At 46.5% G+C, this 287,244-nt stretch overlaps 5 protein-coding genes, 1 long non-coding RNA gene and 1 other non-coding gene across 17 annotated transcripts; 5 read left to right on the top strand and 2 right to left on the bottom strand.

The window, feature by feature from the left end:
* Positions 1-4,846: 4,846 nt before the first annotated feature.
* Positions 4,847-17,062, bottom strand: CHIT1 (chitinase 1). The gene is given in 13 exon segments (XM_032650430.1): positions 4,847-5,046; positions 5,048-5,205; positions 5,731-5,857; positions 7,167-7,280; positions 7,591-7,776; positions 9,751-9,798; positions 9,801-9,879; positions 10,563-10,687; positions 10,894-11,059; positions 12,644-12,700; positions 13,282-13,483; positions 15,713-15,742; positions 17,038-17,062. Coding segments are annotated over 13 exon segments (1,404 nt in total). The 3' UTR covers positions 4,847-4,959.
* Positions 17,063-93,909: 76,847 nt separating this feature from the next.
* On the top strand, positions 93,910-98,067 carry BTG2 (BTG anti-proliferation factor 2). The gene is made up of 2 exons (XM_032652259.1): positions 93,910-94,197; positions 95,551-98,067. The coding sequence occupies exons 1-2, from the start codon at positions 94,044-94,046 to the stop codon at positions 95,883-95,885; spliced, it is 489 nt and encodes a 162-aa protein (XP_032508150.1). The 5' UTR covers positions 93,910-94,043; the 3' UTR covers positions 95,886-98,067.
* A 13,663-nt stretch (positions 98,068-111,730) lies between these two features.
* Positions 111,731-202,708, top strand: LOC116752893. 4 transcript variants are annotated; one of them, XR_004349639.1, is made up of 6 exons: positions 111,731-111,769; positions 116,380-116,461; positions 152,692-152,860; positions 158,654-158,715; positions 169,444-169,507; positions 170,575-171,237. It is a non-coding gene; the product is annotated as an uncharacterized LOC116752893 (long non-coding RNA). The 4 variants fall into 4 exon arrangements; XR_004349638.1 differs by lacking the exons at positions 111,731-111,769; positions 170,575-171,237 and adding exons at positions 201,035-201,187; positions 202,044-202,708 and having other exon boundaries at positions 112,082-116,461; XR_004349640.1 differs by lacking the exon at positions 111,731-111,769 and having other exon boundaries at positions 112,082-116,461; positions 171,221-171,243.
* On the bottom strand, positions 118,195-128,781 carry FMOD (fibromodulin). 4 transcript variants are annotated; one of them, XR_004349628.1, is made up of 5 exons: positions 128,290-128,479; positions 124,572-125,559; positions 121,521-121,669; positions 121,113-121,324; positions 118,195-120,091 (listed from the first exon to the last, which is right to left on the bottom strand). XR_004349628.1 is itself a non-coding variant. In XM_032630031.1 (4 exons), the coding sequence occupies exons 2-4, from the start codon at positions 125,548-125,550 to the stop codon at positions 120,050-120,052; spliced, it is 1,170 nt and encodes a 389-aa protein (XP_032485922.1). In that variant the 5' UTR covers positions 125,551-125,559; positions 128,290-128,487; the 3' UTR covers positions 118,195-120,049. The 4 variants fall into 4 exon arrangements, 2 of the variants coding, with proteins under 2 accessions (XP_032485922.1, XP_032485931.1); XR_004349631.1 differs by lacking the exon at positions 121,521-121,669 and having other exon boundaries at positions 128,290-128,468; XM_032630031.1 differs by lacking the exon at positions 121,113-121,324 and having other exon boundaries at positions 128,290-128,487.
* A 15,818-nt stretch (positions 202,709-218,526) lies between the features above and the next one.
* PRELP (proline and arginine rich end leucine rich repeat protein) lies at positions 218,527-232,872 on the top strand. 5 transcript variants are annotated; one of them, XR_004352222.1, is made up of 4 exons: positions 218,527-218,696; positions 226,677-227,662; positions 230,191-230,625; positions 232,220-232,872. XR_004352222.1 is itself a non-coding variant. In XM_032648894.1 (4 exons), exons 3-4 carry the CDS (start codon positions 226,693-226,695, stop codon positions 230,364-230,366), a joined length of 1,146 nt encoding a protein of 381 aa, XP_032504785.1. In that variant the 5' UTR covers positions 218,527-218,696; positions 224,960-225,139; positions 226,677-226,692; the 3' UTR covers positions 230,367-232,872. The 5 variants fall into 5 exon arrangements, 3 of the variants coding, with proteins under 3 accessions (XP_032504785.1, XP_032504778.1, XP_032504770.1); XR_004352221.1 differs by adding an exon at positions 229,075-229,327 and having other exon boundaries at positions 230,191-232,872; XM_032648894.1 differs by adding an exon at positions 224,960-225,139 and having other exon boundaries at positions 230,191-232,872.
* A 3,688-nt stretch (positions 232,873-236,560) lies between these two features.
* LOC116745142 lies at positions 236,561-236,667 on the top strand. Its single transcript, XR_004347288.1, has one exon. It is a non-coding gene; the product is annotated as a U6 spliceosomal RNA (small nuclear RNA).
* A 1,150-nt stretch (positions 236,668-237,817) lies between these two features.
* Positions 237,818-244,177, top strand: OPTC (opticin). Its single transcript, XM_032648902.1, has 6 exons — positions 237,818-238,395; positions 239,139-239,274; positions 240,805-240,963; positions 241,665-241,867; positions 242,930-243,025; positions 243,516-244,177. Exons 1-6 carry the CDS (start codon positions 238,162-238,164, stop codon positions 243,684-243,686), a joined length of 999 nt encoding a protein of 332 aa, XP_032504793.1. The 5' UTR covers positions 237,818-238,161; the 3' UTR covers positions 243,687-244,177.
* The last annotated feature ends 43,067 nt before the right edge of the window (positions 244,178-287,244 follow it).

The raw sequence follows: 287,244 nt of genomic DNA, 5'->3' as shown, positions 1-287,244 counted from the left end.
TACAGCACAATGATTTGACTTACATCATGAAATGATTATCATAGTAAGTTTAGTGAATATCCATCATCTCATATAGATATAAAATTAAAGAAATAGAAAAAAAATTTTCCTTGTGATAAGAACTCAGGATTTAGTCTCCTAACTTTCATATATAACATTCAGCAGTGTTAATTATATGTGTTATGTTGTTCATTACATCCCCAGTACTTATTTATCTTATAAGTGGAAGATTATACCTTTCAACTGTCTTCATCCAATTCCCTCTTCCCCCATCCCTGCCTCTGATAACCACAAATCGGATCCCTTTTTCTATGAGTTTGTTTGTGTTTTTGAAGTGTAATTGACTTACAACACTAAGTTAGTTCCTGTTATATGACATAGTGATTCGATATTTCCATACATTTCAAAATGATCACCATGGTAAGTCTAGTTATGATATTTCGCTGTACAAAGATACTACATAGTTATTGACGCTGTACATTTCATGCTGGTGACTCATTTATTTTGCATCACAGACCTTCTCTTGAAAACTCTCAGCAAACTAGGAATAGAAGGAAACTCCCTTTGTCTTATAAAAGGCATCTACCAGAACCCTACAATAAATAGCATACTTAAGGATGAATGTTGCAAACATCTCCTTTCTGGCCAGAAACAAGATAAAGATGCCCACTGCCACTGTTTTTATTCACCGCTGTACCGGACAGTTGACAAGAAAAAAAAGTCATAAGGTTTGGAATGTAAGAAACAAAACATCAATGGAGATGATACGATTGTCTACATAGAACTTTCTGCAGAATAATCACTGAAATTAATAAAAGGGTTGGGAAAGTTTCCAGGTACAACACTGACATCCAAACATCAATGATATTATTATACACTAGCAATAATTAGTGAAAAAATTTAATTTTTAAAAAGGATAAAATTTATCAAAAATTTAAAATCTAGGAATAAGTATCATAAGAGATGTATAACATCTTTAAGAAGAAAATGACAACATTTTATTAAGATATGTTTTAGAAGAAATAACTACATAAAGAGATACACCATGTTTTTAGAATGGGAGACTCAATATCGTAAAAATGTCAGTTCTCCCCAAATTGACCTATATATTCAATGCAGTTCTTGTCAAAACCTAAACAGAATTTTTAACGGAACTTGGTGAAAGGATTCTAACATGTACATGGAAAAGTAAGAGCTAAGAATAGCCAAGACATTCCTGAAACAGAAAGCATAATGGAAGGATTTACCCTCCCATATACCAAGATGTGTTGTAAAGCTTTAGTAATTAAGTCTGTGAGTTACTGTGGCAGGGGTAAATAAAATAGATCAAGGCAGAGAAAGATACCCACGCATAGATATAAACCTGATTTATTATTATATTATGCAATAAATGGTTCTGGGACAACCGGTTATCCAAATGGAAAAAAAATTATTTTGGATCCTACCTCACAGCATACTCAAATGTCAGTTTCAGAAGGATTGAAGACGTAAAGAAAAAAAAAACTATAAAAATTTTAAATGACAATCTAGGAAAATCTCTTTCTGACCTCAGACTAAAGAAAGATTTCTTAAACAAACAATAAAGGGTATAAGATTACATTAAACAACACCTAAAAAGAATGAAAAGCCAAACCTCAAACTAGGAGAAAATATAGCCAAACTTGTAACTCTCAAAGGATTTGTGTTCAGAATATGTAAAGAACTCCTACATTTCAATAAGAAAGAGACAAACAACCCAACAGAAAAATGGGCAAGGCCCCCTCATTGTATTCACAAAAGAACACAAATAGCTTATGACACAGGAAAAGATGCTAAAATAATGAGTAACTACGGAGATGCAAGTTTAAACCATAATGAGATACCATTTTGCACCTCTTGGATTGGTATATAGTGTAGTAAAGGTGGGGATGGAATGCAGTGTGAACATTGCAATGGGAGGGAAAACCTGTACGACCACTTTGGAAAAATATTTGCCTGCGCCTAGGAAAACTGAATTTGCCTATGCCCCACATCCTATCAAGTCCACTCTTGGACAGATTCTACACATACTTACCAACAGTCATGCTCAAGAGTGTTCATAGCAATACTGTCCACATTAGCCAAAAGCTGGAAGCAACCCAAATGCCTATTAATAGCAGAATGTATAAATTGTGGTATAGTCATGTGATGGAATACTGCACAGCAGTGAAGGTGAGTGGGTTACAGCTCTGTGGAACATAAGAAGTGGGCCACAGAAGGTACCACACAGTACGTTTCTATTTATTTAAGTTTCAAAACAGACTAGACTAAATAATATCTTGTTTAGGAACATACGCACGGTTGGTAAGACTATAAGAAAAAAGAGGGAATGACTAACCAAAGTCTAGCTAGAAGGGTGTGGGACTAGGGAGGGGCACATGAGTAACTTCAAAGTTGTTGGTAGTGTTGTTTCCTTACTCCCGTGATGGATTCCTGGGAGATACTGAACATATGTATTTTTTTAAACACGCTTTTGCGCGTGTGGTAGATTTCATAATTGAAACAAAATAAAGACAATAGTGCTTCAGTTCCCATGGCTCCAGGTAAGGCGTGGTACATTAAGAAGTGGATGATGTCAGAGCAGGGGACTGTGGGCCCACCAGGAGAGCTGGGTCTTGGGGTGGGGTGGGGGTTGAGGATTTGCCTGGTGTTCCAGAAGGTATATTTGACATGGTGGTGAATGCTCTGAGTCTGCTCAGAGAGAAGACCAGAGGAACTTCTCCTCTATGGGGCTGAAAGTGGTCATTGCTGTTAGAGAGAGTGGCCAGACATTCATGGACTAAGCCACTAGAGCATAAGTGACCCAAAATTCCTTTACAGACTATATTGCTCAACGCGAAGCAAACCTAACAATCCGGGCAATATTTGCACTTGACTTCAAAGGCCTACTCCATACAAGGGTACGTCACCTAGGTTATAAAGTTGGGGGTGGGTGGGTAGGGCAGACAGGTGGGTAAAGGGAGACAGTCTTGTTTAAAGTACACAATAGGGGGCTTCCCTGGTGGCGCAGTGGTTGAGAGTCTGCCTGCTGATGGAGGGGACACGGGTTTGTGCCCCGGTCCGTGAAGATCCCACGTGCCGCGGAGCGGCTGGGCCCGTGAGCCATGGCCGCTGAATCTGCGCGTCCGGAGCCTGTGCTCCGCAACAGGAGAGGCCACAACAGTGAGAGGCCCGCGTACAGCCAAAAAATAAAAAAATTAAAAAAAGTAAAGTACACAATAGTATTTGCTTTGGGACAGGGGCTCAAAACTCATAAGAGTGACGGTGGACATCTGGGGGTCCCACATGAGAAGCTGGCGTGGCTGAGTTTAGTAACAACAGCTGGGGTACCTGGCAACTGAACTGGGGTTGGGCGATAGGAATGAGAGCAGAAGAGACTGGGCCTTGATAAAGTGTCTTGACACTGTGCTGATGACAGAGACTTTATTCTTTAGGCGGGAGGAAGCTGTTGGTTGTTCTTAGGCATGGGAAATGACAGGGTTAGATTCCTCATCTAGAGAGATCAAGCTGGTCACAGTGTGGAGGTTGCACTGGATGAGAGAGGTACAGGAAGCAGAGAGCCCAGTGAGAAGGCTAGTGAGAGGTGGTGCTGATCACGTTGGACCCAGCTAACACGCACTTACTTCCCCTAATCCTCACCCACCCTGACAGGAGGAAGCTGTCCCCAGCTGCCGGATGAGGGCACTGAGGCTCCATTTCTTTGCCTAAAGTCACACAGCTGGTAGGTGGTGAAGCCGGAAGTCAGTTCTGCAGCTGTCTGGTGCTAAGCCTCCCGCAGCCCCCGCCATAAGGAGACTTCCATCCTAGACTCCATTCTGAGCAGAGACAGGTCTCAGCTGAGACCTCAGAGGAAGGAACATGGGCAAAAGCAGACCTGTGCTCTGGACTGAAGAAGAGCAGATTTCAAAAGGCTTGAGGACAGGCAGGGTGTAGAGGGGAAGTCGCTGCTAGAGGGATCTGGTGCTGCTTGTACTCATGCGAAGGGCCAGCTCGTCTCTCTCCCTACTTGTCCCCATCCCCAGCTGCCCGAGTCCCACCCAAAACACCAGCTTTGGGTGAGTTCGTGGCAAGCTGGACCATTAGATTATGTGCAGATTTTCTTCAAATTGACCAAGATTCAACTCAAAGCTTCAAGGACAATTTGGATTACTCTATTTGTCCAGGGTACTGTATGTGCATGCCCTTCTGGCCCATATTGGCCCATTTAGGCCTTGGTTTTGGTCTCAGAACCGGGTTAGAATAGGTCTTCAGTTTAAATACCTGTTAAAGGAGGGTAATGAGTATCCCTGCCTCATCTGTCAAATGAGCGCTTAGTAGCAGGGGGTCTGGATTCTCGTTTTAATGCAGAGTGGCCGTGTGCTGAGCCCTTAAGGCAGGGAACAACTCTTCTCTGCTGCCATCTAGTGAGCATCTTGGGAATAACACCTGAATGGAGGTCACCAGGAAGAGTTCTCTCCCCAAGGGGTTCTGAGCCAATGAAGAATGCGTCAGATCCAGGGCCATGCCCCAGATGTGATCATCTGTGCCCTGGAAGCTGCCCACTGGAAAGTGGAGTCTTCAAGGCGAGACCTGGTGCAGAGCATGACACCCTGAATGGACCGCCTTCTCACCTGGCTCTGACTTAGTCATGCCTTACGTCACCCTCCCCTCTTGTCTCCCTACCTTCCTCAGGGTAGAGTTTGAACTAACAGAGTGCTCAGAGAGCCTCTGTAAGTCACCACGTCTGGGGGCAGTGGGGTGCAAACCAAAGATTTATTTTTCAAGTAAAATAGGCAGCCCAGGAAGAGCAGAACAAGAGGAAACCAAGGCTGAGAACAGAAAGCTTGGATATGGAAAGACACAAGAAGCTAGATTGCAACTGCCAGGGAGAGCTGGGGAGGTGGGCTATGGAGTGGTCCTGGGCCCTTGCCCAGGTGCTGGGGCCGAAGGGGCCTTGGAGACTCAACTCCAGGTGCAGCATTTGCAAGAGGAGCTGAACACCAGGCTCCTCGGGCAGCTTTGCTGGAACAACCACCCCCCTGTACAACTTGTAGTAGCTGGACCAGTCCAGAGGGTTGGGGTAGAGCCCGTCAGCTTTGCCCTGGCAGAAGGTGTCTTGTCCGAGGCTGGAGCCATACTCAGGTTCAGACAGCTGGCCTGGTGCAGGAACTTCAGGCTCTGGGGGGCCTGAAGACATATATGGATGACCTGGGAAAACAGTGATGATTCAACCAAGGCTCCTCCAAAAGATCCCAAACCCATAGGCCAAGCACACAGGCAGCAACCATAGGCAGCAGCAGCTCAACACCCCATACCTTACAGGCAGGGCACAGTCAGACACCCAAGGCAGAGAACAGCCAGACAGCAACCACACCTACAGCTGGAGCACAGCTCAAGAGAAAACACCGGAGCTACCAGTGTCATAGGCAGTCAATGGCTATCTACCATCTGCAAAGCCCAACCAAGTAATGGTGAGGGCCAGCGGGGTGTCACAATGAAGGCTGAGTGCAGGCCTTGAGAAGAGAGGCTGAGGGCCCTCTGGAGGGAAGCCCTGGTTACCGACACCCTGGGCAGGCATTGGTACAATCAGAAAGAGGAAGAAGAGTGTGAAAAGAGAATCATTTCTACAGCTTCCTCAGCTCCTGGGGGTGAAATTTGGGAAATCACGGTACTGGGGCAAAGTCATTTCCTCAGAAGAAGCCAGTTCCTGAGGTGCCCTGACCCCATACTCACTCAGCTCCAGCAGAAGCATCTTGATGAGGGGGTATCGGCCCTGGTTGCAGAAGAAACCAGCAAAGTCGTCCATGTTCAGTGTCCAAACCATGACCCCACCCAGTCCTGTCTGCTTCAGATAGCTGACCTGTGTGAGGAGCGAGATGGGGGTGGAGGAGAGCAGGGAAGCCCGGCCAGCAGCCCCAGAACCGGTTTCCTCATCCAGGCAGGGACCTCCGTTCTCCAGCACCCCCAGGTCCATGAGTCCTTATCCTTGCTGGGCATGATTCATTCTCAAATCTCCCTGCCCTGACATAAACATGGCCAGGGGTGGACGTGAGGGTGGAGGTGTGAGGAGTACAGGGATATGTGACCTTCCTTAGGTTGGCAGCCTTAACTTCCCAGCATTTTCTGGGCTGAGCTGTTGTGTTTGTGGTACTGTCTGCTGATTGTGACGAGTTCGGCTGACATAGGGAACGACTAAACTTCCCCAAAGATCTGAATCCATTCCCTGTCTTCACGTCTTTTTGTCCACGCTGAGGGCCTTCTCACCTCCACCAGTTCCCTGAGGCTTCTTTAGGGTATGGCTGTGTGTCCCCTCCAAGTGGGCTTCCCTGGCCCTAGCCCTGCCAGGGGGCCATGGCTCACCTCTGGCGTGAGGCTGGGGTTACAGGGTAGGGGTGGTCGGAACCCTTGATGGCCCCAATGTCCCTCCCAGCTACCTCCCTTTCTACACCAGTCCCCACTCAGGGTTCCAGCTATGGTACACCTTGCTCTCAGAGGCCAGCTTCCCCTTTCCTCTCCATCAAGTCTTTCTCCTGCACTTTCCTCCCCAGAAGGCCCACCTTCTCCGCTTTAAGACTTTCTCAAAATCCCTTCCACCATGATGCCTTCTCTCATCTCCCCCAGCCAGGATCATGCTGCCTCCTCAATTCTCCAGAGCACTTTGTCTACACCACCAGAAGGACCTGCCACTGCATAACTGACAAGAGATAAGCAGATGAGCAAATGCAGGTCCCTCTGCAGGTGCCAATGACCTCACTGGAGAGAGAGACATGGAAACAGATAATCGCACTCAAGTTTTGAGGCAGGAATGGAGGGGGTGTCATAAAAGTAAATCAAAGGATCTATAATTTGAACATGCACCAAATATTGTCAATGGACTGAATAAAATGATATGCCTTACTGTATGTATTTCTCCTCTTATATATCTGTAGAATTTGTGTTTAATAAAATACAAATACTTTCAAGAGAGATACTCAATGTAGAGCAATTTTTTTTGCCATTGTGTCTTTTCTTAATCAATAGGTGATAATGGTACCAAATGGTATCACATGGAGATCTGTGAAATGCTGGGATATTTCTCCTTGAAGAGGTTCTGAATGCTGTCATTGAATGTTATTGACAGGCCTTGGGCCCACACAGGACCACACCTTCCCAGCAGGGCCAAGCTTCACCTTGATTTTGAAGCTCTCCACATGGTCAAAACCGACCCACTGGTTGCTCTGAAAGGCATAGGGCACCTTCTGGTCCTTGATTCTGTGCTCACTAGCCCCCTTCCAAGAGCAGACCTGTAGGAGCAGAGGAAAGAGCTGGGAAGGAGGTGGGAGGCGCCACAAGCACCTTCTCCCTGTCGTGAAGAGACTAGAGACTGAAATATTCCCGTCTGAGAAGCTTGGAGAATCTAGGAAGCTCTCGACTGAGTGACCTAGAACTGGCGATTCAATGAGGCACCTGGGGTTAGGGATAAATCCAAGATGACAGGCATGGGATGGAATTTACCCAACCAGAATTCACTGTGCCTAGCATCCTCATTCAGAAATTATGGGAGAAGAAGCCCCTGCTCTGCACAATACTCGGGGTGGCTGTGGGTTTTCCTACTTCATAGTAAGCCAGGAGTCCTCCGTCTTTGGTGAAGGGGCCAGGAGTTCCAGGCCCCGTGGCTTGGGCCCCCACTCCAGTGTCCAACAAAGAGGCCAGGGTAAAGGATCATCCATAGGTGGGCATGCCAAGGATCAGTTTGCTGGCAGGGGTCCCTTTCTGCAGCCACCATTGCATGGCAGAGTCCTGGTGGTGAAGGAGGAATGTCAGGGCTAATTTTCTTTGCCTTTAGACTGGTTCAGATCATCCAAGCCTGGGGGCTCCAGAGGAGTTTCATGAGCATTTACTAGTGTTCCAGCCCTTCCCCATCTTCTTTAGATCCTGTCTTAGACCCTGAACCACAGTGATTGAAGTTGCATGGCCCTATAGCCAAGAGCATGGGCTCTGGAGTCAAACAGTCATTGACTCAGTAAATATTTACTGAAGGCCAGCTGTGTGCCAGGCACTGTCCTAGGTGCTTGGGATACCTCAGTAAACAACGATCTCTGCCTTACTCAGCAGCTTATTTGATCTTGCTGAGCCTCGAGCTTCCTGTCTATAAAATGGAAATGATAAAAATATTTGTCACTAAGGGCATGGTGAGAATTAAAAGATATAATGCATGTATAAGTCTAACATAGTGCGATAAAGGGGAGCTATGATTGTGATCATTACCATCACTGTTGTTTCACCCTCAGTACAAGAGCAGGGAATTTTGTTTATCTCTGTATCCTCAGTGCCTAGAACAATGCTTGGCACTAAGATGTGCAAATAGAAAGAACGAATGAGCACAGGGCTTCTTCACCGCCTCTGCACAAGACCTTCCCCCATCATGTATTACTTGACATGACACCCCCAGGCCTGTGACATGAGGAGGTACCCAATATAACTCTGTGGAATAAACAAATAATGAAGACTCTTCCCTCAAACCAGGATGGTAGGCTCACTTTCCCCAAGAAGGCACCCTGTTTGAGTCCAGGTTTTCTAGTTACCCCGCAACCTCTTAGCACTTAGGTATTTTCACTGTATTGATTTACGTGTATTTGGTTTTGCTGGTCCATATAATTTATCTTTGATCAGACTGGAGCTTTCTGAGGGCAGAGGTCAGAGCACCCTGCTAAGTTCTGTGGCATTTTTGTGCAAATTTGGAAAAGTCACCCCTCTGGCCAGAAGCAACATGCAGGGCACATAGTATGGAGAGTAGAAGGCCTCTTTGTAGGAGGATAAAGGCCTTCCTTCCCCCACATGGATCCAGGGCACACAGCTTGGAGAGCACTGTGCCAGTGGGAGTTCAACCCCCTCACCTCTCAGCTGAATGTCTTTGTATGTCTCCCCACTTGACTGGGCTGGCTTCTCCTGGGACCCACACAGTTTCCCAGATGAGGGTGGAGGAGCCAGGTGCAATGTGAGGTCTAGATGCTCAGCTCAAGTGCCTGAAGAAGTGCACTTTATTTGTGAAAGAGCCATGGAAGTCCTAGATGTTCCACCCAGCTGACACACAAAGATGTGGGCTCCGCAAAATTAACAAACATTTTAATTTAGGGCTTTTTGTTATTGTTGTTTGTTAAGAAGGAGAAATGATACAGTCAATCTTGACTTTTAAAATTAGAATGGGCTTGTAAAACAATGTCTAGCCTACTGAATGAGGAAGAGCTGGGCAGGAAACCTCCACCCACTCCAGCCTACAACCAAGCCTTCCCTTTCCTGGGACAGGGGTGGCGTAGGGGTGGTTCTGCCCTGAGATGTTATCAACTTGGGAAAGCTCTCACCTCTTTCCAGAAAACACCTTCCAGAAGGACATTCAGTGCCAAGGAGCAAAAGCTACCCATTATCTTGAAGGAAATGGGGCTGAGGGTGTATGAAGGGAGCAGAAGCCATTTTGGCTGGAAACTTGAGCTCAAAGACAGCCTCCCAGTTAGTCACTGGTTTGTTTGATGTGTCCCCAAACTAGACTGGTTTGCTGTGTCTGATATCAGCCGACATGCTACACAGAAGTGAGGTTTCTCCTCAGCAGTGACATGGAACAGGAAAATAAAACAAACAAACAAACACAAAAGAAACAAAAATATCCTGGCTTCTCCATGCCCTGCTTGGTATCCTGCTTTTCCCTTCCATTTGGTTCTTCGAGGCTCAAAATGGGCCACCGGCAAGGGCCTGTGCCAGGGGCGTCCTCCCACTTACCACATTGAATTCGGCCACGGCCCCGCTCTCTCCCTGTCTCTCGTCAGGGGGCAGGGGCGGTTATGCCCTGTGTTCTTCTCCCGAGAGCCATGGAAGTCATAGGCCATGAAGCTGAGGAACTCCAGGCTCCTGCCTGAGGCGTGGGAAGAAAGAGTGAGGGGCTAGTGCGCAGGGTGGAGCCCTACCCCTTCCTTGCTCCTCCCTCCCCTCTCACGCAGTGTGTGGCCTGGGGAGAGACCTGCATGGTGGGGGCGGGCTCCCTCCTGGCTCTGGGAGATGCAGCAGCATAGGCAGCACCTCCGGTCGCCCCCCCCCGCCCGCCCCCCCGCACACCGTCATCCAGGCCATTCTCATTCTTGGCAGCTCACGTCTTCAGCATCCTCCTCCCAGCTGTCCCCTCAGCACCCTCAGGACAGAGTCCACTCAAGGACACCTCTTGCTAGTTTGCTATTTTGAAGGGAAATTTAGCTTAGCATTTCTCAAACTTTAGTTGTGCACATAAATCACCTGGGAATCTCATTCAGGTGCAGGCTCTTATTCAGTAGGCTTGGCGTGGGAACTCATTCTCTTGGAGATGCTAAGTGCTTCCCTCTTTCCCCCTCCCCCAGGGATATTTCACTTTAAGACTGAGGGCCAGGCTCCAAAGAGAGGGACTCCGGAGTGATGGAGTAGCAGATGTGGTAAGGAAACCCTCCCTGGGTCTACTGGTGGTGCAGGCGAGCCCCTGCTCCATTCTGGGGGAAGCTCAGCCTACCTTTGGTCTCTCTCCCCCGCAGAGAACACAGGGTCCATGCCATCTGCCTGAGACTCACAGAGCAATGTTGTCCCCCTCGTATCCAACTTTTGTGCAGTGTGGTCCTGCTGGGACAGCTGTACTCGGCAGGAGGTGTGCCTTCCCTGAGGCCTGGGCTTCCTGCTGAAAGGCACTGGCCAGGTCCTGCAGGGGGACCTCAGAGTGAACACACAGGCAGGGAACAGGCAGCCCTGTGAGCCCCAAGCAGATGTTCCCACACAGGAGCCTGAAAACTGACCACAGGCCTGGTCTGTGCTATGCAGACACATGAAGCAGCTGAGCCTGGGGGCAGAGCAGCACCTATGTGGCCCCCTGGCCAACTAGGTCTTCCCTATCTCACCCAGCTGTACCTGCCCCAGAGCTATGGAACACTGCTTATCTGATGGAGGGCTCCCCCGGCTTCCTGTGCACTCCCAGTCAAGGTCGAGACCATCAACGCCGTATTTGCACAGAAACCTGATGGCTGAGTTGACAATGGTCTGTCGGTTATTGGCTATAGCCACCATATCCACGAACCTGTGGGTAGATAAAGGGCAGTGTGGGCCTGTCTTACACAGGACAGTGGGTCATGCTCTCTCAGAGGCAAGTGAGAAACTACTCAAGATATCGGTGCTCGGCTGTCTAGGCCAGAAGGGCACCGGAAGGGCTGCTTCAGAGGCTGCTGGGATATTTGCAGGTGGGTTACGGGCCTGGCTAAGGGAAAGGGACAATGTAGAAGTGCCCCCAAACATTGACATCACCAGGGGCACACTGACTCACTAGGAGCTCTGCTTCCCAAAATTCCCTCCAGAAGCTTACTGCCACATCCCTGCCCAGGGATTTGCTCTAACCTGAATCAGAGCTGGCTGTCAACCCAGCATGGAGACTGAAAAAAGAAGAGGAATCAGTTTCTAAGATGAGGAGGAAGAGAAGCCCAGCAGGCCAGTGAGGATCTGGGTAACCTTGGGGCCCTGCTCTTCTACTTCCCTGGCAGGTTAACATGGTTACTATTCTTCTAACTCACGTTTGTAGAGTGCTTCGTGCTCTTGTTATTACTATTACTAGCCCAGAGTTCTTTACAATTCCTGAGGTGCCCCAAGAACAACCTCCCCACATCTTACTTTCTCAAGAAGTCCCTGGACTTCTTGGGGGTCTTGAGTTTTGTAGACCGTCTCTATTTTAATTTTTTTTTTTAATTAGCTAATAGCATCAGTTCTTAAGTAGAGTTTGTGTGCCTGGGAACCCCAGGCTGAGAATCCTGAATTTCAGTGAAAAATCTGTGTATAAGCAGTGTTTGGGGAAGGGGAGTCATAAATTTCATCAGGTTCTCAAAAGGACTCATGATCCAAAAAAGTATTAGAAAGACTGGTTTAGAATTTTGGGGACCTTACAGTTAGCACTTTCTAGGAAAAGTATGGTTCCAAATATACCATTCCATTATCTCCATAAATCATCAAAAATGTCCTGGAAATGTCAATATTCTGGCATCCAAGCTCAATCTCACAGACTGCTTTTGACACCCAGAAAGGGAACAAAAATTCTCAGACATACTGTTCCAGAGCTCAGAAAATATAGACATTATATGTTGTCTGGGATTAGTTGAGACCCTCCCTTTACACATTTCATGGAGGAAGAGACTGAGGCCTGGAAAGAGGTCAGACTCTGTGCTGCATATAAAGCAAGGCTGGATGGGCTTCCCTGGTGGTGCAGTGGTTGGGAGTCCGCCTGCCGATGCAGGGGACGCGGGTTCGTGCCCTGGTCCGGGAGGATCCCACATGCCGCGGAGCGGCTGGGCCCGTGGGCCATGGCCGCTGAGCCTGCGCGTCCGGAGCCTGTGTTCCGCAACGGGAGAGGCCACAACAGTGAGAGGCCCGCGTACAGCAAAACAAAAAAAAAAGACTGGATGTGTAACGGCCTGAAGCTAAGCCCACTCCACTGCCTCCTGAGGAGGTACCAAGAAGTCAGAAGGAAGGTCAGCCCCCAGAGTCCACTCTTCTCTCCCACTCTCCCTCACCCTGGCTACACCTCTACCTGGCTGATTCCCCGACTGGGGAACTCTCTGGCCAGTGAGCCAGTTCCACACTAGGGGCCCTGCCACATTGGTGCCCACAGACAACTCACTTCTGGGTGCCGAAGTTCCAGCCCCCAGTGGCCAGCAGCGTCTTCAGCTTGGGATTCCTGGAAAAGACAAGAGAAGCACCAGAATTTATCCAGCCAGGTCCTGGGGCTCACCTCACTAACAAGGAAGCAAGGAGCCTGGCAGGGCTGGTGGGGTGAGGTAGGGGATATATAAATCCCTATGGTCATATTCTGTACCAGGGAAGCTCTAGATTGGGAAAGAAAAGACACATTCCTGCCTTTGAGGACCTCTTATCTGGCTGGGGAGCCGTACACTCAAGGAATTTAGAAAGCAAGAGATCAGGACAGATCTTCAGAGAGGCTGTATTAAGGTAGTGATAACACTTGAGCTGAAGGATAGATAGATTTTAGGAGATAGAAGGGCACTCATTCCCAGTGGAGGGAAACAGTTTCACAGTCCAGATTCCACTGAGACCGAAACTGGAAGGGCACTTAAGGAGTCACTATCTACCCCCACCTCTTCCACATAAGCACGGGAAAGCCCAGAGAAGTGATGAGACTCGCCCAAAGCCACACAGCGGGTCTGCAGCCAGACTGCAGTAATGGAGAAGGTTTCTGGCTTTGAGAGGAGGTGCCTGTCTTCTCCACCTCCCATCCCCACCTCCTCCACTGCAGCTCACATCTTCTTCAAGCTGTTAAATTCCTTGTAGAGTGTCTCAGCATTCCACGCTATGGAGCTGAGCTGGTGCCTGTTCATGCCAGCAAAGGCATATATGAGGTGGGTGCACAGCTTGGGGTCCACATCCTTGGGCAAGAAGCGAGCAGCCCCCTGTCTGTACTGGGCCCAGTTAGTGACGTAGCAGACCAGTTTTGCCGCAGAGCCTGGCCAGTTGGGGCAAAGCAAAGAAATGGCAATCAGAAGGGCCTGCTATGGACTGGCACCCTCTGCCCAGAGGCAGAACTTATGTCATGCCAGAAGACGTTAAACATGGCCCTTCATCTGCTGGAGGCAGGGAGGCAGAACTTTCAGATCACGGCTTGGAATACTTCAGAATGTTAATTAAAATACAAATATATAAAGTGGCAGAGAGGAGGCCCCAGTTACAGGCCTGGGTTTATGTTTCTTTAGTCTTGCTTTAAAGAGGTTTGCATTTACGTACTATTATCCCTTGTAGAGAATTGGTTTAATATCACCGACAAGGTTCTAACAAAGAGAATATTTTCTCTAGGAAAAGGCAGCTTGTTTCTGTCATCCCCATACCCTGTAGAATGGCTTTGTGTACAGGGCCTCTCCTCCCAGATGGGAGCTTGTCTAGCAGTGATGGCTCCCACCAAGGGCAGCACTGTGCAAAGTTGACCAGAACACCGGAACGCAAAGATGCTCGTCTTCATCCCTGCAGCTGCCAGAAGTGTACTTTGGGCCGATCTCTTTAGCCTTGGCTTAGGGATCCCCATCTGAAAATGACAGTGTGGTCTCTGAGGGCTCTTCCAGCCTTGCAGACTATGATCGTGTGGTGTGTACACGCCAGCATTTTATGCCAGGGACTTGGCAGAATGATGAGTTTGGCCTGGAACATGTCTGTGGTCATGGTCTAGACCCTAGGATTTCCTTTTGCACAGACAGGGTCTCTCTGCACCCTCCTGCAGCCCCCATGTGGCCAGTGAGAGGACGAGGAGGGAGAGCAGTGCAAAGTGGCTATAGGAGGGTGTGTAGGAACCCAGAGCATGAAGGGCTGGCGGAGACACCCCTGCGCCCATGGATGGCTCTCAGAAGGAGGAGTCAAAGCTCCTGGGTAGTCACTGGCCCTAACTAGAGCTCACCTGGGAGTGAAGTTTGCCGATGGGACTGGGGTGTTGCCTGAGTGACATAGAAGGAGGATTGGTGAACTCCCCAAAGCAAAAGAAGGAAGCAGGGGATTAACCCAGCGAACACGTCCCTGGGACCATCTAGAAAGGAGCCAGGAGGCTCTTTTTATTTTGTATCATATCCTGCCATAGCATATTGAATATTGAGCATGAATATTTGTACTATAGAGGCAACAAAGTCTGGTGGTTAACAGCAGGGACTTTGGAATTTCATGCCTGGGTTGAAATCCCAACTCTGCAACTTTTTAGCCAGATAATTCAGCTTTCTCCTTCATAAAATGGGAATGATGATTGCTCCTATCTTAAGGACTACTGTGTGAATGAAGAGTTAATGTATGTGAAACATTCAGAACAGTGCTGGCAGAAAGTAAGCTCTGTTCTAAGTGCTTTGCATACATTAACCCTTAGCCCACACAAAATTCTATTATTATAAATATATACCATCCCATACCATAGCACACCATATGCCCAGAAGTAGCTTGGGTTAAAGCTTTTGAGGAAATCTTCAACTTTTCTCTCTTCCCCATGTTTGCTATTTCTCTGGACCTGGCTGTCCCCTCCTGTGAGATGAAGAGGGGAAATGTGTGTCCAGTGCCACAGCCCAGGCTCAGGATGAGGGTCTGAGTACAGGGAGTGGTGTGGGATAGGAAGGGAACCCAGGAGTCCAAGTTGCTAAACATCACCCAGAGAGTTCTCTCCTGCACAAGAAGGAGCCCTCCTGGCTCTCCCAAGCTCCACATGCAATCAGTTCAACAGACACGGAAAGAGTGTGCTGTCCTTGCTTGAGCCAAGGGGCTAGGACATGGAGCTGGAGAAGACTTAGGTTTCTTACTTCCAGTAGCTCAGAGCTCCCCTACTGGTGGTAGGGGAGACGCCTAAGCCAGTAATTAGAAACACTGTGATATATACTGTAAAATGGGTTCCAGTGCGATGAGAGCACAGAGGTTGGAGCAAGTGACCTCAGGAAACACCAGAGAGAGGCTGACATTTAAGCTGTCCCCACGGACACACAGGAGTTCAGCTAGTGGGTTAGGAGGCTAGAACCTTCCCAGAAGAAGGAATGGCAAGGCCATTATGGGGACAAGGACACTTGCAGGGGCCGGAGATTTGGAGGCGAGAACCCACTGAAATCTGGCAAGAGCTCTTGGGGTGGACATAAGTGTTGGGGGAGTGAATGGGAGAGGGTAGCAGGGCCCAGGGAATGGGGCTGAGGGAACCCAGGGCTAGCTTCAAGGCACCACTCACCCCACTGGATCGTCAGCAGAACCATCAAACCTGAACAGCGCAAAAGAGAAGGCAGAGATTAAGATGTCATTCTTACTTTCCCAGGCCCTATGGCTATCGAAGCGCAGGAGCGAGAAGTGGTCAGGGATGGGGGTGGGCTCAGGACAGTTTCCTACAAATCCAGCTTCCTCTGCCCACAAGGGACCCAGGAGGGCACTGTGTCCATCCCTTCATCCAAGCCAGACAGCAGGGGGCCCTACCTGGCCTGGGCTAGTCCCAGAGCTGATGGAAGTCTCCATGAGCTGAGACTGCTCCCTCTCTAGAACATTAGTAGAGGGCAGTGTGGATTTAGGAAGATTCGAGGAAAACCACTGACTTTTAAGCTTTTTTTTTTTTTTTTTTTTTTTTTTTTTTCCGGTACGCGGGCCTCTCACTGTTGTGGCCTCTCCCGTTGTGGAGCACAGGCTCCGGACACGCAGGCTCAGCGACCATGGCTCATGGGCACAGCCGCTCCGTGTCATGTGGGATCTTCCCAGACCGGGGCACGAACCCGTGTCCCCTGCATTGGCAGGTGGACTCTCAACCACTGTGCCACCAGGGAAGCCCGACTTTTAAGCTTTTTAGAGAGAAGGTTTCTCTTTTGAAATAAGTAGAAAACCTGTCCTCAGGATGAAAAAAGCCAATTTGGAAGGGCTAGGCCAGAGAGCTCATCTCTAGGTGAGGTCTCTGTACCTCTGCTCACAGCCACAATTGACTACTTTTTGCTGCTTTCCTGCCACGCTGCACAAGAGGTTGGCTGAGTTACCAATATCCTTGGAGACGTAGGCCTCAGTGGGACTCCTTTAAAAGTATTTATTTCACCTCTCTGGAGACCTTGGGTCTTCCCATTAACCTAATAAAACCTGCATGAAAATTTGTAAGGGCACCCAGGGTCATGGCTCCCAGGCTGCCTTTTGCAGGGCAACCAGCATCAGGGTGGGGAAGAATTCCTTGGCAGTGGGCACCCCTGGAGAGTAGGGGGCCTCAGAACACAGGAAACACAAAACCACCCAATGCCGAGGGGTTCACTGACTCTGGGCTTCCAAAACAGGAGGAAAAGTCATTTTCAGCCTGTTGAGAAAAGCTTTTCCTTGCAACACAAAGCCTCTTGGGCTGAAAGACCTCAGGGGGGAGCCCACAGGGACTGCAAGCCTGGCAGCAGAAAGAGAAATGGAATGACCCTCCAAAGTTCTCCTGAAAGCTTCTGCTTCCTTACACACAGCACCAAGGAGCCATTTCACATACACATCCCCACTTCCCCACAGCTCCCGGGGCGCAGCCCATGCTCCCCGACAGCACCCACTCACCTGCCCAGGCTACAGACCACACCATGGTGCTGGCTCAGTGACAGACTCCAGCCCACGCAACCAGCTAACCAGGTCCTGCCCTCCTTTCATCAGGCCTCCCTGTCCCACCACAGCCAGGGGTGTTGAAGTCAGACAGGGGCAGGGGATGTGGTATGGAAGTCTAGGGTGCCAAGTAGCACGGACTGGGGACACCTGACATAATGCCCTTTAGCAATGCTTGGTTTTCTGGAACAATCACAAGGTGTAACCTGGGCTCTTATCATTGCCAAGCCAGGAGGCAAAGGGAGGGAAGACGGAAGTGTTTCTAAACCTTCTGCTGGGCAAGTTTGATTCTGATTTTCTCTGTGTGGGCTGGTGAGGACCACCAGCAGCCCCAGGCTTTGGAGGAAGAGAAACACCTCATGAATGAGGGGAGCAGTCTTCCAGACCAGCCTGCCTGCTTGCTTTACCAGGGCCCTCTCTGGAATTTAGGTCATCTCTCTGTAAGACGATAGTGTTGCACGTATAATCTATATTTCACAATAGTAATATTTGTATTACTATCCATGTGATAGGAATATTTTATATCCATTGAGAAAAATACATGATGATAAATAGCAACTACGAGCTCAGTAATGTTTTTAAATGCCTGTGTTTCTTATGAAGAATCAGAGGGACATCTATCAGTGCCCTGTGGCTGCTGTAACAAATAACCTCAAACTAGGCGGCTTAAAGCAACAGGATTTATTACCTCACAGTTCAGGAGGCCGGAAGTCTGAAATCGAGGTATTGGCAGGGCCATGCTTCCTCCAGAATTTCTAGGGAAGAATGTTTCCTTGTCTCTTCCATCTTCTGATGGCTTCTGGTGTTCCTTGGTCTGTGGCAGCATCACTCCGATGTCTGTCTCCATTCTCACAAGGCTTTTTCCTCTGTGTCTTTGCATGTCCTCTTTTCTGCCTCATATAAAGACCCTTGTCATTGGATTTAGGGACCACCCAGGGTGATCTCATCTTGAGATTCCCACCTTAATTACATCTGCATAGACCCTTATTCAAGTAGGGTCACATTCTGAGGTGCTGGGTGGAGATATTGGGGGAGGGGGCAGCATCCAGCCACTGCAGGACCTACTGGGACATGTTACTTATTCTGTCTGAAGACAATGGCCAGTGCGTATATGAACTCCAAGGTCCTGGCAAAACTCTGAGCTTCTAGGGGATCTTCTCTTTGGTCCTAGACCTTAATGTGAGTGGCCTGAATGGCTGAGTGGGAACGTCCAGTGGCAGCAGACTCTGGAGTCAAGTTGCCTGGGTTTGAATCCCAGCTCTGTCATTTACTATCTGTGTAACCTCGAGCACATTCCGTGATTTCTTTGAACTCCAGTTTCTTCATCTGTAAGGAGAAGTCCTCAGAGGATGGTTATTAATGCACTGCCTGCTCTTATTCCTGGGGCTGCCCAGCCCTGACACTCCTGCCCAGTCTCTGTTGGTGTCAGAGATCAGGGCCCTGGTAACCTCTGTGAGGTCTCTGAGGCGGTCAGAGCTCTGTGCCCAGATGGACGGTCCCTGTGTCCTTGCCTTCTCTTTCACTTAGGGATCCTGCCAAGGAGCCTGTTCAGAATCACCTGAGGTCTATAGAGCTGCCTCAGGTCTTGGAACGTGGGCAGAAGGGGAAGGGAGAAGGTGGAAAGTGAAAACCAGGAGACTTTGAGAGGCTTCTCCAGAGAGACAGGTGGCCTCCTTATCTTGCCCCATTCTCCCGTACATATAGCTGACCTGTCAGCTTTGAGCTTTCCTGACTCGGCTTCATGTCACCGAAAGGACCCTGCATTGTGGTGCCCAGGATTCTGAGTCACTCTAAGTGCTGACCTGCCCCCAATTATCTGGGGTCTCCACTGTGCCCAGTAGCCCCGCCATTAGCATTACTACCTTGGTTTATGTAGCTGTTTCTTTTCTTTCCCCCTGACTACCTCATTCCTGCTACTCTCTCCTGAAGCAGAATGCTCTTTTCCTTCCTAGCCCTTATCCTAATTTGAAATTATGTACTTATTTTGTGAGTTTATGAATTGAATGTGTGTCCTTCTCACTAGACTGGAAGCCCCAAGGGTGGGAACCACGTCTGTTTGTCCACTACTGTGCACTGACAACCCCAGTGGCCAGCACGGAGAATAATCCTCAACAAATACCTGAAAATATTGAGTTTATTATCGAATGCTGTTTCCTCAGTCCTCTCACCATTCAATGTCAAGTGCTCAGAAAGTATCTGGTTGATGTGAGAAGTGCCAACCTCCCCATAAAACCTCTCAGCTATTAGCAGAAGCTATTCTCCCATATTGCAGTTGAAGAAACAGAAGCCAAAGCTTCTGTTTCTTGCAAACTTGCCCAAAGCTGGATAAAAGAGGAGCCAGAGCCGGAGTGAAGGCTCCCAGGCTCTTCCCTTTTCTATCTGGGCATCTTCTGATGGGCCTGAGCCCCGGGCAGGGGTGGACCTCGTGGATGCTGGATACTGTGGACTTCAGTCATGCTGAGACGCACATCTGGGAGCCCACCCACCCACCCTCTGGCAAGAAAGGGCACACGGAGCCCTCTCTGGCCATGCAGGTTGTGGCCTTGCCTGTCCAAACGTCAGCTTGTTTCCTGATCCTGGTAGACCACATCCCAGTGGAAGCTGCTTTTCTCACAAATAACAACACGTTTGAGTATGAGGCAGTTGGCATTCAGTGGGTACCAGAAATGAGAGGCGAGGATTGGATCTAGGTAGTATATGGGCCAAGGCTAGAACTACAGCCCATTCATTTCCCTGAGCTTCTCCCCCACTCCCTCCTTCAGAGCCTGACATTCCATGTAGACCCCTTTCCTCTTCCTCCTTCCTTCTCTCTTTCTCACTCTCTTTCTCTCTCTCCTTCTATTCTTCTCTCCTTTATTTCTACACATAATTGTTAGTGTAAAATAATGTTCATTGTATACTTTGCAGCATTAAGCAACATAAACTTAAAATAGATTTATGTGTTGCCTATTGGAGCCTGGAATTCTATACCCAATTACAAAGAAATAAACACTTTCTCAATATACTGTTAAAAGGAAAAAGCACAGTGTACCCATTGCACATGGCAGATTGAACACAGGTGTTTATCTCCACTCTCTTCTGAAACCCCCTCAAAATAGCAGTTAAAGGATTAAAATGGTATAAATCAACTAGGATGAAGTAAATGGAAGAGGGGACCAAAATAGATGAGAGATATCAACAGCTGTTTGGAAGATGAAACAGAATGAACAAGTGGAACTCCCTCAGCAGATCTGAAAAAGCTGAAACCTCAGCCAACAGGTGGGGAATGCACAGGAAGCAGGGGATTCATGCCAAGGTACCCTGGAAAGGCACAGGAGTTAGAAGAAAATTGTGAAGTGGAGTGAAGCTGACAACAGTAGGTATGAGTGAACTGTTTAGACCCCCAGATCTTCTTCTCCATCCCCATAAAATACAAGATGAACCAGAGTGACTGTACATTTGGGAACACGTTGCCCAGCAGAGAGTGGAGGGGAATGGGGTAAGGGGGATACCAGACTGAAGACTGAGACTGCTGACAGGGGAATTAAATGAAGATCCCTGGGATGCTCAGACCAACCAGCCCTTCCCTCCACTAGAGCCCCAAGCAGAGCATTAACTCCTCTCAGGAAAACAAACCAGCCTAAGAGAAAAGTTACCAAAACTCAGACTACCAAAACTCAAATGACATCTTGAATAGAATAGCCATGCCCCTATCCCATCACCCCAAAGTGGGGGCCCTTAGATAAAAAGCCACCAAGCCCCTGGAGCTTCCAGTAGCGATGACTCACTATTGCATATGGAAGAAATGCAGGATCACCAGACATTTGAGGAAAGAGTCCCTACATGAAAGATAGATCAAACAAACAGAAAAAAAAAGGAACTTGGAGAAATCAGAGTGAGTGGCAGTGAGGGCTTCTGATTTTCTAACCTCAGACAATTATGTTCTGACTGTTAATGATGAGCACACGTTACTTTTACTGTTTTACTTTTATTATTTTAAAAAAGTTAGTCTACCTGTTTGCTGTACACCTTTTAGATAACAAGCACCGTGCCAGGCACTGGGGACCCTGAGATGAATTCACAGCCCCTGTGCCTGTGGAGCTTGCAGCCTACAAGGTTAAGTACTGCTTCTCACTGGGGTCATTTCTCAAAATGCAAATCCCCTTGAGAATCACTCACACTTCAGCCTTTTCTCACTGGTAGGGAGAATTTTCTTTTTTTCTTTTACATCTTTATTGGAGTATAATTGCTTTACAATGGTGTGTTAGTTTCTACTTTATAACAAAGTGAATCAATAACACATATACATATGTTCCCATATCTCTTCCCTCTTGCGTCTCCCTCCCTCCCACCTTCCCTATCCCACCCCTCTAGGTGGTCACAAAGCACCCGAGCTGATCTCCCTGTGCTATGTGGCTGCTTCCCACTAGCTATCTATTTTACGTTTGGTAGTGTATATATGTCCATGTCACTCTCTCACTTTGTCACAGCTTACCCTTCCCCCTCCCCATATCCTCAAGTCCATTCTCTAGTAGGTCTGTGTCTTTATCCCCGTCTTACACCTATGTTCTTCATGACATTTTTTCCCTTAAAGTCCATATATACGTGTTAAGATACAGTATTTGTCTTTCTCTTTCTGACTTACTTCTCTCTGTATGACAGACTCTAGGTCCATCCACCTCATTACAAATAGATCAATTTCATTTCTTTTTATGGCTGAGTAATATTCCATTGTATATATGTGGCACATCTTCTTTATCCATTCATCCGATGATGGACACTTAGGTTGTTTCCATCTCCTGGCTATTGTAAATAGAGTTGCAATGAACATTTTGGTACATGACTCTTTTTGAATTATGGTTTTCTCAGGGTATACGCCCAGTAGTGGGATTGCTGAGTCATATGGTAGTTCTATTTGTAGTTTTTAAAGGAACCTCCATAATCTGGAAATAATAAATGCTGGAGAGGGTGGGGAGAATTTTCCATCCCCACAATGGGCCCTGAGCCTTTTCTATCTTCCACCAAACTTGTTGAAGCTGAGATTCCTCGTTATTCAAGGCTTTAAATGTGCAAGGGCAGTGGACTTTAGCTTGGGGCCTTGGGCCAAGGTCTGCTGGTCCCCCTGTGATGGGTTCCCTCTGGCAAGGAAGGCTGGTCCAAAAAGGCTCTGTGTGGCAGCATCATGGTTCTGGCCCATTGCCCCATTATTATGAAATCTCATCTCCCAATCAGGGGGGTGCACAGCCTTCTGTTTCGGGTGCTTCCACCCACTCACTGCCTGCTGACTGAGGAACTCTATAAGTATCAGCTTCCTCTCCCGTGAGCTCCCCGTATCATCATGGGATGCGCTATCACAGGCTCCGAACTGAGCTGGGCTTGGCCTTGCAGGACTCATTGTACATTGTGCCCATGTATAATCGTCTATAATTCTCCCTCCCATTTCTAGGCATTTGAGTTTTCCTTTTTTTAAAATTAGCATTACCAAAGCTTTGTGTATATAGCTCATTTTTTTGAATTTTATTTTATTTATTTTTTTATACAGCAGGTTCTTATTAGTCATCAATTTTATACACATCAGTGTATACATGTCAATCCCAAATGCCCAATTCATCACACCACCAGCCCCACACCCCGCCGCTGGCCCCTCTTTGTGAGCATACGTTTGTTCTCTACATCTGTATCTCAATTTCTGACTTGCAAACTGGTTCATCTGTACCATTTTCCTAGGTTCCACATATATGCATTAATATATGATATTTGTTTTTCTCTTTCTGACTTACTTCACTCTGTATGACAGTCTCTAGATCCATCCACGTCTCAACAAATGACCCAATTTCGTTCCTTTTTATGGCTGAATAATATTCCATTGTATATATGTACCACATCTTCTTTATCCCTTCGTCTGTCGATGGGCATTTAGGTTGCTTCCATGACCTGGCTATTGCAAATAGTGCTGCAATGAACATTCGGGGGTGTGTGTGTCTTTTTGAATTATGGTTTTCTCTGGGTATATGCCCAGTAATGGGATTGTTGAATCATATGGTGATTCTATTTTTAGTTTTTTAAGGAGCCTCCATACCGTTCTCCATAGTGGTGGTATCAATTTACATTCTTACCAACAGTGCAAGAGGGTTCCCTTTTCTCCACATGCTTTCCAGCATTTGTCAGATTTTCTGATGATGGCCATTCTAACTGGTGTGAGGTGATACCTCATTGTAGTTTTGATTTGCATTTCTCTAATAATTAGTGATGTTGAGCAGCTATTCATGTGCTTCTTGGCCATCTGTATGTCTTCTTTGGAGAAATGTCCATTAGGTCTTCTGACCATTTTTGGATTGGGTTGTTCGTTTTTTAATATTGAGCTGCATGAGCTATTTATATATTTTGGAGATTAATCCTTCGTCCATTGATTGATTTGCAAATATTTTCTCCCATTCAGAGGGTTGTCTTTTCGTCTTGTTTATGGTTTCCTTTGCTGCGCAAAGGAAGTTTTTGTTTCATTAGGTCCCATTTGTTTATTTTTGTTTTTATTTCCTTTACTCTAGGAGGTGGATCAAAAAAGATCTTGCTGGGCTTCCCTGGAAGCACAATGGTTGAGAGTCCGCCTGCCGATGCAGGGGACACGGGTTCATGCCCCGGTCAGGGAAGATCCCACATGCCACGGAGCAGCTGGGCCCACGAGCCATGGCTGCTGAGCCTGCGCATCCGGAGCCTGTGCTCCACAACGGGAGAGACCACAACAGTGAGAGGCCCGTGTACCGCAAAAAAAAAAAAAAAAAAAAAAAATCTTGCTGTGATTGATGTCAAAGAGTGTCCTTCCTATGTTTTACTCTAAGAGTTTTATAGTGTCTGGTCTTACATTTAGGTCTCGAATCCATTTTGAGTTTATTTTTGTATATGGTGTTAGGGAGTGTTCTAATTTCCTTCTTTTACATGTAGCTGTCGAGTTTTCCCAGCACCACTTAATTGAAGAGACTGTCTTTTCTCCATTGTATATCCTTGCCTTCTTTGTCATAGATTAGTTGACCATAGGTGCGTGGGTTTATCTCTGGGCTTTCTATCTTGTTCCATTGATCTATGTTTCTGTTTTGTGCCAGTACAATATTGTCTTGATTGCTGTAGCTTTGTAGTATAGTCTGAAGTCAGGGAGTCTGATTCCTCCAGCTCCATTTTTTTCCCTCAAGACTGCTTTGGCTATTCAGGGTCTTTTGTGTCTCCATACAAATTTTAAGATTTTTTGTTCTAGTTCCGTTAAAAAAAATGCCGTTGGTAATTTGATAGGGACTGCATTGAACCTGTAGATTGCTTTGGGTAGTATAGCCATTTTCACAATATTGATTCTTCCAATCAAAGAACATGGTATATCTCTCCATCTGTTGGTATCATCTTTAATTTCTTTCATCAGTGTCTTATAGTTTTCTGCATACAGGTCTTTTGTCTTTCTAGGTAGGTTTATTCCTAGGTGTTTTATTCTTTGTGTTGCAATGGTAAATGGGAGTGTTTCCTTAATTTCTCTTTCAGATTTTTCATCATTAGTGTATAGGAATGAAAGTTTTCTGTGCATCAGTTTTGTATCCTGCAACTTTACCAAATTCATTGATTAGCTCTAGTAGTTTTCTGGTGGCATATTTAGGAGTCTCTATGTATAGTATCATGTCATCTGCAAACTGTGACAGTTTTACTTCTTCTTTTCCAATTTGTATTCCTTTTATTTCTTTTACTTTGCTGATTGCCGTGGCTAGGACTTCCAAAACTACGTTGAATTATAGTGGTGAGAGTGGACATCCTTGTCTGTTCCTGATCTTAGAGGAAATGCTTTCAGTTTTTCACCATTGAGAATGATGTCATATATGGCCTTTATTATGTTGTGGTAGGTTCCCTCTATGCCAACTGTCTGGAGAGTTTTTATCATAAATGGGTGTTGAATTTTGTCAAAACCTTTTTCTGCATCTATTGAGATGAGCATATGGTTCTTATTCTTCAGATTGTTAGTATGGTGTATCACATTGACTGATTTGTGTATATTGAAGAATCCTTGCATCTCTGGGGTAAATCCTGCTTGATCATAGTGTATGATCCTTTTAATGTGTTGTTGGATTCTGTTGGCTAGTATTTTGTTGAGGATTTTTGCATCTATATTCATCAGTGATATTGGTCTGTAATTTTCTTTTTTTGTAGTATCTTTGTCTGGTTTTGGTATCAGGGTGATGGTGGCCTCATAGAATGAGTTTGGGAGTCTTCCTCCCTCCGCAATTTTTTGGAAGAGTTTGAGAAGGATGAGTGTTAGCTCTTCTCTAAATGTTTGATAGAATTCACCTGTGAAGCCACCTGGTCCTGGACTTTTGTTTGTTGGAGAATTTTTAATCACAGTTTCAATTTCATTACGTGTGATTGGTCTGTTCATATTTTCTATTTCTTCCTGGTTCAGTCTTGGCAGGTTATACCTTTCTAAGCATTTGTCCATTTCTTCCAGGTTGTCCATTTTATTGGCATAGAGTTGCTTGTAGTAGTCTCTTAGGATGCTTTGTATTTCTGTGGTGTGTGTTGTAACTTCTCCTTTTACATTTCTAATTTTATTGATTTGAGTCCTCTCCCTCTTTTTTGTGATGAGTCTGGCTAATGATTTATCAATTTTTTGTTTATCTTCTCAAAGAACCAGCTTTTTTTTTTTTTTTTTTTTTTGCGGTACGCGGGCCTCTCACTGTTGTGGCCTCTCCCGTTGCGGAGCACAGGCTCCCGACGCGCAGGCTCAGCGGCCATGGCTCACGGGCCCAGCCACTCTGCAGCATGTGGGATCTTCCCGGACCGGGCCATGCACCCGTGTCCCCTGCATCGGCAAGCGGACTCTCAACCACTGCGTCACCAGGGAAGCCCAAAGAACCAGCTTTTAGTTTTATTGATTTGCTACTGTTTTCTTTGTTTCTATTTCATTTGTTTCTGCTCAGGTCTTTATGGTTTCTTTCCATCTGCTAACTTAGGGCTTTGTTTTTTTTCTTTCTCTAGTTCCTTTAGGTGTAAGGTTAGATTGTTTATTTGAGATTTTTCTTGTTTCTTGAGGTAGGCTTGTATAGCTATAAACTTCCCTCTTAGAACTGCTTTTGCTGCATCCCACAGGTTTTGGATTGTCGTGTTTTCATTGTCATTCGTCTCTAGGTATTTTTTGATTTCCTCTTTGATTTCTTCAGTGAGCTCTTGGTTATTTAGTGACGTATTGTTTAGCCTCCATTTGTTTGTGCTTTTTATGGTTTTTTCCTGTAATTCATTTCTAATCTCATAGCATTGTGATCAGACAAGATGCTTGATATGATTTCAATTTTCTTAAATTTACTGAGGCTTGACTTGTGACCCAAGATGTGATCTATCCTGGAGAATGTTCCGTGCACACTGGAGAAGAAAGTGTAATCTGCTGTTTTTGGATGGAATGTCCTATAAATATCAATTAAATCTATCTGGTCTATTGTGTCATTTAAAGCTTCTGTTTCCTTATTTATTTTCATTTTGGATGATCTGTCCATTGGTGTAAGTGAGGTGTTAACATCCCCCACTATTATTGTGTTACTGTCGATTTCCTCTTTTATAGCTGTTAGCAGCTACCTTCTGTATTGAGGTGCTCCTACATTGGGTGCATATATATTTATAATTGTTATATCTTCTTCTTGGATTGATCCCTTGATCATTAGATAGTGTCCTTCCTTGTCTCTTGTAACATTTTTTATTTTAAAGTCTATTTTACCTGATATGTGTATTGCTACTCCAGCTTTCTTTTGATTTCCATTTCCATGGAATACCTTTTCCCATCCCCTCACCTTCAGTCTGTATGTGTTCCTAGATCTGAAGTGGGTCTCTTGTAGAAAGCATATATATGGGTCTTGTTTCTGTATCCATTCAGCAAGCCTGTGTCTTTTGGTTGGAGCATTTAATCCATTCACTTTTAAGGTAATTATCGATATGTATGTTCCTATGATCATTTTCTCAATTGTTTCGGGTTTGTTTTTGCAGGTCTTTTTCTTCTCTTGTGTTTCCCACTTAGAGAAGTTCCTTTAGCATTTGTTGTAGAGCTGGTTTGGTGGTGCTGAATTCTCTTAGCTTTTGCTTGTCTGTAAAGCTTTTGATTTCTCCATCTACTCTGAATGAGATCCTTGCCAGGTAGAGTAATCTTGGTTGTAGGTTCTTCCCTTTCATCACTTTAAGTATATCATGCCACTCCCTTCTGGCTTGTAGAGTTTCTGCTGAGAAATCAGCTTTTAACCTTATGGGATTTCCCTTATATGTTATTTGTCATTTTTCCCTTGCAGCTTTCAATAAGTTTTCTTTGTCTTTAATTTTTTCCAATTTGATTACTATGTGTCTCAGCGTGTTTCTCCTTGGGTTTATCCTGTATGAGACTCTCTGTGCTTCCTGAACTTGGGTGGCTATTTCCTTTCCCATGTTAGGGAAGTTTTCGACTATAATGTCTTCAAATATTTTCTTGGGTCCTTTCTCTCTCTCTCCTCTCCTCTGGGACCCCTATAATGCGAATGTTGTTGCCTTTAATGTTGTTCCAGATGTCTCTTAGGCTGTATTCATTTCTCTTCATTCTTTTTTCTCCATTCTGTTCTGCAGCAGTGAATTCCACCATTCTGTCTTCCAGGTCACTTATCCGTTCTTCTGCCTCAGTTATTGTGCTATTGATTCCTTCTAGTGTAGTTTTCATTTCAGTTATTGTACTGTTCACCTCTGTTTTTTTGTTAATTCTTCTGGGTCTTTGTTAAACATTTCTTGCATCTTCTCGATCTTTGCCTCCATTCTTTTTCCGAGGTCCTGGATCATATTCACTATCATTATTCTGAAATCTTTTTCTGGAAGGTTGCCTCTCTCCACTTCATTTAGTTGTTTCTCTGGGGTTTTATCTTGTTCCTTCATCTGGCACATAGCCCTCTGCCTTTTCTTCCTGTCTCTCTGTGAATGTGGTTTTTGTTCCACAGGCTGCAGGATTGTATTTCTTCTTGCTTCTGCTGTCTGCCCTCTGGTGGATGAGGCTATCTCTAGCTCATTTTTTAAAGGAAATAAACTCATATGTTTCCTAACTGATTCTATGTTTCTTAATAAAATGGTAGGAACACTTTAGTGATTGTGATGAATTATTGGAGACGCAGCATGAACTAGCTTGAGAGTTAAAAATTTCTCAGGGCTCAGTCTAAGTTAGGGCACACTTTGTTTTACCTCCAGAAGCTCCACCCAGTTCTCACATTAAAGATTGGGGAAAAAAATCTAATGTTCCTTGCAAAGGGAGAGGAAAAGCAATTATTTGGAAATAGGCCTGGAGCATTGTCCATAACAAAAACTTGTCCTCTAAGGGAAACTACTTTACCAGAGCTTTATCTGAGCTGCAGAAAATCAGTTAGCCAACTCTGGCCCCCTTTAGTCTTCCTGTCTCATGTAAAAGGAGTAAACACAAAGGCTAAGAAATTCTTTTGAAGGGCACAGCCCAGAGACTGAGGCCCAACTAAAAAGCTGAGATTTATATAAGATTATAGAATGCATCCCCTCCCCAACAATTTGCCTGCAAATCAACAAAGTTCTAGTGGATTACCTATAACAGTGAATTACAAATGAGAGAGCTGCAAGACACAGACTCTATTTAAGAAGGAATTCTAAGGGAAACCCAAGGACAACAAGAGAGGAAACAAACAAACAAACAAGGAAAGTAGGGGACACTGAAGCCGCTGACACTTACAGCTACATTAAACATGAAACTCAGTCCCATTCCTCATACTAAAAGCTTAATTATTTCAGTTTCTATTTCTTGATACATCATGTCCAGCTTTCAACAAAAAATTACAAGCCATGATAAAAGGCAAGTAAAAACACAGTTTGAAAAGAACCGAACTCAGATAAGACACAGATTTTTGAATGAGCAGATATGGAAGTTAAAATTACTATGATTAATATGTTAAAGGCTCTAATGAAAGAGTAGGCAACATGCAAGAACAGGCGGGTAATGTAAGCAGAGAGGTGGAAATTCTAAGAAAGAATCAAAAGAAAATGCCAGAAATCAAGAGCATTGTAAAAGATAAGACGAATGTCTTTGGTAGTCTCATCAGTAGACTGGAATCAGCCAAGGAAAGAATCAGTGGTCTTGAAGATATCAATAGAAACTACCCAGGGCTTCCCTAGTGGTGCAGTGGTTAAGAATCTGCCTGCTAATGCAAGGGACGTGGGTTCAAGTCCTAGTCTGGGAAGATCCCACATGCCATGGAGCAACTAAGCCCATGCACCACAACTACTGAGCCTGTGCTCTAGCGCACTCAAGCCACAACTACTGAGCCTGCGTGCCACAACTACTGAAGCCCATGTATCTAGAGGCCGTGCTCTGCAACAAGAGAAGCCACTGCAGTGAGAAGCCCATGTACTGGAATGAAGAGTAGCCCCTACTGGCTGCAACTAGAGAAAGGCTGTGTGCAGCAACGAAGACCCAACACAGCCAAAAATAAAAATAAATTTATTTTTTTAAAATAGAATTCACCTGCCAATGCAGGGGATACAGCTTCGAGCCCTGATCCAGGAGGATCCCACATGCTGCAGAGCAACTAAGCCTGTGCACCACAACTACTGAAGCTCACATGCCTATACCCTGCACTTTGCAACAAGAAAGGACACCGCAATGAGAAGCCCGCGCACTGCAACGAAGAGTAGCCCCTGCTTGCCATGAGAGAAAGCCCGCGTGCAACAATGAAGACCCAACACAGCCAAAAATAAATAAATAAATTAAAAAAAATAAGAAACTACCCAAACTGAAATTTTAAAAGAAAAATAGAATTAAAAATAAAAGAACACCCAAGAAATGTGGAACAATTGCAAAAGATGTAACATACATGTAATGGGAATATAAGAATGAGAAGAAAGAAAGAAGCAGAAGAAATATTTGAGGCCAAAAATAAAATAAATAAAATGTTTTTAAAATTCCAAAATTAATGACAGACATCAAAATCACTGATCCAGCAAACTCAGCAAACACCAAGCAGTATAAATATGAAAAAAAAAAACCCCACAAAACTATGCTTAGGCATATCATATTCAAACTACAGGACACCAAAGACAAAGAGCAAATCTTGAAAGAAGTCAGAAGGAAAATATGCCTTACCTTTAATAGAGCAAGGATAAGAAATACATGAGGCTTATTATCAGAATCCACACAAGGAAGAAGAGAATGGAGTGAAATATTAATGTGTTAAAAGAGAAAAAATCAACTTAGAGTTCTGGATCTAGCAAAAAATTACCCTTCAAAAATAAACAATAAACACTTTTTCAGACAAAGAAAAATTGAGGAAATCTATTGCTTGTAAGAAAATTTAAAGAAGTTTTTTAGAGGGATGGAAAATGATATAGGTCAAAAACTCAGATCTACCTAACAAAAGGAAGAGTATCTTTAATTAAAGTCCTTTATTTTTCTTATTCTTAATGAATCTAATAGATAACTGTTCAAAATAATAATAGCAACAATGTATTGGGTGATTATAGCATATGGATGAGTGAAATAAATGACAGCAAGGCTATAAGAGACATGAGGGAGGAATTGGGAATAATCTGTTATAAAGCACCTGTACCTCTCATGAAATTGTATAATGTCCTTTGAATCTGGATTTATGTTAGTTGTAAATGTATGTTACAAACTCTAAGACAACCACTAAAAATATTTAAAAAGAAGTACAACTGATATACTAAAAGAAAAGGGAAAAGGCAATCCTGTAAAACGTTCAGTTATAACTAGAGAAGGCAGAAAAAGAGGGGAAGATAAAAAAGGAACAAGTGTGACCAATAGATCACATTTACAAACATGGTAGAAATTAACCCAACTGTATCAATAATCATTTTAAATGTGAATGGTCTAAACATACAAATTAAAAGACAGAAACTGTCATAATTGATTAAAAAACACAACTCGTTTATAAGAAATCCACTTTAAATATAAAGACACAAATATATTAAAAGTAAAATGGTGGAGAAAGATATACCATGCCAATACTAATCAAAGAAAGCTGGAGCAGACATATCAACTTCAGACAAAGCAGACTTCAGACCAACGAAAATTATCAGAGATAAAGAAGGGCACTGCATAATGATAAAATAATCAATTCTCCAAGAATACATAGCAATTCTTAATGTGTATACACCTAACAACAGAGCATCAAAACAGTGAGGCAAAAACTGAGAACATCAAGGAGAAATAGACAAATCCACTATTATAGTTGGAGACTTCAACACCCCTATCAGTATTTGACAGACCCAGTCTGTCAAAATCAGGCATAAAATCAGTAAGAATACAATTGAATTGAACAGCACCACTAACCAACTGGATCTAATTTACATTTATAGATTACTTCATCCAACAGCAACATAATCCACGTTCTCCTCGAGCTTACATGGAACATTCACCAAGATAGAGCATATTCTAGGCCATAAAACACATCTTAACATATTTGAAAGAATATTTATCATGCAAACTGTGCTCTTAGACCACAATGCACTTAAACTAGAAATCAATAACAGAAAGATAGCTGGAAAATAAAAAAAAAAACATTTGGAGATTAAACTTATAACTAATACATAGGTCAAAGAAGTCTCAAGAGAGATGAGAAAATAGTTTGACCTATATGAAAATGAAAATACATCAAAATTTGTGTGACGCCATGAAAGCAGTGATTAAGAGGAAATTTTATAACATTGAATGTATTTATTAGAAAAAAAGAAAACTCTAAAATCACTACTTTAAGTGTTCACCTTAGAAGACTAGGTAAATAATGGTAATACAAACCTAAAGCAAGTAGAAGAAAATAAATTGAAAAATTAGGGCAGAAATCAAAACAACTGAAAACAAGAAATCAATAAAGGAAGTCAATAAAAACCAAAAGCTGGTTCTTTGAAAAGATCAATAAAATTGATAAACCTTTAGCCAGGCCAACAAAGAAAAGAAAAAGAGAAGACAATAATTACTAATATCAGAAATATGTGAAAGGGGGCTCCTCATTACTAATCCCATAGTAGGGGGGGATTAGTTGACAGTCCAGTGGTTAAGACTGCATGCTTCCAACACAGGGGGTGCAGGTTTGATCCCTGGCCTGGGAACTAAGATCCCACATGCTGTGTGATGCAGCCAAAAAATTTTTTTTAAAAAAAGGATAATAGAGGAATATTATGAACAATGTTACGCCCACAAATTTGATGACTTAGACTAAGTGGATCAGTTCCTTGAGAGACACAAACTATCAAAACTCACATAAGGAAAAATAGATAATCTGAATAGGCCTTTAAATGATTAAAGAAATTGAATCAATAATTAATAGCCTTCCAAAAAAGAAAGCACCAGACCCAGATGGGTTCACTAGTGAATTCTACTAAACATTTAAGGAAGAAATGATACCAATTCTCTACAATCTCTTTCATAAAATAGAAACAGAGCAATACTTCCTAACTCATTCCATGAGGTTAGTGTTACCCTGATACTGAAACCAGATAAAGATATTACAGCAGGAAAGCTACAGGCCAATATCTCTCATGAACATAGATGGAAAAATCCTCAACAAAATATTAGCAAATCAAATCCAACAATGTAAAAAATTATAAAAAAAGAATTATACAACATGACCAAATGAGATTTATTCCAGGCCTGCAAGCCTGGTTCAGCATTTGAAAATCAATTAATGTTATTCATCACATCAATAGGCTTAAGAAGAAAAATTACATTATCAGATAGATGTAGAAAAAGCATTTGACAAAATCCATCACTCATTTATGACAAAAAAATCTTAGCAAATCAGGAATGGAGGGAAACTTCTTCAACTTTATAAAGAACATCTACAAAGAACCTATAGCTAACATCATTATTAGTTGTGAGAAACTAGATGCTTTTCCTGTTACAAAGGGAAATAAATTGGGAACAAGGCAAGGATGTCCCCTCTCACTACTCCTTTTCCACATTGTATTGGATTCCCTAGCTAATGCATTAACACAAGAAAAAAAGGAAATTAAAGGCATATAGCTTTAGAAGGAATAACTAAAATTGTCTTTGTTCACAGGTGGTATGATTGCCTATGTAGAAAATCTCACAAAATCAACAACAACAAAAACTATCTTGGAACTAATGAGGAATTGTAGAAAGGTTTCAGGATATGTTAATATGCAAAGTCAATTCCTTTCACATACACAAGCAATGAACAATTGGAATCTGAAATTTCAAACACAATACAATATTACATTAGTGCACACACACACACACACACACACACACACAGATAAATGCTTAGCTTTAAATCTAACAAAATATGTACAGGATGCTCATGAGGAAAACTACAAAACTCCAATGAAAGAAAATTTAAAAGATCTAAATAAATGGAGAGATAATCCATGTTAATAAATAGGAAGATTCAATATTGTTAAGATGCCAATTCTTACCAACTTGACTATCAATTCACATAATCCCAATAAAAATCCCAGCAAGTTATTTTCTGAATATTGACAAGTTGATTCCAAGATTTAAGTGGAAAAAAAAAGGCCAATACTGAAGAAAAAGAACCAAGTCAGAAGGCTGACTTTATATGAATTCAACACTTACTGTGAAGCTACAGTAAACAAGACAGCATTTGTATTAGTGAAAGAATAGGTAAATACATTAATTTAACAGAACAGAGAGCACAGAAATAAACCCACCCAAATAGAGCCAACTGATCTTTGACAAAAGGGTCAATGGCAAAAAATAGTTTTTCCAGCAAATGGTACTGAAGCAATTGGATACCATGTCTGGTGTTCCCCAAATCACCATCAGATTTAATGATTCACTAGGTCTCAAAGAACTCTGAAAAAATGTTATGCTCATGGTTATGGTCTACTACGTGAAAGAACACAGATTAAAATCAGCAAAGGAAAAACACACACTGGAAAGACCAGGAGCAAGTTTCTAGTTGTTTTCTCCTAGTGGAGCTGTACAGACAGTGCTTAATTCTCCCAGCAACAATATGTGACAACATGTACAAAGTATTGCTTACCAGGGGAGCTCACCTGAGCTTTGGTGTCAGTCACATAGGCATGGAACATTAGGGTGATTAACCTTAGTTGCTCCTTTTCCAGCCCCTCCAGAGGTCAAATTAATATAGCATCACACAAGACCCCCAAAATAAATCACATTGTTAGAATAAACTATCTGGCATGATCCAAGACCCCAAGTATGAAAAGACAGGCAGGATATTTCATGAACTTAAAGGTTATTTCCAAGAAGCAGTTCAGGAGCCAGTCCCTTCTTTAGAATGTGCAGGGTTTGAACACCCCAAGGCTGCTGAGTTAAACCTTTGCTGAAGAGACATCCATATGCAAACGAATAAAATAAAATGAATCCAGACACAAATCTAACACCTTTCATAAAATTAACTCAATATGGATCATATATCTAAGCGCAAAACACAAAACTGTAAAAGTTTTAGAAAGTAGCATAGGAGAAAATCTAGGTGACCTCGAGTTTGCTGACAAGTTTTTAGACAAATGCCAAAAGCACAATGCATGAAAGAAAAAAATTGCTAAGTTGGACTCTATTAAAATCAAAAACTTCTCTGTGACACTGTTAACAGAATGAAAATACAAGCCACAGACTGGGAGAAAATATTTGCACATCTGATATGATTTGCATATTTGATATGTGTTTAGCATCCAAACTATACACAGAACCCTAAAACTCAACAGCAAGAAAACAAACAACCCAATTAAAAATAGGCAAAAGATCTGAACAGACACTTTACAAAAGAAGACATATAGATGGCAAATAAGCACATACAAAGATGTTCACATCTATTTCCTTAGGTAATTGCAAATTAAGACAACAACACATACAAGGAGGAACAAGCAAGTGAGCAGGACACAAGTGGTCCATGAGGCAGCCATGATGTGGAATGGACCGTCTGGCTGGTACCACATTTTAGAGCACATTGTTTCCCACTTAAATTTCCTTTGATGAGTACTTGAAGAAAAAAAAAGTAATAACCCAGCCATTATCACACATCAAAAAATTGAGGTTGTGCTCCCTTTGAGGATTTTACCTAATGCTAAAGAGAGAGAAGAAATCCTCATCATACACTGTACAAGCACACTAAAAGTAGCCAGCAGATAAATTGACCTACAAATACTCTGAGCACATTAAGCTTTAAAGATATGGAGATTAGCTCAAGATGGCTGAGTAGAAGGACATAAGCTAACCCCTTCTCATGGAAACACCAAAATCACAACTAACTGCTGAACAATCATTGATGAAAAAATGCTGGAACCTATGAAAAAAGATGCCCTATGTCCAAAGACAAAGAAGAAGCCACAATGAGATGGTAGGAGGGATGCAACTGCAATAAAATCAAATCCCATACCCCTGGGTGGGCAACCCAAAAACTGGAAAATAATTATATGCAGAAATTCTCCCACAGGAGTGAAAGTCCTGGCCCCAATGTCAGGCTTCCCAGTGTAAGGGTCCAGCAATGGGAGGAGGAGCCTCCAGAGAATCTGACTTTGAAGGCCAATGGTCTTTGATTGCAAGAATTCCACAGGACTGGGGGAAACAGAAACTCCATTCTTGGAGGGCACACACAAGCTCTCACGTGCACCAGGACCCAGAGAAAAAAAGCAGTGACCTCATAAGGGACTGGGACAGATCTACCTGCTAGTATTGGAGGGTCTCCTGCAGAGGTGGGGATGGCTGTGGCTAACTGCGGGGACAAGGACACCGGCAGTAGCAGTTCTGGGGAGTACTCATTGGTGTGAGCCCTCTTAGAGGCCACCATTATCCCCACCCAACAGCCTGTAGGCTCCAGGACTCTGATGTCTCAGGCCAAACAACCAACAGTGCAGAGAGAACACAACCCCACCCATCAGCAGACAGACTGCTTAACATCTTCCTGAGCATGGCCTTGCCTGCCAGAGGGACAAGACCCAGCTCCACCCACCAGTGAGCAGGAGCCAGTTCCTCCCATCAGGAAGCCTGCACAAGCCTCTTAGACAGCCTCATCCACCAGAGGGTAGATAGCAGAATCAAGAAGAACTACTATCTTGCAGTCTGCAGAACAGAAACCACAAACACAGAAAGTTAGACAAAATGAGACAGCAGAGGAATATGTCCCAGGTGAAGGAACAAGATAAAACCCCAGAAGAAAAACTAAGTGAAGTGGAGATAGACAACCTACCAGAAAAAGAATTTAGAATAATGATAGTGAAGATGATCCAAGATGTCGGAAAAAGAATGGAGGAACAGATCAAGAAGATACAAGAAATGTTTAACAAAGAACTAAAGAAGAAACAAACAGAGATGGACAATTCAATAACTGAAATGAAAAATACACTAGAAGGGATCAGTAGCAGAATAACAGAGGCAGAAGAATGGATAAGTGACCTGGAAGACAGAATGGTGGAAATCACTGCCACAGAACAGAACAAAGAAAAAAGAATGAAAAGAAATGAAGAGTCTAAGAGACATCTGGGACAACATAAACACATCAATATTTGCATTATAGGGGTTGCAGAAAGAGAGAAAACACCTGGGAAAATATTTGAAGAGATAATAGCTGAAAAGTTCCCTAACATGGGAAAGGAAACAATCATCAAAGTCCAGGAAGCACAGAGAGTCCCAGGCAGAATAAACCCAAGGAGGAACATGCCAAGACACATAGTAATCAAACTGACAAAAATAAAAGACAAAGAAGACAAAGAAAAAATATTAAAGGCAACAAGGGAAACCCAACAAATAATATGCAAGGGAACTCCCGTAAGGTTATCAGCAGATTTCTCAGCAGAGACTCTGCAGGCCAGAAGGGATGAAAGGAAAGAACCTACAACCAAGAATACTCTACCCACCAAAGATCTCATTCAGATTCAATGGAGAAATCAAAAGATTGCCAGACAAGCAAAAGCGAAGAGAATTCAGCACAACCAGACCAGCTTCACAACAATGCTAAAGGAACTTCTCTAAGTGGAAAAGAAAAGTCCACAGCTAGAAACAAGAAAATTGCAAATGGAAAAGCTCACTGGTAAAGGTAAACATACAGTAAAGGTAGGAAGTCATTCACACACAAATATGATATCAAAACAAGCAATTGTGAGAAGAGGAGAGCACAAATGCAGGATATTGGAAATGCATTTGAAATTAAAAGACCGGTAACTTAAAACAATCTTTTTAATATATAGACTGCTATATCAAAGCCTCATAGTAGGACTTCCCTGGTGGTCCAGTGGTTAAGACTCCATGGTTCCAATGCAGGGAGGCTTGGTTCAATCCCTGGTCAGGGAAATAGATCCCACATGCCACAACTAAGAGCCTGCATGCCACAACTAAAAGATCCCACATGCCGCAAATAAAAAATCCCACATGCCACAACGAAGATCCCTCACATGGCAAAGAAGATCTCATGTGCTGCAACTAAGACCCAGTGCAGCCAAATAAACAAATAAATATTTTTTAAAAAAACAAAATTCCTTAAAAAAAAAAAACAACCTCATGGTAACCACAAACCTAAAATCTACAATAGATATAAACACAAAAAAATAAAAAGGAATCCAAACACAACACTAAAGTTAGTCAACAAGAGAAGAGAACAAAAGAGGAAGGGAAGAAAAAAGACCTACAAAAACAAATACAAAACAATTAACAAAATGGCAATAAGAAGATACATAAATGTATTAAATGCTCCAATCAAAACATATAGACTGGCTGAATGGATGCAAAAACAAGACCTGTATATATGCTGTTTATGAGAGACCCACTTCAGATCTAGGGACACATACAGACTGAAAGTGAGGGGATGGAAAAAGATATTCCATGCAAGCGGAAATCATGAGAAAAAAGGAGTAGCAATACTCATATCAGACAAAATAGACTTTAAAATAAAGACTGTTACAAGAGACAAGGAAGGACACTACACAATGATCAGAAATCAATCCAAGAAGAAGATATAACAATTGTAAATATATATGCACGAAACACAGGAGTACCTCAATAGATAAGGCAAATGCTAACAACCATAAGAGGAGAAACTGACAGTAGCACAATAATAGTGGGGGACTTTAACACCCCACTTTCATCAATGGAGAGATCATCCAGACAGAAAATCAATAAGGAAACACAGGCCTTCAATGACACATTAGACCAGATGGACTTAATTAATATTTATAGAGCATTCCATCCAAAAGCAGTGGAATATATATTCTTCTCAAGTGCACATGGAACATTCTCCAGGATTGATCACATGCTGAGCCACAAAGCAAGCCTCAGTAAATTTAAGAAAATTTAGATCATATCAAGCATCTTTTCTGACCACAACACTCTAAGATTAGAAATAAACTACAAGAAAAAACTGTAAAAAACACAAACATGTGGAGGTTAAACAATATGCTACTAAACAACCAATGGATCACTGAAGAAATCAAAAAATATCTAGAGACAAATGAAAACAAAAGCACAACTATCCAAAACCTATTGGAAACAGCAAAAGCAGTTCTAAGAGAGAAGTTTATAGCAATACAATCTTAACTCAGGAAACAAACAAAAAAAATCACAAATAAACAAACTAACCTTGCACCTAAAGCAACTAGAGAAAGAAGAACAAAACAAAACCCAAAGTTAGAAGAAGGAAAGAAATCATAAAGTTCAAAACAGAAATAAATGAAATAGAAATGAAGAAAACAATAGAAAAGATCAGGGAATTTACTGGAAGTCCAGTGGTTAGCTTGCATTTTCGAGGGCCTGGGTTCATTCCCTGGTCAGGGAACTAAAATCCCACAATCTGCACAGTGTGTAAAAAAAAAAAAAAAAAAAGAAAGAAAGAAATCAAAGAAACTGAAAGCTGTTTCTTTGAAAAGATAAACAAAATTGATAAACCTTTAACCAGACTCATCAAGAAAAAAAGGGAGAAGGGCTCAAATCAATAAAATTACAAATGTAAAAGGAGACATTTCAATGGACACCACAGAAATACAAAGGATCATAAGAGACTACTACAAGCAACACTATGTCAGTAAAATGGGCAACATGGAAGAAATCAACAAATTCTTAGAAAGGTACAATCTCCCAAGATTGAACCAAGAAGAAATAGAAAATATGATCAGACCAATCACAAGCACTGAAATTGAAACTGTGATTTCAAAACTCCCAACAAACAAAAGTCCAGGACCAGATGTCTTCACAGGTGAATTCTATCAAACATTTAGAGAGGAGTTAACATCTACCCTTCTGAAACTATTCCAAAAAATTGCAGAGGAAGGAATACTCCCAAACTCGTTCTATGAGGCCACCACCACCCTGATACCAAAACCAGACAAAGGTATTACAAAAGAAGAAAATTACAGGCCAATATCACTGATGAACATAGATGCAAAAATCCTCAACAAAATACTAGCAAACAGGGCTTCCCTGGTGGCGCAGTGGTTGAGAGTCTGCCTGCCGATGCAGGGGACATGGGTTCGAGCCCTGGTCTGGGAAGATCCCACATGCCACGGAGCAACTGAGCCCGTGAGCCACAACTACTGAGCCTGCGTGTCTGGAGCCTGTGCTATGCAACAAGAGTGTCCACAATAGTGAGAGGCCCACGCACCGCGATGAAGAGTGGCCCCCACTTGCCGCAACTGGAGAAAGCCCTCACACAGAAACGAAGACACAACACAGCCAAATATAAATAAATAAATAAATAAATAAATAAATAAATAAATAAAAATTAAAAAAAAAAAAATACTAGCAAACAGAATCCAACAGCACATTAAAAGGATCATACACCATGATCAAGTGGGATTTATCCCATGGATGCAAGGATTCTTCAATATCCACAAATCAATCAGTGTGATTCACCACATCAACAAACTGAAGAATAAACACAATATGATCATCTCAATAGATGCAGAAAAACCTTTTGACAAAGTTCAATACATATTTATGATAAAAACTGTCTAGAACAAAGGATTAATCTCCAAAATTTACAAGCAGCTCATGCAGCTCAATAACAAAAAAACAAACAACCCCATCCAAAAATGGGCAGAAGACCTAAATAGACATTTCTCCAAAGAAGATATACAGAATGCCAACAAACACATGAAAGAATGCTCAACATCATTAATCATTAGAGAAATGCAAATCAAAACTACAATGAGATATCATCTCACACCAGTCAGAATGGCCATCATCAAAAAATCAAGAAACAATAAATGCTGGAGAGGGTGTGGAGAAAAGGGGACACTCTTGCACTGCTGGTGGGAATGTGAATTGGTTCAGCCACTGTGGAGAACAGTATGGAGGTTCCTTAAAAAACTACAAATAGAATTACCATATGACCCAGCAATCCCACTACTTGGCATATACCCTGAGAAAACCAAAATTCAAAGAGAGTCATGTACCAAAATGTTCATTGCAGCTCTATTTACAATAGCCAGGACATGGAAACAACCTAAGCGCCCATCATCGGATGAATGGATAAAGAAGATGTGGCACATATACACAATGGAATATTACTCAGCCTTAAAAAGAAATGAAATTGAGCTATTTGTAATGAGATGGATAGACCTAGAATCTGTCATACAGAGTGAAGTAAGTCAGAAAGAAAAAGACAAATACCGTATGCTAACACATATATATGGAATTTAAGGGAAAAAAATGTCATGAAGAACCTAGGGGTAAGATAGGAATAAAGACGCAGACCTACTGGAGAACGGACTTAAGGATATGGGGAGGGGGAAGGGTGAGTTTTGACAGGGCGAGAGAGAGTCATGGACATATACACACTAACAAACGTAGTAAGGTAGATAGCTGGGGGGAAGCAGCCGCAAGGCACAGAGATATTAGCTCGGTGCTTTGTGACAGCCTGGAAGGGTGGGATGGGGAGAGTGGGAGGGAGGGAGACGCAAGAGGGAAGACATATGGGAACATATGTATATGTATAGCTGATTCACTTTGTTGTAAAGCAGAAACTAACACACCATTGTAAAGCAATTATACCCCAATAAAGATGTTTAAAAAAAAAAAAAAAACTGTCTAGAAGGTGGGCTTAGGGGGAACCTACCTCAAAATAATAAAGGCCGTATATGACAAACCTACAGCTAACATCATACTCAATGGTGAAAAGCTGAAAGCATTTCCTGTAAGATAAGGAACAAGACAAGGTTGTCCACTCTCACCACTTTTATTCAACATAGTTGTGGAAGTTCTAGCCATGGCAATCAGAGAAGAAAAAGAAATAAAAGGAATCCAAGTTGGAAAAGAAGAAGTAAAACTGTCACTGTTTGCAGGGTACATACCATACAAAGAAAATCCTGAAGATGCTATCAGAAAACTACTAGGGCTCATCAATGAATTCAGTAAAGTTGCAGGATACAAAATTAATACTCAGAAATCTGTCATATTTCTATACATTAACAACAAAACATCAGAAGAGAAATTAAAGAAACAATCCCATTTACCATTGCATCAAAAAGAATAAAATGCCTAGGAATAAACCTACCGAAGAAAACAAAAGACCTGTACTCCAAAAACTATAAGATGCTCGTGAAAGAAATTGGAGATGACACAAACAGATGGAAAGATATACCATGTTCTTGGATTGGAAGAATGAATATTGTCAAAATGACTATACTACCAAAGGCAATCTACAGATTCGATGCAATCTCTATCAAATTACCAGTGGCATTTTTCACTGAACTAGAACAAAAAAAAAATATCTTAAAATTTGTATGGAGACACAAAAGACTCCAAAGAGCCAAAGCAATCTTGAGAAAGAAAAACAGAGCTCGGGCTTCCCTGGTGGCACAGTGGTTGAGAGTCCACCTGCCGATGCAGGGGACACGGGTTCGTGCCCTGGTCCGGGAAGATCCCACATGCCGCGGAGCAGCTGGACCCGTGAGCCATGGTCACTGAGCCTGCGCGTCCGGAGCCTGTGCTCCGCAATGGGAGAGGCCACAACAGTGAGAGGCCCACATACCGCAAAAAAACCAAAAAAACAAACAGACCTGGAGGAATCAGACTCCCTGACTTCAGACTATACTACAAAGCTACAGTCATCAAAACAGTATAGTACTAGCACAGAAACAGAAATATATATCAATGGAACTGGATAGAGAGTGCCAGAAATAAACCCACTCATCTGTGGTCAGGTAATCTATGACAAGGAGGCAAGACTATACAATGCATAAAAAAACCTAAAAGTAAGACAAGCTACTATAAAATTCTTAGAGGAAAACATAGGCAGACACTCTTTGACAAAAATTGAAGCAATATCTTTTTCCAATTGTCTCCTAGAGTAATGGAAACACAAACAAAAATAAACAAATGGGGGTGACCCTGAACCAAGATGGCGGAGTAGAAGGACGTGTTCTCATTCCCTCTTGTGAGAACACCAGAATCAAAACTAGCTGCTGGACAATCATCAACAGGAAAACACTGGAACTCACCAAAACAGATAACCCACATCCAAAGACAAAGGAGAAGCCATAATGAGATGGTAAGAGAGGCGCAATCACAGTAAAATCAAATCCCATAACTGCTGGGTGAGTGATTCACAGACTGGAGAACACTTATACCACAGAGGTCCACCCACTGGAGTGTAGGTTCTGAGCCCCATGTCAGGCTTCTCAACCTGGGGGTCTGGCAATGGGAGGAGGAATTCCTAGATAATCAGACTTTGAAGACTAGTGGGTTTGATTGCAGGACTTTGACAGGACAGGGGGAAACAGAGACTCCTCCCTTGGAGGGCACACAAAAAGTAGTGTGTGCATCAGGACCCAGGGGAAGGAGCAGTGACCCCAGGGGAGACTGAACCAGACCTACCCTCTAGTGTTGGGGGGTCTCCTGCAGAGGCGGGGGGTGGCTGTGGCTCACTGTGGGGACAAGGACATGGGCAGCAGAAGTTCTGGGAAGTACAACTTGGCATGAGGCTTCCCAGAGTCTGCCCTTAGCCCCAACAAGGAGCCCAGATAGGCTCCAGTGTTGGGTTGCCTCAGGCCAAACAACCAACAACCCTGGGAAGGAACAACCCTGGGAGGGAACACAGCCTACCCAGCAGCAGTCAAGTGGATTAAAGTTTTACTGAGCTCTGCTCACCAGAGCAACAGTCAGCTCTACCCACCACCAGTCCCTCTCATCGGGAAATTTGCACAGCCTCTTAGATAGCCTCATCCACCAGAGGGCAGACAGCAGAAGCAAGAAGAAATACAATCCTGCAGCCTGTGGAACAAAAACCACATTCACAGAAAGACAGACAGATGAAAAGGTAGAGGTTTATGTACCAGATGAAGGAACAAGATAAAACCCCAAGAAACAACTAAATGAAGTGGAGATAGGCAACCTTCCAGAAAAAGATTTCAGAATAATGATAGTGAATATGATCCAGGACCTCGGAAAAAGAATGGAGGCAAAGATCGAGAAGATGCAAGAAATGTTTAACAAAGACCCAGAAGAATTAACAAAAAAACAGAGGTGAACAGTACAATAACTGAAATGAAAACTACACTAGAAGGAATCAATAGCACAATAACTGAGGCAGAAGAACGGATAAGTGACCTGGAAGACAGAATGGTGGAATTCACTGCTGCAGAACAGAATGGAGAAAAAAGAATGAAGAGAAATGAATACAGCCTAAGAGACATCTGGAACAACATTAAAGGCAACAACATTCGCATTATAGGGGTCCCAGAGGAGAAGAGAGAGAGAGAAAGGACCCGAGAAAATATTTGAAGAGATTATAGTCGAACTTCCCTAACATGGGAAAGGAAATAGCCACCCAAGTTCAGGAAGCACAGATAGTCCCATACAGGATAAACCCAAGGAGAAACACGCTGAGACACATAGTAATCAAATTGGAAAAAATTAAAGACAAAACTTATTGAAAGCTGCAAGGGAAGAATGACAAATAACATACAAGGGAACTCCCATAATGTTAACAGCTGATTTCTCAGCAGAAACTCTACAAGCCAGAAGGGAGTGGCATGATATACTTAAAGTGATGAAAGGGAAGAACCTACAACCAAGATTACTCTACCTGGCAAGGATCTCATTCAGAGTAGATGGAGAAATCAAAAGCTTTACAGACAAGCAAAAGCTAAGAGAATTCAGCACCACCAAACCAGCTCTACAACAAATGCTAAAGGAACTTCTCTAAGTGGGAAACACAAGAGAAGAAAAAGACCTGCAAAAACAAACCCGAAACAATTGAGAAAATGATCATAGGAACATACATATCGATAATTACCTTAAAAGTGAATGGATTAAATGCTCCAACCAAAAGACACAGGCTTGCTGAATGGATACAGAAACAAGACCCATATATATGCTTTCTACAAGAGACCCACTTCAGATCTAGGAACACATACAGACTGAAGGTGAGGGGATGGAAAAAGATATTCCATGCAAATGGAAATCAAAAGAAACATGGGGTAGCAATACTCATATAAGGTAAAATAGACTTTAAAATAAAGAATGTTACAAGAGACAAGGACGGACCCTACCTAATGATCAAGGGATCAAACCAAGAAGAAGATATAACAATTATAAATATATATGCACCCAATGTAGGGGCACCTCAATACAGAAGGCAACTGCTAACAGCGATAAAAGAGGAAATCGACAGTAACACAATAATAGTGGGGGATGTTAACACCTCACTTACACCAATGGACAGATCATCCAAAATGAAAATAAATAAGGAAACAGAAGCTTTAAATGACACAATAGACCAGATAGACTTAATTGATATTTATAGGACATTCCATCCAAAAACCGCAGATTACACTTTATTCTCCAGTGCGCACGGAACATTCTCCAGGATAGATCACATCTTGGGTCACAAGTCAAGCCTCAGTAAATTTAAGAAAATTGAAATCATATAAAGCATCTTGTCTGATCACAACGCTATGAGATTAGAAATGAATTACAGGGGAAAAAATGTAAAAAGCACACACACATGGAGGCTAAAGAATACGTTACTAAATAACCAAGAGCTCACTGAAGAAATCAAAGAGGAAATCAAAAAATACCTAGAGACGAATGACAATGAAAACACGACAATCCAAAACCTGTGGGACGCAGCAAAAGCAGCTCTAAGAGGGAAGTTTATAGCTATACAAGCCTACCTCAAGAAACAAGAAAAATCTCAAATAAACAATCTAACCTTACACCTAAAGGAACTAGAGAAAGAAGAACAAACAAAACCCAAAGTTAGCAGAAGCAAAGAAACCATAAAGACCAGAGCAGAAATAAATGAAATAGAAACAAAGAAAACAGTAGCAAAGATCAATAAAACTAAAAGCTGGTTCTTTGAGAAGATAAACAAAAAATTGATAAACCATTAGCCAGACTCATCAAGAAAAAGTGGGAGAGGACCCAAATCAATAAAATTAGAAATGAAAAAGGAGAAGTTACAACGCACACCACAGAAATACAAAGCATCCTAAGAGACTACTACAAGCAACTCTATGCCAATAAATTGGACAACCTGGAAGAAATGGACAAATGCTTAGAAAGGTATAACCTTCCAAGACTGAACCAGGACGAAATAGAAAATATGAACAGACCAATCACACATAATGAAATTGAAACTGTGATTAAAAATCCTCCAACAAACAAAAGTTCAGGACCAGATGGCTTCACAGGTGAATTCTATCAAACATTTAGAGAAGAGCTAACACCCATCCTTGTCAAACTCTTCCAAAAAATTGCAGAGGGAGGAAGACTCCCAAACTCATTCTATGAGGCCACCCTGATACCAAAACCAGACAAAGATACTACAAAAAAAGAAAATTACAGACCAATATCACTGATGAATATAGATGCAAAAGTCCTCAATAAAATACTAGCAAACAGAATCCAGCAAAACATTAAAAGGATCATACACCATGATCAAGCGGGATTTACCCCAGAGATGCAAGGATTCTTCAATATACACAAATCAGTCAATGTGATATACTATACTAACAATCTGAAGAATAAAAACCATATGATCATCTCAATAGATGCATTAAAAGGTTTTGACAAAATTCAACACCCATTTAAGAGAAAAACTCTCCAGAAAGTGGACATAGAGGGGACCTACCACAACATAATAAAGGCCATATATGACATCATTCTCAATGGTGAAAAACTGAAAGCATTTCCTCTAAGATCAGGAACGAGATAAGGATGTCCACTGTCACCATTATTATTCAACACAGTTTTGGAAGTCCCAGCCATGGCAATTAGTGAAGAAAAAGAAATAAAAGGAATACAAATTGGCAGTGAAGAAGTAAAACTGTCACTGTTTACAGATGACATGATACTATACATAGAGAATCCCAAAGATGCCACCAGAAAACTCCTAGAGCTAATCAATGAATTTGGTAAAGTTGCAGGATACAAATTTAATGCACAGAAATCTCTTGCATTCCTATGCACTAATGATGAAAAATCTGAAAGAGAAATTAAGGAAACACTCCCACTTACCACTGCAACAAAAAGAATAAAATACCTAGGCATAAACCTACCTAGGGAGACACAAGACCTGTGTGCAGAAAACTATAAGACACTGATGAAAGAAATTAAAGATGATACCAACAGATGGAGAGATATACCATGTTCTTGGATTGGAAGAATCAATATTGTGAAAATGACTATACTACCCAAAGCAATCTACAGATTCAATTCAATCCTTATCAAATTCCCAATGGCATTTTTTATGGAACTAGAACAAAAAATCTTAAAATTTGTATGGAGACACAAAAGACCCCGAATAGCCAAAGCAGTCTTGAGGGGAAAAAACAGAGCTGGAGGAATCAGACTCCCTGACTTCAGACTATACTACAAAGCTACAGTAATCAAGACAATATTGTACTGGCACAAAACAGAAACATAGATCAATGGAACAAGATAGAAAGCCCAGAGATAAACCCACGCACCTATGGTCAACTAATCTATGATAATGGAGGCAACGATATACAATGGAGAAAAGACAGTCTCTTCAATAAGTGGTGCTGGGAAAACTGGACAGCTACATGTAAAAGAATGAAATTAGAACACTCCCTAACACCATACACAAAAATAAACTCAAAATGGATTCGAGACCTAAATGTAAGACGGGACACTATAAAACTCTTAGAGGAAAACACATGAAGAGCACTCTTTGACATCAATCACAGCAAGATCTTTTTTGATCCACCTCCTAGAGTAAAGGAAATAAAAACAAAAATAAACAAATGGGGCCTAATGAAACTTCAAAGCTTTTGCCCAGCAAAGGAAACCATAAACAAGATCAAAAGACAACCTTCTGAAATGGGAGAAAATATTTGCAAATGAATCAACAAAGGATTAATCTCCAAAATATAAAAACAGCTCAATATTAAAAAAACAAACAACCCAGACCAAAAATGGGCAAAAGACCTAAAGAGGCATTTCTCTAAAGAAGACATACAGATGGCCAAGAAGCACATGAATAGCTGCTCAACATCACTAATTATTAGAGAAATGCAAATCAAAACTACAGTGAGGTATCACCTCACACCAGTTAGAATGGCCATCATCAGAAAAGCTACAAACAACAAATGCTGGAGAGGGTGTGGGGAAAAGAGAACCCTCTTGCACTGTTGGTGGGAATGTAAATTGATACACCACTATGGAAAACAGTATGGAGGTTCCTTAAAAAACTAAAAATAGAATTACCATATGACCCAGCAATCCCATTACTGGGCATATACCCAGAGAAAACCATAATTCAAAAAGACACACACACCCCAATGTTCATTGCAGCACTATTTACAACAGCCAGGTCATGGAAGCAACCTAAATGCCCATCGACAGACAAAGGGATAGAGCAGATGTGGTACATATATACAATGGAATATTACTCAGCCAGAAAAAGGAACGAAATTGGGTCATTCGTTGAGACGTGGATGGATCTAGAGACTGTCATGCAGAGTGAAGTAAGTTAGAAAGAGAAAAACAAATATCATATATTAACACATATTTATGGAACCTAGAAAAACAATACAGATGAACCGGTTTGTGGGACAGAAACTGAGACACAGATGTAGAGAACAAAGTATGGACACCAAGGGGGGAAAGTGGTGGTGGGGTGGGAGTTGTGGTGTGATGAATTAGGTGTTTGGGATTGACATGTATACACTGATGTGTATTAAATTGATGACTAATAAGAACCTGCTGTATTAAAAATATATATAAAATAAAATTTAAAAATTAAAAAGGGTCCTAATTAAACTCAAAATCTTTTGCACAGCAAAGGAACTCATAAACAAAATGGAAAGACAACCCACAGAATGGGAGAAAATATTTGTAAACAATGTGACTGACAAGGGATTAATCTCCAAATTTTACAAATACGTCATGCAGCTCAATATCGAAAAAACAAACAACCCAATCAAAAAATGGGCATAAGGTCTAAATAGACATTTCTCCAAAGAAGACATAGAGATGGCCAAGAGGCACATGAAAAGATGGTCAACATCACTAATTATTAGCGAAATGCAGATCATAACTACAATGAGGTGTCACCTCACACCAGTCAGAATGGCCATCGTCAGAAAATCTACAAACAATAAGTTCTGGAGAGGGTGTGGAGAAAAGAGAGCCCTCCTACACTGTTGGCGGGAATGTAAATTGGTACAGCCACTATGGAAAACATTATGGAAGCTCCTTAAAAAACTAAAATAAGAGTTACCATACAATCTAGCATTCCCATCCTGTGCATATATCTGGAGAAAAACATGGTTCAAAAGGTTACATGCACCCCAGTGTTCACTGCAGCACAGTTTACAATAGACAAGACATGGAAGCAACCTAAATGTCCATCGACAGATGAATGGATAAAGATGTGGTACACATATACAATGAAATATTATTCAGCCATTAAAAAGAATGAAATAATGCCATTTGCAACAACATGGATGGACCTAGAGATTATCACACTAAGTGAAGTCAGACAGAGACAAATATCATATGATATCGCTCATATGTGGAATCTTAAAAAAATGATAGAAATGAATTTATTTACAAAACAGAAACAGACTCACCGACATAGAGAAGAACTTATGGTTAGTAGTGGGGAGAGGTGGGGAGGAGGGATAGATTGGGAGTTTGGGATTGACAGGTACACACTGCTATATTCAAAATAGACAACCAACAAGGACCTACTGTATAGCACAGGGAACACTGCTCAGTATTCTGTAGTAACCTAAATGGGAAAAGAATTTGAAAAAGAATAAAGACGTATTTATGTATAACTGAATCACTTTGTTGTACAACCAACACACCATTGTCAATCAACTATACTCCAATATAAAATAAAAATTTTTTTTAAATAATAAAAGTAAGGATATGAAGTGGTTTCCAAAAAAAGATAACAATACATGCATATTAGAATGGCTAAACCAACATAAACAAAAAAATAATTGACAATATGAAATGCTGGTGAGGTTGCAGAGCTAAAAGAACTCTCATTGCTGGTGAGAATGCAAAACAGTACAGTCACTGTGGAGAAAGTTTGGTAGTTTCTTACAAAGAAAACAGGCTTAACATACTAATCATGCTCTTAGGTATTTACCCAATTAAGATGAAAACTTAACATCTGAATGTTAAAAACCTGAATGAAGGGCTTCCCTGGTGGCGCAGTGGTTGAGAGTCCGCCTGCTGAAGCAGGGGACACGGGTTCGTGCCCCGGTCTGGGAAGATCCCACATGCCGCGGAGCGGCTGCGCCCATGAGCCATGGCCGCTGAGCCTGCGCATCCGGAGCCTGTGCTCCGCAATGGGAGAGGCCACAACAGTGAGAGGCCCGCGTACCGCAAAAAAAAACCAACAACAACAACAAAAAAACCTGAATGTTTACAGCAGCTTTATTCATAACTGCCCCAAACTGGAAGCAGTCAAGTTGTCCTTCAATAGGTGAATCAGTAAGCTGTGGTACAGTGTACATCCATAAAGTGGGATAAACAGAATCGAGCTATCAAGCAACAAAAAGACATGAAGGAAACTTAAGTTCATATTAATAAATGAAATAAGCCTAAAAACAGTCTGAAATGCTAAATATGGTATAATTCCAATTATATGACATTCTGGAAAAGGCAAAACTATAGAGACAGTTAAAAGATCAATGGTTGCCAAGGATTCAGGAGGAAGAGGGGGAAGGATGAATAAGTGAAGCACAGAGGATTTTTAGGGGGCAAAACTATTCTGTACAATACTGTAACAGTGGATACATGACATTATACATTTGTCAAAACCCATAGAACTGAACTATTAATACAAACTATGTACTTTAGTTAATAGTAATATACCAATATTATCAATATTATCAATAGTAGTATATCTTGAATTATAACAAATGTATCATGCAAATGCAAGATATTAACAATAGGGGAAACTGTGGCAGGAGAGGGGATATGAGGATTCTTTTGTACTGTTAGCTTACTTTTTCTATAAATCTAAAATTGTTCTCAAACTACTATGTATAAAACAAATAAATACAAGGATATCATGTACAGCACAGGGAATATTGTAAATTTTTTACAATAACTTTAAATGGAGTATAATCTATAAAAATATTGGATCACTGTTGTACACCTGAAACTAATATAATATTGTAAATCAACTGTACTTCAATAAAAAATAAAATTATTCTAAAAAATAAAATTTATTAATTTTAAAAAATCAGTGGGAATAGAAGTGGTCGTATAGGGCATCCTGGTTGTGCTCACAATCTTAAATCTTAAATCTTTCGACATTTCACTATTGAGAATGATGTTTTGTAGACACCCTTATGAGATTAAAGACGTTTCCCTATTTTCATAGTTTGTCAAAACTTTTTTTTCAAATAATAGATACTAAATTCTATCAAATGCATTTTCTAATCTACTGAGATGATTATACTTTATGTTTCCTCTCTACTCTGTAACTGTGGTGCATTATACTGATCAATTTCTACTGTTTAGCTGAGCTCACATCACTGCAATATACCAGCCTGGGCAGGAGGGTTCTTAACATATGTTGCAGGGTGAATTTATTGGTACTTTCTTTAAGACTTTTGCTTCTGTGTTCTTGTAATTTTCTTTTCTCATAGTATCTTGCCAGGTCATACTAGCAAGATCATGCTAGCCTCATAAAATGAGTTGGGATGAGTTTCCCATTGTCTCTTCCTTGGGAGAAATTAAGAAAGTTTGGCATTTGATAGGGGCCTCCTGGACCAGGGCACGAACCCGTGTCCCCTGCATCGGCAGGCGGACTCCCAACCGCTGCACCACCAGGGAAGCCCACCACTTGTATTTTTTGAGGAAAAATTTTTCATTACAGAATTTTAATTTTTGTGTTAGTTATAGAACGATTCATCATTCTTATTTCTTTCTATGTCAGTTGTGGTAAGTTGTATTTTATCAAGGAATTTCACCTAAATTTTCAAATGTAATATCTTCTTATCTTTTTAGTGGTTTTATGATCTGTAATGATGTGCCCTTTACACGGCTGACTTGTATTATTTTGTGTCATTTCCCTTTTTAATCTTGCTTAGTTTTGCCAGAGGTTTATTAATTTTATTAGCCTTTACAAAGAGCCAACTTTTGGCCTTGTTGACTATCTTTATTTATGTTTTCTATTTTATAATTTTCAGCTCTTTATTAGTTTCTTCCACTTTCGGTTTATTTAACTGTTCTATAACTTCTTGAGCTGGATACAAGATCATTAATTTTCAGCCCTTCTTATATAAAGCATACATTGTTAATATCCCTCTAAGCCTTGTTTAGCTCCATCCCACAAGTTTGGTTTGCTTTTGTTTTTGTTTTTTTTTCCCCCAGTGGGCTGGCAGCTCCTGAACACACACCTCAGGTTCTGGGCAACTCTGACCTCACAGATTTTGATGTATAGTTTTTTGTTACGCCTCACTTAAAAATATTTTCTAATTTGCGTTATGATTTCTTCTTTGCTCCAAAAGTTTTTTTTAGAATTGTAGTTCTTATTTTCTAAAACTCTGGAATTTTCTTATCTTTTGTTGTTGTTGTTAGTAACTCTTGGCTTAATTGTATTGTGGTTAGAAACATTCTCTGTGTGATTTCAATCCTTGCTTTATGGCTCAGGGTATAGTTAATTTTTGTAAATGCTTTGTGGATGTTTGAAAAAAATGTACATTCTGTTATTGGGTGTAATGTCCTGTATATGTCAATTAGGTCAAGTTTGTTAATTGCATTCTTCAGTATTTTATAATTCTTTCTGATTTTTTTTGTTTGCCTAAATCTTTTACCAAAAGAAGGTGTGTTTAAATTTTCAATTATGATTGTAGGTTAACTTATTTTTCCTTGCAGTTCAGTTATTTTTATTTTTAAATTTTTTTTTAATTTTATTTATTTGTTTGTTTGCTATTTATTTATTTTGGCTGCATTGGGTCTTCATTGCTGCACATGGGTTATCTCTAGTTGTGGCGAGCAGGGACTACTCTTTGTTGCGGTGCTCAGGCTTCTCACTGCAGTGGCTTCTCTTCTTGTGGAACACGGGCTCTAGGCATGCAGGCTTCAGTAGTTGTGGCACACAGGCTATAGAGTGCAGGCTCAGTAGTTGTGGTGCACAGGCTTAGTTGTTCTGCGGCATGTGGGGTCTTCCCAGACCAGGGCTTGAGCCCATGTCCCCTGCACTGGCAGGTAGCTTCTTAACCACTGTGCCACCAGGGAAGTCCTCTATTTTTAAAAATTAACTAAATTCCGTACTTTATTTGGACATCTGATTTTTCCTTAAAGTTACTTTTCTGTTTTAGTTGTCTCCTTAGCCTTCTCTGGTTTATGATATTTAGTTTCTCAGACTTTTTTGTGTGCGATGACCTTAATAGTTTTGAGGAGTACTGGCCAGGTATTTTTTAGAATGTCTTTCAACTTGGGTATGTCTGATGTTTTTCTCATGGTTATGATCTTGGAGAGACAGCAGTGAGCAGTGGCTTGAAGCAAGATCTTAGTTTTCTGCCCAGGAATTGAACCTGGCTAGCCTGGGTGAAAAACCAGGAATCCTAGCTGCTAGTCTACCAGGGGCTAGAGGCTAGAGGCAAATTTGAAAAATGAATTTCACAAGGAGGCAAAAACTGTAAAAACAGGTAAAAAGTTTATTATTAGAGATACAGCACAACATGTGGAAGAGCACACAGAGAAACAGTTTATTTAAGACAGAAGCAGGGCAGAGATACACACCCGGAGAGAAAGGATGTGGGTGTTCTCCCTAATGAGGAGAAGTGCAGTAAAGAGGCGGTTAAATCATTTATATAGGGCAGTTCTTCCAGGTCTTTGTTTACCTTTGGCCAATAATCTCATTTCTTTTCCCACATCTAACCTGTTCTAAGACACTCCCCAACATGCATGCACATTTTTTTGCCAAGATGGATTCCAGCACAGAGGCCTGTGGGAGGCTTGGCATCACCTATTATGGGGTGACGCCCTCTCCTTTTTGACCCCCAAGGAATGTTTCTGCCCCTGTGCAGTTGGGGAGTTCTTCTTGACCTCAGGAGTGGTCATCTTATCTCTTTACTCCAGCAGAGCTCAGCTTCTGCCATTAACTTTGTCCTTGGAGTGTCAGGGAAAACAAAGCTCCAATTTTACTCTGATTGAAAAACTCCAGCTGCTCTGCCCAGAGGCCTGTATATCTCCTACCTCAGTTAGACATGGGCTATGGACTTGGGGAAGGTAGAACACACAGGTGAACTTGTGAAGGTGAAGTGCCATTCTCATCACATCATATCATGTTCTTGAACATCCTTGCTTCTAGGCCCTCTCAGTGGAGAGCACATATGTATGTATATTGACCACAAGTACAGTCAATTTTGGCTTTATATATTTTGAGACCATGAAGAAATAAGATAAACACAAAAACTTAGAATTACTATATATTCCCAGTGAATTAAACAGTTTATCATTATGAAGCATTCTTCTTTATCTCTAGAAATATATTTGCTTTAAAGTTTATTTTGTTTGATGTTAATACAATGACACAAGTTTTGGGGAGGTTAGTGTTTGCCTAGTATATTTGATCCATTCTTTTTCTTTCAATTTTACTATATTCTTATCTTTTAGATGTACTTATAAACAGAAAATTGTTATTTTAAAATCTAGTCCAACACGCCCCTTACATGTAATATAATTATATATGTATGTGGATTTATATTTACCATTTTACAATGTGCTTTCTTTCTGTCTCATATATTCTATGTTCCTTTTTTCCTTCTTTTGGATTGAACATTTGTATTATTTCATTTTTCTTCTGTTAGTTTAGAACTTATGTGCTCTTTTATAATTCTTAGAAATTACAATATTACATCCTGAAGTTAGTTGGTGCTTTTATCCTCTTCCCAGTAATGTATGGATAACTATTTAACTCCATTAAACCCCTTCACAACTTAATGAATTTTAATTCTCTCTATATTTTATACCCTAAAAAATTGTTGTTGTTGTCTTATATATACAATATTAGTTTAGATTTACCAATTAATTTAGACTTTTTGTTGCTTTTAAATCCTTTCACTATCTCTGAGTGTCCATCTGGAATTATTCTCCTTCTGTCTCAAGAATGTCCATGAGTATTTTCTTTAGTACAAGCATGCCAGTGAAATATCTTCTCATTTTCTCTTTATCTGAAAATGTCTTTATTTCATATTTATTCTTGAAGCCTACTTTTGCTGAGAATAGAATTCTATGTTAGCAGTTATTTTCTTTAGAACACTGAGTACATAATTCCATTGTTGTTCTAGCTTCCATGTTCCTGTTGAGACTATGACTGCCATTCTATTTCTTACTTCTTTGGATGATTTCAAGATTATTTCTTTCTTTTTGCTTTTCAGCAATTTACTCTGACATATATCTAATAGTGAAATTCCTTTTATTTACCCTTCTTGATATTTATTGGGTTTCTTGAGTCTATGGATCATATCTTTCAACTATTTTTGGAAGTTTCACATTCATTATCTCTTCATATATTTTCCCCCATTCTTTTTCTCTTTTCCCTCTAAATATCCACTGAAATATATGTTAAAACTTCTCACTCACTATGTTCTCTATGTCTCTTACATTATCTACTGTTTTATCTCAGCTTTTTTGCCTCTATACTTTATTCTGGATATTTTCTTCTGATCTATCTTACAACTCACTAATTCTCTCTTCAGCTGTATCTAATCTGCTGTTAAGTTCTTTTTTTTTTTTTTTTGCAGTACGTGGGCCTCTCACTGTTGCGGCCTCTCCCATTGTGGAGCGCAGGCTCAGTGGCCATGGATCACGGGCCTAGCTGCTCCACGGCGTGTGGGATCTTCCCAGACTGGGGCATGAACCCGTGTCTGCTGCATCAGCAGGTGGACGCTCAACTACTGCCCAAATTCTTTTTTTGAGTTTTACTTTCAGTTATTTTATTTTTTTAGTTTTATAATTTATATTTGAATCTTTTAAAAATAAGCTATTTTGGGCTTCCCTGGTGGTGCAGTGGTTGAGAATCTGCCTGCTAATGCAAGGGACACGGGTTCAAGCCCTGGTCTGGGAAGATCCCACATGCCGCAGAGCGGCTAGGCCCACGAGCCACAACTACTGAGCCTGCACGTCTGGAGCCTGTGCTCTGCAACAAGAGAGGCCACAATAGTGAGAGGCCCGCACACCATGATGAAGAGTGGCCCCTGCTTGCCACAACTAGAGAAAGCCCTCGCACAGAAACGAAGACCCAACACAGCCAAAAGTAAATAAATAAATAAAAATTAAAAAAATAAGCTATTTCACTTTATGTAGTTTTCAGCTCTCTGCAAAAAAATTTCCACCCTCGTGACTTAATCACATCCCAAAGCCTCCACTTCCTAATACCATGATTTGGAGACTAGGATTTCAACACATGAATTTGGGAGGGACACAAAACATTTAGTCCCCAACATTTGGATAAATACATAGATGTGGAATTACAGGGTCATTGGGGAGATATATGTTTAATTTCATAAGAAACTACCAAACAGCTTCCCAAAGTAGTTGTATCATGTTACACATCTAAGAGCAATGTATGAGCATTCCAATTATGCCAAATACTTGCCAATACATGTTGTTTTCAGTTTTTCAAATTGTAAACATTCTGGTGGGCATGTAATGATATCTCATTGTGGTTTTGCTTTTCCTTGCTGACTAATGATGCTGAGCACTTTTTCATGTGTTTATTGTCCATTTATATGTCTTCCTTTGTAAAGTGTCTGAGTTTGTCATCCATATTTTTATTGAATTGTTTGGTTTTATTACTGAGTTACAGGAATTTTTAATATACTATGGACAAAAGTCCATTTTCAGATATGTGTATTACAACTGTTTTCTACCAGTATGTGGTTTTGTCTATTTATAATCTTGAGTCTTTTGATGAATAGCAGTTTTTAATTTTGAGTAAGTCATATTTCATTTTGATTAAAACTTCAGAAAAGAAGAATTTCTTTCATGGTTAGTGTTTTTTGTATCCTGTGTGGGACATTATTTGACCATATGTGTAGGGGTCTATTTCAGAACTCTGTTGTGTTCCATTCTGTTCCACTTCCATTGACCCGTCTTCAAATTCACATGCTTGTTTCTTCCAATGTTTCTAGTCTGCTGATAAGCCCATCACATGAATTCTTCATCTCTGATATAATATTTATTATTTCTAGGATTTTCTTTGGGCTCTTTTCTATAGTTTTTATCTCCCTGCTGAAATTCCCCATGTGCTTACATATAATTTCCACATTTTCCACTAGACCCTTTAATATACTTAAAATAGTTATTTAAAAATTCCTATCTCATAATTCCAACATTTGGGCCATCTTTGGATCTGCTTCTATTGATTATTTTGTCTCCTGATGATGCATCACATATTTTTTTTTCTTTGAAAGGTTCATAATTCTTTTTAAATGATAGACATTTTGTGTAAAAGAACAGTAGCCTTAAATAAATAAAATATATACTTAGAAAAGGGCATGCCCCTTCCTCTGTCAGGCTATTAAAGTGGTGGACTGAGTTCCTCTGAGATGTAATTGAGGTAGGTCTGGGCTTGTTGTAGCTTTAGCTTGATTCAGCTCACCACTGGTTTCAAGTGATTTGAAGGCAGAATCAGAGCCTTCCCTTCAGCAGGTACCAGTGAGGTTCCAGAAATTTCTTTGTGCTTTATAGTCCAGCTGATACCTTTTTGACTGTGGGAATATATCACTTTGTTTTTTTAAATGGCCACTAGCTTTTGCATCCCTACAGAGTTTTCTTTGCTCTGCACTCTAACCCCTGGCTTTCTGAGCTTTGGGAGAACTCTCTTTATCCTGATTCCCCACGCCTAGCTTTGGAGTGCTGAGGCAGTGTATTCAGTGAAAGACCAGCCTGCTCTTGAGCAGTTTACTCCAGTTCTCCTTTCCTGCTCCCAGTTTATTTGCTTCTTCCAAACCCATGAAGCTGTTAAAAGGGAAAAGGCCGGGTGGGAGATTCAGATTGACATATACGAACTATTGATACTATGTATAAAATAGATAACTAATGAGAACCTACTGTGTAGCACAGGGAACTCTATTCAATGTTCTGTGGTGACCTAAATGGGAAGGAAATCCAAAAAAGAGGGGATATATGTATACATATAGCTGATTCACTTTGCTGTACAGCAGAAACTAATATAACCTTGTAATGCAACTATACTATAATAAAAAAATTTTTTTTTAAAGTAATACTTAGCTTCTCATCTGCGTTTTCTTGATTGGGCAAAAGTGGCCCAAATGCAGGGCTCACCTCTCAGCAGATACGTTTTCTTCCAGATCTTGGCCCATGACTCTTTAGAAATTTATTAGTGCTCCTATGCTCTCAAGCAGGTGTTTTATTCTTTTGTACAGTTCTAGTTAGTCTCAGTGGGATGGTTGACCTAAATTACCTAATTTGTCGCTAGCAGAGGATGCCATATCTATCTTAGTTTATTCCTCACTCAATCTTCCAAAAACCAAGAGCAGTGTTTTAAAATTTCTCTTCTTCCATACCATTTGTGATGTTATTAATTTCTGGATTTTAATATATTATAGATTTTAATATATTATTTAATGTCTTAACTGTTATATACAAATGATGGATATTTTTATGTGTTCTATTTCCCACTCCCTGATTCTTTGCCTTAAATTCTACTTCTTCTGGTTTTTTAAAAAATATTTTCATTTACTTCATATATTTTTGCCTATCCTCTTATTTCTTACCTGATGAGAAACATTTTGCTTTAAGTGTGTCTTACAAAAACATTCATATTTACTATGATTACTTGTAGATGGATACTTCTTATTTTTAAAATCTCTTTAATTTATTAACATCAAGAATAAAACCATAGCTATTGGTATCTCTTATGATAGATGAAAAATTGAACCACTCTCCTTTGCTACCATCCAGTTTTTATCAAGGTAATTTGTGATACAAAAATCCCAGTTCATAATTATGAAGTCTTTATTATAGATAATTGTAAGAATTATTTTCACCTCATTTTTCTTGAGTTTTATATCATATTAATCACAATTATTTAGCTTACATAGTCTTATTAGTTCTATTGATTTAATTATTCTTTGCCTTTTACACTATATTGTCTTTTGGGTTCTTCATTTTCATTCATTTCTCAGCTGATAGGAATATTTCCTAAAACTATATTTTTCAAAAAGGTTTTATGAAAAATCCCCCAACTCCCCAAATGAGCCCACAGACATCCTGTACCAGTTATCAATTTATTACCTTTCAGCTTCAAATGCACCCTTTATAGATGTCTGGAACACCTTCTCCCTGGCACATGTTATGTTTTATCAGTAGAGGGCGCTGGAGGGACAGGAGAAAAAGAACATCTTCCTGGTTCCTTTGCGCTTTGCTTCTGACTTGCCCCCAGGACTGAAGTCTGGTGGAGCTAACTCCTAGCAGGTTTCAGCAGTACTTCTGCTGATGGCATCTCTATGGTTAGTTTTGTGGGTGTCCCATCTGGTTTCCCAGTGGTAAGTTTAGCTTTACCCTCGTGGGTGGATTCCTGATGAAAGGCAGGGGTGACTCAACCAGTTCCCTGGAAAGTCCAGCATGCAGCTTCCTCCCAAAGAGGTTTCTCAATGAGTTCTGCGGCAGCACTAGGTGGCTGCGCCATGAGTTCAGCAACATCCCCCCAAAACAGCTTCCTGGGGAATTTTGTGGACACTCAACAGGAAGCTTCCAGCTGGCAGCCCAAGCCTGCAGTTGTCTGCCCACCAGCCTTGGATCTCTGACTATGGACCAGTTCTGTCCAAAGACAACCCAGAGAGTTTCTCTGCCATCCGGTAGGCTGCAACCACACCTTCCCTAACAAGGGCTGAACCCCACAACCTTGGGGAGCCCCTCTCCCCTTCCAAGTGTGTTCCTTCTTTTGTTACTCTCCATCAGCCTTAGGGAATTTTTTAACGTTCCCTTTTATTCCCACTGTGTAGTTAATTCCCTGAAAATAGTTAATTTTTATATCAAACCTTCCATTTTCAAACGACTATGTGATTTCTCTCTCCTAATTCGACTGTGACTGAAACGCAATCACTGGTTCAGAGACATGGGAAAGCTATGGGGAATTTCTTGCCTTCTCTACTCAGAATGGAAAGAACCAATGCAATCGTTTTGCTATTAACATCTCAATATTGCACTTGTTTCTGGAGTCTGCACAGAGCAGGAATCCTGCAGAATTATAGCTTGATGGAAAAGTGCTATGTAAGGTGAGGTCACTGCAGAAGAAGTCATATATAACAGGCAGTCAGACCAATTGGAGAAAGTGCTGTTGGTGTTCCATAAAAACCATGTCCCTTCTGATTTCTGCCCTGTGTCAGTAGGTCCACTGTTCTCCTAATACCCCTTGGCTGGAATCCCAGTCCTCTTTCCCTCTTTGGTGTCCTTCATGTGCTCCCTTAGCCACCCTCACTGCCATTGCTCTATCCAGGATCTGATCACCTAGCCTAAGAATTCCCTTGGAAATGCTATCTCCCTTCACTCCATAGGTTCCTGAGTGTCCAACTCAAACCTCACTTCCTGGAAAGCTTCCGCATCATCTTGACTCAAGTGATTCTCCCTGTTCTGCCTTCTCCTAGTATCTATGCAGGTCTTAAGGCACTTTCCTAAGTTGGCTCTGCCACATAACTGATCTTCCCTACCAACATGGGCTGCCTTGATGAAACCTGGTTCAGATTAGCAGAGGGAAAAAACTCACTTATTTGTATAGAAATGGCATCCTCTGTTGGTAACTGTATATATGACTGGATTTCTTTTTCATCAGCTATATAAGAACCCTCACTGCCCAAAGCTGAGAGAACCAAGAAAACTCAGCTGTCCTTCTCTGTTCATCTCACTTCCTTAGCAGATAAAATTCAATCCACTGACAGACTCACCAGATTTCTACCCTTTACTATCACATTAAGAGGTTTCTGATGCTGAAGTCTCTTGGATAACCATCTATAACATTTATTGAACATCTGCTATATGCCAGGCATGGGATTAATTTCTTTACCTATATTATATCATTTAATCCTCACAGAAACTTTATGAAGTAGAACACTTGGGTCAGGTTCCCTAAAATCAAACTTCAGTACATGTTATCTATTTAACATTTATTGAACACTTGCTATATGCCATGTATGGGAAAGGGAGTCTGGTTGGGCACAACGTGTCAACAGTATTTTTATTTCTACTATACAAATGCAGAATCATAATCTTTCACATTTGTAGATGCTTTACAGATTTTGGAATGGTTTCATATTCAGTATCTCATTAGATGCTGCAATAACCTTGAGAGATAGTGATTATCATCCCCATTGCACAAACAAGGAGAGTGACAAGATAGGAAACTTCCGCAAGACCAATCAGCCAGTTAAATGTGTCTTGTCTGTTTATGATATGAATAGCACCTTCCCGGATACATAGCCAGCTGCTGTGAGTCCTAGCTCAGACTCTCCTCTGTGATGTGCAGGCTCTGAGAGTTTACCAGTAGGATCTTACAGCCCTTGTTATTTTGGTTTTTTTTTTTTTCTAACATCTTTATTGGAGTATAATTGCTTTACAATGGTGTGTTGGTTTCTGCTTTATAACAACGTGAATCAGTTATACATATACATATGTTCCCATATCTCTTCCCTCTTGCGTCTCCCTCCCTCCCACCTTCCCCATCCCACCCCTCTAGGTGGTCACAAAGCACTGAGCTGATCTCCCTTACAACCCTTTTAACTCAAACTCCTACTCAGCCCTGAAGCTGGTAAACACCCCTTATGAGATCAGGTAAGAGAAAATATACCTGCTTACCAGAAGGGGGTCCTTCTTTGCCTACCTGACATTTTGCTGGGCTCACAAAGGTCCTGCAGAACTCCCCTGTAGAAAGAGGATGCTCCTGGAGCATGGCTCACCTGTTTCAGCAGTTTTCCTTAGCAAAGTTTCATTAGAGGTGTCCCAGTAGACCAGAGTCTGTCAGAGCACACTGGGGGACCCAGGGCTACCTGACTACAGCCTTCATCTGCCGCAAGGGGTGGCTGGGTGGCAAGTCCTGTGGCAGAAAGCTGGGGCTTCCTGGATCTCAGGGGAGGTGTCATCTCCACCACCCTCTCAGGGTCCTGGGCTTTGGCCCCCGAGTTGCCCCTGTATCCATGAAAGACCCCTGAGCAGTCTTTTGAATGAATGAGTATGAAGAGTTGCATTAGACAAGTTCCCCTCCTCCAATTCCCACCCCATCACAATTCTGAGTAATGCTTCCCACCTAAGAGCTGATGGAGGTACAGCAGGAGCACATGTAGGGCCCCCAGAAACATCACATTGTGGCAGGAAAGCCACAGGTTTAAGATCTCATTGACTCAGGTTCAAATCCCCCACTCCATCACTTACTAGGTTAGGAATCTAATCAGGATGAGGTACAAGTGAAGGTATCAGAAAACCCACAACAACAATGACTTTAACAAGGTAGAAGTTTATTTTCCTTTTACATAAAAGCCCAGAGGTAGGAGTTTGGGACTGGTATGATGTCCCAGTCTCCTTGCAGCTCACTATTCTGCTGTTCCTAGTGGGTGGCCCTCGTCCTCGTGGTTCAAGGTAGCACCCGCCTACCAAACAGCAAAATAGAGGGAGGAAGAAGAGACAGAGAGAATTAACACCGGCTGTGTCTTAAGGAAGAGTCCTAGAAACTACCACATGACACTCCACTTACTTTTCATTGGCCAGAACTCAGTCACATGACCACATCTAACCACACAGGTAGGCTGGGAAATTTAGTCTTCTTTCTAGGCTAGAACATTGATAACGTAGTAGAAAATTATTGGGAACAACTAGTAGCTTCTACCAGAAGTCTCATGGCTTCTCTGGGCATGGGGATGATGCTATCTCATTGTATGCAAATTGTTGTTTTAGCTGAAACCTCCTATGCCAATCATCTAGACCAGAGCCCGGAGCATACTAAGCACAACCTCCCTTTTTCCTCCTCCCCATTTCCAGTATTCTGGAATGTGTGGCAGTAGCTTTTATCCTCTCAAATGTGACCAGAGCTCCTGTAGCCAGTGTCTGAGCATTATCCCCAACCAAACTCTCAGAGTCAGCCTGCAGCTTACCAGGGCTTTGAGCTGGGCCTCCAAGTACTAGAGTAAGTTGTAGGGACTTGCCTTACCCCCATGCCTACCACCCTGGAATCTGTGAAAAGAGATTCTCCCCACTCACCTTTCTGATACTGCTAGTAATTTTGTAAGACAACACCTGCCCCAGCCCCTCAATGGAGCCCCAGCTCTGATTCTTGTCCCGGTACTGGTGGCTGAAGCCCAGGAGAGCCGGGACTTAATTCAAGGCAAGATCTCAGATGTGCAAAAGCCTGTGAAAAAGCTAAGACAGCTCCACTGAAGGGGGCTTGCTGGGCAGGAACCAGCTCCTCACACACATCAGTTTCATACTCTTCTATCAAAAGACTCTCTTGGGCTTCCCTGGTGGCGCAGTGGTTGAGACTCTGCCTGCCGATGCAGGGGACACAGGTTCGTGCCCCGGTCCAGGAAGATCCCACATGCTGCGGAGCGGCTGGGCCCGTGAGCCATGGCCGCTGAGCCTGCGCGTCCGGAGCCTGTGCTCCGCAACGGGAGAGGCCGCAACAGTGAGAGGCCCGCGTACCGCAAAAACAAACAAAAAAACCCCACTTCTTTCAGTCTTCTCTTCCTTCTTTAAAATTTGTTCAAATTTTACATTTTACTATAGTTTACTTCAAAATATATTTCCCTAAATGCTTCTAGTAAAATTTACACTCCAGCAAGATATACTATGTTTATCCTTTACCTTCACTTGTCCTCAGCCCAGTGTTCATGTCCCTTGGAGTCACTGCATCATTCCCTTTCATTCCTGTACAACCCCATGTGATACGAACTATTATATGGATTGGCAGATTTGGAAACTGAGGTTGAGCAGCTATGCAGATTGCCCAAGGTAACTGGTTGAACTGGGATTCAGATCCTGGTCCCTCTGGCTCTAAATCCTTATCCTGTAATCATCATGTAAGTAAGTAGGGGCTTCCCACCACCTAGTGATGGAACCTGTGGTTAAGGGATCTTGGCCACACAGGGAAATGAGCAAGGAGGGGACATGATGAAGGAAGCCCTCTCCTAGGTGAGGAGACGGCGCTTTGGAGACTGGCTCACTGACATCCCGAGTTACCACCGAATCAACCTAGCAAGATGCTGGGAGGCTGGAGAGATGCTTCAACAAATAGCATGGGAATGGCTTGGGACTGGCTTGGGAATCCTTCTCATATTGCCCTGGCCTCAAGGGCAGAGAGCCAGGACCAGACAGAAGCGGAGAGAGCCCCTCACCCCTGGTCAATGACCCTGAAAAGGGAAAGCTACTTTGTGAGCTGCAGTCAGTCATGAGCACTGATTTCAGCCTGAAGTCCAGGGGTTCCCGGGGGAACTGAGGCCCAGGTGGCCCAGACCGAAGAAAAGAAAGACATGGCCACTGTCTCAATCCATGTGTTCTCCAGAAGAGAGAAAGAGGGACCCCCTACTAGAAGGACACACAAGTGCCGTGTATAATCCTGGAGATGTTGAGCGTGGAGGACAGTGATATAGGGGATTCCCGATAAGGAGGTAATGATCTAGGCCGGGGTACCCGCTCCCTGCTGGAGACACCAGCTTGGCCTCAGCTTCAGGAGTCCTCCAACCTCCATCGTGTAAATTCAGCGCTGCCCCCTGCTTGGGGCAGGAATGTGACTTCTTGATGGACTCATCTGGCCTATCTCCCCCATAAGTAGGAGCTCCCCAATGGAAGGGTGCTGCAGGCCCCTTCTTCCAGGCTCCTCATTCCTACAGCAGGACCCCCTACCCACTATGCACTTATTCCACAGGATGGGAACTTTCCACGTCACCTAAGGACTGTTCCTACCACAGAGTCTGAGGGGCTCGTGCTCATATGGGTCACAGGTAGCTCAACTGTGTCAGCGGTCCAGAGTTAGCCACTGTCTGGCCAAGGAGATAAGGAGGTAAGCTGAAGAGAAGGAGGCCTTGGCCAATGGAGAGGAGAGGACACAGTGATGTCTCCCTGCGGGAGTCTGGTGAGCACATCTGCCTCCTCACTGGTCTGCAGTGGAGGAGGCCAATTCCGGTGCCAGCCCCAACTTGCTGTATGATCCTGGGAGAGTCACTTAAACTCTCTGAGCCTCATCTTTCCTTCCACACTACAGTGAGGTGAATCCTGCATTTGGGAGAATGAACTGAAGTAAATCACTCTGGTTCCCTGGAAGAAAAGAAGATGGAGGGAGACACAAACTGTTAGGTGTTTCTATATCCCAGATAGGACCCAGTACAGAGGTGATATTTGATGTCGCCAAACCTGGTGTGGGTGCCCAGGCCCATCAGCAGGGGGAGCCTGGCCTCTGTTTTGGTCCTTGAGCTGCCCTGGCTGGGAGGGGCTGGGAGTTGGGAAAGACAGGTGTTGCTCCAGGAGAGGTACGTCCTTTGCAGCCCAGACCTGGTGCCCAGAGGTCTGAAATGGCTGATGGAGTTTGTTTCAAGCCGTCATCTGACTTCTTCTGGGCGTGTCCGTTTGGAAGTAGCTGAGTGCAGAGAAGCCTGTGACTGGCAGTGTGGGGGATTCCCTGTGTGCCTCTGGGCTTTGTCCTGAGCTGTGGAAAGGGGCTTCTCTGGTCAGCTCATCTCAAGCTCCAGGCAGTGGCCAGGCCGGACATTTCCTATGCTTGGAGAGGGTGCTACTGGTGCTACGGAAGAGTCCAGAGCCACTCACCTCCTGGTCCAGCCCAGAAAGGAGTTATTCTGTAGGCCCTGCAAGAGGATGGACCCACTCGGCCAGCCTCTGGAGACAGCCCTTGGAGGCAGCCCGGCCCCTGACCTCTGCAGCAACCCCCCACCCTCTGCTCCTTCCTGCTCTCCAAGTCAGCGTGGACCCAGGACAGAGGAAGTCTCCCTTTCTTCTCTGGCCAGAGGAAAGGAGCCAAGGGCTTGCAAAACAACCCTCAGTTTCTTGGACAAGAAGGCGAAACAAAACAGAACGCAAAACAAAAAGCTCAATCAGATCACTGTCTTACCCAGAGGCAAGTCATTGCTCAAGTCAGGTCAGCCAGCCTGGCCTCTGTCACCTGCTGAGCCCCAGAAACGGACCTGCCCAGGTGGGTGGTCTGATGGGGGCAGGGGCGGGGGGAGCATAGCCTCTACCCTGGAGCTCCTGGCCTGAGGGAGAGATACTGTCCTCCCCTCTGGAAACGACAGGAGAGAACAGCTTGCAGAATGATATTCCACCAAGGATAAATCAGGCTGTTTCCAGAGGGGCCTGTGGCCATACAGGGCAGAGAAGATGAATTTTAACCACAAGGTAGACAAGTTGTTGAGTCCCTTCCCATGGCCCAGTCAGCAGTTCTCTTCTAGCTTCCTGACCGCCCAGGGTTCCCCCTTTTAAACACTTACCGAAGGGCCACCAGGGCCCATCCTTTCCAAGTTGACGAGGGTATAGACAAGGAGCTTGCAGAGCAGGATGGGTGCTGGACAATCCCCACGCAGTGACAAGCTCTGAAGGAGTCTCTGCCTAGGGAGAGGTGTTGAGCCTGCCCTCCCAGAGGCTGAAGGAAGTGACATTCACACTGAGTCGTAAGGAGGCAGAAGAATAATCTAGGTAGAGTGTGGCCCACTGCAATTCCCGCCCTGAAGGGTCCCAGGGCCAGTGGCCAGGCAGGCACACACAGCTGGCAGTGATAACTCAGGGAAGAGCACAAAGCACTTTAGTTCACTGAGTTATTTCACATACCTTTATTCTGCGAGGTAGATCAGAAAATGAAGTTCAGAGAAGTTAAATAACTAACCCCAGGACACACAGCAAGGAGCTCTGATTCCACATTCCAAGCCTTAACTAGTTCTTTAGGTAGCCTCTGTCTCACCACCACTCCAACTCCAAGAGGCAGAACCTTGTTGAAAACAACAGGGCCTGTCTTAGCTTGACAGGTCTAGAACTTGGTTTTTTGTTTTTTTCAGGTCACCAGAGTTGATTCACATCTGGAGGCCCAGCTCATGCCAACCAAACACACAGGAGGTGGATGGGCAAGCAGAAAACCAATACGTTCATTTACAGGGAGTGTGAGTTTGTCATTAAGGCTGGTGCTGGGAATTTGCTGGAGCCACCCATTACTCCCTGGTGATGCCCACGAATGCAGAGCCTGAGCAAAGGGAGCCAGCCCATCCTGAAGGACTTCTCACCCATCAGACCAGGTGAGAGAGATGCAGGACGTTCCGGGAAGCGTGAGGGAAGGTGGCTCTGGAACGACCTGAATTGGAATCTCAGCTCTACCAGTCTCAGTGTGTCCCTGGCAAGTTACTTAAGCCTCAGCTTCTTCATCTGCTAGATGGAGATAATCATAGAACAACCCAGAATTTCTGGGAGAAGAGACAGAGATGGTATGTGTATGATGATGCAAAATAAAAGTTATTTATTAATTGTTATTCAGGGTGGCTGGCGACTTCCCTGTCCCTGCAGAAGGTATATTCACAACAGTTTCCCTTTAGAAGCAGATCGTCCTCACCCCAGTCAGTGCTAGATCCACTCAAATTCTTGCTCTCTCGCCGAGCCCTTCTTTTACAGTGTCTCTCCAGTTAGGAGCCAGAGCAAGTCACTGGGTTACAACTTTATCTCGTGGCACTCCTCTCCTGAGGATGCCAATCACGCAGCTTGATGGAAACATCCTCTATTCTTCGAGGAGATCTGAAGACACTGTAGTTCACTTCCCTCAACCTACGTCCTCTCTTACAGGGTCATTATCCAAGAAGACAGGCTTCCAAGCCCAAGCCCTGGTTGATGCTACCATGTGTGAGCTTCCCCTTGTGGGACCCGTTTCCTCACCTGTCAGTTGGGGCACATCCCCCAACAGAGTTGTCAGGGGGACTAAACTTGAAATGTATGTGACACCTTGTCCAGCATGTGGGGGATCTTAATAAACGGTAACTGCTTTGTCATTTTGATAGTGATGCGGGTTTTACAAGCTTCAAGTTCAGAGATCTTGTCTAGGTAACCATGGTGTAACTGGAGTGTACGAAGGACAAGACCTTTCAAGTGAATTGCTGTTAGAGCCCATGGGTGGAAAAGGCGAACGTCACAAACAGGATGATAGGGGAGGTTTCCTGTGGGCATTTGAACCAGGTCTGCTCAGGCCCCTCCCCTCGTATGTCCTCCCCGCATCAGTGTCCAAGATCCCGCTCGTCCCCCTTTCAGAGCATCCACTCGACACACACTGTGATATGAGGAAAGGGGACAGGATGGAGGGCGCCCTGCAGAGTGGTCTGCTCTCTGACCACCACTGCACCCCAGAGTGTTTCCAGCCTGGAGACCTGAGGGCTCTCCAGGAGTCTGGAGATTTGGGGTCAGGTGGGTGGAAAAGAGGCTTGGGCAGGGAGACTGAGACCTTTCTGAAGAGCTTTTCTTCTCCCCGATGGCCCCCTCCCTGCCTCTACCCCCACTCCACACTTTCTGTACACAAACCCCTGGGGGAGGCAGGCAGTCCCAAAACAGGTCTTCTCAGGGACACCCACTTAGGCACGCCCTCCAAGAAAGCACACTCACCCCTGCTCCCCAGCCTGCTGCGGTTTGGAGCCTGTGGGGGGATGGATCAGATTGGACAATGGTGGCCCCTGTGCTTGGGTTGCACACATCCGACAAGAGCAGTCCTGTGGGGCAGGCAGAACAGATGTTTGGGGCGGGGGGGGTTGTTTGCTTTTTTTCTCATTTCAGAAACTTTTATTAATAGTCCCTAAACCACAAGAGTCAAAAGGGTTTTTTTTTTGAAAGTACTAAATGTATAATGACATATCTTGAGCATTTAATTAAAGTTCTACCAGATTCTAGACGGTGTTCAACCATCTCAATTTCCTAACGCTGTGAGTTTTACTGCCTTCTTCGTTTTCACGGTGCAGTGCTCTTGCTTGGGGGAAGGGCAGTCTATACTGTGGTATAGACTCTGTACTTGAACATTCGGGTAACACAAAGATTTGCCCTGGGACTTCCCTGGTGGTCCAGATAAAGGATCCGCCTTACAATGCAGGGGACGCGGGGTCGATTCCTTGTCGGGGAACTCAGATCCCACATGCCACAGGGCAACTAAGCCCGCGTGCCACAACTACTGAGCTCGGCGCCTCAACTAGAGAGGTGTCTGAGCACCGCAACGAAGAGCCCACGTGCTGCCACTAAGACCTGATGCAGCCAAAAATAAAATAAATTTTAAAAATAATAAATAAATCTTTAAAAAAGAAAAAGATTTGCCCTATACCACCCTCCACATGGAGGCAACTGTCTTCCAACCCAAATGAAGGAATTGGAATTTAAGCTTACCGTTAAAGTGATGGCCTTATTCAGATATCAAAGTCTCACATCATTGATCAAAAGCTTTCATTACACGGCAGCAGCCCTTCATTGATGCTGGGAATGCAGAGAGGCAGAAAAGTGTGGCTAGAGCCACACTCCTAGGTCCAAATCCTGGGTAGGAGAGTGACTTGGGCCAGTTACCTAACCTCTCTGTGCCTTGGATTCAGCATCTGTAAAATGGGGAGAAGATGGTGTTTTTTCTGCGGTACGCGGGCCTCTCACTGCTGTGGCCTCTCCCGTTGCGGAGCACAGGCTCCGGACGAGCAGGCTCAGCGGCCATGGCTCACGGACCCAGCCGTTCCGCGGCATGTGGGATCTTCCCGGACCAGGGCACGAACCCGTGTCCCCTGCGTCGGCAGGCGGACTCTCAACCACTGCGCCACCAGGGAAGCCCCTAGGAAGCAGATTTTTTTATTCTAATTTTAAAATTTTATTGAGGTATAATTGACATATAACATTTTAGTTTTAGGTACACAACATAATGACTTGGTATTTGTATAGACTGTGAAATGATTACCACATCCATCATCATACATAGTTACAAAAATTTTTTTTCTTGTGATGAGAATACTTAAGATCTACTCTCTTAGCAATTTTCAAATATGCAATACAGTGTTATTAACTGTAGTCTCCACACTGCACATTAATCCCCATGACTTATTAATTTTATAACCGTTTGACCCCCTTCACCCACTTTGCCCCCCTCCCCCTGCCTCTGACAACCACCAACCTGTTCTCTGTGTCTTTGAGTGTGGTTCTTTGTTCTTGGTTTTGTTTTTTTAGATTCCACATATAAGTGAGATCACACAGAGGCAGATGTTTTTATTCCCATTTTACAGATCAGGAGATTGTGGCCCAAAGGGAAGGGACCATATCCCTTACTCTAAAGTCATGTGGAGAATGGGACTCAGCTGTCTCCCAAGGCAGGCACAGTCTCTGCTGGGTCCTAATGAGCCGGGTAGCCAAGGAAGGCTGCTTGACTGACATGTGGCTCAGCTTAGCTGCCCAGTGAGACATGCCAAGCCCTAGTGCTCCAGAGGGCAGGTAGCTGGCCAGCCCTCCCCCACCCAGGCCCCAACACTGGGACAGGGCTCAGCCTCGAGAAGAGCTGACAGAAACCTGGGTTCCTCCTTGGCCTGGAACAGAAGGGGTTTGAAGGCTCTTGGGGAGGGACCTTAACTCTGAGAATCCCTGTGAGTCTGAGTTTTCCTTGTTTCACTGTCCCTCTGTTTTTTTGTTTTTCTCCAGGGCTGACAAGAAGGGGGAGAAGCTGATACAAATTTCTGAGCTGGGGATGTGGAAGGGGAACTGGGCTGGACTCCAATGCATATCAATATTAATTTTGTGTACCAATTTAACAGGTCTGCCCTAGCTGGGGCCTTGAAGATTGTCATGGTTGAGAACATTTGGTTGCCCCATCTCTCTGTCTCTGCCCCTGTTTCTTATGTCTGTCTTTGTCTCTTCGCATATATATAAATACACATATATGTGTATCTATACACATATACGTGTGTGTGAGTATATATATATATATATATATATATACATACATACACACACACACACACACACACACACATATGTATATACATATATATAATGTTTTTTTCTGTCTCTGTCTCTAACCACTAATCTGACAAGGTGGATGGGACAAGAGTCTTCTTATACATTCACTACCAGAATGGACCTTGAACCATTGGATGTGGGTCAGGTTTTCAAATAAACTCCCACTTCTCACCCCTAGGGAGTCAGTCCACACTTAGCTTGGATCTGACAGTTTCCATATTTCCTCCTTTGGCCAAGCTCACATCCTTTGCGCTGCAGTTTGGACACTCACTTTAGTGTCCTAGGGGAAGAGTGATAAGACAGAGGTCAGATCCTGGCCCCGCCTGCTGGGTAGTGAAATTTGGTGCTTTATGAGCCTTGCCAGGAGGAGGAAAGTAAGCAGCAGAGGCAGCTCGGGGAGTGTGGCAGGATGCTGTCATGAGCCTGTGTGAGATTCCAGTCAAGTGCTGGGTATATTTATAGATACACACACAGAGACACACACGCATCGGAAAGTATTGTTTGTTTCCTGGAAACGTGTGCCCGTTCTCACATTCTTACCCGATTTCCCAGGTCGTGTCATCCTGAAACAGGGAAAAATATGTCCTTTTCTCCCTGGCATCCACCTGAGACATGAAGAGGGATCTTTGGAAAACAGATCTGAGCCTTTCTCTCCCCTTTGGAAGATTACAGGGATTTCCCCTTGCCCACAGGGTAAGCTTTTTCCTGCACGCCTGACTGCCCAGCTAACTACTCCAGCTCCTCTCCTGCCTCCCAGGCCTCCCTGAACTCCTCCCAAAGCAAAGCACTCTACGTCCAGTCCTATGAGTGCCCCAGACCCCGTGATACTTCCCTCCTTGGCACACACTGTCCCCCCAGCCAGGAGTGCTTTTCCACCCCCTATTCTTCCGGCAGAGTCTTACTTGGTATCCAGATCCAGCCCACACATCACCTCCTCTGGGGTGTCTTTTCTTACCTGTCCCCAGTGGGCAGAGTTACCCATTCCTCTGAGGGCTTAAGACTCTGCCCTCTTATCTCACTGTTGTATTTCTATTCATATCTGTCTCTTCCTCCAAACCATACGCTTTCCAAGGTCAAGAACTGTCTCTTACTCATTTCTGCCTCCCTAGCATCTAGGCCAGTGCCTGCTGCAGAGTAGATGTGCAATGGAGAGCTGTTGAATGAATGGACGAGATGTTTACATTGTAGCTGCTAAGAGCTCAGGGTCTGCTTTTGGTGGAAGTTTGGGTTTACATACCAGCTCCACCACTTGCTAGCCACAGGATTTTTCAAGTCGCTTAGACCCGCTGTCAGTTTCCTAACCTGTAAGGTAGAATATAACAATAGAACCTCATTTATAGGATTACTGTGAAACTTTAACGATATTGCCTATAAGGGATTTCCTATAGTACCTGGCATAGGCACATACGTTTTTTCTCACAACCCATGCTTTGTCTATCAGCAAATCCTGCGGGCTTTTCCTTTAAAACATCCAGCCACTTCTTACCTTTCAACTGCTAATAGCCGAATTCAAACTACCATCATTTCCCACAGACATATTTTGGTGGCCTCTTCCCTGGTCTCTCTGCCTCCATCCTTGTCCCACTTATCTATTTTCAACACAGCAGCCAGAGGCGATCCCTTAAAAATATAAGTCAAATCAGGTCACTGTTCTGCCGCAATTCCCCTTTGGCTTCCCTACCTCAGTGGGAGTGAAAGCCCAAGTCCCCATTGTGGCCAACAAGGTTGCTGCTACCTCTGATTCGATCTCCTCACTTTCCCCCTTGCTTTCCCAGCTTCAGCCACATGGTCACCCTGCTATAACTCAAACCTGCCGCATACCACCCTGCCCCAGTGCCTTTGCACTTGCCATTTCCTTGGCCTGAAATTCTATTTCTCCAGAAAGCCTCATGCCTCCCTGGCTTACTTAAAGTCTTCATTCAAAAGTCACCTTCTCCAGGAGACCTCCACTGGCCAGTCCATCTAAATTTTCAACATTATGCTCGCTGTTGACACTTTCTATCCCGCTTCCCTCTTTATTAGCTTTTATCATTAATAGAAATATATTTTTTATTATCTGTTCACCATCTGTTGCCTCCAGTAGAATATAAGCTCTAAGAGGGCAGAGATTTTGTCTGTTTTGCTCACTGCTGTACTGCCAGCATCTAGAACTATGTCTGGCACAAAGTACGTGCTCAGTAAGTACTTTGTTGAATAAATAGATCATTCCAAGAAGTTTTACTAGGCTATTTCCCTTCTGTTGCAAGAGCTGGGTGCCCTGAGACTGCAAAGATGAGAATTTAGATTGCTGTAAAATACTGGGACAGCAGCATCTGGGCTGAGCTTGGGCCACTGCTCACTGGCCCTGAGCAGTTAGGACTGACACAGGAGGCAGAACCCCAAAACATGCTTCTGTCCTCAGACTGGATTTCCCCCTTTTTCAGCCCAACCCAGCTGTGCCCTGCCCAGTAGAGGGTCTGGCTGGGAACTCCAAGCTCCTCCTTTCCTCTGGAGAGTCAGGGATGGCGTCTAGGCCTCAGGAAGAAGGAGTGGCATGAGGAGATGCCCCATAGCTTGAGGGCTGGGTGACACTGCTGAAGCTGCCTTTTGTCCAGTTTTCTTGGGGTTCCCACAGGAACTTCCTCAGGGAAAAAAATCAGTGCCATCCTTCTTGGACTTGGTTTCCCAAGAAAGCAACACCCCTCAGAGCATCACCTTTCTGTGCCTGGCCCCAGACCTGCTATCAGACTCTCTGAGGTTGGGCCTGGGCATCTGCAAGCTGCAGATCTACCAAGAAATTCTTCTTTATACTCAAATGAGAGCCACCCATCAGAGAGTGACCTCCTTGGGGTGGGATTGTGGCCTTCTCACAACCCAGCCACTTGTTCTCAAATTTCACCCCGTCCCCTGCTTTATTTTCCTCCTTAGCACTTACCATAGTGCAATCCAACGTAGAATGTACATAGTCTACTTATTTATCCTGTTTATTATCTGACCTCCACCACCCCCTTGCCCACACCAGGAATGGACTTTTTGTCTGTTTTATTCATTGTTGTATCCCCAATGTGTAGAAAAACACCTGACACATAGTAAGTGCTTCATAAATAGTTGCTGAATGAGTAAATCCTTACCCAAAGCCCTCCATGATAAGAGCTCCTTAGTGAGGGAGGGGAGGGCAGAGATAGTAATCCTCTTACAGTAAGATTACCCCTGCCCTCAGGAGACTCCCAGAGGCCACAGGCAGGGCCAGCCCTGAGAATTCCACCTGAGCTGCCTATGCACATTTCACCTGCTGACCTAAATGTTGGACCACTTTGCACAGAGTAGGGATACATTGTGGTGGGGCCTAAGACAAGCGGCACATTTTCCTCCCTCCCAAGACCTCCTCCCTTTTGCCTTTATAATTCCCACCCATACGATAGGCCCCTTCCACCCAGCAGGCCCTCCCTTCTCCTCCTTCTCTGAGCTCTAAGGAGCACCAGGGGCCAGTCCCATAATCTGAGCACTCAGTGGCCAGGTGGGGTGCTGCACTGTCGGTGGGCCCTTCACAGACATCCTTCTTGCCTCCCTAAGTAGACTGTGAGTTTGCTGACAGTACAGGCTCTGTCTTATTTACATTGATCTGCCATTATCTAGAGCGTAGTAGGTGCCCAATGAGTCGTGAGTCTGTGGCTGTATGAAAGAAAAGTACATGGAATGCAGTTATCTTCAGGGCTTGGCATATGCTAGGGCCTAGAGGGGACTGAGCAGTGGAGTTTTCTTTACTGTGAAGCTCTATCATACAGGGATTAACTATGGACGGGGGACTATACAGCAACATGCCTTGATGTTGGAACTAAATTGCTCACCTATTTCCTCTTACTACTACCTCCAGTAATAATAGCTCACATTTATGCACTGTTTATTGTGTGCTAAGTGCTATTCTAAGCATTCCACAGGGATTATCTCATTTAATTCTCATAACATTTCAAGATAGGGACCATTATTATACATGTCACGTGCATTGCAGGATCAGAGCTATTCTGGGGATAAAGGCTGTGAAGTGTTGGTGGGGAGGCCAAGCATGTGTGCTGAGAGGTCAATGAAGAGGTCAGGAAGAGAGACTTGATCAGTGTGGAAACCCCAGGTACACATGAGGTAGCATGAGTTTTTCAGAGCAGAGAGACTCAGTTCCATCTCTGTCATGCCTTCAGTCTTGATACCACCAAGTCTCAGGAATGTCATTCAGAATTTCCCAGCCTCTAGAAGTTCAACCTTCAAAAATCCAACCTAGGAATCAAGGGTCCAGGCTTTGTGAACACTTGTCTGATATGCTGGCCACTTTTGATCCATTCAACTGGCTTTCTTCCCATTTGAATTAGGAGTGAAATAAGTATGAAATCACCCTTCCCCGTCCTTGTTTCTACTTGCCTCCCACAGAAGTCTTCCTAAGAAAGCATCCTGCCCTCTTTAACCCCCACCAAACAGGGAGCCCCTATAGGGCAGGGCCATGTCAATCCAACTCCGTGGTACCTCTCTGCCCCACCCCCGCCCCACCAAACCCAGGACTAGGAACCTTTCTTGATCCTCTGCCACTAATGGTGAGCCCTCGGCCCCACTCCCAAGCACCTACCTCTGTCCTGAGAATATGCTCTCCGGGCTCCCAGCTGTGAGTGACACATCGGATACAGGGGCATGACGCTACTGGGTAGAAAGAAGAGGGGAAGGCAAGGAATGGTGACAGGGTGTGAGAAAGTCAGAGAGCAGGGGAAACTGGAGAAGGCAGCAAGTCCATTCCTCTCCCTCCCAGCTTGGAGGCTGGGTTATTAGACAAGGTCTGTAAACACCTGAGTGGTCTCTGGTGCTGTGTTTGAACCATGACTTTCTACTCCCCAAATAGACCTTGACTATCTGCTCCAGGCATTCCACAGGCACTGGGGGAGAGACTGGAACTTGTCCCTCCCTCTCAGGGTACTCTAGAGCCAGGAGTCAGGGCTCATAGGTTAGTGGCAGTGTTCTGCTGAAATATGGTTAGTGTGACCTTTGCAACATGCTTATGTCCCTGTTTTCCAACAGTTCATAACAATGACAAATATTGCTGTGTTTCCCTCCTGAAAATAAACAGAGATTCAGATGTCCAGGGAGACACCAGAATGGGCTCAAAAGAAATCTGTGTTTAAACCCTACAGAAATTCATCCACTCACCACCCCCGTCCCCCATGTTTTGGGTCTCCCAGGAAGGCTCTGTAAAAGGGCAGTGGAAAGACCCTGCGTACTCACGGCTGGAGATGGCTGAGAAGAGGCGGAGTGGAGGAGAGTGAGGTCAGAGCTATACAAACATGCACTTGGGTGTTCTGTCCCCACTATAGTGTGTCTCTCATGCCACTCTCCATGTCTCCTGCCCTCTCATACCTTTCACTCCAATAATCTCTCTTCCCTCTGCTATGCAGAGGGCTGACTGAAGGATCTGCCATCTGCTGCCTCCCCCGATCCCAGGTCCCTGTGCCAGGGTAATCTAAACAACTTGGGTAACTGAGATAAGATTCTTGCTGCCATTAAACATTGACAGGTCAGAGCATGGTACTCGGTTGCAGTGAAACTCCCTGGCTAGTCTGCAGGGAGACAGGGAGACCACAGCAGTGGGCCATTAAAAATGGATGGAAACCAACCCACTGAAGAAAGAGCTGCGTCTCTCAAAGTGACAGTTCTCCTGTTGGCCAGAGGGAGGGACCCGGAGGACTTAGCAAAGGCCAGCAGGGCTCAAACTGAGCAGTTTTCAGAGTCGCAACTACTCCTGCCCTTCGCATTCTGTCAGTTGGACGGAAAGAACTTGGGCTCTAGAGTCAGGCAGACTTGAATTTAAGTCTCAGTTTGACCCCCTAGTGTGGCTTAAGCACCCTGAATTTTAGCCTGTTCATCTATAAAATGGGCTTAATACTTACTCTAAAGATCGTTATAAGGGTGAAATGAAATAGCATATATAAGATATCTAGCACAGAGTTTGGCCAAAAGAGGTCATTACTAAAGGTTAATCTGCCTTCCCCTTCCTCCTGGAGGTAGATGAGTTTCTCCCCAGGGAAGAAATCTCCCCAGGGACACCCTCTCTGGCCTGGTGGGATATTTTCCCTGACCCAGAAACCCCGGTCTCATTACAGTTTGCTTGTCTGTCTTACTCCACCAGTCTGGAAGCATCTTGAAAACTGCTGTCTCAAGCACCTCTGATTTTCCAGTGCCCAGCTCAATGTCTGGCATATAATTGTTGTTTGGAGAACTTCATTTCATAACAGCAGAGAAATAGATTAGAAGGCTTCTTAAGTAAGGTCCTTTCTCATAATAACAGTATTCATTGAGCCCCAAGTGTTACGTACCCGTTACCTCATTAGTCACAAACAATCCTATATGATAGAAACTCTTGTAATTCCCACTTTACAGATGAGGAAGTTGAGGCACAGAGAATATTAGGTTACTTGCTCAAGCTAAGGTTTGAACCCAAGCAGTTCGACACAGCAGCCTGAACCCCGACCCCTCATTACACAGTTCTGACTCTATTAGAGAACACCGCTCTGGGTAGCTTGCTGGGTGAGAAGGAACCCTTGTTACAATGATTGACCCCGGGGAAATTTCTCTGGACCTTTGGAGGGAGATTCAAAACCCCTCTCCATCCCAGTTCTAGGTCTGCTTGATAAGCCAGGAATAACGCTATCCTGTTGCCTTCTAGAACCTTCTGCTCCCTGGGGCAGCAGGGAATTTATTTGGCCAGGGATTCACACCTCAGAGGCTCATCTGCCTCAGCAACTAGGGGCAGCTCACTGATGCCAGTGCCAGCCAGCTTTCAGACGGGAAGCTCCTGGGTGTGCTTGCCCTCTGCCGCACCCGTGAGTGGTGAGAAGGGCTGGGAGGGACAGTCTGCAGAGCTGGAACCATGAGACCTTTATTCTCTAAAATAAAGGGACTCCCCGGTTCCCTCTCCTCAGGGCTTGACGCTGCTCGGTTTTCTAGGCTCCTCCTGCAAGCAGCTGCCTTTTTGAATGCCCAGTGGATCCCAAATTAGCTTGATTCATAAGAGGAAAATACACAAAACCCCTCTACAGCCAGAGAGTGAGTTGTCTATGAAGACCTATGTGTTAAAAATAAAGTTTTACCCTAAGAAGCCATCTGGCTGTGTGCCCTCTCCCAAATCCACGCTTCCATTCAGTATACTTGTTACTCTATGCTGTGGGGGAACAGAGAGGTACCGGCTGTGGATCAAGAGAGAATGAGCTTAAGTTCTCAGGATGCTGAGAAGGGGGCAGAAGCAGATAAGACAAGCACAGAAACCGTGGAAAAGAACTTGCGGGTATTTCCCACACCTGCAAGCAACAGGTGCTGCTCTCTGTGGTACAATTTGGGTAAGTAAGCGCTGAGGACACAGTGGGATGCACTCAGCTGCCCAAGGAGGGGAGGCTTGATGTGATGTCTGAGGAAGGCATCTGCCTTGTGGAGATGGCTGCCGGTGGTGACCTGGGCTCTGTGCGGCGGTAGGTAGAAGTAACGGCGCGCACGGTCGCACTGTTTACAGCGCACCTTCACAACCACATCTCACTTGATCCTGACGGCCACTCCGTAAGCAGGCTCCCCCACCCTCACTTCTCAGATGAGGACACTGAGGCTCAGAGAAGTTTCTGAGTGGCCGTGAACTCAAGTGGTTTCTGACTCAAGTTATTTCCCTTACGTGGCGGTTTGCCTGGGGAAGTCAGGCAAAATCTCACGGAGCAGGAAACCTTGACCTCCACAGAAGCAGCTTCCTCCCAACCTTGGGCAAGGCCCACTGCAGATGCAGGGTCATAGTGGTAAAAAGTGAGTGTGCAGGGGGGCCACACTGAGGAGGGCTGCTGCCTGGACAGCAGCCAGGGGTACTCAGGGGCAGCGCTGGGACCAGGCTGCCCAGCCAGTGTGGGTGTGGCTCAACGCCCCAGAGAGAGGGGTGGGGCTATGGCTGGCCTAGGGGCCGCTGCCCTGTGCCCAGGAGTGGGGGCCTAGCCCGAGGGAAGCCTGACTGAGCCCAAGTCTTTTGTGGCCAGAGGTAAGGGTAAGATAAACAAGTGTCTTATTTTTAAACCAAAGAGAGGACAAGGGTTCTTTGTTTCCACAAATCAGCAGGAGAGGAAATGGGTTGTGTGTGGGTGTTGGGGGCAGGGGGATGGGGGGGCGGAGTTTAGAGGTCTAGCTGTGAGGAAGTGGAACTAGTTACCAAAGGACTTCCCTGTTAGCCAGAACAGTTGCTCTCCTCCTGGGAGGAGTGGAGCAGCAGGGGCTAGAGGCTTGCAGAGGTTTCTCCCAGCCCTGGGAACCTAAACAGTCAGCACAACGTCACGCTGAGGAGATGGGGGTGATGTCGGGCTTTCTGTGATGGGAACAGCAGAAATCCTTGAGTCTGAGCAGTGCCAGGACTTGGTTCCCTTCCTTCTGCCCTCCTCTCTTTGTCAATCTCCCGGAGGATGGAGACTGCTTCCGCAAATTCTACTGGGGCCACCTCCTCTGGTCCCATCACTAAGATAGACAAAAGGGAACTAGCTTTTATTGAGCTCCAACTGCATGCCCTGTCCTGGGCTTCGCACTGCAGTCATGAAATGAAATGAAAAAGGACATATTTTCCTCCCTGAGGGGAAAAGGAGAATTACTAGATTAAAGGAAAGCCATCAACAGAGCTGTAAGCAAAGGTGGCGGGGCAGGGCAGGGGGTGGGGGTAGGCATAGGAGCTGAGGCTGAGACAGTTTTCAGTCTTTCCACAAACTTTTTATTCCCTTAACTTCCACAAAAAGGGAAGCCAGCCAGAAAGGATTCTCCCCATTTTAGTGATAAGAAGTTTGAGGCCCCAGTAAGGGTGTAGCCAGGACAGAAACACCTATCTTGTGCTTCTGTGCTCGCTGCCCTTTCTTCGAGGCCAGGTTGGGATCAGGATGGAGGAGGAAGTGGTGGAAGTGATGAGGTACCAGAGGGAGAAGAAAACTGAGGGAGAGGGGACCCCCAAAGGCAACCCTGGAACACCTGATAATGCTGGCTAACTTTCCATGTGGTGTCCTGGAGAGGACTTCTATTACTGCCACTACTTCTAATAGTAATAACAGTTACTATTTACTGTTTACCTTGTGCCAAATACATAAATATTGTGGAAGGGATTAATGTACAAAATGCTTTAGAAGCGATCTCTTTTAACCCTCGGAAGAACCAATAAGATAAATACTTTTGTTTCTATTTTTCAGACAAGGAGATTAAGGTTCGGAGAGGTTGGGGACTTTCCTGAGACCTCATAGTGGGTGGCAGGGGCCACACTCATACCCACTGTGCAGTACGGCCAAGGTGGGACACAAATGCTGCCCCATTATTTTTATTCCTCAACACCTTTGGCATCATCCGGCCCCAGAACGCTGGTCCCTGAAAAAGGAAGGCCTCTGTTTTGCATCCTCTTAAATTCTCAGGCTTAAAACCATTTTTACTCCCCACCACCATCACCCCCCCCCCCCCACAAGCCTAGGCCTCAGGGGTGGGGAGATGTCTGCAGACAAGGCAAAGGGACCACATTCTGGGCAGATCCCCTGACAAGGTAGGTCACTATCTCTCCGCATACCTGTGATTCCCACTCTTTGACTGGGCCCAGAGCTTGGTGTGAGGTAGGGTTTTCACCAGACAATTCTCTACCAGGGGAACTACAGAGAGGAAGTGGGTCTTAAGTAGGGTAGGGAGAGTGGGTGGGTGAGCACTGCGGGTGCAAAGGGACAGTTTGGGAGGCCCTGGGGACTTTCCCCTATGCCTGAACTCCTCCCCCAGACAGGGCAGCCAAGTGCCCCAACACCCCACAGGCTGTGAGCCTCTGGCTGGGTTTCTGACTCTTCCCATCCATGTCCTATTTCTCTCCCACCCTCTGCAGTGTACCCCCTCTCCCTTCATCTTAGAATTTGTTTACTACCCATTGCTCCCCTCACCCATCCTTCCCTCCCAACTTCAGGTGAGACAAGGTAGGCCTGGGGGGGCACACTCCAACGGGCTTTACCCCAGCACAGCTGGACTCAGAAATGAGACAACCCCCCCCACACCCGCCCCCAATGGAGACTCCATGAAGAAGCCTGGTTGAAATGTGAGCCCTGAGCTTCTCTTGTTGCAATTTCTCTTCTGTTTCTGTTTCCTGGCCTCTACAGGGCACTAGGCATCTTGAAACCCTCCTTTTTTAGGCTTCTTCCCCTTCAGCCCCTAGGGCCGACCCCTCTTTATTTGACTTGGCTAGGGCAGCGGTGAGAGGCAGCTTAGTAGAAGGGAAGCGAGTCCCTTACAGCAGCGCCTCTAGTGAGACTTTCTGGGGGTCTCCGGAAGCACAAGTGCCAAGAGTCTTTTTGTTTGTTTAACAAGGAAAACAATGGAGAGATGTGATTGTCTTCAAGCATCCCCCAGCAAAGTTCCTCGTCTGTCTCCAAAGTAAAAATACACACCATGGCTGTAACGTGAAATACGCATCCTTGACACCTTGAGACAAAATAGACTGCAAACACACTTGGGCGTCCAAAGATAAGATCGCCCAGAATACAAATACCTGCTACCACACGGGGACAGAAAGTGATCACGCACGCTAACCCCCTGTTGCACCCACGTTTCTACACATAGCGTAAGGACGAGGCTCGGAGGTGACAGCCCCGTCAGGGGTTAAGCCCGCCCTCCCCTCCTCCTTTCCTCTCTGCCCCTCCTCCTCCCTCCCCACCGGCGTCACTGGTTTTCTTGTCGCGGGGCCGCCCCTCCCCTCCGGCCTCTGACGTGGCCCGCGGCGCGTCACTACCCTGCCGACGGGAAGCGCTGCCCTTATATGGGTGCAGGCTCCGGAGGGGTCCGCGGGGGTGGGAGGCAGGGCGACAGCTACCCGCTGTTCTTGGCCAGGCTCTCAACTTCCAAAAGATTCCCAGGCCCGGGCAAATGTGAGCCAGTTTGTAGATAAGGACGTGGCTTTTCCCATCTCCTCCAGAGAGCTGGAGAGCCCAGGTGGGCAGCCTTTCAAGACATTCTCTCCGGGCATCCTCCCTGTTTGTGTTTCTCTTGAAGTGTTCAGAGCTAGATTGAAATGCAGATGACAATTGGCCTTTAATAGATTCACTCAATGGTCCCTTAATGCTCTGGATCCCGAATGTTCACGGCCAGAAGGCTGTGATGCAGAGGCCAGCGTGGAGTAGTGGAAAGGACAGGCTTGCCTCTGCTGGGCAACCTTAAACAAGCCTTTTAGTCTCTTCCAGCCTCATTCACCTTATCCGTGAAGTGTAGAAGATTCTTGCCTGATGGAGTGGTTGTGAGGATCAGATGGGTGTTCAACTTGTTCGTGTAAAGCCGCTTTTTAAGCTGTGAAGTGCTGTGCAAAATTACGGTGGTCACTTTGTACCCTGGAGGAGCCTTGTTCAGGTCCCTTTCTGAGGAAGGGAGCCGCAGAGGCCCAGATGCTGACTTGGCTTCCAGAACCTGTCTCTGGGGCCTTGCCTAACCACTCTGGGAATGCCCTTGGCCCTGTGGCAAAGCTTACGCTGTGTACACGAAGTCATCTGATGTATGTGTCTGTGCTTCCAAGGCTGTGATGGGCTGTTTTGGGCCGCTGCTAATACGCAAGTGGTGAGTATGCTGAGATGGCCTTTCCAGTTAAACCACGGAAGGAAACCAGAATTGCCAAAAGGCAGCGGGTGAGCAGTTGTGTGAATGCCTCATGCAGTACTGGACTGTCTTCTGCCCCTGCTAATAAGACCTCCAAATCCAGCTCAAGACTCCCAGCCCCAAAAAGCTATTTCATACTGGACACCAGCTAACTGCTGGTGCCTCCATTCCAACCCTGTTCATTAATTTCGGACTGTGTTTTCTCAGTGCTCATCTGCCCACATTTCTCTGTCTGCCGGCAGCTTTGCATGTGTGTCCTCTGTGTGCGTGCTTCCTCCTCGTCCCCAACTTGGAGTTTCCTGAGGGCAGGAGCAATTTCTCTCAAACTAGACTGAAGAGCCTCCACCCTCCATGCTTGAGGACAGGCATCAAGTCTCCTTCCTTTGATCGCTATAAAACAAGGAGGACAAAAGGTGTTCAGATCCTGGGGTCAAGTGACTGATTTATGACCCGTATATAAATGGCAGTGAGGCATGGGAGGGTCAGACAGGGCCAATCTCTGCAGTATTCACCTCCCCCTCGTTCTCTGCTTCCTGTCGCAGTGATCCCCACAGAATCCACTCCCTGCCAGGGAGAACTGTGCTGAGTTGTTGAGAAGTAGATTACACAGTGTGCCCTGGCAATCTACTTCTACTTTTTTCTAGTAGAGGGTACCTGCCCCCACTAAAGCTCAAGACAAGTCTGAAGATGAAATCCCACTGCTGGTGCCAGTGAAGGAAACTCCAGCTGCAGGAAGCGTAGAGACACAAAAAGATGCCACAGGAAAGAAGTCTCCAAAGAAGAGTCCTGGTACACACCTCATGGGAAGAAGAGAAAGGCCTCCCCAGCTTTGGAGACCCCAAGAGATGCAGAGCCCAAGACCCCAGGTAAAGGCCCAGGCAAGAATCAAGGAAGAGTTGGAGAAAGAAAGAACCTCTTCGCTGGGGAAAAAAGACCCAAGACAGACTCCTAAAAAGCCTGAGGCCAAGTTCTTCACTACTGATAGTAAATCTGAGAAAAAATCTCCCCATACCCTCAAAGAGTGGCCCAAAGAACTCAAATTACCCCAGTCAACCTAACATCAGACACTCAAGCAGCAGGAAACTCATCAGAGCTATCCAAAGAGCTTGGAAAAAATACCTGGGTCCTGCCCCCCATTGTAACTGCTGAGTGAGGCCTAGACTTAAATATTTTTTAAAACCTCCACAAGTAATTCTGATACGTGTTCATGGGTGTAAGAACCAGTAGTGTGAAGTAATCCATTTATTTCATTGCTCTTCTGTGTATTTACTAATGCAATAGAGGGAAAATAGAGTTTCTTCTAATCTACTTTTTTTTTTTAATTAGACTTATGGGGTTTTTTGTGTGTTTTTTAAAATTAATTAATTGATTAATTTTGGCTGCGTTGGGTCTTCATTGCTGCACATGGGCTTTCTCTAGTTGCGGCGAGCAGGGGCTAGTCTTCTTTGCAGTGCACGGGCTTCTCATTGTGGTGGCTTCTCTTGTTTCGGAGCACAGGCGCTAGGCACCTGTGGGCTTCAGTAGTTGTGGCTCACAGGCTTTAGAGCGCAGGCTCAGCAGCTGTGGCGCACGTGATTAACTGCTCTGTGGCATATGGGATCTTCCCAGACCAGGGCTTGAACCCATGTCCCCTGCATTGGCAGGCAGATTCTTAACCACTGCGCTACCAGGGAATGTACCCTGCTAGGAGGCAGGTACCCTCCTTTTGGAGGTGGTTGTTCTCATTAAAGGTAAGGCACTTGAGGGTGATACCTAAGGCCATGTTCCCAATTGGTAAACTGTCAGCTGAGGTCCACTGCTCCTTAGGTGCTGGCTAAGATTGGTTCAAAGCTTCATTCTAGGGCTTCCCTGGTGGCGCAGTGGTTGAGAGTCCGCCTGCCGATGCAGGGGATGTGGGTTCGTGCCCCGGTCTGGGAAGATCCCACATGCCGCGGAGCGGCTGGGCCCGTGAACCATGGCCGTTGAGCCTGCGCGTCCGGAGCCTGTGCTCCGCAAGGGGAGAGGCCACAACAGGGAGAGGCCCGCGTACCGAAGGAAAAAAAAAAATCTTCATTCTAAGAACTATGGGAAATCCAATGCCCCTCCTCAAAATATTCCAGATTCCTCTGGGAGTGGGGATGTCTCTAGCTCTGAGCTCCTATTTTTCTTAAGTCAAATCGGTTTAGGAATCATCTTGCCACTCTATAAGTGCTCTTGCTATGTGAGCGGTGTATTTCAGCCCTTTGCCTTTCAGATTCTTCCTGTTTTCTTTTGCAGAGTAAGTCACCTCTTTCTAACCCCTACCCACACTTCTGTGCCTCTCTACAAATTCAGTGAGATGGGCCCAAAGCTTCTGTGTGTTTAAGTTCTTAGGCAGAGTCCCTCCTCCTAAGCCAGGCCAGGCTGGAGTGGGGTGGTTGGTGGTCTTCCTGGACTTACATACGTTTTTGGTTTTTTTGTTTGTTTGTTTGTTTTTCAGCACACGGGCCTCTCACTGATATTACAACATAGGGATTCACACAGATTAAGGAAGAGACAGGGTGGGTCTCCTGGCCCACACTCTCTTGTTATAGATAAGCAGAGTGTGACTCAGGGAGGTGACTCCCAATCCAACCACTAGGCTCCCTCCTCTGAACCACAGGTATCAAATGCTTGGCCTCCACTGGCTCTGAGCCATGGTGCAGTTGAGAAATACCTGGGGCCCAGAGCCAGGAGGCCAGAGGGGAAAGCTGCAGTACCTCTTTATTTATTTATTTGTTTATTTATTTATTTTACATCTTTATTGGAGTATAGTTGCTTTACAATGGTGTGTTAGTTTCTGCTTATAACAAAGTGAATCAGTTATACATATACATATGTTCCCATTTCTCCTCCCTCTTGCGTCTCCCTCCCTCCCACCTTCCCTATCCCACGCCTCTAGGTGGTCACAAAGCACAAGCAGTACCTCTTTAGATTCTTCCTCATGTCCCTTTTTATTGAGTCTGTTTTTCTCCACACATTAGCCCCCTACCCAGGGGGGTTTCTGGCTATCACAGCTGTGATGCCAGCTTCCTGCCTGCCCCAGACACCCAGCCCCAGGAGGCCCAGCCCCATTAAGGCTCTGCCAAAACAACACCTGGGGCAGCTCCAACAGCCTCAGGGCCTCTTCTCTTGTTTTCTGTCTGGAGATGAAGGGGGTTTATGCTGGGCCCCTGGGAGTGAGGATGAGGAGAGTTTGCAATGTGTCTGTCCTCTAAGTTTGGGAAAGAGGCAATAAATTCAGCTTCAGATCTGCTGCTGTCCCCAAGTCCGTGTGTTCCCCCGTTGAGTTTCCGGCACTTTCAGTCACACCTTCGAGTACTATTTGAGAAGGCCCAGAGGGTGGAGGTGTGGGAGGTCACATTCCTGGGGGGCCCTCCAGGATAATAGACTTTTAACAGATAGTCTCCATCCTTTTGCTCCTCTGATACACCTAGGGAGTCACAGAAACAAAAACACATCACTGGGGACCTTTCCAGCCAGATACTGGTCTAGCCATCTGTCCACATGTCTTCTCTCCCCCAGCTGCCACCTTATTCACACTCTCTCTCATACACCCTCAGCCATCCTGCCTTCTTTTGCTCTGTCCTCACCACAGGCCCGTGCTGGTAAAGGAGGGAAGGAAACCAGAGCATTCCTCTAGTGGGTCAGTAGGGCACAGCAGCTGAGAAGCAACCCTCAAGGGAATAGCTATCTTTGGGGAGCAGATCTCCTCCCTAGATAGGAACTGACATACTGTCAGCATATGTCACGAGTTTGATGAATTAATAACACTTTCCAGCGCTCCCTCCCAGCAGAAGGAGAGTGAACCTGTACGAGCCAATGTGGTGCAGGATGATATAAGGGGATGGAGAGGTGACTTTGGAGAGCACAAAGCAGGCCCTTAGAGCACAATTCCAGGAAACTGGAGGCCTCAACTCTCCAAACCACAGAGGTCACCTGTGGTCCCCTGGCTGACCCCTGAGAGCAAAAGTGGCAGTTCCCTGTCCTGTCCAACACTCTGTGTCTCATGTTTTTGTGGCTCTTTGCCCTGAGACCCTGAATTCAGTTGTCTCCCAAGGCCCAGTCAGGTCTAAGTCCTCACTCCTCCTCACACTGGTCGCCGTCCAAAGGACAAACACTCTCATCCCCACCCTCTGTGTGAGCGCTCTCTGCTAATCCAACTCCCGCCACCTCCCTCTCAAACCCTCTTGTGTCCAGCAAAGTCCCTTGTAGCCTCAAGCCCATCCAAGCATTTTCTGTGCCTCCTGACCCTAGCTGAAACGGGGCTGTCTCAAGGGGAGTTTGTTCCTCTGTCACAGCCCACACCCCTCAGGCTCACGTGGTGGGGCAGCGTCTTCCGTGCTCTGCATTACCTCTTCCGACCGTCACTCCGCATCACCTTCTCTGAAGTTCATTTTGTCCTGCTGTACCATCGTCTTTGACCCTCCTGGTCACTCTCTCTCACTGACCCCAGGTCTTGCCCCTGCAGGGCTCACAGCCTTTCTCTCTGTCCCAAACTCCTGCCTCCACCTGAGGAAACATCAACATGTGTGTGAGCAGCTGAATTCATTCTGCCTCCTGGGCTTTCAGCCTCCTACTCCACCTGACCGTATCCTGCCCTCAGCTTCCAACACCTGCCACTCCAAAACCCACCACTGTTCCTCCAGAGCCTGGCACCAAGGGAACTCAAATAGTCCCTGAGTAAGTGAAAAAATGAATGAGGGAGTGAATGAAGCCTGTGTCACAAGACGGGATGTGGAAAAATGGAAAGGGCACTAGATGGGGTGGGAGACGGAGGTTTGCCACTAAACAGCTGTGTGATTTTGGGCATCTTTTCCCATCTCACAGCCTCCTTTTCTTCATCTGCAAAATTAAAAATTTTGTGTAGATGATTTCTGAAAACGCTGCTTCTGACTGTTGGCAATACCAAGCTGTGGTTTACTTATACTTATCTGTAATATTTAGGCTTTGCACTAAGCTCTTTCTATATATTACTACTTATCTACCCAATAAGTATGTGAAGAACATATTGTCCTCATTATAAAGATGAGAAAAATTGAGGATAAGAGAGATTAAAGATTTGCCTTGTCATAGATAGTAGGTGGCAGATTCAGGATTAGAATCCAGGTTGGTCAACAAAAGCAAGTATGTCTGAATGTGTCTCAAGATGAAAGAAGCCTCCTCTTTAGAGGGACTGCTGTCTGCTCTTCTAAACTAGGCCTCCGAGGGAGATTTCCCTGGTGGTCCAGTGGTTAAGACTCTGCACTTCCACTGCAGGGGGGCACGGATTTGATCCCTGATCGGGGAACCAAGATCCCACATGCTGCGTGGTGAGGCCAAACAATATATAAATAAATAAATAAGGATAAACTAGGCTTCCCGTAGTGAAGGTCTCTCTGAAGTGGCAGGTGCTGCAGCAGGGGGAGGGGTTGACACAGATGGTGGTGTCTGGGCAGACGTGTCAGGTGGGTTTGGAGCTCTAAGAGTGCCTCTGAGACAAGGTGTGCTGAGCGGGGTCCATGGACAACTGCATCAGAATGGCCTGGATTCTCATGACAAACAGGCCCATATCCCATCTCAAACTACGAATTAGAATATCAAGGGAGAGTCTGCTTAATCTGAATTGTTACCAAACTCCCCAGTGATCTGAGTTACTGTCCTAAGAAGTCCCGGGGTGTAGGGATTTGAATGCCGGATAACAGATTTTTAATTAATGCTGTAGGCAATGAGAAGCCACTGAAGTTTTTTAAAGGACGGGGCAGAAAGACTGGGGGAGGGAGGACACTGCCCGTGGCAAGAGGCGAAAACTGGAGAGATGTTGCAAACATAGGCTCTCTAGGCCTTGGCAACTGATTAGCAGGGGTACGGTTAAAGATGTCTGCCAGACGGTGAGCCTGGTGACTAGACAAAGAATGGTAATGCTATTGAGAGAGAACGAAATCAGAAGTAGAGAAAGGAGAAAAGTATCTTGATTCCTACATGTTGAGATAAAAACACCAGAAAAGATACTTCAAAAATGTCCAGTTCTCAACTGAAAACAAAAAAAGTAGTTGGGAGTTCAGCAGGAAAGTTAGGGTTAGAGATGATGCCTTGACATTTGCTCTATATCGGGAGATGCTAATTCAAATACCTCCAGGATCAAGGCAAGTTATACAAAAGAGGATTAAGTGTAATAATAATAACAAATCCCAGCATCCAGCCTTGGTAAATGATAAACACCACTTGGTCTCAGCAGGGATGCGATAAAGAGTTGGTGGGGACCCGGGTGAATTGAAGGACACACTTCCTGTCTTAAGTAACAGTCATTGCTATATAAGAATGTGGAACCAGTGTAAACAGATATTCTGATTTTTAAAGAGAAATTATAATTCTAGGGTTTTATTTTGATATGACACTTCCTAATCATTAAATGCTGACAACTAAATTTTTAAATGTTTAAACGCTGTAGAGACCAAACACTATATATCTGTGACTGAGTCAGCTCTGCCTCACAGGCTTCCAACCTGTGACTTCTGAGCTACACGGACTGTATTCGGGAGAGAGAGTTGAGCACACTGAGAGGAAATCCAGAGACTGTGTGCTGTGGAGAACCATGACCCACCCAGGCTCCCAAGTTTGCCTATGGGTGAGCCCAGTAAAGCTTAGAGAGGCCCTGATTGTTTTAGCCACCGGGTGTCTGATGCGCTCCCAGGTTGGTAGTAGCAGGTGGAGCCTGCATCTGCCATGGCTATTTCTATTCAGCACCTGGAAACTGTGTGGGCGACGGCTGAGGTTCTGATACTTTGCAGGTTAGATGCTGCTTGGGGCCAGCAGACTTCACTCCACCACCCTCTGTGGCTATTTTCATCCTTCACTATAAAGGTGCCCTCTACCTCGGTGTCTGAGTCCTGACTGGAGCAGACATCTTGTTCAGCATATCCTAGCTGCTCACTTTCCTATAAGGAAGTTCTTCTGTTGCTTAATTTAGGTGCTTTTTATACAATGGAATCTTCTTTTTGCATCTATCTTCAGAGCAAGTGGAGAAATGGGTTACTTTTTAGCTTTCTGACTCTTCTCCAGCCCTCAAGGCATTCTTAGAAATGGTCCTTAGGGACTTGAAAATTGTTGTGACCTGGGGATTAGAAAGCCCTTTTCATATTTATATTCTACCAAGCCTTCCTTCAGTCCAGATGGGTAGTTTTCCACTCTACCCTAATCATCTTCGCATTATCTGTTTCTGTCCCTGTTCTCTTTGGGGTGGGGGGGGGGGGGATTTAAAGACAGAAACTTAAAGATAGCTAACATCTCCACTTTCTTAGTCTTTGTTAACAGTTTCTAGGGACAGTGTCATCTTTTTTTGTCCTCGATTCCTGTTCCTGATTCTAAAGAGTAACCCCCAGACTGGCTGGCCTAGATCTGAACTTGAAGGGTACAACTTTGTGAGAAGGTGATAGGGAACTCAAAAAGATGTTCTGGACGTTACCCAATGATGCTTGCAAAGAATTATGCATATATTTAGTGGTATTTCCACTCTGATTAGAAAGTGGAGAAGAGGCATCTGTCCTCCCTGGGTGATGTTTCTTATCAGCTCTGGTGCGCAGAGCAAGGTTGTCACCGATGAGGCCTGAAAAGAGGAAAGATCAAATTAGCATCTATACCAGCCACACTCAGACATGCCTGCCAAAATACACACTCCAACAAAACACCCACACATCAAAAGGATGTTCTTCAACATATACTAAGTACGTGTTAACATCTGCAAACATATATCCACATTCCCTCCTATCCACAAACATCATACACATTTCAGTATGTACACTCAAACAAATATATACTGCCCTCCTACCCACACTGATACACACGTACACACACACACACACATGCACACTCACACACAGACCTAGTGAAACTACACACTGCACAGTGTAGCAGTGAGCTGATGTCATCTTCCTGGAATATTGCAGCCCAGACTCTGCCTGCAGATCAACTTTACTCAACCTCAGGTTTCAACATGTGGTCAGGAAACTGGCAGGTAGCCTTGACAACCAAGCCAAGACCCTGCAGGCCCAGCAGGACGCTGAGCAAGACAGTCGCGTACGATGTTCTGGTTGCTCCTGACTGGGGAGTAGAGAGCAAGGCATGTGTGATGACTCCACAGACAAGGCCAGGGCTGAGACCTGAGGAGAGGGACCCAGTTCTGGTGGGGATTTGGTCTGAAGAGGGCAGTTTGGGATGCTGTGGGTCACTCTAGAGGGGCCACACAGGTAGGCTGTGCAAGTGGGTGAGATGGGCATCCAGGACCAAGGGAGCCAGTGGGTAGGGGTCACATGGTACAGGAGAAGTTTCTGATCCAGTTGAGGCATAAACTAGCATCCACCCCCAGCTCCACCACTACCTGCCCACTTGGCAGTAGGTAGAGCCACAGGTCAGCAGAGTGTCAGGACATTTAATGTTCAAAATTCAACTCAAGGGCTTCCCTGGTGGCGCAGTGGTTGAGAGTCCGCCTGCCGATGCAGGGGACACGGGTTCGTGCCCCGGTCCGGGAAGATCCCACATGCCGCGGAGAGGCTGGGCCCGTGAGCCATGGCTGCTGAGCCTGTGCATCCGGAGCCTGTGCTCCGCAACGGGAGAGGCCACAACAGTGAGAGGCCCGCGTACCGCAAAAAAACAAAACAAAACAAAACAAAATTCAACTCAAGGCCCTTCGGGGGAGGGGAAGAGAGGAGTGAGGAAGAAGAGGAGAAGAGGGAGGGAGGGACACACTGTCCTTATCCTGATGCTTGAACTATGCCTTGGCTCTACCGAGGAAAGGGAGGCATCAGGCAACAGAAGAAGAAGTGAAATCTGGACTTTAGAGCTTCTAAGGACCGTGGTCCTAGCAGTTTAAGGGCAGTTTCAGCAAATTCCAAAAGTAATTTGGATTATTATAATGTATTGGGTTGGCCAAAAAGTTTGTTCTGGTTCGACCATAAGATGGGACAAAAAACCTGAACGAACTTTTTGGCCACCCCAGTAGTTGGCCTTAAACTGATCGAGAATCTAAATCCTGAGTTGGGTACAACTACAGAGTAACTTGGAAACTTTGAATGTTGGCTACATTAAACTCCCTCTCCCTAGGCTTGTGTGTAGAAAGAAGAGAGGATGAGAAAGTAGGTGAAGTGCTTTCTGGTTCTTATTATCACTGCCCTCTACAAAGTTCAGAACTAATCACCAATGATGAGAATAAGACACTTCCTAGGTAATGGGGGAATGTGGGGGATAAGATCTTGCTACTGTCCCAAAATGAAGACTGTTTCCCTCCAGTTCATTGCATCATCATCTAGAACAGCTCTGTGGGATGAGGTGGGACCAGCAGCCATTGTAATAGCACAGGGACTCCATGATCTAATAAAAAGGGCATATTTGAAGTCAGCAGATCTGGTGCCAGTCCTGGCTCTATTAAGAACTAGCTGTGTGACCTGGTGAGTGATACGAGAACCTACATAAAGACAGAGTTCTATTTCCTAAGTCAAAAAACAGGTGATGATCTGTCACAAGACTTTTTTTCCGTCAATTATGGACTAAAGCAAGGCCCGGAACACCAGACCCCAGTCAACAGCATAGTCAGGAAGATGTTAAGTATTTTCAGGTTTTGGTGCTCAACCACCCTGTACACCTGTCTATACCTTGACCTGTTTCCCTGGCCTCCTTGGTGGTTGACCTTGGTCAATTCTGGTCTTGCTGACACCTGATCTTTTTGTTTGATGCACTCCAGGTTATCTTGTTTCCAGTCCTAGCCCTGTTTCCAGGAACAATTGTTTCCCCCTCAATGAGCAGAGGTCTCACCTGGCCTGATCCAGCTTTGTGGAGGAGCCAGTGAAGAGGCCATCTAAGAGATGTGTTCAATGCCACAATACTAGAATTCCAGGGCATTTTAGTGAGCTATATGAAGCAATGGAGCAGAATATTTGAAACCTGAAGTGTCCTGGAAATGTAGGACATATGAGCATAGTAACCTGTTTTCAAGCAGTCTGCAAACAAGATGTCAACCTCTAAAAAGATCACTAAGAATATCAAACAACAGATTATAAATGCCAAATGGATGGTATGGATAATATTAATTCTGTAGTGAGAAAATGGTCAGCACAGGTTTTCAAGGTGGAGGACCAAGCTTAAGCTGTGCGTTCAGGAGTGTGAGGGATTGGGAAAGATGCGAAGGAGGCAGTGAGGTATCCAAGAGATAATGGCATGAGCCATGGTGCAGCAATGCCAGGCACATATAGGCATACACGGAATGGGGACCATATTACAGGACAGGGATAGGGATCACAGGCAAATGTTGAGGGCTCTGGGATGCAGAGCTGCTCTGATGCTTAGAGAACAGTGATGAGAGTCACCTTGGAGCACAAAGTGGCAGAAACCTAAAAAGATAGATGGGGCCAAATTATGAAAGGTCTTAACTATTAGGCAAAGGAGTCCATACTTAATGCAGTGGACAAATGGAGGGTGTCTCAGAATGATCTGAGCAAAAGAAGAGCAAGTGAATGCAGAACTTTAGGAAGGTAAGTCTACTAACAGTGGGAAGGGTGATTTGGGGATTGGATTTGACAGAGTCTACTGCAATCATCTAGATATGAAGAAGCAACAGGTCTTGAGACTGGATCTAAGGAGCAAAGTACAAGGTGAAGCCAAACGTGAGTCTGAGTTTTCTGGGTAGAGTGACTGGGAACCGATGGTATCTGATAGAAATGGAGATCAGGAAGGAAGCTGGCCTTGGAGAAGACAGTGGGATTAGACTAACATTTATTTGGTGGCTGGACATCCAAGGGGAGAGACAGAGCAGGTAGGAGAGGCGGGATGAGAGAAGATGTGGACAGACTATGCAGATAAGAAAGTCAATAGTAAAAAAGTAAACATCAAAATGGACAACATGAATAGAATCTCTCTAAGGAAAGAAAGTGGAGAGAAAAGGAAGAGGGAGTGGACTTAGTGAGGGAACGGGGACAGGAAGAGATCCAGGGGAGACACAGCCGGGGAAGGAGGCAGAGAAACCTGGGGTCAAGGAAAAAGAGGGGAGACTGCCTCCAGGAAAAGGTGGTCAAGGAAAATAAGAATTTGCAGAGGCCACTGGGTTTGATTCATTTAACATATATGTATGAGGCACCTATGTATGCTGGACCCTGGTATACTGATTAAGAATTATCCCCATTCAACAGACCGCTAGGAGTGCCTGTGATACTGCCAGGTTCTGAGCCTGGTTCCCCGTGTGGAAGAGGAAGACTGAAAAGTTTCGCAACACTCCCTCCACCCCTACCCACCCAGCAGTCGGTAAGACTCGGATGGTTCTAGGCAAGAGAAAAGGCATTGCTGTAGAAGAGCATAACTTGTTGGGGAAGTTGGTATTTTTGTGGAAGTAAATAGAATACTTAGTCTCCATTTCCGGAGAGCCAAGAGGAACCCACTCCGACTCGTTGGGAAACGCGGCAAAGCGGTAAAATGGGTGAGTTCTGACAGGGTGTGGTTGAAAGTGGGGGAATCAGAAAAGGCGACCTCCTGGTAGAGGTGGTGTCAACGAAGGCTTCTTCTTGGAGGTGTTCTTTAACCTGTCTGGAAGAATGGGAGAATGGGAGAGGTCAGAGAATCCCCAGCTTGAAGCGCCGCTCTCCTTTCCAGAGAGCCTTCGGGCTACCCCACCCCTTTCTCCTCCCGCCTCCCTCAGCCTGCAAGCTCAGCTATGGTTCCCAGCACTGACGTCAGCGGGCGATGACCTCAGCGCAGAGGAGGTGGCGGTAGGTGGGGGCGGGACTGAGACCGATGGCGCGCGGGGCGGGGCGGACGCCAGGCTCCGCCCCTATCCGCTGGCTGCGGCCAATGGACTCCGCCGCCGGCTCCTTCTGCTCTCGCAACAGTATGAAAGGCGTGTAGCAGGTAAAGTCCGGGCAAAGCCCTCGCGACCGGCGAGCGAGCAGAGGCTTACGGTTCGGCACGTCCCATCAGAGACCTCTCTCTGACCCCCGCCTCCGCCACCGCTCCCAGAGTTGCACACGACATGAGCCAGGCCAGCTGGACCGGGAAGAGAACAGACATGCTCCCGGAGATCGCCGCCGCTGTGGGTTTCCTCTCCAGCCTTCTGAGGACCCGGGGCTGCGTGAACGAGCAGCGACTTCAGGTTTTCAGCGGGGCTCTCCAGGAAGCCCTGACGGGTGAGCACATTGCGGAGGGTCCTGGCGCCCGTCGAACCCTGACACCGGGGTTCGGCCCCCTTCCCTGCCTGAGGCGTTTTTCCTCTCCACTTAGGGCAGGGCTCCCCACTCGAGCAGCTCCGGGACTCGGTTTCCTTCCAGCTCCCGGGGCGGCCTGCAGTCTCCTCCCCCACCCCCCGACATCCCCACCTTCCGCCCATTCCTCTGGGTCCTGTCTCTCCTCCTCGGCCCTGCTCTAGGGTCTCGGTCCGCGGTCGTTCTGGTTGGGCGCTCCCCTCCAAGCTGTCGCGGGCGCAAACACTAGACCTGAGTGCGATCCCGAGTCCCCGGCTTATGTCCCGGAAGAGGGGGGGGGCTACCAGCGGGTCTGAGTGCGAGCTCATCTCCCTCAGTGGACCCTGAGACCCTGCAGGCAACAAAGCCTGACCGGCCGGGGGGTCCTTATGGAACAAGAAGGCGCAATTGAACCTTCTCAACAACTTGGAGTCCCAGCCGTGGTTCTTCCCGCCGCGCGGGGCTGCGGTGAGCCTGCGTCTGCTGTTGACTCAGTCGAAGTTGGAATCCGGGCCCCCTTTGTATTTTCTGCCCACCCCCTTAGCCATCTGCCACCTATTATGGTACAGAGAGAGCCTTGTACGTAGTTAACTGCGCTCTGCGGGCGTGTGTCGGGGTTGGGGGCGGTGCGGTGTGAGACAGAGGAGGTTGACAAGATACAAGCAGCCGCTGGCTGGGGAAGAGACCCATCTCCCAGCTGTTTCTAGCGGGTTAGCCGGCGGTCTTGGGAAGCAATAGCCATCTCTGAACGTGCCCACACAGATCCTGCCTTCTGAGGAACAACGTATGTTTCACCCAAACATCCCGGTTTTGCCTCCCTTACCCGCTGAGACAGGCCTCTGACTTTTCAAGGCAGAGGGAACCACTGAGGCACAGGGTGGGAGACATGGGTCCGACAATGATGGCAGCCTTCTTGGCCTTGAAACTTCAGCTCATAGGTCCCCAGAGGCCCTGCCTGGACATGCCAGCCCCAGTCACACCCCTCCTCCTTAAACTGGGGATGTGCCAAAGGCAATATACTGGCTACAGAGGATTGACCCAGAGCTCTGGGACACCCTCCCGATACACATAAACCCTTGTCCTGGAAGGAGGGGTTTTTCCAGATCCCGTAATCTTTTTTTCTGCTACAGTGTCAGGAGGGTTTCAGGAGGGTCCTGAAACTCATGAGAAACCATGTTGCTTACTTTAAAATCGCTAGGTCCCTTCCTCTCCTATCCCATCACCCCCACCCCCCTTGTGGTAGCATCCATGGCCCAACTGTTCTAACCAGTGCATATCCCCCTTGTCCTGTCTCCACAGAGCACTACAAACACCACTGGTTTCCTGAAAAACCATCCAAGGGCTCCGGCTACCGCTGCATCCGAATCAACCACAAAATGGACCCCATCATCAGCAAAGCGGCCAGCCAGATTGGACTCGGCCAGCCTCAGCTGCGCCAGCTGCTGCCCAGTGAGCTGACCCTGTGGGTGGACCCCTACGAGGTGTCCTACCGCATTGGGGAGGATGGCTCCATCTGCGTCCTGTACGAGGAGGCCCCGGTGGCCACCTCCTATGGGCTCCTCACCTGCAAGAACCAAATGATGCTGGGCAGGAGCAGCCCCTCAAAGAACTACATCATGGCAGTCTCCAGTTAGATCCCCCGCCGCCCCACCCGGCGCTCTGCTGTACTCATTCTGCTGTGACAACAGGCCACTGCATACCTCTACCTGGGGAATCGTATTTTAAGTGAAGAGTTATTTATATATATATATATATAATTATTTTTTTAAGAAAAGGGGGGAAAAAAAACCAAAAGATTTTTTTAAGAAAAAAATCCTTAAAGGGAGCTGCTTGGAAGTGGCCTCCCCAGGTGCCTTTGGAGAGAATTGTTGTGTGCTTGAGTCTGGGAGGCAGTGTCTGGAATGGGAGGGGGGAATGGTCCGGGGAGGGCATGGGTCTGGCCAAGGTGAGGTGGGAGAAGCTTGGCTAGCAACCCAGGAAGATGTGAGAGGGAGAAAGCAAGGTTAGTAACTGTGAATGAGAGAGGTCAGGATCTGCCCTGGGGAGAGAAGAGAAGCTGAGTTCAAACCTCTCACCCAGGACACCTGCATCCCTGGCCCCTCTCTTACTCTTACTCAGGGCCATTCAAGCCTGGACTTAAATCATACTTTATTGCCTAATCTTCTCTTTCAATTTTTGATGAGATCCTAGGCAGAGAGTGAAAAGGCCTCTCCTGATTCCTTCTGTCCCGAGCAGCTTTTCTTGAAATCATGACTTGTTTCTAATTCTATTCTCAGGGGGCTGTAGATGTTGCTTCCCACCAAGAATATAAAGCTTTTTGTTTTGGGAGTCCAGGGAGTGAGGCAGGGGTTGAGGGTTATTGGAGTTGGGAGAGAAGGGCACTCTGCACAAAACCTTTGCCTTGCTATGAGCTGCTCTGTATGTGAGTATGTGTGGCAAATACCTTGGGGTTGATTTGCAATGGAATTTTGGGACCCATAGAGTATCCACTGGGATATTTTTTGGCCAAAACCTTTCTTTTTGTAACCAGACGGAAGTCCTCGTGATGATGCCATTATCCCTTTGAGAGGTGGCTCAAAAGCTACAGGGAACTTCAGGTCCTTGAATACTGCCTTCTTTTTAAAAGCACAACACTCCTCTCTAACTGCCGCCCCGCCGCCCCCCCCCCACCCCCCGCCACTCCTCTCCCCTTCTGGTTGGGTCATGGAGCTACCCTATTTTCTAGGACAAGAGTTCTCAGTCACTGTGCAATATGGCCTCCTGGGTCCCAGGAGGATGTGGAGGAGAACTGGCTCTCACAACCTCCTGGTGCCCTGGTGGGCTTAAGGAACCATTTCTCCCTCTGTCCTCCGGACTATGGCTGGATGCTTAGCCTTGTGGATATTCCTTGGCTGAATGGGAGAATGCCCCAAGTTCTGCAGGAGTACTTGGTATTCTTGTAGGGCTGACACTAAAAGCCAAACCTTGGGCATTGTTTTTTCTCCCTGGTGCTCAGAGCACCTGTGGGAGAGGCTACTGTCTCTCTCAGTACAATCCAAATTTGTCTATAGACTTGTGCAATACTCACTGTTCTGGGTTGGAGAAAAATGGAAAATTACACAGGGAAGAAATCTCCTTCCTTCAGTTTCTCGGTGACATTAGTGAGGGATCCTCAGAAGGCCTTGAGTTTCCCAAACCCGAATCACCTTAAGAAGGATGTAGCTAGAACATCTGGTCAACCTGGCTACCCTCCTGCTGTTGCCTTTAGTGAGGAAACTTTCTCCCCACTGCCAGTCCCCTTTCCTGGATTTCTTACATGCTCAATTCTGACTCAAGGGTGCTAGTTACCAAACACTCCCCTACCCATTCCTGCCAGTACTGCCTCTTCAACTTTCCAGATCCCGAGTACCTTCCCAGATCCTTTTTCCAGTCCTTATTGCTTTAAAGTTAACTTCAGGCCAGTAGACCCAAGAGCTCATTTTCTGGTCTGTGGGTTGAAACAAAGCTGTGAATCACTGCAGATTGCTGTTGCATCTTGTCTGCAAACAGGTCCCTGCCTTTTTATAAGCAGCCTCACGGTCTCATTCTTAATCTTTTCTCTCTTCTTTTTCACGTTCACTTTAAAAACAACAAAACACCCAGAGCTGGACTGTTGAGCAGGCCTGTCTCTCCCGTTAAGTAAAAATAAGTAGTACGTTTGTAAGCTATTCTGACAGAAAAGACAAAGGTTACTAATTGTATAATAGTGTTTTTATATGGAAGAATGTACAGCTTTATGGACAAATGGACAAATGTACACTTTTTTTTGGTTTCTTTAATAAAAATGTAGCAGATGAAGTCGTGTGGTGTAGAGAAGATAAAATTCCCACATCACTAATTTGCGTTTCCCTCAGAAGCAAATCCTTTGTGCCTCATAGTATTTCTCTTCAGTTGGATTCAGCAGACCTATCGTGTAGGTGGTAGGGACATTTCCAAGCAGCCCCTCTTTCCTGGGAGATAGCTCCTTCCTTCCCTTCTTTAATGCATATTCTAACTTCCCTGTGAAAATGCTAGATGGGCCAGTGTTCTAGTCTGAGCATTCCTCAGTCTAGCCAGGGCTCATCTTATGCATCCTGTTCTTCCTCCGCCTTACTCATTAGTTCATTCTGCAAGCATTTATTGTATGTGCTAGGTACTAAAATTACTAAAAATGATTTAAGACTCACAGCCTGCTCACAGACTGGGATGGTAAACAGAGGACACTGAACCCCTTTCCAGGTTGGGGCAGAATTTTTTGAAATTCCTGGTCAAGCTCTCTTGTCATCTTTGGGGCTCCCACTTGGCAACCACCATTCTTATTATACAAGAGCAATCGGGCCTCAGGATACAGGCACTGGAGCTGAACATGTGACAGAAGGCCAATGTTACCAGTTAGCTAAAAAGGAGCTACTTCTGACAGCAAACACCAAGGGCATAGGTCTGTTACCCCTTATAACTCTGGCTATGTAGATAGGATCTATGCAAGGACATAGAAACACCCTTTCTCATCCCTGACTCTAGGGTTCTGCCCATGAGGTTTTGAAACAGGCTTCCCCACCCCCACTTCACTTGCTAGCTCCGCAGTTTGCACTAAGGTCACAAGTACATTTTTGACCTGGGCTATCTTTTTTCTTGGCTGTAAGTGGGCTATACTTAAACTAAGTTTTAAACATGTTGTCTCATGAGCAGTGGCACCACCCTACACACACACACACACACACACACACACACACACACACACAATTCATTTCATACCTCCATGACCCTCATCAACAAACATGCAGTTTGACCTAGGTGTCTTAGGTGGGAGGTAGGCCTGGGAGTCTGTGTGTGATATACTGGGAGGGTAGGTGAGCCAGGAGATGGGGGTCAGGGAAGCTAGCTCATCTGTATCACAAATAGAATTGGTTAGGGACCCACTTGTGTCAAGGAGTTGTTTAAAAGGATGGTCCCATTTTCATGTCTAGCTTCTAACACAAATGTCCTAGGTACTCATTTGTTAAGGACCTACCTAGGTCCTTAACAAATTAGGTTAGGGTCGAATTTTTGCCATCCTGGTGTACTCTTCTCTTATTCAGTACAAAATCAGCATCTAACTTCTCGTTTCCTAACAGCCTTCTCTCATGAAGGATATTTCATTGTTTAGTCGAAGGCCTGAAATTCAGGGAGGGTTGTCTGGGGGTTAAGGGGACACTGTCACCCACCTCTGTTTCCAAGCCAGGTAAACCACAGAATGGCAGATTGATCTTGAGGTTTCTCATGGCTCTAGGTAGAACTAACAGTCCCTCAATTTAAATAAGAGGGTTCTGTGATCAAGCAGTTTGTTATTTACTTTAGATCTGACCAATGTCAATAGGAGTGGAGAGTACCCCTTAGCCAGGTGAGGGAATAGGGGCTGTGGACAAGAATTGCTTGAGGAATTGCAGTTGGTGGCTTTTATGTGTTCAGGGACTGGGCGTTGGTTGGTCCATTCTGCTCCCAGCTTCCCCACTTGGTAAACAGTGCCAGCCTGGGAGACCTGTGCTTGGTCAGCTGTTTCTGGATGATAAGCACCGCCCCAAAGAGTGTAGACAAGGCCCTGGGAGCAGCAGATTAAGAGCCCATCCTGGCTCCTGATAAGGAGGTTTGGGTGGGGAGGTCCTTGGTGCTGCAACCAACGAGCCCTGGGGGAAGAAACCCACTTCTGTGAGGCTGACATCTGTTCCTCGAGTAGCCTGTGGTCCAGAAAGATAGTGAGGACTCCTGGCTTCCGAGCCAGTGCTGGCACCCGGCCCAACAAAGAGTGGTGCAATAGAAAGAGTTCTGGGCTGGGGTGGGGTGGGGGGGGCGGGGGGTAGAATCTATGGGCTGTGGTCCAGGTTCTTCTTCCTAACTAGCTATGTGAGTTCGTATAAACCCTGAAAGTTTCCTGTCTCCGAAATTAGGGGGTGGATTAGATGAACTCTGTTCCTTTCTTCAGCTTCTGATTCTAAATCATCTCCATTATCCTAGCAATTACTGGAGAGCAAATTAGCACAATTATTATCATATTTTCAGTTAGTTGAACTAAAAGTTCATTTGGGCTGGGAAGTGAAGCCAGTAATAATCTTCCCTTGATTGGATCAGACTCCTGCCTGATAAGGTTTCAATTTCCAGGTCTAGTGAGACAGCGCTGCAAAGAGGTCAGGAGCTCAGGCCCTGGTGTCAGGCTGCCTGGAGGTCTAATCTCAGCTCTACCACTTACCTACTGGCTGTGAAACCTGGGGCAGATTACTTCACCAGGCCTCCATTTCCCCATTTGTAAAATGGGATTAAGAATAGAACCTATCTCAAAGTGGTATGAGGATTAAGTGAGATCCATATTCTACTTAGAATAGTGCTTTGCACATTTAAGTACTAAATAAATGAGAATTGTAGTTTTAAGTAGAAATTAACCTCATCTCTTCATGGGCTCTGAACTGGTCCTGAGATGAATAAGGACACTCTGACATTCTGATAACTGGAAGGAAGCCATTATTAAATTAAAATTCCTACTAGGGCCTCCAAGAGCAGCTACAGTTAACACCAAGAAGCCTCTATAAGTACCTAATAAATAAACGAATGAACTGATGTCTGACCTTTGTCATTCTTGCTGAAATGGACAGTGTCCTTTCCAGACATCTGATCTCATTGACCACCGAGCAGTTTTGACCTGTTGGCTTCATGTTCTGCTTGTGGAGATTAACCAGACCGGCTACGTGCTCATTCACACACCAAGTGGGTGGGGAAAGGGATTTTCCAATAACAACTTTGCTTACCTCCATCCTGCCCATCTGTGGAATCACACCCATCTGCTCTCCCTTCCCAGAAGAGAGAAATGGGGAGATTGAGAAGGGGAAGGGTAATGAGTTCTGGAGAGTTCTGGCTTTCTCTCTGCACCATTTCTTTGCAGAGCTGGCAAAAACAAAACAAAACAAAAAACCATTTGAGCTTCGTCTAAAAGGCTACCAGGGCCCTGGATAACAATGATCTTATACAAACAAGTGTACCCCAGATGTGCAGCCAGTCCTTTCCCTTGGATTGAGAGAAGCCTGGTTCTCTGAGCTCCCACCAGCTCCAAGACATTTTGTTCCCAGCTGAAGTCTGGCTCTTCCACTCCCCACCCTCGTTGCCATAAACAGGGGCGGCCTTAATTCAACCCTGGTTCAGTAAACCTGACAGGCTGCCCAGAGCACATCAGATAAGAGGAGGTTATAGCTGGGCAGGTTGGACCAAGGACTACTTTATATACCAGCAGGGAGAGCTCCTTTAAAATTTGGTGGGTAGCAGGGGTGAGGGTAAGGCCAGACAGTCAATGAATGAGGATAGCTGGACAGAGGCTACAATGAACTTGGAGAGCCAGCTCAAGCCTTGTCTGAAAAGGACACCACTCATTAGCTCTATACCAGATATTGTAATTTTTCAAGAGAAACCTGAAATGTAGACTTCTATTTGACATCTCCCTAAATTCTAAAGATGGCAACTAATTTTTTTAAAGTGTTACGCTATTTTTTTAAAGTGCATATCAGCCTAGGCTGCCAGTTTGTGACCTATGATGCCCCTAGGAGTGGGGATGTAGAGGTTTCTAACCCCATCCCCCATACTAACAGCAAGGCTCTGCATTGAGGACATCAGTGGCTGGCTGTCACCATGGCCATGATCTTTAGGAAGGAACACCCCTAATAGAACCAAGGGCACACCTGAGGCCTCTTCCCCCTCCAAGGACTGGACTAGAAGCCGCTCTCCCTTCTCTCAACTGGTGTCCATTAACCTGCGTCTGGGACTGTGGCCTCTGGACCTTTACTCAGGGATGCTCTGCCCCTCCCCTACCCACCCACTTCATCTGGTTAACTGTCGCCTCTGAAGATTCAGAGCATCTCTTCCAGGCAACTTTTCTGTGACATTTCCCCTTCCCAGTCTGGGACATGTGTTCCCATGTTACTCAGTTCTTTCCTCTACCCTAGTCCTTATAGCCCTGAGTTTACAGCTAGAATGTAGGCCAGGGACCTTATCTGAGTCGTGTTTGGTGCTTAGTGGGTGTTAGTGAATATTGGTTGAATGAATGAATGTCAAAGTGGCCAAGAGTAGAGGCTAGCAGATGAAAGAGATTTAGATCAAGGATGGGAGGAAAAACTCAAGTCCATTCAGGGTCTGCCACGAGGAGTCCCAGCTCAAAATACCAACCTGTGATTGCACCTTCTTAAAAAAAAAAAACAATCCTTTGACTCTAGCAGCCTCTTAGATCTTTAACCACCTGCCATTGAAATGTAAATGTCACTTAAAGAGGCATGCACACACTTTAAGTCATACTATGGGAGAGCCTTAGTTAACAATTAACTCCCTAAATGGGTTTACCCAGAAAGTAATCACCTGGAGAAGAAAAGCCTGGGCTGCCATCAGGAAGGAATTCCAAGGTGGCAGGAGAGAGAACAGAGTCCACAGCTCCTGAACACTGATGCTGTCTACAGAAATTCTCTTCCCAATGTCTACTTGTGAAGCCAGCTATGAGGTGGTGGAAATAACTCTAGGTTTAGGAGTTGGGAAATAGGGGCCCTAGCTTCAGGTCTGAAAATAGCTAGTAATAGATGTCTTTGACAACTTAGACTGGTCACTTCCACCTCCTGAGTCTTGGTTTTCTCATCTGTAAAATGAGTCACTTATGCTAAACCACCTCTCACCATTCCATTTCCATTTCCAGATGGAACAGGAAAATCTCTGATTCTTCTGTCCCATTTAGGCCAGCACAGAGGTCTAGTCGGGCCCCTGTCACACTTGAAATAAAACAACAGCCTTCCACCTGCTCTACGACCTGGCCTGCCCAGCAGCCCGGGGCAAGTGCAAACTATTTTCATTGTGCCATTCCCTTCCTGCTGCCTTTCTTTTTCATTCTGAATCCCTAAAATGGGAATATAAGGCTCTCCCAGTCTTTCCAACCTCAAATACTCTGTGCAATGGCCTATCTGCACCAGGACCCCTCACCTTGTCAATTCTTACCTGCTCACCTTTCCTTGCAGCCATGTCCACATTTGCAAGTTTCTCTACTCTGACAATTATCACGGCCCAAAACTGCTTGTAAAAGACTTTGACACACTTTCTTCTAGGATATGAGCACTTAACCATGTGCTGAGCACCCACAATTGCCAGATACTCTGCCTGGTGCCTTACACACAGAATGTCTCTTGTAACGTCCACAGCGCACTGTGAGATATTGTTACCTCAAGTTCACAGACAAAGAAAGCAAAGCACCAGTAACTAGAGGGAGAGGTAGTGGAAAGAAATTTAAAATCAATGTGACTCTTGGGACTTCCCTGGTGGTCCAGTGGTTGAGAATCCATCTTGCAATGCAGGGGACACGGGTTCGATCCCTGGTCAGGGAACTGATATCCCATGTGCCGCGGGGCAACTAAGCCCAAGCGCTGCAACTACTGCGTTCTGGAGTCTTCGTGCCACAGCTCAAGAGAAGCCCGTGTGCCGCAATGAAGAACGCACGCGCTACAACGAAAGATCCCTCGTGCTGCAACTAAGACCTGACGCAGCCAATAAATAAATAAATAAATAAAGCTTTAAAAAAAAAAAAACACCAAACAAACCTACATGACTCTCTAGAGTTTTTTCCTTCCCCTGTTGCCTCTTCAGGATACTTTTCCTGAATAATCCTGCTAGTCCCCTTTAAAAACATTCTTACCTCAGGGCTTTTCAATGTTTGTACATATGGTTTAAAACTGCTTGCACTTTTATAACACATTTCTTACTCTAGAGCCTCTTAATGATATATATATATATACATGTCATTTATTACTGTTTACACTTTCGTAACAAAGAGTCAGCACATCTTCACGTTTTGCTTTTGGTTGAGGTCTGGTGGCTTTGCAAGCTTGCATCCCCTCTCCAACTGTTACCGTATACACCTCCACAGGGGGAACCATTGTGTTCTATTTCTTTTTATACCCCCATGTGCCATGCACAACTTGGCATGAGACAGTCTTAGTACACTGAGCACACTGGCGGTTGAACGAAAGGATGTGCCCACAGGTGACTGTGGGGCAAGTGCCCTCTCCTCACTGCCCTCTTCTAATATCCTCCCTCCCATTCAGGAGCTAAAAAGGAAATTGCCCACTTTGGGAGTTTCCTAAGAGGGGGTGAGGGAGCCCTGTGAGCTGAGTCCCCCTGCAGATATCACAGTTCCCAGCACATGGTCTACACACCAGCAAATTTGTTCTTAGGTGGATACTGATGGTAGGACTTCATTTGATCTTTTCAGTCAAATCTGTTCCACACAACTGGAACCACAACAACTTGAAATAATAAGCAATGAGTAGGCAGATATAGATGCAGATCTAGATAAATACGTTTGGAAATAAATGGAGACATTGTTGGAAAAATGTTTTCACATAACATAGGCTGATGCATCATTTAAGGATTCTGTCTTCATGCTTATACCATGGGTTTAAATTTACATGGTCTGAAGAGGATTAAACTTTCTGGCTGAGGGTGAGGAGGCCATGGAAGGAAGGAGAGGGGCAGAGGCACAAGCCCTCTCAGGAGTCTTTCCTTCATGAGCCTTCTTGTCCTGGCTCCCTGGCTCTAGGAAAGCTGGTGCTGGAGGGGGATGATCCCTCTCCTCTGTGTGTGTGTGTGGTTGGGTGGGGGGGGGAGTGACAGTGCATTTGAGCAACTCAGCTGTTAGTTCTCTGCCGCTGGTGGGTACCCAGAGAAGTGCAATTAAGCAGCCCAGCCCCTCCCCCAGCTCCTCACTGGCCTAACCAATCCTGAGAGCCCTTTCTTCTCCTGGGCAGAGCATCCCCTTGCCAGCTGCCCATTCCTCCAGGTGTTTCCTGTAGCTCTTTGTTTGCTGGCTGGGTGGCTGAGGGCAGCGAGTGGGAGTCTGTTTTGGCTTCCTGTTAACTAATGGCAGCCAGTGTGGGGGTAGGTCTGGAGCTCCTGTATCTGGGGGGAACTGACCACAAACAGCAGCTGCCTCTTGATGCCTGCCTTTCTGAGAGTGTATAAACAGTACTGGGCCCAAAGAGGAAGAAGGCTTTCTCAGCAGAGCAGGGCAGGGGCTTCAGTTGGGTCAGAACAGAGGGTCATATCGCAAGTGAAATGTCTAGAAGCTTCCTACCTTAATTCCCCTTTCCCCGGGGGAGAGAGTCAAGGTCTAAAGTGTGAGTCACCACAGGGACCTCAGCACAAAGCACTGGTTGCCCTGGACTCTAACGCCAACATGACAAGGGCTGGTGGTTCTGGGTCACCCTCCACCATTCACCTGCCATAAAGTGGAGTGTATTGCTTCTCAAGGCAAAGGCTGAGAGTGGAAGGGGCCGTCTTGACAAAGCCTCCGTTTTCTTACCTCAGAGCTGAAGCGACTATACACCCCATCTTCACCAAACCTCCCCAACCCCAGACAGTTGGTGCAAAGACAAACGCTGTCTTGGGTTTCTCCCTGGCCACGCTTCCCAGGAAGGTAGGGTAGTATTTGCGGTTCAAGTTTCTCCATTTTAGTTGAAGTGATCCACTCATCTGGGTGATTATTTTATTTATGTCTCCCTGGGAGGCTGTTGGCTCTGGGAGCTGGGCTGTGTATCTTGATGTTACATTGTATCTCCAGTGCTTGCATGGGGCCTGGCATGCAGTAGGTTCTCAACAATAGTGTAAATGAATGAATGGGAATGTTACCTCCTTAATCATTTTCTGTCTTGGTGTTTGCAATGGGCTAACAGAATAACACAATAATAAATGGCGCTAGTGAGCATTCGCCATGCGTATAATATCATTAAATTCTCAGAGTAACTCCATGGGTTGATATTATTACCCTTAAACCATAGATGAAGAGACTAAGACTCAGGGAAGGTGAAGCAAATTACCTACAGGCGTACTGCTAGTAAGTGACAGGGTCGGGTCAAATCCAGGACTGACTGAATAAACAGAGGGGGAAAAGAAAGAAATAAAAACGAAGGCAAAACTGGATCCAGGGTTTCTTCTAATTCCCCCTGTCACCCTTAGCCCTCTGGTCTTCTGGATTCCAGGAACTTTTACACCAAGCCACAGTTCACATTGCAGGTAGTCAAAAAAAGTTAAGAAGTCTGGAATCTCAATCTTACGTATATTTTATGTCCAAACTCAGATTGCCTGTCCTCTGAACTCCTGCCACTTATCCTAGCCTTGACTGATTTTATAACAACCCTCTAAACTTTTACGGGAAGAAGTTGCTGTTCCCTCGCTTATTCATGTATATGATCTTTTATTTGTGTATGTCTCCCTTGAATTTCTTTTTTTTTATATATGTCATATTTCAATTTGAAGGCTCTAGAGATCACCTCTGGTATTTCTCAATACCCACTGTAGCTTCTGGGTTTAATGCCGTACCTGGGTATGAAACTGAGAGCAAGAAGGGCTGGGGAACCAAGCAGTCTAGTCTATACATTTCAGTGGACTCCCCGCAACCCCATAGGGCTCTTCCTCTCTCTCTCCTTTGCCCTTTGCCTCTTTCCGGATGGAGAAATCCTGATCCAATAGAGACCAACCAGCCAGATGATTGCTTCATCCTCAGCTGCTGACTTCCCAGCTCTTGCGCAAAGCACAGGAACTCCTTGTGCTCATTGTGACCCACTTCCTTTCTTACTAGGACCTGCTCAGGGTAGAGGCTTAGGTCTCAGTGGCTTCTCTTGTTTTTGCAAAAGGAAAATAATCTCCCTGTCATAGTCGCCAGTAGGTTTTTTCCCATGACTTTTCCCATGGCACCTCCCAGGTGGGAGAGAAAAGAAAGGAACACTGACTGTGTCCTGAGATGAGCTTCAAAGATACCCAGGAGGGCGGAACACAATGTAAAACCACTTGTTAAGATTATAGTGTTATTTGAATATGAGGGATTGAAGTGGGTCGACACAGGTCTTAGAGTCCAGGGTCTGTATCTGGGCTCTAGCACAGAGCCAGCAGCGTAAAGGACATTTTTATGGTTTTGAGTTTTCAGTTTGGCAGGCAGGCAATGTGTCCTGGAGTAAGGGCTCTCTTATGTCCAGAGATGGGTCCTTGTGAGAAGCACAGTGTGTGTGTGTGGGGGGGGGTGGGCAGAGGCGAGAGTTTTTGTCTTCAGTGTGTTGTCAGTCCAAAGATGTGGATGGGATAATCATAAATGCCAGTACATAAAACACTGATACGTGATTAAATACAAATTAATGGAACTACATAGAACGATACATTCTACATAAATAAGTGCTTAGACAGTTGCTAGACAAATGGAAATGATTAGAGATGGGTGAGGTTAGCTCAAGCAAGGATCGGGAAAGAGAGATGTTTTGAGAAATGCCTTTATTATCTTGTGCCCAAACAGCTCTGAGCACAGGCACCTTGGCCAACTCAAACAACAGGAGGTCTGGTGGGTGGGTGGAGGAGCAGGGCATGGAGCCAGGTAGGAGGAGAGTGGTGAGCTCTGTTCCCTAAGCTCTGAGCGACTCTGCCCACTCCCACCCCTCACCCCTCACCGCCAGCACCACAGCTCAGTTCTTCTGCAGAAGAGCAACCGGGGGCATTCAGCCCCGAAGAATGCAGACCTGTGGCCTCAGAATCATAACTTTGCATATGCGATACCTTTTTACTGTTTTAAGACATAGGGAATGATTCCCTTTTATTCTGAATTTATCGAGATCTCTTAGCACCTTAACCTAGAGTTCCCATTAATCCTCCCAAAACAGACTGGACTGATGTTGGAGGGTGGAGCGAGAAGGAGACAAAAATCGGAGATTCAGGAGATTAGGGGGCCAGGGGAGCCTTCACCTCTACTCTTTAAAAAAGATCTTTGCATTGCCCTAGACCTTTCTGGTCTCAATTGCCTCACAAAATAATAGATGTGAAGCACTCTGAAAAATGTTTCAACACGCCACCTCCTGGGAGTTATGACTGTGGGGAAGCTGAAAGTAAAGCCTCCATGGGGGACTTGCCTGGGGGACCAGTGGTTAAGACTCCATGCTTCCACTGCTGGGGGCACGGGTTTGATCCCTGGTTGGAGAACTAGGATTCCACCAAAAAAGAAAAGAAAAGAAGAGAAAACCTCCTATTTGCACAACCTGTCCTGTTTATAGAGCACTGGATTGCACACCAGCTTACTCTCTACTATGCTGGGAGGTAGAGGTGGCGGGTGATTTTACCATTTATGGAGAGGAAACTGAGGCTCAGACAGGCTAGATGACTTGCCCAGAATTATACAGCAAGCAGATGGTAAGCTGAGCATGGAAGCCAGGTCTCCTGATTCCTGGTCCATTTCTTTCCACCTAGCCTCTTAATGTTTGAAAGCACACATGGGTTATTTTGATAGAATCCTATTCTAGAACAACTCAAAATTCATTATTTAATGGCAGAGTGCCAGATCTCACTGTTCTCCGTTAGGTCTTGGATTCTTCTATTTAACCCTATTTTTTGAGAGGCAAAACAATGCCCAGTCAAGGGAGTTTTACAGAACGAAAGCCTTCAAAGCACAATACCCCAAGCTACCACAGTGTAACATTGTTGCCCCAAATTGAGGTCTCCCTTCCCAGGGATTCTGGCTCTGCACAGAGCTGGACAGAAGCCAAGGAGGAGTGTGGGGGCAGAGCCTCCCCAGAGGGAAACAGATGGGCAGGCTGGCCCCAGTGCCAGCACTTTGAACAACCCTTTTCTTTCCCAGCCAAACGTCCAACCAACGTCATTCCCCTCTCACCTCCAGCTCCCAGGCAGCCCCCCCCCCGCCCCCCCCCCCCCCCCCCCGCTACCCCCATTCTGTCTTTGGGTGGGCTCTGAGTAGCTGATGGACTCTGGAGAGATGGAGGCTGTTCTTTATGACTGGCAGAAGGATGAAAGGAGGCTTGAAACTGGTGTGGGGCAACTGTTGCCATCTGTCTGGTGGGACGTCACCAGGGATGGTCTCGCCCATTCACTCCTTCACGCACCGCTGGGCTCGGGCCTTTTGTTTGGTTGGCTAGGGGTGGGGTTGCTGTAGTGCAGTGGAGAGAGGCGGCGGGTGAGAGAAGCAGTTTCTTTGTGTCTGGACCAAACTTTCAGTGATTCACTAGGGTGATTTGCATGAGGAAGCTGCCTAAGCCCCCAAACACCCAAGTGATTGACAGCCTCCAGCCCTCTCTCCTGGTCATACCCCTCCCCCTCCCCCTTCGGCCAAACAGCTCCCCAGGGTTAGAGGGAGTGGCCCCAGCTCCTCTGCAGGGACGGGGAGCAGGGAAAGCTGCTCTGTCCCTCTCTGTCCCCATCCCTTTCCCAGTTGGAGGTGGGTCTGGTGTCTTCCTCCCTCCCCACCCCCAACAGTCCCTCACAGCGTTTTTCTTTTTGTTTGGTTTCTGCGTACTAGGCTGGCGGTCAGAGGGGCCAAAGCGGGAGGAAAGGTCCATTAACCACCCAGCAGCTGAGCAGGAAAAAAAAGGAGCTGAATTGAGATGTCGGGGTTGGCAGCCCTCCAGCCCAGCTCCTGGTCTTTGAATAACACCCCAGGCCAGGAGCTGGGATCAGTGTGTGGGAGGCTTTGGGGCATTTAATTATTTAAAGGGCTCACTAAAAGGAGCTAAGACCCTGGGGAAGGGGGAGGATAGGCAGATGGTGTGCCCAAGTTGCTGGGAACCTGGGTGCAGGGTGGGTGAGGGTGGGGGTGGGGGAGGTAGGGAGGACTGAGCTAGGGGTCAGGGTTCAGGGAGTAAGAGAATGGGGGAGGGGAAGTGAAACAGAGATTGCCCTCTAGACCCAAGCACGCCCTGTGGATAGTCTTTGCTTACACCAGCTGTGAGCAGGCTCTCAGCTTCTCCTTTCTGTACTCCTGCCCACCACTCCCCAACTTTGAAATTCGTATCTGCCCTAAGAGGGAACCATTTTGGAAACACACAACAAGACTGTGAAGTTTAGGGGATTACCCCTTCTCTTCTGGCACTTAGGGATGTTCCAGATTGGTTCAATGGTGACCTGAACTGGGCAGACGGATAGGAGGATTTTCTCTTCCTCCCTCCCTCCCTTCCTCTTTCTTTCTTTTCTTTCTTTCTTTCTTTCTTTCTTTCTTTCTTTCTTTCTACTTGTGGTAAAACTTCTGCAACATAAAATTCACCATTTTATCTAGTTTCATTTTATAAGATGAGACCATACACTGAGTCTGTGGAAATACTGAGAAAGCAAATAATTGGAGGCCCTGCTCTTGGGGTCACAGGCTGCTTCAAAAGGCAGTCTGTGCCCCCAAGAGCACAGGGGCCCTAGGTCCCTAGGTAGAAACATACTAGTCAGATTCAATTTGAATTCAGCTCTGCCATGTACTAGCTCTGCGACCACAGGTAAGTTATTTAATTGTTCAATGCCTCAATTTTCTCATCTTTAAAATGAGGATAAAAAATTGCTTCCACTCAGTATTCTTGAGGGGATTAATATAGGTGAAGCACTTAGAAGAGTGTCTGGCTCTTTGTAAGGACACAATAAATGTTATTAAATATTATTGTCATTACCATTACCAGATCAGGAGGCATTTATATAGGCTACACAATGGAAACTGAGAGAAACAGGGAATTTGGGAATTGGGTACGAGGCCAAAGGGGAATTTGGTAAGGGTGTAGATTTGCCTCCATCCTCTCTCCCATTTGTAATGAGCTACGGTTGGAAATGTGGTCTTTGCTGTTCCAAAAATAGTGGTCCTGTTCGGGTAGCCCCCCTTTCCCACCTGCATCCCTCTTTCACCTTCACCAGGGCGAGCGAACAGCTCCAGGACCTGGGTCTCTGAAACCCTCTGGTCCAGACCTTGCTTTGTGGCAGTTGAGGCATTATTGTTAGCCCTATTTTACTGATGGGATGATCAATTCAAAGGGGTTAAGGACTTGAGATTTGATTCTTCTGCTTCTTGGGTCTTTCCCTACTCTAGCCCCGCCCAGGCCACAAGGTCATGTGGAATGAACTGGTCACTTGGTCACTGCGGGGCACGCAGTGCAATACAGCATCTCAGCCTGTCTTCACTTCTCAGTCTGGCCGGCCTCAAACGTGTGAGGTGGGCTTGTTTTCTGCACTTTCCAGCGAGGCAGTTCTCCCGTCCTCAACACGCCTGGGGGGCAACGGCGACGGCTTTCAGTCGGGGACAGCCGAGGATGATCCCGCGCGGGCCGCCCGGACTCAGACGTGCACCGCAAGGGTGGTGCTGCGGGGAGGCTAGGGGTGTGAGGGCAGGCAGGTGTTTGGCTCCCTCCCTCCCGGATGTGGGCAGAGGGAGGAGCCCCCGGCCAATCATCCACGTCCCTCAGTCCCTACGGAGAAGCTGTCTGGGACCTTGAAACGCGACCAAACGCGCTAGCTAGTTGGTTTTCCTAGTTTGGCAACTGGGTGGTGCCGCAGCCTCCGCCCCCTCTGGGAAGCCCCCACCTTGGTAACAAGCTGCTGATTGGCTGGCCGTGGGGCACAGCGGACCAGTCAAAGCTCTCCTTGATGTCGCGGTTTGGCAGAGAGGAGTTAAAAGTGGGGGGGGGGGGGGGGTTGGGGGAGGCGGGACACTACGCGTTTTCGGAGTGGAGGTGCTGCGCGGGTAGGTGGCGGAGAATCGGGCCTTTCACCAGGAAAGGGCAGGCGGGGGAGGGGCCGAGAAGTGGCGGCCTCTGTGCCGGGACCCCCTCCCTCCCGCCACCTGCTGCTAGAGCGTCTCGGGTCCCTAAAGCTTAGGTCTTTCCTCCATTTCTCAGGCCTTCCTCACAGCCTGACCGACTGCAGGGCTGGTGCAGCCTTTCTTGAGCAATTTTGGAGGTTCTGGGTTTCTGAAACCTCCTCGGTCCTCTCTCCAAAGTCCCTCTGTATTTGGGCGTTTATTTTCCCAAGTTTATTACTCGGGCCCTCTTCGTTTTCTTTTTGTACATCTGTGTGTGCTCACGCCCTCCTAGGGCCGTGTTACCAGTCACCCATCCTCTAAAACCAACTTAATCATCCGCTTTATTACACTGTACCTATTGGCACCAACCTCCTAGACTCAGTACAGTATAGATTTCTGAGGACATACATTGTAAGCTTTGTAAGAGAAAGCATTTTGAATAAGTTTGTTCCCCCACCTCAATGCACACAAACATACACACATACATATTCAAAGAACCTAGCACAGTAGCATCAAGATTAAGACTCTAGAGACCGTGACAGGGTACAATTCCAGCTCTGCCACTGCTACTGGCTGAGTGACCTTGAGCAGATACTTCAACTCTCTGAACCTCAGTTTTTACCAATGAAAAATGCTAATGATAATAGCACCTACCTCCTAGCATTATTATGACAAAATGCCTGACACATATGCCTAATAAATGATATTATTTTAGATATTAATAAAGAAGGAATGAGTATTACTTCCCCACAGTTAATCTCAGCCCCCCATTCTTGGTTTAGGTGCTAGGGATAACAACTAGATTCTAGGGACATTTAAAATTACTATCAGTAAAACAATTTAGGACTCAGAATAAAACTTAGCACAGTCTCACAGCCCCCAGTCTTCACATGGGTCCTGTTTTAGCTCATAGATTTTACGAAGGGAGAGATCTGTTGGCAAGATAGGATTCGTTTTTTCCTCAAGGACTTTTCTTAACAAGGTTTTTTTTTTTTTTTTGGCCGCATTCAGCATGAGGGATTTCCCCAACCGGGAATCGTACCTGTGCCCCTGCAGTGGAAGCTCAGAGTCAAGGACTTTTCTTCAAATTCCTCCCTCTCAAAAATTATAGAACAACAGCATCTGAGGATTTACAGTAATCCCATTTTAATAGGATTTAACAGTCTCCTTTTTTTTTCACGGACTCATGGAGTGCCTTACCTGACCTCTCCATATACTTACATTAACACCAAGGTGTGACTGTTAAGTTTTTCCCAAAACTCTCCACTGAAGTCCTTTCTTGTTGCTCAGAGACTCATCTTTTCTGCAGTCTCTGCCTCTCCCCCGAATGCTACACACTGGTCGGTAGATTTTCCTCAGTGAACACGGAGGCTGGCAGTTCAGTGCTCCCAGACCCCTAGTGGTCATCCTGCCATGTTCTATCACCTGCCGTACCCTGTTGATGTCAGAAGTGACCTTTGTTGATGTTTTGCATTATTAAGAACAAAAGCAATGATGTGTCTGGGGCACCTCAGTGGTGCCAGATGCCGGGGACAGGGAGGATGCAAGGGGCACCCAGCACTGGGGTGTATTTCAGTGGGAAGCCAGCAGACCTGGGTTTCAGTGTTGAGTATATGCCATTAGGGACAAGTCAATAAAAAGTGTTAGGTCTCAATTACCCTATCTGTAAAGTGGGTGAATCGGACCTGGCTCCTTACTTTATAGATATTTTGGGAAGATAACTGGGGTCATACTGTTGAAAGCACTTCATATTTTTTGGAAATTAAAAGGGGTGTGTTTGTGTGGGTATGGGTGTGTGCAACAGGCTATTAAATCCATTTTATGCTACTATTTCCATTTGGCTCCCAGAAATATGATCCAACAGTTGTTATTAAAAACTTATGAACCCAGCTTTGTGCTAACTGTTGTGAGGTATAGGGAGGGATCATATGACACGCTCTCTACCTTTAAAGAATTTACAGTCTAACCAGGTTGCTCAACTAACACATGAAATGATGTGTCGTATTGACTGTGGGTCCCCCACATATCCTCTTCTGTCTTATAAGTAACGGATGATCTGGTGGTGTGACAATGGAGCCAATAGGTGGATGTGCCTTACTGCAGCTAGCACAGCTGCTTGCCTCTTACCTCTCTCTTTCTGTCCTTGGTGGGGTGTGGGGTCTTACAAACCATCCTCACTGCTGCCTTCGCCAATGCTCGTGAGTCATGGCCTGATGCCGTGTGACCTGAGGTTGGGGAGATGCTCACCTTTGATGCTGCCCTTCACTTACTGTTCATGTAGTTACCTGTTGCTGATGCTTTCTCATCTGCACCTGCCCACTGCCACTGCTTACAAACGCCATCACAGCCATTGTAGCTACAGCAGCTCCTGTGGGGTGGGCTTTGGGTGGGACACTGAGGATACTGTTATTCCCAGCCCCCTGTACCCGGCAAGAGAGACCACCTCCCTACCCCTTCTAATCTCTGTATTTGCTCCCGTGGGCAGGTAGACTAGAAAAGATGCAAGTTGCTCACACCTTCCCACAGCACAGAGGGCTGTGTCCCATTTGGGGCTCCCCCCAGCCTTCTTGGTGGAGGAAGCTAGTCTGGGTTGGGGTTGAGGACCAGTTCTGTTGCTGATTCCAGCTCCAGGTTCTCTGTGCTTGGCCAGCAGATTTAGCGCCTTTCCTTTTTGGAGACTGTCAACAAAGGCTCAGCCTAGCTTCTAAGAAGGAATAGATCAGTGTAATTGCTATCATCTTTGAAAAAAAAAGGATGGGCATGCAAATTAAAATAAATATCAATACCAAGTCTCATCCATCAGACTGTCCAAATTACTAAAGTCTGAAGCAGTATTTGGTGTCATGGGGATGTGGGGAAATGGAGGCTCAGGTACAACTGGTGTGAGTGCACATTCGTACAACCCCTTTGGAGAGCAGTTTGACAGAATCTGGTAGAGGTAAATTGTTCATATTTCACGACTTAGCACTTCCCTCCTGGGCATATATACCAGTAGTTTTTAACTGGTGGTGGTTTTGACCCCCCAGGGAACATTTGGCAACTTTGGAGATATTTTTGAGTTGGACTGGGGAGGGGACAGATGCTAATGGCATCTCATGAATAGAGGCCAGGGATGCTGCTAAACATCCTACAGGCAGTCCACTCTGTCCCCCCACCCCTTGCCCCACAAAGAATTATCCAGAGCCAAAGGCCAGTAGCGCACTGTTAAGAAATCCTGATGTAAACGCTAGAGAGACTCTCAAATGCAATCTCAAAGAGACAGATAAAAGGATGTTCACTGCATCATTTGTTTCTAATATGACAGTATTGAAAATAATCTAAATGTCCCTCAAAAGGAGAATCGAGAAATAAATTTAGGTGTTTTCACACAATGGTTAGAATGAATGAACTGCAACTACAAGGATCAATATGGATAAATCTTGAACACACAATGTTCACTGAAAGAAGCAGAGTAATACAGAAAGTGCTACTCTGTAAAGTTTAAAGACACAAACAACTCGCTACTTCCCCTGTGGGTATAATGCAAGTTAGTTATTTTTGTCTCCACCAAATTCCACAGCAAGTACCTGGAGACCTTTACATTCATTCTTTCATACACTAAATGCACCAACTATTGACATTATCTGGCTCAGGATTTTGCATACAGAAAAAATTTGTTGAATGATTGAGCTGTGCTCATAGAGAGACAAGACCATGATTTGCCTTCTCTTCTTGCCTTTCCTCTAATAGGATCTGCCTTTCTGCCTGTCTTTTCATGGCTTAATTTAGGGAGGGTCCCAGAACTTGGATGAGAAAACACTGAATCTTCATTTTTCACACTGCTAACTGAAATTTAGCATTCCCTTCAGTTATGAAGGTAACAAGTCACCGCAATATTAGCAGCCTGAAGCTTTGTCACCAACTGAAATTACAGATATCTTCATATCACATTACAGTTATTGAAAATACATACATTCGTGCTCATTAGCACTTCGAAATGACTGTAGTTATTTAGACTTGTTGCTGGATCTCATTATTTATGACATCAATAAACATTTATATATATATATGATCTAAAATATTTATACATTTTGATAACTGTACTTCATTGGTTTCCTTTGGAATCCAATGGATTTTATTTTATACCTTCAAAAACATTTCGAGAAGAGGTCCATAGGCTTTGGCAGGCTGCCAAAGGGGTCCACAAATGTCAAGACTCCCTGGTTACACCACTTCTGATGTGAAGTGGTTACACCACTTCTGATGCTATGATTATTGGTTAAGTGTCCATTGGAGCTCGGTACTGATCAGAGCCGAATGGGAGAAAGTGGGCATGGATTGCCACCTTTAAAAGTTTTAGAAAAGGCTCTGATGGTGCGAAGTGAGATCTGCCCGCTAGTTGCTGGAAGACAGAACTGTGAGATTGAGCCAGAGCTTTGGAATGTTGGTAAAGTTTTTTGGTACTTGTGTCTGAAATAAGAGAATAAAGGCAGTAGATGGTTTTACCCCTGCCTACAGCTCCAGCCTCGTTGCTCCTTGCCACTGTGCCCCCAGCCATTTTTGCTGTCTTTCAGTGTCCAGGAAGCTTCCTCCTGCATTAGGAGGTCTATACATGCTGTTATCTCTGCTGGACTCTCCTCCCGTCTCTTCATCTAGGTAAGTACCCTCTCCCTCCATATCTGATTATCTGCCCCTGTTCCTCCAGACTAGGTCAGGCTCCTTGATAATCCTCACGTAGACCCATCCTCATCTCCTTCACAGCCCTTTCTCAGTTCGTAACTATGTGGTCCTTGGGGTGACTCTTTAGTTCACTGCTTGTCACTGCACCAGATTATAAATCCCCCAATGGCAAGGAAGGCTTGCTTTTATTGTCTGCAGTATCCCCAGTGCCTGACCAGGGGCTTGTGGTAAATATTTATTGATGAAGAGTGAATTTTAATTGGAAAATTCATAAAGGGACTGTGAATGCTAGCAGAATGGATTTAGGTCCACAAAAAATAAAGTCGGATGGCCTCCCCCAACTTGTGAGACCCCATCTACCACCGAGCATCCCCCACACTCCTGGCAGTTCTGCATACACCAAGACCACAGAGATCTTCAGGCTAGCACAGTAGAAACAGTAGAGCAAAACTGGCAGGCTGGGGAGAGAGATGGCCTGGGGTCAGATCCTGGCCTCGATGCTTTCTTCCTGGGTGACCTCAGCCTCTTTGTGCCTCAGTCTCTCCATCTATATAAAATAGTGAAAATAATAGTACCAATGGCATAGAATGTTTAGGAATGCTAATGAAGCCACATAAATAAAACACCTAACACATAAGTACTGATCAAATGGTAGCTTAAAGGAAAAGAGACAACTTTTATCCATCAGAGCCTGATGGATAATCCACCCCTGCTACCCTCTTGAGAAGCACTGGATTTAGAAACAGAATTTCACAGAATATATTAGTGAATATCTTCAGTAAATAATATATTCAGCTCAGTAAATATCAGTTGTGGTTATTTCTCTATTAGAAAATAGTGAATTGTCCTAAAAGCACAAGCCTAGCTCTTAAAGGCTTTCAAGAAACATGCATTGAGGGCTTCCCTGGTGGCGCAGTGGTTGAGAGTCTGCCTGCTAATGCAGGGGACACGGGTTCGAGCCCTGGTCTGGAAGGATCCCACATGTCGCGGAGCAACTGGGCCCGTGAGCCACAAGTACTGAGCCTGTGCGTCTGGAGCCTGTGCTCCGCGACAAGAGAGGCCGCCATAGTGAGAGGCCCGCGCACCGCGATGAAGAGTGGTCCCCGCTTGCCGCAACTAGAGAAAGCCCTCGCACAGAAACGAAGACCCAACACAGCAAAAATTAATTAATTAACTCCTACCTCCAACATCTTCTTTAAAAAAAGAAAAAAGAAATGTGCATTGAGAAGTTGAATGAAAGAGCAGATGGGCTACTTGAAGGCTTATTTTCCTCTTCCAGGCCCAACTTGGCTTTGCAGTACTTGACTGCCCTCAGTTCTACATAGTTGCCACTAGAGGGCAGGCGCGGTTAAGACAACAATACTCTGGACCCACCAGCGCCATAATTACTGGGTAAACAAGGGAGGACGGTTGAAGGAGAAAAATGATAGAATGATTGAAAAAAAAATTTTTTTTTCTTTATCCCTTGGGGACCAAATGGAAGGAAATATGGAGCTAGTGAGATTGAAGTTAGACTTAAAGAAGAACTTCCAGAGCACAGAGTTTGCTAACTAGAGATTTTATACAGGTGACTTTTTACAAACCTCTTAGCTATATCTACCCAAGCAGAATAGATGAGAAAGTGGGCTCCTCCAGTCTGAGGCTTATGTGACCCCCCCCCCTTAAAGTTACCCTTCTGTGTCTGCCTTAATTGACTCCATTCTTGCGGATGCAATTGTAAAAGAACTTTATTGGTTGGGTTAGCCACCACTCATGCTTTTCCTGTGATAAGGATCCTTTACAGAGGCATGAAGGTGCTCACATGCAGATACTTTCTGAAGAGCCCTGGGGCAGCGGCAGCCTTGCCCCTCACCTCAGAGCTCCTTTGCTGAAATGAGCTGGTTTGGCTTTTGTGGATTTCAAGGTCTGGAGCCAAGAAGCAGTCCAAGTATCCCCCCCTTCCCTTTTCAGGAAAACGGCTTCAAAGCATACACTGTATCAGGGACACAGTGGCATCTGGGCAAGGAGCAGATTAGGGCTAGCTGTCCTCAAGCAGTCCCTGGCCATGGCTGCCTGGATGGCTCCATCCCAATGGTACCCCAGAGAGCAGGAGGGTTAGGTCCCCAGACGACACTCCTTTCAGAAATGGGAAGAATTAATTGCTCTCCACCCAAGCTATAAAGTAACAGCCATCTTCAGTAATGAGAGTGTAGCTCAGAGATGTGAAAGCAGAGGGTTTTGTGCTCAGTACAGGCAAGATTTGGCTGCCTGGCCTGGGCTTCACTGACCCAATGAGCATCTCCAGCCAGAGCTGGTACTATTAACTGTGGCCTTAGGAGAAAACAATTAATACCACAGCTTCCTCCTTTGGCAAATCCTGGGCTGGTTGGAGTTTGTCTCTCCCATCAGGATATAGACCTTTCTGCTTGCATAAGAGGAGAGGACAAATTACCTCTCTCATGCTTTGAGAACCGCATGGACTCTGCCTTTGAAGATAAAGACCCAAGTAGGGAGCTGCTGGGAATGCAGAGTGCTGGCTGAGAATGGAACTACTGCAGCTGCTTCCTCAATTCAGCCAATTCGAGGTGTGTCTGCCTCCATTATGGATGCTGATGATAAGCAGAATCTGGCCTTTCCTCTTTTTTTTTTTTTTTTCAGTCAAGCCCAAACTAGTCTCCAGCTGAGTCCATGGCCTTTCCTCTTTTGAAGTCTGATCCACCTTCAAAGAATTGCTTAGCTGCTAAAATATAGCCCTATACATTTAGCCAAGCCTGAGGTTGGTTTTCTCCTCCCACATCAAGCCAAGAACATGGTCATCATACTGGTGACCTCTGGTGTAGAGGTGACTCTTGGCGTCCTTCCAACTTCAGACGCGAGTGTGAGTTCTCTGCACAGGCACTGGGCAGATGAGCATATGCCTTGGGGTCTCCTGCCTCTGCCCAAGGCAGAGAAGACGTGTCTGTGGGGCAACGTTGAGTGGATGAGGTGGACTTAAGAGGAGGCAGTTGGCCAAAGAGGTATATACTGAGAAGCAGCGAGTGGGAGCCCAGAGTAACTGCACAACTCGCCCAGCACATGGCAGAGCTGTCAAGCGCTGCTCACAGACAGAATCAGTGATTGCTTAAAAAGTAAGGTTATGTACTATTGCTCAAGCAAATTTTAGGGTTCACGGCACCAGATCATTGTGAAGAACGGGTAATGAGATTTCTGGGGTTGGGACTTCAGGGACAGAAGTCCCTGAAGAAGTCTGCCACCACTTCCGTCCTGGAAAGGAGAGTTTCATGTCCCTCAGAAGAAGGCCGCCTGTCCCCTGATTCCACCTGAACTTGCCTACAGGGTAGAAAACTGTAGAGGGAGCCCATGGACTTCTGTCACATGGTCTGTCCCAGACCTTCCAGCAAAAGCCAAACCAAACCATCAAGCCAAATGCAGAGGGGCACGGGGGCTCTGGCCCTGCGCCCAGTGCGTGGGCCACTCAGATCTCGATGAGGCTGGCGACGCGCAGGCAGAGGGGTGCGTCGGGCGGCATGGCGCTGCGCTTGATCTCGTTCCCGTCCAGGCGCAGCACCTGCAGCTTGGAGAAATTCACGACGTCCACCACGGTGCAGAAGCTGCTGATGGAGAACTCTGTGGGAACAAGAGGGGTGGGGGTGGGTCGGAGAAGCCCAGATCAGGGACCTGGGTCCGCAGTGAGGCCAGACAGCCTCTGTGAAGCTTCTAATGTGAGAGGTGGAACTCGGCTGGGTGGGGCAGGCACTTTCCAGGATCGGAGTCATACTTGCACCAATTAGTGGGCAGAACCAGAGACAGAGTGGGGTCTCTGCCTGCATAGCTCCACCTCATACCCACCCCTCTCTGTAGACCCTGGAATGTCCTGGAATGTCCTTCCAGCCAGGCCTTGATCTTTTCCCATCTTTAGGCAGCAGGTGGCAGCAGAAGGCAGTCAAAGACGAACCCGAGCAGCTTTGATTGCTTTTGGAGAGGAGGGTGTTTCCGAATTGTTTTAAGAAGGAAGACTGGGGAAATGCAGGGACTTAAATCTGGAATATTTCCTAACACTTTGCAGATAGAGCAAGTGGCAGAAAATTAAAGAGAGAAAATCTAGACTGAGAGACAAGCGTCTCTGAGTGCAGAGCTTTGAGGGCGTTGTCCGTGTACATTCTGAGTAAAGCCAAAGGAGTGAGCAAGGCCCTGAGGTCTAAGGAGATGGAAACTGATAGATGAACAGGGCTGCTATGGAGCTCAAAAGTCCAATAAATAATTCCCTTGCATCCCACATTTAATATGGTACGGTTTACCCTCCTTTTTTTGTAATCTCAAAAGAAGTACCCTTTTTTGAAGACTTTCCCTCCAAACCATGCAGTCCTAATTGATACAGTAGTTCTGTTCGATTTAAATACAAATCCTTCTGCTACCATTCACCTTGTTCTCCCTCTGGTTGTCCTCTTGGACAGATCAGCCACCTCTGTCTCTAGCCTGCTGGGTCAGGAACTTGAAGGATAAAAACCAAGAACTCAGCTAAAACTCCAGCAAGGACAGCCAGAGTCACCACTGAGAAGCTGCTGAAGCCCCTAGAGGCGGCCTTCAACACGGTGTGTGAGAGCGTCAGGAAGGTGGCTCATGTCAAAGGGGCTTTGGGTGAGGTTACCTGTCGGGTCTCCGTAGGCTGTAACACTTAGGCAGACCCAGAGCTGGGCTTGCTTTTGCCTCAACCAGAGGCATTCCTCTGCTTGCCACAGTGGTCAGGAGCTGTGTGTCAGCCTGGAGCTGGGCAGGAGGAATGGGAGGAAGGCTTTCCTGACTCTCTTCCTAGAGGTGACCTTCGAGGGCATTGTGGATGGAGAGATTATGGGTATGAACCTGAAGGTTGCAAGGAAGACAGTATGGAGAGCTTAGATAGATGAAGAAATTGTTTTTCAAATTAGCGCTAGCAATTGTTTTCAGTCTCTGTCAAGACTGACAGAGAGGAGATGGGCTGAGGCTGCAGCCAGTTAACTTGTACTGCAAATGTAAGATAGAAAACCCAGCCCCAAAGAATAATGAGAACAGGAAATACCCTTCTTTGGAGAGCACTCGGTGCGGCGTGGGGGTGGAGACCTGGAATGCTTTTGGATGTTTCCTTTCTGGTCCCAGGGAATGGATCAAGTGGCCTCCAGGTGGACAGGTCGGGGGCAGAGCCAAGGCCAGGGGCCAGGTCTATGGTGTCTGTGTGGAACAGGTGGAGTGAGTTGGGCTGGGGAGAAGTAAAGTGGCCCAGCTTAAATATCACCTCCAACCCTGTCGGCAGACTGCACTTAGAGGTTCCACCATAGGTTCTCTACACCATCCTGGGGCCTTCAGACTGCCTGCTAAAGTCCTGGGTCCCAACTGTTGAGCACTTAGGGGCTGCTCAACACACAGCATGTATAGATTCTATCCACAGGCTGAGCACCGTGAGCCCCCCTGTTTATCTTCCCTAAGCTCATGAATAGGACAGGGGCTTCTGCTTGGAGACTCTGGAGGACACTTTCCATCCCGGATTAAATTCTGACAAAAGTCTTTCCAAATTCTTCCTGGTATACCCGCCCTGCCCCCTGGATCTCAGAGCTACTGAATAACATTCTGAGCTGTGTTTCCTGCTCTTGCCAGGCTGGAAAAACTGAGGGAGATGCTAATGGAAGAAGGAAGGGGGAGGGAGAGGGCCGGGCCTAATTCCACTGCACACCCTTCAGCTCCTGTCCTTTTAGCTCCCCTCTCAGAGGGTTGCTTCAATATCCCACCTTCACCACCCACCCCTGCTCTGGGTCCCTGACCAGCTGTGCAGGGAGACCTCCTTCACATTTGCCCAGGCGAGGGCCTGAGCTTGGAGAACGGTCTTTCCTGCTGTTGGTCTGAATCAGAGAGATACTCCTTCCATTCTCAGCTAGAGAAGCCTGGCTTTCAGTCCTTTGATGTTGATGGTAGAGGCTATGCTACAAGATCTGGGTGACCTAAAGAGATTGCCTTTCCTTCTCTGTGTCTCAGTTTCCCCATCTTTGCGATGAAAAAAATAAAACAGAACAAAACTGTACCTGGCAATTTCAAAGTGGCAATAGAAGAAAAGCTTACAATATGGTTACTATGTATCGCTTTTTCAATTATGTGCCAGGCGAACCAAGCGCTTTACATGTATTAATCCACTAATTAAGGAAAATAAGGAGTCGGTGTTATTTTGCCAAAAGAAGACTAAAAGGGAGATAACCAGACAAAGGGGCTTTGGCTTAAATTGCACAAGAAGGGATTTGGGGTAGGCACTGGACATTTTTAGGTTTGACTTAAGGGAGAAATTTCTTGCAAGACCTTGAGACACTCGACTGAAGTGATTTTATCTGTGGCAGAGCTTTTGGAAGGGGTGAACCACCTTGTACTTGAGCGGCAGATGTGGTTCTGCAAGAAGACAGGGTGACAAGATACTGCAAAGGAGACTTTCCCACCCCAAGTTTCACTGATTGTACTGTTAGGCAATAACGAATGGCTTCTCTCCCATGACAGCTGCCCTTCGCTGTCACATTTTCAAGTCAAACTCTGCTAAAGCACTGTATACAGTATGACGTTTCTGTTGTGACGATCCTCCTGCGTTTAGAATGGGTGGCAGGTGAGTAGTGGTGACTCCTGGGTGGGGTGATGAACAGCTACAAGCAAATGTCAAACCCTTTGCAGCATGCAACATCTTAGAGGCCAGAGAACCCTGCCTTGGGAATAGGAAGACCCGCACCCCCACCCCCCCACCCCCCAAAGAAAGAGAGACTTTAAATACAAAACAGTTGGCCCTATACATGATGGTGTCTCGCACTTCCAACTAGAGAACCAGGCACCTCTTCACCTTGCCCGCCTCACAGTCAACCTCTGGGACGGGTGCCTCTCTCACTCAGAGGGCTGTCTAGCTCGTTAACATCTGTTCCCTGAGCACAGGGAGAGAAAGTATCGATGGGGGAGGTTGTAGACTCAGTCCCTATCCATGCTTTGATGGTGCTGTTTGCTCTCAGCAGGCTCTACTTCAAAGCCCTTTGCCAATGGTCATTAACGAGTCCTTCATTCCCCAGGGAGAGGGGTACTTTGCTGCAGAGGAAGAGAGGTTAAAATCTGGCTCTGTACCTTCCAGCTGGATTAAGATATCAGAGGCCCTTGGGTAATGTAAGCATGTTGTGAACACAAGATCCCGAGAGGGAGCTGAAAATCAACTAGATAATCCAATCTGAAATGAAGATTTTAGTTCTTGGAGACAGAGAGACAGCACTTTAGGCCTTTTCTGGGAAGAGCTTGGAAAACAAGAAGCCCTTGTCCTTGTCCACCACCCCAGGGTTTGGCGGCGGTCAGGCTCATGTTACCCTAGGGGGCCTCTGCCCTGCCACCAGGGGCTCCTTGTACTCCAGGGAGAACCAACCAGAGCAAGTGCCGTGTTCAGCTCTGAGAGGCTACCAACTCTTGTCCACCAGTTGTTATGTTTAAAAAGCAAATAAACATCCAAACACAAGACCAGGCTGTCGAGGCATGAGTAGATCAGGTGGAAACAGAGAGCTCATCCTCTTGCGGGTCAGTGAGAAAGTACAGATACCACGGTTTCTTAACAGCACACTTTCCTCCTGAGACGGACCGTAGAAGTTCAACTTAAATCCCCCTGTCTATGAACTGCCACCTCCCCAACCTCTCCCAACTCCTCTCTCACTGCTTAACACGTGACCCCTTCCTCTTAGACACAGGAATTTCCTGGCTGCCCCCTCCAGGTGGCCTGTTAAATGACTGGTCCCTTTGTTTGTGGCAATTGCATTTCTCAGAAGGGCCCAGTCCTGTGTTCCTCCAGCCCATGCCCGCTTATCTCTCAAGACCTAGATTGAGACTTACCTCTTCTGGGAAGTCTTCTTCCGTACCAACCCACTCTCCCACTGACTTTTCCTAGCACTGCTGTGTAGTATAAGAGTATGCCACTATGTACCATTTTGTACAGGGATATGGCAGGGTTTTCAGCTTACTTCATTGGTACTCTTTGGTTCCCCTACTTCTATTTCTTCTGTATTGCCCCCAGCACTCAGAATTGGGTCTTTCCAATGCAGCAGACAGCCCTCCCCACTCCCCTTTGCCAAAGTCTCACCATTGATCCTGTTGCCTTGGAGGTAAAGGTTCTCCAGGTTGGTGTTCACTGGGGGGATCTTCTGTAGCTGGTTGTAGGAGAGGTCAAGCTCAAGGAGGCTGCTGGAATTGAAGGTGTTAGAGGCCAGGCCACTGTTGGTGAGACTGTTGTGGGACAGCCGCACATACAGCAGCTTGGGCGACCCCCGGAAGTAGTTGTCGGGGACCGAGTAGACATTGTTGTGCTCTAGGTACAGCTGCTCAAGGGCTGAGGGCAGTCCATCAGGCACCTTCCGAAGGTGGTTGTAACTCAGGTCCAGCAAGATCAGTGACCGGAGGCCTCTCACCGAACTGCCCACTTCCTGGATCTCGTTGTGTTGGAGGTACAAGGCCGTGAGGTTCTCCAGCCCCTCCAGCGCGTTGTTGGGGACCCTCAAGATCTGGTTGTGCTCGAGATGGAGCTCCCTCAGGGATCGAGGCAGTGGGCCAGGCATCCGGGTCAGGTTGTTGTGGTCCATGTACAGCCTCTCCAGGTGCCTCAGCTTGGAGAAGACCTTCCTGCCCACCCTATCACTGGTGATCTGGTTGCCATGGAGAGCAATCCAGAGCAGCCCAGTGGCGTTGTCGAAAACGCCCTCCTGGATGGAAGAGATCTGATTGTTCTGGAAGTAGACGTACTTCATGCGGGAGGGGACGAAGGGTAGGTACTTGAGGTTGCGGTTGTCACAGTACATGGCTGTGGGGAAGTTGGGGGGGCAGTCGCACTCCTGGGGGCAGTCGCGGGGCTCTGGTGGGGGTGGAGAGCCGTAGGCATAGGCTGGACTTTCCTCTCCCCCGTAGGGGTAAGGCTCATAGGGCTCATAAGGGTAAGGGTCATAGGGATCGTAGTAGGTGGACTGCTGGTTGCGGAGGTAGTGGAACCACCAGTGGGAGTCTTCCTCATATTGGGCCCGGGAAAGGGAGCAGAGCCCTGCCAGCAGCAGGAGGGAAGCCCACTGCATGTTGTCTCTCTGCAAGAAGGGAGAGAGAACAGAGTAAGCAGGCGTGAGTGAGACTCTAGGGAGGCAGGGAGGCAGAGCAGCTGAGCCTTAGTCTTTGAGCTACGTGGACCTGACTTCAGCAGCAAACAGCTGTGAGCAGTAGCCTTGCTCTCACTTCCTCTGGGCCTCCTCCCAGTGCCGCCTCTGCACACTTGGTCCAGCAGAAACGTGGCTGTCTGGGGGGAGCTAGGTGCATTTTCCTCTGGTCATAGAGTCGCAGAAACATAGCCTTTGAGATTAAAAGGAGCTTGAATGGAGGTGCTGCATTTTTTTTGGAGGGCAGGCCCATAGGAACCTCTAGCAACCTGAAGGTACTGTTGGGGGAGCTAGAAAGGCCACAGCAATTCCCATGGGAGTGGTAGTGGTGGTGGGTGCTCTTTAGTCCTGAATTCACATCCAGTTTGGACTCCCCAGGACATAATGTTTCCCAAGAGTCCAAGGAAAAAGCCTTCTGGCTCTTTCCATATCTCTGGGAAACAGCCAGAAGTGGCTTGAGATCTCAAAGGGGAAGATCTGAACTACTTGGGAAGGCAGAGGTTTCTGTTTTGAGTCTGTGGGGAACGTTGTGGTCCCCCTGTAGCCACCACAAGGCTTGGGCTTGTGGTGCCAGCATCTGTAACAGTGCCAGCACCTATAACAGTCTGCTGGTGAGGAAACTCTCTGGTTGGCAGTTTGTGGCTACACATGCAGCTTGGCTGGCACAGGGTCTTCATGTAACAGTTACAGATTCGCTCCAGGCTGGGGCCACTGCCACCCAGGTATGGCACTTGTCTTCTAGAGTGGGTACTGAGTGCATGCAAGTCTTACTGCACTTGTCCAGTAAAGTGTTACTACTTCTCCCGCTCCACCATGGACATTATGCAAGAGCCAAATGGGACCAAGAGAATGTATGAGGAACATCAAACAATGGAACAGGAATTGAAGCCTCTTGAGTGTGCCCAAGGGAACATGGCTTTAGAATGGGATTCTGGCATCCTTCTCTCCCATCCCAAGCCACCTCTGGATTACCAGGCTCCATATCTAGGCCCCCACATTTCCTGGCAGCCCATTGCCTTCGAGCTTGTTATGCTAGCGAGATGAGAGCAGGGTAGGTTTAGAGAGAAGTGTGGGTTTGGTGTCACCTGAGAGGGAAGCTGAAGGAGTGGAAGATGAGGGGTCATGGGGTGGCATATCAGGCTGGATGTCTTACTCTGAATACCTATAGCCAAAGCACTGCATAACCCCTGTGAACAATGGGTACCTTCCAGAGGGGTGATTGTCACCCTTGGACAGAAGACCTTAGAACCTTTCTTGGTCTGGGAATAGTCACGTATACCATTCACATTGCTATTGGCCCTTGGCTGGGGCTGGCACCCGTGGACAGGAGAAAGAAAGGAGTCTAAAAGCCAACATCAAATCCAATGAACCGATGAGAAGGACCCTAATAGTGACAATCTAGTCACCTTCTGACCACCGTCTCTGTCAGACCTCTCTGTCCCCTGAAAGCAATTCCCTTAGGCCCACTTTATTCCATTAGTCTCTGGGTTGCAGAGGCGAGGCCCCTGGCTCGCAGAGGCGAGGCCCCTGGCTCATCCTCAGGCAGCCTCAGACAAAGAGCCCACAGTGTTTCTGAGGGGCCAACCCAGCCACCCACTGCCTGGGCATGCTGGCTGGGCCTTGGCACTGGCCTGGGGAAGACGGAAGGAATGGCCCATTACCAGTAGCACATTTTTCCATGCTCAGCTCTGGGCTGCTGCAGGATCACGGTGGCTGTCTGGAGGCTGGCACAGTGAGCCTCTGTCTCCATTTCTCCTTCCAGACTAGGCACCGTGGCAGACAAGAGCCATCTTCCTCTTCGAGACCCAGCCTTCCAGGGCTGTGCATCCTGCCCACTTGAGTCTCCTTTGGAGTCATGACGGCTAAAAGGGTTTGGTGGCACCCTATTCCTCTCTTTACCCTACCCCCATCTCTTAGCAATGTTGCTCCAGGGTTTATACTCTTAAATCCTCACCCACCCCACCCCCAATGATAGAGACCCTCCTGTGCTCAGAGCTTGGTAAGGTGGAGAGTTTCTAGGACTGGCACTCTCTGAGTTGGGGGGAGCTTACTCAGGAGTTACTGCTGTTCTTTCATTTCTCCATTCTAGAGAACCATTTCTCCCTTCTGTCAGAGTCCAGGAGGTCAAGCCAGAGCTATTCCCTAACCTGAATTGGATCCCCATTTCACAGCTCCTTGGACCTGGTCAAGTCTCAATATTTCTGTGTATTCTCTCCCTTTCACCCCAGCAACACACAAGCACGCGTGTGCATGTGCACGCACGCACACACACACTACACAATACTCCCTCTCCGCTCTCATAACAGAATTTAGTTACCACAACCCTTCTGAAGAGAGACTGCAGGGACACAGGGCTAGGATGGTGGGCTTTCTGAGCAGTAGTGGGGCAGACCTGGCTATGCTAGATACCTGGCCCTTCACTTTTTCATGCCTGAGAACTGGATGTCCCCCAACAACAGAAAGAAACTGTAGGACAAAGGTAGCATGTTGGGAACCCTTCCTTCTACTCCCCTTTCCCGGCTCCAGCATCCTGGGACACAGCCCAGATGGGAGAAGGACGAATGACTCCTTCCACCCGGCCCTTGCCCTGCTCCCCAGCCTCTTTGCTGTGGTCCCTTTGTGGAACTACCAGGGACAAAACCTGAAGTAAAATGACTGACTTACCTCGAGTTGAACCTTTCAGAGAATGACCACGTCTCTCTGTCTGGCCTCCTTGGTTGGAGAGCGTGTGAGAGGGAGAGGAGTGAGGGTGTCTACTGAGAGTGTGTGTGTCTGTGCCAGGCCAGGGCCCGCCCCCACATTCCTAATCAAATGTTGTGAAGAGAGGGGTTGAGGAGCCCGGATCCTGGCTTTTTCGGCTCTGCTGCAGGGGCGGAGCTCACACTCAACCGCGCAAAATCCTGCTGTCCGCCTGACGCTATAAAAAACCACCTTCTTTCCACTCATCTGCCCTAAAGCATTGGCAGCTCAGGGTCTCTTTCTGCTGAATGAGTTAGTGGCGCCCTCGAAGTTATTTGTACAGTCTCTTACGAAGCGCCTGGATTTCTCATTAAACCCACAAGGGCAGATGCAGGGATGAGGAGGGCCAGGATTTGGGAAGAGGCATCTTAACTCTTTCAGCAACCCACGGGTCCCACGGGAGAGCGAGGGCTCACCCTTCTGGGCTCCGGCGCCCTCTACGGGCAGGTGGTTAGGCTAATGGACAAGGGAGAGGACACAGGATAGCGGGCTCTGGCTCCAGTTCCATCCCTGACCGGTGTAGACCTGTCTGGGCTGTAGGGTTTCTCTCTCGCCACTGTGATAAAAGGGAAGAAAGGGACTCTCACATTTGTTGATCACTTACTTACTAGCCTCATGCACTTTCGCCTGTCTCACGATGATCTTAGGGTTAGCAACAAGTACCTTGCTGAGTTGTAGCAAGGACTCTGTGAGGTAATTTGTGTGAGGCTCCCGGTCCAGAGATGATTGCTGTTGTGCCCATTTTACAGATGTAGAGACCCTGAGTAAGGGGAAGATGAGGTCGGAGAAGTAGGCAGGAGCTAGACCATGAAGGGACTTTTGGGCCATGGCATGAATTTAACTTTTATTCTGAATGTTTAAGCAGAGGAAGTGAAAAGATCTGACCTACATTTTTAAAAGCACATGGGAGAGACTGCTGTGTGGCAAAAAGCAGGAAAGTGTGGAAGCAGGAGCTCTAGCCCGCCTTTGTAGAGAGATAATGGCAGATTGGGCTAGTGCAACGGAAGAGGGGACAATGTATCTTTAGACAAGGAGTCTTGAAAATGGACCAGATAGGGAGGTAGAGGAAGTCAAGGACGAGTCCTTGATTTTGAGTTTGAGCAACTGGTAGGGGTGGTAGCACCATTTCCGGACATTAGAAAGATGGGGAGGGACAGAGTCTAAGTTAGAGATGCCTGTTAGGCATTCCAGTGGAGATGCATGCAGGCAGTTAGATAGATGAGTCTGAACTGGAAGTTCAGGGACTAGAAGAATTTGGATTACTTAGAATCTCAGTAGCTTAGATGAACCCATGCATCCTGAATGCTCTTTCCTCAACTAACTGCCTCATACTAACATCCAAGAAACACCCCTTTAAATTTTTTTAAATTGTGGTAACTAACTCGTAACTTAAACTTTACTATCTTAACAAATTTTAAGTGCGCGGTTCAGAAGTGTTAAGTATTGCTGTACAGCCAGTCTCTAGAACTTTTTCATCTTTCAAAACTGAAACTTTATATTCATTAAACAAAAATGCCCCATTTCACCCTCCCTCAGCCCCTGGCAACCACCAGAGTAGAAAGAATGACTTTCCACCTCTATGAATTTGACCACTCTGCATGACTCATATAAATGGAGTCATACAGTCTTTGTCTTTTTGTGACTGGCTTATTTCACTAGAATAATGTTCTCAAGGTTCATCCATGTTGTAGCGTGTGTCAGAATGTCCTTCCTCTTAAAGGCTGAGTAATTACTGTATGCATATACCACATTTTGTTTACCCATTTGTCTGTCAATGGACATTCGAGTTGTTCACACTTCTTAGCTATTGTGAATAATGCCGCTGTGAACATGGGTGTACAAATATCTCTTTGAGATCCTGCTTTTAATTATATTGGTTACATGTTCAGAAGTGGAATTGTTGGATCCTATGGTGATCTATTTTTAACTTTTTTGAGGAACTGCCATATTGTTTTTCATAGTGGATACACCATTTTACATATCCACCAACAATGCACAAGGGTGTGAATTTGAATCACTCCTTATTTTTTAAAGGTACCGATTGAGAAAGCCTCAGATTTGAATTTGAAGAATTTAGAATTTGAATTTTAAAGAATGGAACTTTTGCTTGCTCCAATAAGGTTGAGCTGTTGACATAATATGAAAGGTCCTTATTAGGGACCCAGTCTCCTCAGGAATTTCAAAGAGTTTTTAAAAAGATTAAATATAACGAATGGGCCTCTGCTGACTACCTACTATAAACTAGATGGTTTACGTATGTTATCTCATTAATAATCACAGTAGATATTTTGTGTTGGAAATAGGGGATCACAGATATAAAGTGATTGGATAGTGGTAAAATAAGGATTTGAACCTTGACCTGCATGACTCCAAAGACCTTTCTCACAACACAAGGCCAGAGGACTGGTGGAGTGTAGGGGGTAATGACCACCCTGCTGTCAGGGCTGAACTCAATTAATATGGAGTGCAGCTAATGACAGTGGCCCAATCTGCTTGAATTTGGGGACAGGGGATTGTAAAGATGAGAGGGGGCTGGGATACAGGGATTCTCTTCCTGACCCCACACATATTTCATTTCAATTTAATGCATATGAGCATTTACTCTGGGCCTGGCATGCTCTTAAGTGTTCGGGACACAAAGAAGGTTTTGATAGAGTACGTGCTCAAAATAAAGCAGATGTATAAGCAGCAAACTCTGATCTCATGACGGAGGCAGAGTGGCCTTAATGTGAAGATGGTTATAAAGAATGCACAGATGGGCTTCCCTGGTGGCGCAGTGGTTGAGAGTCCGCCTGCCGATGTGGGAGACACGGGTTCGTGCCCCAGTCCGCGAAAATCCCACGTGCCGCGGAGCGGCTGGGTCCGTGAGCCATGGCCGCTGAGCCTGCGTGTCCGGAGCCTGTGCTCCGCAAGGGGAGAGGCCACAACAGTGAGAGGCCCGCGTGCCGCAAAAAAAAAAATTGCACAGATAACTTTCCCATCATTTTTGAGTCTAGAAAGCAGTCACTTTTCAATGGAAAACACTAGTTCTGGCAACTGGGCCTGAGAGACACTCCTTAGCTGGATCTAGATAGCCTGGACAAATACACCCATTAGGTACAGATGTTAATTTTTTTAAAATTCCAGCATACCGAATAATACTTCACTTAGTAACAATGAAAGTCAGCAGAGTCTGGGGGCCAAACATTGATTGGGATTCTTTCCAACTAAGATCTACCAAAAAAACACAGTATCCCCATGTGGATTTGCACTAGGTCTTTAGTCATCTATTCTGTTTCAAGGTAGACTTGGGAGGAAGAAAAGAGGGAGGGGATGATTGAGATCAGGTCAGGAGGAAGAGTTTCAGGGAATCATTCACTGTTCAAAAATTCCTTTGTTGATGGATTCTAACCTCCATTTTGACTACTGCCTCTCTGTTTCCCTGGTTCCTGGATCTAGGCCCTCAGAGCTTGATTTCAATATAGGAAACCAAGTAGGGGATCCTGATGTCTCTCAGATTGCCAAAGGAACCCGCATGTGAAGAAAGTTCATTTGGGACGCTGGTGCTTTCTGGGAGGTGTCAAGCCAGCACTACCCAGTTACTAGACTGCAAGCAAACTAAGGAAAGAGGCTATGTTATTCATTTCTGTAGCCCCTATCCCCAGCTGGGCATATAGTGCTTGGCGCTTAGTAGGTAATTGGTAAAGTATTATAAAGTGAACTGTATTTTTGGTTCCCTACAGAGTCTGCCTGTCTTCAGAACCCAATGTTTGGTAGAACAGCCACCATCAACCAGGACAGGAAAACCCTTAGGCCTTCAGGCCAGTTAGACTTTCCAGGGGTTCATGTCATTGCTATTTCCTTCCCACCCAGAAAAGTACAGGTTAAGCCACAGCCACTAGGCAAAGCTGATTGCCTTTGATGTTTGGACCCACCCTGTTTGGAAGAGACAAAGTGCCTTCTGATTCAAATTCCTACCAGCAAAGAGAGTTATGCACCTGTGGCCGCCAAACCCTTCCACTTCAACCTTCATAGAACCCAAAAGCCACTGTTTTTATAAAACAGCCTCTGATCCCAAACAACCAAGGGATGAGGGGTAAGCCTGAAATCCACCCAAACAGAATTATTGAGTTGGATATGAAGAGGTCAGTAGAAAGATGATCATGGTGATACAATCCAGGCCCTGCTGCTTGCCCATCCTGAAAACTCTTGATGCCAGAGAGGGACTGTTTACTAGTCTGAGGTTTTGATGGGAAGTCCTGGCTATACTGGCACTCAACAGTGGTATCTCAGAGTTTCCAAGGGAGATGTTTCCCCTTATTCCCTTGGCACTGAGTGGTCATTAGAAGTCTTCACCATGGATAGTCTCCTCTCTCCAGAGGGTGAAACAAAGATGTTGGAGCTGGGAGAAAGGCTTGTTTTCTTTCAAATGCAATAGGAGAATAAGAACTTGGAACCTCAAGTTCCAAGTTCTGGGAAATGCATTGAGGGCTTCAGAATTTCCTTTTAATAAGCTCTTTAAAAATAAGACAGAGGGGCTTCCCTGGTGGCGCAGTGGTTGAGAGTCCGCTTGCCGATGCAGGGGACACGGGTTTGTGCCCCGGTCCGGGAAGATCCCACATGCCGCGGAGCGGCTGGGCCCGTGAGCCATGGCCGCTGAGCCTGCGCGTCCGGAGCCTGTGCTCCGCAACGGGAGAGGCCACAGCGGTGAAAGGCCCGCGTACCACAAAAAAAAAAAAAAAAAAAAAAAAAGACAGAGAACAACCTTTCTTATTTAATGGATAGTATCTCTTTATTTTTACTGTATATTTACTGCATGCTTGCTATTATTAACATGATGAGGACATACATGACGGATTCCGGAAGATCACCTTCTGGAAAATGTGAGTGTATCTGAGTCAGGAAAGGGAGGTTGTTGGTTCAGGGAACGATACCTAAATGAGGATGGAGGCAGAGGAGACAACCTGAAATTTGAAACCTGGAGGGTTTGGTCATTCAGTGATTCAGTATGTGACATCCCTCTATGTTCTGCAAATGAGCTAATGGTTCCCCTCAGACTGTGCCTGGGGCTGTTGGAGAGAACAGGTGTAGGATAGACCAGTTCCCAGGATGCTGGTACCTGTCACGGATGTTACCTGGCTGTAGGTGAGACCAGGTCTGGATATTCGCTCTAAAATACCACGTACCATTTCTGAATTCTCACCACAACCCTATGAGATAGGTATTTTCATATCTTACTTTTACAGATGAGGAAACCAAAGTTCAGAAAGGCTAATTAATTTGTTCAAGGTCATATAGCAATTAAAATCAGCAGGGCTTGGATTCTAAACTTAAGTCTGTCCACCCCTAGAGTCTGAGTTCCTAACCAGTATGCTATATAGAATCTCCAGAGTAAAGGAAAGAGCATGGGTTGGGAACACAGATATATGTTCACATTCCAGCTCTACCACTTACTAAAGTAGTCTCTGTGACTTTGGGCTAATTGCTTAAACATCAGTGAGACAACGTTCTCATTTGTAAAATGGGGGCAATAACCTTAACCTCATGAGATATTGGGAGGACTAAATGACACAAAGGACATAGACTCCTAGTAGGGAGGCTGCCACACGTGGACCTTCAATAAATGGTAGCATCCTTTGGTTATTTTAGTAGATTATCAGCTCCCTGAGGAACGAGGCAATGTCGTTGTGCCTCCCACTAGTACAATGCTTGGCCAAGTGCCTGGCACGTGTTAGCCCTTTTCTAAGCATTATGAATAAATGAAAGGTGAAGAAGCTGGATTTTACTAAAGGGTAGTAAACATACTTTGGTAACTTAAACCAATCGGAGAGAAGCTAGCCAAGGGTAGAGGTGGGACTTTCAGGGCTAGAATTATTGAACTGCCCCAAGGAAGGGCAAGAAAGGTGACTGTAAGGTCAGTGTAGAACCCTCCACAGACAAATGTACAAACATCTTTGGGGGATAGATAGGGAAATATCTTACTTATCTTGGGGGTCACGGAAAGGTCAGGATTCAAGAGCCATGTACAGAGCAGCCCACAAGAGGAGATGCCTCAGCTGCTTCCCAGACAGGAGTGTAAGAATCAGGTTTGGGTTGGGGAGAGAATACCACCTAACTGGTGGCACCGCTCTGAATACCCTCAGGCTGAGGAGAGTGGTTAACTCCTACCTGGAGATGGATGAGGCTGAATCTTCAAAGCAAGAATTAGGAACAGGTCCCATGAGCCCATCCAAAGGTCTGTGGACTTGGATCTAGTTCAGTTAGGTCTGCAAAGACCAGGAATAATGATCCTTAGTACCGTGTGAGATATCTAGAACTCTAGTTCCTTCTGTGGTCCCTGAAATAAAACAATAGTTTAACAATTAAATAAAAAACAGATAAGAAAAATTCCTTAAAAACAAAAAGAGGAAGGGCAATATATTGTCACTGTCTTGGAAAGGACAGGGATTTTGAGTCAGACAGAATGGCTTTGAATCCCAGAATCTAGAGCATGCCCCTCAATCTCCTTGGTTTCCTCAATTTCCTTGGTTCTCCTTCAGGTTCCTCATCTGTAGCATGAGGATGTTAACACCTAGCTCTTTGGGTGGTTTTAAAACAATTGTAAGTATCTAGCACAGCACCGGCACATGGGAGACATTTAGAAAACGTCATTTCCTTTCCTCACCTTGCGTGTTTGTCCAGGAACTCGTTAAAAATAGGACCTTATATCCTAATCTATGGGAAGGTCAGAGGGAAGACAATTTTAGTAGGACTGTAGCTGGTGACAGCCTGGAAAGAAAACAGACTAAATACCTGACACTTGTAAGAAAAAACAGAAATGGGGGTTAGCAGGCCCAAAGGGTCTAGGAGTCTGACAATACAGCCCTCCACTTAGGAGGAGTGGTTCTCAGCCCCGGCTGCACATGGGAGCCACTGGGGTGGCTTTGGAACACAGCCGGGCCCAGGCCCCACTCCAGACAAATGGAATAGAATTTCTGCAGTTGGAGCCTGACATCTTTTTGTGGACTGATGGATGATTTTAGTGTGAAACCAGGTTTGAGAGTGCTATCCGGAGGCAGGGGGAATGATCATGATGACTTCTAAGATGGAGGTCATCCTAACATCTAGCTCCAAAAAGAAGGGCTTTTCAAACTTTTATTTATGAAGTACCCAGAAAAGGAGAGAACGAATGCGATCGAGGAACATGATCCAAAGCAGCTCATTCAAACTGAAATCTCACATTTGATGTAAAAAAATCATCTGAATTTTGTTCCATAAAGCACTCATGTTTATTTCAGTAGAAATTACCCCTCCTCCCCCCCAAAAAAATCTCCTTGAGTAAAAATGGTGCCCCAGATATGCCATGCTTCTCCAGGGCATCATGAATCCCAGGAATCCCCAACTGAACAGCATAATTTTAGGTCATTCACCTTGGCTGACGAGCTCCCCGGCCACTGGAGGGACAGCTGGGCGGGGGGTTGCCCCTGTTTATGATGCTGGCTGTGGGGTCACCCAGAGCAGGAACTGACAGGCCCAGCTCCCTTTGCTGCTGTAGCCTGAGGAGGGGGCACTGTTGCTTCTTCCACAACTTTCTTGCTAGAGAAACTGCCCGATGGCTCCTAGCCAGGCAGCTTGGTAAAGCTTTGTGAAGAAATAGATTCCTTTCCCAGTCCTCCTGAGGCTGTATTTCTAAGGGAATTTACAAGAATAGAAATTGTTTTCATCTTCAGTCAAGATACAGAAAGCTTCACTCTCTCCCCACTTCCTCCCACTTTTTAGATCCCCAACTGCTTTAAGAAACACATCCTTGTGGGAGAATTTGCTCTCTCCTCTACCTCCCTACCAGCAGCCAGACTCACAAAAAGTACTTGAACTGCCCTGAGGCATTTCTGTCTGGCCTGCTACTTTCCTTTGGACCTGCCCCTCTCTCCAAATCCATTGCCCCCTCCTTCTCCAGCCCCCCCATTTCATAAATTTCAACAAAACAACATCTTCCAGGAGCAAACATGTTCTGGTTTGAGGGGATAAGTGGGATGTGGGGTGTAGGATTAGAAGGAGCTGCCTTCTTTCCAGAGAACTAGAAGAAGGAAGCAGAGGGAATTAACATTTTTTAAGGCTAAGTCCTCATACATCATTTCATTTAAACGTCATAAAACCCTGGAACACAGCTACAATTATCTCCATTTAACACATGAGAAAAACTGAGGCTCAAAGAGGTGAACTAAGATTTAAACACAAGCATATGGTATGTATAGTATGTATGAATGAATGAACAGATAAATGAGTGAATGGATGGAGTAAACTAAGAAACAAAATTAGGATTCTTTTGACTGCACCACCTGCCCAAGGGTCGCCAGAAGTCCCTACTGTCAGTGATCCCCCTCAGGGAAATATACTGAAGGCCACTGTCCCTGGCTTCTCACAGGCAGTGCTAACTCCTTATTGTCTGTGTTTCTCCTGCTGCTGCGGCTCCCAGCCTCCAATTGTCGGCCCAGGGCAGCAGCAGAGGCGCTCAGCATTTGCCCTGGGACCTGTGTTACAAGCTGTACTGTCTAAGTGAATCTTCTGTGCCCACCTGGGAAAGTTGGTTGGAAGGAAGTTCTCCCAGAAAGCCCCAATTCCAGAAGATCTGCTCCTGGGGTCTCCACCACGGAGTCCAGGACTGTGGGAAGCCACCTGACCTGCCGCAGAACACCCACCTTCCGTGTCTCTCTTTCTTACAGAGCCAGGTTTCTGTGAGAACCAAGCCTGAAGGGGGACAGAAGGCCAGGTGTTCTCTGACTCTTTCTTTCTTTCTTTTTCTGTGTTCTGGCCTAGTTCTCTTTGACTCTGGCCCTGGTTTGTACTGACACTGCTGAAGGAACATCTCCTCGGACTCTGCACCCATGCCTAGGGCATCGTGGGTATTCAGTTAAGGTTTGATGAAGTGCACTGAGTGGACAGCTGCCAGACATACCATCTTCTCTCAACAGGAGGGAAGAGAGCCCGGACAGGACAAGAAATGGAGGAGGGGAGGGAGACACTGAGGAAGGGAGGAGGGGGCCCTGAGTTAGGAAGGCCTTGGTCTTTAGTTGGCTGCTGTGGGTTTGCTGGAGGAGAGGAGTTAGTGTCACAGATTAGTGGGATTTGACATGAACAAGTGCTGTTATTTGGAAGGGAATGAAGAATTGAAAGGTTAGTAGCTGAAGAGATGTTCTTGCCTAGTCACACTGTTGTTCTTAGAGACCTGTGTCTGCAGCCCAGGGCTGGGAGCCCCATGGAAGCTCTGAGCTGTGTCGCTATATCATCAGGAGGCATTTTAAGTGAGTGAAAAAAGTGACTGGGGTTCAGGCACAAAGCTGATGCTTTAATTAACGTCCTCTCCTCTGCTGTGTGAGGCCCTCTCCTGATTTAACGCAGCAGGAGGGATGGGAAGAGAGCACCAGCTGGTTATAGGTAAAGGAAAGTCAGATTTTGTTGCTTCTTTTTTTCTTTTTCTTTTTTTTGGCTGGATGCCTCTCCAACTACAGAGGACCACCTCCTGACAAACCTCCTCCCTTCTGCATTATTCATCCCCTTGCTTCTTATGCGTATGAGTGCCTGTGTGTGTACACGTGCACGAGCACTGGGGAGGGCGATAGGTGTGCACAGTTTGCCTGGTTGTGCCCGTTTCCTACCTCATGCAGACTGTTGTCTGTGCCCCAGGCTGCCAGCAGCATCTCCTAAAGCCCAGTACCTCCCAGGCCTGGGGGAAATGCAAGGAAACAGCAAGGAGCCATTACCTAAGACCTCTGGCTTCTGGCAGTTGAGTGGGCTTGGCCACCAGGCAGAAGGAACCTTGAGTGCTGCTGGCAGGGCCTCTGGCAGCTCATGTAGTAACTGTGGCTCCAACCCGTCAACCAGGGCAAAGGAGCCCAGAGGCATGAACTCACTTCCACTTTAAGCTCTGGGATTCAGAGAGGTCACCTGGCCCCATTCATCCGGGGTCATTAGGGATGTGGCCTCAGGGGCAGCAAGGCAGCTCCTCTAGAGGTTGGTGACCAGGCGCCTACTAGAACCCAGCATCCTCTGGGGCTTAGAGCAGGCGACGGATGGAGGAGAGCTGGGACCCCTCTTGCTTGGCAGTCGAAGAAAGCAGTCTTCCTGGTGAGCTTACAGCACCCAAGATTGTTCTCTCCTCACCTCACACACACTGTCCTGTCCACCCAGCCCTACTGGGATCTTCATGCAAAGTAATAAACCCAGGCCTAATGGCCCTAACAGCAGAAGAAGCCTGGGTACCAACCCGGAGTGCCCAGAGCAGCAACAATTTGGCCGTACTCCTTCCCCATGGTACACATCCAGCCCTACAGGCTTTGGGTCCCTCCTGGCCCCTGCCTCTCCAGGGACCCTCCCCGAGGAAAGCAGTACCCTTTAAGTGCTTGGAGATCAGTGCGGGAGGTGCCAGGGGAGTGTGTGTGTCATTCACTAGCTAAAAGCAAATCCTGCCTTCGCATTTGCCTGCAAGTGCCCGCAGCCTCCCACTTGCTATTGTCTCTGGAGCCTGCCCTGCATTTCTGTGAGCCTTCTGTGGGCACTGCTATGTGTGAAGAGACTCAGTGAGAATAGGAACTCATTGGATTTGCTGATAATTCCCTACTACCCGAGATGCGTAAATTAGGACATATTTGCTCACTGCAGAGGGATGGGTGCTCCACGTGGGAACTGTGTTCTCTGCAGAGCACCACCGCCTGTGGGCACATCAGTGTACGCGTGGTAACGTATGCCCGCACAGTCTGGCAGCAGCACTGACCCGGGAGGCTGAATTGAACCACACGTAGGGGAACATGGTTGCAATGTGCTTTAGAGGAGAGTCAAGGCAAGCTGCCCTCATCTCTTCTCATTGCAGAGGAGTAAGCAAGCCAGCGGTCATATGCGCCAAAGCCTTCACACATTGCACGCTTCCACATATACGTACATATTTTATTGAGATAAAAATACGATTCTCCATTTGAATGCGCGATGCGGTGTCATTTAGTGCATTCACAGCGTTAAGCAGACACCACCACTCTGGTTTCAAAAGATTTTTGTCACCCCTGAAGAATGCCCCTCACCCAGTAAGCAATCACTCCCCATTCTTCCTTCCCACTCAGTCCCTGGCAACCACTAATCTAGTTTCTGTCTCTATGGATTTGCCTATTCTGAATTTTTCATACAAATGAAATCATACAATGTGTGATTCTTTGACGTCTTTAACTTAGCATAATGTCTTCAAGTTTCATCCAAAGTGTAGCATGTATCGGGACTCCATTCCTTTTTATGGCCGAATAATAATCTGTTGTATGTATTTACCACAATTTGTTTATCCATTGATAAACGTTGGGGTTGTTACAGCCTTTTGGCTATTGTGAATAGTGTTGCTATGAATATTTGTGAACAAGTATTTGTTTGAGTACCTGTTTTCAATTCTTTGGGGAATATACCTAGTAGTGGAATCGTGACTAATATGGTTAAACATAATTCTATGTTTAACTTTTTGAGGAAATATATATATATATATATATATTTTTTTTTTTGGAAATATATTTTTTATTTGATCCTCACAGCACCCCTGTGAAGTAGACAGGGCAGATATTAGAGAGAATGTATATTAAGCATCTAGGTCGTTCATTACCTACACATAATAAGTGCTCGATAAATTTTAAAATAGTATTATTATCAGATGCAGAAACTGAGGCTCAGAGAGTTCAAGTGACTTGCACAAGCTCTCTATAAATAATAGAATCTAAACGAAATCCACGGCTTCCAATTTTAGACCATAGAGCCAGTCTTCTTCCAACAGATTTCAGGAACTCAGGCCATGGATTTTCCCCAGGAAAAAAAAAAACCAATAGTGTGAATTTCCCCTTGGGCTCAGGGACCTGCCCTGCCCTAGCCCAAGGAGAAGAGACAGGAGAACTGAGCAGGGAGAGACCTCCCACTCTGCTCTCCCAACCTCTGCGCTGTCCTGCCTTCTCCCGGACCTCAGCTCTGCAACAGCAGCCTGACAGCAGGTGGAGAGTGGCGCTGAGTGTAACTGACAGCTGGCTGGGCTGTCACTTCCCCTGAACTCCCATTGTCCCTCCAGAGCCCCTGGTTTTCCTGCCTTTGGCCCATCTGCAGAAATAGTTACCATGGACCTCCCCCTGGGGCAACCCAGGGCGGATGTGTGACCCAGAGGCTCGCCCCGGGCAGAGGATCCATCTGCTTGTCTCTTCTCATCTGGGATCCCGCCTGTCTCATCTGGGATCCCGCCTGAGCATTGCATGTCTGCATCAGTGTTTACTCACCAGCACCTCAGAGGGACTTGACCAGTACCCTCACCTCAGAGGGCTGGGTCTGCAGCCCGGAGGAGTTAAGTGACTTTCCGGCACTCAGGCAAGGGAAAGACAGCACAGATTCCCGGCAGGAGCTTTCTGCCCAGCCCCCATTCTCTTACTCTGCCCTGCCCATGATACCAAGAGTAAGGAGCACAGACTTCTGGAGAAGAGAGGTGTCGCAAACTCAGGCAGGAAAGATCCAAGAATCCATGTGGTTCACCCCTGCCTCCGGATGAGATTAGGCTGAAATCCTGTGGGTCTAGCTGACCCCTGCAAATACAGCAGAGGCATCTCTGATGGGATGGGGAGGAAGAAGTGGCAGCCAGGGGGTCCTGGGGGACTTTGTAATTTTTGCTTTGTTTCTTTAACTCGTCCATGATTGTTGCCTTTGGGCCTATCCTTCTGCTTTCCCCCCTCCCTCTCTTCTTGTTAAAAGTCTGTGGTTTGACCGCTTCAAAAAGTGGCAGCCACTCCCAGATTTTATGGTTCTGAAATGTCAAGACCAGTTGGGAGTTCTGTTTTTATTTTTCTCCTGAAGAGTAGGGTGGGGAAGAGCCCTAGAGTGTCCTAGCTTCAGGGGAAAGGCCTTAGGGGAAAAAGTTGACAGGTTTCTGTCTCTTCCTGTGGTCTCTGTTGATTCCTAATGATGCAAAGGTCAGAATGGATCAGAGAGGAATGGCCTGGCAGTGACTACCTTGGGCAGAAGGAAGGAGGAGTGATTGGCAGAGGGTGCCTGGGAGCTGGCAACGTTCTATTCCTTGACCTAGTGAGTGGTTATGTGGGTGTTGCTGACCTTGAGCTATACATTTGTGTTTTGTACATCTTTTAAAAGAAAATATTTATTTGGCTGAGTCAGGTCTTAGTTGCGGCATGCGGGATCTTTCGTTGCAGCACTCAGGCTTCTCTCCAGTTGTGGCATGAGGGCTCTAGAGCGCGCGGGCTCACTAGTTGCAGCGTGTGGGCTCTCTAGTTGTGGCGTGCGGGATTTAGAGCATGCAGACTTAGTTGCCCCACGGCATGTGGGATAGAACCCACGTCCCTTGCATTGGAAGGCAGATTTTTAACCGCTGGAACACCAGGGAAGTCCCCTGTTTTGTGCATCTTTATGTATGTGTATTGTTATATTTCACAACAAAAAAGCTTAAAGAAGAACAATCCTGGCTTACGAGTCAGAGTATCTGGGCTCATCCTCGGCTCTTCCACTTATTTGTCATGAGATCATAGTATAGTCAACTTACTCTCTCTGGTCCTCAGTTTCCACATCTGTAAAATGGGGGTCAGCAAACCTTAAAGCTCTCAGGGTGGCTGTGAGGGTTGAGTGAAAAACTTGTGTATTGTTGATACCCAGTAAGCTATAAAGCATGATTCACATGTAAAATATTATTTTATTTTATGGAGGGTCAGATAAGGGTGGAGATCAGCAGGAGAGCAGAGGCTACTGATGGGAACTGGGCCAGCCAAGGAAAGGTCAGCAGCCATGCTTCGGGTTTGTGGGGAGGATGGAGGTATTAGTTTCCTAAGGCTGCCAGAACAAATTACCAAAATCTGGGTGGCTTAAAACAACAGAAATTTATTCTTCCACAGTTCTAGAGCCTAGAAGTGTGAAATCAAGGTATTGGCAGGGCCACACTCCCTCTGAAGGCTCCAAGGAAGAGCCTTTCCTTGCCTCATCCTACCTTCTCCTGGCTCCCCGTAGACCTTGGATTTCTTTGGCTTTGCAGCTGTGTCACTCCCATCTCTGCCTTCATCTTTACACCATCTTTTTCTTTGTGTGTCTCTGTGTCCAAATTTCAGTCTCCTTTCTCTTATCAAGATATAGGTCATTGGATTTAGGGCCAACTCTAGTCCAATATGACTTCATCTTAACTTGACTACATCTGCAAAGACCCTATTTCCAAATAAGGTCATATTCTCAGGTACCAGGGATTAGGACTTCCACATATCCTCTTGGGGGACACAATTCAACCCATTGCAATGGAATTCTGGATGGAGAGATAGAGAAACTGGACTCAGGCCCCACTTCTACCACTTTGTGGACTTGGGCACTGGCTTCTTCAGCCTAAATGAGAAAATAAGTAGGAAATTAGAATTTGTTAAATGCCTGTAACGTGGTGTAGGGGTATTGTGAGGTTGACAATGTCATCCTTATTTTGCAGATAAAAAGATTGAGGCTGGGAAAGGGCATGGAAGTTACTCGATCCCACTGCTAGTAAGAAGGGTCTTCTGGGATACGAGTGGAGAGGAAGTGCATGGTGACCCCTTCTGGGGCTCAAATTCAACAAGTTAAAGCCATATGATTTTATAAAACACCGGAGGGTTTATTCCTGGTCCCCAAGTGAATCAAAGGATAGGAAGTTAAAAAATAAACTGTAGTTGAACTCAGAACCCAGGACTTACACTGCCTTGTGGAAATGAGTGTAGACCCCTGAGAGAGGATGCACAGCTGTGTAATTCCCTCTGCTCAGTGGCCAGCTCAGCACAGAGTCCTGCATTGGTCATGTGATATGGGCTGTGGAGGACAGGACAGATTCAAATCTCTGCTCTGTCTGCAACTATAAACGTCCACAGCTCCCACCCCAAAGTGCCCTGACCCCTGACTGGGCTATGGCATAGGTTCCTATCTTGGCTATAATGTTGCTGTTGGATTGTCTATGGGTGCTTGGCCTGTCCATGTGTCCCCCTCAGACTGAGAGATCCCCAGAGACCATCTGGTAAGCATTCAGCACAGCTCACTGTTCAGGTACCTTTCAAATGTAAGCACTGTGCTAGGGATATAGACAAGGGTTGGTTTTCCCACTCCAAGGAATTGGCCCAATTTTCCAGCAGGCATTCTCTCTTTCTAACCCACTGGCCAGCTCCTTCCCAGGGATCCAGCTCCCCAGCAGGTGAGGACTGATCTTCTCTTGCTCTGACCATCTTCTGGGGCCACAGATGCAGCTGCCAACACTTCTGGTCACAGCTCCAGGTGCAGAGGAAAGGAAAAAATGATGGTGTTTGCTCATTTAACAATTTTGAATAGAACCTTTCAGAAGGGCCTTTGGCTGGCTAGTGGTCTAGCAGCCAGCAGAAACTAATGCCAGGTATAGCAATAGCCTGGAGAAGTTGTCCCTTCCAGCCTTTCCCTTGCAATGTGCTGGTCCCCTAGAGAAGACTAAAGATGTTCCAGTGTTTTCTCGCTACCTCTTGGGCTGCACTGGAAGTGCCCAAAGGAACAGTGGCTGAAATCAGAATTCTGGAAGGCCCCTCGGATCAATGGCTCTCAAACTTGAATCTATCTCAGAATCACCTAGGGCAGTGGTTCTTAGAATTTTGTGTGCACCAGAATCACCTGAAGGGCTGTTAAAACACAGATTGCTGGGCCCCATCTCCAGAGTCTGTGGTACAGAGGGAGAATTTGCATTTCTCAGAAGTTCTCAGGTGTTCATGATGCCACTGGTCTGTGACTACCCTTTAAGAATACTGGTATAGGACCAGAGTCTCGGGCCCCAGTCCAGGAGATTCTTAGTGAGAATAAGGTAGGGCCCAGACATCTGTATTTTTAACAAACTTGCAGGTGATTCTGAAGCACAAGGTTTAGGAAATCAATGCCTTAGAGCGACACTGTAAGTCAGGGCTTAGGACTCCCAAAGACACACTCAGGGGATACTGAGGAAGCGGACTTTGAGTACGGTTAGGGCAAGGACAGTGTCATATACATAGACATCTCTGTATGTATTTGGCAGCAAACAGCATGAAAGAGGTGTGAAATGAGAGTTTATTGCTGAGTGAAAGCTAGGACTTCCCCTGGGGTAAATGGAGATCGCGCACTTTGTTTTTTTAATGAGGGAGACATTGAATAAAGCTAGTGGTCCTGGTTACATTCTGGGACTTTGCTCAGCCTGATTAGAGGATTATTTCCCACTTTGGATTAAGAACCAGATAAGATTCTTGTATCTTCTTTCTCTACCAAATTCTCCTCTTCCTAAAATAGGTAGAATAATGTCAGTATCCCTCTGAGATTAGGAGGGAATGGGAACTCCCATGCCAGGTCTGATGAATTGGTAGTGACTGTTTGGAGTTCTGAGTCAAGGGGGGGGATTTAAGTCTGAACTCAGCAGAAAAAGTAGGAAAGAGTGATGTGATTGATTAACAGTGGCTACCATGGGTGCCTAGTGAGGATCTGCTGTCCCTGGGCAAGAGCAGGAGGGTTGGGTAGCTGGCAGCCCCCAGAGGCAGGGGTTTACCAGACTGAGTCTTTACTATAATTCTGGTGGAGAGGCTGAGATCTTCAGGATGTGAGGAACTGGCCCTCAACAGCGAGGAAGAAAGCTGGTTGTCAGAACTGGGGCCTGAGGTCAGAGGTGGATGAACAGGCAAGGAAGGGCTTGATGCACAAATCCAGGGCTCCAACACCTTTAATTCCTCTTGCCCAGGTCCAGGACTGGAACACCAGACTGTGTTGGGGCCCCCGAAGGAGTGGGGACCAGGCAAGTAGCCTGCTCGGGCAGCCTGGACTGACTCATTCTGGAAAGAAGACAAATTTGGGGCTCCTGAGTCCTGTCGGCAGTGCTGACCTCCCGTCCCTAACCTCATCCATCCAGGCTCTGCTGAGGGACTGGCCAGGCCTGGACAAGCATTTGGAAGCGTCTGAGATCAGAAGAAAAAGAAAATAGCCCATGTCTGGGAGATGCATTAACTTTCCACCCTGTGCTCTGACACCTGGTTTTCCACTGGGGAAATTCATGGGATGCCGCTGCCTCCTTCCTGACCTCTGTGTCCCTGGCTGGGCCTCCTGACCTTGTTGCTTCCTCTCATCCTTCAGAAGATGACCGTGCATCCATTCAGGCAAAGTTTAACAGCCAAGATCTCCCACCCCCCACCCCCTCCAGCCTCCTATACTTGTGCAGCCCCGGTTTCTGCTATGAGTCTGTGCACATTCCTATCTGAGGACAGAAGGGGTCGTGATGGGCTCACAATTAAGTCCTGGAACCGCAGCGTGGAGCCAGTTAGTGTGCAAGTCCCAAACCAATGTTGCGTGGCAGCCTGCGGAGGATCCAATCTGGCCCCAGGGTTTCTGGGCTCTGAGCAGGGAGCAATAGGAAGGTAGCCCCTTACACCCCACCTAAAATAGCAAGACTGTGCAGGACAGCCCTGGACTGGCACCCAGACGTAAAAATCACCCCTTAGAGCATTGCCTCTGCCCAGGCTGGCTCCCTGAGAATTCCCTCATTTCTTCACCAGCAACCTGGGGCCTCGGTCAGTTTCCCTCTCCTCCTCACTGTGCCACCACCTACCCTCCCCCAGTACAGTCGGAAAGTGGCCTTTTCGGCTCCCCTTCTCTGGCCTCCTCCCATCCTCCAAACCACAAGTACACAAGTACACGGGTCTTTCTATTTAAAGATGTCTCTACATGGAAACAGACAGGAGGTAAAAGAATTGTGGAAAATATCCCCAAAGGTTTTATAAATTTTTTCTACCAGGAAAGAATTTCTACTGGGCAGTGGCTGACTCACAGTGACACAGCAGGCCAGTGATGCTTGGGGACACATCTGCTCCTCTTAACAGGGTTATATATTCCATGCAATTAGGGGCAATGCACGGTCCTCAATGATCCACAGGGTCTAGTGGTGCCTGCACACAGTAGGTCCCTCATTCATTTTTTTTCAACAACACTTATTGAGAGTCCTTAGGTGCCAAGCATAGGGACTACATTGATAAACAGGACTGTGGAGTCCCTGCTTTTAAGGAATACATGGCTGAAGAAAGAGATGAACATATATCATTGCAAAAGAGGATGTCATCATAAGCCCTGTCAGGGTGGAGAGTTACTAATGCTTTTCCAGAGAGCCTTGAAGGATCAGGAGAATCTTGGCAGGTGTTGATGCAGAGAAAGGACATGGCAGACAAAGGGAGCAGACTTGGCCATTCCTCAGACGCATGGATGGGCCAGCAGGAAGTTATTACCAGAGTGGTCAGACTGAATGGGGAGGCCGTTCTGTCTCAGCACTCCCTCTCTGACCCCTTTGTTGTCCTCCTCTTATTAGTGTGGCAGGGATTGGTGACAGGTGGGGAAGATGGAGCTCAATGGTCTTTCCACCTTCCTCCCAGCTCTTCTCTAGACTCCTTCTCCCCTTTCAACACCCCCCCCACCTATTAAACAATAGGTGTTTAATAGGTGGGACAATAGGGGGACAGTTAGAGTAGGGCAACTGTATGGTATAGTGGCTCAGAGCAGAGACTTTGGAGTAAGACTGTCTGAGATAAAATTTAAGTTTTCCTACTTACTAGCTATGTGATCTTAGGACAGCCCCCTCTATGTGTCAGTTTCCTAATCTATAAAATGGAGATAATAGTAGTGCCTCCTTCAGAGGGTTACTGTGAGAAGGAAATAACATGTAAAGCACTTAGAAATGGTACCTGCCGCATGGAGAGTAGCTATAAGTGCTAGCAATCATTACTACCCCCACCTCTATTACTATTGTTACAGGATTCTAAGTTATGATATCTCAGGGTCTCTTTGGAGTATCTCTCATTCCAGATTCCGTAGAACTGATACCCTTAAACCAGTAATCCCCAAACTTTTGTGTGCATCTGGATTACCTGAAGAGCTATTGGTGCAGTCACAGGGGTCTCTATCTCAGGAGCTTCTAACTCAGTGGTCCTGTGTTGGGGCCCAGGAATTTGTAATTTTATCAGTCTCTCTGGGTGTTTCTGATGAACACCAAGGACAGTGAACTTTGCAGAAGCTGATTGTTCCCTCTTTCGGGTTCAGGGACTGGGCATTCTTGTTCTATTGCTCCTGACCCTCAGGGCTGGATTAACTGGGTACTTTGTTACCTTAGAGAAGCATACCTGGGGAGGAGATTCGAATGTATTTGCATCTTGTTGGCAATCAGGAAGGGATACGGACAATCTGAACAAAGGGTTTATTTGTTATAACACTTAGGAGTGAGGGTAGGGCTTCCAGGGACCCAAGCCTGAGAGACCTTGATTAAATATGAAGGAGGGATGGTGCAGCAAGGTCTAGGTTACAAAAGGAAAGTCTTTTCTCATCCAGGGGTCCAGGAGAAGAAGAAGAGGACCCGGGGGTGCTAAGGTGGGGCAGAGCAGAGGTATAGACCAGCCCTAAGCCAGGGAAGCTTTGATGCAGATCCTGGGAGGGACGAGCAGTCGTTCCACTGACTTCTTGTGTCCCCTGGCCAGCTATCTCCCTTCTCCTCTTTGCAACTTCAACATTTTGACCCCTTTTTGCTCCTGTGTTTCCTCCCATTTCCTGTTGAGAGGAGGATCTTGCCTCTTTGTGGAGGAAGGCCAGAGAAGACCTTCAAGAAATACCAGGCCCTAGAAGGAAACAGCATACATTGATTCAAATGTTAGCTGAGGAGAAGCAGCTGCCTTTCATATCTGCACCAACAAATGTTAAGCAAATCAGTGACCCTTCAAGGCTGCTTCTCAGGGGAGGAAAAGGAAGGGAATTATGATCTAAGGCCAGAAGTCTTAGCTGACTTTGGTGCACTTCAATGGGGAGAAAACTTTTAGTTAAAAGCTGTTTTAGTGCTGATCCAAAGGGAAATTGAGCCAAGTGAACTACAAAGTAATTTCTGACCTTGGAAAAATAGAAGGCAAAATCCAGCTCCCCCTAAGCACCCCCTCCCCAGGCCTAGAGAGAACAGAGTTGATTACTGCTATCCCTGCAGGTTATGTTCACTCCAGTAAGATAGTATTTAAATGTATAGTGTTTACCAAGCTGTGGCTTCAGAGGTAGCATGAAAGGTCTAGAAGGGGTTGAGGGGCCTTCACAGTGAGTTCCATGACTGCTTCCAACTCTGCTCAGCTCCAGCTCCCTCTCAGCCACAGGCCGCCACTAGGGAACAGCAGTGATGCTTTCACTTCTTCGGGGCTTTTCATGAAGGAGAGCTGCTAAGGGTTTAGGCCCCTGGAACTCCCTCAAATATGTATGCCTGTCATTTCTGGTAATGTCTATTTCATATCTGTCATTCCACTTCAAAAACTTTTAAACATTTCCTATATCATGACTTCATATTCTGTGTCTGATAATTTCAATACCTGAAGCTCTTGTTGGGAAGCAGGGGGCCACATTTGTTGTGGTGGTTTATTTCTTGTGTGTTTACTGATCTTCGATGGCGACGTCATATTTGATTTTTATTTCTGAAAAACCTAGAGAACTAAAATGAAGATTCTTTCCTCAGTGAGAATTTGCATTTGCTTTTGATGGAAGTTAGGACCACTACGGACCACAGAAAGCTTTATACCCTAGTGGATCCTTGGCTAAACCTCAGGGTCTTGGGTTCAGCTCCTCCACTTCGCTGATGGCCCAAGGCTTAGTCTCCTAAAAGCAGCCCTGATATCAGCATTTATCCTCTGGGCAACCCTCACCTTTTACTTACGCTTAACCATTCACAGTACTGGTTTTAGTTCATGGTTTGTAAGGCCTTTTTTCGTCCTTGTAGAATTATTTATTACAAGTCTGGCACTGAAATAACAATTATATTTTGTATAGGGTCTAGTTGTTTTGTAGCAGAAATCTTCAGAATTTTTAGTCTATCAAACTGCTGCATTATGAAGTCAAGATTTAAATTTATATCCTGCCTCTGACATGTGCTAGCTGCATGGCACTTAACCTTTTGAGTCTCAGTTTGACTCTCTGTGAAAAGATGTGTAAAAATACCTCGCAGTTGTTCCCGTCCATTTCCCACTGCCACACACTGCAAATTGTAATAGATGATATTCACGTGAATGACACACCAGACGTTTATAATACCTAAAACAATTTTACAGGGAAGTGAAGCACTACAGTAGTCTGTATTTGTTATAACTATTAACGTATGTGAGATGTAGTTACTACAAGCACAGATAAGATAAATCTCGTGTTATGTGAAATTTGCCCACCTTTACTAATTTTTCCCCCCACCCAAAATGGCATTTTGGAACAGAAATCAGCAAAAGACTTATTATGTGATAACCTTGATTCTGTTTTAATTCTAAAATAATATAAAAAATGTAAATAATTTGAAAACTTTGGTATTCTAATAGGTCTTCGTATAGCAAGGAGCTCATTCAAGCTGCTTTAGGGCATAGGCAGGCTGGTGGCTGCTCTGAAACCAGAAGGCTGTTGGGATTCAGCCACTTCTCTCTCCCTGTGCATGCCTCCTTTTCCTTATAGCCTCTGTTCACTCCCAGTTTTGCTTCCTGATAACCTCATCTTGCGCACAACTTTCATGGCCTTTCCCTTCTCTATATCTTTCCACCTCAACATCCACTGTTAACTACCTCCCCCTTCCAATGGTTTCGACCTTGGATTTCTGAAAGCAACCACCTGAGGGTCCTGGTTAATCTTCTAGCCAGGGCTGGCCAGTCTGTGAATTGGCTGCCACTGGGTCACCTTTGCCCCAGTCAGCTGTATCTAAGAAGACAGAATCACAAAGTTACAGGGGCCTCGGGCAGGGCAATTTTCCGTAGAAGAAGTCTGTGGGTATGGTAAGCTTTCACTGAAGAAACACTTTAAAACTCTAGGGGAAACAACAAGGTAAAGGGTTTGTTACACCAGTGTGTCAGGACATGGTGATTATAACAAGCAAGGAGCACAGCAGCTGTTACACACACAGTGCTAAATATGTGAGTTTTCTTCCTGCCAGAAATTTTCCAACCCCGAACTTGTGAGGGCAGGTGGCTTCCTGAGGTTCTATTCCAGCTTTGAGTTTTCATGGAATGAACACATGCATCTGAAAGTATTCCTGGTAGTTGGGCCTTTGATGCACACCCGTTTTAGCCCTAACCCTCCAGGTGTCAGCAATAAGAAGAGGCACTGACTTCTCTGAAGTGATGCAGAGCCCTAGAGCAGAGTTGTCAGGACTAGGACAGTCTAATGGTTGACTGGGTGGACTCTGGAGCCAGACCACCTGGTGTGAATCCTGAATCCATCATTTACTAGCTATATGACCTTAGCCAAGTGTCTTTACCTCTTTGTGTCTCTTTTTCCTCATATGTTAAGTAAGGGTGATAATTATCTTTAAACGGTTGTGGCAGAGATTAAACGAGTTGACACACACAAAGCCCTCACGGCACCATAACAATACCCAATAAACATAAGTTATTGTATTATTAAAACTTCCGGAGGTCATCCTGCTGATTGTATGCCCCTCCATGATCCTACTTCTAATTCACCTCAGAGAACTGAGTCCTCTCCTCTTAGAATCACCTGGAAGAGAATTCACAAACACTTCAGAAAGGCCTTATTGTATCCCATGGCCCATAAAGAAGTAGAGACATTTTCCCCTGCTCATTCTGCTACAACCCAATCTCATGTCTTCTTTGTGTCTCCTTGTCCTTAGAAGGAAGAAGGGCATGGCCCCTGGCCCCTTGCCCGTGTGCTAAAGGGATCCACAGCTAGAGAACAGCCCTTTCCCTTTGAACAGTGGGAAGAGGGCCACGATGTTTCAGAGGCAGATAGCAGCAGCTGGAGAGAGGGGAAGGGAAGCTTGATATGTCCAAACTTGCCCCTTCGGGAGCCATGGTCTCTCATCTCTCCTCTTACAACATTCCTTCTAAAGAATTTTTAGCTTAAACTTAATGATGAAATCCTGTCCCTAGATGAAATCAACCATCCTTATCATGACAGAAAAATGCAAGTATCTGGTACTTTTCCATTACACATAGAGAAAACATAGGGAGTCTTAAAAAAGAAATGTTTGGGTGTTTTAATCCTTTCGTCAAAATGTTTCATTCCTCTCTTTTTAGAAGATGATGACATTCTCCAAGCATTTCAACCAGGTTTGTGAAAGTCTCACTCCTGCTCACACGAATCACATCTGCATGTGCAAAAATACAGAGGAACACGAAAACGTGATTTTACGCACGTTCAAACACACAGGTATCTACAAAATGGCACTCACACATGCCTGTCTACACACCACACACACACACACACCACACACACACACACACACACGTATACCTGCAAACATTCAGGTTCACAACAGATGGCATACATATGAACATACATATGAACAAATAGAAACTAGTAAATAGCGCCATTTCTGCAGTGTTATTGCCATATACAAGCATCCTTCATTTTATTGTGCTTAACTTTATTACATTTGCAGATACTGCATTTTTCACAAATTGAAGGTTTGAGGCAACCCTGCACTGAGCAAGTCTATCAGCACCATTTTTCCAACAGCATTTGCTCACTTCATGTCTCTGTGTCACATTCTGGTAATTCTCTCAGTATTTCAAACTTTTTCATTATTATTATATTTGTTCTGGTGATGTGTGATCAGTGGTCTTTGACGTGACTCCTCCTCACTAAAGCCTCAGATGATGCGTAGCATTTTGTTAGCAATAAAGTATTTTTTAATTGAGGTATGTACTTTTTTAGACCTATTGCACACTTAATAGACTACAATATAGTGCAAGCATAACTTTTCTATGCACTGGGAAACCAGAAACCTTGTGTGACTCCTTTCATTGTGATATTCATTTTATTGCAGTGGCTGGAACCCAGCCTGCCCTATCACCGAGGTCTGCCTGTACTGATACGGAGCGCATATACGCACGCATCTTTGGTGTGGCTAATTCACTACCAGGTTTGGGGGTAGGAAAGAAATTGCATCTTTTCAGGGAGGATCAGAAATCTAGCTGAATTCCTAAACCTGCTGGGTTCCCCATCTCCTCCTTCTGTCCTTGGCTCTCAAGGGAAATGACTGAGTTTTTGAACAGAACTGAGGCCGGAGGATTATTCCAACTCAGAATAGTGGATCCTTGAACATGGGCCCTTCAGATAGTCCAGTGGAGTCTAAGTAATGTCTACTATGAAAAGAGAAATGAATAGCTCCACCACTGAAAACAAGTGTCCAGAAAACAGCAAGTTTATCCTGTGCTAGAGCCAAGGAGCAACCAGGTGCCAATTACATCCCTGGGGGAAGGAAAGGGCAATGCAAGCACAGACTGTGCCCTGTTGTAGGAGAGATACCAGAGGCAGGAAGGGAGGAAAATCTGAATCTATAAGCTTTCTTTTTATATAAACCAGACTCATAAGTTTTCTTTATTTCAGCTGGAACTCACATCACAGCTGCCCTATTTACTTACCTACTGGCTGCATTCCTTAGAACCAGTTTTTTTCCTGTTCAAATGGAAACCAGGCAGAATTGGGAAAATATTTCTTCAGCCAGCTCCTCAGCACTGCTGTCTGAGGGAGACCATCTGACCCAGATGCCCTTTAAGTAAGTAAATACAGTTTTGCCCCGTCCCTGAGCAGAGGAGGGTGTACGAAAAAGGCAGAGGAAACGTTGGGTTCCGGAGGTGGGCTGACGCTGGGGTTGTTCTAACTGACTTCCCTCAGGTCCGTGGAGTCCAGTGGTGTGCTGGTAAATGTTTAACAGCCAATTCTTGGGGCAGGGCGGGGCGGGGGGCTGATTCGTAGTGCCTGCTGATTTCCATGGCCTATTTGGAGCTACCAAAAGTGAAGTCCCTGAACATGGAGTTGGGAGGAGATGTGCACTGGCACTCCATTTCATAATATTTCTACCATCTGATACAATAGATGTACGTAACCTCCAGAACGTAAGTAATTATAAAACGCAGTAAGATAATTAGTGAGTGATGAGTGTTGAGTATTTATTACCTTTGTTTTTGTTTTGTTTTGTCTTCATTTTTTGGTTTCTTGGTTTTTTTGGCTGAGACGCACAGCTTGGGGAATCTGTGTTCCCTGACCAGAGATCGAACTTGGGCCCCGGCAATGAAAGAGCTGAGTCCTAACCACTGGACCGCCAGGGAATTCCCACCTTTGTTTTTAATATGATGTAATTGTCAGTTTTTATAACTTAATTTCAAATGATGTAGAATGCCTTTAACAACCTGCTCACAAAGTTCTGGAAAATTGAACAGTCAGTTCTTGCAGGCCAGTGTGGGCTGCCTTTAGGGCACCACTGCTGGGATCCCTCTGTTACTTACAGTCAGGGAATAAATGCATTGGTGTTAAAACCACTCCCACTAGAAGCAAAGGCCACATCACCGGGGGAGAGGTTTAGAGTGGGTTCCATCTCCTTAAGGAGGTTCGGACTTCCGGAGACAGAACAGACAACTGCTTGGGGGAGAACAGAGGTTGACAAACACCATGTGGGTTTTTTGTTGTCGTTCTACCCACTCTGAGTGTTTGACACGTGGGTCAGGGGGTTCCATCTTACCCAGGCAGCTCCTAACTGTATGTGCTTCCACTGACGTAGTTGAGATAGCTTGATAACTTCTAGTTTAATTCCCTTAAGATCTGTGTGCTCTAAGGATAGCTCTCTGGCTGGAGTTCCCCAGCATTATCTGGGTCTCAGACCTTTGCCACTTTAGCTGGAGGATCCTGGAGGTGTCTGTGGCTATATGCTTTTCCTTGTTACTTCCTGGACCCTGCCTGTAGGAGTTGGGATGCTACTTGTCTCCCAAAACTCTCTTGTGGGAAAACTTCTTGCATAAGAGAGACAACATTTTACTCAACTGGGGTCAAGGGAGGCTACACATCTGGCCCCAGCCTCTGATCTTCTGAAAAATTGCTGAGCTTTATCCAAAGTACTCAGGTCCAAAAGTGGCAGTGTGAGGAAAAAAGAGTATAAGGATTGAAACTGGAGGAGAAAAATCTTAGTAGTAGGGTTATAGGGCCAAGAATTGAGGTAGAATTTTTGTCGAAGGATGTACAAAATTGCCCAGGACAGCAGGTCAGACAGGAGACAGCTGCCTCAGAAGTGTTTAAAGTGTGGAGAGGTGGGAGTGAACAATGGTAATAGGTTTGGGTCTTCCATTTTGGGGTTGTCTCTGGTGGCCGCCTGCCGGCACAGTCAGTCTCACAATTCCTCGCACTCATCAGGACCTTAGCTACATTGGCCCTGAAATTTAATGACCCTCATTCCCCTCCTGTCTTCATGTCCCTCCAAACCAAGTGGGGATTCTATGGTCCTTCAGTGTAATCATCCCTTGTGTATGTCTTTGTCTTTCTCCAACATGCTTTAATGAGGTTCAGTACTGCCTGGAGATCCAGCTATACTTCCCTAGTAAATTCACTCCCCAGTTCCCAACTGCAGTGGATGTATAGCCCCCACTCCTATTGAGGCAGGTCCCTCCCCAAATGTTGGGCTGGTCCCATCTCCCCCTGTCTACTAAAGATTTTGTCCTGCAGTTCTCCCCTCTCTCTCCTGAAACATCAATTATTTCCTCTCTACTTGATCAAAACTCTAAATTTCTTATAAAACTCTCTCTCTCTTTCTCTCAGAACTTCTTCTTCCTCTGCTTCAGGCCAGAAGCTGCAGAGGGCAGAAGAGATGGTGATCAGCTTATATTCTATGTCCCCACCTTGTGCGTCTCCTCATTTTCCCCTCCCTCACTAGGCTGCGTAGTTCTCCAAGGCCGCTGCTCAAGGAGAGAGAGGAGATGCAGGGAGCAGGAAAGTTCTTACTTGACTGGCACTGTTCACTATAGTGCTGATATTTTCTGGCCTTAGTGGATGTTTAAAGCTGACTTTCTTCTCTTGGGTCTAACATATGTTTCTTGGTGATGCCCCTGTTGTGGTCCTTTGATGGCAGCTTCCTTGATACAGACCATGCCTTTCCTCTGGCTGCCCATTTACCATTCCTCCCTTAGCTCATGGGTATCTTTTGGTCCACACCACACATAACTCTTGTTGGGGCTCCAAAATTCCTCTGGGAAGTCATCATGGGCAGGGTCTGTATATAAAGTCACAGATCACCATCCTTATAAGTCACAGATCGGCATCCATAATGCTCCTATCAGCATTTTGGTCCTACTATCATGAGAGCACAGCTACTTCCCAACACAGCTCTCTCTACTCCACTATGCCAAGGCACTAGCCAGCCACAGTCTCTTTATTACCTTTACAGGCATGGGTCCAGCACCAGTCTATTATGTCTATTATATTCTCCAAGTGATCCCTTAAGCCCTAATCACCTTGTTTGATGTGAAGGGCAAGCTTCTCTTCCCCACCTCCAAAACACTTCTATAACTTTCTCCAAAAAAATCAAATCACCTCCCCTTCAACTTCAGTCACAACCCTTTAATACCCTTAAGGTTGTTGATTAGAATTGCTTAGAATTGCAAAATGGGTTTTAAGATATCTCCTTTGCAAATCCTGTATAGATGGTTTAGCACCTCACTCTGGAATGTGGAGTCATTTTGCACCCATGGCTTTGTGCAAAGCCTTTGGGCTCTCAGTCAAGACTGAGGGAGAAAGAATTGTATTTTAGCATCTCATTACACATATCCATATCTCTCTGTAACAAAATCCACGTGATGTCGCATTATATAAAGCTCGCTGGTTGAGAAAGAAAAGACAACACAAACTTGAGTAGTGAGAGTAACTGTAAAGTCTCTGACTTTGTCTGCTCGGGCTGCTGTAACAGAACATTACAGCCTGGGGTGGCTTATAACAACAGATTTTATTTCTCAGCTGTGGTGGCTGGGAAGTCGAAGATCAGGGTGCTGGCAGATACGGTGTATAGTGAGAGCCCACTTCCTGGTTCAGAGATAACAACCTTCTCACTGTGTCTTCACAAGGCAGAAGAGGTGAGGGAGTTCTCTGGGGTCTCTTTCAAAAAGACACTAATCTCATTCATGAGCGTTCCACCCTCATGACCTACTTATCTCAGGCCCCACCTCCTAACACCATCGCATTGAGAGTCAGGATTTCAACATATGCATTTGTGGGGATACAAACATTCAGTCTGTAGCAGCCATTTTCATGGTGGACCACCAGAGCAAAGGGGCATGGACACCCTCCAATTTCTGTTTCTCCTGAGATCTGGCCATTAATCTCTTCCTGGGTTCCTGCATACGTTTCTTGAGGCAACTTGAACGGACCTCTTTTCCTTGCCTTCAAAAGCCCATCCAGGGAACTTTCAAGAACTAGATTTGCTTCTCATCAAATACTTCTCTGTAGGACTGCTCCCCCAGCAACCCCTGATTTCATCTCATTCAGTCCTGCCCTCCAAAGCCAGGCCAGGGGACAACCAGGGAGGCATCAAACACAGGAGCTAAAACCTGAAACCAACAACAACGCAGCAACTTTTCAGGGCTCCAACGGGCTGGTTGGAACCTCTTTGCCTAGTATTTCCTGATTACTTGATAGGAAACCACTATCTCCAAGTGACACTCAAGGGCAGGGGCAGGAACCTTCTGGAGGATGGTGAAACAAGAGGAGCGTGTCTTCCCCCAGGCTGTCCTCCCAGAAGGCTTTCCTAAAATGCGTTTCATTTCCTGAGCTAGAGTAGATACTAAGTTCTTTCTTGGGACAAGCGTTAGTTCCTCCTTGCAGGCCAGAAAGATGCTGCTTGTTCCTCAGACCCTTTTCTACTTTTTATATTTTCTTCTTTTTCCTCCTCTTTTTGGTGGCATTAACCCTTGACTCTACTCAATGGTCTTTAGCAGTTTTTGTCTTTTCTAGTCTTCTTCTTGATGGGAAAGTATTTTCCCTGCCTGTCTATATCTAGCTTTTTTGTTCTTGATTTTTTTTACTACGGACAATTTATCCTTTTATTATCTTTTCCCTGTTGTGTTTTTGCTCCTTTGAAGGTCTTAGCTTTTTATTTGCCTTTACTTTTCATGTTGTTTACTTTTTGTACATAATTTTACTTTGCTTCCTTGTAAAATATTTTTTTTTTTTTTTTTTTTTTTTTTTTTTTTTTTTTTTTTTTTTATGCGTTACGCGGGCCTCTCACTGTTGCGGCCTCTCCCGCTGCGGAGGACAGGCTCCGGACGCGCAGGCTCAGCGGCCATGGCTCACGGGCCCAGCCGCTCCGCGGCATGTGGGATCCTCCCAGACCGGGGCACGAACCCGTGTCCCCTGCATCGGCAGGCGGACTCTCAACCACTGCGCCACCAGGGAAGCCCCCTTGTAAAATATTTAATTTTTATTTAAAACATTCTTAAATACCTAGTTTTAAAAATAATATTTCTTAAGGTTTGGTTTATTTATTTATTTATTTATTCTGTTTTATCCTTTTCCAACTTCTGTTCCTGGCTTTAAATTTTTTATTTTAATTTTCATCTCTTCCTCTGTTTTTTAAATTTATAGTTAGTTTTACGATTTGTTTCTATCATAGCCTGCAAGAGGGGTGGGTGCAGGAATGATAGCAATTGGAAGAGGCCACACAATGCAAGGGGATGATGGGCCACCTTCCTCCTGTCCTTCTGAGCTACTCTGCAGGCACCCTCAGAGGCTCCTGAAATGACTCCCCGTCGCTCTGTAATTAACATTTGTCCTGCTTTGGGGCAGCCCAGCATCTTTTGAGTACTCTGGCATCTTTAAGGTATCAGCTTTCTTCTTCACACTTGTCACCACAGTGCTATAAAACCCAGGATGCTCTGCACTGGGGCACCACATCCATGTTCCAGGTAGGAGGAAGGAGGGAGGGGTTGAGTCTGTGTGAAGGAAACACAAGCTTCTCCATGAATTCCCTACACTCTTCTGCTTATGTCTCATTGGCTAGAACTGTGCATCCCTAGCTCTGAGGGAGTCTGGGGTAGTGAGAATAATATAGAACTCTCTAACTTTGTCAAAGCCTTTACTTTTTTTTTTTCTTAAAATAATCTCAAATTTAGAGAAAAGTTGCAAGTATGGTATAAAAACTTCTTTTCCCTGAACTGCTGAGAGTAAGTTGCCAACTGATGCCCCAGCACCCCTGAAAAATTTAATGTGTGTTTCCTACAAAAAAGGGATATTCTCCTACATATTGTATAACTACAACACAACCATGGAAATCAGAAAATTGACATTGGTGTAGTACCACCTTTTAATCCCTAGATATTGTTAATGTTTTGCTATTTGTCCCAAGAATCTCCTTTATACCAAAAGTATCCATTTTGGAATCACATGTTGCATTTAGTTGCTGCTTCTCTTTAGTCTCTTCCATCTGAACCAATTCCTCAGTTTTTCCCTGACTTGCATGACTTTGACTCTTTTGAAGATTATAGGCTAATTATTTTGTAGATGTCCCTCATTGTTTCCTCCTGATTATTTTCAGGTTATGCACCTTCAGCAGGAATATCACAGGAGTGACCTGTTTTCTTCGTTGCACCCTAATAGGTGAGGCTTGACATCAGTTTATCCCGTTACTGAAGAGGCTTTCATTACTTACGTTGATGTCTGCTGGGCTTCTCCACTATGACATTTTTCTTTTCTCCTTTGTAACTTAAAAGTATTTTATAGGTAGTGCTTTGAAACTAGAGTCTGTCATACAGAGTGAAGTAAGTCAGAAAGAGAAAGACAAATACTGTATGCTAACACATATATATGGAATTTAAGAAAAAAAAATGTCATGAAGAACCTAGGGGTAAGACAGGAATAAAGACACAGACCTACTAGAGAATGGATTTGAGGATATGGGGAGGGGGAAGGGTAAACTGTGACAAAGCGAGAGAGAGGCATGGACATATATATATACACTACCAAACGTAAGGTAGATAGCTAGTGGGAAGCAGCCGCATAGCACAGGGAGATCAGCTCGGTGCTTTGTGACCGCCTGGAGGGGTGGGACAGGGAGGGTGGGAGGGAGGGAGACGCAAGAGGGAAGAGATATGGGAACATATGTATATGTATAACTGATTCACTTTGTTGTAAAGCAGAAACTAACACACCATTGTAAAGCAATTATACTCCAATAAAGATGTAAAAAAAAAAATCCCATTTTGAATCCCATTCTTCAACAAACATTTAATTAATTTAGACCAGGAGTCAACAAACTCTTTGTGTAAAGGGCCAGAGTTATTACTATCTAGTAAGTATTTTCAGATTTGCAGGCCAGGAAGCCAAGTTGAGGATATTATGTAGGTACTTCATAATGAGAGGAAAAAAATTTTTCCAGAACATTTTCACTGATGAAATTAAAAATATAATTATTGAGTACAAATTTTTTTGTAGTGCAGATATCCTAATGAGAATAGAATTCTTTTGGGGGTGGAGGGAAGATTAGACTTAACTGGGGTTCAAGGTCCGTGTTCCCAATTATCAAGTTGATTGCAAACGTTCCTCTGCAAAAATCATTCTGAGCCTGTGGGCCATACAGAAACAGAGGGCTGGATTTGGTCCACAGGCCATCGTCTGCTAACTCATGGATTTGTCTTTTACTCAATGGGTTACATTCTGTTGCTGACATGAATTTTGATGTTGAAATTTTCTCTGAGTTGACTGGTACAAGCTCCTTCAAGCTGGCCTCTGTGTCCTTTTGCCACATCCCCATCACACTTTGAGCGTTTCCTTGCCTTTGGCACAAGGTGTCCTAGGCTCCTTTTGCATGTTCTCTGCCCCAGCCTTGAAAGCAACCATATGTTCACAGAGCCCTAGTGTCTTTCAGCGCAGAGTGCTACTCAGAAGCTGAGCTCTGGGTGCCAGGGGTGCTCATTGCTCCTGGGGTGTTACTCTTCCCAGTCCCTCTCAGGGGGCAGAGCTAGGATATACATGTGTGTTTACCAATGCCTCCAATTCCAATCTAATACCACAGGGGTGTTTCTACTTTTTCTCCCTTTCCACACTTGCAACTTCTTTTTCTAACAGAGAGAAACCTGGCTCCCACTATAATTAAATTACTTTCTCATTTAATCAATGCCCCCTGTAAGTAACCACCTTCCCATTCCTGTTCCCAGCCCTGCCCCTTACTGATGCTCCCTTCATCTTGCTCAGGCTCTGATAACCTTCTCTGGGCCACACTTGTGTGTGGAGGTCAGGTCATCATGCCCAGGCTCTGACTCCCATGACAAGCTGCCCTTTTACTGGGAACCTCTACTCACCTGTTTGGGCTGACAGCCCAGGATGGATGCTACCTTTTTACGGTTCACATCATGAATGTCTTCCTCACACCCCTCCCCCTGGACTCCAACACCTTTTCTGGGCTATCCCCACATGGATACCCTTCTCACTTTGCTTGGGCGCTGACTCCCCACATCAGCATTTCCCCTGCTTGTGTGGATGCCTCGCTACTCCGCTCTGGCTCTGACACCACATGCCAGATCGCTCGTCTCCATGGATGCCTACCTTGCTCTGCCTTACCTAACAGCTTCAGGACTGAATTGCTCAGGAAGGGGAAGGAGTAAGACTGCTTTTAAAAATCTTTACATAGTTACTGAGATTTTTTTTTTGAGATCTAATAATAGCTAATGCTCATGGTGCTTACTGGGTGCTGGGCATTGTTCTAAACACTGCATACTGAACTCAGGTAATTCTCACAGCCTCTATAGGAGGTTGTATAATTATAATCTCTAGGTCATAAATAAAGAAATTGAGGCACAGAGAGGTTTAGTGACTTGTCCAAGGTCACTCATCTCATAAGTGATGGAACCAAGACTCAGGCAAATAAGTTCACCACACACCACAAGCAAAACTCTTCAGATACAGTTAAGCTCCACAGTGAACTGTCCCTGTTTTCATTTTTCTTGTGTTTCCCAGAGAAAACACTACAGTCATTTGGTATAAGTTATTCCTATGCATATATTTGTACTTTCATTATACATATAGTATAACTTTGCATGCTTTTAAATTTTATGAATATTATACTGAATGCATGACCTTGCAAATTTCTTTTTTTTCTATCTACTTCATGATTTTAAGACTTATTCTTATTGCAATGCATAGCTTTAGTTCATTCCTTGAAATTGCTATATAATATGTTATATGAATATACCACAATTTATTTATCCAAATACTGTGGGTGGACAGTTTAGGTTGTTCACAATTTTCCACTATTAAAAGCATTGCTGGAATTTCCCTGGTGGTGCAGTGGTTAAGAATCCGCCTGCCAATGCAGGGGACACGGGTTCGAGCCCTGGTCTGGGAAGATCCCACATGCCAGGGAGCAACCAAGCCGTGCGCTTACAGCTACTGAGTCTGCTCTCTAGAGCCCGTGAGCCACAACTACTGAGCCCACATTCTGCAACTACTGAGGCCCACATGCCTAGAGCCCGTGTTCCCCAACAATAGAAGCCACCGCAATGACAAGCCTGCACACCGCAATGGAGTAGCCCTGACTCGCCGCAACTAGAGAAAGCCTGCGCACAGCAACAAAGACCCGACGTAGCCAAAAATAAATAAATAAACAAAAATAAAAGCATTACTGAAATAAACATTTTTGTCTTTTTATGCAATTGTGCAAGTTTCTGTAGAATATGTGCTTAGCAGTGGAATAAGCTATGTGCATCTTCAACTATGCCTAAGTATTTTTCCAAAATGGTTTTTACTAGTTTACATTCCAACTAGGGGTGACTGAGTTCACGTTTTTTCACTTCCTTGCCAGTGTCTAGTATTGTCAGACTTTAAAAATTTTTCTAGTCTGATGTGTGTAAATATTCTTATTAATTTTCTAATTTACATGTCCCTGATTACTAGTGAAGTTGAGAATATTTTCATAAATATACAGAATTTGGGGTTTTCTCTTTGGTGAATTATCTGTTCATATCATCTGTCTATTGAGTTTATCATTTTCTTACTGTTTGAGGAATTTTTCAAAGTATGAAATGGATGCAAATTCTTTGCTCAGTTATAATTTCTCCTATTGTGTGGCTTGTTTTTTTCATTTAATAGATGGTATTTTTGTTGCACAGAAGATTATAATTTTCAGGCAATCACACTGATTACTTTTTTATGGTTTACATTCTTTGCATGTTGTTTAAAAATGTCTTCCCTACACAAAAGGCATAAAGATATATCTGTATTTTCTTTTTAGAGTTCTAAAGTTTTGCTCTTGAAACATCTAAGTATCTACTCATTTGAAATTTATTTTTGTGAATATTACGAGGTAAATATCTAATTTCATTTTTTTTATATGGATACCTAATTGTCTCTGCATCATTTATTTAGAAGTCTGTCTTTTCCCTGTTGATTTAGGATGCCATCTCTGTTGTTTACCAGGTTTCCACATGTGTGGGTCTGTTTCTGGTTTCTTTAATCTGTTCCACTGGACTGTTTGTCTCTCCCTGTATGAATACTACACTGTCTTAATTATAGTAGTTTTTAGAAACAAGTCCTCATATCTATTAGGGCAAGACTCTCCTCCTTTTGTCATGGCTGAACTTGGCTCTTTGCTTTTCCATATTAATTTTATAATCAGCTTGTCAAGTCTTTTGTTTCTTAGCTTTTTACAACTTTATTAAGTTACATGTACAAAACCTGCACATTTTTAACATGTACACTTTGTTGAGTTTCAACATAGGTGTATACCCATAAAGTCATTGGCACAAACCAATAAATTAATATCCCTGTAGCAAACAGACTCTGTGAGCTGCTCTAGCAAATTAATCGAACCCAAGGAGGGGGTGTTGGGAACCTCTGATGTATAGCCAATCATTCAGGAGTACAGGTAACGACAATGTGGACTTGTGACTGATACACTGAATTGGAGGGGGTCATTGGAACTTCCAATCTACAGTCGGTTGGTCAGAAGCACAGATGATAACCTCGGCCTGCAACTTGCGTCTGAAGTGGGTGGGCGTGGGGAGTCTTGTGAGACTAAGCCCTTAATCTGTGGAGTCTGATGATTTCTACAGGTGGATAGTGTCAGAATTGAGTTGAATTGTAGACAACTGGGGTCTGAGAATTGTTTGTTGTTGTTATGGAAAGCACCTCCACACCTGCAGTGGAACTGGGTCCCAGAACCCCAAATATTCATGAATTGGTGTATCTTTCCATTTGTTTAGGTCCTCTGTGCGTTCTCTCAGCAATGTTTTGTACTTTTGAGTTTAAATATCTTGTACATTTTTTGGCAAATTTATCCCTGGATTGTATTTTTATGCCATTATAAATGGTATTTAAAATTTTCAATTTCTGTTTTTTTGTTGCTAATATATAGAAATACACTTGATTTCAACCTTGTATCATGCAACCTTGATGAACTCACTAAAAAGTTCTGTAGCCTTTTTTTTTTGGTAGATTCCCTAGGATTTTCTATATAGAATATCATGTCACTTGAAAGTACAGACATTTTCACTTCCTTCTTTCCGATATGTATGCCTCTTACTTCTTTTTCTTTCCTTATTGCATTAGCTACGACCAAGCTGTCTTATAAAGTCATTATGGCACCAAATTGACTGCCATAAAGTCATTCATAATATTCCTTTATTAATGCTTTAATGTCTATAGGATCTATAGTGCTTACCCCTCCCTCACTCTCGATATTGGTAATATATGTCTTCTCTGTTATTTTTCTGATCAATCTGGCTAGAGATTTATCCATTTTATTGATCTTCTCCAGGATTCAGCTTTTGGTCCCATTGATTGTTCTTTGTTATATTTTGGTTTCCAATTTATTTTCTGCTCTTTATTTCCTTTCTTCTGCTTTGGGTCTAATTTTTCTTTTTTTCCTAATTCCTTCAGGTAGAAGTTGAGGTTATTGATTGTAAATCTCTATACCTTTCTAACATTAGTGTCTAGTGCTATAAATTTTCCTCTAAATCTTGCTTTAGCTATACCGCACATATTTTTATATGTCTTATTTTCATTTTCATTCAGATCAAAGTATTTTCTAATGTCCCTTGTGAATATTTGTTTGAAACATGAGATGTTTTCAGAAGTGTTGCTTAGTTTACAAATACTTGGGAAATTTTCAGGTATCTTCCTATTCTTAATATCTAATATATTCCCTTTTTGGCCAGATAACATATTTTGTATGATTTGAATCATTTGAAATTTTTCATGACTTGCTTCATGACCCAAATTATCTGTCTTAGTATTTGTTCCATGGGCACTGGAAAGCAGTGTGTATTCTGCTGCTGTATCACAGAGTGTTCTCAAAATATCAGTTAGGTCCAATTGGTTGTAGGTTTATTCAACTCTACTTTATCCTTGCTATTTTTTGTCTACTTGTTCTATCAATTATTGAAATGGGAATGTTGAAAACTCCTGTTGTAATTGTGGATTTGTCCATTTCTCCTTGTGTTTCTATTAGGTTTTCTTTCATATATTTTGAAACTCTAATATTAGGTACATAAATATTTTAGGACTACTGCTTCCTCTTAAGGAATCGACCCCTTTATCACTATGAAATGACTCTCTTTTTCCTGGTGATATTTCTTGTTCTGAAACTTACTTTGTCTGATATTAGTATAGTCACTACAGCTTTCTTTTGAAATAGTAACATGATACATCATTTTCATCCTTTTACATTTAATCTGTCTTTTCCTATATATTTAACATGGGTATCTTAGAAAATAATTGTCTTTTTAAAAAATCCAATCTGACAATTTGCCTTTTGGTTAGACTGTTAAGACTAACTGCATTTAATGTGATTATTGACATGGTTGGGTTTAAATCTATCATCTTGCTATTTGTTTTCTATTTGTCTCTTCTTAATTTCCTTTATCCTTTTTTTCCGTCATCTTTTTGGTTGATAATTTTAATGATTCTACTTTATCTCCTTTATTAGCTTATTAGCTATACTCCTTTGTCTTATTCTTTTCGATTGTTGCTTTAGGGTTTATAGTATTCATCTATAACTTATACAGTCTATCTTTACCACTTTGTGTAAAATATACCATCGGTACAAATCTGTACAAATACCATTTATATATTGATGATTTCCAACTTTACATCCCTATTTCCACCCTTTATCCTGCATTTAACTCGTCTCTTCAAATGCCTACTTATTATACATCTCCACTGCATATTCAATAGATATAATTAAACAAGTCTCAAACTAAACTGATCTTCCCCCTCAAATCCATGTACCCTGTAGTCTTCTCCTTCTCCATAAATGGCATCACCACGCTACCAGTTATTCAGGTAAAAATATTGGGGCTAGTCTTTGCTCCTGTCACATGCACATGCAGTCCATCAGCAAATTCTGTCAGCTGCACCTTCAAGTCCAATAATTTATTACCACCTCTACCAGTATGCAGTAGTCTCAACTGCCACCAAATTCTCCAACAGCTTCTTATTCCACGTAGAGTAGGCTCGAAGTCTTCACTATGGCTCACAAGGCCATTCACGATTAGTCATCCTTGCTAATTCTCTGACTTCATCTCCTACTCCTCCACGCTCACTCTGATTCTACCACCCTTACCCTCTTGCACATTCCCTCCTTGTTCACCTGCACCTACTATTTCCTCTTTCCAGAGCACTTTTTCCCCAGCTATCCCCATGGCTTACTCCATCACTTCATTTGGGTCTCTACTCACATGTCACCTTACCAAAGAGACTGTATCATCTTTCCTGTCTTATTCATCTGTAAACATTTATAACCACTTGCCAAGTTGTTGATTAAGTAATTATCTATTTCAGCCCCACCTCCCACCCCCACTAGAATGTACCATGGCAGCATGACTGAGAATTACTACCATTGGCTATATAATAAATTATTTTAAAAAACAAACAGTAGCAGAGGGGAGTGATCAACAGGATCCAGTGCATTAGAGAAGTCCAAACTGGTAAGTGCTGGAAAACGTCTATTGGACTGGGCAGCTGGAAGGACTAGCAACATTGAGAGCAGTTTGTGCAGGTTGTTGGCTGGAGGCACCAGACTGCAGTGGGTTGAAGACGTCCTTTCCTTCACAGTCTCCTAGTTCTTCCCTCAAAAAACCCTTCCTCGCCCTTCACAGCTCTCAGTCCTAATAGTCACACGGTCATACCTGTGTATGAAACACTCCCCATGGGGCATTGTCAGTCCCCGCTCTCCAGCAGGGCACAGTCTGGTGGAGGAGGGCCCAAGGAGCTCCCAATCAGATGGTGTGTGTGTGTGTGTGTGTGTGTGTGTGTGTGTGTGTGTATGCAGAAATAATAATCATTAAAAAACAACAAATGTAAAAAAGCAAATCAGGAAGACACCTAAAGCAAATGAATGCATGCTAAAGGGATGCCCGAGAGAAGAGGTTGACTCTGGAAGGAAGGCAGGGACACCCCTGCTGGCTCTGCAGCACCAGGACCAACTGGGACATGAAGTCCGTAATTCATAGCCGATCAATCCTGGAGGGCCCAGTGCTCTGATCCCTTTGGAAACTGCTCTCTTCTCTGTCAGCTGAGCCCTTCTCCTCGGAGGCCTAGGGCAGGAAGGTTTCTCTGTGAGATGTACTCTGGTGCCCCGCAGCCAGGATGATGGATGAGGAGGCAAGAGAGCTGCTCAGGGCGGCTGAGACCAGTGGGGCTGAGCAGGGAGAGAAATATGGCAGCGACACAGCTCTGTGTGTAGAGAATGATGAAGGCTCAAAGGCAGAACCCTGGGGAGCACCAAGTTTAGCAAGGGGAGTGCATGAAGAAAGCAGAGAAGGGCTGTCAGAAAAAGATGGAGAAAACAAGAAATGCGAAGACAGTTTCACCATGAGAGAGGGAACGCCAAGAGTGACTGCTGAATGCTCCAGAGAGGTGTCTGCTGTAAGGCCTGGAAACACCTCCTTTAGATTTGATCATTAGGAGATCTCTGGGGAAATTGGGGAGAGCGGGATCAATGGGCTGAGCAGCAAATGGAAAGTGAGGAAGGGTCAGTGGGGTGCCAGATTTAGCAAATAAAAATAGAGGATACCCAGTTAAATTTGAATTTATCTGAAATTTGAATTTAAGATAAACAATGAATAATATTTTTAGTATTAGTAGAATAAACCAATTATTCGTGGCTTATCTGGAATTCACATTTAACTGGGCATTCTGTACTTTGTGTAGTAATCCTAACAGGGTGGCATGTGGACTTCTCTCTCAAGCAACGTGGCTGGGAATAAAAGATGAGTACCAGGGCCATAGATGGAAGGGGACCCATGTCAACGGAAAATTATGTCTAGATGGGATTGTCTGAGCATGTAGAGTGGACAACAACACTTCCTGTGGTCTGTTTGTAGGCTGAAGGGAAACAGCCCATAGTGGGAAAGGCTAAGGACACAGTTGAGGGAGTAATTGATTATGTAAACCATGGGCCTCTAGCCAGGGTGAGAAATCACTTCCCACCCATAAAAAGCAGACAGTCCCTCCCCAGCCCTCCATCCCACGAAAAGTTCAGGAAACACAAATTTCCAATTTTAATTTGCAAGTTGTTTGCTGCTACTTTGAAACTACAGGATTGTGGGTTTAATATGGAATCTTTCCAGTAAAAAATCTTTTTATTTCGTTCTTTTTCTTGGTGTTTTAATGGACCACCATAGTTGCAAACATTTTTCTAAATAGATGAATCCACTTTGTCAACTTTGTGTCTCAAAATCCCATCACCAGAGCAAATCATTTTTAATGGCTAGATTCCATTACCAGTTCAGGCCACAAGCCTGAGTTTTTGAAGCAAATTAATCAGATTAGCGCTGTAACCCGGCTCCTCCCTCCTCTTTTTCTCTATTTTAAATCTTACTGTGAACAGTGAATTTGTCAAAGCCCCTTTTGATGATGAAAGATTGATAGCATTGGAGTCACCACATGATATATTCAACAGCTGTTTTTCTTCCTCATTACACCCTATTCCAGGGTCACATCTGGTTTGAAAAACTGGAAAAATGATGTCTTTTTGTTTATTTTTGTTCATTTTCCTCTAATTCCTTAGATTTCTGCCAGATTGGTAGCCTTCGTGACTCTTTTGTTTCTATGCTTGTGAGACAGAAAGGAAAAAGCACCCCCTTTTCCTCAACTCCTAACCCTAAGTCTGTCTGGTCTTAGCCCAGTCCACAAAGGCTAATTCTTTGCTGGGTTTTAGGCATGTGGGCCTCACAGCAGAAGCAGCACTGTGGCTTCCACTGCCTTTCCTAAGAATGTCCCTGGCTGCTGTTGGGACGTTAGCAATGTCCCTCCTTCATAAGGGTCTCTGAGACTTTTAGTAAGGAAAAAATAAATAAATAGATAACAACATTGGGATACACAAATTCCTTTTTTCCCAAATTACTTGTTCTATATTAGCTTCAAAATAAGTGTTCACCAGCTTTGTGTTAAAGAAAGCACCAGTGGACTGCCCACAGTACTGCTTGTTCTGTTTCTGGTCAGCTCCAGGCATCAGCAGAATCCATGTAAGTGGAGAACAATTGCTTTGAACAGATATCCTCAAGATAATCCATAATTTTTCCTTTTGCTTCCTCTCTCTTAGTACTCTGATTAGAGGTTGGTCGTCTTTGACACCTGGAATTCAAGACTGGGTCGGGGGAGGTTATGTTTGGGACCCGATCTCAAATGAAATATCTCTACGCAGTTAATGAGTAATTTAAGACTTTTTCTATGGTGCTTATCCCAAAAAGTAGACAAGTGCAGAGAGGGCTGGAGTTAAGCTGGGGCCAGGACAGGACATGAAAGGGAAATTTCTTTATGGATCAAAATATTTGCAGAGTTTCAAGCAGGCGTGGTATCAACAGGCCCCTCTGTTGACTGCTTCCTTCTGCTAAGCTCACCAGGGCATCAGGGTGGAGTGGCTCAGTATCAGGGACGATGTCTCCTGGAACATGTGGCCTAAATCACCTTATCTGAAGGTTGAAGCTCTCAAACTGTTCAAGCCAGAAAGGACTTTGAAGTCCCTGTAGCCCAGGGTCTGCCCGACTTTTAATTTCATGGTCTGTTAGGACTTGGGAGGGAAATAGTTTAAACAATAGCAGGTGGTCAATTTTTATTTTGCTTATTTAACAAATAAAATATTCATCTTCTGTCATCATTTCCAAAAAAGGCACTTTAACATAAAAATGTGAAAAACTTATTCTTACTCTTAACATAAAGGTTTTATCCCAGTTCTTTCCCAGAAGGTCAGTGTCAAGCTTACACCAACGTTACACAAATATATTAGAATACGTGTGTGGACGTGCATGCATCCAAATGCACACATGGTTATCATCATGGCACAAAGGAAACACCTGGTAAATAACAGTCATTATTATTATATTTCCACAGACCAGGAAGTCTTCATAAACTGGCCTCTGGGAACTGCAGACAGAGCAACCCTTTCCTCTTCCAGGTAAGGAAAAACTGGTCTAGAGTAGACGTGACTTGTCCAGGTAAGGTCCATGACCAGTTACTGAACATACTGAATAACTTGAGTAGAACTCAAGTCTCTTGACCAAGTATGATGTATCTCTGAAGTTTCCTAGAAAAAATTGAATTTGGCAAATGGCTGGAATCATTGGGCATCTGTCCAGTGTCTGGAGGGATGGGCAGGGAGCTAGCACTTTAGTGGGGCACAATGAGGTCGGTCAAGAGCCACCAGGAGGTCTGGCTACTGCTGCCTTCCTTTCCAACCCCAGAGAAAAATGAAAACAGGAGTAGGTTACCGCCTGGGGGTGAGGGGTGAGGGAGTCCCCACGTGAGGCAAGAGGAGGTGAGTAGCTGCGCTTTGCAAATCTTCCTCTTTCTGCCTTCAGTCCCAACACAGAACACCTGCTGAGCCTCTCAGGTCCCGCCTCTCACAACTCCGCTGGGGGTGCTCCCCTCTGCTGCATGACGTCCTGCCCTCCCAGTCACCGGTCACAGGGAGATGCCCAAACACTATGACTTGTTTTTGCTGTTGTGATTTGGGGGCTATTCTTCATTTCCTAAGCCTTGGTGAGGGCCACTGGGTCAGGTAGGACTGTGTTTAGTGGCTGGTAACACACCCATGTCAGTGAGGCTGCTTTTCGATTTGACGTAGCAGGAAATCAGATTGCCTGAGGCAGGCTCCTTCAGCCTCTCTGCTCCATCATCCTTTGCTTATGACTTTCATCCTCATGATTGCCTCCTGATCACATGTTCCAGGCAGGAAGAAGAAAAATGACAATGATAAAAAAGGAAGGGGTGGGCCTATATCAGGAAATCCAACCTTTCTCACAAAAGCTCCAGTAGCTTCTGCAGATGCCTCATTGGTCAGAGCTATGTCAGAGCTCCTAGGTCCAAGGGAGGCCAGGAAATATGTTGTGTCTGGGCAACAAATTGTGATTTATTAGTAAGGAAAGAATGGATAATTGGTAAGAAACATTGTCTGCCAGGAAGGCATAATGAGTAAAATTGAGCCTCTTTGTTTCCCTTTATCTCTAAAATCTACTTCACCAGGTCACGTTTGAAGGAACTGTTAGTCCAGCTCCAGAAACCTTGACATCTATATGGGTCTTCACTGAAACCTCCATGCACATGTGCGGTAGATCACACGGCACACCTAGCCAACCTTTTCTACAAGCCTCTTTATGCTATTATCTACCACCTCTCAGCACTGCTCGAATCTCCCTCTCTTGCTAAACAAAGTAAAACAGGTCTCTCTTCACTCACACCTCTGACCTCCTGTCCTATGTTTCCATGTTTTCCTTCACTGGTCTCTGTGCCCTTTCTTGTGGAAATTGATTTGGTCTCTGGGCTTTTACAAGTCTAGGCCTCTACCCATCACCCCTATAAGCACAACCATGGCTGAAAACAAAGAATCTGGGAGATTACATTGGGGCCTGTAACACATCCTTTTATATTTCCCCAGCTACCCAGGTGATGAGTGAACCCATGTAAACTCCAGCCCTGCTTACACATACCACATCTGTAGACACCTGTCAGGGCCAGTGAGCCCCTCTCTGCTGCCATGGAGACCCGGCCACAGCCTTTCCGCTCAGCCTCTGGCTCTCCTTGCACTCTGTTTTAGTCCAAATTTTCCCTCTCCACGTTCATATCCATCCTATTGGATTCAGCCCAATAATTTTCATTTACTCCTTCAAAGGCCTACTTAAGATTGACTCTGAGAAGACTCTCTCAGTTAACCTCGCCTGCCTCCAAGCCAGCCAGTCCACGGTGCTACTCTGAAAGTAAGCCCCTGTTTTATATTATTTTTATTTGACTTGGTATTCAACTTTTGGATCTCATGTCTGTTTTCTTTATAGCTGTTTTCTCTCCACCATTAGGCTGTGAGCAACCTGAGGGTAAGTGTAGGGCCTGGGTCTCCCATCAACCCCTCAGAACAAGGGTTACTCTTTTTTTTCTAGCTGGTGTGTTTTGGGCACCTTCCATGTGTCAGACACTGAGGAAGGTGCTAAGGATATAAGGCAGATGCAGTCCCCGGCTTCCCTCTTCTGGTCCTTCTCCTACCCCCAGGATGGTGCTCTGTTGATCCATCTGACTGACCACTGTCATGATGGAGATGAGGGAGGATATTGGGATTCAGCCCCCAGAGATGAGCCCCATCACTGTCTTCCTGGACTCCAAGTTCATACCACTCTGGCAGCTCCTCTGAAAAGTCCCCAGGTCTCCTCCCAGTATCCCGGCTTCCGGTGTTACTGTGTTGGCTCTGCCTGCCTGCCTACAGCACAGCCAGAGACTGAAGGAGCATTTATTCCAAATGAGGGCAGTCAGCTGAATTTCCAAGTAACAGATTTTTTCCACTTCAATTTTTCTCTTTTGCCCAAATAACGCATTCATTTTGTGGAAAAGGGATGGGGCAGTTCTTCTAAGGGTTAAAGATTTTATGAGGAATACCTGGGGGATGGGCAGGGCTCAGCCAAAGCCCTTCTCCTGTTGGGAGGGAAGGTAAGAGGAAGCAATGGAGAGGGCTCTCCAGCCCCCAAGGATGACCAAGGGGATGAGGTCAAGCCAGGGGGCCGAGCCTTTTCTCCTCCCACCCGATTCTCCACCCACCATCCCTTCATCTCTTTCCCTTTTTTTGTCTTCTTCTCTTTCTCTCTTCTTTCCTGTTTTCTTCTGTCCCTCTCCTTCTTTGTTCATGAATTCATTCATTCATGCATTCTCTCAGTGGGCATTGCTTTAGCAGCTGCTGTATGTCAAACACTGTGCTATAAGCTAAAAATACAGAGTAAAAAAGTCAAGGCTCAAGGCTTTTACCGTCTAGGGCCTGTGGAAGGTGGGGCACCCAGATGACAGGCTGGGGGGAGGAGTGACAATTGGCAAAGAGAGTTAACTGCTAAGTCTCCAAGTACATTCAGAGTCTTAGGCAGTACATCTAAAACAGGGAAAACTGGGATCAAGGAGACAGGACTCAGAGAACCTCTAGTGTGTATCCATGCCGCCTGGCTCATTCATCTCTCCTATCCTATCCTAGGCAGAGACATCTCAGTGGTAAAGAACATGGACTGTGTGAGCAGGCTGCCCCCCATTCAAATCCCAGGTCTACCACTTTCTGTGATCATAACAAGTCACCTAATCTTTTATTTATTTATAACAGATTTTCTTTTTCTAGGGCCATTTTGGGTTCACAGCAAAATTCAGCAGAAAGTACAAAGAGTTCCCCATGTACAGCTGCCTCCCCCGCCAGGCACAGCCTCCCCTACTATCAACATCCTACACCAGAGCGGGGCGTCTGTTACAGTCGAGGAAACTACACTGACACAGCATTATCACCCAAAGTCCATAGTTTACCTTCAGGTTCACTCTCGGTGTTGTACATTCTATGGGTTTTGACAAGTGTGTAATGACATGTATCCACCAGTATACTGTCATTACAGAAATAGTTTCACTGCCCAAAAATCTCTCTGTGTTTGCCTTCCGTTGGTCTTCTTATTCTCAATTTCTTCTTCTTTGGGTGATCACGGGGATAACACGTGGTAATATATTGTACATGAGTGCCTTGCTTTAGGTGTGAGTTATTAGTATAATATTCCCATGAAAAGCCCAGAGGCCCTCCCCCAGTGGGCCCTGATCATATTGCACGGTATTGGAGGAAGGAATGGACCAGGTGGCGAGGGGTGAACGCTCTCCGGAACAGTGAGATGACATGCTACCTCAGCTGGTTGGGTGGTAGGCTACTTGGGGAGCAATAGTGGAAGGAGGATATGGAGACGCACAGGATTCCAAAGGGGCTCTGGACTGCTCTCTGCTCCCGAAGTAGCCCATCCAACTTTATCCAGGCCGTCCTCTGACTGCTCTTGGCAGGGGTTTAGAGAGCCTGCGTGAGTCCGGTCCACGTGGCTGAAGTGGGGAGGGAGGAAGGGCTCATGCCCAGGCTGGGCCACGCTGGCTTTGGAGAGATTGTTCCTGAAAGTCCCTGGCAGGAAGAGGGCTGCTGTAGGCTGTTAATCTGCAGTGCAAATCGACAAGTAAACAGTCTCCAATGAGAATCTCAGATGCCAGATGCCGGGTTCATTGCAGAGACCCAGACACTCATCCTGGGCTCCAGGTGGGGGCCAGCTAGAGGGAGCCTGTGCATGAGCTGAGGCAGAGCTGCTGGCCTCTCGCCCCTCCCATATCCAGATAGGTATGTTGCCCAGGAGATCTCAGTCTCCTCCTGCCCGCAGGCACCGGGAGAAGGAGACTTGACAGTACAGATGGCACAAATATATCACCTGTTGTTCAGATGGGAAAACTCATTCTAGGGTCTGCTTGGGCTGACTAGACAGAGCAAATGAACCGGACCCTGGTGCTAGAGACATGGGTGGGCTGCGTGGTGGGCTTGGGAGTACACGCTCAGTCTCCACCTCCGTTGGCTCTGTCACCAGGCAGGGGCACAGCTGGGTTTGGGGGGAAGCCAGGTGCTTGCTGTATATATACTCAGAATTTATTGGCCTGTGGTAAGCAGGGGTGGGGAGAGAGAGGATGGAATGGAACACATCTGGTGACCTGATGTTTTTGTTTTCCTACTCTTGCTTGGTTGAGGGCTTTTGCTGTGCTTGGGGCTGGAGGAAGAAGTCCGGAAAATGGGATGAGGCCCTAGAAGGGAAGATGGGGGCAGGGAGTGTACGTTACTTGGCTGGGCTCAGACAGGGAGAGCCAGTTTGAGCCTGGGAAGGCCTCTGCACCTTACAGAGTGGGAGGGAGCTCAGTTTCCTTGTGTGAAGATTCGATAAGGAAGAAAAGTATGATCACGTGAACATTTAGCAGCATTTCCAGCAAAGACAAACCCGGCAACCATATCCATACATAAACCCCAAAGAAGTACATAAACACATACACCTTCAAGTATAGTTGCAAACGCAGCCATCAACTGTACATACAATGAAAGCTCATACATCTTACTTACACGCATACTGCCTCTGAAACACAGGCAGCCATGTTCATCAAGACCAGAGGGAGTCTCACTGACCCTAAAGATCAAGACCAACGTGCCTTGAACCATCATCACCCCTTGGATGTTGCAAAGCCTAACGCCCATCTCAAGTTTTCTGCGTACTTCCAGAGGGCATGCCTGCTTCTGACGAATCATACAGGCCAGGGTCCCCCGGCCATTCCTCATGACAATCTCTGTTCCACATCACCTCCATGCAGACAGAGAACGTGGCAGAAACACTCTCAAGGCTTCCATGATGTGGCAAGCTTAGGAAGATTTGAAGAAATGTACATTATAACAATGCAAAAAACTCAAATAATAGACATTTCTGTTCTTATTTTTAAAAACCTATTGGTCATTCTCACAACTCCAGATCCAGACACTCTCCACCTTATTCAGCAAATCTTCTTTCCCCTCTCCTCTGTTGTCTTATTCTCAGGGGCAAAATCCAAATTCCTCTCATTTTCTTGCATGGAGCAACTCAGCTGTCTCCAACCTCTGTCCCCAACCTTGGCTCCTGAACCCCCTTAAGATAGCCAAAAACTCACTGGAAACTCTGAAAATAGCCCCCGTGGCTTGCTGATTAAGGCCATCTGCCTCTCCCATCTTCCTCTAGAGGGGTAATATATATATACACACACATACATATATATATAAGCATCTTTATTGGAGTATAATTGCTTTACAATGGTGTGTTAGTTTCTGCTTTATAACAAAGTGAATCAGCTACACATATACATATGTCCCCATATCTCCTCCCTCTTGCGTCTCCCTCCCACCCTCCCTATCCCACCCCTTTAGGTGGTCACAAAGCACCAAGCTGATCTCCCTGTGCTATGTGACTGCTTCCCACTAGCTATCTATTTTACATTTGATAGTGTATATATGTCCATGCCACTGTCTCACTTCGTCCCAGCTTACCCTTCCCCCTCCCCGTGTCCTCAAGTCCATTCTCTACATCTGCAACTTTATTCCTGTCCTTCCCCTAGGTTCTTAAGAACCATTTTTTTAATTTTTATTTTTTAGATTCCATATATGTGTGTTAGCATATGGTATTTGGTTTTCTCTTTCTGACTTACTTCAGACTGTATGACAGTCTCTAGGTCCATCCACCTCACTACAAACAACTAAATTTCATTTCTTTTATGGCTGAGTAATATTCCATTGTATATATGTGCCACATCTTCTTTATCCTTTCATCTGTCAATGGACACTTAGGTTCCTTCCATGTCCTGGCTATTGCAAAGAGAGCTGCAATAAACATGTGGTACATGATTCTTTTTGAATTATGGTTTTCTCAGGGTATATGCCCAGGAGTGGGATTGCTGGGTCATATGGTAGTTCTATTTTTAGTTTTTTAAGGAACTTCCATACTGTTCTCCATAGTAGCTGTATCAATTTACATTCTCACCAACAGTGCAGGAGGGTTCACTTTTCTCCACACCCTCTCCAGCATTTACTGTTTGTAGATTTTTTGATGATGGCCATTCTGACTGGTGTGAGGTGATACCTTATTGTAGTTTTGACTTGCATTTCTCTAATGATTAGTGATGTTGAGCATCCTTTCATGTGTTTGTTGGCAGTCTGTATATCTTCTTTGGACAAACGTCTATTTAGGTCTTCTGCCCATTTTTGGATTGGGTTGTTTGTTTTTTTGATATTGAGCTGCATGAGCTGCTTGTAAATTTTGGAGATTAATCCTTTGGCAGTTGCTTCATTTGCAAATATTTTCTCCCATTCTGAGGGTTGTCTTTTCGTCTTGTTTATGTTTTCCTTTGCTGTGCAAAAGCTTTTAAGTTTCATTATGTCTCATTTGTTTATTTTTATTTTTATTTCCATTACTCTAGTACGTGGGTCAAAAAGGATCTTGCCATGATTTATGTCATAGAGTGTTCTGCCTATGTTTTCCTCTAAGAGTTTTATAGTGTCTGGCCTTACATTGAGGTCTTTAATCCATTCTGAGTTTATTTTTGTGTATGGTGTTAGGGAGTGTTCTAATTTCATTCTTTTACATGTAGATGTCCAGTTTTCCCAGCACCACTTATTGAAGAAGCTGTCTTTTCTCCATTGTATTTTCTTGCCTCCTTATTCAAAAATAAGGTGACCATATGTGCATGGGTTTATCTCTGGGCTTTCTATCCTGTTCCATTGATCTATGTTTCTCTTTTTGTGCCAGTACCATACCATCTTGATTACTGTAGCTTTGTAGTATAGTCTGAAGTCCAGGAGCCTGATTCCTCCAACTCTATTTTTCTTTCTCAAGGTTGCTTTGGCTATTCAGGGTCTTTTGTGTTTCCATACAAATTGTGAAATTTTTTGTTCTAGTTCTCTGAAAAATGCCATTGGTAGTTTGATAGGGATTGCATTGAGTCTGTAGATTGCTTTGGCTAGCATAGTCATTTTCACAATGTTGATTCTTCCAATCCAAGAACATGGTCTATCTCTCTATCTGTTTGTATCATCTTTAATTTCTTTCATCAGTGTCTTATAGTTTTCTGCATACAGGTCTTTTGTCTCCTTAGGTAGGTTTATTCTTAGGTATTTCATTGTTTTTGTTGCAGTGGTAAATGGCAGTATTTCCATAATTTCTCTTTCAGATTTTTCATCATTAGTGTATAGGAATGAAAGAGATTTCTGTGCATTAATTTTGTATCCTGCTACTTTACCAAATTCATTGATTAGCTCTAGTAGTTTTCTGGTAGCATCTTTAGGATTCTCTATGTATAGTATCATGTCATCTGCAGTCACAGCTTTACTTCTTCCTTTCCAGTTTGGATTCCTTTTATTTCTTCTTCTTCTCTGATTGCTGTGGCTAAAACTTCCAAAACTATGTTGAATAATAGTGGTGAGAATGGGCAACCTTGTCTTTTTCCTGATCTTAGAGGAAATGCTTTCAGTTTTTCACCACTGAGGACGATGTTGGCTGTGGGTTTGTTGTATATGGCCTTTATTATGTTGAGGTAAGTTCCCTCTATGCCTACTTTCTGGAGGGTTTTTATCATAAATTGGTGTTGAATTTTGTCAAAAGCTTTTTCTGCATCTATTGAGATGATCATATGGTTTTTCTCCTTCACGTTGTTAATATGGTTTATCACATTGATTGATTTGAGTATATTAAAGAATCCTTGCATTCCTGGGATAAACCCCACTTGATCATGGTGTATGATCCTTTTAATGTGCTGTTGGATTCTGTTTGCTAGTATTTTGTTGAGAACTTTTGCCTCTAGTTCATCAGTGATATTGGCCTGCAGTTTTCTTTCTTTGTGACATCCTTGTCTGGTTTTGGTATCAGGGTGATGGTGGCCTCATAGAATGAGTTTGGGAGTGTTCCTCCCTCTGCCCTATTTTGGAAGAGTTTGAGAAGGATAGGTGTTAGCTCTTCTCTAAATGTTTGATAGAATTTGCCTGTGAAGCCACCTGGTCCTGGGCTTTTGTTTGGTGGAAGATTTTTAATCACAGTCTCAATTTCAGTGCTTGTGATTGGTTTGTTTATATTTTCTCTTCCTTCCTGGTTCAGTCTCAGAAGGTTGTGCTTTTCTAAGAATTTGCCCATTTCTTCCAGGTTGTCCATTTTATTGGCATAGAGTTGCTTGTAGTAATCTCTCATGATCCTTTGTATTTCTGCAGTGTCAGTTGTTACTTCTCCTTTGTCCTTTCTAATTCTATTGATTTGAGTCTTCTCTATTTTTTTCTTGATGAGTCTGGTCAATGGTTTCTCAATTTTGTTTATGTTCTCAAAGAACCAACTTTTAGTTTTATTGATCTTTGCTATTGTTTCCTTCATTTCTTTTTCATTTATTTCTGATCTGATCTTTATGATTTCTTTCCTTTTGCTAACTTTGGGGTTTTTTTGTTCTTCTTTCTCTAACTGCTTTAGGTGTAAGTTTAGGCTGTTTATTTGAGATTTTTCTTGTTTCTTGAGGTAGGATTGTACTGCTATAAACTTCCCTCTTAGAACTGCTTTTGCTGCATCCCATAGGTTTTGGGTCATCATGTTTTCGTTGTCATTCATTTCTAGGTATTTTCTGATTTCCTCTTTGATTTCTTCAGTGATCTCTTGGTTATTTAGTAGTGTATTGTTTAGCCTCCATGTGTTTGTATTTTTTACAGATTTCTTTTCCTGTAACTGATATGTAGTCTCATAGTGTTGTTGTCAGAGAAGATACTTGATACGATTTCAGTTTTCTTAAATTTACCAAGGCTTGATTTGTGACCCAAGATATGATCTATCCTGGAGAATGTTCCATGAGCACTTGAGAAGAAAGTGTATTCTGTTGCTTTTGGATGGAATGTCCTATATTTATAGGACAATTAAGTCCATTAAGTCAATTAAGTCCATCTTGTTTAATGTGTCACTTAAAGCTTGTGTTTCCTTATTTATTTTCATTTTGGATGATCTGTCCATTGGTGATAGTGGGGTGTTAAAGTTCCCTACTATGAATGTGTTACTGTCGATTTCCCCTTTTATGGCTGTTAGCATCTGCCTTATGTATTGAGGTGCTCCTATGTTGGGTGCATAAATATTTACAATTGTTATATCTTCTTCTTGGATTGATCCCTTGATCATTATGTAGTGTCCTTCTTTGTCTCTTGTAATAGTCTTTATTTTAAAGTCTATTTTGTCTGATATGAGAATTGCTACTCCAGCTTTCTTTTGATTTCCATTTGCATGGAATATCTTTTTCCATCCCCTCTCTTTCATTCTGTATGTGTCCCTAGGTCTGAAGTGGGTCTCTTGTAGACAGCATATATACAGGTCTTAATTTTGTATCCATTCACCCAGTCTGTGTCTTTTGGTGGGAGCATTTAATCCTTTACATTTAAGGTAGTTATTGATATGTATGTTTCTATTACCATTTTCTTAATTGTTTTGGGTTTGTTATTGTAGGTCTTTTCCTTCTCTTGTGTTTCGTGCCTAGAGAAATTCCTTTAGCATTTGTTGTAAAGCTGGTTTGGTGGTGCTGAATTCTCTTAGGTTTTGCTTGTCCATAAAGGTTTTAATTTCTCCGTCGAATCTGAATGAGATCCTTGCTGGGTAGAGTAATCTTGGTTGTAGGTTTTTCCCTTTCATCACTTTAAATATGTCCTGCCACTCCCTTCTGGCTTGCAGAGTTTCTGCTGAAAGATCAGCTTTTAACCTTACGGGGATTCCCTTGTATGTTATTTGTTGTTTTTCCCGTGCTGCTCTTAATATTTTTTCTTTGTATTTAATTTTTAATAATTTGATTAATATGTGTCTTGGCATGTTTCTCCTTGGATTTATCCTGTATGGGACTCTCTGCACTTGCTGGGCTTATTACTTCCTTTCCCATATTAGGGACGTTTTCAACTATAATCTCTTCAAATATTTTCTCAGTCTCTTTCTTTTTCTCTTCTTCTTCTGGGACCCCTATAATTCGAATGCTGGTACGTTTAAGGTCGTCCCAGAGGTCTCTGAGACTGTCCTCAATTCTTTTCATTCTTTTTTCTTTATTCTGCTCTGCAGTAGTTATTTCCACTATTTTATCTTCCAGGTCACTTATCTGTTCTTCTGCCTCAATTATTCTGTGATTGATTCCTTCTAGAGAATTTTAAATTTCATTTATTGTGTTGTTCATCATAGTTTGTTTGCACTTTAGTTCTTCTAGGTCTTTGTTAAACGTTTCTTGTATTTTCTCCATTCTATTTCCAGGATTTTGGGTCATCTTTACTATCATTACTCTGAATTCTTTTTCAGGTAGACTGCCTATTTCCTCTTCATTTGTTTGGTCTGGTGAGTTTTTACATTGCTCCTTCATCTGCTCTGTGTTTCTCTGTCTTCTCATTTTGCTTAACTTATCGTGTTTGGGGTCCCCGTTTCACAGGCTGCAGGTTCATAGTTCCCATTGTTTTTGATGTCTGCCCCCAGTGGCTAAAGTTGTTTCAGTGGGTTGTGTAGGCTTCCTGGTGGAGGGGAATGGTGCCTGTGTTCTGGTGGATGAGGCTGGATCTTGTCTTTCTGGTGGGCAGGACCACGTCCGGCGGTGTGTTTTGGGGTGTCTGTGACCTTATTATGATTTTAGGCAGCCTCTCTGCTAATGGGTGGGGTTGTGTTCCTGTCTTGCTAGCTGTTTGGCATAGGGTGTCCAGCACTGTAGCTTGCTGGTTGTGAGTGGAGCTGGGTCTTAGCACTGATATTGAGATCTCTGTGAGAGCTTTCGCCATTTGATATTACAAGGAGCTGGGAGGTCTCTAGTGGATCAATGTCCTGAAGTCGGCTCTCCCACCTCAGAGGCACAGGCCTGACACCCAGCCAGAGCACCAAGACCCTGTCAGCCACACAGCTCAGAAGAAAAGGGAGAAAATAAGAAAGAATGAAAAAAAAATAAAGTTATTAAAATTAAAGATTTATTAAAAATAAAAAAGTAAAAAAAAAAAGAAAGAAAGAAAGAAGAGAGCAACCAAACAAAAAACAAATCCACCAATGATAACAAGCTCTAAAAACTATACTAAAAAAAAAAAAGTGGATAGACAGAACTCTAGGACAAATGTTAAAAGCAAAGCTATACAGACAAAATCACACAAAGAAGCATACACATACACACTCACAAAAAGAGAAAAAGGAAGAAGATATATATATATATCTACATATTAAAAAAAAGGAAGAGAGCAACCAAATGTATAAACAAATCTACCAGTGATAATAAACTCTAAATACTAAACTAAGATAAACATAAAACCAGAAACAAATTAGATGCAGAAAGCAAACCCCAAGTCTACAGTTGCTCCCAAAGTCCAGCGCCTCAATTTTGGAAATATTTGTTGTCTATTCAGGTATTCCACAGACGCAGGATACATCAAGTTGATTGTGGAGATCTAATCCGCTCTTCCTGAGGCTGCTGGGAGAGATTTCCCTTTCTCTTCTTTGTTCGCACAGCTCCTGGGGTTCAGCTTTGGATTTGGCCTTGCCTCTGAGTGTAGGCCGCCTGAGGGCATCTGTTCTTTGCTCAGACAGGATGGGGTTAAAGTAGCAGCTGATTAGGGAGCTCTGGCTCACTCAGGCCGTGTGGGGGGCGACGGGGAGGAAAGGGTATGGATGCGGGGCGAGCCTGCAGTGGCAGAGGCCAGCGTGACGTTGCACCAGCCTGAGGTGCTCTGTGTATTCTCCCGGGGAAGTTGTCCCTGGATCCCGGGACCCTGGCAGTGGTGGTCTGCACAGGCTCCCCGGAAGGGAGGTGTGGATAGTGACCTGTGCTCGCACACAGGCTTCTTGGTGGCTGCAACAGCAGCCTTAGCATCTCATGCCTGTCTCTGGTGTCCACGCGATAGCCACAGCTCGCGCCTGTCTCTGGAGCTTGTTTAGGTGGTGCTCTGAATCCCCTCTCTTTGCAAATCCCGAAACAATGGTTTCTTGCCTCTTAGGCAGGTCCAGACTTTTCCCCGGACTCCCTTCCGGCTAGCTGTGGCGCACTAGCCCCCTTCAGGCTGTGTTCACGCAGCCAACCCCAGTCCTCTCCTTGGGATCTGACCTCTGAAGCCCAAGCCTCAGCTCCCAGCCCCCACCCGCCCTGGCAGGTGAGCAGACAAGCCTCTCAGGCTGGTGAGTGCCGGTCGGCACCGATCCTCTGTGCGGGAATCTTTCCACTTTGCCCTCTGCACCCCTGTTGCTGCACTCTTCTCCGCGACTCCAAAGCTTCCCCCCTTCCACCACCCCCCCACCGTCTCTGCCAGTGAAGGGGCTTCCTAGTGTGTGGAAACCTTTCCTCCTTCACAGCTCCCTCCCACTGGTGCAGGTCCCGTCCCTATTCTTTCGTCTCTGTTTTTTCTTTTTTCTCTTGCCCTACCCAAGTACCTGGGGAGTTTCTTGCCTTTTGGGAAGTTTGAGATCTTCTGCCAGCCTTCAGTAGGTGTTCTGTAGGAGTTGTTCCACGTGTAGATGTACTTCTGATGTATTTGTGGGGAGGAATGTGATCTCCACATCTCACTCTTCTGCCACCTTGAAGGTCCTCTCAAGGGTAGTTTATATTTTTCTAGTTGAACTTAAATATGCAAATACACACTTAGCCACAGAAACACAGAACTCTCTGTCCATGTCACCAGGCAGGTTAGGCAGAAGACGAAGTCATCTCTGCCATGCTCAGGTCAGTAAGCTAATTCTAACCTTCTGCCTCCTCCCCCACCCCCTCCCCACTTCCTGCTTCAAGGGTTCTATGGGCTCTTCTAACCGTGGACTTATTAATTTATAAAGTCAACATCACTGAGAGTCTGTTTATGCCAACCAGTCTTCTTGGGATACAAAGATGAATGAAACGAAGCCATGGAACATAGGAGCTCAAATCATAGATGCGGGGGGCAGATAAGTACAAGGGTAATCATGATTTAATGAGATTATGCCTGTGATATGGAAGTAAAATATGCTGCTGGAATACAGACGAAGGGTAATTTAATCAGTTTGGCAGTGGAAGTATGGAGAAGGTGTGCAAGATGAGTAAAAGTTCATCACTTAAAAAAGAGGGGTTGTCATTGGGGACCAAACCAAGCCATCATTCATTCATTCATCCATTCATACCTTCACTCACTAATTTTTAGGACTGTGATAAGCAATAAACAAGACAGACAGACTTTACTTTTTTTTTTTTTTTTTTTTTTGCGGTACGCGGCCCTCTCACTGTTGTGGCCTCTCCCGTTGCAAAGCACAGGCTCCGGACGCACAGGCTCAGTGGCCATGGCTCACGGGCCCAGCCGCTCCGCGGCATGTGGGATCTTCCCAGACCGGGGCACGAACCTGTGTCCCCTGCATCAGCAGGCGGACTCTCAACCACTGCGCCACCAGGGAAGCCCCAGACTTTACTTTTAATGGAAACTTTAATACACATGGGAGTGTTCTGGAAGGGGAAGCTGAGTGAGATGACCCTCTCTAAGGAGGTGACACTTAGGCTGAGACCTAAAGGAAGAATAAGCATTAGCTAGGTGAAAAAGAGTGGAAACATGTTCAGGCAGAGGAAGGAACATGTTCAAACCTAAAAGTGAGAAAGAGTTTCATGCTTATGAGAAACAGCAAGACGTCTGGTGTCATTGATGCTAAGAGACACGGAGGAGAGTGCCATGAAATGAGGCTAAGGAAGTAGGAAGGGTCCAGACATATTAAGGGATTTCCCCAACACACACACTTCCTCCTGATATGGTTGTGTGCAGAATTAGGGGGAAGACAGAGCCTGGAGTTTAACTCTATGAGTTGAGTTCAACTCTATGAGATTAAAGAGCTTTGGGCTGGGAGCGTCTCTGCATCCAGTCACTTGGTATGGGAGATGTGGTCTAGGAAGAATACAAGTGTAAGCCAACAGAGCTGCAACCTTGGTATACTGTAGCCGTGTCACATGAAGGCATGGGATTCTCCTCCCTTAAAGACTCACCATCATGGCTGGTACAGGGCCATGGATCAACAAGGATGTCACGCAGCATCAGATAGGGATGCATCAGTCAAATGTGACCATCCTACAAATAAGACGCCATATAACACTCAAAGGTGGCCAAAAGAAAGGACCCGATGGTGGCCTGGCATATTCTCAAGTTCCCCCCTTCTTTTGGCCTTTGAATGCAGATTGACTTTTTTGGACTAAGCGACCACTATGGTCCTTAGGCCCCAAATGGGTACAGATTGAGGCTCAAGTGGTTAGCGTGAATAGTAAACAGAGGCAAGTCCTTATTTTTATTCCAAACTTGTAACATTAATCATACAAGTTACACTAAATGTTTTTGATGCGACACCAACAAAAGCATTTAGGCTGGGAAATGTAAAGATCAGAATGACGTTTGTAAAAGATTACTTTGAATACTGGTGAGTTCAAAGTATTCATGGAATACTTTGGAATGCATTGAAGGAGAGAAAGAAAATAAAGCCTGAGAGACTAATTAGGAGGTTTTATTAGTTAGAAATGCTTTCAGCTTCAAGTAAGAGAATACCCAACATAGTTTAAACCTTGGTTTAACAACAAGAAGTCCCCCAGGTATGGTTGGGCAGCTCAATAATATCATTAAAGACCCAAGCTTGTTCTATCCTTCCACTCCACCACTGTCCATGTGTTGGCTTTTTATCCTCTTGCTTGTCCCCTCATGTTTGCAAGATGATTGTCTTACCTCAAGACACAATAATCTTATTGAAGGCAGAGAAAAGGAGGAAGGAACAGTGCTAGCCACCATCTGTTCCTTTTCTCAGAAAAGCAAAACTTTCCCAGAAGCTCATCACAGATGTCTCCTTACATCTCATTTGTCAGAATTGGATCACAATGCCCCTCTAACTGCAAGCAAGACTGCAAAATTGAAAATCTGGATTGTACATTATAATTCAGTGCCTGAAGCTAGAAACATTGCTGCCTGGAGCAAAATTGGGGTTCTCATAGCCAGGTGAAAAGAGAAATGACTGTTGAGTAGGAAATAAACAGCAATGGCCACAGAGGCAAGAGAAGCGGGCCCCAGATAAGCTACATTGGAGACAGAGATATTTAAAAGGTGGAAGTTACAGAACTTGGTGATGGGATGAGGAGAATAAAGGAGGGAAAGAGGAAAAGGTTGATTTCCAGGTTATCAGTTTGAGCAGCCAATGGATTATAATGTCATCAGAATATATGAGGGAAAAACACGGATGTGGGGAAGATGAAGAGTCTACTTTTAGACATTTTGAGTTTGAGGAGTTTGCATATATCCAAGTATTAATATCATGTATGTAGGTGGATATATCACTCTGGAGCACAGGAGTAAGGTCTGGGCTATAGATATGGATTTGAGAATCATTGGAAGCCATGGGAGTAAAGGGGTTTATTAGAGAGGATGCCTTGGGTTACACAGAAAGAAATACAACTCAAACAAGGTTAAGGAGAGAAAAAGAACAAATTTGGCTCACACGGCAGGAAATACATAGGATGGGGCTAAATTATGGTCCAAGAGCATCTAATACTGATACTCAGATCTGGAAGGTGGTTTTTTTCCCTTCCCTCCAGCTCCCACTTTTCTTTATCTTTTATAAGATAACAAACCATTTCTGTGTATATTACTTCATTATATCCTCATGACTGTCCCTTGAAGCAGGTATATTATTATCCCCACTTTAAACATGAAAATTCAAAGCCTAAAAGATTAAGTGTCCTGTCCTCACTCAAGAAGGGAAAGGAATTTAGATTTGCAGTCTGCAAGGGACATGAACCTCTGACTCTCAGAGCTCCTAGACCTTTAGCTATGGGCAGAAAGGGCCTTTCAATGAAGCTGTAAATTATCTCCTCCTTGTTGTCGTGTAGACAAGCATGAGCGATGATTGTCTCTCTCTTGCAACAGCTCACTGAAGGTCAGCAGGAACTGACCAACACAAGTCAACATCCCAACATTTTTCTATCAAGCCCCCTAAATCACCACTCCTGGAGTTGTTTGACTTTTGTCAACAACAAATCATGGGAATGATTTGAGCATGTATAAAAAAATGAATAAGATCCAGGAAAGCAGAAAAGATATAAGATATAGAAAATAGAGGTGTGAAGGTGGCAGAGCGTGGGATCCATAGCACCAATGGAAAGACTGGCCTCACAAGCTGCTTTCCATTGTAACAGGAAGGCCAGAAGAGAGAATGGGAAAGGATGCAAGGAAGATTGTATATGTCTATGTCAGCTTGCTCTCTACCCCATTTCAATACCTTTCTATATTACCTTTCTCTGTTATAGAGGCTGGAAAGAGCAAAACTAAAATTGCTGATGTCCCTTGCAGCTAGGAGTGTCCATGGGATGAGTTCTAGTCAATGGGAGTAGCTGAAATCCTAGAGGGGGCTTTCCCTTCCTGAATAAAATGGCAAAGCATCTCTAGCAGTGGGCTTTTTCCTTCCCACCTTTTTATTTCCTCTCTTTTTCTTGGCTGGGCATTGGCTTTGATGCCTGAGTATCCAGCAGTTATATTGCAACCATGAGGAGAAAGTTCACACACTAAGGATGATGGAACGGGAAGACAGAGCCTGGTACCTTAATGATCTCCTTGAGCAGCTGCACTTGCCCTGTACTATCTATCTCCACACTTTTCGTTTCACTGAGGAAGGAAGGAAAGAAGGAAAGAAGGAAGAAAACAACTTTCTTAGTTAAGCCAGTATCTGTCAGGGTTACTATTACTGATAACTAAACATAAACCTGGTTTATGTATACCCCTGGGGCCTCTGGGATGCCTCCTTTTATTCCTGGATGCACTCCCCTGACAGCTGTGGACACAATACTAATGGCAGTAGATGCTGGGGCTCACTGGGCCATGCCATAGAATATGTGGGTATCAAGACTCCTGTATAAGTACGACAGGAGAGCGGAAGGAGCTGCGTTAGCAGACCTAGAGGAGCTTCTCTTTGGAAGGGAGTAGGGAAGGCAAGAGAGACACGCTGTGTAGCAGAAAGAGCAGTTGACTGGGATTAGTTATCCTGGTCCTAGCCCTCAGCCTGCCACTATCTGTGTGACCTCTCCGGGCCTCAGCCTATAAAATGAAGGATTTGAGCTAGATCAGTGGTTCTCAACTTTACCAAAAGGAAGAAGAACCCTATATTTTTTGAAAGACTTTCGATCTACCTAACTGCATTTTTCAAACTATTCATATTCCCATGAGAATACTCTGTTGCTAGAATTCCAGCCAAAAGCAAAGAAAACCAACTTTTAAATTTAGCCTGTTTAGTCTTATCATAGGATAAAATTTCCATTAGTTCTTTGGAAAGTTGTAAATGTTTCTCAGGTCCACATTATTATCTTTGAGGACTCGTCATAATCTAGGGATTCGCCTAGGAGAGCTCTGAGGTCCAATTCCCCCTCCCATGATGCCAGAGCCCTGTGCCCCTTAGCAGCCAGTGGAGGTCCATTTTCCATTCTGCTCGTAGGCTCAGTTCTGATTTCCAGTGCCAGGAGCTATCTTACTTCCTTTATGAAAAACCAGCCTGTCCTAGTGGCCCATTCCTGCTGGCCTGAGAGTACCTCATTTGCCCTGGCGTGTCTGCCAGCCCTCCTCAAACGTAATCTTTTTCTACCTTACCCCACCTTCCTCCTCGTGCCAGGAGGGAGCTGTCTCACCTAAACCTTCATCTCAATTACCCTGCTGTGCAACCTTCTGACCTGAGAGACCTGGAGACCCTCTCAGCCAGTCTGAGGAGTGAGCCCTGACCCTTTCCCTCACGTAGCTCCATCTGCTGCTGAAGAGAGAGGGGCAGAGACTCTCAATCCAGTTGAGTAGATGCTGTGACGGAGAATCCAATTTGCTGCTGAAGCACTTAATGGTCAATTCTGCTTGGACGTGGGAAGGCCAGAGAGAGGTGGGAGAGAAGGTGATATCTGAGTAGAGCCTGAAGGGTGAAGGGAGAGCCAGGGCAACATTTGAAGATCAGTGCCACGAAGGAAGGTTGGGTTGGGCTGGGGAAGGGCGGGCCTTGCATGCTAGCTCCTAACTCATTTGCCTGACAACCTTATTTAAGGCCTCCCTCCCTCCCTGCCTTCCTTCCTCTCATAAATATTTACTGAGCATCTTTTTTGTGTCAGATATCCTTTAGGTGGTAGAAACAAATATGAATAAGACATGTCTTGTCTTGAAGGAGCAGACACTCGGGAGGCAAGGATATATCCACTCTATTCCTGCTCCTTAGAAGGGACTGATAAGGATTATTCCTCCCACCCTCTCTGACCCTGACACCTCACTGCTCTAGAGGAGTCCAGGCCTGGACAGAGGATGAGTGGCACGCTCAGAAGGCATGGGCAGTCAGTGGAGAGCCTGTGGTGGGATCATCATAAAATAATCCTCAGTGAAGCTGCAATCCTAGTAGATCCTGGAGGAGAGAGGCCAGCACCAATCAAGTCTGTTCAACAGACTTTACCAAGGATCTCCTAAGCCCAGTGCTACTATTGGAGTTCCCGGGGAGAGGAAGTATTCCTTTCCCCTCAAAGCATGCACATTAAAGTTGTTGAGACAAATACACAGTGAGAATGTCAGGGAGAGTAAGATAACTTCCCTGGGAGAGGTACAAAAAGCTCAGAGACGGGGAAGAGCCTACCCAGTCAGAATGGTTAAAAATGGAGAGAGCAGCTGTTGGGATGAGCCTTCTCATCAATTAGGACAGCCTTTGGCTACATGGGACAGAAACCTGATTACTGAGGTTTAACAAATAGGTGTTTGTTTTTCTCTTGTAACAAAAAGTGTGGAGGGACGCCCGTGCAGGTCTCAAGGATGTCATCAAGGACCCAGGCCCCCTCTGTCTTCCGGGCCAGCATCCTTAATATGCAGCCTTCTTGGGTTGGAAGTTGGCTTCTCCGCCCCCAGGCATCAATCACATCATAGACTTTCAAGGCAGCAAGAAAGTGAAAAGCAAAAGACACATGCCAGATATATTACCGCTCTGCCTCCTCCTTTTTTGTTAAAATAAATGTATATCTCATTGGCCAGAACTGTGTCACATTATCACCTCTAGCAACAAAGAAGCCTGGAAAATCATTATTTTTAGGATGGCACATTGATCTCCCTTCTCCAGACAAAATCAGTGTACTGTAAATGAGGCAGAAGGGGAGCACAGGTATGGGCTGGACAGCAAGCAGTGCCTGCCAGAACCCTAAAGAATCAGTAGAACCCGCTAGAATGAAGTGTGGAAAGACTTCCAGGCAGAGGAAACAGCAGGAGCAAAGGCGCAGGGTGGGAGTGTGCCAGGCATGTTTGGGGCACCACGAATATTCCAGTTCAGCTGGAACATAGGGAGTGACTAGTGGGAAGAATGCACTCTCTCACTTAGTCCCAGTTTACCCTTCCCCCTCCCCGTGTCCTCAAGTCCATTCTCTACGTCTGCATCTTTATTCCTGTCCTTCCCAGGACTAATTTCTTGAACAGACACTAACATGGCACTTACTATGTGTCAGACACTGTGCTAAGCACTTTCTAAATAGTCATCAATTAGTCCTCATAACAGCCCTATGGGTTAGGTACAATATTACCAGTGTGTTACAGATAAGGAAACTGAGGTACAGAGAGGTTAAGTAACTTGCCCAAGGCTCCACAGTCACTCACAGCAGAGTCAGATTTTGAGCCAGAGTCCATGTTCTCAAGGACCTCAGTGTGAGGCCACTGTGTGGAAGCTTCAGGAAGTTCTCTGGGTCACAGAAGACATGCTCTCTAAGGGGATGGTCAAAGATGCCAAGGGCTAGGAGGGAGTTAAGCATGGACACGGCTGATCTCTGTGACCTCCGAGGACTGTCTCTCACCTTATGCCCTATCCAGGGCTGCTAGGAGTCTAAAATGGATTAATGGGAATGAAGGTGCTTTGATAAAGTTGGGCCGTGCTCCCTAAATACAAGGTCATGCCATTCCCCAGGTTGGCCAGCAGTGGAATATCAATGAGGTCTTCTAGTGAGACTGAAGTTCAAAGACACTGAGAGGCAGGGAAATTATTTCCCTTCTGGCCCTGCCTGGCTGCTCTCCATTCCTGCCCTTCCCCAACTCCAGGAGGGTGAGAGGAGAGAGTGAGGCAGAAAGGAGTAAGGAGGCAGTCAACACAAGAAAAGACAGGCTGCCCTTAAAACGGCAACCAAAAGTCCCCTCCTGACTTAGAGGTTTGGTCTATACGCTGAGCTTTTGGATTAAACTGAAACCCTTTGGCCCATCCTGCCTGCTGGGCACAGGGTTTGTTTTCCCAGCAGATCGCTTCAGCCTGACCTGAAACTTTTCTAGCAAAGGGTCAGTGCAGACCAGGAAGAGGGCCTGGGGCAAGAAGAGATAGTAGCACCCATCTTGCATCATGGGCGGAGGCCCCGAGGGGAGTCTCTGACATTTTGTCAGAGGAGCCAGGAAGGCAGCCTCGATTCCTACTTCTCCCCAAGCTGACAGCTGGGTGAGACAGCTCCAGGGCCCAGCCTGCAGATTCACTTCAGTTGTTCTGTTTCCATCTGTCCCTGACTGACTGCCTCAGGAGCTGCGGTGTGGTAGACAGAGATAAGCTCTCTGCCAGAGGCAGTATGGAGCGTGGCTGGGAAGATGTCTGGGTCCAGGAGGGGCTGTGTACAGGAGACATTATGTAGCCACCATCTAAAGACAAATTACAGGGATGGGGAGGATGGAGAGAAGGGATGGAGGTGGCTCCTGAAGCCTTGGGGAAGGAGAAAGGGAAGCTAAATTAGGACAGTGAAGAAAAAATAAACACACAGAGTAGAAAAAGGAAGGAAGAAAGTAAAAAAACGAGCTTTTTGCATCCTCCTGGAGGGCAAAATAGAGAAGATAGCTTCACTGCTAAACTTCAGCAAGAAGCATTGGGTTAGATCTTAGATTTCAAGAGGGGGCGGCCACCCACCCACCTTTATCCACGGGCATGGTTGCACAGTGGGACGTCTTCCTTAGAAGCTGGAAGGAGGGATGGGTTCTGAATACATCCAGGGAAACGGGCTTAGGGACCTCCAGAAGCCCTTCTAAGTAGACTTTATAGTTTCCTCAGAGCCAGGGAAAAAGAGAGAAGCAAGAACTGGGAGGAAGGAGGGCAGAACTGACATTAATTGAAGGCCACAGTGTAGGTTCTCTGCTGACATTCTGTCACTGAATGCAGACACTGGCCCCCGTGCAGGGGCTAGATCTCTCTTTCACAAGGGAATAATCTGAATGCTATACAAGGTCAAATGGCAATTAAGTAGCAGAATCAGGATTTGAACTTGAGTCTGGCACAAATGCCCATGATCTTTCCACCAGGGTACTTCTTGGGAAAAGGCAGTAGGAGGAGGCTTAGTGGGAGTCGAGGAAGAGAGCCTTCTATAGTGGAAAGAATGCTGAACCTCAAAGACCAAGGTCAGATATCTGGATCTGACGTGCAAGAGATGTCTTATGACCTTGGACAAATAATTTCCATCTCCTAGTCTCAGTTTCGCATCTTATAAAGTGAGAGCTTGGGCTAGGTGCTCTCTAAAGCCTTTACTGTCTCTAAGCACATAATGTTTAGTTGGGAACCTGCTTCCATTTACCGCAGTAGCCTTCTTTTTCCTACTTCTGGTATTATGTTCTATTCTGGGCATGTGAACTAGGGGTGGGTACCCCTTCCTGCAGCCCATTCAAGATTGAGGGCAGAGACTAGAAATTATGATGACACTTTCTAACGTGGTGTGATCAACTAATTAACCAAATAAATAAACAAATAGGTATTAAACCTACCATGTGCTTGCCATGGTGCTTAGTTGGTGATACAAAGGAGAATGAGACTTGACCTCCAGGTCCAAGGAGCTTACGGGCTAATGGGAAACCCACATCCACAAAGGATAGTTGCCAAATATGATCAGAAATCGCTGACGCTTTATGGAAAAGCTTGGTAAGCCATGCCCATTTCAGCCCAGGCTCCTCCACTCAGAGACGTATGTGAGCCAAGGTCAAGGGTGTTTGGGACCACACCTTCTTTATTTTGTCAGCTGTACCTTTGGCCTCTTGGATGCTGGCCACCTCTGACATTGGCACCCACGTTGAAATCGTAGTCAATTGTCTCTGACTGTGGTTGGCAGTCTCTGGGGGAACCTGGGACAACTTGTTCATGGCCAGTGGACGGTGATAAGGGGCAAGCATGGAGTGGTGTGGCCACACTCAGGAGGGCTTGAGACAGGCTGGGACCCAGGAAGGACCCTTTGCTGCAGTGCTTGTACCTGGACACACGTCTCCTCGAGCAACAGAACACAAAGAAACCATAAGGGACTAAAAATAAACGTGTGCATGCACAACTGGGGCAAATTCTGGACAAGATATAAAGAGACCAAAAAGCCCAACTGCCACTTCCAAGGAGCAGGGAGCAAAATCAAGGGGTTGGGAGAAAAGCCCGGTATTGCGCGTGACCCCTGCACACACCACCGCCTAAGGGGTGGGCAAACCGCTTAAGCCACCCCTCAGGCCTGACCCCTGGACACACCCCTACCCTCACCACTTATTAGGAAACAGCTTGCCCCGCCCCCACCCCAGCGAGCGAGCGGGCAATCAAGGGAACCTGCTGTTTGTTCTTGTTACCCCTGCTGCAGGAGGGGCCCCAATAGAGCCTTGCCTGAATTTCTTATCTGGCCTCTGATCAATTTCTATTGATTAAGGAGGCCAAGAACCCTGGTCGGCAAAAGGCTGAACAACCTGACTGTGGAAGGGAAGACCTTGGGAGGAGGAGACCACTGATGCAGAGGTAGAGGTGGAGGGCCTTCCTGCCAGAGGGGATGAGAATGTTTACAGGCCTGGAGGAGAGAAAGCAAGAGTCTTGTTCCAAGGATTGCAAATAAATACTGGAGTTGGCTGGAGGTTAGAGATAGTACTGAAGCGGAAGGCAAAACCAGCGGCACAGGGGCTCAGAGGTGATGCTGGGGATCTGCGCTTTATCCTGAGAGTAACAGGGGAGCTGTCCCTCCTGCTCTTGTCCACAACAGCCCTTCTGTGGCCATTTCCCTTTCCTGCCTTTCTTTACAAGGCTCCCAGGTGCCTAGGATAAACTCCCTTTAAGCTTGGCCTGGTTAAATCTTGCCCATCCTCCAAGGCCCTGTTCAGATTCCCTTTCCTCCAGGAAGCCTTCTTGGACTACCTCATTTCATTTATTCATTCATTCAACAAAGGTGCATTAAGGTCCTCCAGTGGGCCAGGCACTGTGCTAGGCACTGGCCATGAGCAAGCAGATATGGTTCCCATCCTTGCACAGTCTGTGGAGCACAATATTTTGGAAACCTCAGTGATATCTCCTCTAGGTGCCCTGCCAATGAGGCTGTCAAGGACCCTTCCATGAGAAATCCCCTCCCTCCTAGACAGACAGCAACTCGGGGCAGAGACCAGGCCTCCTCATCTCTGTATTCTGGAGGTGGTTGGCACAGTGCCGGTCACTTGAGACGCTCAGCCCGCGTTGTAGAAATATCTGGCTTTCCAACAGCTTTAAGCAAAGTGGAAAGTTCCCCTGGCTGACACCCACCCTTTCCCTATCCTCCCCAATTCCAGCACAGCTCCTCTGCAGAGAAAAGAGATGGAAGCTCCAGCTGAACCTTTAGCCCCAGGATGCAGAAAGAGAACAGAGAAAGGAGGAGACGCCTGGCCTGGATGCCAGCCCGGATGCCTTGGGCCAAGCTGGGGGTTCTTGGTCCTCTGTGCTCTGGAATGTGGCAAGGGCTTGCCAGGGTGGCTTGGAGCAGCTCCTCCCCTGAACAGAGCCACGCTGGCAGCTCCTCCTGGGCCCTCCTCACAGTGCACTGGTGCCCCATGCTGGACAGAAAGCAGGCCCTGATCTCGTTCCCTCCTGAGGGTTTGTGTATCACTGATGCAGAGGCCTCAGAAGGCCTTGCATGGGGCTGAGCCTTGGGCATGGCCCCTGAGCTTTCTCCACTCTGACCTCTGACCACTCACCTGGACTCGCTGGGGTTTTTCCTGACAGTGTGGCAAACTCATTGTCAGGATAGGCTGACCCCCACCCCAGTATTGTCTTCCTTTGAATCAGGCACAGACCCACCACCTGCTGGAGGGCATATCCCAATGCAATCTTAAATTAAACAGGCTCCTCGGAGGTCAGTCCAAATGCCCACAGCAGGGCTGGGGCACCCTGTGTAAGCCTGCCACCTTCAAGGGTGGGGGAGATGAGAGTGATCATGCCGACAAGAAACCAAGGCCAGCCTGCAGCTTGCCACCTCCATCTGGGCAGAGGATGGAGGGCAGAGTCGGGGGGATGGCGACTGAGGTGAGGCGGAAGGCTGGAGGAGGATGGGGTTCTCCTGGGGCTGAGACAGAGCCCTGGAATGCTGTGGAATGTAGGAGCATCCGTTTTTTAATTTTAATTTAATTTCCCCCCTAATAACAGGCTGTGTGCAGCTGCTGGAAAGAGAAGGGCGTTAACCTTCCAGAGCCATGGAGTGGACAGTCCTATCTCTGCGACTCTGTGCTGGCCCCTCACCTCCCAGGGCATGAGCCTCCCGGAGGGACACCGCCACAGGCCTACCAAAGAGACCAAGCAGGGCTAGCGAGAGAAATGCTGCAGGGAAACAGGGTCAGGGAGCAGTGACCAAGACTGGAAGACGTCAAGAGGAAGCAAGGTCAGAGATAAGGAAGAAAGTGCAGGAGGGCAGCTTGAAGAGATAAAGTACAAGGAACGGTCAGATCAGTCGGTGAACAGGACTGAGTTTATCCACCAGAGAAAGGAAGAGCTGAGTGTTCTGAGACCCGTGTGCTAGGGGTTGTGTCAGGGCCTTTTAGACACATATCATTTAACCCTCATTTCAGCCAGGACCTGACCTCTTTTACAGCAGACTGAAACTTTTGTAAGGAATTTCAGTAACTTGCTTGTGGCTCCATGGCTGAAGTGGTGGAGTGGGGATTGAATGCAGGTCTATCAGATTGCAGATGGCTTCCCCATCACTCTATCTTCACTGTGAGAGGAGGCGTGGCTGGATCAGAGCAGACAAAAGGAACTCCAGAACTCTGGAAAATTAGGACTGACATCGAGGTCTTCTACAACAACTCTGCCTCCAGGGGAAATTAGATTTCAGTGAGAACAGTGTCATGTCTTAATTAGGTAGCCAATTAATTTTGAAGGGAGGTCACAGAATCAACCAACCTTCCTTCCTTCCCTTCCTGCCTCTAACATTATTTATAGAGCAGTTACAACCTGTCGGGCATGGTGTTAAGTCTGAGGAACAAACACGACTAAGAACCAGCCCTTCCCTTGGGGAACTCACAATCCTTTGAGAAATTCCAGGAAATTGAGGCAGCTCTTTACACACACACCCTTACTCTCAGGACAATTTTTCCCCATCTTTACTTCTGAGCTCCTAACTGGGGGCCCAGCAAAGCTCCTCCTTCTCCCCCCAGCCCAGCTCCCTCTGTTTTGAGAGACAGACAGTCAAGCTCTGGCCAAGCCTCTGCTGACAGGTCTCTAAAAGCCCCGAGAGTCTTTGAGCTCCTTTCACATATCTGGACACAGCTGGGCCTGGGGCAGCCTAAATTCCCCAGGCCATAAGTCACACAGACTTCTAAGCCTGGAATAGATGAACATTTCTTTGGCTTTGAGCCTCTTCCCCTCACAGTCACTGACCCAACCGTCTCCTACACATAGAAACACTCACCACACCCCATTCCTGCTCTGCTGTGAAATCACAGCGCAGCTCCCAGAGAGTTGTCACCCACATGGTCCATGCTCAAAGCGGTTGCCATCAATAAACTCAGTCTGACAACCAAAAAGTGTTTCAAAATAACTCAAGTTATTTGTAGTATTCTCAAAACAATACTTCTCAAAATCCTGTTTCCCCTCTCCCATTTATTTCTCTATATACCAAATCTGATCCTGTAGCTCTCCTTTCCAAAATTCCTACCTCCCAAACTCCTTTTCCAGCTCTTCGTCTTATCTCCACTCTCCTCTTGATTCTGTAACACAAAAGCCCCAAACACAGAGACCACCCCTGGAGAGAGGGGAGGGGAAGAAGATGACTGGGTAAAGCCCTCTCTCCTGGGCAGGGGAAAGGGTGAAGGTTGGAAATATTCATGCGGTCATCACTTTTTCCCCATCACAGTAGCTGTCACTACAGATAGCCCTTACAGATCACACCGAGCCACAGCTGGGCAGGACAATTGCTGGACAAAGGGACCATACCAACCTGACTATTCTGGTCAGCCCCGATCTAAATATTCTGTTCCAATTCTAAGCTACAATGGGTTACCGTTAGTCAATTGTCCCAATTCTGAGTTGGAAAAATATGGTCACCATATCTCTGACCCACATTTTCTCTTGGCGACCCTAATATATCCTGACTGTATTAAATACTTTGTATATTGCTATAGACTGAAAGTTTGTGCCCCCTGCCCCAAGTCATATGTTGAAATCGTAATTGCCAATGTGATGGTATTTAGAGGTGGGGCATTTGGGAGGTGATTAGGTCACAAAGGTAGAGCCTTCATGAATAGATTAGTGTCTCTATAAAAGAGACCCCAGAGGGCTCCCTTGCCCCTTCTGCCATGTGAGGACACAGTGAGAAGACAGCTGTGTGTGAGTCAGGAAGTGGGCTTTTATCAGATACCAGATCTGCTGGTAACTTGACGTTGGACTTCCCAGCCTCCAGAAAGATGAGAGATAAATTCTTATTTATGAGCCACCCAGTCTATAGTGCTCTGTTATAGCAGTCCAAATGGACTAAGACATATACATTGTTGATTCCATTAGTGTCTGCTTGGTCACCTGGAGACTGTAGGTTCCTTAAGGTCTCAGACCATGTTTATTCTCATTCTGTCCTAAGCCTCATGAACATGTCTGTAGTGGTTAGCTAATGCTGCATAACAAATCATCTCAAATATTAGTGACTTAAAACAACAACGATCGTTTATTACCTTTCATTGTTTCTACAGATCAGGAATCTGAGAGTGGCTTGGCTGGGTAGTTCTGACTCAGCTCTCATGAGGTTGTGGTCACAATGTCAGCCAAGGCTGCAGTTCCTAAAGGTGTGATTGGGTCTGGAGGATCCCCTTCCAAGGTTGCCTATTCACATGGCTGGCCAATTGGTGCTGGCTGTTGGGGGAAGGCCTTAGTTCCTCTTCAAGGGGACATCTTCATGTAGCCTGGGCTTCCTTACAACATGGCTACTGGGTTCCAAAGGCAAACATCTTGAGGCAGAGTGAACCAGGCAGAAGCTGAAGCTTTTTGTGACCTAATCTTTAGAAGTCACACGGCATCACTTCTGCTGTGTTCTGTGGTTCAGGGCAATCCCAAGACCCTGCTGATTCAAGCGGGGAGGGAACATAAAACCTGCCTCTCACTGGGTTCTAGTCAGCTGGTAAGGAGAGCTCATGGGATGGGATAAATAAACAGATGTAGCCACGTTGGGATAATAGAGTGCGACCACGTCTCTGGCCCTTGTGAGCCCAAAACAAATGCTCATGTGTGGACTTTGTATTCAGTGGCACTTGGAACTGAAACAACCATGTCACTGGGGAGGGAAATTAATTCAGAGTCCAAATTGTTCACTGCTCTCTGTGTCCACATCCTTTGCCGTGAAATCTTTGGTGTCCTCCCTACCCTGACCCTGGCCCCAACCACATGGCTTGCCTTGACTAACAGGTTGTCAGCAGACGTGAATCCAACAGAGGCTTTATAAGGCACTTGCATGTTTCTCCTGGGGCTCTTGCACTTCTGCCCTTGCCGTGAACATAAGTCTGAGCTAGCCCACGGAGGATACGAGACATGCAGAAAGGAACCGATTTGTCTCAGCTGTCCCAGCCGAGGAGGGCTGACCTACGAACATGTTAGCAGGGCCAGGGAAGATGAGAACCACTCAGAACCCCACAAGCTTGTGAGTTAAATGAACACGTCTAGTTTGAAGGCCTGAGTTTTGGGGTTGGTCAGCTATGCTGCATTTTTGAGGCAATAAGTAACTGACATAGCCCTCTCCTACTATCACAGAAAGCACCTCATGAGCTGGGAGCCTGTGTTCTAGGTCAGGCTCAGTATCTGTTGTATACAGAATTAATGGCCCCCCGATGTCCACATCCTAATTCTCAGAGCCTGTGAATATGTTACCTTACATGGAAAACGGGACCTTGCAGATGGAATTAAGTTAAGGATCTTGAGATGGAGAGATCATCTTTCGTTATCTGGGTGGGCCCAACTTAATCACAAAGGTGCTTATGAAAGGGAGGCAAGATGGTCAAAGTCAGGGAGAAGGTGTGATGACAGCAGAGGTTGAGTGTGTGTTCCCGCTGTGGAGGTCGGAGCCACAGCCAAGGAACGCAGGCAGCCTCTAGAAACTGCAAAAGGCAAGGAAAAAATTCTCCCCTAGAGCCCCCAGAAGAAACACCATTCTGTTGAAACCTTGATTTTCACCTATAAGACACATTTCAGCCCTCCGGCCTCCAGAAATATAAGAGAATAAGTTAGTTGTTTTAAGCCACTATGCTTATGGTAATTTGTTACAGCAGCACTAGGAAACTAATGTAGTGTCTAACAGCTATATGCCCTAGAAGCAGTCAGGTGCCACACTATGACCTCACCTGCTCTTCTGGCAAATGAGGACGCGTGGTAGATTAAAGATGGCCACAGACCTTGACTACTCCTCCTTTTGAGACCTGGGTTGGCCTTAGTGGCTTGCTTGACCAATAGAATGTGGCAGAAGTGACGTTCTGGAACTTTCAAGGCTTGTAACAAGAAAACTTACCTCCTCTCAGGTCTCTCAAAACATGCTCTAGGAGCCTAGCAGCCAGCCCCTGTCTTAAGGCAGGCCTGTCTCCTAGGCAGCTGGCTACCTGGCTCAATTTTTAACAAAATGTCTACGGACACCCTCTCCTCCAGTCCCTTCAGACCCTGCAGGGGGGTCCCAGATCAAATCTTTGGACAAGTGCCCACTGATTAACTGGACAGAGAGTCCAGCTTCCCACCCGAGTAACAGCTTGGCTCTCCTACTGTCTATATCATTCTTTCCATTGGCTTCTGGAGACAGGGCGGCACTGACTGCTTCCCTTGGAGCTGTCATCCCAGGCTCTGCCCCAGCCTGCCATTTTCCTGGCAGCCAGTGGGTTAGGCCTAGAGTTTGCTGGGGTTGGACAGGGTGGGGAGTATTGTTCAACAGAAGGTCTGGGAATTAGAGGGCCTAGAATTGGAGCTGGACTGGGACAAGGGAGAAGGGAACAAGCTCCTGCCTTTACTCAGAGGAAGCGTTGGTGCATTCCAAACCTTCCAACTCACTTACTCCAACTTCCCTTTTCTACAAGCTCTTTACAGCCAGGACCTCCATGTCTATATTTGCCAAATGTAGGAACAGCTTCACCATTTTCAACAATGAAATTTTCAACCTTTCCCAAAAGATGCTATCTATAATTTAAAAATAGGTTTTCCACCTCCCCTCTTTTCATGCACTAGTCTAGCTATTTCCCAGCTATTTCCCATATATATATGTTATGCGTCACTCTGCATTCCTCTAGGAAACGGCAGAGTCTAGGAGTTAAGGCTGTGGGCTCTGGAGTCAGATAGACCTGGGTTTAAATCCCAGCTTGCCTCTTAACAGCTATGCAGGTGAGTTACTTATCCTCTGTAAGCCTTGGCTTCCTTTTCTGAAGAATGGAGTGAATTATTTTCCTTACCTCATAGGGCTATTTGAGGAATTAAATAAGACAGACCACATCAAGGACATATAATAAGTGCTGTAGCAATTGTTATTTAGACTCTCATTGCTTGGTTAGCTCTGAATAAGTTATTACACAACTGACTTCTTCCCTGGTTCTTTATCTAGAAGACAAGAATCTGGGGAGATGGGGAGATAGGCACGAAGGACCTCGACCCAAGGCATTTCTGTTCTCCATTTCCACTGTGGGTAAGGTCAGAGGGGTGGGCTAATGAGTTCAGAAATAGGCCTGAATTTGACAAGAGACCCTGGGGCTTAGGGTAGGCTGTCATCCTCTCTGTTCTGTTCATTTCTCTGCTTTAGTGACAAGCCTTCCAGCCTCAGTCTCATACTCCACAGGGTAGGAGAAAATTTCCCAAGGGAAGGCTTAGAGAGAGCTGGCTTTGGAGGACTGAGCACCATTTAGAGAACTGGGAGAATAAAACTATATGCCCATGTCCGTATCTGTGAGTGTATTTGAAAGTGGAAGACACTTGAAAAAATGCAGAACTGAATGATGGTATTAACTGAGTCACCCCCTGCTTGCAGGCACTCTGACCTGACTCCCGACAAATAGGTAAATCCCCAGTTTCCCTTGGGACATGAGCCAGATGATGTGGAAATGCTCCCCGATGTTTAATGTAAATCCCTCCTCCTGCAGCCAGCCTAAGCCCTATTCTTCCTTCCAAGAGGTCAAGACAGGGAGCAGGCAGTCAGAGGGCCCCCTCTTCCTCAGCAAGAACATTTTCCAAGTCCATGGCTGCAGCTCATCCCAGTGGGAAGCCGCTGAAGGCAGGAGGTTCCATGGCTCCACCTCACGAAGTGTTGGGGGAGGGGTGGGTACAGGACTCGCCAGGCCGCCCTTCAGAGGAGCGGGTGAGGCAGCTGTCCCAGACATCAAGGCTGCTAGGGCGTTAAACACATAAAGGTCAACGGAGCCTGTGTCTGGAGCCTCCTCTGGCCTCCCCTGAGCAGCAGACACCAAGACACACTGTGTTCATGACCCATTTCACCACCCAAGGTGGCGACAGCTATGAAATTGCAAAGCACTTTCCATCCTCAGCCCTGTTCTGGTAACTTCACTCTTCGTGGCTAATACTTCTAGTTCCTCCATATTTGCCTGAGACGAATGAATGACTAAATTCAGGAGTTTTGCTTGGTTTTGTTTGTTTGGTATTTTTTTTTTTTGGTGAAATGTTTGGAAAATGACTGCTAACACTACAATGATCCTCTTTCTCCCGTTTATTTATTTATTTTCTAAGGGAGTGGGGTTGGAATAATTTTTTCTTCTTCTTCTAAAAGGTACTAGAGATTTAGATTTGTAGTACAGTGACCACCTGTCTTATATTTTCTCAGAAAGCCCCAGTTTTTAAAATGTAATTTGTGTAATCTTTACATAAATATGATTTAAATTTTATGAATCATTATTCACAAACTCATGTGTGTGAGAAGTGTGACTCATTTCCTTCCATTTCTGTTTTGACTTTTTATTCAGTTGGGTTGGCAGAATCTTCAAGAACCACCTCCCTTCCCCAGGGTGGCGTCTAATGTGCCTGGATCTGATTCTCAACATGGCCTGTTTGCAGAAGAAACCTCCTCTGAGACCTCAGCCACCCTACCTGGTCTTGGTGGATAGGACCCTCAGATAGTGAGTAGATGTCCTTTGTTCTGCCCCATGGTCCCTTCAGGCTGATGGCTCTTTCCGTTGTTCTCTGCCACTCTCCAGTGATTCTGGAGCTCCAACCATGTGCTGGAAGAAACAGGAGCTTCTATAAGGCCTTTACCTCCCTAGGCGGTCCAGGCAGCATTTCTCTACACGCTTGTTGCTGCCTGGAGCTGTCCCACTCGATGAGGCCCATACCCCCTGTTCTTGGATTCCTCTTATCTCCCTGGTATTTTCCCCTCTCTGGGGTCATCGAGTGAAGAAATGTGTGCAGGGTCAGCTTTTCCAAAACTCATCAATGTCTGTGCTCTCTTGTCCCCCTCCCCCAACCCCATACTTCTGAATTTTAGGAGCTGTCCCGCTGAGCAGGGTGAGGAGAGTCTTATATTTCTTACATAAAAATATATAATATTATTAATATATTTCTCTCCCAAGTCTTGTATCTAATCTATATTCTAGTCAAGGGGACAAAACTGGGCAGAGGGTGATTTTTGCTCTGCTGGTACAACACTGCCCGAGGTAATTAAAAGCCCTAGCTTTGGAGAGGAAGGGCAAAGAGGAGATGGAAACAAGGGGGATCAGGGGGAGACATGTTAATAGTTCTGAAAGTTTTCCTGCTCAGCATAAAGACTCACAGCTCTTTAATATGTTGACCATATGTCCAGTATTTCCTATGACAGTCCCCAGTTTGAGCAATTTTATTCTTTAAAAGGAGACTCATTGTTAAATCTGTAGCTAAGTTTGTTTTAAATTGCATCCTTTGGGAGGGCTTTCCATATAGATACATTAAAGATGGGAGAGGGTGGGAGGACCCTGAGGTCTGCCTCACTTTCTTCTGCAGGTGGAATGCATCATGGCCAAGGGGAGGTGTCGAGAGTCCCCTTGTGCCGTCTGGATTGGAATAAGACACTGCTCAGAAACCCTTCCAAAGAACTGGGGAGTGTCCCTGAGCACCTCCCACTCCCAAAGGACAGTGCATGTGTTCCCTGGTTCCCCAAGCCTAGCAGGGCAGCCCTCCCGTCATCCAGAGAACTGTGGGATCCTATCTGCTTCAAGGACTCTTTCCAAAATGATCTCCCAAGCAGCTCATGCCTGAACTTGGAGTAGTGACAACTACATCTCTCACACCCCACTCATCTTGTTCTCTTCTTGTCCCTTCCCCCCAAGTATAGCATCCTGTACTAGCATTTCCTAGTATGTAAATAGCTTATAATCAGGGCTTGGTTTACCTAATATGTTCTTAGAGTAATAAAGGTAAGTGTCATGTGTATAAGAGTCACACCCAAGCCCCCCCTGCTTTTCTCTCCCCCCACACCGCCCCAGGGTCATCCCAGCCACTCCCATGACTTCAGCTACCACCTATCTGCAGATGACCCAGTCTCTGTGTCCAGCCTACACTTCTCACTAAACCCCACACCTAACCACCCATCTGCCTAAGTACCCCACCTTCCACTTGGAGGTCAAATTTGAAACAACTCAAATTCAAGTTCTCCAAAAGTGGACTCCTTAATTTCTTCCATAAACCTGAGGCTCCTTTGTGTTCCATATTCTGATGCGTCACATTTGACAGTGGTTTTCGGTCCGTGTATGTCAGTGGACGGATGGGTGGGGGGGAAAGGGCGTGTCTATGAACCTCTTGAAATTTTAGGCAAGATTTTGTGTGTACGTGTGTTTTCTTCCTGCAGAAAGAGATGGCAGGTTTTTCAGAACCTGACTGTGATCCCTGAACTAGAGAGTCAAGCCCCTGTCTGTTTCTCTGGCTTCATCTCTTGGCAGTCCCACTTTGAGCCCCAAGCCCCACATCTCCTGAACCTACGCTCGCGGGCAGTGACTGACTCTTGGAGTTCCTGGAAAATGCCATCAGTTTAACGTATGCTGGTTCTTCTACTGAAGTGTGTTCCCATCCTCTTTGTCTGCAACCTTCAGGCAGCACCTCCTCTGGGAAGCCTCCCTTGCCTGACCCAGGCAGAGCTGATCAGCCCTTCCCTAGTGCCCCGCCTCCATATGGCATCCATCATACTGTAGGACAGCCTCTCGCGCCCTGCGTGTGCCTCAGGATCTCCTGCGCATCTTTTAATAAAATGCGGATGCTCCAGCCTTGCTTCCTCCCCAGTGAATCAAAACTGTGAAGGAGAGAGGCCCCCCAGGGGACTCTGAGGCACATGCTGCATGCTAAACCACAGTTGTAGGGCCTTTTTCTGGGTCCATATGACTTGGATGCACCAGACTATGAACTCCTTGAGAGCAGGGATCTTGTCTCAGCCACTTCCCCAATCCCCGTGGCACTTAGAACAGTGACAGAGCACAGTAGAATGAGCCAATCTCAACACTGGCCTACCGGGTGCCAGGTACCATTCTAGGGATCTCCATGTACTGCCATTCAGCACCTACAATTTTCCCATGAGTTACATCATTGATCCCCTTTAGAGATGAAGAAATATTTGTGAATGAGTGAACAAGTGAATCATACTTTCTAGAAAGCTGATTGGTTTAGAGAAATCTGAATATGATTTATTTCATAAACATGACTTTTTACAGGGGCAACAAACGTCTCACTCTGTTCTGATCATGTCCAGGGAGGGGAGAAAGAGAGAATCCGGGAAGGGATGTGATGATTTTCTGGAAAAGAGAACTACTCAGGTGGTGGTAGAACCAGACCAGGGCTGCCAAAAACTCACCCAAGAAGCCCCAACACAGCCCAGGCTGAGTCTGCCTCTTCCCAAACATGAGGGGCTTGGCACAGGGCAGACTAAGACGGCCACCAGGGGAGGGAGGGCAGCATTCCTGTCTCCTGCCTCCTCCTTTTCATGGCCGTTAGCCCCAAGGCCCAGTCTCTAGCTGCCATTTGCTCCCTTGGGAGTATAGTTTAAATCATGAAGTTTAAATCAGAGGCAGGCCTCTGTGTCCATTCACAGCCACCTGCAAGCTGAACAAGGCCTTTGAGATCACAGAATTCTGCTCCTTACCACGGAAGTGATGGGAGGACCACTCCCAGCCAGAAAGGGCAAGTAGGATTCAGAAAACAACGCAGAAGGGTGGCTGGCAGGACCTCAGTCACACCACAACCATGGCACTGGGGTGACCCAACCCTGTTCTCATCCCGTTTTTCAAGGTCCTGCTCTTCAGGGACCACCTTAACCCTAACCCTCCAGAAGCCTTCCCAGAAATTGCACACTGTGTCCTCTCTCAGGCATCCACTCCCAACTCAACCCCAGAGCTTTCCCTCATAACACTTCTCTCTTCCCAGGCTGCTAGTCCCAGTTTCCCCAGGGAGCCATGAGCCCCTCAGACATCACAGACCTCCCATAGGAGCTAGCACCCCACTGGGAGCTCAAGAGTAAACAGCTTGACTATTCTGCTTACCAACAAGTCTTAAAAAATTAAAACCCTCCCAGTAAAATAACATCCAGTTATTTGAGTGAACAATTTGCCCTTACATTTTAACGTAGATTTTAGAGTTGTCCCAGCACAGTTTTTTAGAGATGTAACACAACAAGAGTTTAAAATGGTCTTGAATTCCAGACCTAGACCCCTTGGGTTCAAATTCCAGCTTTGCAACTTATTAGCTGTAAATTCACAGGCAATGTCCTTAACCTTGCTGTACCTCAGTTTCCTCATCCCTAAAATGGGTATAAAAATAGCACCTAGTCATAGGGCTGGTGTGAGGAGTGGATGAGTTAGTGTAAAGCACTTAGGACAGTGTCTGCCACACAAGCAGGAGCTCATAATGTGATCCTCTCATTAATTAAATCGATGTGATTCTCCCATGACCTCCTGTGATTCTCACAACACTAGAAAGTAGGTAAAGATCTCTCCTCTTCACAGAAGAGGAGACCAGTCTCAGAGAAGTTATGTTACTTGCCTCCGACAACACAGCTAATACATGAGCACCTGGTTACTCAAAGCCAGGATTCTGAGCTCCACAGACATGGCATAAAAAAGCCCTCAACTCTGGCGTCCCTACCGTCCCTCCAACTTCCCCTCCCCTGGCATTCCTGTGGCCTTCCCACACATTCTTGAAGCTTCCCAATAGCAGTTGGCTTTTCCACCCCAAACCCACTGTGGGCTGGGGGAATGGTGTCCCCCTCGCCCGCCACACTCCTCCCTTTCTGATCATGGGCAGAGAGACATTCACGAACCACTCTGGACTCAGCTGACAGTGCTGGTGGGTGCTGTGAGCAGGCAGGAACCACGGTCCTCATTTGGCTCTCCCAGGACCCAACCTACACAGGATCCTATAGATTATCTCCTGGTGTCATCCTGCCAGGCTTTGCTGACGCAGCTGCCCAGGGCCCAGTGCAGTGGAGCCTGTCAGAGGGGGATGTCCTAGAACACAGGACTCTGCCCCTGAGGCAGCTTGGTAGAGCTGCTGTGCCAGGAGGGTGGCTGGGTAGGTGTCCTTGGACAGGCTGAGGACAGAGAGGAGGTTGAGGACCTTGCTCTGCACGGGAGCCAGATGCTATCTGAAAAGGCAGAATGATGTCACATAGAAGCTTTGGGTGGGATCCTCAGACAGGAGAGACCTGGACAGAGACCCATCAGCTGTAGCATGAGTGCTGATCCCTTCAGGGCGTCCTGGGCTTTGCAGCTCACCCAGTCTCTTCAACACAGATGTTGCCTCACTAAGTCTCGTAACTGTCCTCTCAGGTAGATATTGTTATTATCTCCATTTACAAGTGAAGAACTGAAACTCAGAGCCCCTGTCTCCAATCTAGGGGTCTTGCTACTAACCTCACCGTTGAACAGACACAAACCTAATCCAGGAGACCAGGCAGGTTCCAGATGCATATGTGAGCAGGTGACGCTGGTGGGGAGCGGCGTAGAGACTGCAGAGCAGGCTCTGCTCCGTGCCTGCTGATCGTTGCCAGGTGGGAATGCAGCCTCAGGATTACAGGATCTTTGGTTTTTTTCCGGAGAAGCTGGAAATCTGGATGTTTAAAATGTGAAATTTCCCATTTTTTTATGTTGGCAGCTAATCTTATTTAGTTTAAAATGTCTAGCAGGCTTCTCTGCTGGCGCAGTGGTTAAGAATCCACCTACCAATGCAGGGGACATGGGTTCGAGCCCTGGTCCGGGAAGATCCCACATGCCGCGGAGCAGCTAAGCCCGTGCACCACAACTACTGAGCCTGCGCTCTAGAGCCTGCAAGCCACAACTACTGAAGCCCGTGTGCCTAGAGCCCGTGCTCCACAACAAGAGAAGAAGCCACCACAATGAGAAGCCCACAACAAAGAGCAGCCCCCACTCGCCACAACTAGAGAAAGCCTGCGAGCAGCAACAAAGACCCAACGTAGCCAAAAACAAATAAATTATTTTTTAAAAAGTCTAGTGGGCTAAACAAAACACATTCTTGGGCTGGATTCGACTCAGGCTGCCAATTTGCAGGCTTGGGCCAGCACACTGCCTTTAAGATGCCAGTAAGGCTGGGATAAGCCCTATCCTCCTCAATCGAATTAAAATGTTCAAATGCCCCAGTAGGTCATACCCATGTAAGTCAACACAAACCAGTGAGTGAGGAATTATTTACTGAATGCCTGTATGTCAGACTTAGTTTTAGGGATACAGGATGTATCTCAACAAAAACAGAAAAAAACACCAAACTCATGGAGTTATATTCTAATTGGGAGACATATGATAAAGATAAATTTGTAAAATTTATAATGTGTTAATAACAACTGCTAAGGGGAAGAAGAAAGCAGAAAAGGGACTTACAAAGTTTTGTGCAGGTATTTCAATTTCAGACAGGGTGGCCAGAGACAGCCACTGAGAAGATGAAATGTGATAAAGACTTGAAGTTGAGGGGTGAGGGAGTTATGTAGATATCTGCAGGGAGAACAGGCAGAAAGAGGGAATAACACGTACAAAGGCCCTGAGGCCCAAGGAGAGTACCAGAGTGGCTGAGAAACAGGAAGGGGGCAAGAGTGGCTGGGAGAGGTGTGGATAGTAGTATTAGAGGTGAGAGAGGTAACAGGTAAGAGGAGTGAGGAGGAGAAAGCCAAAGTACCTAGGGCTTTGGGTCTCACTTGGAGTGAGACTGGAAGCCATTGGAGTGACAGGGTCATTCTTGCTGCAGTGTTGAGGATCAGTTGAAGAGAAGCAAGGAATGAAGCAGAAAGAGCTTTTAAAACACCAGTGTGATAATCTGGGTAAGGAGATCGTGGTGGCTGGGGCCACAGTGCTGGCTGTCAGGGTAGTGAGAAGCGATCAGATTCTGGACATATTTTGTGGGCAAGCCCAGTGGTGTGCTAGTAAAGGCTGAACAACCAGCTCTTGCAGGGTGGTAGCTGATTTCCATTCCTAACAGGTACAGAGAGATGTGTGAGAGCACCAGGCCTGGAGCCCTCCAAGGGGCAGGAAGGGTTCCAACCCCACTCTTGCTGGATTCAGCAGGGGCCCGGAGGCAGAGTTACGCTTTCAGGTCCGTTCTTCCCCACCAGCTTGGTTACCCAACTCCTTTTGTGGGATCTTGTGTACCCCTGCCTATGGGGCAATGAAGAAGTGTAAGACACAGATCTATGGCTGGTAGCTGTGTGGCTTTTGACAGGTTATTTAATCTGAGTCTCCATTTTTTTTGTATTTAAAGTGGGGATAAAAATGACAATGAGGCAATACATGAAGGTTCTTAACATATTGCCCGGCACATAGTAGCCATTTAATGTGTGAAAAATATTATTATTAATATGATAAGACAAAAACAAGGGGAAAAAGTGAAAGATTAATTTAGGATATAATTAAGGATATTTTTAGGTGGTATAGACCAGATCAGCCTTCATTCTTGGAAGCAAGTAGGGCCAAGAAAAGGGGGAATAAAAAATTGGAGTTAATGCATCATTCATGCATTACATAAATATGTATAAGGGGCCTACTCTGTATCTTTTTCTCCCCTTCATAGTACAACCACCATTTATGATATACTTAGATTTATTTATGTGTTTGTTTATTTTTTTTCCAGCTCTATTGAGGTATGATTGACAAATAAAAGTTATATGTATTTGGGTTACACAATGTGATTTTTTTGAGGTTATTTTCTGTGTCTCCTGCTAGACTGAGCTCTCCAGGAGGGCAGGGACCATGTCTGTTTTGTTCACAGCTGTGTTCTCAGAGACTAATATAGTGCCAACCGCATAGTTGGAACTCAATAAGCATTTGTGGGATGAATGCCAGGCCTGGGCAGGGTGCTGGGATACGCTGTAAGACTTCATAGAGCATTTCATCTCAAGGGGAAGCTGGAATAACTTAATTCTCTGAAGGCAGTTCTGAGACCCTTTGTGAGAGCAGAAGGTATCAGGCAAGGGGCCTGAGATGAGGAGAGAGGGACAAGGCAGTGGAGGAAGATGACAGGCACACGAGCACTGATAGGGAGGCAGCAGGGGCACCAGAGATGGGCTGGGGCGGGGGGAGCAGGAGAAGGGGCCCATCGCTGGGCTTAGAAGCCAGGACTGGGGCCGAGAGGGTGAGGGTGAAGCTTGCAAGAGGGAGGCTGAAAAGGGAGTGACCTGGAGCCACCTCCGCCCCAACCCACCAGGGACTTGGGTTGAAGGAAGGAGCCCAGCTCTGGGTCACAGGGACCGGGTGGAGTGGAGGCAGCCTGGAGCTGCACTGAAGGGTTGGGAGAGTCCTGGCGGAGCTGCAGGGCTCGGAGGCGCCTGGGGCTCAGTGAGGGCCTGGTGGACAGGAGAGTGCTGTGGGAGCGGAGCAGCACAACGGGGCCAGGATGATTTAATCCCACGGCAATGTGACGGCTAATGAATTTCGTAGCCCCTCCCTGAGCTCAGCCACAAGCGGAGCCCAAGGCTGGGGGAGAGAGGAAGAAGCTGGGAGCAGGATGGGAGAATGAAGTGAGCAGCCTGAGGAGGAAAAGGAGGGATGGGTGAAGGGGAGAGAGGACCAGAGGAGAAAGGAGGGGGAGAGAAGGGTGGGAGGGAGGAGTAGGGTCTCCTGACCACAAGAATCAGTGTGACAGCCTCACGGACCAAATGGCCCATATCACACCCTTGTACCTCCACGGGTGGTGACCATCAAAAATCAGGTTCATAAATGCCAGTCTGATGGGGTGACACAGCCTCTTTCTGGGGGAACATGTAGTCTAAGGGCAGAGCCACGTTATAAGAAGAGCATAGGGCTTCCCTGGTGGCGCAGTGGTTGAGGGTCCGCCTAACGATGCAGGGGACGCGGGTTCGCGCCCCGGTCCGGGAGGATCCCACGTGCTGCGGGGCGGCTGGGCCCGTGAGCCACGGCCACTGGGCCTGCGTGTCCGGAGCCTGTGCTCCGCAACGGGAGAGGCCGCAGCGGTGAGAGGCCCGGGTACCGCCAAAAAAAAAAAAAAAAGAAGAGCATAGCTGGCTCCCCTCTGAGCCCGTCCTTGCCTTCCTCCTTCTGCCCCCTCCTCACCTCACCTCCCCATCTCCCCTCTTTCTTCCGCTCCGCAGAACAAACGGGAAGGAGGGTGGCTGCCTGCCCAGAGAGCTACTGCATTCAGAATGAGCAGACAGATGAGTAATGTTCATGATATAATAGCCCTTATGACGACGCCGCGGTTTACCCAGCACATGTCTCCAGAACCCAAGGCTCTCTTTCAAATCCACGTTCCGCTTAAGGCGGAAGGGGGCTTCTCTGTCCTCCAAGAAGGATCTGAATATAAAAAAGGGGGCTTCCCTGGTGGCGCAGTGGTTGAGAGTCCGCCTGCCGATGCAGGGGATGTGGGTTCGTGCCCCAGTCCGGGAAGATCCCACGTGCGGCGGAGCGGCTGGGCCCGTGAGCCATGGCCGCTGAGCCTGTGCGTCCGGAGCCTGTGCTCCGCAACGGGAGAGGCCACAGTAGTGAGAGGCCCGTGTACCGCAAAAAAAAAAAAAAAAGGGAACCTGAATTCCAGCATGAGAGAGGCAAGGTAGACTGAAGGAAGAACTTCCTCACAAGGTCATTTAAGCTTAAAGTGCTAGGCTAATGAAGGCTCGGTGTATGAAGCCAAGGTGGGGTGGAAAGCCTTCATTTCTGGGGGTATCTAGTGAAAGCAGAGCCACCACTATCCCAGACTGCCTCCTCCCAGCTCACCACAACACTTTGCTAACTCCAGAGCCTCTCATTGAGCCCTGGCCAATGGAGCAGACAGTGGGGGCTGCCAGCCACCTTCCAAAACATGTTTTGCCTTTTTGCCTTCATTCTGTGGCTTGGCTCAACTGGGCCTGAAAATTCCCCACACCTGGGGTAGGCCAAGATGGGATGCTCCACCATTAACATCACTGTTTCCAGCTTGAACGCCCTGCTCTGTCCTCAGAACAGCCTTATGGGGTGGGACAGCAGGTCTTCAGTCCCCAAAAGCAGCGAGGGGGGGCAGCTTCCAGGGCCACAAGGGGGGAGGGGCATCAAGAGGCCATGGTTCAGAGTCTCTGGGGTCTTGCTGCACAGCCCCTAGTGCCACCCCCAGAGTGCCTCCCAAGAAAGAGCATCTACAGTGGGCTTCTAAGACCTGGCTGGAGTAGCCCCATCAGCTCACTGCCAAGAGGTGACTGGATCGAAGGGGCATCATTTGTGCCCAGTAAATTTCTTCCCAGCTTGCAGGCCTCGGCCCAGAGCTCCCTTGGCTAAATCCTCTGTCTATGGCCGCCAAGGCCAGTGTAAACACTACAAAGGAAACACAGTGTCTCTTGGCAAGGACACTTCATAACAAAGCTCGGGATTCTTCCATGATGCTGTTTCATGAGCTACGGCCATGAAAAGTATTTCTCAAAAAATAAAATAAAATAAAAAATAAAAAGTATTTATCCTTTACTGTGAATCTTTGGGTTCAGACAGTCGTTATGGGTCTTGTTGCCCCGATTGTCCTGTCTGTGTGTGTATTGCCCATTTTAGACTGAGAGTCAATGGAACACTTCAAATAAGCCCTAAGTTCCCCTGCTACCCTCCCTGGGCACGGACTGGGGAGGGAGAACAAGGATGAAGCCAATCATGGCTCCTCTTTCCCACACCATCAGCTGGGAGAATCCCTCCTCACACTGCTCTTGGGAAATGCCAATGCCAAGCTGATGGGGAGAAGCAGCCTCTGTCAGGGGCAGAACCACACCATGTGAAGAAAAGAGAAAGGAGATCCAGGAACAAACCACAGGCACGCAAGTGTGAACAGAAGGCAGGGTGAATGTAGGAACAGAGGGGTTCCAGGAATCTGCTCGGGTGGGCCGCCCTCCCTTCCGGAAGGGTGCTTTGACACAATTTCCAGGGCAGGATGGTGGCTCCACTCTGGAGAACCAAGCTGGGGCCCACAGACAGCTACCAAAGGGCGTTCTCTCTCTCCCTCTGCTTCAGCCTACAGAGGGAGAGCCCCTGGAGGCAACAGAAGTCTCAGGCAGTGGGTGGGAGTGCACGTGTACAGCGCTGTGACATCCTACAGTAGCACTTCTGAACGCTGCAGGCTGAGAAAGGAGAAAACTGGAGCTGAGAACATTGGCTTCCATCTTTGCCTCTGTCTGGATCCTTTCCCTCTGGTGGGGCCGGAATCAGGAGGGAGCTACGGGTGGGCAGCCACGTGGCTCAGCCCCTGAGCCCTGTGATCTGGCTCCGAGTGAGGCCAGGGGTGTGCACAGGAGGTAGGCGGAGGAGGGCCAGGAGGCAAGAGGGAGATGGGGCACCGTTCCCTGAGCTGCAGGCCAACCAGTCATTTTTCCAGACTGGGCAAGCAGAGCAGAACACAAGAAAAATAAAAAGAAAGGAGGCTGATGTTTATGGGGATAATGAGAGGAGTGGGCAAGCATTGTGTCAGCTCCCGGAAAAGAGATGACAGCTCTGTTATCTCAGTAAAAGCCACAGACCAGGTTTCGGGAGACCAGGGTTCCAATGCAGCCTGACACCGGGAGTAGTGTGGGTAGGAGTCGGGTCATATCATGTTTTATTAACTAACACCGCCCCCCACACTCTCACACACACATAACTCACTGTGGATTACCATTCGTTCAGCAAGCATTATCAGTATAGTGTAGCATGGACCCTGGAGCCAGGCTGCCTGGATCTGACACTTAGAGACTGTATAACACTCTGTAAAATGGGGATAATAATAATAGTACCTAGTCCTGTGGTTGTTATGATGATTAAATGAGCTAATGCACTGTAAAGTAGATGCATGGTACATAGTAGGCTCTTGGAAATGTTAGCTATTCTGACCATTATTATTCCTCTGCCAGGTCCTTTGCCAGGAGCTGGGTTTCTGCCTTGGAGACCCTCCGATCATACAAAGGAGGTACAAGCAGTAACTGCACCATGCGGTAAGTGCAGTAAGAGAGCTGTGGCCCAGGGGAGCACGGACAAGAGCAAGCTCACTCTGCCTGTGGAAATCAGGGAGAGCTTCATACAGGAGATAATATTTGATTTGGGTCCTGCAGGGTGAATAGGAGTTCCCCAAATGACGAATAAGGAAAGAAGGACATCTGAACCTAGATTGGGCAAAAGCTTAGAGACATGAAAACCTGGGATACATGACCCCGTGAATCTGGCTCTCAAGTTCTGTAGGAATTATAGAAGGAAATGAGAATGGCAGGAAAACCAGGTCAGACTGCAGGGCCTCGTGTCATGCTAAGGCATTTGAATTTTGTTCTGTAAAAAACTGAGACTAACTACGGAATTTTAAGCAAGGGGATCGCATGATCAAGTTTGTGTTTTGGGAAATAACACACTTGTGGGTCATGAAAAATAGATTAGAAAGTGAGAAGCCTGCAGAAAAACACACACAGGAGAATTTTGCAATGGCTCGGGCAAACACAAAGGAGGAGAAAGTATTCTAGTGCTCCTGGACTGGCTGGCAGATTACACTGAGGCCAGGGTGCAGGGTACTGACACCTACTGTGTGTCAGAACTGTGCCAGGTCCCAGGGCTCCAAGTAAGAATCAGATTTGACACAGGCCACTGGGGAGTTTGTAGAGCAGGCAGAGAGGAGAACAGAGGAGGGCAGGGAAGAGGCACAGGTCCTGGGCTGGACACACACTAGGGGGATGCTGGAACACATGGACAGAGTGCGTATGGCTACCCATGGGGTTGGAGAGGAAAGTGCTGTCAGGAGATCATCCTAGAGGATGCAACAGCTGGAGGACGGAAGGGTCAGAGAGCAAAGATGTGGAGATGTGAAATAGCCTGGAGGATTCTGGTTGCTGTGAGACAGTCACATGGTTAGGGTCTAGAGTTTGAGAAACGAGGCTGGAGAAGTAAGGAAGAGTCAGAGCTCAGCCAAAGGTGTGGATCCCAATCTCTCACGGTGGCAGCCTTTAAAAATACAGATCTAGGACTTCCCTGGTGGCGCAGTGGTTGAGAGTCCAACTGCCGATACAGGGGATATAGGTTCGTGCCCCGGTCCGGGAAGATCCCACATGCCGCGGAGCGGCTGGGCCCGTGAGCCATGGCCGCTGAGCCTGCGTGTCTGGAGCCTGTGTTCCACAACGGGAAAGGCCACAACAGTGAGAGGCCCGTGTACTGCAAAAAAGAAAAAAAATACAGATCTATTTGAATCAGCATCTCTAAGGCGGGGTGGGGGGGTGGGGGCTCAGACATTTTTAAGAGCTCTCTGGTGAATCTGACCTGCACCATAGGCTAAGAACCACGGTTATGGGGACAGGAAGTCACTGAAAGGTGACCTGGTCAGATCCATGCCTTAGGAAGATCCAGGTGGAAGGTGGAGGCCAGAGGGAGGGTGAGGCAGGGACACTCGTTCGGGAGCCCCAGTAGTGGTGTAGTACCATGGAAGGTGAGGGGGGAGGCTGCCAAAGCCACTAAGGAAATACAACTGACAGAACTTAGGGAGTCCATACGGTTGGGGGGAGGGGAGAAAGAGAGGAGTTGAGAGTAAATCTGTATTTTAGGAATGAGAAACTGAGGCCTGGATCAGTGGTTCTCAACAGTTTTGAGTGTGAGGATTTCTCTTCAACATAAAAAAAAATGTGATGATAGTTAAACTTGCATTAATAGAAAATACCTAAGGACACCAGCTACATAGATTTCTAAAATGATCTCTAGATCATTCTAAAGAACTTGCATTTTATTCATCACAACAGCATAGATATCTACATGAACAAGAACATCGGAAGCAGAACAACCTGGATTCCAGTCTTATGTCTACCATTACTGGACATGTGACCTTGGGCACCGGAACTATCTGTGCCTCCGCCCCTCACCCGTCAGGTGGGTGTTTCAGCAGTACCGCATCATGGAGGTGTACTAGGATTGAAGAGTTGTTCGTGTAGAGGGCTGAGAAGAAGGCTTGAGGTATGGTCGACTTCAATGAGCTTAACTATTACTATAACTTTTATTCAGGTTAAAGATGATGCTTGGTGCACATGCGGATGTGAGGACGCCCAAGGTCATGTGTGGTGGCCCCAGGTCGGCCTGAGCTGCTCCTGCCCTCCTGAACTTTGCAACATGGGGCATAATTAACTACATATGTCCACATGTCATCACCACATGGCGGCAGTGTGACTGTGCCTATGTAAGGCAGTGTCATTACCCAATATTCCATTGCATGGAGCAGGGTGCCATCGGTGATTTATCAGAATTATATCTGGAACTTGGATATTAGATCTAGGTGTTGTGACTTGCAAAAGGCAATTTTTACAACATAAATATTAAGTTAGACTGGAGTTCCAGGATGATGTAATTGGAGGGTGGAAGAGGCATCCCAGAACCTTGGAGGACCTCACCTTGGAAGGCAAAATGCCATTACCACTCCCCTGAGCCTGGCTTCTCGAGGACCTGAGGAGCTCTGGAAGCAATGCTGACCAAGCAGCCCCCTGACCAGCGTTGTCTGGTCGTGCCAGCTGATGGTGTAGCAGGACCGCGCAGCTGGCTCACAAACTGACAACCTCTGGACAGGAACATGAACAATGAGCAGAAAGGGATTTCAGGGTCCCCCAGTACAACTGCACTCCCTGTGTGGCTGCAGACATGGTTCATTTCTCCCCTCCCTGTCTTTGTCCCTCCCTTTGGTTGACAACCAGAGCCCTTGGGGTTTCCGAGTATACATGCAATGTCTTGGCCAGAAGTAAAGAGGATAAGGAAGCTTCTTCCCCGAGAAGAAATGGTCCCTGGTTGGGGCCAGGCCAGGGTAGAATGTGGGGTCTTGGGGGGGGGGGGGCGCTGAGCCCCTGGCAGAGTGCCAGGAGCCAGCATGTCTGCAGTAAGGAAATGACAGCTTTGCAGAAGGTTTCTGTCCTCAGTACACAGCCTTAGAAAGCGTCAGAGGGCTGCCAGGCCAGAGGGGCCTCCCAGGATGAAGGACGTGTCCTATAGCACGGGAGGTAAAATGTTAACTGCCTCAGCAGCTGGACAACCCCAAGGGGAGGGACACCTAGGACTGAGGTGGAGTTTTCCACTGTCCCAGTGACAAGAGTGCTCAGATTCAGAAACTAAGTTAAATTATAGAAGAAAGTTTAAATTGTAAAATAATTTAACTACTTAGTCAGTAGACTGCAATTGATACCTGCCACACACACATGAGAAAACTGAGGCTCAGAGAGGGCACATGAGTAGCCCAAGGCCACCTAGTTAGCATGGAAAGGAGGCAGAGCCAGAACTGGACCCAAGTTTGTGGGACTCCAAGCCCAGCACGGCTTACCTTAAAAATGGGTCAGGAGGTGGCAACAAGCCCAAATGGCCATCAGGAGGGGCTGCTCAGACAAATACGGGGCACAGAGGGAGAGAGAGCCTTATGCACCAATATGGAGTGATCATCAAGATATCCTACTGAGTAAAAATAAAAGTGCATAGTTGCTTGAACCTATCGCTGGTATGTGCATTAAGTTAAATCTGGCAGCACGCAAGAAACTGGTATGCTGGTTGTGCCCTGAAGGAAACTGGGTTACGGGGAAACAGGCAGGGGGAGAAGACTTTTCCCCGGTGCAATCTTTCGTACCTTTTGGATTTTGAATCAAGAGAAGGCACTAGCTTTTCATATTTTTACAGTAATAACATTTTTTAAAAAGAGATCGAGGGGCTTCCCTGGTGGCGCAGTGGTTAAGAATCTGTCTGCCAATGCAGGGGACATGGGTTCGAGCCATGGTCTGGGAAGATCCCACATATGCCACGGAGCAACTAGGCCTGTGAACCACAACTACTGAACCTGCGTGTCTGGAGCCTGTGCTCCGCAACAAGAGAGGCCGCGACAGTGAGAGGCCCCCGCACCGCGATTAAGAGTGTCCCCCGCTCGCCACAACTAGAGAAAGCCCACGCACAGAAACGAAGACCCAACACAGCCATAAATTAATTAATTAATTAAAAAAAAAAAAAGGGCTTCCCTGGTGGCGCAGTGGTTGAGAGTCCGCCTGCCAATGCAGAGGACGCGGTTTCGCGCCCCGGTCCGGGAAGATCCCACATGCCGCGGAGCAGCTGGGCCCGTGAGCCATGGCCGCTGAGCCTGCACGTCCGGAGCCTGTGCTCCGCAACGGGAGAGGCCACAACGGTGAGAGACCCACGTACGGCAAAAAAAAAAAAAAAAAAAAGAGATCAACAGAGAATTTCCTTGTTCAACCCTCTTAAATGTGATGAAACAGACTCCTACTGAGCACCCAGGCTGTGCCAAGCCTCAGGTGGGTGCTGCGGGTTATGCCATGATGGGCAGGATGCTGCCTCTACCCACCAGGAGCCACTCACCCCAGGCGACCCAGACCCCCAGGCTGGCTGAGGGGTACGCCACCACAAGACTCCCACAGCTCCTCCCTATTGCATATTTGCCCGGACCCCCAGCCACCCGAGGCTGTGAGCCTCAGTTTGTGAGGGGTGAGGGTCTGACCCAGATCCAGCCCCTGTGGGCCTGATGACCACAGGGCAGTTGAGCCCGAACTGCTCAGGGCCACGCCTCTCCTTCCTGGCAGAGTCTCCAGACAGGGCAGTGGGGAGGTGGGGAGCCTGAGCTGCCTCCCTGTGGAAAGGATCATAGACAATCGTGCCCTTTCTTCTCTTGCTTTAAGCACTTACTGTGCAGATCAAATAAGCAGTGAGCCCCCAAGATGGGATTTCAGCCTGGGTGGGAAGTGTGAGCAGGTCCTGACTCTCTGGAAAGGCAGCTGTATTCCACCACATTGGAGAGCCACCTCCCCACTGCCTCACCTTCCCTGCACTTTTCTGTCCCCACATTCCGCCTCCTAGCTCCCCATCCTAGGAGTCGGCAACTGCAGCAGCAACCCAGGTATCTTAACTTCCCACCACTTTTCCCAGCCTTCACCTCGTATTGTCCTTGACACACCAAAAAGAGATAGATACCTCCCTTAGGGTGAAGCTTCGCCAATTGGTGTCCCCGAGACTCCAAGAAGGGAAGCTCTTTCTGGAGGAGCCACCTCTTTCTGGAGGAGGCTAAGGGTCTGGCTATGTGAAGCCAGTGAATCGCAAAATGCTCTCCCAGCCAATGCTTCCAATGAAGCAGCTCTCCAGGGACCTGATGATAGAAAAAGTAAACATCATCAAGTTTTCTAAGTAATCAGCTGAAGTGGCAGGCAGTTTCGACGGGCTGTTACTTAACACTTAGCTACAAGTGTGTTGCAGTTTTTTAACTGACGAGAATTGTTAGAGGTGATGGTCTTACTTGAGTGGGTCTTCTGGGGTGACATGGACAGGGGACGTTTGGGTTTCCTCATGTACTTTGTGTGATGACCACACAGCCTTCAACTCTCTCCTGAGTGTGATATACATGGAGAAGCTGAAAAAAGACACTGACGTTGTTCACACGGACAGTGACTTTAGGTCTTACATAAAATCTTTATTCTGCCTTACCTTTGCAGTGTGATCCCAGGCCAGACTTTTCCCTCTCTGGTCCTCAGAGCATCCTGGCAGCCAAACCAAGGCTGTCTCTTGTGCTAACTCACACGCAGCAAGACTCCATTCCCTTAGCAACCTCCTAGACAAGATGACCCAGGGAAGGATTGTCACTGCTCAGAGGACACATCCCACACCCCTCACATTTGGGAATGTAACAGCAGGGGAGTGAGGGGCATTAGAAGAAAGGCAATTGTTAGAAGGAGGAATGAGAGAGTCTGACGCTTTTCATTCCTTTTCCTCTGTTAATTTGGCCTGTTTTCCAAACATGGGTCAAACAATCTCCCTCCCAGAAGCAGCAGCAGCAGAAGGAAATGTTATTAAAAACGGGTCCGTTAGTGGGCATGGTGTGTGGATGAAGTCTTTGGGAGTCTTGGCTGCTAAATAAAGACTTTATTGTTGTCATTCCTCCTTTCCCAAGCTCCCTCCCTCTCTTCTCTCCTCCCTCCCTTCTCCCCTCCCTCCCTCCCTTCTCCCCTCCCTTCCTCACTCCTCCCCTCCCTCCTTACAATTTGCCCGGCCCTCCCCCCACCTAACCTCCCCACCCCAATAGGATCCGGTGGAAGAAAAGCCAGGCAAACACAAGCAGGCACACACCACTAGGAGATCAGAACTTCTAGCTGGCTCTCTGCTGCCACAGCTCCACCAAAGGGCGGGGGGAAACGGAGGGAGCCTTGCCGACTAAACCCAGAGCTGAGAGGAGAGGAAGGTGGTGCAGGTAAGTCCAGTCTGGAGATGGGCAGGAAGGCTCCTGCCGCCAGCCAGTTTCTTCCTGCTCTATCCAAGCTAGTTTATTGATCTAGTCTGTATCCTCTCCTTCCTTCCTCCCTCCCTCCCTCCCTCCCTCCCTCCCTCCCTTCCTTCCTTCCATCCTTCTTTCCTTCCTTCCACCAAATTTTTCTCCTTTCGAAGGAGCTCCAATTAGTCTTCCTCATTTCTTCTCCACGCTCTTCCTTCTCTGCATCATTCTGTACCCATGTATTTGCTTGTTGCGAAAGCTAAACTTTCTTGGTACAGATGTTTGTTGTAGCGCAGAGTGACGCTGCACACGGTATTTCTACAGATCAAGTTCCCATAGAAACCCTACTCTAGAACCCATCTCTCTGCACCTTTCACGTTTTGTCACACACTGTCACAGGCACACACATGGGTCCCACAGAGGCTGCGCTCTCGCTCCACATGCACACCCACGAATACGCACACGATATGAAGGCATCCTGTCCGTTCACCTCCGCTCTTCTGCATTTGACATGCAGGGCTAGAGCACGTAGTGATGAGACACTGGCAGGGACACACACAGGCACGCTCACACACACTGCATCTTGTCTCTGGCCCTCTCACACGCCTCCCCAGCTGTAAGAGAAAAGAGAAAGTGCGTCTCCCCACTGAGATGGCAGAGCCAAAAGAAATCATGTGTCCTGAGTCCAGGCGGAGTAGGAAGGGCATGAACAACTGCAGGAGCTGGAAGGATTTCTTCGTTCTTCAGAACTTAATTGAGTGGGAGAGAGAAAAGCAGGTTTCCAACCTGCACAGTGTCTTCCTAGTAGCTCTGACCTTGGAGGTACTAATTCCCAGCTCTGGGGGCAATTCATTTCTTTTTTCTGCAGGCAGCTAGAAAAGATTTCTCTTTAAATCCACTTCAAAATTATCCCACATTGGTAAGGGGTCCCTGTGGGAGAGCAAAAAAGACAGTAGTTCCTTAATCAGTCAGGGAGGGGAAAACTGAAGTGGCCAACTGAATGGGGCTTGTTTCCAAATAGGGTGGTCCCTCTCCATCTCCCCAGCTCATTCCTCTTTGACAACACAGAGTGCTACCCGAAGGCAGGCAGGGCATGGGCAAGAGCAGGGTCTCCAAATATGGTTGCTCTTCCAAACGCCCTGAGTGCAGGGGAGGGGGAGAGGGGTGCTTACTAAAAATATAGATGCCTGGACCCCTTGCTCCAGACCCACTGGATCAAGACCCAGGAATCTATTGTTGTCTTAGGACTTGAGGGTCAGCTAGGGTTTGAGAACCTGAACCAGGGGCCTGAAGGAGACCTGTGTGGAATTGAAGAGCCCGGGCTGTTAGGTGCACAGAAGGGCTGTGTGGCTTCCTGGACAAGGACTGTCTGATGGAGGAGCTCCCGAGGGTCCCAAGTGGGCCACCCTCTTTTGTGGAGTAGAAACAAGCACCTGAGGGAACAGGGAAGACCTCCTGTGAGCTCTCACCCTCCCTTCTCCTTGTAAGCACTGACAGGTATGTCGTGGGGGTACATTCCAGAAAGAAATTTCCCCCAAGGTAGCTCCAAAGAGTTTATGTTTCCTCTTACCTGCTAATCTGCCTTCCCTGGGCCCCCAGGGGCATGCGTGGGGCTCCCCTCCATCCCTTCTAGATGCCCCCCATCCCCTGCCCAACAGCTGCCTGTTCTGACGGGCTCACACAGAGGATGGGCTGAACACTCCCCCTTCGCCTTCCTGGGAGAGGGGGCAGCAGCCCTATTTATTGGGCCTGTGGGAGAAGCTGGAAGGGGCAGAAAGGCCAGGTGCAACAGGTTGGGATGGGAAGTCATGGGTCACAGTGGGACTCCACAGCCTGCTGAGGAGAGCAGAGTGCACCGTCCCTGGTCAGCATCCCCTCACCTGCTTCAGGAATGTTAGGGGTGGGGGTTACTGAATTGGAGGGACAGAGTAAACGTTCCCCGAATGGCCAGAGGCATCTGTGTTCTCTCTAATTTGTTGGTTCTGAGACCCAAGTGTGGTCTCACAGGCCCCAAAGAGGAGGAAATTTCTCTGTGTAAGAAGGTTGGGAGAAATCCATGTGCCCACCTGCAAAGATCAGCCTTTCGGTGGAGGGCAGGCCTGTCCTCTGGCCAAGCTGGAGGGAAAGAGACCCCATTATTTTGAAATAATGTCAATAATAGCTTAACATTCACTGAGCCTCACTTTTCACACATTTCCTCACTTAACCTTCAAAATAATCTGATATGAAGGTGTTAGTATGCCCATTTTACAGATGAGGAAACTGAAGCTTAGTAGAGGTAAGAGATTTCTCAAGAGTACCCAGCTAAACAGCTGATGAGTTGCAGGGTTGAGACCCACATCTACAAGCACCCAGTGCATCAGACAGATTCTTGTATGCTTTTTTTCAGGGCTTGGAGATGTTAGGGGATGGAGGCAGAGAGAAGGATACGGTGAGGTGACAGGCTGTCAGAGGACTAGAGCCATTCTCACGCTTGTTTCTTCCCCAGGCCCTTGGAATGGAAAACTTGCTCTTCTGGACTAGTGGCCTGAGGCCAAAAAAACACTGTGTTTACACTTTGCCTGGTGGTAGACACTGGGGAGACAGATCGTCTCTCCATAATAGTGTTATATTGATTTTTAGCACTTTCTGATCTGTAGCACATTTTAAAGTTGCTTATCACACTTCTGAAAACAACTGGAGGAGGAAGACAGGGATAGGGAAAACTTCGTTATCTCCATTTTACAGATAAGGAAACTGAGGTGAGAACAGGGTCACGTCACTAGGTCGAGGTAGACGGGCTGTGACCCCACGTCCCCTGTCTAATAGGCACCATGATGCACCCCCTGCCTCTGCCCCAATCAGGCTCACGCTTACTCTGATTTCACTCCCCAGGAAAGGGACAGTGCATCAGTGATGTGCTGAATTTATCACGCCTCCATGTCAACCCTTTCCTTACCTCAGGACCCCACAAGCCCTACTTGGAGGCCTTGGAAGAGTCTCAGGCAGGCTGGCTGGGCCTGCCTCACTCCTCTGCTAACAGCCGATCAGAGACCATCTGATTCACCTAGGTTGGGAGAATAGTTGGAATTCACCTGATTCCAACTCTCTTCTGGGCTTCAGAAAGAGATAAAGGGAACAGGATGGCTTTCAGAAGTCTCAGTTTAGGACAGAAGGAAGGGAATAAAGAAAGAGGGTCATCCCAATGTCCATGGGTGTGTCCAGGGGCAACCCCATCCTCCGTGGTAGGGTCACTGGCTGTGTTAAGCCATGGAGGCTCAGGGGTGACAAGCTAGATGGGAAATCTGACAAAAAAGAAGAACACCAGGAAGTAGCGTGGAGTCATCCTTCTTTAACCCGGGGAGACACACCCAACCTCACTCCCAGCCCAGCCCCAATCCTAGACTCTCTCCATACAAAGCCAATTACCCGTAAACCTGCCCTAATGACTTGGCAAACCCACGTGGACCTCAACCCTGCCCCCAGTCCTGAGGCTAAACATTGCAAGGATCCTGGGAGTTTGAACCTTAAATGAATGAATTTATGAGCTAAGCAGGGACAGGGCTATCTCACTTTAAAAATCAGAGTCTCTCGGACTTCCCTGGTGGTCCAGAGGTTGAGACTCTGTGCTCCCAGTGCAGAGGGCATGGGCTCAATCCCTGGTTGGGGAACTAAGATCCCACATGCCACACAGCGCGGCCTAAAAAAAATAAATAGGTCAGAGTCTCTCTAGAGAATATGCCCTTTTATAAACAAATAAATGAATAAACGAAACCACTGCCATCTGTAGAGATTTTATGCTCTACAACATGACTTAATGTGTGTGATCCTCACACAGTTGAGGAGCCTGGGGCCTGAGGAAGAGGGTCAGAGCCAGGATTCAAGCCCAAATCTCTAATACTTGGAACTGAAATTTGAATTTAAAACTCTCTTAGAAAATGTTCTTAGGGCTTCCCTGGTGGCACAGTGGTTAAGAATCCACCTGCCAGTGCAGGGGACATGGGTTCGAGCCCTGGTCCGGGAAGATCCCACATGCCACAGAGCAACTAAGCCCGTGAGCCACAACTACTGAGCCTGCGCTCTAGAGCCTGCAAGCCACAACTACTGAGCCCACGTGCCTAGAGCCCGTGCTCCGCAACAAGAGAAGCCACCACAATGAGAAGCCCGCGCACCGCAACGAAGAGCAGCCCCCACTCACCGCAACTAGAGAAAGCCTGCGTGCAGCAATGAAGACCCAACACAGCCAAAAGATAAATAAATAAATTTATTAAAAAGAAAAAAAGAAAATGTTCTTAAATGAGGGAGTGAATTTTGGGTCAGTCAAAGCAATTGCTTTCCCCCCACAAACGAGCAGCTTTTTGAGAACCGATGCTGGTGAACAGGCTGCAGGAGGAGGTGAGTGGTTCTAGGTGGTCCACATGCGTTCATTGAGCAAGCAGTGAGCACAGCCTGGCAGAAAGCTGGGAGGCGTGCTTGCAAAGGCATACGAAATTTAAAACTCACACACACTTACGACCCAGCCTAAGGCACTGTTATGACTGGACAGAAGGTTCTGGAAGACAGGAACATAAGAAGGTGTGACTCTGGGCTTTGTGAGGAAGACTGTGGCTCCCCTTGGAGTCCAAGGACCTCCAGTCTGTCACAAATTCTGGTTTGGAGACTTAGACTCTGGGGGCTGCCCAGACTCCAGCAGGACGGCGCACTGCCTGATGAGAAAAGCCTTAGAAATGAGCACTATTTCCTAAAGAAGGAAGTGTGTGCGTGTGCGAACACACACACAAACACACACACAGAATGGTTCAGCCACAGGCTAAGAGAAGGGGTATTGAACAGATCCAGTTTCTCCACGGAACAGGCCCAGGAGCTTCTCCGTGGGAACCTCCTCTCATCTCTGAGAGGAGCTTGGCCAGCCCCAGAGGTCTAGAGTGTAGAAGGGTCAGAGGACCCATGGGAAGATAAGAGAAGTTCCCAAAAGGTCTGGCATAGGCGGTGGGGATGAGGAAGTCCTGTGTTCACGTGGATGGAAGGAGTCGGGGGCAGGCCTGCCAGGTGGAGCTGTGACTAACCTGTGATTCTGTCACCCCCGACAATGAGGCCAAGTGCTTGCTGCCCAGGCCCTGAACCACCAAGAAACACCCCTGAGCGAGGGCCAGCTGCCTGAGTCAGAGTCACAGTGCCTCACAGAGCAGGCTTCCACTCTGGACGAGCTTTTCTTGCTTCCCTCAGGGCCCAGCACCAGGTAGATGCTCTTGGTGACAAAGGCAATGAAGGGATAGAGGGCCCAGCCAGCCTGGGAAGACTCCCCAGGGCAGGGCTTCTCACACCACGAGAGATCTCTTGCTTATTGTCAGGCTTCTGGGTGATCAGGAAATTAAAAACTCCAAAGCAAAAAAATTCAAGGTCACAAAAATTGGGGCTCTTAAAAATGCTTGATTTTAGTACACTAATGTTTTAACCACCTGTTTAAAATCTATGTGTGATATGGTTGTGCTATTTTCAAGAAAATTACAGGACTTGTAACATATTAATTCATGGTTCACCAGTTACAAGTGGTGTGGGGTCCGGCAACAAGGCTCAAGTTTGGTTTTACAATGAATGTCTTTCCTTCTCAGTCCTTTTGGTGTATCCCCAAGACTGTTACATCCTCAACTGGAGATAAAGACAAGAATCTAACTGCAAGGTCCTTTGTGATGGGAGGCCCAGGGGACATGGTACTCCAGGACCCCTTGGAGAGGTCTGCCTGGGAAGAGACCACCTTAGAGGGAGGTGAAGAAGCAACAGAAGCTGCAGGGCAGTCTCTTCCCTCCTCCGTCCTCATCTGTCTTCCGCCTTCTTCCTCTCCTTCCTTCCCATACTCAGTATCCTCTATGAGGCCTCGCTCTTGCACACAGATGACGGGAGGGCGTGCGTTTGCTTATGTGTGTGGTACGGGGAGAGGAGTGGTGTGTGTGTGAGAGTGTGCAGGCTGGGTGTCCAGGGGGTATGTGTGAAAGGTGTGGGGAGACGCCCTCTGCCCCTCCAGGGTGGGCTCTGCCCTCTTTCCTGTTTCTTGTCGCATTCAGCTCCTCCCGAGCATCGGACTCAGGACTAAGTAGCTGGTGAGGGGCTTCTATCGTCTTCCTTTGAGCAAAGCCAGCAGGAAGCCGGCACTGGGTCACACAAGGAAAGATGTGGGCTCCAAGGAAAGAGAGGGGAAGCCTGGAACAGAGGCTTCACAGGGTCCAGATGCAGCTGGGGATACACTCCAGCCCACTCTCTTGCAGGGCACCCCAAGAAACCTGCATCTCCAACGTGTCCCAGACCCCAGGAAGGAGAGGGACAGACCACCACAACTGTGAAGCAGCAACAAGGAGGGCCATTGGAAGCAATGTGGAAACAGAGACCCCAGAGGGAGACCAGAGGGGCTGTCACAGGGATGATGGCCCTGGGAGGGGAAAGTACAGGTAACCCAGCCAGGCCAGGGGAGCAAGTCTATGGGAGAAGCCAATTTCCATCTGCAGACTTGGGTCTACTGCAATTTCCCCAGCTTAATTCAACTCAAACTACATGGCCCTGTCTGAGGTGTCATCAGGACCAAGGGGAAAGGCAACCCGAAGACATCCTTTAGCAACCTAGTCCACTATGTCTCTGAGGCAGGAAGTTCTTCTTTATATCACACCTCAATCCCACCGACTCCGATGGATATGGAAAGCAGCAATACCAGGTCAGGAGAAATGACCCCCACAGCCTTTTTTTAAATCGAAGTCTAGTTGCTGTACAATATTATACAAGTTACAGGTGTACAATACGTTGATTCACAATTTTTAAAGGTTATACTCCATTTATAGTTATTATAAAATATTGGCTATATTCTGTGTGTTGTACAATATATCCTAGTTTATTTTATACATAATAGTTTATACCTCTTAATCCCCTACCTCTGTATTGCCCCTTCCTGCTTCTCTCTCCCCACTAGTAACCACTGGTTTGTTCTATATACCTATGAGTCTGCTTCCTTTTTGTTATATTCACTAGTGTGTTGTATTCCCCATAGCTTTCAGTTCCTTCCTTGTTTATTTCCCCAGGATCCTCCACATCTGGGGAGAAATTCTTGGTGTGTATCCTGCTGGCAAAGACCAGCATTCTCTGAGCTGAGCGCTGGGGGTGAGGGATGATCAAGGGCAGACACAAGGGTACCTGCAGCCCTTCCTTCCCAAGAGCGCTGTGAGCCCATGGAGACCTGGGGTTTTGTCCTGGGTCTGCTGTTACATAGCTTCCTGGCCTTCACAAGCCACTTCTTTCCTCCAGTACTCAATTTTTATAACTAGTCAAGTCTGGACTTGATTGGTGGATTTCAAAACATTTTTAGCAATGCAACTTTTTTTTCAAATGAATGCCTTGGCTAAACCTCAATATACATAACAGATTAAAAAACACAGAGCTGCTCAGGTTGGCACAGGGGTGGGTTGGGGGTACCCCAGGGCCACCCCCTTGGTCTCCCTCTCTCAGGAGGACTCCACAGAAATGGGGGCACAGCTTGAAAACCACCGAGTTATGGGATCCGTAAGGAGCCTGCAGATGTAACACCCCAGGACTCTAGGGCTCACATATTCTAACATCCCTCCTGTAAGGGGAGTATAAGCGGAGGGATGATTTTCTCATGATGCAAATGGGGACACCGAGGGCTAGAGAGGTTAAGGGTCTTCTCCAGGAAGCCCCGGGACTCCTGATTCACAGCCCAGTGTGCTTTCTGCCAGGATGGCTCACACTCTCCAGAGCAGGCTTAACACATTCAGTGGCTAGGCCTCTGGGAGAGGGATCCAGACCCTCCAGCCCTTGTTACTTTCTCACCTGCTGGATACAGGCAAACGAGGAGATGCTTACACTGGTCCCTCCCACAGCTGCCCCTGGAGCCCATCCTGACCAACTCTAGCTGCAAAGACATGTCCTCTCATTACTGAGGTCCAGCAGGCTGATGACTTCCTGTATTCCTCCCCACAGGGGCGTCACCTGGATCATGAGGTCATCCCTCTGCTGGCTCCTCCCACTTCTCCTCATCTTGGCCTCAGAGGTCCAAGGCCAGCCAACAAGACGACCAAGACCCAGACCAAGGCTCCAGCCCAGACCCAGACTCAGGCCCACACCCAGCTTTCCTCAGCCCCATGAGCCATTGGAGCCTACAGACCTGCCTCCTCCCCTCCCACCAGGCCCTCCATCTATCTTTCCTGACTGTCCCCGGGAGTGCTATTGCCCCCCTGATTTCCCGTCTGCCCTCTACTGTGACAGCCGCAATCTTCGAAAGGTCCCTCTCATCCCATCCCGCATCCATTACCTCTATCTCCAGAACAACTTCATAACTGAGCTCCCAGTGGAGTCCTTTAAGAACGCCACGGGCCTGAGGTGGATCAACCTGGACAACAACCGAATTCGCAAGGTGGACCAGAAAGTGCTAGAGAAACTACCCAGCCTGGTGTTCCTCTACATGGAAAAGAACCACCTTGAAGAGGTGCCCTCGGCTCTGCCCCAGAACTTAGAGCAGCTGAGGCTAAGCCAGAACCATATCTCCAGGATCCCACCCGGTGTCTTCAGCAAGCTGGAGAAACTGCTGCTCCTGGATCTCCAACACAACAGGCTAAGCGACGGCGTCTTCAAGCCCGACACCTTCCAGGGCCTTAAAAACCTCATGCAGCTCAACCTGGCTCACAACACCTTGAGAAAGATGCCACCCAAGATCCCCGTGGCCATTCACCAGCTCTACCTGGACAGCAACAAAATCGAGACCATCCCCAGCGGATACTTCAAGGGCTTCCCCAACCTGGCCTTCATTCGCCTCAACTACAACAAGCTCTCAGACAGGGGCCTCCCCAGGAACTCCTTTAACATCTCCAACCTCCTCGTGCTCCACCTGTCGCACAACAAGATCAGCAATGTGCCTGCCATCAGCAACAAGCTGGAACACCTGTACCTCAACAACAACAGCATCGAGAGTGAGTGGGGGCGGGGCTGGGGTGCAGCCACTGGGAGGGAAGCTGGAGTCTCTGCTGCCTCAACACTTTCTCATGAGCCTCATGGTGGGGGGTGCGAAAAGCACCCAATGGGGCCCTGGTCTTCAAACCTTGGTCTTTCCACTTACTATCTATGTGACCTTAAAAGGATATCTGACCTCTCTGGGAAGCCTCCTCATTTGTAAAATGAGAATGGCACGAAGTTGACGTGAAGATTTAATAGTTTAATATGGATAAAGTGCCCAGAATACCATGCTTGGAGGGTAATAGCTTTTCTCCCTCCACCCCTTCCCATCAGCCCCAGCTCCTTTGCCCTCCAGATCTATAGGTAAGGTAGACGTGGAACATAGCCCCGGACATCCTCCTAAAAGCAGAATGGTGACATTGAAATGTTGACTCGAAGATGTCCTGGGCCTGTCCACTGCAGAAACTGGTAGCTGTGAGGAAAGAGGCTTCTTCCCAAGCCTAAGCCTAGGTTTTAAAGAGTCTGCAAAAAGCATACACAGAGAGGCAGCTATATACTCAGAGTATATACAACTGGTAAAAACGTGCAGCCAGAAGGACATGTCCGTATGCAGGTGCTTTCTGAATCTATCTGGAAGGCTGGAAGATTTACGCATATAAGATAGAACACTTAAGGCAGAATTTGCCTAAGCTACATTGACAGGGTCCCGGGCTTGGGATAAAAAAATTGCAGGCCAGAAAAGAGGCTCGAAGTCACAGTTTTACTTCAATCAAAAATGTCAGGTCTGAGTAGAGCATCAGCAGAACAGTTTGAAAACAAAAGAGAAAATATGATCTGGTCCGTGGACAAAATCAGGCTACGTTCACACAAGGAATGCAGCAGCTGTGCAGATAAAGGACACCACGAGGAAAGAGAAGCAGTCCTAAAATAATATTAGGAATCCTTAGTTTTCGAGCCAGAGGATGAGAGGGGGATTTTTGAATTTCTATAATAGTGAAACAAGCAGGTGGGAGAACAGGCTTATTCACTCATCTGAGATAATTACACAAAAGTAGCGGAAGGCTTCTTAATATCTTGTAAGAAACAAACTCAGGAAAAGGGAAAACTACTGTCTAATTTTACCCTGCAGGTAGCAAACTAATGGAACACATTACCCCCAGGAGGCTGTATAGGCCACAGATCTAGACAGAAATGATACCTTGATTAATCCATGGCTGACAAGTTTCTACCACACTGTGGAAGAACAGGCTGCAGGGGTGGGGGGTGGGGCAGTGTATTATCCAGCCTTCTGAGGTTGAAGACAGAAAGGTCACACCCACCCGCACCATTTCACAGATCTGAGAACTGAGCATCAGGGTGGTAAAGTCCAAAGTCACAAAGGTCATAGGAAGAAAATCCATCAATGTCAGGGCTCTTTCTGCTACTCCAGTGTTGAAGAGAGAAGAAAGGGGAGAGAGGGAAGACGAGGAAGAGGAAGAAGGAGACGAAGAGCAACCACAACATCAACCCACAGAAGATAAAAGCAGCAAGGCTTCGGGAGAATCAAAAGCTCCATTGAGAAGATGCCATACCTCCTGTCATCTAATAAGAGGGGAAGGAGAAAATGGAAACTCATTTTCCGTTTGAAAGCCTACCACAATTTGGCCATAACTTACCTTTCCAGCTTACCTTCCCCAGAATCGGTAATCAACTTCAGAATCAACAGATTCGTCGTGTCCTAGGGCTCCGTGCCCTTCCCAGGCCCCTTTTCCTCTTCCTGTCATCCCTATTTCAGTTAATGTAACCACCTCTGCTCACCCTCACGCCTCACATCCTGTTCTCAGGAAAACCTCCAGAGTAACCCATCCACCGGCTGGCTTCAGATCTTGCTTCCCCCTATTGTTTCTCCACACTGTAGCCAGATTCATCTTTCTATAGTACAGACCTGATCATAGGACCCTTCCAGGTTTAGCACTCCAGGATACTATGGTTCATATATCCCACCATCCATCTCATAACAACAGTCCTGCTCAGTGCCATTCCTCAGACTGGAAATCAAAGACCCCATCCTTAGTGAAATATTTGAAGGCCTGCCGTAACTGGTGGCCACAACTTACCTCTCCAGCTTAGTCTTCCTAGTACATCACATTGTACTGTGTACTGGTCCCAAACTCTGCCATGAGCTTCTTGGCCCCCACAGTATCGTTCAAATAGGTCACAGCATCAGAACACCATCCCCAGGTCTCTACCTGCTGTAGTCCTATCTTTGAAGGTTCAGCTGAAAGTTTACTTCCTCTATGACTCTTCTGAGTAAATTTTCAATAACAATTGTTGATCAATTCCAACTTAATTTGTTTCGCAAATGGGTAAATGGAGCCTGGAGGTTACGGTCGACTCATTCACGGGTCACGCGTTCCCAAGAACTGGTCAGCCAGTTCCAGAGAGGAAAACTCTAGAGTCCTTGCCCCTGTCTACCCTCTTCTTCCTCTTTGTCTTTTACTCCAGCCCTGTCAGGCCTGATCCCCTGCCCATCTCTCCTGCTGACTTCTCCCCTTTTTCTCCATAGAAATCAATGGGACCCAGATTTGCCCCAACGATGTAGTTGCCTTCCACGACTTCTCCTCAGATCTGGAGAACGTACCACACCTCCGCTACCTGCGGCTGGATGGAAACTACCTGAAGCCGCCCATCCCGCTGGACCTCATGATGTGCTTCCGCCTGCTGCAATCGGTGGTCATCTAGGCCTTACTCTGCCCCTGGAGCTCCTCTGGCCACATTTGAATGCAGTGGCCCAGGTGCCTGTGTCCACCATTTGTTTTCTCTGTCTCCTTTTCTTGCTCTCAGCTTTGCCATTCTTAACCCACCCTCCTGATGCAAGGACAAGCCACGTACTCTGCTGCCCCTGCAGCTTCTAGAGCAAGACTTCCAAAGGCTTGATTTGGTCCACGCAGCTCAAAGACACCCACTGTACATCCAAACTTCTGGCCCCAGAAGCACAGAGGTGTGTATAAAGACTTCATATTCTCTTCTCTCTCCTCCTCCCCTCATCACTCCTGGGTAAGTCTGGGCTATGAACTGACATCTGGATCTTGTCCTGGCCAAAGCAAGCAGAAGATGGTCAGGGGAAGCCTAGAGGTGAGGTTTGGGAAGTCCTGCTGGAAACTCCTGCATGGTGGGCAGCTCTGGCCCAAAGAGGCTGAGAAACCCGTGTCTCCCTGGCCGAGGATCCCATCTTCCAAAACTGCTGCTCCACCACCCCATTCACTGGTACCAGACAGTGCACCAGCTCTGTGCCAGCCTGTGTTCTCCGGAAAGGAAGTGCAAGGGAACGGCTGAGGGAGGGCAGAGGGTCAGAGATTCACACAAGGGCCTGCATCAGGCTGTCTCTGCATAGGGATGAGATGGGGCCCTCCTTCTCAGCACACAGCCTCCTGGCTGGTCCTCTCTGTTCCAAGAGTAAGAGCAGGGAGGAACATTCCAGGAGAAGAATGGCTCAAAAAACTAGGGATCAGCTGGTGGGAGTCATAGACCCAGGCCGGGCCCCGTGTGGGTGCAGATGGATCCTGCTGCCCCCTTGGCCACTCTGGATAAGAGGCCTGATGCCCTGGGGGAACACAGCATCCACAGTGGAGTGTACAGAGCCACCAACCCCGCCCCGCCATCTGTTCTCTATCAGTGAGGATGGCCCAATTCTTTCCACTCCCGGGAAGCAGTTCCTGAGAAACTGCTCAAGAAGGGGTGGAGCACCTGGAAATCTCCCAGAAGCCTCTTCCACTTATGCAGATTGGCCTCCCCTTCTAAGACAGACACAGCAGTGACACCTGGTGGCTGGTGCTGGCCACATCTGGCTCCCGTGTTCCTGCTCATCTCTCTGGTGTGATTTTCCAAGATCAAGGAGTTGGCCTTGGGTTCCAACTTGGAGAGCCATGGGCGATGTGTATGGTCTCTCTCTCCTCTGGGGTCTAAAGGGCACAAAGGTACAGAGGCCCCAAGGTGGGGGATCTGATTCCCATCATGAGTGAACACAAGTGGGAACCTTCAGGAAACCAGTTGAGGATACAGTTTGTTCCAATCTGCTCTCTTACCTTATGGGTCCCCTCTGCTCTCAGCTTTCATGTGGTACACCAAGGAGGTGGATAAGATCCCCCTCCAAGGACCCTCTGGCGCTCATGTTCCTGTATGCAGCTCCATCCTTTAGACCGTATTCTAATGCAGGACGAGTCCGAAATATTATGCCTTTCCCTTGCAATAATTTATTCCCTGTATGGACTCTCCTTCCCCCAGAGTTCCCACCCCACCCTGTCTGGCCCAGGTGAGCAGTGTGTCAGGCCTCTAAGGGAAGCCTGGGTTCCACGGAGCTGACTCAACTTCATCTTCCCCTTAACTCCCTCTAGGGGATGCTGCCCCTCTACAGCCTCTGAGTGTATGTTGGTGGGGGTGGGGGCATATGTCCTAGAAATGATTAGAATACGGTGCCCACTCCCAAGTTAGGTTGAAAAAAGTTCCAGAGATGTTTAAGAAATTGGATTAAGCTAGGTCCCTAACTTCAAGAAATTCCCATTATACTCTTATTTTTCCCTTTTGCTAATTTACAGAATATGGGCCCATTTCATTACAGCCTCCGTCCCCCATGCTCGCATACAACTGCTTCATTCTTCGAGGCTGCAGCTGGTTTCTTCGAGGCTGCAGCTGGTTTCTCCAAGGCTCCTGCTTAGAGTCAAGATATTATTGTGTCTGTAAGCAACCTGTTGCTATGGCCTGGATAAGCCCCTTCTGCACCTTATCCCCACCTTGCACCCTCAGCCCCTCTGATGAGGCCCTCAGGGGAGCACAGCTCCTGGGACTCCCCGGGGAGGAGGGGTCATTCCCCAGCTCCTGCCAACCTGAAGTGCTTTGATTCAGCAGCAACAAAATCACCATCATCCTGTTGCCGCATCTGGCATATTTCTGCTTCCTCCATTGCTCCCTGTATCTGTAAACCAGAGGAAATTAAATTGGCTTTACAGCACCACCCTCCCACATACAATGTGCTGTTTTCCCTTGGGCTTAAGGAAGCCCCCTCCTGCATATACAAGTTAACTCTCTCAGTGCTGCTGACATATGCACATACAGGTGTGTAGGAAGGTGTGTATGTATGTGTACTCTGTACATATATCTGTTCTTTCTTGAAGACCGTATTAACTTTGTGCAACAACTTTGACATTCCAGCATGCTTCACAGCAGAGAAAATAAAGTTATATGAAAAATACCCTGCTGGAACTTGACAATGTAAACAGATGAGAATAGTACGTTAAAGTCACTTTGCCACCCCTCTCCCCCGGCCTCCCACCTTCCTTGCTCTGAGAAGACTGGTGGAGAAAGGATCCTATCCTTAAGAAGCTCTAGGAAAATGATTTCAAAAGTTTTTTTGGTGAATTTCCCCCAAACTCACAATTGTTACAGAAATAATCCCTAAAGTCAGACAGGTAATCTGACAGCTACATTTGAAGCCCAAATCTCCAAGTTCTTTTTAACCCACACATACCAAATTGTTGAGGTCTCCCAAATGCTCAGTACTGAAAGACACAAAACAGACACCATTCCTGACCAGGAAAAGCTAACAGACTAGTTGAGGACAGGTAGTGTAAGATACACAAAACAATGGCAGAGGTGTATCAAGGACAGTGAGCAAAGGGCCAGCCACATCATCTGGAATGGTCTACATGCTATGCAGATGTTCACAGAAGGGCTAAAACAGGGTACCCTGGAATCTCTCTTCAGGTGGAAGGTTTGTTCCAGAGCCAACCCTGTGGTCCTCCCGGACTACACCATCTTCTTTTGAATGAAAACTGCCGGATGCTGTCCCACCCCTCCCACCCTGCCCCCTAATTTCCTGCTTCAGTTCAATTCAGCACGTTTTCAGCATATATCAACCACGTGCAAGGTTCCCAGCTAAGAATTCAAGGATAAGTAATATATACCCCACGCCACTGAGGAATTCATAAAGGGAAAAATCCATGAATTAGTAATTGCATGTCTTAAGTGTTTGCAATAATGTTGGGTACAGAAAGCATAGTGGAGAAGGCCTCTGCTTCTGCCTGGGAGAAACCAGAATGGCTCCTATCATTTAAGCTGGATCTTAAGGTTTGAATCAGATTTTGCCAGGTGGGAGAAGGAGGAAAAAGCACATAAACAGGAAAGAAGGGAAGCAGCATGAGAGAAAGATTGGAAGACATGGAGTCTACCCTGTATGGGGGGGGGGGGGCGGTGTGTGCCTGAGAGAGGAAGAGAAATGAGTTCCAGCCGTGCAGTTATGTAGCTACAAGCCCTCAGCAGGGAATATACCCTTGCTGTCCAAAAAGCAGGAGAGTTCCTGAAACTTCCACCCCTGCCTCTCTCTCTGCCCACGAACAGGGAAGCAACAGGGTCAGCTGGCTGGACTTCTGTCCCCAGGGCCTGCCACCTCCGTTCCATCATCATGCCCTCCTGCCTTTCCTAATGAGATTCGGATTAGACCAGCTCCGGCACCTCCCGCCACCTTTTCCGGGCTCTCTGGGGGCTGAGCTGCCTGGAACAACAGCATGATCGTTAGACGGTTCCCACGAAGGTCTCACACACACACACACACGCACACACACACACACACACATCCCACGGACCCTCCCTGAAATCCATGGTAACCAGAATGTGTGCCGGTGTGTTTGTGAAACCGAGAGCAGAAGCTGGGAAAGGGTCTAAGACGTGCAGCCTAAATCAGAAGCTGCTCCACTGGGGGCCGGGGGCCGGGGGCGGGGGTGGGGGGGCGGTCCGGGGTGGGGGAGCCGGCGCATGCGTGGCGTGACCGCAAATCTGGCCAAGCTGGCCGAGTGCGTGGGAGAATACCGATTGCAGGGGGCACAGCGATAGAGCCCAGAGAGCAGAGGGCTGGCGGGTGTGCGTCACCGAGAAAGCGGGGAAGGAGAGTGGGAGCAGACTGCAGGGGGGAATGAATGAACAGTCACATCTGCATTCTTCTCAGGGAATAAATGGTGGGAGGTGGGGACGGGTGACACCCAGGCTGACTGGGGGGCGGGGCGGGGGCTCGGGTTTCTGGCTGCAGAGCCTAGGCTGTAGAGAGAGAGTAGAGGACAGCCCGCCACATATGCATTCTGCTTCCTGGGCACCTTCCTGGCTCCAGGGGCTCTCTCCCTCCACCAGCAGAGCCCTGCGTGTCTCTCCACACGCGGGGGGCTGTCTGGGGCACAGGAACAAGTGTTGCTCTGGTGACAAGGTTCTTGAGCTGGGGAAGCCCCCTCCACACCAGCTGGTGCCCAGGAGCACTGCAGGCTGAGCACTGCCCCTGGGGCCAGGCTGTTAGCTCTGACCCTTCACCTGTTGTGCCAGGGCAGAGGTGAGTTCTGCCAAGGCCATCTCTTCTGAGGGCACGGAGAGACATGGCCTCAGGACCTCAGGGGTGAGGCAAAGAAGGGGAGGGTCATATGAATAAAGGAGAGCTCTCTGGCCTGAGAATCAGGAAATCTAGGACCTAACCCTGGCTCTGTGTGACCTTGGGCAAGTCACCTCACTTTGCTGGGCCTCGGTTTCCCCACATGCTCTATGAAAGGTTTGGATTAAATGATCCTAAGGAGAACTATGCAGCTGGGATTCGGTATCTGGTTAGTAGGAGGAAGTATGGAGGAGCCTCACCTATGAACCTGGGCAAACATGTATGCAGGCTGGCAGACTCCTGGGGACAATGTCTTTGCCCCTTACCCGTGCCTTCAGCAAGGACTTGCCCTGCAGCAACCTAAGGCACCAGGGAAAGGAGAGTCTCTCCTGACACATGCATCTTTGGTAGGGGACCATGGAGTGGGGGGGGGAGTCTCCTCGGCCCCCTGAGGACCCCACACAATGCCTCCTGGTGTTTATGATCAGGAAGGTTTTTTCTAGGGCTCAATCTTATAGATTTGGGAGAATTTCCTATATCTTCCTCCCCATCATCGTCAGAGAGCTTGAAGTTGGCTATCAAATCCTGCTCCATCCCCCATTCACCTTCTCTTTGAATCTCTTTCCCTGTGGTGATCTTTATTCAGTTATGGTCCTGTATTAGAGGTCCAGGTGGTGGGTAGTGGTGCTGGTCGGAGTACCTCAGCTGAGCCTCTTTTAATCTTTGGATTGCATCTATGAAACCAAAGCCTTATCACTCTCTGGCTGGAGAAAAAAGCTGGAAAGCCAAGCCCCATCCCTCCACATACCCCCACTGCTGCCTTCTCTTCTTGGAGAGTACAGAATCTGAGGGGTTGGTCTCCCCTCAGGAGGTGAGAACCACCTGCCCCCTCAAAGAGGGTGGGCCAGAAAAAGAGAGATGTAGCAGACAGAGAGAGGAAAAGATGAGGGGAGGTGGGGAGGGGTACGTATAGGGGGCTGAGAGTAGAAGAGGTGGAGGGAGGGAGAAAAAAAATCTTTCAAACCAAGCAAAGGAGTGGGATGAGGGACCCGCTGAGGAAGGAGGAGAAGAAACAGCTGGACGTCAGGAAAAAGAGAAGTCTGATTGGCTACACGCCTGCCTTGGCTGGCTCCCTTGCCCTCCCCAGGCGACAGTCTACCCAGACCCCTCCGTGGGTCATGACTTCTCCATCAGAGTCCCCACCTCTCTGGAAGCTGTGAGCCTCCGTTTGGAACCAAAAGAGTCTCCAGGGGTAAGGTTCAAGGCTTTGAGGGGTTAGGCCCATTGGTATGCAAATGAGGGAGAGTGCTTGTGGGGAGGAGAGCACAGGGGTGCAGTGAGGTGGGGTGTCTGGGTTGAGACAGGGGATTGAGGTTGGAGGGAGGCAGTAAACTGTCTTAGGGCTTTTGCTTTAAGATTTTTTTGATTATATAATTTGGTTTGGAGTAACGTATGGGAGGTAAGATGAAGAGACACCTCTTGCTAGGATGGGGGCTTACCCCACTGCCCAGCAAAAACTAAGAAAGGGAGCGTGCTCGCTTTGGCAGCACACATACTAAAATTGGAACGCTACAGAGAAGATTAGCATGGCCCGTGCACAAGGGTGACACGCAAATCTGTGAAGCTTTCCATATTTTTTTTTTTTTTTGCTGCATTGAGTCTTTGCTGCTGCGCGCAGGCTTTCTCTAGTTGCAGCGAGCAGGGGCTGCTCTTCGTTGCGGTGCGCAGGCTTCTCATTTTGGTGGCTTCTCTTGTTGCGGAGCACGGGCTCTAGGTGTGCGGGGTTCAGTAGTTGCAGCATGCTGGCTCAGCAGTTGTGGCACACGGGCCTAGTTGCTCCGCGGCATGTGGGATCTTCCGGGACCAGGGCTCGAACCTGTGTCCCCTGCTTTGGCAGGCGGATTTTTATTTATTTTTTTTTTTTGCGGTACGCGGGCCTCTCACTGTTGTGGCCTCTACCGCTGCGGAGCAACAGGCTCCGGACACGCAGGCTCAGCGGCCATGGCTCACGGGCCCAGCCACTCCGCGGCATGTGGGATCCTCCCGGACCGAGGCACAAACCCGCGTCCCCTGCATCGGCAGGCGGACTCTCAACCACTGTGCCACCAGAGGAGCCCTATATTTTTTATAATTGAGTCACTTTGCTGTACAGCAGAGATTGGCACAACATTGTAAATCAACAATACTTCAGTTTTTAAAAATGAAGAAAAAAAGAGGGAGAGTCTACTAGAGACTTGTGTAGCCAGCTTTGGGGAGAGCTGCCTTATCAGAAGTACACTGGGTACCTCACATCCACACTGCACACATTCCTTGACCCATCTGTGCATATGTGGATGAACATTTGAATTCACCTGTACACAGAAACCTAAGGAACTTTCTGAGTGTGTACAACCAAACACAAAGAGCTCTTTTGTTTCCGTAATCATTTGTTTCTAAAAAGCTGCATTTATAAATAGATTTTAAAACTAACATGCTTTTTTACACTGTAATCAATTTTTAAGCCTATGTTCTCTAAATGGACTAGTCATTCTTGGAACTAGGCATGTCTTATTTATTTCTGTGCCCCCAGAGACAAATCCAGTGCCTGGGACTATTAAGATATCTCATAAATGTTTGTCAAGCAAAGGCATGAATGAATGAATGATCTTTTTAAAAACCACAGGATTGCTTAATGGTGAAGTTTCTCTGAATCTAGTTTAGTGGCTAATGGTTGTACTCGGAGTGGGTGGCTGTATAAGAGAGAACATCTGTGTAAATTCACAAGTGTGTGCCTAGTTAGTAGGGAGGTATGTAGACAAGGGGACATGCATGAGTGTGTGTGTGTTAAGTAAATGAGCCTTTGCCAGGTGCCTGCACTTTCCTGCGTGAGTGAATATCAGTGTGTGGATGAGCATGTAGAGACTGAAGTGGCGAGCAGTGCGGGGGGCTGGCAGGAGATATCCCCCTAGATGTAGCCCCAGCCTTGAAGGAGCCTGCACATGCAGTGAAGGCACTAAGTCTGTGACAAATGGCTTAAGAGTCTGCAAGTGTGGGGGTGGGAAGTGGAGTGAGTTTGTGAGCTGTTCCCCCAGGACTGGATACCTAAGTGATTCGGCCCCATTCTCATCCCATCCCCCACCTGCCAGGACTTCCATGAAGCTCCTGGCCTTACTCAGCCTGCTGGCCCTGATGCTGGCCCAGGAAGTAAGGACAGCATCTCTCCCAGAGACGGAGAGGGAGCCGGAAGGAGACCAGCCACACGGAGAAGGCGATTCTTATGCAGTTCTGCAACTGGGAGACTATGTCCTGAGCCTGGACAACTACGATCAAGTCATTGACCTGAGCAACTATGATGAACTCACAGACTACAGGGAGCAGCTCCCCAAGGTGAGGGGCATGCAGCAGACCCATTGCATTCCCTGCAAGAAACTGGGAGCCTGAGGCCTGGTCCCTCTCTACCTGTTCCATAATGCAGGTATCTCAAGCCTCCACCTTTCTCTAGGAGGTGGAAATTCTTGTCCCTCCACAGGAACTTGTCGTTTAGATAATACTAAGAAAGAGGACACAAAACTTCAAGTTCTTTGTCTGTTTGTAGCAAATTTAGTGGGACTTCCCTCAGAAGTCATACATCCCTCCTTCTCTCTGCCTTCAAGACCCTAAGGTGTATCTCACTGGGACAAGAGCAATGTCCTCACATTCTCCCTTGGAAAAAGGAATGCTACAACCTGTCTTTTCTTAGACTATCTTCAGTTCTGAAGTTCATTTTTCAGCCCTTTCTGGCCTTTGCAGGGACTGATCTGAAGTCTGCACTCATCTCCTGTCTGACCTTGGTCTGTGCGGGCAAGGGAAAAGCCCAGCCTGGGGGGTCTGGAGATGGGGTTCTGGCTCTGTCACCAGATGGCCCCTTGAGCTCAGTCCCTCCCCATCTGGACCTCAGTTTCCTCAGCCACGTCATGATGAGGGACCAGATGCTCAGAAGGCCCTTGCCTTGCTCACTCTTCCTGCCGTCCCTCCCTCGTTTTCCACAGTGACTCTTTGCAAGCTTGAAATTGGTCGCTGAAGTTCCCAGAATCCAAAGTGAAGCCCCTCTCAGCCCCTCAAAGCTGGCTTACTGTATACTGTGTCTCCAGGTTAAAGGGACCAGCCTGGCTTCTCCAACCAGGACAAGTTTCACTCAGAGCACAAGGGCTCCAAGGACACCCCCTTCAAACCCCACAATGGCCAGGCCTACGACGCGGGGCCTGCTGGTTTCCCTGACCAGCCATGGTAAGTTCACAGGCACAGGTCTCAATAGCCACAGGTCTTGGGCCGGCAGCCATGACCCAGCACCAGGGGTGCCAAAGAGGAATGCAGTCAGAGCTATAGGGAGTGGAGGATCAGGGAGAGAAGGGGAAACAGCTGCAGGGGAGGAAAAAAAAAAAACAAAGGGAGAGGCTGGCTGTTCCTAATGCTTCTTCCTGAGTGCACAAACTGGATAGGAAGCAAAGAAATGCAAGAACTCCGCTGTGCCTAGAAAAGCCACCTACCTTAATTAATAGCGTCGCTGGGGGAGCAGGTTGAGTGGTAATTAGATTAGAGACAATTAAAGGCCTGTAGAGAAGAATAAATAACTTCGTGGCCGTCATTTGGCATGGGGGCAAATGAAGCAGTCATACTGCTTTTCAGCTTGAATTCCCTGGTTAGCAGCTTTTCCCTCTCCCTGAGGCCCTCCTGGAGACTCTGGGATGCGGGCATGTCCGCCGGTAGGGGGTTGGCGCTCTGCTGGGGATCAGAACTGAGCCAGAGGAGGAGGCAGTTAATTCCTGACTTGCCCTTGTGCTCGGTTCCTGTTCTCTTCTTGAGATGTTTGCCTTGGGTGGGTATAGGGTAATGGGGCACCTGTAGAGAAAACACTTCTGTCAGGAATCCATGACCTCCCAGGCTTAAAGAGACCACAAAGGGCCTCAGCTGGACCTGCCATTCAAGGCCTGGGGATAAGTACACTGTCTGGTCACGACTGGTGAAGAAGAGCTATCTCTTAATCTTGGGTCTGTGTCACTACCAACAGAGTTCCCCCTTGAGTTGGACGAGCAGTGGTCTCCAGTAATCTCTGTCCTTTCTAATAACAAGGGATGGAAACCTCCTGCAGTAGTCAGTAAAACCTTCCCAACTTTGTAAAGCCAGTCTGAGCTCAATGGCCTGGCCTAAGTCTCATGACCACTGGTCATGGACTGAGAACAGGGGAGGGATGTTTTCCAATAGAAAACTGAGATGCTGATAACGATGAGAGGGGGAAATGAATCCTGGGCAGGCAGTGTACACTCCACCTTGGCTCTATTATGCTTTTTGGAGCCACACAGAACATGTCTAACTCCTCGCCCACCAGGCAGACGGCAGAACCGGCAGCCATTGGCCACTCCACTGAATCTGGCTTTATTTCATCTTCATTGCACCTTTTAGGACCAGAGAGGAGCCCTATGGAAAAGAGACTGATAGATGTCCTAGAAACGCCCACAGAGGCCCAGAAAAACCTACACAGGACCAGGGTCTGATAAAGGCACTAATGGGCTTGGATTGTAATGGGTAATAACTGAGGGTGGATCTGCTTCTCTTAGGTCAAGGGCTGAGTGCCAGGCTGGCAGCGGCCAACAGCACTCCTGGGTACATTGTGACAGTCGGTCTGGGCAGCAACCCAAGAAGACACAGACAGCCACGGCTCAGACACTCCCTGGGGCCAGGGCTATTGGTCCCAAGGGCTGAAGGGAGTCTGACTGAGGAGGGGGGGTCTCCCTTTGTTCTGTCTTCCACCTGGGCCAGGCCTGCCAACCTGTCTGATCTGCGTGTGCCTTGGTTCCTCTGTGTACTGTGATGATGCTGACCTAGAGAACATCCCTCCTCTTCCCCAGACAACCGCTTACCTGTACGCCCGCTTCAACCGCATCAGCCATATTCGGGCTGGAGACTTCAAAGGGCTGAGTATGTAATGTCCTGGTAACAGAAAAGAGTGGGTGGGCAGAGGGAACCCCCGGGGTTCTCTCCCTTGCCACCCAGCCACATTGAACTGTCACCAGACCAAGTGCCTTTCCCTGTTGGCTTTCAGTCTCTCCAGCTATCAAACAGAAATAGCCCCAGTCTCTTTAATTCCTTTGCTTGAAGATTTTTAGATGGCAGAAGTGACCTGTTCTTGTATGTTCTCCCCGAAGCTATGGGAAGCAGGGGAGTAGAAGGTATGATCAAGCCTACGTTTTCAGGCTGTCCCAGCAACTGTAGCTCTCTGCCGTCCTGGCCTCTGGACGAGGCCATGTTAACTCTTGTGTCTAATCCAGATTCTTCCACTAATTACTGACAGCCTTCCTGGGCCTCATTGTTCTTTTGTGTAAACTAACAGGTAGAAGTGGGATGGATCTAGGGATTCCTGAGCCTGTTGGGTCTTACCCTCAAAAAGCTTCTTCCAAGCCAATCCACATAGGACAGAACTCCAGGGAAAGGTATTACAGAATCTGAGGGCTTTTCCAGGTTTATAAAGTTATTCCTTCTGGTTTGGACCTGGTGCCGGTGGAGAGCTGGCTAGCATCCCCTATCCTGAGAGGCAGGGAGCAGGGCACAGGCAGCTCCAGCAGGAGCAAGGGAAGATGGTATGTCCCTCATCTCTCTGTGTTCTGCCCTGCACCTCTTAGCAAAACTGAAGAGGATTGACCTCTCTAGCAATTTCATCTCCTCCATCGATGACGATGCCCTCCTCCTGCTGCCTGCTCTGCAGGATCTGATCCTCCCTGAGAACAAGCTGGCAGTGCTACCTGTGCTGCCCACTGGCATTGAGGTCCTGGACATCCGCCTGAACCAGCTCCAGAGTTCAGGGATACAGCCTGAAGCCTTCAGGGTGAGCCAGGGCCTTAAGTCCCCCATCTACCACCTGCCACCCATGCCTACAACCACACACACACACACACACACACACACACACACACACACACACACACACACACACCCATGGCCCTCATGGGATATCTCTGCTCCAACCCTGTTCTGGGGCGTGAAAATCAAACCCAATTTTCCTCATCTAAACCATCAGCAGCTCCCCCTCTCCCTCTGTGGGGCACCTGGTCTCTTGGCTTCTTTCTGTGCAACTGCCCAGTCACCTCCCTGTGCACCAACATCCTCGCACACTCAGTTTCTGCTCCCCTAAAACTTTGACTTACATGTGACTGGACTTGCAGTGGTACTGGCTCCAGTTCTCACTCTACATATTCTTTTATTTCCAAAACCCATCACTAACTGACCAATCACTGTCTTTCTAGGAGCAAACTCTCAAGAGAGAAAATCTGGTCACTGGCTGGCCAGTTTTGATGGGAAGGGCTCAACACATGGCACAAATATGGCCCCCTGGGCTGCCCACTCAGCAGGGCCAGGAAGAGTCCTGGGGACAGTTCCAATGAGGAAGTGAAGAGGGGTGTGGATGAGATTGACACCCCAGCTCTGTCACTCTCACATATGCAATTTGTTTCCATTGTGCCTGTGGCTCTCATTACGCTAGTCCGAGTATTTCCTGACCATGCTCTCCATAGCTGCTCCAGATTTAGCATCTGGAGACTTTTCATTTGGGAAAGTCCCTTCTGATAGCAGAGATGCTGAGGCTGGGCCGAAATGTCCTGCGTCCTGCCTCCCACCCATCCCTGCCCCTTGCCTGCTCTTCCCAGAGTCGCCACTGACACTGCCGAGTGCCTTCACACTCCCCCAGCTGCTGGCGCCTCAGCGGCAACAGCTTTTCCTTCTGCATCCAGTGGGAGGAAATGAGCCTCCCCCACAGCACCCAGCGCGGAACCTGGCACCAGGCTGAGGCCCAGGAGACCCTGAGTGAGCGAACGGGGTCACATCAGCCACCCATCACTGCCAGGGCCCCACAGCACCCACCAGCCTCACGCACCCTTTGCCTCCTCCCCAGGCGCTGGAGAAGCTGCAGTTCCTCTACCTGGCCGATAACCTTCTGGACTCCATCCCCAGGTCCCTGCCCCTGAGCCTGCGCTCACTACACCTGCAGGTGAGCGGCCTCCCCAAGAGCAAGGGCATTGAACAGCACAGAAAGTGGAGGTCAGATTGCAGGGAGCCCGCCCCTTAGGCAGCGGTGGGTCTACGTCACTGAGAGCTCATGGGAGACAAGGATTGGTAGGTGTTGTTCAGACCACTGTCCACAGACGCAGTTTGATTTCTTCCACTTCCTGCTCTTTGAAACACTTCCCCATGTCCTTATCCCATCTCACCCAATTGCTCGTTCCTTCTCCCCCTTCCCTTACCCTCTGTCTCCCGTCTTCCCTTCTTCCCTCTCAATCTCCCCTCTCTCTCCATCCATCCTCAATGGGTCTCCTCTCCTCTTTCCTTGTATGGGGCGTTGGCTTTCTGTGCCTTGGTTTCTCCAGTTGTAAAGGGGAGGCGAGCTGGTAGGGAGAACACACTGAGCCTGCCTTCAGTGCGGCCTGAGGGCAGAATCTCCGGGCGGAGCAGGCTTGCAGCTGTCAGTGTGTTCTTTCCAGAATAACATGATAGAGACCATGCAGAGGGACACCTTCTGTGACGCTGAGAGGCCCAAGCACACAAGGAGGCAGCTGGAAGACATCCGCCTGGACGGCAATCCCATCAACCTGAACCTCTTCCCCAGTGCCTACTTCTGCCTGCCTCGGCTCCCCACAGGCCGCTTCACCTAGCTCACCCCTTCCACTGCTCCCAAGTAAGAGCCTTGGAGGACCACCAAGGGCACGGGCCTCCTGGGCCACAGGGCCCGATCCCTGTCAGCGGTCTTTCATCCAGGCACTAATCATCCTCAAGATGCAATTGCAAAACTCCACACACACCCCTCCCCCAACACACACACAGCACGGAAATGTCCTCCAGGAGCCAGATTTGTATTTCTCCATCCTCTTTCCTGAACACCTTATGGCTCCTGGCTCAGAGAATAGCGACGTCTGCAGCAAAACTCTTTCCCATATCCCCCATCCCTCCTACCCATACAGAATGCCAAGAAAATCATGTAAGAGGAAGAGGAGGAACAGAAAGAGAAGGAGGAAGTGGGGAGAAGCAGTGGCGTGCTGGAGCCAGCTCTTACTACTAGGCTCGCAAGAACTGATCATTAAAATTTTCCAGAATTTTGCAAACCAGTTGTTAAATACAGCCATTATTAAAAACTAAATTATATAAACTCACAATTAAATGTATTATGTTAAAAACAAATGTAATAAATACTCAAACTCATCACTTCCCAATTACTTTACTATGTTTTACTATTAACCATGTTCTTGAACTTACTTACGTCCACGGTACCTGTGTGGTGGAACTACTATATAATGACAGGCTACTGCTGCCCATCTCTTCCCAGCTCTGCTTTCAGTGACATCACACTGGTAGCTTGAAATTGGCCATGATGGGAGTATTTACACCACGCACATCGGTAAACACTACACATTAGGATTTTTTTGAGAAAGAGAGAGAGCCTGTTGTTAAGCAATTTCTAGCACACCACTGAGGAAAAAGAAGAGCTATTTAAACTACCCCTCCCCGTACTTCCAGGCCACCCCACTGGGGGTAGGGTGGGGTTTCTGTGGGGCTTTAAAATTTTTCTTACTTTTCCTGTGCCAGGGCTTCCTGTTAGATTTGGAGGGAGTCATTCATAAGGATGGAGAACTGACATGAATCTTCATCCGGATGCCTGCTTGTAGCGCTTCCCTGTTCCCGGTTCAGTGACCAGCTTCTGAGCACGGGTGGCTCAGCCAGCTGGTTCCTAGCCATGCTCTCTTGATGTTTAACCACCAGAGGGCAGCCTTGTGCAAAGATAAATAAATATAGCAATTACTCACCTTCTTGCAACCTTCTTGGATCCTGGGCTGGGCCTGCTGTACCGGGCGAATGGGAAGAAGGGCAACTATGATCTAGCCAACTTGCCCCTTGAATTATAATGGGAAGAGAGATGTCATCTTTCTCCTTCTTATAAGGACATGTTGGGCAAGGGGGGGGGGTGGTGTTATAGATCGGTGCTTGGCATCAGGTGTTGACTGGGGCATAGAAGAAGGGTGAGGCCAGCAATTCATGTATTCATTCAGCAAGGGTTTTATTGAGCACCTACGTGCTATGTGCAGATGGTATGCAATAGACATACTCCTTTTCTTCATGGAGCTTAAAGTCGAGTGTGGAAGACATGTGTGAAACAAATAATCACACAAGTAACCACACCATTCAACTCATGATAAATACTGTAAAAGGAATATTCAAAACGCTATGAGGACTTACAGGAGGGGGACACAGTTTAAGGGTCCAGGAGACCTTGAAGAATCAATGTCTAAGCTGAAAGCTGAAGGAATAGGAGTTAGCTAAGGCAACAACTCAAGGCCCCAGGTGGTCCCCAAGTCTGGAGGAACAGGTGTGCCTTGGGGCCCACCTGGAAGGGAACCCATTCATCCGCCTCCCCCACCTCTGTCTAGACGTCTCCAAGTACTGTGGGTGCTCAGGACAGTCCTGTAAGCAGACCAGTCAGGGATCATTACTCACATTCTTCAGATGAAGAATTTGAGAACTAAAGAAGACTCCACACACAGGCTGCAAACTAGGAGTGGGAAGTCTCAAAGGCAGTGAGAGCGGCCTGGTACAGTTGCTGCTGTGTTCACCCTCCCTCTCCCCAAGGACCCAAGGATTCCAGGACCCAGCAGGCTCCCTGTCTCTCTCCGTCTGTCTCTCTCTGTCTCTGTCTCTGTCTCTCTCTTGCTCTCTCTCTCTATCTCTCTCACATGCACGCTCTCTCTCATCCTCCAGTCCCATCCTCTTCCATATCCCACCGTATTTGATTATGACCAGGCCTAGGCATGCAACAGTTGGAAACCTCAGGATCCGCAAGTGCAAGAAACCCTGATTTGAAACAATCCAATGAAAAAAACAGAAGAAAATTTCCAGAACTGGGGCTCCCGTGTGCTAGAAGTCACATCATACCCATATGCCCCAAAGTTAATACGTGCTAAATACAGAAAGTCATCTGACCCCTGTTCTATTGTGGGAGAAGGGGACTCATAATTTCTGGACTCCTGGAATTTGCCAGACACTGTATTAGAAGTTTTTATGCACATCAACTCACTTAATCCCAGCCACCACTCTAGGTAGTAGAGATGTTTATCTTCACATTGTGGATGAGGAAACAAGTTTGTGAAAGGGTGGTACCCAAATTCACACAGCTAATAAGTGGCAGAGCCAGGATTCAAACCCAGGTCCCTCTAAGCATAGGTTACGGGGTCCTGCTCTCACAGCACACTTCAATGTAGGCACTACTTTCAAGGCCAGCCAAAGTAGGCAGGCTCCTTTCCTGAGGCCACGGCTGCTGTGCTGGGTAGGATTTCCCCAAGGGCCTGCTGCCTTTGCAGCTGTCTCCTAACTAATGCCCCATTTTTGGCTAGGGAAACCCAAGGAATAGAAAGAACGCCCTTGTTGGCCGCCTCCCTGAAGAAATTATAAATAGTGCATCTGTCCCTTGGCCCCTCCCATGATCCAGGGAGTGGGGAGGGAAGAGAAATCCAAGTGGCTCCCAGCAGCTCTTATATCTTGACTGAAGGAGCTGGGGCTCTTCTCAGGGACCTAAAGAAGTTAGGGTCGGACACTTGGCAGGGGAAAGAGAGAGCACCTCTTTATCCAGACTGAGGGTCTCCTGTCTGGCAGAATGGCAAAGACGGGTGTGAACCAGCCCTGAGGAAAAAAGGGAGAGCAGAGAGGAGTGGGCTGTGGGGGTCCAGTCAGGTGGGGAAGGGGCCTCACTGCTAATGCAGTGGGCAGTGCTAGGTGGGATTTAAATCCACTTCTTCAAAGAGCCAGTCTTTTCTAGCCTCACTCATCCAGGTCCTTAATGACACTCAGAACCTGTGCTCCACCTTGGCAACCTTGGTGAGGACCCTTGCTCTTGGGTGGCTCCCTGGTGGTCCTCCTGCCAGCCCTGAGCAAAGGGGAGCACCTCCCCCACACCCCGTTGCACCCCATGGCCTCAGGATGGTTCTAGCTCCAGGCAGGCGCCCTGACCAGTTCTGTGACTGTTGTGGGAGGAGGCAAAGGGGCCAGGGTAAGTTTGCAGTGACTGCCCGTCCACCTGCCCATCCACAACTCCACAGCCAGGCCCAGGGCAGGAAGAGGCTGGTAGGGAATGGAGGGAGGGAGGGGCTGCTGGAGGGGCTGGAGCTAAATCCATTCAGGAGCCAGGGAGTGTTTCCTCACCCTGACCTTTCCTTGCTGCTTCCTTTCCCCTTGAATTTCCTCCCTGAATAATAATCTCTTATGCTTATGCTGTAAATTTTCACTTTACAGATAGATCTCTTTGATATATGGGATTGAATTTATGGTCCCAATAACTCTGCAGACGGTATTATTATCTCTACTTTACAGATAGAAAATGGGAGGCTAAGTGATTTGTTCAAGGGAAAGTTGACTTAACGTATAGAAGCACAAGGGAGATGGGGGGAGACAGCCATCATTTCTTGGGAATTCCTGCAAGAGAAATGGAAATCCCATCACCAGCTGCTGGAGCAATGGATTAGTATCCCCCTCCCCACTCCCCAAGAGCTCTTTGAAAAGCAAGGAACAGAGAGAGCCTCTCTCAGACTGGCAAAATGCGTGCCGCCCACAGGGCTGTGGGCCTGCATCCTGATGGTGCACAGGAGGTAGTGAGGAGAAGGCAGCTTCTGTGAATCTCAGCTCAGGAAAACCCCAGGACTCAAGGACACACTGCTCCCCATCTCTGCCCCCACCCCAGCAGGCTCATGGACATCCCAGCACCCACACGCCCCCATCTGTGTCCTTCTTGCTTCCGGCCAGAAGGAGGGAGGCAGACAGACAGGAGGTGCAGAGAGGCTCTGCCCTGCCCCCTCCACTGTCTGGATCTCTCAGCTTTCTCCTTCCTCCTGCCTGCCCCTCCCCTCTCCCCCACACTAGACACCAACTCAATTTGGCCTCTCCTCTCTTTCAAGGTCATCTCTCTCAGCTGGGCCAGCTTCACATCCCCCAGCAGCCAACATCTCCCCATCTCACAGACCTCCCTCCTGTGGTTGCTGGCAGCTTAAAGGAGGGTCTCCATAAGGAGGGGGGAAGCTGGTTTCTTTCCCCATGGCTCCCATGTCTCCCTTCTCCTCCAAGAGTGATAAAGCAGCCAGGGGACCACCTCCTTCCTGTCTCACTGCACAGCCCCCCAAACTCAGACCTCCTTCTGATCTTCAGACCAGCCTGTTCATCCCTCCCAGGCGTGGAAAAAACCTGTGGCCGGGACAGGCGTGTGCACACTGTCCAGTACGTGCACGCAGAACGCGCTACACCTGCTCTCTTCTTTCCTCCCCTCTGCAGTCTGGCTCCCTTCCCACACCCACTGCTGTGCCCCAGGCACCGGAGCAAACAGTTCTCAGCCTTTTCCTGGCACTGCCGGTCCCAGCCCCGTTGCCCTGAATCCTCGTCTCTGGGGTGTATCTAACACACAGTTCACGCAAAGGAGGAAACGCAAAGTGTTCTCTGCTGCCGCCACCTGCAAAGGAACCATAGTTCAGGGAGCGAGCAGCTGGAATGAGAGTCCAGAGCCCTGAGTCTGACCACCCGAGGCCCTGGCTTGCTGTGCAACATGCGGCAAAAGTCACGCCAGCACCACAGTCCGCCTGCCTTCCACTTGGGGCCCCTCAGCCTACTTCTGTGGCTCAAAGCATAAAGAAGCCTGGTGGGCGTGGTGTATCTCCCCACCCCCATTACTTTTCTAGTCTAAGAACAAAGACCAAACGCTCCCCCACTATTCCCAGTAGCACAGGCCAACGTTGACAGAGACACCTAACGGTAAAGGAGAACAAAGGAAAACAAAGGGGAGTAAGGGCAGAAAATACACACCACACAAAATGTGTCTAGTCCCCAACTCAAGGTTTCTGATCCCAGATCGACTGCACTTTGACCCAAAAACTGGCTTAGCTGCAGGCCTTCCTGAGCTCCCCTCTGGTCCTGCAGAATAGGAAACAGTCCAAGCTCTCCTCCCACTTAGGCCAAGGAACCTGGGACAGGGACATCCATCCTGACCCCTCTTGACATTAGAGGCAACAGCTCTTGAATCACACGTTGTCCATGATCAGTGTTCACCCACCTAAGGATGACCAGTCACCAAAGGGTAACCGAAACACAGTCTCAGGAGAGGTGTTTCCCTCCCCCAGAGGGGACCCTGCATCCGAGGACAGGCTCCTGGAGCCCAGTGCCTGCAAGAAGAGCAGCACGACTCTTGGGGATCTAAGAAATCCCCATGGAGCCACGTCCTGGGAGACAGGCATGATGGCAGATTTGAACCCTGGGGACAAGTGATAGCAGGTGAGACTGTGACCTTGGGGAAAGTGCTGGGGGATGGGGGAGGTGGGGATTGGCATGGGCGGAGGAAAGGTGGGACCTTAGCCATGCATGAAAAATGCCAGGCTAGAGAGATGCCCACAGGCCCCATGCCCAGAACGCTCTGCAAAGTAGGAAGATGTTAAGCAGTTACACAGACGTTTCAAGCTAACGCCCCCTGCAGAGGAGAAAAAAAAACAAAAATGGAGGCTTTAGGGATTCAAGTCTTCCAGATCATCTGTATAGTTGGGTTAAGGTCACCTTGCCCAGGCAGGTGCTGGTACCCCTCTGAACAAGTCAATCTGAAAATAGGCTCCATTTTAAAGTCAGCAGATCAGAACATTATCCCTACAGAGATTATGGGAGGTAACGAAAGATGGGAAGAAATTCAGTGTTCCAAAGGCCTTGCGATGGCTCACAGACCTTCAGTCCAAGCTCCTGTGTCCAGGCAGGTCTTTATCTAGTGCAGGTAAAACTTCCCCTGGTTTTAAGTAAGAGCCAGAGGTCCAAGCTGCAGAAAGCTACCCAACCACCATTTGCAGGACACCGTTGCCTGGCCTTGGCGAGCCCTTTGCATTGCACGCATGGTTACATTTAATCCCCATAGTAGCTTGATGAAGTGAGCACTGCCCCAATTTTATAGAAGAACCCCGAGAGGTTAAATTCCTTGTCCAAGGTCAAGGAGTTCCTTGTCCGAGTTATGCAGCAAGTAAGAGGCAAGTTTGAATGGAAATTCAAAGTTGGCCTGACTGCAAAACCCTCTATCCCTCCTGGATCGGTGCTGGGTGTCTGACATTCCTGGTAAATCATGGGTCACCTCACGCTTCCCATAGGAGCCTTGTGTATGGAACACACCCAGCAAACACCACGCGGCCAGCTCCATGGCGTCGTGGTCCGAACGCAGGCTGGAAGAGAGCTGCCAGACATAAGGCAGAACGTAAAGAAGATAGAATTTATTAGAGGGAAGGTCACTGCCAGAACAGCAGGCCGGCTTCCTAGTAGTCTGGGAGAGTCGAGCCCCAAGCATGTGCTATCGATCAGTTTTTATAGCCAGAAAACAAAGGAATGGTCCAAGGTGAAAATTTCGTTTACTGATCTGTCGAGGCACATATACCTTCCTTCTATAGGGTGGGAGTGGGACAGGACAGATGCCTTTCCTTATTTGGGACAGGTCCCGTTGCCCAGGTGGGCGTTGCCCAGGGGGGCTCAGGAATTTCATAACCATCGCAACATGGTGGGGAGGGCAATTAAGAGTCCGGTAGAGGGTGTGACGCTGACACTTTTTCAGGCAGGGTCGTCCTCTGTCCTTGGAGCACCACACATGGCATGGGGAGGGAGGCAGACTTCTGCAGAAATCTGACCTTAAATAGCCCCTTTTCTGCCCCCTCCCTACCCCAGTGGTGGCACCCGCACACCTGGATTTCTCCTTCAAGCCTTTCCAGTCTAGATCTCCCTTCCCACACCCCCTCCCTTCCTACCCATTGCCTCTGAGCCCAACTTCTTGGCCCCTGATATTCTATTCACCGATTTCTTCCCGCTTCTTTCACCCTGAATACAATAGGCTCCTTCCTGTGTGTGTTGGTAAACAGAATCACGACATTCCGAGGGCGGTGTGTTCCAGACCAGGTTTCAGCTCCTCAAGGAGCCCCTCATGCCACAGTCTCTTCCTGATGGGGACAGAACATCCTAGAGAGGTGGCCTGGCCTGGCCCATGCCCTGCCTCTCTGCCCCTGCCACTCTTGCACATTGCAGCTTAGGGGACAAGTGGTACAGCGCCAAACGTACTGCCTCTATTTTTCCTCAGAGCCCGGGAATTGCTCTCTCAGCTCCTGCCTAGAATACTGGAAGAGGGATGGGAAGGGGAAAGCGTTCGTTTGTTTGTAGCCATCACCAAGCAGGTTCCTACCACCCCACACCCAGGCTGAGATCTGGTGGGTGGGGGAATGGTGTTTTCCAAGTAGCCTCCATGACAGCCGGCAAGGAAGCAGCAATGAACGTGGCAGAGACAACACCGGAGAAGGGAGATGCAACCACCCGCAGACAGCAGGCGGCCACAACTCCTCCAGCACAGAGGATGATGGGGATCCCCTAATTCTTGACTCACGTGGATCCTGAGCCTCAGTCTTCTGAGCAGGCTGGAGGAGGAGCATGAATCTGCAAGGGCTCATCAACCGAGAGATTCACACAGAACTAGGCCCTCCCTCAACCTTAACCATCTCCAGGGTCCTTCATTGATCCTTTGAACAAGTCTTTATTAAGTACCAACCATCAGGGACATTATAATAAATAGACAGACGAGGTCCCTGTTCTCAGTGGAGGAGGCAGGCAGTAACGGAACAAGCAAACAACCAGATCAACAGTATAACTCAGACACATGCAGCAAAATGAGGGTGATGTGACAGAGACTGGTGATAGCACCCGCAACGTTAGAAAGGGGAATTAAGGAAAGCCTCTTGGAGGTAGTGATGGTTGAGCTTGGACTTTCATGACAGGAAGGCAGCAGCCTTTCCAAATACGAGGCGAATGCTCTCTGGGCAGAAGGGACAGAAGAAGCAAAGGCCCTGTGCAGAAACAAGCAGATTCAAAGAGGAGAGAGGAGACCCATGCAAGCAGCCAGAGCTGCTTCCCCCTACCAGGGTGTGAGGTAGGGGGAAGCAGCCGGCCCTGAACATCAAGGTCTTGCAGGATTTTACTGGAAATGCGATGGGTCCTTTTCCGAGGAACTCAAACACCCTTACCTGCTTGCCTCTCTGTTAGTGATGCTAAAAACACAAGGAAGGAGAGGAAGGAAGCGTGATTCACTGGCGATGACATTGACCAGAGCCAGTATAACCTTTTAGGGAGGAAGGATCTGTTGCTTGGCTACCAGGCCTGGGGAGGGTCATGGGTGGAAACGGGCAACAGAAGTGGAGCAAAAAGAGAGACACCAGGGGAGGGTGTCTAGGGGAGGGCTGAGAGCAGGAAATCTCACCGGGCTGGAGCTTAAAGAGCGAAGGAGGCCTGAGCGGCTCCCAGGAGCCGTGGCGCTTTGAATAGAGGGGAACAGAGTATTTTAAGGAAGTTTGTTTGGCTTTCACACAGTGTAATTTCCCCTTGGTTATCCTCTCAAGAAGACCTCGTGTTAAGAGCTTCACTATGTCCCAAAGCTTTTAGAGTCTGATGTCAGCTCCTTTTAGACAAGTCTAGAGGCTTGAAGTGGGCCTCAGGAGAGCCCCAGTGCTCAGTGCACTGTTGAGATTGGAACACAGGTGAAAAGGGCTCCTGCTGGACACTGCTGTGTAGGCTCAGTCCAGTCACTTCTCTGTTCCCTTCCTCTGGCCATGAGAGGACTGACTTAGAGGATCTCTAAGGTGCAAGCGGTCTGGGGCTCCAAGATGCCACATGTCCTTTCGTTTCCTTAACAGAGACTTGAGAAGATGAGGCTTAGATCCTCCTGACCTCCAGAGAAGGTTGTCTCACCCCTGCAGCAGGCTGTCCTGCTGCCCTTAGTGCCGAGAGGGGACGGTTTTAGGGGCACACCTGCTCCCTGACCGCTACACACTGCTCAGGCCCAGCCTTCTCCAAGGAACTGACCTCCCTCAGGGACAAGGGACTCCTGGAAGCTTTCATCAGCGTCTGTCTTTCGATGCCAGGACTGGGTTGGGTGCAGCCCCGAGCAAGGTAGACCATGTAAACGACTCCTCAAGGAAGGTGGCTATGACCTCAGTGGTGAGATACCCCCTGGGGAGCAGAAGAGCCTCTTCACATTCTGGAGAGGGTCTGGGGTGACCTGTGACCCTGGCAGAGCCAAGAGTTCAGGCCCTCTCTCCTCCATACCCTGCTGCTTCAGGGTCAAGCAGAGTCTCCAGACCCTGGTCAGCCCTCTCCTTCCTGGTTCCTTCCTGGCTCCTTCCTTCTAGCTTGGCTGTAGGAACCCAGGCATAGCTGCTTTAGCAGGCTGCCTGCTTCCTTCAGCACAGCAAGTCCTTCCTGCAGAACCTGCAGCGCTTTCTACCACCTTAGTAACCAGCACACGTACCCAGCGCTCTTCCCCTCCTCCCCTCCCCTCCTCCCCTGCCTCCTGCCTCTTTCCTCCTTTCTCTCTCTCTCTCTCTCTCTCTCTCTCTCTCTGTGTGTCTCTCCCCCACCCCCTTCCTTTACCTTCTCCTGCTTCCTCCCCACCCCTCAGAGCCATTGCCACCTCCTGGGAAACTGAGAGGGTTTATCATCAAATCAGGCTTTGTCATAAGGAAAACAGGTTTATTTTCCTCACTTTGCGAAGGTGCTGACAGAAGCAGCTAGGTAAAGGGTGTTTTGTATATTCAAAGCCTCCATCTGTCCGTCCCCCACACTCCCTCACCCCCACCCCCATGGCTGAATCTGGCACTGTTTTCTCATTTTCCTCAAAGGCTGCTCCTCTGACCTGCCTCTTGGGTCCCCCATTCTCTTAACCCTTACCTGTGAACCTTTGCCCACAGGACCCATCCACTCCTAACCACTCCTTCATTCAGGTCATTTCACTCACTCAGCAGTTTAGAGTCACTGCTTTTATGTGCTAGGGACTCCAGGTGCTGTGGATGTGAGATACGGGGGTGGGGGGGTGGGTGCATGGATACATGAATAAACCACTAAAGTACAAAGCAGTAACCGTGGCAGCAGTGGTGGCACACGGCACCGAGGTGGGGCAGAGACCATGGAAGGCGGAAGGTGTACTGAAGGAGAAGATAGTGATGCCAGAGCAAGAAGCCTGAGGCCAAGTGGGATCATGGGATCAAGGGCTGGTGGGGGCATGGGGGGTGATGCGCTACAGGCCTGTACCCAGGGCACGCGCTGGTGCTGAGCAGGGTGATTCTGGAGCAGACGTTGTAAGCAGAGGAAGCAGGGGCGGGAGAGGCTTATGAAAGGAGCCCCTGCTGGGTGGCACATGGGGGATCAGAAGGGTCAGGCTGGTATCTCAGAAGTTCTGTGAAAGGCAGTTTTGAGGGGGACAAGCCTGGAGTCTGGGGGAGGGAGACTGGTTAGGAGGCCAATGCCATGAGAATCAGAAGTGAGTTCTGGGACTTCCCTGGTGACGTAGTGGATAAGACTCTGGGCTCCCAGTGCAGGGGCCCGGGCTCGATCTCTGGGCATGGGAACTTGATCCCACATGCATGCCGCAACCAAGAGTTCACATGCCACAACTAAGGAGGCTAGGTGCCACAACTGAGGAGGCTACATGCCACAACTAAGGAGGCCACCTGCCGCAACTAAGACCCAGCACAACCGAATAGAATAGGATAAAAAAATAAAATGAAGTGAGTTCTGAGTTGAGAACAGTGGTGGGACAGGAGAAGTCACAGGAGCCATTAAAGGAAGAGCCTGCAATAGTTTTGGGGAGTGGGACTCTCCAGCAGAGAGGCAGCTGAATCCAGGAGAGGGTATGCGATGGATTACTAAGCACATGAGCTGTGAGAAAGGCAGCCAGGGGGCAGAGAACACTGCCCAATGGGAGGAGCCCCAGGCCGGGTAGGTGTGCAGGCAAAAGAGAAGCCGGAGAGGTGAAAGCAGCAGGAGAGGCTGGCAACCCAGAAGGGAAGAAAAGGGGTAGAGGGTAAAGTGGGAGGTAGTCGGGTCAGGCTTCACTCAGAGCAGAGTGTCACTAACGGCTAACACCCTGTTCAGTGTGGAAGTGACGTTGGCCCCGGTGACCCCTGTGTGAGCAGTCTGGGCTCACTGCTGCCTCTCCCCTCACCTCTGGGGTCTTCCTGGAGACAACCACTCTTCACTCTGCCACCCCATTATCCATCACAGTGACTGCTGGTATTGAGCACCAACTGGCAGTCCACCCTTCCACGGGCTATGTAGCGTATGGGAGAAGCACAGCCCTCGTGCTCAGAGAGCTCCCAGGCTATTGCAGGAGCATGTGCACAAAATCCCCATCCATTAAAAAAGCAGCCAACAAGGGACTTCCCTGGTGGCGCAGCGGTTAAGAATCTGCCTGCCAATGCAGGGCACACGGGTTCGAGCCCTGGTCCTGGAAGATCTCACATGCCACGGAGCAACGAAGCCTGCGCACCACAACTACTGAGCCTGCCCTCTAGAGCCCGCGGGCCACAACTACCGAGCCTGTGCACCACAACTACTGAAGCCCGCGTGCCTAGAGCCCATGCCTCGCAACAAGAGAAGCCACTGCAATGAGAAGCCCACGCACCGCAACGAAGAGTAGCCCCTGCTCGCCAAAACTAGAGAAAGTCTGCGTGCAGCAACGAAGACCCAAGGCAGCCAAAAGAAAAAGAAAAAAGCAACCGACAAGTAATATCGACCAGGAATGAACCTAAAGTCAATGAGTGCATGCTAAAGTGACGCCCAAGAGAAGAGGCTGACTCCAGAAGGAAGGCAGGGACACCCCAACTGGCTCTGCAGCACCAGGACCGACTGGGACGTGAAGTCCGTAATTCATAGCCGATCAATCCTGGAGGGCCCAGTGCTCTGACCCCTTTGGAAACCTCTCTTCTCTGACAGCTGAGCCCTTCTCCTCGGAGGCCTAGGGCAGGAAGGTTTCTCTGTGAGATGTACTCTGGTGCCCCGCAGCCAGGATGATGGACGAGGAGGCAAGAGAGCTGCTCAGGGCGGCTGAGACCAGTGGGGCTGAGCAGGGAGAGAAATGTTATGGCAGAGCAACTGAGAAACAGGAGAAGCACTCGGGGGCTGCATGGGAGTGGCGGGGATCTAGGTCCTTCTCTCAGCCATCTCCATTCACCTGTCTGCCTCTTGAACCAGGTCCTAAGTTCTATGACACAAATGACACAGAGGGACAGCTGAGAGGGGAAGGTGAAAGATCAAGGTTCCAAAGGGTCATCTATTCCCTTCAAGGTCATGGGTTATGGAAAGCTCTTGGGTGTACTCAGGAGTAGCTCACCTGGCAGCCGAGACCTGGTCCCTGTTCCAGTGCCCCAGTGCCCCAGAAATGGGCCCAGCCCCAGATTCTCCTGGCAGAGATTCAAGCTCCCATTCAACCTCACTCCCTCAGGCATAGGAGATGCTGGGGCCAGCAGCTAGCAGAGGGAAAGACACATCTCCTTGGAATCAATCCAATCAGGACTCCATCCCAGGGTCCAAGGTGCAATAGAATGGCAGCCAATCCCTCCGGAAACTGACTGGCAGCCTCCACCGCCCATAGATGTGACGAGTAAGGCCTCAGCCTACTCTTTCTCCAGCCTTTGCGTTCCATTTGTCCAGGCCTCTGGAATGTACTGCATCCCTCCCATGTACACACAGGACGATAGGGATGCCGCTGTCCTCTCACTCCCCAGCAGCTGCTGGATAAGAGGGGAATCAAAGAAACAGAAACTCGTGGGAGCCACCCTTGCAAGCAGCAGAAGTGAAAGGAAGCTGGGCACAGGGGGAGGGGGCCTGGGGCTGGGCCAGCTGGCATTATCGGTCTCGCCTGCCCGACAGACAAAACGTGACTGCATTATTGGTTGGCTAATTGAACTCTCTTTTCTAGAGGTGAGCACAGAGCAGTAGGGTAACAGAGCCTCTCTAACCTGAGTGCTGCATGCTTTGTGCTTCCCTTACTCCTAGGTATAGGGTTATGCTGACAAGTCAAACATGAGCCTGTGCTGGAGAGTTTACTCCGGAGGCCATGGCTGAGGCAGTAATGCTAACAGTGTAAGACCTGGAAGCTCAAGGGAGGAGGGTGCCATGGGCTGAAGTCAGCTGGAAGCCTGAGTCGGGGAGGCAGTGTGTGAACTGCCATGGCCCCTCCTCACTCCCGCAGAGGCAGCTGTTTAGTACAACTTCTATGTGGCAGGGACAGGCCTTACACGCAGCACAGTACCTATTTATGGAAAGAATAAGAGGCTGCTGGCAGCGAAAGTATGTTTCTGAAGGTAAGCCACGTGAAGGGGCCCTCCTGGGTAGCTGGCCTTCGCCAGTCCCTCTCTTGCACGCCTTCCTTCATTGTGGCGGGGGGGGGGGGGGGCGCATCTTCTCCCTGACTCCTCTCCATCTCTACTTGGTTCCCTCCGCGTCTCCAGGTAGGCCCCTGTTCAAATCCCCTGTGTCCCTGAGGGGAGGAACGGGAGACTCCCCACCTCGCTCTCACACCCAAGACATCAGGTCGAAGATGCTGCCCTGGGTGCAGGCAAAATACAACTGCGTGCTTCCCAGCCCGACCCTTATCAGGCTCCTGGAGCATCAAGGAAGTGCCAGTTTCTCAGCAAGTTCCAGAGGCACCTTGCATTGAATAGCCTCCATTCGCCCCTCCGCCCCAGCTCCCACACCCTCCACCCTCCTCTACCCTGCTCTGAGCCCTGTATCTGGAAGGCTGATTTCTAAGCCTGCACCAGCCAGGCTCCCTAGACCTCCAGCGTCCAGTGGGATCAGCTGTTGGAGACCTGGCGCAGGAGGAGACTGTGCCGTCCTCGTCCCCTCGTTTACTCCCCGGCCCTCAGCCCTCCTCCGTCCGGCAGCCTCCTCCTGCCGCTGCAGCTCTCTCCAGGTCCCAGGGAAGGCCCTCCCCCATTCCTTCAGAGTGTTTCACCTTCCCTTGCCGGGGTGTATATGCCACCTCTTTCCTGCTGGAGCCCCTCTCATGCATACTTTGCCCCTGCTCTCCTCACCAGTGGGAAATAGGGAGAAAAGATGCCTTAGAACGCTGCCCCAGAACAAGGCCCAGGTTGGTTCACTTAGAGATGAATCTCGGTTTGAAACTTAGTTCTACTGCAAGGTAAGTTATTTTTCTTGTGTTTCACTTTTTTCATCTGGGAAACGGGAATACCGCTCCCTCTCGGGGTTGTTATGAGGGTTAAGTTAAGCAATGTACACACACGGTGCTCACCATTATTTGGCACACAGAGCTTGACAAACAGAAGTGACTGTTATTGTGCTTTAAGAGAAGTGTGACGAGCCCTAAATCCTCCCTCTTTGAACTGCCTTTGGGGCCCATCCAGCAGTCATGGTGACCAAGACATGGGGCTATTTTGGGGCCTCTGAGAGACTGCAGGACAATTCTTGTAGGGTGGGTCTCAGACTCCCCTTTCTTGAAAGGTTACCTTCCCAGGAGGCCTCCAACTTCTCTCTGATGCCACAGGAACAGCCTAGGAGCAGCATGTCGGGGGGGGAGGGGTTATAGAGACCCTTTGTATTGGAATCCCAACTGGTAAAGGCAAGGACGGGGCAGCCTGCCTCTCTGACTCGTTCCAAGTTTCATGAGGCTCGTTATCATACTGAGATCGTAGCTCAAATGAGCTTCTCTCATTTCCATGCTATCAGCTTCTGTGACTCATTCTCCAAGTCCCAGGGTGCATAAGGAGCCACTGAGGCTATGTGGATCCAGATATATCACATCTTGGAAGTGAGAAGCCGGAAAGGAGGCCTGAAGCCTCAGGTGACATAGATGAGGCCAAGGTGACGGCAGCTCCAGCCAGCATCGGCCTCGCAGGTGCTGACTGACTCCCAGGCCTATGGCATCCCCACTCCAACCAGATGCTAGAAGGGCACAAATAAGCTTAAAAAAGGAAAGGGCAATGGGGAACTAAGACCGATGAACTCCCCCTGTGTGCTAGATGTTGGGTTAGGCACTGTATACCCACTATCCAATTTGACCCATACCTTCAATCAGCTGTATCTCCATTTTACAGATAAGAAAAATCTAAGGCTCAGAAGGGTGATGTGTTTGCTGCATGATAGACAGCTAATCAGCGGTGTTCCAGCCCTACTCCTCCGCTTGCCCAAGCTGCATCCTCCCAGGGAGGAATGTTTCCTCACCGAGAGCATGCTGGGCGGCTGGGCGGCTGCACCTGCGGGCTCAAGCAGGGAGTGATGGAGGTCAGTGGGCAAGAGCACGGTGAAGCTTGGTGAGCTGCTGGGGCTGGTGGTGGCTGGGCCTGAATGGCAGGGGCCCTGAGCACACAGGTTGGGGGCTGGGGACAATCTTGGGTAGGGAGCTGGGCCCAGAGCGCCATGTGGTTCTCTGAAAGATGGGGGTGGTAGGAGTGGCAGAGAAAAAAGCTCAACCAATTTTAAAAAAATAAAAGAGACTTCCCTGGTGGCGCAGCAGTTAAGAATCTGCCTGCCGATGCAGGGGACACGGGTTTGAGCCCTGCTCCAGGAAGATCCAACGTGCCACGGAGCAACTGAGCCCCTGCATCACAACTACTGAGCCTGCCCTCCAGGGCCCGTGTGCTGCAGCTACTGAGCCCGTGTGCTGCAACTACTGAGCCCACATGCTGCAACTACTGAACCCCACACACCTAGAGCCCGTGCCCTGCAACAAGAGAAGCCACCACAATGAGAAGCCCGCGCACCACAATGAAGAGTAGCCCCCAGTTCGCCGCAGCTAGGGAAAGCCAGCGCAGAGCAACAAAGACCCAATGCAGCCAAAAATAAATAAATAAATAGGGCTGGCTCCGATGCCAAAAGAGACCCAGGCTTGGGGTCTGGGGCTGGGAAGGCTGGCTGTGGCCGGGGCCACCCCTGCTGGAGAGGGAGCCGCAGTAACAGGGATGTGGGCCATCCTGCTGAAAGCACTGGAGCCCCCCCTGCGGCTCTCCCAGTGTGACCTCAGGGATGACAGCATAACCAGCCTTGAACTAGGCCCTGAGGCAACTCAGAGGACACAGGGAAAGGGGAAGGGAAAGGAAAGCTAGGGAAACAGAGAGGAGAGCTGGAACTCTCCTGCACCCTGAGAAGGAAAGGGACCCCCTCCTGGGTCAGGGTGGAGGGAGTGCCCCTTGAGGCATTTGTGTTGCCTCCCCCCATCCTGTCCTCTCTGAAAGTAGAGGAGCCTGGGTGTCAAATGACCGCTAGAGCACAACTCTGTGGAGGGACAAATCCCCACTATAGGATTTCTATGACATTTCTAGTACAGACACTCAGCAGCAGTGTGTCTAGGACACTGTCCTCCTGGCCCCTCTGCTACAAGCAGGCCGATGGGTGGGCCACCAGAAGAGCTCAGATTTCACCAGTGTCGACCACAAAGGCCCGCAATCATTTTTAACTGCTAACACCTAAGCTGCTTAATATTTTCAGTAGAACTGAAAAACATTCACGTTAGACATCCATTGTTTGCGGGTGTAGGAAATCCATTTTCATAATGCTTAATCTTTTTTGATTTATTGAATTTTCACTTGACTTTTATTGGCCACTCTCCCCCGCTGCACTTGCTACAAGAGCTTCGCGGAGCAGGGTAATTGTTTGCACAAATTCAGCCGGGAGAGAGGATGGCATCCTGGGTAGTGAGACAGTGCCAGGTGCCAGCCTGCAGCAGGACCCTGGTACCATGAGGGCTCTCAGGGCAGTAATGGACAAAGGCTTCAGCCAACCAGAATGGCCTTCCCCTCAGCACACCAATGGGGGCGGGGAACTCGGGTGCACACCAGGAGCCAGAGCTGAAGCCCAGCGCAGGGGCCATGGGAGCTCTTCCTGGACAGGACAGGGTCGGGCTGTGCAGGACTGACATCATCAAAGATCTAGAAGATTCTGCCACCACCTCTCTCTGAAGCGGAGTTTTCCTCACCTACAAAGTACAAGACCTGAGTCTAATCCCAGCTCTGCCCCTTCCTAGCTGAGTGACCTTCGGCAAGTCACTCTGATTCTCCGAGCTTAGTTTTCTCTATAAAATGGTTTTAATAATGTGCCATTGGAAAGGCTGATGTGAGGTTTGAAGGGAATACCACGGGCAAAGCCTCTAATGCTATGCCTGACACATAGTGGGAGGACAGCAAACGTTCATTTACTCTCACCCTCACCCCAACCCTGGGAAATGGTCAGGGTGTCGTGGCCACACACCCCTCACCCCATCACTGCTTCTTACTGGCTCTGCAGACACCCAGACACTATTCAGTTCACCCCCCACACCATCTGGGAGGAGTGTGGGTGAGGAAGCTGCATGGCCATGGAGGGAGGCAGGGACGAGAGGATTAGGGGAGGGGGCTGGCGGCATATCCAGCAGAGCCAGGCACAGCCGGGACCCAGCTGGAAAGAACTGCCTACCAGCATCTATGACTGGAAGCCCAGGGTGGCCCCATCCCTCGTTCCATCCCCCACTTCCCTGCCACCAGACTGAGTCAGGATGTTTCTGGTTTAAGTGCTCTGTATGACTCTGGAACCCTGGGGACCCCGCCTGCCTGACTGAAAAGGTCCCAATGCCCAGCTCTGCCTCTGTCCTGGGATCCACAGAGGCTCATACTACTAACAATAGCTGCAAATCCCTGATTAAAATGCTGCAGCAGGGAGAATCAATAACCATTGGCAGCTGCACCTCTAATAAGTATAACAATCACCATTAAGGGAAAGAGTGGGGGAGTGAGTGGGGCTGGTAATACAGCGATTACAGTAATCTGACTCCACCCCCCTCTGCATCCTCCTGCTGTTGGCGTGCCCCTGCCAGGAGCCAGTCAGGAGGGGCAAGGGATGCCAGCCCAAGCAGGCAGCCTGGCTTCGCCCTGTTCCCAGCCTCTGGGGGCACCGCAGCCCCCAACACCCACTTCATTCACTGATCTGGAGAAAAGCTCCCTGCCTGGATGGGAGGAGGCAAAGTGAATCTCAGCGGGGAGGGGAGGGAAAGAGAAGACATGGAGAACTCCTCACTTAGACACCAGGGCTGCTAATAGGTGTGAGTCTGTTCAGGCTTCAAGAATTTCTTGCTCCATGAGCTCCACAGGGCTGATAATTTATTGAATCTCATTTAATAGAAACTTGCACAGTGCTTACCATGCACCACACATTAGTTTAAGCACTTTGCAAATGTAAACTCACTTAATCCTCATAACAACCCACAGAGTAGATGTTCTTATTGTCCTTACTTTGCAGATGAGGAAACTGAGTCACAGAGTTGGTTAACTAATTTGCCCAGGGTGACTAAGCCTGAAGTGGCAGATCCAGGACTTTAACTGGATGGCCCAGCTTTACTCTCTGTGCCCTGAACCCTTTTTCTATGTGGCCTCTGTAACCCCTGTGCCTGACACATAGTAGACACCGAACTCATTGGCTGTCTGGAGCATTAAGCTACCCTCAGTCCCTCCCAATGGTGATATTAACACTACTTGCCCCGTGCTTTTATTGTATCTAACCCCATCCCAGAGTCTGGGCATGTTCTAAAATGTTTTCTAGCAGCATTGGTGAACAGGAGCAAGGCCTGTGGGAGAGCACCGCCTCGTCCCTTCTCCCCAACTCTGGCTAAGTCATGAACACTGACCGTGCCCTCCTCATGGCTGTGGGACCACGACACCAACCCAGAAACCCTCTAGAGTTACATTCATGTATCTCACCTGCACTCAAAACCTAAAGCTAAGTGAGCTGGAAGCTGCCATCTTCCAGAGGCAGAGTTTTCTTGGACATGGGACAATACTCTGCCATCTTCCAGAGGCAGAGTTTTCTTGGACATGGGACAATACAGAGAGGTGGGGCTAGCCACCTCTCCAGCCCCAACATGCAAAATCAGGGCACATGAGACATCACAGTTTATATTATCTCCGATAGTTTAACTGGCTCCCCTAGAACTGCAATTCCCCTAGTTATGATCATTATTGAGGAGAAAATAGGTCAGCATCCAGGTCTCTCATGTTTGCCCCACTGTGCGCCCTGTTCGGAGCACGGTGCCTGGTGTGTAGGTGTGTGTTTCATGATACGAAAGAACAAATGAACGAACAAGTTTTCTCCTTGTTCTCATTCACTATTTTATATTCCAAACTCCAAACAAGCTCTACTTAAATTAATTGGGTTTTAGGAAAGAGAATTTTTAATGTCTTTTTAGTCTTCTTCAATGCACATTTTTTTTATTGTGTAAGGTATACATAACATAAAATTGACTGTTTTAACCATTTTAAGTGTATAGTTCAATAGCATTGAGGACATTCACATTGTCGTGCAATCATCAACACCATTCATCAGATTCTTTTCATCTTCCCAAACTGAAACTCCATACCCATTCAACAATAACTCCCTATCCCCTCCCCCTCACAGCTCCTAGTAACCGCCATTCTAATTTCAGCCTCCGTGAATTTTACTGCTATAGGGACCTCATAATTGCACAAGTTTGGGTAGATGGCTCTTTCATAATTTAGTTCAGCATTCCCTTAGGATTGATCATACAGATTGTTTCCAGTCTTTCCCTTACAATAATGCAGCAACAAGTATATTGAATATTTGTGCAACTAGCTTTTCTGTGTGTATATTTAGGATTATTACCTTGGGTTTGATTGTCAAAATCAAGAATTACTGAGAAAAAAATAGCTTAAACATATTTTTGCTTTTGATGTATATTGTCAGCTTATCCTAAAGGATTTTAGAGTTAATATATTACATCTTAAACATTACACCAGCAAAATAAAAACGTGCCCGTTTCTCTGTATTCCTACCTCCACTGGATTTTTTTAAAATGCATTGCTAATTTGTTAGGCAAAGACCTATACGTCATTGTTAGACTAAAAATATGTCATGGCAACTGGAGCTTAGTGGAAAGATGGATGAACTGAGAATGAGATCTATTTTTGGAAGGTGAGTATAAAGCAAAATGTACGCTGAACTGAAAGGAAAACGAAGAGCTGCCGCCGTTTTCAAGTGTTTAGGCCCTAAGTGGGGCTGGCAGAAGGAAAAGCAAGGGAAGGAAGAGAAACCAGCATCAGGAAGAGAAACCAGCATCTGTATACCGGGCACTGCTGTAGCACCTGGGGGTCCAAGTCAAGAAGACAGTCTCTCCATCTGCTCACAACTGAATAGAATTTTTAAATTCCATTTTACAGAAGTGAAAACTAAAGATGAGAGTTAGCTGTTAAAATAACTTTTGCAAGGTCATACAACTCATCAGTAATAATGGCAACTAAATGTATAGATGGCTAACCACATACTAGACACTGTGTTAAGCACTTTATATAGGTTTTTTTTAACATCTTTATTGGAGTATAATTGCTTTACAATGGTGTGTTAGTTTCTGCTTTATAACAAAGTGAATCAGCTATACATATACATATATCCCCATATCTCCTCCCTCTTGCATCTCCCTCCCACCCTCCCTATCCCAGCCCTCTAGGTGGTCACAAAGCACCGAGCTGCTCTCCCTGTGCTATGTGGCTGCTTCCCACTAGCTATCTATTTTAGATTTGGGAGTGTATGTATGTCCATGCCACTCTCTCACTTTGTCCCAGCTTCCCCTTCCCACTCTCCGTGTCCTTAAGTCCATTCTCTACGTCTGCGTCTTTATTCCTTTCCTGCCCCTAGGTTCTTCAGAACCACTTTTTTTTCTTTTTTCTTCTTTTTTCTTTAGATTCCATATATGTGTGTTAGCATACGGTATTTGTTTTTCTCTTTCTGACTGACTTCACTCTGTATGACAGACTCTAGGTCCATCCACCTCACTACAAATAACTCAATTTCGTTTCTTTTTATGGCTGAGTAATATTTCATTGTATATATGTGCCACATCTTCTTTATCCATTCCTGTCGATGGACAACTTAGGCTGCTTCCATGTCCTGGCTATTGTAAATAGTGCTGCTATGAACATTGGGGTGCATGTATCTTTTCAAATTATAGTTTTCTTTGGATATATGCCCAGTAGTGGGATTGCTGGGTCATATGGTAGTTCTATTTTTAGTTTTTTTAAGGAACCTCCATACTGTTCTCCATAGTGGCTGTATGAATTTACATTCCCACCAACAATGCAAGAGGGTTCCCTTTTCTCCACACCCTCTCCAGCATTTGTTGTTTGTAGATATTTTGATGCTGCCCATTCTAACTGGTGTGAGGTGATACCTCATTGTAGTTTTGATTTGCATTTCTCTAATGATTCGTGATTTGCGTTTCTCTAATGATTGATTAGTGATGTTGAGTGTCCTTTAATGTGTTTGTTGGCAATCTGTATAGTGCTTTATATGGTGCTCATTTATTCATTACCTTCCCAAATCCCCATAAAGCTGGTCCCACTTGGTCCCATTTAATAGATTTCCTAAGATCACAGAACCTGGATGTCTGGTCCTACAGTGTGACCCACCCCCCAGGCCTACCTGCATGTCCCATCATCTCTCAGCGCCAGGCACCCCATTCCAGACAATGCATAGCTCCCGAAAATCTCCCTTTTTTCACTCCACGCCATTTCCTCTTCTTGGAACCTTGGAACACCCATCCACATCCCCCAACCTTTTCTGTTTGTCTAACCCATTGATAAGAATCAGCTCAGGATCAGCCCTGACCCCCAGTACCTCCACCCCACCTGACCCCACATGGGGTTTGGTGTCCCTCTTATGAGCGTCAGTGGATAAACCTATCACAGCGCTTACCACGCTATATTGTAATTGCATATGCGTCTGTCTCCCTAGCCAGGTGTCTAAGATCACAGGCTGTGTTATTTTATCTCCATATTCCTTTACCTGAGTCCTGGTACTCAATAAGAGTTTAGTGAATGAATGCATTCTCTGCCATGCAAACCCAGATTTGGCCCAATCTGAAGTCTGAGGAATTTCCAGCAAAGGTGAATGAAACAGGGCAGGAGGAAGCACATAGGCTAGATTCTCCTCCTGGGGGAACTTTGAAATCCCCTGGGCTGGCACCATCTTCCCATTCTCCACACCTGCACCTTGACACTCAGACCTGCTCGTAACCAACATTGGAGTGCTCAAGAGGGAAGCACTGTGGAAACACAGAACCTTCGGCCTGGTGAGAGGGCAGTAATTAAATTTCTCTGCTAACATGCTCATCCTGGAACAGCCTCACCTCCAGACTGGTCCTCTAGGAATAGAGACCTAGCTGTTTTCTTTTTCTGCAACCAGAGCCGGTGGCTGACTGGAAGTGCTGGAGGCCCAGGAAGCTGCTGACACTCACAGTGAGAGAAAGTGGATCTGGAGGTGGGGGAGCTCTCCCTGTTGCCTAGAGCCTGGGACTGACCGCTTCTCCAGGGAGGCTGGGGAAGCCCCCAGGATCGCAGGCCACCGGGCAAGGGTGCAGGGATTCCAGCCTCTGCTCAGAAACAAGCTGGCCCTCTCACCGTACCCAGTGTTCCAACGCTTATGGGACACCCAGTAAAGCAGACACAGGAAAAACAGTTCGAGTGACTTTATGCTTGACATTCTAGTCAGCATTATGGGAAAGTCAGAACTCTTTGGGTGTTTCTTGCCTTAATTCATGTTTCATTTTCTGCTCTATCAGGATGTCAGGGCAGTTGAGAAAGCACCATAATCTTTTTAAGGCTCAGGACTTCCTAAATATTTTCCTCCAGCCATGGCAGGTCCGCATCTGAGGATGAGAACCCTGAGATTTAGGAGGGGCAGATCAAGAAGGACTTCCTGAAGGAGTGTGAAGAGAGCAGTCTAGGTGGATCTCACTGAAGTTAAGCCCCCTTGAGGCTTAGTTTGCATCTCTTATTTGGCCTTGCTCTTGCAACAAGCTTTTGTGCGTGTGTATTTAGCATTATTACCTTGGGTTTGATTGTCAAAATAGAGAATAACTAGGGAAAAAATAGTTTAAACATATTTATGTTTTTGATATATATTGGCAGTTATCCTAAAGGATTTTAGAGTTTATATACTACATCTTAAACATTACAGGGATGATGCCTTGCTCTTTCTTCTGGGACTAGGCGTCCATGCCAGGGGCCCCTGGGGTGGGGGCGGCTGCCCTTTGCCCAGCACAGCCTTGTGGGCTGATGTGCACAGTCCTTCGTAATGAGCCACATCTCCCACTTCCTGACATTCCATTTTGGAGAGGAAAGTTACCAGAGGGGGAGGGAGGAGGGTGGGATGGGAGTGGGGAGGATGGGGCTCTGCCTTACAGGATTATTAGTCTTTCAGCACTAGAGTGTTTAAAGATCAGAATGATAATTTAAAGGTAAAAAAACAAAACCAGCAAGGCAGTTACTCTAAAGAATCTTCCCTGAAAGAAAATGGGGGAAATCAATATTTAATTCAGAATTCATTGATTTGCAATTTGGGTACCACACTCGGCACTCGATTTTGTTCAGGTTTCTCAGTGAGAGATTATTATGGAGTCACCGGAGATGGATACTTAGTGCCTCAGGGAAAGGCTGTGATGGGAGACAGAGAAACAGGGGACTTTCCCTTGAGTCAGCTTTCCCCGTCTGCTCCCGTCTCCAGCTCCAGGTGCCTCCCGTCCCTGAGAGCTTGGGGAAACCCAGGCTGAGCGTGAGGTGGCAGCCACTGAAATCCAGGAGGGATGTGAGGAGAATACATATGGTCCATTCTCCTGACTCTGGGTAGAGCGGTGTCCAAATCCCCTCAAAATGAGCTGCCTGCACTTGCACACACCCCCACCCCCACCTTCGTCATCAAAAATGCCCTAAATGTGTAGAGATGCAAACTGAAGTAACTAAGGATGAAAAATCATAATATCTGTAATCTACTGTAAAATGCTTCAGAAAAAAAAGATCAAAAAAAAAATCTTAGACGAGAATTCTCAAAACTTCACACAGTCTCTCCCTTTTCTTTCCTTGGGCCTTCCAGCTAACCGAATCTATCTAAAGTCTAGGCTAAATCCATGTTGTTGCAAATGAAGCATGTACCATTCTGTTCTAACTTTCGCTGTCATGGAAACTGGCTGCTCACCTGTACCCAACCCCCGCCCCAGGCCCCCCAAAAAAAGAGGCAGTGACTATGAATCCGTAGAAAAACTGGATATTACCACATACATGCAGCCAAGCTCTCAACCAGTCAGCCACTCAGCATATGCTGTGGCACAGCTGCCCTGCTGAGCAGCTGGAGGTGGGGGATGGGGGAATGAGGGGGTGGGATGGGGTGGGAGAAAAATGGAAAAGTATGGTTTTTAGTCTTCTCTGCCGCCATGCAGTCTAGATGGGGACATACACCTGGAGCACCCAGGATCAGAGAGCTCCCAGTCCACAATAAATGACATATTGCCACACTAGTGGGTTAGTGTTCTAAAAATTAATTAATTAATTAAAAACAAAAACACACAAAATTCTCTCCTAGTCCTTCAGAATTTGTTACAATTTTCAGTGTTCTTTTATATCTGTTAACTGCAGTTGGTTCTTGTTCCTTGTTCAGAACACTATGAAATGGTTAGGGCTGGAATTATTTGTCCCCACTTCACAAGTGAAGACATTGCGGCACCGGAAGTTGTATGAATGAGTAGCATAGATTAGCGGCAGTGCCGGGGTCAGGACTCAGGCCACTCCCCACAATGCGGCACTTTCCCAGTCTTGCTGCCTGAGAGGGTTTCTGCACATGCCTCAGGGAGCCTTCGAGCTGGACAACCTCTAGGCCATCTTCCCCAACTTTCCTCCTCTCTCAGTCCAGCAGCAGATCCAGCCAATGTCCAACTATTCGACATTTCTCAGAACTTCTCTAAAAGCTCCCAGTGGTCTTCTGCCACTGAGCCCCTCCATCACATATGGAACAAGAGAAGCCACTGAATGAGAGAAGCTAGTGTACCTCAACGAAGGGTAGCCCCCGCTTGCCACAAGTAGAGAAAGCCCAGGCGCAGCAATGAAGACTGAACACAGCCTAAAGTAAAAATAAAAAAATTAAATTAAGAAAAATCATTTAGGGCTTCCCTGGTGGCGCAGTGTTTGAGAGTCCGCCTGCCGATGATGGGGACACGGGTTCGTGCCCCGGTCTGGGAAGATCCCACATGCCGCGGAATGGCTAAGGCCCCTGAGCCATGGCCGCTGAGCCTGCGCGTCCGGAGCCTGTGCTCCGCAACAGGAGAGGCCACAACAGTGAGAGGCCCGCGTACAGCGAAAAAAAAAAAAAAAAAAGAAAAATCATTTAAAAAAGTAATTGAGATTGATCTTTTTAAAAAAATGAAAGTGCCTTATACATTACAAAGGGCAATTCTATCATGAGTTATTTTTTGTAGCTAAGAAGAAAGAAAGAAAGAAAGAAAGGAAGGAAGGAAGGAAGGAAGAAAGAAAAAGCAAGGAAGGAAGGTAGGAAGGAAAAAAGAAAGAAGAAATGAAAGGAAGAAAGAAAGACAGAAAGAAAGAATTTTTAAAATGCCCCTTATTAATAGTTATAATTTATTGAGTGCCAACTAGGTGCTACTTACTACATTTAGCGATTTAAACCTATTATTTCCAAAACTCACAAAACCAGTAAGGAGGGCACTGACCTCATTTTATAAATAAGTTGTCCAAGACATTTAACTAAATGGTGGAGCGGAAATTGGAACCTAGGTGTGTCTTCTTTCACGTTCTATATTTTTTCTCTACCCTAGCAAAAGCCTACACCACACACATGCTTCCATTGCCATGTTTACCACATTGCATTTGTAATTTGTTTGTCTATACATTTTTCTCCTAGAAGACCATGGACTTGTGAAGGACTGAGACTATACATTTTGGTCATTTTAGTCTATACATCTTGGTCCTATCTTTGTGATTGTCAGATAATAGGCATTCACTGAGTATTTATTGATATGGTTATTCACCGAATCTCATTTCCTCCTAAACATATTCAGAGGCCTAGATAAGGGTGGAAGGGTGGGGGTGCTAAAGAAGAGGGGACACAGGCCCTCTGCAATTCTCTGTCTAGGGGGCTGTAAATCCAGGAGTTATCCTCAGAAGCCTGCCTCTTCCCAAAGTTCTAAGAACTCATACATATTCATAATGGGAGAAAACACTGACAAGAGATATTTATTTTGTTTATTAAACTGACATCTTGGCAAATTATAGCAGAAAAATGAATAAGTCTGTTTCCTCCTGTGCTTTCACAGTATGAGAGTTGAATTGATGGTGCCTCCTAGCCCGACAGTTGGAAGGAACAAAGAGAGCTGGGCCATCATCCAACCAGAGTTAGCCTGGAGCAGCTCCTACGGCAGAGATGGGATTCACCAAAGGGAGAGGATGCCCACTGGAGTTTGGGAGGCTCAATAAATAACAACCCTCTTTTCTCTACCCAAGTGAGAAAACAAAACAAAAACAAAACCAAAGGAGAGGGGACTTCCCGGGTGGCTCAATCCCTGGTCAGGGAACTAGATCCCACATGCCACAAGTAAAGATCCTGCACGCCACAACAAATATCCCAAGTGCCGCAACTAAGACCCGGCACAGACTAAATAAATATTCAAAAACAAAAACAAAAAAAGCAAAGGAGAGATAGACCCAGTAATCACAAAGATGGAGATAGTAAAAAAAAATATTTTAACAAAATATTCAGATGTGCTGTGCTTGCTAATATCCCCTCTCCAGTACTGAATTTATCCCTTATTAAGAATTACCCAGGGGCTTCCCTGGTGGCGCAGTGGTTGAGAATCCGCCTGCCGATGCAGGGGACATGGGTTCGTGCCCCGGTCCGGGAGGATCCCACGTGCCGCGGAGCGGCTGGGCCCGTGAGCCATGGCCGCTGAGCCTGCGCATCTGGAGCCTGTGCTCCACAATTACCCAGAACTTTCTTGGTGGTGCAGTGGTTAAGAATCCACCTGCCAATGCAGGGACACAAGTTCAAGCCCTGGTCTGGGAAGATCCCACATGCCGTGGAGCAACTAAGCCCATGTGCCACAACTACTGAGCTTGAGCTCTAGAGCCCACGAGTCACAACTACTGAAGTCCACGCACCTAGAGCCCGTGCTCTGCAACAAAAGAAACCACTGCAATGAGAAGCCCATGCACCGTAATGAAGAGTAGCCCCGACTGGCTGCAACTAGAGAAAGCCCACGTGCAGCAACGAAGACCCAACGCAGCCAAAAATAAACAAATAAACAAAACAAAACAAAACAAAAGAATTACCCAGAATTATCAAAATCTTGGAAATAATGAAAAAACATGACTACTTGTTGTCTCAATATTATACTGGATCACTGTCTAACAGCCCCACCAAGATTTTTTTAATTTTCCAGGAGAAATTAGTCTTTGCTTGACTTTTATTGACTACGTATTAGGGCCCAGATTTGTTAACATTCATTCATATTACATGTTAATATGTAGATTTTTGTCTGTCAGAGACCCAAGCGATATCTCTTTGATAGAGAAGATGACTGCAAAGGCTATCATTTTATTGTATGGGAGGGTATTTTTGCATCTAATTTAATAAACTTATTTCAGCATTCCTTTTCTAACTATATAAATTTCTTCATCAAATGCTTTTAAGACCCAGCTTTAACATTTTCTTATTAATGAGTTAAACAGAGCTTTGGTATATATTCTTCCATATCTGTATAGAAGTAATGTTTTTTAATGTTTTTGAAAATTATACTTTGACCCACTCTCCGTCCCCCCACCACACCCCACTCCCCACCCAGCGATAAGCCTGTTCTGAAGATCCAGATCATGCTCTCTAAGCTCACACAGAGTAGACAGAACAGTTCAGAGTGCAGCTCTCAGGACAGAATCCAGGGGGACTCCCTACTTATACTCAGTTCCTTCCTCAAAATCATTAATCGAGTAAGTTGATCCCTTGTTCCTCGGGTGGAATGAGAGAAACCAGGAGTGATACCCCAGAGAAGCCCTTGCTCATGGAAACAGGAAGAGTGGAGACTGTGTCCCTACCGAACTGGGCCCACAGGAGGAACAGCCACAGCCTGATGGGAAACTGGCTACTTGACTGGTGGCCAATGGAGAGAGGCAGGAAGTGGATCTCTCCCAGTGAGGCCATGAGGACCACAACCCTGAAGCCTCGGCCAATGCCTATTAGGAATCCATTTGCCTAGAGAGTGAGCCTTCTGGGCCTGGGGCTGGATGAGATCAGGGCACTAGGAGTAGCTCGAGATTCAGGAAGGGAAACAGATTGTCCCAGTATCCTTGCTGCCTGGACAGCTCTAACTATATCCTTCCCCATGTTGTTACCTGGGTTACCCTCAGGTCCTGGAAGCTCTCAACAAGGTCCCACATCCTGGGGAATCAGCCCAACCACATCTCATGACTGTAGTCTTTCATTGACTCAAGAAAATGCTGCATTTCAGCATTGATGAGGGGAGGGGAAACAAAATTAATTTACGACCTTTCATATATCAGGTACAGGGTAGATGCTTTTGTATATTTTATATGTTGTACTCCTCATGACAACTCTGAAAACTAGATAAAACTGAGAAGCTAAGTGACTTATTCAAGGCCACAGAGCTCATTAATATAGAGATAGAATCAGCTGTGTGGCCCCAAAGCCTATGTTTTGAACATCACACTGCCTCATTCAAGAAAGTAATGCACCACCTCTAGGGCCAGAGGTCTGCAGATCCAGGACACAGCGCCTCTCCACTGTGAGACCCCAGACAAGCTCTGACCTTGCTTCTCTTCCGTGAGCTTCACTGCCTCTGATCTCTCCTACCACTTCCATGGAGAATGTAAAGTTAAATATGGTCCCAGAAGCTCAATTTGCATTGAGTTTCCGTTGGAGTTGACTTTGTTTCTTGGCCTGAGAGGTTCTCAAAACAGCCAGCTGCAGTCATAAGATCATTAATGATCGGGGTTGATTGAAGTTAAGATTTGAGAAACCACAAACTGGGCTGCATCACCCCTTTGGCAGCCGAGAGGTCTCGGGTCCTATTCTCCCTGCTGTTGGCTGACCAGTCCACACCTGGCAAAAATCCTCCCCAGCCAAGAGGATCCTGTTCTAGTCATGGAGATAATATGCGTATAGGAATAGTCTATCTTCTTCTCCCTCCGTCAACCCCAATCCAGAAGGGGCCAGAAACAGAGGCAGAGAGAAGGAGGATGAATAGAGGGAAAAGGTTAACATCACCCAGCTCCCTGCCCCAGATAGCCCATCTGCAGCAAGTGGCCCAGCCAGACAAGGGGCTGTAACTTAAGTTGGAAGCTTTGGTTTAATCAATTTGATTATTTAAATTATTAATTTCTAAACTGGGACAGAGTATAACAACTTAACGTGACCCAAAATGCTTATTTCCTAAGAGTGACCAGAAAGTCATAAGACTGTGTAAGTTTTTGTGCAGGAGCAGAGGAGGAAATTTCCCAGCTGAATAAATTTTAAAGGGAAGTAGGAGACAAAATAAAATCACTTTGTGCTTATAGCCTTTGAGTCCTGTGTGTACAACACCCAAGAATAACTTCACAGAGGTCAAGTGCGATCTGTGCTCTGCTTCCCGGCCTTTGCCCTAATTGTTCCCTGCCCACCCCACCCTCTTACCTTGTCAGAGTTCTATCCTTCCATCAAAGCCAGACTTTTTCTTGTCTATAGATGTTTGGTAACCAGTGACTGTGTCTTTTTCATATCAGTCCCCCAAACCCACGGTGCAGTCTCAGATACAGAAAAGGCCATCATGTCCCCCCAGTATTCATATGTTGAAGTCTTAATTCACTATACCTCAGAATGTGACTGTATATGGAGATAGGATATTTAAAGAGATAATTAAGTTAAAAAGAAGTCATGGGCTTCCCTGGTGGCGCAGTGGTTGAGAGTCCGCCTGCCGATGCAGGGGACGCGGGTTCATGCCCCGGTCTGGGGGGATCCCACGTGCTGCGGAGCGGCTGGGCCCGTGAGCCACGGCCGCTGGGCCTGCGCGTCCGGAGCCTGTGCTCCGCGGTGGGAGAGGCCACAGCAGTGAGAGGCCCGCGTACCGCAAAAAAAAAAAAAAAAAGTCATTAGGGTGGGCCTAATCCAATAGGACTGCTGTCTTTATAAGAGGAAATTAGGACACAGACACACACAGAGGGAAGACCATGCGCAGACAAAGGGAGAAGACACATCTACAAGCCAGGGAGAGAGGCCTCAGCAGAAACCAACCCTGCTGACACCTTGATCTCAGACTTCCAGCCTCCAGAACTGTGGGAAAATAAATTTCTGGTGTTTAAGCAACCCAATCCATGGTACTTTGTTACAGCAGCCCTAACAAACTAATACAGCACCCTCCATCCATATTTGCTGACTTGTTAATTCAGAATTGAATAGTACAAACTTTAATTATCAGTTTTAATGTCTTCCTAACACTTCATTATCTAGACATTTCATATTTTATTTAACCAGCTCCTATTGTTGAACTGTTGATTTCTTCCACATGTTCTCTGCTATATAGAATGTCTCTATGAACACTATTGTTCAAAGAGCATTTGGTGTTCCATTGAATTATTTCCTTAAAGCATAAATTTTCATGGGCAGGATTACTTGTCAAAGACATGAACATATTTTATGGCTCTCAAGGACTATACCAATTTGGAACGATATCAGCACTGAATGAGCTCACCCAGTTTCTGAAAGCCTTACCAGACTGGAATTTATCAAGTGAAGTCATTGCATTCTGAGCCTGAGGCGCTGCTTTTTTCCACCCCTTAGCTACTGATCCCATAATTCAGGGGTCCTCCCTTCCCCACTGCCAACACATCTACCCGCCGAAGTTCTCGTACATTCTAAATCCTGATGAAAGTTCTCGGTTTCCAGGCAACCCGTCCTGGTTTATCTTGCATGACTCTGATCTTTCTTATACATTGACTTTTCTCACACTCTAATCTCTTTGGACTGAGTAGCGCCCAGGTTGCTAGGCAATTGTGTACAGTGGAATAGCAGGGAATGAGAGAGGAAAGGAAGATTCTGGAATTCCTGGTGATGAGGGCACTTCAGGCTGAAATGTTGAGGTGAAATAAGTCAATGAAATGTGATGGGATTGTACCTAAACAGGTCAAGCAAATCATGGGGGTTGCAGAGGCTTTCAAGCATGCTGGAAGACTGGGGCTAGGGATGGGAATGAGAGCAGGAAGTTCCAAATGATCAGCGTCTGGGTGCCAATGAGTAATGATGATGACTGGAGCCCTCGGGGCAGGCTGGGATTGGACAGCAAAGGGTTTGGTGCCATGCTAATGAGTTCAGATTTTCACCAGAACGAGAGAAGAAGCACTGAAGGCTTCAAAGCCAGTAAGTGATCTGATCAGATCTGGCCTTTGTGTATCTGGCAGCTGCATGGGAATGAATTAGCAAAGGGGAGATACTAGCAGTGAGGAAGTCTGTTAGGGGGTTGTTTGCATTCCTCCAAGGGAGAGACGCCCAGGGCCTGAACTAAGTACTCTTGGTGTTTTCATGTGTGCTGTTGCTGTCTCCTCAATGAGACCAGAGGGTGGAACTCTTGGTGGGTAGGAGTCCTGGGGGATAGGACTGCTTTCTCTTCCTTGTGTCTCCCCAGAGATGGTAGCATCATACACAGCACACAATGCTGGGCACCTAAACATTTGTGAATGTGCAGAGCTCTCTCCCAGGCACTGGGCTATGGGTAGGAAGTACCCAGGGCAAAAGTGGCCACAGTACCTCCGTCTTCAGGGTCCAGTCTGGGTGAGGAAAACCATAGAACATCATCATTCAGAAGGACCTTAGAGATCATCTAGTCAAACCCCTTCAGTTTACAAATGGGAAAATTGAGGATCAGAGGAAGAAAGTGACAAAAGACTAAAATTCAGGTCTTCTGGTCAAGGGCAGGAGCCACTTCCAAGTATTTTTCATAAAAGGGACATGGTCGGGCTTCCCTGGTGGCGCAGCGGTTGGGAGTCCGCCTGCCGACGCAGGGGACGCGGGTTCGTGCCCCAGTCCGGGAAGATCCCACATGCCGCGGGGCGGCTGGGCCCGTGAGCCATGGCCGCTGAGCCTGCGCGTCCAGAGCCTGTGCTCCGCAACGGGAGAGGCCACAACAGGGAGAGGCCGGCGTACCGCAAAAAAAAAAAAAAAAAGGGACATGGTCCCTGCTCTTGGGAAATTCCCAGCCAGGCTGGAAGGCCCTACACATAGCCCATTGTGAGGGTGGAATGAAAGGCACCGGTGCAGAGCACAGACATCAACACTCAGGTACAGACAATGGGTGGGGACTGAAGCCCTACTGTGAGCCAGACACTGTGATCGTGGCTTTCACCAAATGCGCCCACAATCCTCACCAATCCTGTGGGAGTTGGTATGATTATTCTTTCCCATGCAAAAGATGAGAAGACCAGCTCAGGCTGATAAGAGTCAGAGCCCTGACTCAAACTGAGGCTGCTCTCCTTCAAAGGTGTTCTCTCACTGGGACACCAAGCTGTTCCACTAAAGAGGCACCAGGCTTTGGGGTGATGGGATTTGACAGGGCAGCAGGAGAAGGTCATGTGGTGTGGCAGAAGGAACACGGAGCTGAAAGCACACACCTGGGTTTATATCTCAGCTCTATCCCTGACCCATAGTAGCCATGGGACTTAGGGAAATTACTTAACCCCTCTCAGCTCAATTTTCTGTAAAAGGAGGTAAAATCTGTCCCACTGACCTTAAAGATGGTTGAGAGGCTCAACCAAGATAACACGTCAGGCAGAGTTCCGTGGTGGCCTAGTGGTTAGGATTCTGGGCTTTCACTGCCGTGGCCCTGGGTTCAATCCCTGGTCTGGGAACTGAACTGATATCCTGCAAGCCGCACCAAAAAAAAAAAAGTAACATGTCAGAAATCTGTTTGTAAACTGTAAAGAAAGTTCTGTGTCAGTGAGAGGGAGCCTGAGACTCAAGAGCATCTCCCAAGGTCTGGCAGCCGCAGCCCTGCAGGCACGGGACACCAGCTGCACTGAGGGGGGGGTCTCTGCTAAGGGCTCTGGGCAGGACTGACATGCAGCCAGGGCTGTGCGGCTTGGCTCCATTTTTCATGCAGTTAAATACCTCCGTAAACGAAAGCATTTGCCAAATGATCAACTTCCATGGGAACATTTGCGACTCATTGTTTGTTTGTAATAAGCCTCTGAAAGCCACACTAGCTTCTCCATCAGATACAGAGATGGTGGCCTGTGTCTGGCTCAGCAGCGTCAGAGCTCCCAAGAGGAAGGAGAGCCACCACATGGAATAACAGTGGAGAGTTTGGGAGTCTGGAGGTGGATTCTAGCTCTGTCAATTGCTTTGGAGATTTGTGAAGTCACCTTACCTCCTGAACCTCAGTTTTCTCATTTGAAAAATGGTTGAACACTGGAAGCCCTCTCATTCAGTGGGATTGATTGGGACTAGTGGAAAGTAGGTTATCTCGAAAACTCAGTTAAAGCAAGAAAGCATTAAAAAACAGTACATATTTACTTTAAACATTTCAACTTAAAATAGCTAGAAGTACGTGTATAGGTCAATCTTTTGATGTAAGGCCAGGCCTCTGGGTTTGCTGGTTGGATTCCAAGATGACTTTCTTGCATGAACCATGCTAGCAATGCATAGTTAATGATTTCTTCAAAATGGTGTAAGCTTAAAAGACTTAAAAAGAAATATGACTATAAAATTTATCTTAGATGTTAATGATTTCATTCCCAATATTATACCATTTTCTGTCCTACACCTAATATAATGGCAAATTTTGAGGGACTCGCTTTTAGAAGTACAGGCATACCTTGTTTTATTGTGCTCTGCTTTATTGCAGTTTTTTACAAATTGAAAGTTTGTGGCAACCCCACGTCAAGCAAGTCTGCCAGCACCATTTTTCCCAACAGCGTTTCCTCACTTTGTGTCTCTGTGTCACACTTTACTAATTCTCACAATATTTCGTATTTTTCTATTATTTTATTATTCTATCTGTTATAGTGATCTGTGATCAGTGATCTATGATGTTACTACTACAACTTGCGGAAGGCTCAGATGACAGCATGTTTTAGCAATAAAGTTTTTTTTAATTTAATTTTATTTATTTTTTATACAGCAGGTTCTTATTAGTCATCAATTTTATACACATCAGTGTATACATGTCAATCCCAACCTCCAATTCATCACACCACCACCACCACCACCCCCGCCGCTTTCCCCCCTTGGCGTCCATACATTTGTTCTCTGTATCTGTTTCTGTATTTCTGCCCTGCCAACCGGTTCATCTATACCATTTTTCTAGGTTCCACATATATACGTTAATATATGATATTTGTTTTTCTCTTTCTGACTTACTTCACTCTGCATGACAGTCTCCAAATCCATCCACATCTCTACAAATGACCCAATTTCATTCCTTTTTTTTTGGCTGAGTAATATTCCCTTGTATATATGTACCACATCTTCTTTACCTGTTCATGTGTCAATGGGTATTTAGGTTGATTCCATGACCTGGCTATTGTAAATAGTGCTGCAATAAACATTGGGATGTATGTGTCTTTTCGAATTATGGTTTTCTCTGGGTATATGCTCAGTAGTGGGATTGCTGGGTCATATGGTAATACTATTTTTAGTTTTTTTTAAATTTTTATTTATTTATTTATTTATTTATTTTGCGGTACACAGGCATCTCACTGCTACAGCCTCCCCCGCTGTGGAGCACAGGCTCCGGATGTGCAGGCCCAGCGGCCATGGCTCATGGGCCCAGCTGCTCCACGGCATGTGGGATCCTCCCGGACCGGGGCACGAACCCGTGTCCCCTGCGCCAGCAGGTGGACCCTCAACCACTGCGCCACCAGGGAAGCCTCTATTTTTAGTTTTTTTTTTTTTTTTTTAAACATCTTTATTGGGGTATAATTGCTTTACAATGGTGTGTTAGTTTCTGCTTTACAACAAAGTGAATCAGCTATACATATACATATGTTCCCATATGTCTTCCCTCTTGCGTCTCCCTCCCTCCCACTCTCCCCATCCCACCCTTCCAGGCTGTCACAAAGCACCGAGCTAATATCCCTGTGCCTTGCGGCTGCTTCCCCCCAGCTATCTACCTTACTACGTTTGTTAGTGTGTATATGTCCATGACTCTCTCTCGCCCTATCAAAACTCACCCCTCCCCCTCCCCATACCCTCAAGTCCGTTCTCCAGTAGGTCTGCGTCTTTATTCCTATCTTACCCCTAGGTTCTTCATGACATTTTTTTCCCTTAAATTCCATATATATGTGTTAGCATACGGTATTTGTCTTTTTCTTTCTGACTTACTTCACTCTGTATGACAGACTCTAGGTCTATCCATCTCATTACAAATAGCTCAATTTCATTTCTTTTTAAGGCTGAGTAATATTATTTTTAGTTTTTTAAGGAACCTCCATACTGTTCTCCATAGTGGCTGTATCTATTTACATTCCCACCAACAGTGCAAGAGGGTTCCCTTTTCTCCACACCCTCTCCAGCATTTGTTGTTTGTAGATTTTCAAATGATGCCAATTCTAACTGGTGTGAGGTGATACCTCATTGTAGTTTTGATTTGCATTTCTCTAATAATTAGTGATGTTGAGCAGCTTTTCATGTGCTTCTTGGCCATCTGTATGTCTTCTCTGGAGAAATGTCTATTTAGGTCTTCTGCCCATTTTTGATTGGGTTGTTTGTTTTTTTTAATATTGAGCTGCTTGAGCTGTTTATATATTTTGGAGAGTAATCCTTTGCCTGTTGATTCATCTGTAAATATTTTCTCCCATTCTGAGGGTTGGGTAGTCTTTTCTTCTTGTTTGTAGTTTCCTTAGCTTTGCAAAAGCTTTTAAGTTTCATTAGGTCCCATTTGTTTATTTTTTATTTTATTTCCATTACTCTAGGAGGTGGATCAGAAAAAATCTTGCTGTGATTTATGTCAAAGAGTGCTCTTCTTATGTTTTCCTCTAGGAGTTTTATAGTGTCTGGCCTTACATTTAGGTCTTTAATCTATTTTGAGTTTATTTTTGTGCATGGTGTTAGGGAGTGTTCTAATTTCATTCTTTTACATGTAGCGGTCCAGTTTTCCCAGCACCACTTATTGAAGAGAAGATCTTGTCTCCATTGTATATCCTTGCCACCTTTGTCATAGATTAGTTGACCATAGGTGTGGGGGTTTATCTCTGGGCTTTCTATCCTGTTCCACTGATCTATATTTCTGTTTTTGTGCCAGTACCATATTTTCTTGATTACTGTAGCTTTGTAGTATAGTCTGAAGTCAGGGAGTCTGATTCCTCCAGCTCCATTTTTTTTCCCTCAAGACTGCTTTGGCTCTTCAGAGTCTTTTGTGTCTCCATACAAATTTTAAGATTTTTGGTTCTGGTTCTGTAAAAAATGCCACTGGTAATTTGATAAGGATTGCATTGAATCTGTAGATTGCTTTGGGTAGTATAGTCATTTTCACAATATTGATTCTTCCAATCCAAGAACATGGTATATCTCTCCATCTGTTTGTGTCATCTTTGATTTCTTTCATCAGTGTCTTATAGTTTTCTGAGTACAGGTCTTTCACCTCCTCAGGTAGGTTTATTCCTAGGTATTTTATTCTTTTTGTTGCAATGGTGAATGGTATTGTTTCCTTAATTTCTCTTTCTGATCTTTCGTTGTTAGTGTATAGGAATGCAAGAGATTTCCGTGCATTGATTTTGTATCCTGCAACTTTACCAAATTCATTGATTAGCTCTAGTAGTTTTCTGGTGGCATCTTTAGGATTCTCTATGTATAGTATCATGTCATCTGCAAACAGTGACAGTTTTACTGCTTCTTTTCCAATTTGCATTCCTTTTATTTCTTTTTCTTCTCTGATTGCCGTAGCTAGGACTTCCAAAACTCTGTTGAATAATACTGGCAAGAGTGGACCTCCTTGTCTTGTTCCTGATCTTAGAGGAAATGCTTTCAGTTTTTCACCATTGAGAATGATGTTTGCTGTGGGTTTGTCATATATCGCCTTTATTATGTTGAGATAGGTTCCCTCTATGCCCACCTTCTGGAGAGTTTTTATCATAAATGGGTGTTGAATTTTGTCAAAAGCTTTTTCTGTGGGCTTCCCTGGTGGCGCAGTGGTTGAGAGTCCGCCTGCCGATGCAGGGGACACGGGTTCGTGCCCCGGTCTGGGAGGATCCCACATGCCGCGGAGCGGCTGGGCCCGTGAGCCATGGCCGCTGAGCCTGCGCGTCCGGAGCCTGTCCTCCGCAATGGGAGAGGCCACAACAGTGAGAGGCCCGCGTAACGCATAAAAAAAAAAAAAAAAAAAAAAAAAAAAAAAAAGCTTTTTCTGTATCTATTGAGATGATCATATGGTTTTTTATCTTCAGTTTGTTAATATGGTGTATCACATTGATTGATTTGCATATATTGAAGAATCCTTGCATCCTATGGATAAATCCCATTTGATCATGGTGTATGATCCTTTTAATGTGCTGTTGGATTCTGTTTGCTAGTATTTTGTTGAGGATTTTTGCATCTATATTCATCAATGATTTGTAATTTTCTTTTTTTGTAGTATCTTTGTCTGGTTTTTGTATCAGGGTAATGGTGGTGGCTTCATAGAATGAGTTTGGGAGTGTTCCTTCCTCTGCAATTTTTTGGAAGAGTTTGAGAAGGATGGGTGTTAGCTCTTCTCTAAATGTTTGAAAGAATTCACCTGTGAATCCATCTGGTCCTGGACTTTTGTTTGTTAGAAGATTTTTAATCATAGTTTCAATTTCATTACTTGTGATCAGTCTGTTCATATTTTCTATTTCTTCCTGGTTCAGTCTTGGAAGGTTATACCTTTCTAAGCATTTGTCCATTTCTTCCAGGTTGTCCATTTTATTGGCATAGAGTTGCTTGTAGTAGTCTCTTAGGATGCTTTGTATTTCTGCGGTGTCCGTTGTAATGTCTCCTTTTTCATTTCTAATTTTATTGATTTGAGTCCTCTCCCTCTTTTTCTTGATGAGTCTGGCTAAAGGTTTATCAATTTTGTTTATCTTCTCAAAGAACCAGCTTTTAGTTTTATTGATCTTTGCTATTGTTTTCTTTGTTTCTATTTCACTTATTTCTGCTCTGATCTGTATGATTTCTTTTCTTCTACTAACTTTAGGTTTAGTTTGTTTTTCTTTCTCTATTTCCTTTAGGTGTAAGGTTAGATTGTTTATTTGAGATTTTTCTTGTTTCTTGAGGTAGGATTGTATTGCTATAAACTTCCCTCTTAGAACTGCTTTTGCTGCATCCCACAGGTTTTGGGTCATCGTGTTTTCATTGTAATTTATCTCTAGGTATTTTTTGATTTCCTCTTTGATTTTTTCAGTGATCTCTTGGTTATTTAGTAACGTATTGTTTAGCCTCCGTGTGTTAGTGTTTTTTACGATTTTTTCCCTGTGATTGATTTCTAATCTCATAGCGTTGTGGTCAGACAGGATGCTTGATATGATTTCAATTTTCTTAAATTTACCGAGCCTTGATTTGTGACCCAAAATGTGATCTATCCTGGAGAATATTCCATGTGCACTTGAGAAGAAAGTGTAATCTGCTGTTTGGGGATGGAATGTCCTATAAATATCAATTAAATCTCTCTGGTCTACTGTGTCACTTAAAGCTTGTGTTTCCTTATTAATTTTCTGTCTGGATGATCTGTCCATTGGTGTAAGTGAGGTGTTAAAATCCCCCTCTATTATTGTGTTACTGTTGATTTCTTCTTTTATAGCTGTTAGCAGTTGCCTTCTGTATTGAGGTGCCCCTATGTTGGGTGCATATATATTTATAATTGTTATATCTTCTTCTTAGATTGATCCCTTGATCACTATGCAGTGTCCTTCTTTGTCTCTTGTAACAATCTTTATTTTAAAGTCTATTTTATTTGATATGAGTATTGTTACTCCAGCTTTCTTTTGATTTCAATTTACATGGAATATCTTTTTCCATCCCCTCACTTTCAGTCTATATGTGTCCCTAGGTCTGAAGTGGATCTCTTGTAGACAGCATATATATGAGTCTTGTTTTTGTATCCATTCAGCGAGCCTGTGTCTTTTGGTTGGAACATTTAATCCATTCACGTTTAAGGTAATTATCGATATGTATGTTCCAATTACCATTTTCTTAATTGTTATGGGTTTGTTTTTGTAGGTCTTTTTCTTCTCTTGTGTTTCCCACTTAGAGAAGTTCCTTTAGCATTTGTTATAGAGCTGGTTTGGTGGTGGTGAATTCTCTTAGATTTTGCTTGCCTGTAAAGCTTTTGATTTCTCCATGGAATCTGAATGAGATCCTTGCCAGGTAGAGTAATCTTGGTTGTAGGTTCTTCCCTTTCATCACCTTAAGTATATCATGCCACTCCCTTCTGGCTTGCAGAGTTTCTGCTGAGAAATCAGCTGTTAACCTTATGGGAGTTCCCTTGTATGTTATTTGTCATTTTTCCCTTGTTGCTTTCAACAATTTTTCTTTGTCTTTTATTTTTGTCAATTTGATCACTATGTGTCTTGGCATGTTTCCCCTTGGGTTTATCCTCACTGGGACTCTCTGAGCTTCCTGGACTTGGGTGACTATTTCCTTTCCCATGTTAGGGAAGTTTTCGACTATAATACCTTCAAATATTTTCTCAGGTCCTTTCTCTCTCCTTCTCCTTCTGGGACCCCTATAATGTGAATGTTGGTGCATCTAATGTTGTCCCAGAGGTCTCTTAGGCTGTCTTCGTTTTTTTTAATTCTTTTTTCTTTATTCTGTTCCGCAGCAGTGAATTCCACCATTCTGTCTTCCAGGTCACTTATCCGTTCTTCTGCCTCGGTTACTCTTCTATTGATTCCTTCTAGTGTATTTTTCATTCTAGTTATTGTATTGTTCATCTCTGTTTGTTTGTTCTTTAATTCTTCTAGGTGTTTTTTCTTTAATTCTTCTAGGTCTTTGTTAAACATTTCTTGCATCTTCTTGATTTTTGCCTCCATTCTTTTTCCAAGGTCCCGGAGCATCTTCACTATCATTATTCTGAATTATTTTTCTGGAAGGTTTCCTCTCTCTACTTCATTTAGTTGTTTTTCTGGGGTTTTATCTTCTTCCTTCATCTTGTACAAAGTCCTCTGCCTTTTCATTTTGTCTATCTTTCTGTGAATGTGGTTTTCCTTCCACAGGCTGCAGAATTGTAGTTCTTCTTGCTTCTGCTGTCTGCCCTCTCATGGATGAGGCTATCTAAGAGGCTTGTGCAAGCTTCCTGATGGGAGGGACTGGTGGTAAGTAGAGCTGGGTGTTACTCAGGTGGGCAGAGCTCAGTAAAACTTGAATCTGCTTGTATGCTGATGAGTGATGCTGGGTTCCCTCCCTGTTGGTTGTTTGGCCTGAGGCGACCCAGCACTAGAGCCTACCCGGCTCTTTGGTGGGGCTAATCGTGGACTCTGGGAGGGCTCACACCAAGGAGTACTTCCCAGAACTTCTGCTGCCAGTGTCCTTGTCCCCATGGTGAGCCACAGCCATGCCTTGCCTCAGCAGGAGACCCTCCAATACTAGCAGGAAGGTCTGGCTGAGTGTCCTATGGGGTCACTGCTCCTTCCCCTGGGTCCCAGTGCGCACACTACTTTGTGTGTGCCCTCCAAGAGTGGAGTCTCTGTTTCCCCCAGTCCTGTCAAAGTCCTGAAATCAAATCCTACTAGCTTTCAAATTCTGATTCTCTAGAAATTCCTCCTCCCATTGCCAGACCCCCAGTTTGGGAAGCCTGACATGGGGCTCAGAACCTTCACTCCAGTGGATGGACTTCTGTGTTATAATTGTTCTCCAGTTTGTGAGTCACCCACCCAGCAGTTATGGGATTTGGTTTTATTGTGATTGCGTCCCTTCTAGAATCTCATTGTGGCTTCTCCTTTGTCTTTGGATGTGGGGTATCTTTTTTGGTGAGTTCCAGTGTCTTCCTGTCGATGACTGTTCAGTAGGTAGTTGTGATCCTGGTGCTCTCGCAAGAGGGAGTCAATAAAGTTTTTTTCTTTTTTCATTATTTTTGACTCAGCTTTAAATTTCTGGGAATTTTTTTAAACACCTTTATTGGAGTATAATTGTTTTTCAATGGTGTGTTAGTTTCTGCTTTATAACAAAGTGAATCAGCTATACATATATCCCCATATCTCTTCCCTCTTGCGTCTCCCTCCCTCCCACAATAAAGTATTTTTAAATTAAGACATATACAGTGTTTTTAGACATAATGCTATTGCACACTTAATAGACTACAGTATAGTGTAAACATAACTTTTATATGCACTGGGAAACCAAAGACATTCGAGTGACTCACTTTATTGTGGTGGTCTGGAGCTGAATCCTCAGTGTCTCCAAGGCATGCCTGTATTTCCAGAGTCTTTAACCCACTTAATTAATTAAGGAAACACAACTTGCTCTAACAACAAGCCCCAAAATGTATAATGGTTCAAGAACAATAGAATTTTTTTTCTTATTCACATAAAGGCCAAAACAGTTGCTCCTAGTTGGTGAGTGACTCTCCTCCTAGCATGATTCACGGGTGCAAGGTCCTTCAGTTTTGGCCATGGAGTATTCAATACGTGGCTTCTGAAGTTACTGTTTTGGGTGCATCAGGTGACAAGCAGGGGAAAGAGAAGGAAGGAGGATAATGAAGGCATACTCACCCTTTAACTACCTCAGCCTAGAAGAGATGCATACCACCTCTGTTCACACTCCACTGGTGAGAAGTAGAAGTATGCTCCCATCCAAAGCAAAGGGGTCTGGGAAATGTGGTCCAGTTGTATGTCCAGGAGTTAGGTTAGTGAGGTCTAGCCAGTCTTTGCCATGTCAGTTATCATAGAAACAATTCCTTCTATATTTTCTAAATTTATTTATTTATTTATTTATGGCTTCATTGGGTCTTCGTTGTTGCGTGCGGGCTTTCTCTAGTTGCAGTGAACAGGGGCTACTCTTCATTGCAGTGTGCGGGCTTCTCATTGCAGTGGCTTCTCTTGTTGTGGAGCACAGGCTGTAGGCACATGGGCTTCAGTAGTTGTGGCACACAGGCTCAATAGTTGTGGCACACGGGCTTAGTTGCTCTGCAGCATGTGAGATCTTCCCAGACCAGGGCTTGAACTCATGTCCCCTGCATTGGCAGGCAGATTCTTAACGACTGTGCCACCAGGGAAGTCCCTCCTTTTACATTTGCACTCCTGTAATGATATCATTGATTTATGTCAGTGTCAAGATTGAAAAATTCTCATTCATGTGATACGTTATTAAATTACATAATTACGATAATAAGAAAATTAGAAGGTACAGTAACAAAAGAAACTTGGTAAGTACAGCTGTATTGATGAAGCAGAAGTGCACAAGCATTCTTGTCAGTGGTCAGCCTTGAGCACTTTTTGTGCCCATTGAACACACTCATTGTGTTTTATGGAGGAAAGGGAGAATGCCAGTTAATTGGGTTAGTGAGTTGATTTAGTGCGAGTCTACTAAGAGACTTTCTACTGTTCCAACTTCATAGGGTTGTTGGGAATATTAATGAGATATCCATGTAAGATGCTTTATATTGCCTTATATCAATAGTATTGATTGACATTTTGGACTGGATAATCCTTTGTTGTGGGGGCTTTTCTTGTGCATTTTAGGTTGTTTAGCAGCATCCTCGGCCTCTGCCCACTAGATGCCAGTAAGAACCTCCTAGTTGTGACAACCAAAAATATCCCCAGATATGGCCAAATGTCTCCTGCAGAGTAAAATCATTCAAGGTGTGACCCACTGCTTTTTATGGTGCCAGGCACTTACTAACAATTTATTATGTTTTGGTTCCCTTCTCCTCTGCCTCCTCTACCACCATACCTTCCACCAAAGATTCCTCTGCCTCAGCAACGTGATGATGAGTCCGTGAGAGAAACAGCCCTCTTGACTCAAAAGTGGGAAAGGAAAATTAATAATATATTGAATTCATGTGGCATTTTACCAGTCTTCTAATTTCTCATACTTTGGTGCTAGAAAATAAGATTGCCATCTGAGAGTTAAAATAGCAAAACTCATACACAGTGAATGAGGTGTTGTGTGGAAAGTGTGACTGAAGAGTTTAGAAATGCCTTCCAATCAAAGTAAATTGGGTGTAATTTCAGAAAGATAAAATTGTAATTTGTTGAGGGTAAGCTTAATCAATTGTACCCTGTTCAAAGAAAGACTATGTAACAGAAATAGGGAATGAACTAGTTTTGTCTTGTTTTTTTATTCTTGTCAACTGCTAAATAAAACATCTTTTACCCATATATTACTTATGATTGTACATGGATAAGTATTTCTATAGGATGAATTCCTAGAAATTGAATTAAAATTGAATAGATATTACACATCGCCTTCCAAAACTTGGTATGAATTTAGATTTCTACTCCTACCAAGGATGTATGTGATTGCTCATTTCCCAAAAGCATGAATTATATATTATTTTGCTTTTTATCTTTAGCCAATGTGATGGGTAGAAAATAGCAAATCAGCCTTATTTTAGTTTGCTGGTGAGATGAGTTTCTAAGTTGTTCGTGTTCT

The sequence above is a fragment of the Phocoena sinus genome, chromosome 1, assembly GCF_008692025.1.
Source record: "Phocoena sinus isolate mPhoSin1 chromosome 1, mPhoSin1.pri, whole genome shotgun sequence".
NCBI lineage: Eukaryota > Metazoa > Chordata > Mammalia > Artiodactyla > Phocoenidae > Phocoena > Phocoena sinus.
This window is presented reverse-complemented; position numbering and strand designations above follow the sequence as displayed.

What these genes read in the sequence shown, in the direction of transcription:
- BTG2 (XM_032652259.1), top strand. Translation starts at nt 94,044, where the DNA reads ATGAGCCAGGCCAGCTGGACCGGGAAGAGAACAGACATGCTCCCGGAG. An exon ending in TCTCCAGGAAGCCCTGACGG is followed by an intron (nt 94,198 to 95,550) that starts GTGAGCACATTG and finishes CTGTCTCCACAG; the next exon opens with AGCACTACAAACACCACTGG.
- FMOD (XM_032630031.1), bottom strand. Translation starts at nt 125,550, where the DNA reads ATGCAGTGGGCTTCCCTCCTGCTGCTGGCAGGGCTCTGCTCCCTTTCC. An exon ending in CCAAGGCAACAGGATCAATG is followed by an intron (nt 121,670 to 124,571) that starts GTGAGACTTTGG and finishes TGTTCCACACAG; the next exon opens with ACACCATAGACCTGGCCCCT. An exon ending in CGAGTGCTCTCCAAAGAAGG is followed by an intron (nt 120,092 to 121,520) that starts GTATTTCCTGTT and finishes TTGTTCCCACAG; the next exon opens with AGTTCTCCATCAGCAGCTTC.
- PRELP (XM_032648879.1), top strand. Translation starts at nt 226,693, where the DNA reads ATGAGGTCATCCCTCTGCTGGCTCCTCCCACTTCTCCTCATCTTGGCC.
- OPTC (XM_032648902.1), top strand. Translation starts at nt 238,162, where the DNA reads ATGAAGCTCCTGGCCTTACTCAGCCTGCTGGCCCTGATGCTGGCCCAG. An exon ending in TACAGCCTGAAGCCTTCAGG is followed by an intron (nt 241,868 to 242,929) that starts GTGAGCCAGGGC and finishes CCTCCTCCCCAG; the next exon opens with GCGCTGGAGAAGCTGCAGTT. An exon ending in TGCGCTCACTACACCTGCAG is followed by an intron (nt 243,026 to 243,515) that starts GTGAGCGGCCTC and finishes TGTTCTTTCCAG; the next exon opens with AATAACATGATAGAGACCAT.